Below are 279373 nucleotides of genomic sequence, written 5' to 3'. Positions count from 1 at the left end.
CATTTTCAATTTCCCAGATTTCCCCTGAATTTTTAGGCCCATTTTCAATTTCCCAGACTTTTCTCTGACTTTTTAGGCCTAATTTCAATCAAAAAAGTTATTAAATGAATAAATCTTTCTGGTTATAATTATGTTGAAATGAAAGCTATTAAATCCATCTCTTTGTTATTTGGCTCCGTTAATTTCTGAAACTTAGCAAAAACTAGTGTATTACATATTTAACCAAAATGTATGTTAATTAACTAAACCAAAAAAACGTTATGAAATAAAGACCTTGAGAATGGATCCCCTCAAAACCAGAACCAAGACCTGTAAGTGTTATAGTTTGAAACAATTTTTGAAAATGAACACTTTCGTTTCTTTTATATTTACCTACGATAATTTCAGAATCAAGGCTTAGTTGCAGAACCACTGTAACACTGAACAGTGTGTTACACATTAAACATAAACCAAAATAAATATAATTTTAACTATACATCGTGTTATAAACGCCTTTAAAAAAAACGCGCCCTCAAAATACAAAAGCTACGTTAGTATGTCGAAAATTAAGAAAACATGTTAGAGAACCAATGAATAGCAATCTTTTGCACGTTTAATACAAAATTTAAATTTAAATAATGCAAATATAAAATGTTATTAAATGAAAGACTATATACAGTTCTGTTTGTCATTATTTCCCTTGAAAAGTTGTCGCTAGCGTTCAGCCAGCAGAGGTTTCATCATCAAGTTGTAAAATTTACCCCTACAGCTGATTGATGTGTCCTAGCTGTCACAGATAATAATGTAGTAATTAATTGATCTACCAGTATGATTATTAATTAATTTGAACATACCAACAGTATTCGTAATGTCTGGCTTTTATCTCAACCGAAGTTAATGTTGCCTATTCCTATAACATCAACATAACGGCAACGCTACCTTGGCCGAGGCTTAGCGAAATTGGTTAATAATAAAATATTCTGTTGCCTTTTAAATTTAAAATTAATTTTAGTAAATATCATTGAGGTTTTTTGTTGTGAAAACAATAAAAATCATACCTAATAAGCCTCCAGTTTAATTCCAAATCCAAAATTTTAATTTTAACCGAGAGCTCAAACGCCATGTTTTTCTTGCTTAATATCCCGCTAACGGCGTGAATCACGACACAAACGCCTTAAGTCCAATATAAAAAATGAGGGCTAAAATGCGTGTCTCTAACAGTGGTAAAACGGCGTAATTCCAATACCCAAAACAACGTAAGTCAAAGTATGTGTTAATAATGATAAAAATCAATACTTAAACTTAATTTATCTTAATGAAACTAAAGGAAGGCACATCTATGGACTGTTATCTTTCATTTAAGATGGTTCCCAAACGTAACGAATGAATAGTTTTCTTTATACACAATCTCAATTAAGGTCATTTTTCAAAAAAATCCCATGTTATCTCTATGGAACAATATAGTATTTTTCACCAAATGTCTGATTCATTTTATGGATTCTAAAACCACCCTTAACAACTTTATTCTTTATAGAATTAACTATTTTTTTCCCTGTCGGTATATCTGAAATACAAGTACATTAAATGCTGATCTTAAATTCTTAATACTTAAAAAAAAGAACATACTAGGAAAAAAGTAATCAGTCTTCTTGAAATGTAAACTGCATACAACCATGTGATTTGAAATATCTTTTCCAATCTTTAGGATACGTTGCCATTCTTTACGCAACTTGATTTCCTTTGGAAAACTATGCATACTTAACCCAGGGATATTTAGTTTTAATCTAGAATTACATTGTGGGACACTGCAAAACATTTTGCTAGGCGCCATGTTATGATCCTCCAATGATAACTTAAGCCTCGCCACTCGCCCGGGAGCCTGAGGAAATCTTACTCCGTTAGAACAGTTAAAACAATTACCGTTAGGTGGCGCGTCAATTTTCGCGAAAGCCAATAGGATCTCATTGGCGATAGCCAATAGCTTAAGGTCATTTTAGGCCTAATTTTCAAACTTAAAGTCTCTTCCACTGTTCAACTGAAAGTAAGTTCTTAAATATAATAATTAAATATGTCATAATTTGCTATTTTTTAAGCTTTGGCGTAAAATTAGAATTTGCAACACTTAATTTTGTTGCCAAGTTTAAAAATATATGGAAAATAATGATATTTTTATGTCGTATAAAATAAATAATTTATCGTTTATTGATTTAGGCTTAGAAAATGGACAACGTAGTGAACCATTTTAATAAAGGATGCATTGTTAGTTTTTATGGTGGAGGAGGACGGTGTGGTGGAGGAGGAAGGGGAGGAGGTGGGCGTAGAGGCGGAAGTACTGGTGGGAAAAAAGGAAAAAGGATCTGTTACATATGCAAAAAACCGGGGCATATTGCCAAAAATTGCCGAAATAAGGAAGGTAGGACAAGAAAATAATTTTATAAATTTACCTTGGTCTTTTAATGAACAAAAACATCCTTATAAGTTATAATTTAAAACTATTTATAGAAAACGTTGCCATAAATTTTCAAATTCAAATTGCCTGAATGTATTTTACAATTTTTCGACATTTTGGTATATTATTTCCTTGCGTTTCTAGGCACTACACTTATCTTTTACTATTTCGTGTCTTTTCCTACAATTACAATTGTTATTTTTATTGGTTTAAGTATAAGCATTTGTGATATTAATAAACAATTGCGTTTAAGCAAAAATAAATTTTCTTCTGGTTTCCCAGAATTTTGCTGACTTGTGGCAACACTGATAGGGCTATGGAATAGTTTTCTTTTGTCAAGCTTATATATAGCAGAACAGTAGGACAATATTCGTAGTTAATGTCAATTAATTTTATATCCATCAAATATTAGACGAAAAAAAGGAAGAAAGAGAAGAAAAAGGAAAAAAATTGAGGATAATAATAAAAATTGAGGATAATAAAAAAATTGATGAAGAAGAAAAAAAATGGAGGAAGAATAAGAAAAAAACTAAAAAAACAAAAAATTAAAGTGTAAGTCACTGATAATTTTTTTCCTTGAATGAAAAATAATGTTGAGATTATGTTTTACGTAGGTTCTGGAAAAGCCGAATTTTTAAACTGTAAACATTATAATTTTTTTTTTATTTTTTATAAATTTTATAAACGTTATAATTTCTTTTTTAAAGTGTATAAACATAATTTTTTTATGATTCAAAATAATTTTTTCCAGCAGTTTTTGTTTTTTTTGGTTCTATGTTTGAAATAAGCAAAATTTAAATTGAAAGCGAACCTTTAATTCTTCCCGCCTTTATTTGAATGTTATTGCAATGATAAAAGCTGGCTCAGTTTACATCAGTACTTTGAAACAGACCGTTAACTTCCGTAGAATCCGTAATATATATATATATGTATGTATATCATCAATGACGTCGACCGATGGCAAAGAAGTATATTTCTCATAAGTGAGAATGAGAAACAGAATGGTCATCTTTGTTGTCTAAGAGACAGCCTGGCAGCCCGGTATTTGTTTAACTCTAATGCATTTAAACCTCCAATATTAATACTTCTAAAGTCTATGTGACATTAATTAATTCTGAAGATTCTTGAATGAATTAAAGTCTAAACATTTTATAAGGCGTATTGAAAACAAAATATTTTTTTAAATTTAAAGAAGCTAGGCGAATTTGGGGCTTTGGTTAAATCTCTGACAGTCAGACAGCACATTTTCTGGTTACCCTGATACTGTTATCCAGACTTTCCCTCTAATATTTATTTTTTACCCTGACCTTTAAAAAGGTCCATTTCCACCTTCCTAGACTTTTCCCTGACTTTTTTAGGACCATTTTCAATTTCCCAGACTTTTCAGACCCATTTTCAATTTCCCAGACTTTTCCCTGACTTTTCAGACCCATTTTCAATTTCCCAGACTTTTCCCTGACTTTTCAGACCCATTTTCAATTTCCCAGACTTGTCCCAGACTTTTCAGGCCCATTTTCAATTTCACAGATACTTGTCCCAGACTTTTCGCACCCATTTTCAATTTCCCAGACTTTTCCCTGACTTGTCAGACCCATTTTCAATTTCCCAGACTTGTCCCAGACTTTTCAGGCCCATTTTCAATTTCCCAGACTTGTCCCTGACTTTTTAGGCCCGGCCATTTTCAATTTCCCAGACTTGTCCCTGACTTTTTAGGCCCGGCCATTTTCAATTTCCCAGACTTTCCCCTGAATTTTTAGGCCCATTTTCAATTTTTCAGACTTTCCCCAGACTTTTCTCTGACTTTTTAGGCCTAATTTCAATCAAAAAAGTTATTAAATTAATAAATCTATCTGGTTATAATTATGTTGAAATGAAAGCTATTAAATCCATCTCTTTGTTATTTGGCTCCGTTAATTTCTGAAACTTAGCAAAAACTAGTGTATTACATATTTACCCAAAATGTATGTTAATTAACTAAACCAAAAAAACGTTATGAAATAAAGACCTTGAGAATGGATCCCCTCAAAACCAGAACCAAGACCTGTAAGTGTTATAGTTTGAAACAATTTTTGAAAATGAACACTTTCGTTTCTTTTATATTTACCTACGATAATTTCAGAATCAAGGCTTAGTTGCAGAACCACTGTAACACTGAACAGTGTGTTACACATTAAACATAAACCAAAATAAATATAATTTTAACTATACATCGTGTTATAAACGCCTTTAAAAAAAACGCGCCCTCAAAATACAAAAGCTACGTTAGTATGTCGAAAATTAAGAAAACATGTTAGAGAACCAATGAATAGCAATCTTTTGCACGTTTAATACAAAATTTAAATTTAAATAATGCAAATATAAAATGTTATTAAATGAAAGACTATATACAGTTCTGTTTGTCATTATTTCCCTTGAAAAGTTGTCGCTAGCGTTCAGCCAGCAGAGGTTTCATCATCAAGGTGTAAAATTTACCCCTACAGCTGATTGATGTGTCCTAGCTGTCACAGATAATAATGTAGTAATTAATTGATCTACCAGTAAGATTATTAATTAATTTGAACATACCAACAGTATTCGTAATGTCTGGCTTTTATCTCAACCGAAGTTAATGTTGCCTATTCCTATAACATCAACATAACGGCAACGCTACCTTGGCCGAGGCTTAGCGAAATTGGTTAATAATAAAATATTCTGTTGCCTTTTAAATTTAAAATTAATTTTAGTAAATATCATTGACGTTTTTTGTTGTGAAAACAATAAAAATCATACCTAATAAGCCTCCAGTTTAATTCCAAATCCAAAATTTTAATTTTAACCGAGAGCTCAAACGCCATGTTTTTCTTGCTTAATATCCCGCTAACGGCGTGAATCACGACACAAACGCCTTAAGTCCAATATAAAAAATGAGGGCTAAAATGCGTGTCTCTAACAGTGGTAAAACGCCGTAATTCCAATACCCAAAACAACGTAAGTCAAAGTATGTGTTAATAATGATAAAAATCAATACTTAAACTTAATTTATCTTAATGAAACTAAAGGAAGGCACATCTATGGACTGTTATCTTTCATTTAAAATGGTCCCTAAACGTAACGAATGAATAGTTTTCTTTATACACAATCTCAATTAAGGTCATTTTTCAAAAAAATCCCATGTTATCTCTATGGAAGAATATAGTATTTTTCACCAAATGTCTGATTCATTTTATGGATTCTAAAACCACCCTTAACAACTTTATTTTTATAGAATTAACTATTAGTTGGATCTCTTTGAAATTTTAACCGCAAAATTAGGGCCCAAATTTTAGTTCACTGGCAAAATTTCAAAGCAGCAAACACAATACGAAAAATGTTACGGCCAATCAAAGAACCCTCCTTTAGCTTTAGAGGCAGTATCAGGTCTTATCTAAGAGAGCGACCGCTCTCCTAGAATTTATATCTATCTACTTGCTAATTTGTTTTTGTTGTCACATAATAAATTGAATTTAAAACCGAAAAACTGGTCCATTTTACATAACTAATACTACACAGAGAAGATAGAAATTTCTACTTTTTAAATTTAAAGCCTAAGAAATATAAAAGTAGATATAACTAAAGTGAAGGAAAAACTATTAAACTTGTCGATCTTTTTTTGATAGCTTATTTTAAATAAAAAGAAGTAAATAGGGTAAAAAACATTTTATTTCATTCATTTAATATTTACATTTTTTAAAGCAGCGCTAGGGTCTGCACTAGTGTACGAAAGCATTCGAACATAATGTCGTCCCTGCCCTCGTACACTCGTGCTAGGTGCCCGGGCACTGCTGTGAAGCGTACCCGTCGGTACGTATAGAGCCGCGAGAGTTCCTGGATGACCCTGTAGGCAAGAGAAAAAAGAGGGTTAATAAAGACTGATAAAAAATTAACTCACCGGAACCCTCGACAGTTGAATGCCAGGAGGATAAAAAAAAAGAAAAATTAAAATTTAGATAAACGAAACATAAAATAATGCATGAAAACTTACTCGTGGGGTATGAAAACGCAGTTGTTATAAACGACCTGCTGAACATGATTTAGCAGGTCGTGTATAAACGCGTCGTCCTCCACGACCTCAGCTAAAGCCGCCAGGTATTGTGATACTTGGTGTATCAAGCTGTAAATAATAATTATAATATCATATTGCAACGTAAATAAAAGGTCACTTAAAGTCCCCGTTGACGTTCAAATCATCCTCTCCCTGCGTTGGCATAGTTTGCCACGGGTAGTATATGGCCGGGAGAGGTTGATATTCTGGTTTAGGCTCTGGGGAAGGGGTGCATGGTGGAGGGCTCGATGGCGGTGACGGGGTCCTGGGCCTTGGCCCTACCACGCAGAGTGGTCTCGGTGGCGGCGGGGTCGTGGGCTTTGGCCTTATCACGCCTAGTGGTCTCCGAGGTGGGGGCGAGGGGGCTAGATCCCCCGAGTCTATGGACATCGTACATGATCACCATAATGTAAATAATAAAAGCCCGCTCGAACTAAAGTTCCTTTATCTATTTCGGGGAAAGGAAAATGACAAAAGCTATCTTTGAATTTCGTAGTTCATATTGGGGATTCTAAATCGTAAATGAGAAATTTGTCGATGATGAAGATATATTTATAGGAAGTTAAAAAAAAGTGTATGACGTCAAATAATTAAGAAGAAAACAAAATTTACAATTAAAAAAAATTTAAAAGTTAATATTTTCTTTATTTATATTCAAATATAAAGCGTAAATCACGCTTCTCTCAAAATCGCACGGTTTTACGCGATGGGGATATAAACATTTAAGGGAGAGTTCATCCTCAATTTCCGTTGCCTTAGGGCAACCAATTTCGTTTAAATCAATAACGTCTTTAATATTAAAAGTTTCTTCTAAAAACGCGCATTTTTCTTTTCCTTTAGAAAAATAGGTGGCAACGTCTCGCGTTGCGTAATTAAAGCATGCCGATAGTCTATAAGAAGGTACGTCACCATCTCGGAAAGAAATGCCATGGATGTATTTTGTAGTATAAAAATTGGTTCTTCGGTTACCGGGCTCGACGTGGTACTCGTCGTACGGCGATTTGAATGTCCAAGAAATGACGAAAGGTGTTGATTCAACGGTAGCGATGGATAATTCTTTCGGTATAAATGTTGGACGCTTATTTTCGTTAGTTTTTCCCAAAATATAGTCGAATTCTACCACGACTCTTTTAGAAATATTGGCGGGAAATGAAGATCCGTACCAGCGTAGTTCTAGTTGAAGGGTGCGAATAGTCCCAATAGGGATAGGTCCTATATATACTACCCGAGAAAACCAATGTGGTGCGAAGATTAATGCTCATAATGCCCTATCAACTATAGTAATTACTGGCGACTGTCGAACATCTTTTGGTTTGGTAGAAATAATGCTTTTAAACATTTTGGATATAATAAGTTCGTTTTTCAAAGGATCTTTCTTGAATGTTTTCATGAAAGAGGCGGAACTTTTTTTTAGATCTATGTAAAATATAGGCGATACAAAAGGGTCCGCAAGATGAAAATAATCTTCTTTTGTTATAAGACCATTTAGAAGAATTCAATTTGACAAAAATACTGATGGTACTACATTCCCAATAGCTATTGAATCGAAGTAGTAGGCGTTTTTACATCCGTCAAAGTAAATAGCGATACAATGAGAGCCTTCAGCCCATTTAGGATCTAAATTTACTATTACCGATGTAGGGTAATTTTCTATTATTTTCGGTAACATGTGTAACGGCCATTTCGCAAGCGCGAAAAACCGTTACCCCTGGTAGGCCGCCGTGCCCCATAGCGTTAAGTTTGCCGCGTTTGGGGTATCGATGGAACGAGCACACGCTTTCAAAACTATCAGGGGGGTCTAAGAAAGTCCTATTGCACCGTGCAACTGTCCTCGTCGGAATCCCGAAAGAGACTTAACCCCTTAACCACAAGAAAAGGGGTAGGAACCCTTAGACCCAACTAAAGACCCTGTGTATAAAAGAGAGGAACCGAGGGGACGAGGAGGATCTTTTGGCTCCAGTGACGAAGGAGGAATGCCCGAGCACTTGTTTATTTAAAGAAAATATTACGTGCAGTTTCTAATCCGAAATAATTTGTTTTTAGAAAAGCGAAGGAAAGTACTCTAAATTCCCAAATACTAAATTATTCAGTAACGAGCCATATAGAAATAGCTACCGACGAAATCAGTATTATTCATTCATCAACCGAGAACTCAAGTTTATTACATTCATCAACCGCTAAAGCCAGTTTCGTACAGTCATCAACCGACGAAGCTAGTTTCAGTCAGTCGATATCAAACGACGAAACCGGTTTTATGCCTACACCTACTGAAGAAAATCAAGAGAAAGAAATTGAAAGATGTCTCGTTACTGTTACCGATACTGAAACTAAAATCCACCAAGATAATGGACATGCGACGAGCAATACCCATAATATTACTGAAAATCGTGGACAATTATCTCCACCTCCTATTTTACAAGGATATCGTATTGTTGAAATAGGTCATATAATATCTGAAATTCGGTCACTTGAAACTCAAACTTGCAAGAAGAACCAAAAATGTTTATTTGAATTTGAAAACGAGACTCGTATTGGTCTAATATCAACTTTGAACTTTGAATGCAAAAAAAGAAAAAGCATCAACACCAGCAAAACTATTGATTCTTCTGGAAGAGCGCCTCGCAAACATTTTCACGGTGATGGTATTGTGAAAGATAATTCCAAAGAGCTATCACTGAATTATCTGGCAGTATGGGGCTTTGTTTCCATTGGTAGTGGATTCGAAAACATGGATGAAGTGTTCTCAATTTTAGGAGTTCCTAATATGAGTAAACCAACGTACTTGAAAAGAGAGCAGGAACTGGGAGAGGTAATTATTTTTATCACACATTTTGTAAAACAGTAATTGAGTTACGAAAGTGATATCATTAGTTGTAGCGTTGCCTACGGAATAAGAATTAAGGCCAGTTCTCCGTAGGGTTTTCAGACTGTATTTCTGACATTTTAGTTCGCCTTTAATATCCGCTAGGTGCGCTCTTTGCTATCACTTCGGTGACGCGCCGCTACGATTTGAATTTGTTTCCCGCCGAGCCGACTCGCTACAGGCAGACTGACTTGAAGCAACACGCCCGAAGCTGAAGGGGTGGATTTCTTTCCTATCCTCTTCTCACCTGTTATGACTGCTTTCCCCAACATATCTGTGTTAACTATAAAGAGACGAATAGAATGTAAAACCTCTCTGGTAAAACCGTTTTAAAAAAGGTGGGGGTCTTTCAAAAAGAAATTTCGGTTGGCGTTCATTTCCTAGAAAGCTATTCGGCTTTTGTTCTCGCGCTGTGTAAGATTGTCGATTCACTAGTAAAATTATTATATTTAAATTTCGTGTTATTTAAATCAGAATACACCTACATGTCTGCAATATAGTTCTGCAAGATAAAATCTAAGCACAATAATAAAATTCTTAAAACCTCAATGAACCAAAGCAAATTTAATTTTATGAATGACCCCTTTAAAGAAGGATAGCAAAGAGCGCCGTCACGCGAGTAAAGAAGTCCCCCACCTTCAGCCAAGCTTGAACTGGCCTTAATTCTTATTCCGTAGGCAACGGTTGTAGAATATCAATACCACTTCCAGCCTTTATTTAGTTTTGGGAAAATGTTCTTGCCCGAGAAATATCTGAGACTGGCAAGGTGGAAAAGGAGTTGGCAATACATAATGGAGATGACATCCTAATCGAAGGCTTGCATCCTAAAGCGAGGCCATGCACGGAATACAATACAGAACAATAATCGGTGATGGTGATTCCTCGGTTCATATCAAACTTTAAGAAAATGTATCATACGGCCACAAAATTAAAAAAGTGAATGCGCGAACCACGTAGTTAGAAAGTACCAGAAAAAGATATATGCTCTCGCAAAACAAGCGGTCTATAAAACAGCTCTTTTGCAGCCGAGGATTGTAAGACTTGGATAGGGTATGAGATCCGCGATCAAGCATGTATCCCAAGAAATGAAAAAAGATATGAATAAAACAGAGGGCTACGAGAATGAAGAGTTAAATTTGGTGAAAGTGTATAAAAAGTACGCCGAGCTACTTAGAAAAGATATTCGAAATGTGCACAATCACGTGTTTGGTCGACATCAGCACTGCCGGGAATATTTTTGTAACAAGAAAGGCCCTAACCGTACTTGTCTCCTAAGCAAAGCTCTCGAAATGAAATTACTAGAATCGTCACAAAGAGTTCAGGACTTGGCTTTCTCTTTATTGGATGACGAAACCAATAACTTGGCGGAAAACTGCATGTCATTGGTTGCAAAGGCTGTTGGCGGAAAACAAATATGTTTTAAATGAAGGGGATCGTATTTTACGAGATGCATCGCAGCCGGACTGCAATTTCAGATGGGCCGAAGGTGGCACGCGGAAGCCATAAGGACCTTCACGAACCGAAGTCCCTCGACAACGGTTAAAAAGCATGTTTCTAGGTCACAAAATCAAAAGCTTTGGAAAAGAAAATGCTTGTTGAAACAGCTTGAAGCCAGGAAAGATAAGAAAAATTACGTGGATACTCGCGACGAGAAAAATTATGGCGAAAGTTCTGAGAAGCCCGATATGACGGAAGAGGACATGAATCGACGAGAAATTGAGGTTTTGAATGAACTAAGTGTATCTGTGGAAGAGCAAGGTGAAATTCAACAGTGTACGGCTGAACAAAGTGACAGTGAAGAGTGCAAACTTCAACTCTCTAGAAGGAATACGGCATCCAATTTCGGTACCATTTGTAAGAGACGCATTGAATCAGGCTTTTTTAAGCTTGTAAAAAATTTCTTTTACCCTAACCCTTTCACAAACTCCGCTGTTCAGTGGGGCAAAGCTAAAGAAAAAGTGGCCATAAGAGATTACGAACGGATGCGCGACACTACCGTGACGAACTGCGGCATATTTATTGACTTAGAACAAGGATACCTCGGAGCCTCTCCCGATGGACTTGTAGGGGATGATGGTATTCTGGAAGTAGAGTGCACCTACCCAGCTAGATATTTGAATCCCCTCGACGCCCCTAAATCTGTCTTCGTTCTGTTTCCAAAATATTGAAGGAACACTGAAACTAAAACGTAACCATAATTACTATTATCAAGTCCAAGCGCAGCTGCATATATCGAACAGAAAATATTGCGATTTCATTATCTGGATTACCAAAGGAATGGAAATAGAAAGAATTTTACCGGACCCTTTGTTTTGGAGCAAAGTTTTGCCAAAATTGGACTCTTTCTATAAAGATTGTATGCTCCCAGAAATTGTAGACCCTCGTTTCACGTGCTCTCGGGAAATACGTGAGCTGGCTTCCGTAAAATTAGCTATAGATAAACGTGCATCAAAACAAAGATCTTCCAGTCAAAGTGGAAAAGTAATTAAGAAAAAGAGACAACCTCTTTCCGACATCACTCAGTCTTCGAAAAAGAGGAAACTTCATCCATAATCAGAAACAGGGTGAAGAAGTATTGCTATGTTTTTTGGTAAAAACATTTTATGAATAAATTGAAAAAGTCAGAAGTCCATAACCTTCCTGCGTGATGGACTTCCGTCACCTGAAAAAATGGATCCTTCAAAGTGCTGTGTCTGTATGTTTTTTCTCTTTTTATGTCAGATACCTATTACAATAAGTAGTGTAGTACTTGCAATTGTTTCCAATAAACTAACCAGGTGTTTAAATTTCTTCAACCCCCCCCCGCAAATAGCCGCGGGGAAGAGATGAGTTTCATAGACATCTATGCTGTTTCAAATGTACTTTAGCAAAACGATTTTTGCGACACTAGCGGTTTGAAGAGCAACTACATAACCTTTTACTTACCCCTTAATTCCTTGCTCGCCAAACGTTTCCTGGTGAAACCTGGTCCTGTATCACGTCCACCCGTTGCCCATGTCAACGCACGTACCCAAAAGAGGCGTCGGTATTCCTAATGTCAATCATTGTACAAAAAGAAGCTCTTGAAGCTCATTTTAGAGCCCCGTGACGCGTCTAGTGTTACGCCCAGCGAGTCCGATATTGCCACAACCTATGTTGCGCTGTTTTCGTCGCCTTCCCCTTCGGATTCCGCGTCGTTTATTCCCAAATCTTTAAAAGCGGCTACTTACTATCCGGTTATCGACGCTGAAGTTTCCTTCGCTCTCTTGCGCCAGACATCGTCTTCACCGGGTCCCGATCAGTTATCCCTCCGTGATATTAAGTCTTTTCGTGTTACTGACCTATCGTTCATATTTAATGTTTTTTCTTTTGGAAGTCTTGCCATTGCCCTAGAAACAATGCCGCACAGTACTGATAGTCTGGCGATCTTTCTCAATCTACCACCTGGCGACCCATAACCATCCTGTCCCTATTAGTACGCTTGTTCCACAATATCTTGGCAAGTCGTCTTCGACTATCACTCGATCTAAATCCATCTCCGCAGGCCTTTATCTCTGCTGATGGCGCGATGATAAATTCATGGCTCCTAGACTTTGCAATTAATTCATCCGAGAAGCGACGTCGTCCCCTTTCGGTAGTCTCGATTGACCGAGGCCTTCGACTCGGTGGGTCACCATGGCCTTTCGCGGGCGCTTTCTCGGCTGCCTCTTGAACCAGATACCATCGCCTACATCTTGAATACATACGAGCAATCCTCGACGAGTATATCGTGCGGTTCGCTTCGCGTTGGTCCTTTTCGCATGTCACGCGGCGTTAAACAGGTCGATCCGTTTTTGCCACTCCTATTCAACGCCGTACTTGATGAGCTCCTTGACTCTACCAACGGATATCGGTATCCCTGTCGGGCATCACCGTCTCAACGTCCTTGCTTTTGCCGACGACTTATTTCTCGTTACGGAATCCGAATTCGGGATGCGCACTCTTCTCGATTACACCACTACGTTCCTCGAAGCGCGTGGCTTGCGTGCCAATGTCGGGAAATGTTCATCTTTGGTGCTATGCAAAGTCGGTAAAACTGGTGGCTACGGCTTCTTTCGCGTTTAGAATCGGTGATGTTCCTGTACGCGCTATTTCGGCGGCAGATTTTTTCAAGTATCTCGGAATCTATTTTGGACACAATTTTAAACACTCGCCAACCCTGGCTAAGCTTCAACACGAGCTAGAACTCCTTGACAGAAGCTGTCTGAAGCCTCAGCAGAAAATATGTTGCGACTATTTGTGCTTTCCCGGTATTCCCATACTTTGGCTTTGTCTCGCCATACTAAGGGTCTCCTTAAGAGACTAGATTCTATTGTTCGCGACTTTTGTAAGCGGGTTTTACGTCTCCCTCACTATACACCTACTGGTTTTTTTACACCTCGGCTAAAGAAGGAGGGCTCGGGCTTCCAAACTTCGCTACCAACATTCCTTTAAATGCTATCAACCGCCTCACCGCATTGAAGACCAACCCCTCACCCCTCATCCGTGGGGCTCTTGGGTCTGACTTCGTGACTGGCAAGCTGGATTATTGCAATTCCATTATAGGGTCCACTGGCGTCACCAAGTCTGTACTGAAGGCTGGGTTTTTGGCTTCGTTTACGTCTACGGTTTATTGATTCGGCCTTAACCAGCGTAACTGTTCGGTCTCTAACCACTGGCTGGGCGATCGCGCTCAGATTGTAGATACACGCATTTATCTTAAAAAACTCAAATTTAGGCTTAATCTACTTTCATGTCGTGGGATGCCCTCCAACAAAGGGGATCGGTCCTGTCGGGCAGGCTGTGGCCGCACGGAATCTTTAAGCCACAAACGTATTGAGCGTCATAACAAGGTGCTAACCTTTCTCGCTAATTCGATCGCGGACCCTAAGTTCACGAAACTTCGCGAGCCGGTATCTAACGCTGTTTGTCCCATTTCTGGTGTGCGAGAGACATTCAAACCCGATTTAGTTCTGATTACGGCCACAGATATTATAATCATTGATGTTGGTATTTGCTGGGAAACGCCAAACCCCATCTCACAGTCTTATGCTTTCATGGCGAAAACTTATGATAACCCTTTATTTCGCCATCATTTGTTAAGCCTGTTCCCTGATAGACAATTCCAGTTTTTGCCTTCACTGTGTCGGGGCCTGGCGTTTTTGCTGCAGAAAATAGTGCACTTAGGATTATTTAAAATGTCTAAGGATAAAACGCACAAACAGATCTCTAAAGTAACGGAATGTTTTCTAGTGGTTCCGAAATTTTAACCCATCTCCCTCATCTCCACCTACTGTTTTGGTGTGTCAAACGGAAAACGAATATCGATATGTCGCCACCTATCTTATTATCGCGAAAGCAGAGACGAAAGAGAAAAAGTTTTCGAAAGCATGCTGTATAGTTCTTGTTCGAATTGTTAACGGTCGTTAACAACATTTAGTTCAAGGTTCAAAAATGCGATGTGTTTCTAAAGATCATAATTGAATTTTATTAATAGACAAGACCAAGGCTTAAAGTTTATTAATATTATTTGAAAATTAAAGCAATAATCCTTGAATAAAGCAAACATTCAGTTTAAGTATATATGAGGTGAGTTTACATTTGCTTAATAGGCAAGGTTTGAATAGATCTGCTAGAGCAGACGAGAGTGACAAAACTCTCAAGAACCAGATCAGGTGTTGACGCTTCAAAATAAATGGCTTTCCGGTTTGCCGATTGCGCCCGCTAGGTTCCGTTTGGAACACCTACCTTCGATATTTCCCCTCTGCGTTTTATCCTTAGAAATTTTAAATAATCCTTGTTTACTTGACCTTGCGCTCGTTTTTCAAATCAAAACAGTTGATATTGTTCTTGAAAACGGTGTTTATAATTATCAGCACTTTATGTCACGAGCCTATAATAGCTCGGCGCATAATTAATGTTTCCCATCGTGTATTTATTTGTTTATTATTATTAATACTACGAATTTTACCCTCAGATAATTAATTTGTTACCCTTTTAATATACTCCCATTGAACCTGTAAACAAAGAAACAACATCATATGAAAACGAAACTTTAATGCTAAATACTCACTTCGTAATTAATACACAAGTGCACGTTGTTAATTAATTGCTATAGGGAAGACCCTACAAAGAAAAAAGAATTATTGTAAATTGCTTACCTTACACTCTCACTTACCTTATACTCTTGTTCAATTACTGTACCACTAGAAATATAAACGTTCTTACTCCACGTTCTTTTTCACTGTTTGGGCGATAAACATCGGTCCCCAAGGGGGTTTTACCACAAATCCAACCGGACTCTTGGGGTAATGGAGCTTCCGGCAATGGTGCCCTTACCGGGAAAAACCCGTTAAGTAAGCGACCCTATATTTGTATCATACCACTATTTAATTTCATCTGAGTAAATCTTTTATCTTTGGAATGGGGTCGTTCACCCCTGTGCCCATCTTTGGGCACTATAAATCTCACATGTACCATCTTGTGATAATAAAATGCTCTAATAGCCAAATTCCTCGTCATCTAATTATGAACGCGCATGAATGGATTAACGAAATTCCCACTGTCTCTACTATCTAGCGAAACCACAGCCAAGGGAACGGGCTTGGCAAAAACAGCGGAGACAGAAGACCCTGTTGAGCTTGACTCTAGTCTGACTCTGTGAAGAGACATGAGAGTTGTAGCATAAGTGGGAGGTCGCTCGCGGCCGCCGTTGAAATACCACTACTTTCATCGTTTATTTACTTACTCGGTGAAGCGGAGAGCGAACCGTAAGGTTTACCTTTCTAGCACTAAGCGCCGGGCTCTCGTGGCTCGGCGCGATCTGCTCCGAGGACAGTGTCAGGCGGGGAGTTTGACTGGGGCGGTACATCTGTCAAAACGTAACGCAGGTGTCCTAAGGCGAGCTCAGCGAGGACAGAAACCTCGCGTATATCAAAAGGGCAAATGCTGGCTTGATCTTGATTTTCAGTATGAATACGGACCGCGAAAGCGGGGCCTATCGATCCTTTTGACTTTAAGAGTTTTAAGCAAGAGGTGTCAGAAACGTTACCACAGGGATAACTGGCTTGTGGCGGCCAAGCGTTCATAGCGACGTCGGTTTTTGATCCTTCGATGTCGGCCCTTTCTATCATTGCGAGGCAGAATTCGCCAAGCGTTGGATTGTTCACCCACTAATAGGGTGCGTGACCCGAGTTTAGACCGTCGTGAGACAGGTTAGTTTTACCCTACTGTTGACTTGTCGTTGCGATAGTAATCCTGCTCAAAACGAGAGGAACCGCAGGATCAGACACTTGATACGTGTGCTTGGTCGAGCGGCCAGTGGTGCGAAGCTACCATCCGTGGGATTATGACTGAACGCCTCTAAGTCAGAATCCCGTCTAGTCGCTGCAACGAAATCGTTCGTGCCTTTTGCGTTTGTTGGCTACGTTAGTCGAGACGCGCTTAACGCGTCGGTCTCTGCGAAAAAGCCTCCTTAAAGAAAGCGCTACAATGCTTGCACAGTTCGCGGCTGTGGCTTTTAGATTCTCACCTTCGGAGAAACGTAATGGCACCAAATAGTCCGTAGACGACCTAGGTACCAGTCAGGGTGTTGTTCTTAATAGAGCAGCCCCATACTGCGATTTATTGATACTGATCCCTTGACTGGAGTGTTTGTAACCTCGTGTGGGGGTTTCCAAACAACCGTTTTCTTATTTTTTTATACACAAGTTCCTTAACTACGGTATATTTATTTATATATTATAACGTTTTTAAATCTTTTTTTTTGTACGTCCACAAACTACGGGAGGTTATTATTTTTTTTTGTAAAGAAAATGATGATAACAATAATAATGAGTTGTGGAGTTTCGTTGATAGGTTCGCTGGCGTCACTTTTTTTAGCCATATCGTAGTATACGATAGGATCTTAGTTTGACCCGAGCCGTAGTAGTAGTAGTAGTAGTAGTGCCCGGGGTTGTCGCTTTCGTTATCGTCAGATTTTAGCTTAAAAGGAACTTTGTATTACCACAACCCACCCATAGGGGTAAGTGGGCTCGGTTAGAGATTTAATTTTAATTAAATTTTTTCAGGTCTTTTTAAGGGGTCTTTAATTTGTCGCGTAATTTAAGGGGTGTTTTAATTGTCGCGTAATTTAAGGGATGTTTAAATAGTCGCGTTGTTTAAGTGGTCTTTAATTTGTCGCGTAGTTTAAGGGGTCTTTAATTTGTCGCGCAGTTTAAGGGGTCTTTAAGTTGTCGCGTAGTTTAATGGGTCTTTAATTTCTCGCGTAGTTTAAAGGGTCTTTATAATTTGTCGCGTAGTTTAAGGGTTCTTTAATTTGTAAGGTAATGATCTGTTGAAACTAGTAATGTAAGGGAGTGTATACTATTTTTTGGAGTGCATATTACTACAATTGGAAATTATGTTAAGCATATAATAAGGAGATGGTTTGAAGCAAAAAATTATAGAGTACTTCGTGTCATTCATGTTAACGTTTAGTAAATCTAAATGTGAAAACTAAAATTAAAAATACCGCAAAATTAATTAATTGGGAAGGTTTACTGAAAAAATAAGGGAGAAATAGACAAAATGATCAAACTTTGGTTTGTACATTCTTTTAGATGAATCGCGAGAGATCTATGTTTGACGTTAAGGACAATGCATGGAATGATTTGCAAAGACTTGCGGGCGCTTTCACCAAGGATTGGCCCCGAGATATTTCTATGATATTTTTTAAGAAGAGCATAGTGTATCCTTGTAGAAAAATTATATCATAAAAGATAAATTTAAAATAAGCAAGTTGGGCTTACTCAACTTGTTTAACCTTTTAAATAAAAAATACATTCAAAAGGGAAAAAAGAAAGATTAAAACAAGTCAAAGTTCGAGCGAGGAGAATCAGTTGAACATACCTCTTCTTTTGAAAAGATTTCGCCTGGCCCGACCCTACCCAAAATAAGCCCAAAAATAAACCCATGCGTCACTCAAAAACCTGTACGGTAAAATTGTAAAGAAAATACTGACCATGGACATTGTAGATAAAAAACCCTGTTTTAAAAAATAGACCTTTTTCATTGGTCGTAGGAGACCTAACAAGAGTTTTCATGTAAAGAAAATTGCCTTCGATAAGGCACTTGCTTTTTAGCTTCACAGGAGAGAAGTACTAAAACTTGTCATGGTAAAAATAAAACTTTAAACTTAAAAAACAAACTCGTCTTTATTCAATAAAAGTAACCTTAGTTTTAGCTAAGGAACAATAGAAAAAATTAAAACGTAACCTCAGAATTAGCTGAGAATTCATAAAATTAAAAACTTTAAGAAAATAACAAAACAAAAAATGAACAAAACTACACGAGATTTTTCAGTCGGTTTCGTGTTCACTAAAAACCAGCACCGCTCTCCCAAATAGGAACTTATCCGCTTTATGGTGCCGAAACCCGGGAAAAACTAGGAATCACTACTCGTGTAAAAACTTTAACCATTTTTAAAAATCGGAAAAACCTTTAAAACTTTTATAACGTTAAAATAAATTAGAAAAAAATGGCAGATAAAGAAGCTACCGGTAGTACGGGTAATACTAACCAAACAACTACGGGTAACACTAACCAATCAACCCTTGAACCACCGGACTTATTAAGGCTAAAAGGAACTCGTTCAAGAACTAGAGCCGCGGTAACTAGAAGCGAAAATGTGATAAAACCCTTTCAGCTGATCCTTCGGTAAAATCGTAGGATTTAGAAGACAATTTAAAAATACTTAAACAAATAGAAATAGTGCTGCAAAAATTAGATCAAGACGTGTGGGATTTAATGCCCTTATCAAATACCCTAGCGATAGATGCGGACGCAGAAAAATCTGATAAAATTCAAGACGGAATAACAATATTGATTAGCCAAACAAAAGAAAAATAAGTGGATTAAAATCGGGTTCAAGAGCAAGTTCCTTCAGTGGAACCACAGTCATTACTGGACCACCGGCGGTAAACAACACCGTGCCGACCAACACTCTAGGAGCCGCCTCGATCAACACCGTGCCATCCCACAAGGATTCGTCTTCAGAATCCAATCACAACTACCGTCGCTGGAAATATTCAAGTTCACCGGAGACTTTATGCAATGGGATGGATTCTTCAGTAGATTTGAACTAGCGGTAAGCCGTGCTAATTTATCTCCTATGAAGAAGTTATTTCAGTTAGCATAAATATTAAAATTTTGATCCATGGTAAACAACTTAATTTATAAATTAGAATTAAAATGAGATCTGCTACTTCATGGAGGATTTTTTTTAAAAAACTTTAATTAAAAGTGTTAATACGGGAGCTTTCGGACCGCGGTCCCTCTTCAGCCGTTGTTAAATTTAAAATGTTTAATTAATACACAACTAATAATTCAGTTTTTTTACACACATATTTTTTATCTATAGACAGTGATACGCCCCCTATTTTTTAAGATTAAACCCCCCCCAACCATTTGTATTTATCAACCCTTGGTCTAAGTTCAAACATAATAATAAAACTATGTTATGCTCAATGTACCAAAAGCCTACACACGCGAAAACCTTCTTAAACTTTCAATCCTCACATAGTGATAATATTAAAATAGGTATTGCTGCGAGGCGAAAGCGCTAACCGCTACGCCACCCCACTGTTTTTAATTGTGGATTTAACTGCAGTTTGTTCCTGATTTTGTTGTGCTTTTCTATTACCTAAATTTTGGATATTGGCTTTATTTTCACTACAAACAGCTACGTTATGACTACCATTACAGATTTTACAAGTTTTATAATTTGAGAAACATTTTTCAGCCATGTGTCCCCTTTTTATGCAAATAAAACACCTATTCTGTTCTGTTAACATTCTTTTCTTATCTTCTATACCATAATTTTGGCAGTTAGAGGATGAATGGGTATGATTGTCGCAAAATATACAAAAGAAAGAACCCCTGTTTTGATTTGGGTTGAAACTAAATTTTTGATTTTGATTGCCACTAAGATTTTGACCTGAATTGAAAGTAAAATTTTGATTTGGATAATTTCCCTGATTTCCATGATATTTTCTTTGGTTTGGAAATTACCATAGTTTTGAAAATTGCCATTTTGTCTAAAGTTTTCCTGCCATTGGCAATTTTCATTGTCCCTAAATATTTCCTGTTTTGTAGGTTTTCATTTTTAAATTTTGGTTAGCTTTTTTGTTTGCCCACGCCCGCCTGTAATGCTGAAGCTGACGCAATTTTTTGTCTGACTTCCGACGTTTTGAACTCCTTAGACTTATTTTTCTCTTTAATTTTATTTCCTAATCTTTCTGAGGTCTCTCTAGCGTCTAATTGTTTCGCTAAAAAGTCTACTAATTTCTCTATATTGAACTCGGCGTCGTAAGACACGGCTAAACTATATTGTACTCTTATTTCCTGCGGGATGCTCACTTAAATCGCGGGACAAATTGAATACCCGCTGAACGACGTGTCAACCTCTAACGATGCCAAACTTCTTAAACTAATTTCGCACGTATTACAAAGACGGCGTAATCCCTTAACATTATTTATTTCATGCACAGTTTCTAAATGTAAAATATTTTGCATGTGGGCATGTTTTACGGTTCACGGGTAGTTGAGCGGTTTTCAAATGAGCGTTTTGGAATAAAGCTGTTCCCAAAACAGCGGTTTGCATAACCTCGTGGAAGCAAAACCGCGGTTGCTGTTTCCGCGTTTCTCAATACAGCGCTATTTCCCAAAACAGCGGTTGCTGTTTCCGCCCAAACTGTGATTGATAGGGAGGGAAATCTCTATTATATTAAGTATATAGAACAAAGAACAATATTATGCAAAAAGGAGTAATGTTATATCGGAAGTAAATATAAAATATAATTTTTTGGAAAAGGCATATTATTTTGGGAAGTTAATGAAAATGAACAACAATATTTTGGAAAAGGCGTACTTTCGTACGCTCAAGATATAAACGCTGTAATCAAAATGCGCTAAAACGAGAAATGGCTATAATGGCAAACGCGTTTATGAAAAAGCCGTTTTGGACAATGCTGTTTTGATAACACGCCCAATCGATAACATACCTGTTTTACAGCCCCTGGCTTATTATAACGGTTTTTTAAAATCCCGATCGCTTCGTCGTAACTAGCGTCAGATGCGTGTAAGCCTTTTAAAGTGTCTTTGGCCTCTCCGGCTAAATGCGACTCTAACTGAAATAATTTATAAATTAGAATTAAAATGAGATCTGCTACTTCATGGAGGATTTTTTTTAAAAAACTTTAATTAAAAGTGTTAATACGGGAGCTTTCGGACCGCGGTCCCTCTTCAGCCGTTGTTAAATTTAAAATGTTTAATTAATACACAACTAATAATTCTTTTTTTTTACACACATATTTTTTATCTATAGACAGTGATACGCCCCCTATTTTTTAAGATTAAACCCCCCCAACCATTTGTATTTATCAACCCTTGGTCTAAGTTCAAACATAATAATAAAACTATGTTATGCTCAATGTACCAAAAGCCTACACACGCGAAAACCTTCTTAAACTTTCAATCCTCACATAGTGATAATATTAAAATAGGTATTGTAAAATCGTTTAAAAATAGAATAGAAACTTTATCGGATGATGTTGTAAATGATAAAAAGAAATTTAAAAAACAATTCATAGCAAGCGGATACCCTAATCACATTGTTGACCAAATATTTAATAACCATGATGTAAAGAATAATATAATTAAGGAAAAACCAGATCACATCATTTCATTAACCTATATTAAAGGAATAACAGAGAAAACAAAAAGACAATTTAAAAAATATAATTTAACCCTAGTCAGTAAAATAGCAAATACGTTAAAATCAGAATTAATAAAGAATAGACCAAAAATAGATAAAATGAAAAAAACGGGAGTGGTGTATGAAATTCAATGTAATTGCAACAAGAAATATGTACGTCAAACAAAACGACAATTAAGAAAAAGACAAATGGAACACAAAAATTGTGTTAAAAAATTAGACGAAAATAATGGATTGGCAGCTCACATTAAAAAAGAAAACGACCATCAAATTGAATGGGATTCAATAGAAGTTTTATGTCAAGAGACGAATTGGTATAAACGATGCTTCAAAGAAGCAGTTTATATTAAGGATAGAGCAAAATTGAACTTAGACCAAGGGTTGATAAATACAAATGGTTGGGGGGGGTTTAATCTTAAAAAATAGGGGGCGTATCACTGTCTATAGATAAAAAATATGTATGTAAAAAAAACTGAATTATTAGTTGTGTATTAATTAAACATTTTAAATTTAACAACGGCTGAAGAGGGACCGCGGTCCGAAAGCTCCCGTATTAACACTTTTAATTAAAGTTTTTTAAAAAAAATCCTCCATGAAGTAGCAGATCTCATTTTAATTCTAATTTATAAATTATTTCAGTTAGAGTCGCATTTAGCCGGAGAGGCCAAAGACACTTTAAAAGGCTTACACGCATCTGACGCTAGTTACGACGAAGCGATCGGGATTTTAAAAAACCGTTATAATAAGCCAGGGGCTGTAAAACAGGTATGTTATCGATTGGGCGTGTTATCAAAACAGCATTGTCCAAAACGGCTTTTTCATAAACGCGTTTGCCATTATAGCCATTTCTCGTTTTAGCGCATTTTGATTACAGCGTTTATATCTTGAGCGTACGAAAGTACGCCTTTTCCAAAATATTGTTGTTCATTTTCATTAACTTCCCAAAATAATATGCCTTTTCCAAAAAATTATATTTTATATTTACTTCCGATATAACATTACTCCTTTTTGCATAATATTGTTCTTTGTCCTATATACTTAATATAATAGAGATTTCCCTCCCTATCAATCACAGTTTGGGCGGAAACAGCAACCGCTGTTTTGGGAAATAGCGCTGTATTGAGAAACGCGGAAACAGCAACCGCGGTTTTGCTTCCACGAGGTTATGCAAACCGCTGTTTTGGGAACAGCTTTATTCCAAAACGCTCATTTGAAAACCGCTCAACTACCCGTGAACCGTAAAACATGCCCACATGCAAAATATTTTACATTTAGAAACTGTGCATGAAATAAATAATGTTAAGGGATTACGCCGTCTTTGTAATACGTGCGAAATTAGTTTAAGAAGTTTGGCATCGTTAGAGGTTGACACGTCGTTCAGCGGGTATTCAATTTGTCCCGCGATTTAAGTGAGCATCCCGCAGGAAATAAGAGTACAATATAGTTTAGCCGTGTCTTACGACGCCGAGTTCAATATAGAGAAATTAGTAGACTTTTTAGCGAAACAATTAGACGCTAGAGAGACCTCAGAAAGATTAGGAAATAAAATTAAAGAGAAAAATAAGTCTAAGGAGTTCAAAACGTCGGAAGTCAGGCAAAAAATTGCGTCAGCTTCAGCATTACAGGCGGGCGTGGGCAAACAAAAAAGCTAACCAAAATTTAAAAATGAAAACCTACAAAACAGGAAATATTTAGGGACAATGAAAATTGCCAATGGCAGGAAAACTTTAGACAAAATGGCAATTTTCAAAACTATGGTAATTTCCAAAACCAAAGAAAATATCATGGAAATCAGGGAAATTATCCAAATCAAAATTTTACTTTCAATTCAGGTCAAAATCTTAGTGGCAATCAAAATCAAAAATTTAGTTTCAACCCAAATCAAAACAGGGGTTCTTTCTTTTGTATATTTTGCGACAATCATACCCATTCATCCTCTAACTGCCAAAATTATGGTATAGAAGATAAGAAAAGAATGTTAACAGAACAGAATAGGTGTTTTATTTGCATAAAAAGGGGACACATGGCTGAAAAATGTTTCTCAAATTATAAAACTTGTAAAATCTGTAATGGTAGTCATAACGTAGCTGTTTGTAGTGAAAATAAAGCCAATATCCAAAATTTAGGTAATAGAAAAGCACAACAAAATCAGGAACAAACTGCAGTTAAATCCACAGTTAAAAACAGTGGGGTGGCGTAGCGGTTAGCGCTTTCGCCTCGCAGCAAGAGGATCCCGGGTTCGATCCCGGACTGTGGCACCGGGTGAAAATCTGGGAACAAATCCTTCTGCGTCGAGTTTGCAAGTTCTCTCCCCGCCTGTTAAAAGGAGTTTTCCTCCGCGGTCTAACCCGGTTTCTCCTTTCCATCAAAACTTGCTGAGGTTAACGGTAATAGTTAGTATAGGGCGCTGTAGGTTAGCTGTGGCATAGGGGCTAGCCACCACCCCTCTATGCAATGTAAAGGGACCCACCTGTAAACAAGCCATAGGCTTAGTGTGGACATCCCTTCTTAGACAAAGCCTAGATTATTATTATTATTATTATTATTATTAGAGAGGAGTTAGCCCAGAAATTAGAATTACCAGTAGTGGGAAAACAAACAGTTACGCTATACAATTTCGCCAACAAATCGCCAAATTCAGAAATAAGAAAAGTAGTAAAATTAAACCTTCAAAGTCAGGTAGACCCTAATAAAACAATAGAAATTCAAGCAGTGGTCCTTCCTTACTTGTGCGAAGCTATTTCCACTAAGGAATTTGATCAGGTGGAAAGATTAATGGAACAAAAGGGATTGAAATTATGCGACCCCCAAGTCAATCTAAAATGGGGGATACAAATGTTGAAATTTTAATTGGACGGGATTATTATTGGGAAATAGTTACCGGAAAGGTAGAAAGGTTTACGAAAAATTTGGTCTGTTTGGAAACTCACTTTCACTAAAAACCAGCACCGCTCTCCCAAATAGGAACGTTCCTATTTGGGAGAGCGGTGCTGGTTTTTAGTGAACACGAAACCGACTGAAAAATCTCGTGTTGTTTTGTTGATTTTTTGTTCTGTTATTTTCTTAAAGTTTTTAGTTTTAAGAATTCTCAGCTAATTCTGAGGTTACGTTTTAATTTTTTCTATTGTTCCTTAGCTAAATCTAAGGTTACTTTTATTGAATAAAGACGAGTTTGTTTTTTAAGTTTAAAGTTTTATTTTTACCATGACAAGTTTTAGTACTTCCCTCCTGAGAAGCTAAAAATCCAGTATTCAAGCAGTATACCTTTATGGTTTTTAATTAGGCCTTAATTAAAACTAATAAGATTAAAGTTTGGAGGATTTTATTTAAATTTTTTATGTATAGTTTATTTTTCAAGAAATATCTTTTTATAAGTACTTGATTTCTGGCGGCATACGTATATTAATAATGAAGAAGAATTAATAAAAATAACAACTTTGTTTACGCAATTAAAAAACATGGGTAATGTGTGTAAAAGCACTTAAATAAAGATATTATTTTTACCTCTCCGTGTGACGTAGTCCAGAATAGGTTCTGAACGGCCGTGTCTGTGTGTCTGTCTGTCCGTTGTTACACCCACGTAACCGCGTTCGCAGTTTGCGTATCGGAGCAAACGTGTTCCCAATTTCCGGACCGCATTGACAGTTCACAGAAATTTGGAAAATTGTATTTCTCTCCGTTGGCTACTCTATACTTGAGTTCTCACACCACCATGTTTGGTCTTCGTCCATCCCACATGAACACCAGTCTGGTACTTTTCTGGCATCCAACACCACCATTTTCTGTTCTTTGTCAATTCCACATTGAAAACAGTCTGCACTTACACTGGCTTCTAACACCACCATCCACTGGTATTACGTCTATTGCAGATAGACACCAATGTGTATAATTGGCTTCTACTCCATTATCATCGTTTGGTTTCAAGACATACGCGGCGATCAGCTAGGGTTACGAGAAACGTCTAGCCTCCCTAATAGCCCAGGACTTTTAGGGTTTGACCTAGAACATTTGAACATAAAGATGAAAATTGGTACATGTGTTATTTTTGACCCAACAAAAAATATACTAAAAGTCCCTTACTGTAGAGCGCGAGCTTTCGCCGCCATCTTGGAAAATGGTCGCCGGGAATGCCAGCATCAATGTATTCCACTTTCTTCTTCAAAAATTACGAAAATTGGCACACAATATGACTGAGACCACATGAGCATCATAGAAAAATTGTACAGCTCTGTGTTTGATAGTTTAGTCGCCATATTGGAAAATGGTCGCCGTGAATGCTAGGTACAGTATATTTCACCATGCTGTTGGAAAATTATGAAAATTGATAGGTATTATAATCAAAGCTTTGTAAACCTCATAGTAAAATATTGAAGCCATTCATGAGACAGTTTTGCATACATATTGGAAAATGGCCGCCGGGAATGTCATTTAGATACAGTATATTCTTCAAAAATTATCAAAATTGGTAATAATTATGTTGAAGACCGTCTAAACATCATTATTGAATATCGAAGACATGGTACTTATAGTTTGGGCGCCATCTTGGAAAATGACTGCTAGAAATACTAAATATATTTCAAACATATAAATCTTTTCGAAATTCCTAGATTGAGTAGATGATTTTCATTAACGTTATAAACACAAAAAAATAGCCATCTCTAAGTCGATATTATCGACGCCATCTTTAAAAATAGCCACTCGAAAAATATTAGCCTAAATTCTGAGAGAAAGAAAAGTTATTCAAAGCTGTAATTCTCTACATGTTGATTAGGGTATATAATTTAATATGGGTGTTTATACATTCTCGTGTTGTTATAGATTAGATTTAAGACAAATCTCTAACAGTTCGTTCATATTCATGTCGTCAATCTGAATTTTTTCTCAATAATTGCATGTCAGAGGCCTTGATTAGGCGCAGCACCTAGCTGGGGGCTCATCATATTCCAAATTGAACCAGCGCAAACGCCGTCAGGGCACACGGGATCGGCCAGCGGCCCCGACAAACGCCCCTTGAGCAGGTGACAGAAGCTGGACACCGTCAGCGGCGAACCCAGCCAGAATGTGGTCGGTGACAGGATTAAGGCAGCAGGAGGCTCGAGGGGACGGAGGATTTCCCTCCAAGCACATCAGTGCCACACGACCGAAACAATGTATTCGCGACCCTCAGAGGGTTGCCAATAGCGGGTTGAGCCAATTAAGGCAACACCTGGGCGGGGGCGAAGCGGCCGAGCAAAAACTTCAGCGAACGGGGCAAGGAACGGTCTGAACCAAGGGCGAACCCAAGCAACTCCCGAACCGGCAAACCGAACTCGGGCCCCTTCCGCTACAAGAAGCCCTTTTGCTCTGATCCATCACAGCTAGTACAGCGACAATGTCCACGCAATCCTGAGTAAACTAATTGGGATCGTCTACATCCTCAGTTCTTCACACAGATAATGAGTATTAAATGTTGATCTTGAGTGGCGTGAATGGGACTTAGGATTCGGGATCGCGAACCCATCCCCATTCTTGGCGGTTTAAATCGTTTCCAAGCCATTGTAGTAGCGGATTGTCTTGGTTCTTTTGCTAGACTATCACAACCGAATTGAAAATCTTCAGTCTTAAATCTGAAAGCAAAACCACAGCAAGAAGAGAATCTCAATCGAGACAATTGAGAAAAAAAGGTTCAGAGAACACTTCTTTCATTTACATGCTGTAACTGGATATGGTTATGATAAGGTGGGGTTTAAAGTACTGAGAGATAATCAACATCTTACAAATAGGTTGAGAGTTTTTAATGAAAATATTAAGTCAACAAGAGCTAGGAAACGATTTAATCCCGAACAGTTGGGATGGGTTCACTATCGCTAAAGTCAAAGACGCATTCACACCACTCTGATTCTTGCATCAGATATAGCTTTGCTTTTTTGTTACAGATTTTAGGATAGTAATCTTTCATTGGCCATTTTTAAAGATGGGATCGATAACTTAGACTTGGAAATAGTTATTTTTAAAGTGTTTATTACGTTCATGAAAATCATCTACTCAGTAAGGAAATATCGAAAAAATTTACATATCGGTAATATATTTGGCATTTCAAGCAGCCATTTTCCAAGATGGCGCCCAAACTATCAGCAGCACGTCTTCAATATTCAAGTATGGTGTTTAGACGGTCTTCAACAATAAAATGATCAATTTTCATAATTTTTGAAAAGTATACTGTATCTAAATGACATTCCTGGCGGCCATTTTCCAACATGGCGGCCAAACTTTCTCATGAATGGCTTCAATATTTTACTATGAGGTTCACACAGCTTACATTATAATATCTATAAATTTTCATAATTTTCCAACCACACAATGAAATAAACTGTACCTAGCATTCACGGCGGCCATTTTCCAGTATGGCTACCAAGTAGCCAAACTATCAAACACAGAGCTGTGAAATTTTACTATGATGTTCATGTGGTTACATTCAAAATATGCACCAATTTTCGTAATTTTTGAAGATGAAAGTGGAATACATTGATGCTGGCATTCCCGGCGGCCATTTTCCAAGATGGCGGCAAAAGCTCGCGCTCTACAGCAGAGAACTTTTAGTATATTTTTTGTTGGGTTAAAAACAACACGTACCAATTTTCATCTTTATGTTCAAATGTTCAAGGTCAAGCCCTTTTTGAGCCTATCTGTCCTGGCCTATAAGGTGGGATCGGCCAAGAAAGGTTTTAGCAATTGCGCTTTTTCCTTACTATTATAAGGGAATCGATTTCCATATATATATATACCAAAATTTTAAAAGAATCGAGGGGTACGCTTTAATTTAAACGTCAATATTAGCAAAGTTTGAAAAGATAATAGGTATAACTTTATTTTAATCGATTTATCTATTATTAATGTTAACTATTGAAGATTAAAATAATTAAAAATAATTTATTTCAATATTAAAGATAATACATTTATTTTGTATCAACAAATATTTTTTGGTGCTAAGATTGCTTTAGAAAAATCTAAACGGTTAGGCATTGGTAAAAAGACATGTGTAAGCTATTTGCAGAGATGGTAATTGTTTTACTCGTTTTAAAGAAGACTGAAGCTTCCACTATTGTGTTTATGCTCCTTGTTTGTTTGACTGAAAACATCTAGGTTTAGATAAAAGTCAGACAAAAAATTTCTAAAATATATATTTTAAATCTAATCAGATACACCCACCTAGTTGAAAATAGACCTTTTAAATTTGCGGGAGCCATTCTTGAGAATTTTTCTTTGCTTGTAGGTTGTCAATTTATCAACCAGTAAATATTTGTGTTTGGAAGTTGGATATTAAGTCAAATTAAGTGGTTGTAAAAAGCCAGCAGGTTTTTGCCGCTTCTTTTTGTGAGTATTTGATTTTTGTATGTAAAATGGAGGAAGATAATGTTGAGAGTAAGGATGAAATGCGGAAGCGCAAAGCGCGGGAAAGGATGAGGGCAAAAAGGTCGACGTTTTCATTGGATACTTAAGGTTATATAATCTTCTCGACACGGAGAGGTAATATTTTGGTTTTCCCAACTTGTTACCTCTCCAAGTGACGTATGTCACGGAGAGGTTCTAATTTCGATGTGTCTGTGTGTGTCTCTCTGTTGTTACACCAACGTGACCGCGTTCGCAGTTTTCAAATCGGAGCAAACGTGTTCTCTATTTCCGGAAATTTCGAAAATTGTATTACACTTACAGGCTATTCCTCCATTGCTTATCTAACACCACCAGTCTCTGGTCTTTGTCCATCCCACATGGACACCAGTCTTTACACACTGGCTTCTAATCACAATCATCTGCTTCTCTTTGCCCATCCCACATGGACACCAGTCTGTACACAATGACTTTTAATCACCACCCTCTTGTGGTCTTTTTCCATCCCACATGGACACCAGTCTGTACACACTGGCTTCTAATCACCACCATCATCTGCTCTTTGTCCATCATACATGGACACCAGTCTGTACATCTGGCTTCTAACACCACCATCTTCTGGTCTTTGTTTTCGTCCATCCCACATGGACACCAGTCTTTACACCTGGCTTCTAACACCACCATCTTCTGGTCCTTGTTTCTGTCCATCCCACATGGACACCAGTCTGTACACCTGGTTTCTACTCCATCATCATCGTTAAGGTTAAGACGTACGCGGCGATCGGCTATGGTTACGAGAAACGTCTAGCCTTCCAATGGAGGGGCTTCCACCAAAGGGTCACGCAATTGCGCTGTTCTTACCTATAGCTGCGATCCGAAACCTTTATATACTACCTATTCGAGTAAGGCGAAGCAACCGGCGTTTGCTTCATTTCAAACGCCAACATTAGTCAAGTCTCTCAAGAATGATTAATTATTCTTTATCAAAACGATGTAACGCTCAATAAGGCGAACAACTAACGAAGAAAATATTTAATATTAATTATATTTATTTTAATATTTAAGCTAATCTTGTTTCTCAACTCAAAGTTAATACGGAAAGAGTTAAAAAGCAGTCTATGTTTTTGTCCGTGTGTGTCTGTCCATTACAAATGCGCTGTGTTAGCAGTTTTCCTTGTGTTGATGTGTAAGGAAATCATACAGAACCTTAATATTCCTTTTTTCCACAATATAAAGTGAATATGTGGAAATATTTTTTGTAATTCCGATGCCTTTAGTAGTTTTGTAGCTTGAAAGCTCCGCTTCATTTTGATATTCCAAAGATTTTTTTTAATATTGTTATTTTAAATGGCTGTTTATATATTACTTAAGCTACACTACATCAGTATATAGAATAATCCTTGGTTTAGTAATTTCATGAAGAAAGCTAAGGCCTAGAATCCGACGGGGTTATGAAGTATTATCCGCAGTAGGCTTAGTGAAACAAAGAGTAAATAATTGAGGCCTGAGGTGAAGTAAATTTTGGGGTTTTATTTTCGTGTCTGAAATGAAGAGACATCAACGGTTCAGAGTGAGCCGAAAGTTAAATACACTCTTAAATAATCAGGTTAAGAATTTATTATAGAAGAAAAGATCAAGGTGGCAATTAGATTAGTAAAAGGGCTAGTGGTAAACGGGTAGTAGCTTCAGAGTTTTTATTCTCTTTATGGTGCGTATTGACTATCAGTGCGTCTAGCTACAATTTAGCTTTAGTGTTATTCAACGTTAACACTCATGTTGACAAACTAAGAATATTGTTGAGGTGAGACGAGACGATAGTGTTTACACTCAAAACAAGTTGTGAATGTTGCTATCAGAATATAGGGTAAACAGGTGAAGCGTAGACTTCAAGTCCTGTTATTTTCCCCATTGACTGATTTCCATGTTTCCAAGATATATTCTTATTGGATGTAAAATGTCGTCTGCTTTACTGTTTATTCGCTATGCTTGGAATACTGCTTCAATATTTCGCAGGGATGTTGATTTATTTGATTTTATGGATTTTTATTGAACTACTAGATAGTAAATTACCAACATGAAAACTTTTGAGTCAAAATTAACCAAAAGCAAAATAATCATGACATTTAAGCAGCTATTGGATATTATTCCTATTCAAATGCTTGTATAAAAGGACTAGCTTGACCGCTAATTCATTTCCTAGCCTTTCCAGCAAGACAAACTAGAGTTCTGGGAAAAACTTAAACTGAAATATACCAAAACCATGATTATTTTTCATTTTCTAGTTAAGTTTCTTCTCGAGTTTCTTAAACTACTTCTTGGAATCTTAGAAAACATTTTTTAAAAATAAAAGTATATTCTTGATTTTAGTCAAATACTTTTTTTTAAAAAAATCGCTTGATTTAAATCATGATTTAAAAAAGTGATTTAAATCAAACTGATTTAAATCAAACAACCCTGATATTTCGTAAATTTTTAATTCAAAAAAGAGAAATAATTCCATATCTAGGTAAGTTTGTAGTAGTAGATCTCTTGACTCGGAGAGGTAATATTTTGTTTTTCCCAACTTGTTTTTGCCTATATGCAAGCAACTATTATTATAAGTTTTTCAAAATTAAATAGGTAAGAAAAGTAGTTCAAAAATCATAACAACGAGGCTCCGACGAGAATCGAACTCATGATCTCCTGTTTACGAGACAGGCGCTTTAACCACTAAGCCTCGGAGCCCATGTTCCGTAGTGAGATTAATGCTAAATATTTCAGTAATTTAACTCATTTGCACTTTTACCCTATTTTTTGCATATATGCATATCTCAAGCAACCATTATTTTTATTTTTTCAAAATTAAATAGGTAAGAAAACTAGTTCAAGTATCATAACAGCAAGGCTCCGAAAAGAATCGAACTCATGATCTCCTATTTACGAGACTGGCGCTTTAACCACTAAGCCACGGATCCCTTGCTATGGAGCGATATGAATGCTGAATATTTCAGTAGTTTTACAAAATTTACTCGTTTGTAGTTTTACCCTTTTTTTGCATATTTGCATATCTCAAGCAACTATTATTTTTAGTTTTTCAAAATTTAATAGCTACGGAAACTAGTTCAAGTATCATAACGAGGCTCCAACGAGAATCGAACTCATGATCTCCTGTTTACAAGACAGGCGCTTTAACCACTAAAAAACGGAGCCCTCGTTGTGTAGCGAGACTAATGTTGAATATTTCAGTAATTTAACTCATTTGCATTTTAACATTGTTTGCATATATGCACATCTCAAGCAACAATTATTTTTAGTTTTTCAAAATTAAATAGCTACGAAATCTAGATAAAGTATCATAACAACGAGGCTCCGACGAGAATTGAACTCATGATCTCCTGTTTACAAGACAGGAGCTATAACCACTAAGCCACGGAAGCCTTTGTTGTGAAGCGAGATTAATGCTGAATATTTCAGTAATTTAACTCATTTGCACTTTTACCTTATTGTTTGCATATATGCATATCTCAAGCAACAATTATTTTTAGTTTTTAAAAATTTATAAGCTACGAAATCTAGATCAAGTATCATAACAACGAGGCTCCGAGGAGAATCGAACTGATGATCTCCTGTTTACGAGACAGGCGCTTTAACCACTAAGCCACGGAGCCCTTGTTGTGAAGCGATATGAATGCTGAATGTTTCAGTAATTTTACAAAATTTACTCGTTTGTAGTTTTACCCTATTGTTTGCATATATGCATATCTCTGGCAACTATTATTTTTAGTTTTTCAAAATTAAATAGCAAAGAAAACTAGATCAAGTATCATAACAACGAGGCTCCGACGAGAATCGAACTCATGATCTCCTGTTTACGAGACAGGCGCTTTAACCACTAAGCCACGGAGCCCTTGTTAAGCAGCTATATGAATGCTGAATATTTCAGTAATTTTACAAAATTTACTCGTTTGTAGTTTTACCCTATTGTTTGCATATATGCATATCTCAAGCAATAATTATTTTTATTATTTCAAAATTTATAAGCTACGGAAACTAGATCAAGTATCATACCAACGAGGCTCCGACGAGAATCGAACTCATGATCTCTTGTTTACGAGACAGGCGCTTAAACCACTAAAAAACGGAGCCCTTGTTGTGAAGCGAGATTAATTCTGAATGTTTCAGTAATTTAACTCATTTGCACTTATACCTTATTGTTTGCACATATGCATATCTCAAGCAACAATTACTTTTAGTTTTAAAAAATTTATTAGCTTCGAAATCTAGATCAAGTATCATAACAACGAGGCTCCGACGAGAATCGAACTGATGATCTCCTGTTTACGAGAGAGGCGCTTTAACCACTAAGCCAAGGAGCCCTTGTTGTGAAGCGATACGAATGCTGAATATTTCAGTAATTTTACAAAATTTACTCTTATGTATATTTACCCTATTGTTTGCATATATGCATATCTCTAGCAACAATTATTTTTAGTTTTTCAAAATATATTAGCTACGAAATCTAGATCAAGTATCATAACAACGAGGCTCCGACGAGAATCGAACTCATGATCTCCTGTTTACGAGACAGGCGCTTTAACCAATAAGCCACGGAGCCCTTGTTAAGCAGCTATATGAATGCTGAATATTTCAGTAATTTTACAAAATTTACTCGTTTGTAGTTTTACCCTATTGTTTGCATATATGCATATCTAAAGCAACAATTATTTTTAGTTTTTCAAAATTTAATAGCTTCGGAAACTAGTTCAAGTATCATAACAACGAGGCTCCGTCGAGAATTGAACTCATGATCTCCTGTTTACAAGACAGGAGCTATAACCACTAAGTCACGGAAGCCTTGTTGTGAAGCGAGATTAATGCTGAATATTTCAGTAATTTAACTCATTTGCACTTTTACCTTATTGTTTGCATATATGCATATCTCAAGCAACAATTATTTTTAGTTTTTCAAAATTTAATAGCTACGAAATCTAGATCAAGTATCATAACAACGAGGCTCCGACGAGAATCGAAGTGATGATCTCCTGTTTACGAGACAGGCGCTTTAACCACTAAGCCACGGAGCCCTTGTTGTGAAGCGATATGAATGCTGAATATTTCAGTAATTTTACAAAATTTACTCGTTTGTATATTTGCCCTATTGTTTGCATATATGCATATCTCTGGCAACTATTACTTTTAGTTTTTCAAAATTAAATAGCAAAGAAAACTAGATCAAGTATCATAACAACGAGGCTCCGACGAGAATCGAACTCATGATCTCCTGTTTACGACACAGGCGCTTTAACCACAAAGCCACGGAGCCCTTGTTAAGCAGCTATATGAATGCTGAATATTTCAGTAATTTTACAAAATTTACTCGTTTGTATTTTTACACTAATGTTTGCATATATGCATATCTCAAGCAACAATTATTTTTCCTTTTTCAAAATTTAATAGCTACGGAAATTAGTTCAAGTATTATAACAACGAGGCTCCGACGAGAATCGAACTCATGATCTCCTGTTTACTAGACAGGCGCTTTAACCACTAAGCCACGGAGACCTTGTTGTCAAACGAGATTAATGCTGAATATTTCAGTAATTTAACTCATTTGCACTTTTACCTTATTGTTTGCATATATGCATATCTCTAGCAACAATAATTTTTAGTTTATCAAAATTTAATAGCTTCGGAAACTAGTTCAAGTATCATAACAACGAGGCTCCGACGAGAATTGAACTCATGATCTCCTGTTTACAAGACAGGAGCTATAACCACTAAGTCACGGAAGCCTTGTTGTGAAGCGAGATTAATGCTGAATATTTCAGTAATTTAACTCATTTGCACTTTTACCTTATTGTTTGCATATATGCATATCTCAAGCAACAATTATTTTTAGTTTTTCAAAATTTAATAGCTACGAAATCTAGATCAAGTATCATAACAACGAGGCTCCGACGAGAATCGAACTGCTGATCTCCTGTTTACGAGACAGGCGCTTTAACCACTAAGCCACGGAGCCCTTGTTGTGAAGCGATATGAATGCTGAATATTTCAGTAATTTTACAAAATTTACTCGTTTGTATATTTGCCCTATTGTTTGCATATATGCATATCTCTGGCAACTATTACTTTTAGTTTTTCAAAATTAAATAGCAAAGAAAACTAGATCAAGTATCATAACAACGAGGCTCCGACGAGAATCGAACTCATGATCTCCTGTTTACGACACAGGCGCTTTAACCACAAAGCCACGGAGCCCTTGTTAAGCAGCTATATGAATGCTGAATATTTCAGTAATTTTACAAAATTTACTCGTTTGTATTTTTACACTATTGTTTGCATATATGCATATCTCAAGCAACAATTATTTTTCCTTTTTCAAAATTTAATAGCTGAGGAAATTAGTTCAAGTATTATAACAACGAGGCTCCGACGAGAATCGAACTCATGATCTCCTGTTTACTAGACAGGCGCTTTAACCACTAAGCCACGGAGACCTTGTTGTCAAACGAGATTAATGCTGAATATTTCAGTAATTTAACTCATTTGCACTTTTACCTTACTGTTTGCATATATGCATATCTCTAGCAACAATTATTTTTAGTTTTTCAAAATTTAATAGCTTCGGAAACTAGTTCAAGTATCATAACAACGAGGCTCCGTCGAGAATTGAACTCATGATCTCCTGTTTACAAGACAGGAGCTATAACCACTAAGTCACGGAAGCCTTGTTGTGAAGCGAGATTAATGCTGAATATTTCAGTAATTTAACTCATTTGCACTTTTTTCTTATTGTTTGCATATATGCATATCTCAAGCAACAATTATTTTTAGTTTTTAAAAATTTATAAGCTACGAAATCTAGATCAAGTATCATAACAACGAGGCTCCGACGAGAATCGAACTGATGATCTCCTGTTTACGAGACAGGCGCTTTAACCACTAAGCCACGGAGCCCTTGTTGTGAAGCGATATGAATGCTGAATATTTCAGTAATTTTACAAAATTTACTCGTTTGTATATTTACCCTATTGTTTGCATATATGCATATCTCTGGCAACTATTACTTTTAGTTTTTCAAAATTAAATAGCAAAGAAAACTAGATCAAGTATCATAACAACGAGGCTCCGACGAGAATCGAACTCATGATCTCCTGTTTACGACACAGGCGCTTTAACCACAAAGCCACGGAGCCCTTGTTAAGCAGGTATATGAATGCTGAATATTTCAGTAATTTTACAAAATTTACTCGTTTGTATTTTTACACTATTGTTTGCATATATGCATATCTCAAGCAACAATTACTTTTATTATTTCAAAATTTATTAGCTACGGAAACTAGATCAAGTATCATACCAACGAGGCTCCGACGAGAATCGATCTCATGATCTCCTGTTTACGAGACAGGCGCTTAAACCACTAAAAAACGGAGCCCTTGTTGTGAAGCGAGATTAATTCTGAATGTTTCAGTAATTTAGCTCATTTGCACTTTAACCTTATTGTTTGCACATATGCATATCTCAAGCAACAATTACTTTTAGTTTTAAAAAATTTATTAGCTACGAAATCTAGATCAAGTATCATAACAACGAGGCGCCGACGAGAATCGAACTGATGATCTCCTGTTTACGAGACAGGCGCTTTAACCACCAAGCCAAGAAGCCCTTGTTGTGAAGCGATATGAATGCTGAATATTTCAGTAATTTTACAAAATTTACTCGTTGTATATTTACCCTATTGTTTGCATATATGCATATCTCTAGCAACAATTATTTTTAGTTTTTCAAAATATATTAGCTACGAAATCTAGATCAAGTATCATAACAACGAGGCTCCGACGAGAATCGAACTCATGATCTCCTGTTTACGAGACAGGCCCTTAAACCACTAAAAACAGAGCCCTTAATGTGAAGCGAGATTAAAGCTGATATGTCAGTAATTTAACTCACTTGCACTTTTACCTTATTGTTTGCATATATGCACATCTCAAGCAAGAATTACTTTTAGTTTTTAAAAATTTATAAAGCTACGAAATCTAGATCAAGTATCATAACAACGAGGCTCCGACGAGAATCGAACTGATGATCTCCTGTTTACGAGACAGGCGCTTTAACCACTAAGCCAAGGAGCCCTTGTTGTGAAGCGGTATGAATGCTGAATATTTCAGTAATTTTACAAAATTTACTCGTTTGTATATTTACCCTATTGTTTGCATATATGCATATCTCTAGCAACAATCATTTTTAGTTTTTCAAAATATATTAGCTACGAAATCTAGATCAAGTATCATAACAACGAGGCTCCGACGAGAATCGAACTCATGATCTCCTGTTTACGAGACAGGCCCTTAAACCACTAAAAAACGGAGCCCTTAATGTGAAGCGAGATTAAAGCTGATATTTCAGTAATTTAACTCACTTGCACTTTTACCTTATTGTTTGCATATATGCACATCTCAAGCAAGAATTACTTTTAGTTTTTAAAAATTTATAAGCTACGAAATCTAGATCAAGTATCATAACAACGAGGCTCCGACGAGAATCGAACTGATGATCTCCTGTTTACGAGACAGGAGCTTTAACCACTAAGCCAAGGAGCCCTTGTTGTGAAGCGATATGAATGCTGAATATTTCAGTAATTTTACAAAATTTACTCGTTTGTATATTTACCCTATTGTTTGCATATATGCATATCTCTGGCAACTATTATTTTTAGTTTTTCAAAATTAAATAGCAAAGAAAACTAGATCAAGTATCATAACAACGAGGCTCCGACGAGAATCGATCTCATGATCTCCTGTTTACGAGACAGGCGCTTTAACCACTAAGCCACGGAGCCCTTGTTAAGCAGCTATATGAATGCTGAATATTTCAGTAATTTTACAAAATTTACTCGTTTGTAGTTTTACCCTATTGTTTGCATATATGCATATCTCTAGCAACAATTATTTTTAGTTTTTCAAAATTTAATAGCTACGGAAACTAGTTCAAGTATCATAACAACGAGGCTCCGTCGAAAATTGAACTCATGATCTCCTGTTTACAAGACAGGAGCTATAACCACTAAGCCACGGAACCCTTGTTGTGAAGCGATATGAATGCTGAATATTTCAGTAATTTTACAAAATTTACTCGTTTGTATATTTACCCTATTGTTTGCATATATGCATATCTCTAGTAACAATTATTTTTAGTTTTTTAAAATATATTAGCTACGAAATCTAGATAAAGTATCATAACAACGAGGCTCCGACTAGAATCGAACTCATGATCTCCTGTTTACGAGACAGGCCCTTAAACCACTAAAAAACGGAGCCCTTGTTGTGAAGCGAGATTAAAGCTGAATATTTCAGCAATTTTACAAAATTTACTCGTTTGTATATTTACTCTATTGTTTGCATATATGCATATCTCTGGCAACTATTATTTTTAGTTTTTACCTCTCCGAGTGACGTATGTCACGGAGAGGTTCTGTAACGATCGTGTGTGTTTGTGTGTCTGTCTGTGTGTGTGTCTGTTGTTACACCCACGTGACCGCGTTCGCAGTTTCCAAATCGGAGCAAACGTGTTCGCCATTTCCGAACTGCTTTCACAGTCACGGAAATGGCTACTCTACTAGAGTTCTCACACCACCATCTTCTGGTCTTTGTCCATCCCACACGGACACCAGTCTGTACTTACTGGCTTCTAATCACCACCAACTTATGGCCTTCGTCCATCCCACATGGACACCAGTTTGTACATACTGGCTTCTAACCACCACCATCTTCTGGTCATTGTCCATCCCACACGGACACCAGTCTGTACACACTGGTTTCTAACACCACCATCTTCTGGTCTTTGTTTTTGTCCATCCCACATGGACACCAGTCTGTACATCTGGCTTCTACACCACCATCTTCTGGTCTATATTTTTGTCCATTCTACATGGACACCAGTCTGCACACCTGGCTTCTACTTCATTGTCATCGTTGGGTTTAAGACATTCGCGGCGATCAGCTAGGGTTACGAGAAACGTCTAGCCTCCCTAGGGTGGGTTGTCCACGATAGGTTTTCGCAATTGCGGTTGTTCTTGCTTTTAGCTGTAGTTCGACACCTTTATATACTACCTATTTGAGTAAGGCGAAGCAACCGGCGTATGCTTCATTTCAAACGCCAATATTAGTCAAGTCTCTCAAGAATGTTTAATTGTTCTTTTATAAAAGGATGTAACGTTCAATAAGGCGAATAACTAACGAAGAAAATATTAAATATTAATTATATTTATCTTATTATTTAAGATAATCTTGTTTCTTAATTCAAAATTAATACGGAAAGAGTTAAAAAGCAGTCTATGTTTTTGTCTCTGTGTGTCCGTCCGTTGTTACAGTAGTGCGCTGCGTTAGAAGTTCGTTTTGTTTTGATGTGTAAAGGAATCCTACAGAACCATAATATTCCCTTTATCCTTAATATAAAGTGAATATGTGGAAATATTTTTCGTAATTATGATGCATTTAGTACTTTTGTAGCTTTAAAGCTCTGTTTCATTTTGATATTCCAAAGAATTTTTTAATATTATTATTTAAAATGGATGTTTATATATTACTTAAGCTATACTACATCTGTTTATAGCATAATCCTTTCTAAATTGAATACAAGCTCAACGCTACTATGTTGGTCAAATGAACTTTTATTTGTCAATAGGCCTAGTGAACTAAAAGCTTGGGTTTGGTTTTCGTTTCTGTTATGCAGAGACATTAACGGTTCAGAGTGAGCCGAAATTTAAATACACTTTTAAATAAATAGGCTTAGATTTTAAAATCTATGGTGGAAATCTGGGCCGCGTTCAGCAGAGCCCAGTGCTGTTAGCAGTGTTCTGCATAACGGGATTCTGTTTTTGAATTTTGACGTCACGGTGCTTAGCGCTGAGCTAGCGCGGTCTTCAAAGAAAATAGTCGGCGCTTTGGATAACGTGACGTAAAACGCGTAGTTCTCAGCTTGGCGAAAAAACCATGGAGGAATTAATACAAATAGCAATATGGGACTATAGCTATTTAATTGGCGTGAAACCAGTTGATCACGCGAGAATTTTAAGAGATATGTTAGTTTCTAATTTATGGAGCTAGCGTCATTTATAAAACGCCGATGACCGGAGAAAAGCTATGACGACAGAGCTCACCGGTAAACATTTCCAAAATCCGCTGTCTTTTTTGGTGAGCTCTGCTGAACGCAGCCAGGACCAGTGAAAGGTCTGATCGTAATCGGATAATAGCTTCGTGTTTTCATGCTTTTTATGATGCGCATTTACTTTCAGTGTGTGTAGCCACAAATAAGCTTTGGTGTTATGTAACAATAACAGTCATGTTGACAAAACTAAGAAAATCGTTGAGGTGAAACGAGAGGATAGTGTTTACATGGCAACCCTGTTGTGAATATGGCTTTGAACATAGAAGGCATACAGTTGAGGAGTAGAAAATTGGGCCTTTACAAACACGTAAAGGTAATATCCCTCCAAAGTTGTATCTCTTCATTTCCCGTTTTTCCCCCATCGGATGATTTTAATGTGTACAAGTATATCATTATTGGATGTAAAATGTCGTCTGATTTACAGTATATTTGCTATGCTTTGTATACTGCTTTAATATTTCATAAATTTTAACTTAAGAAACATTTCCATATCTGGGTAAATAAGTTTGTAAGTAGTCGTCTTGACTCGGAGAGGTAATATTTTGGTTTTCCCAACTTGTTCAAAATTAAATAGCAAAGAAAACTTGATCAAGTATCATAACAACGAGGCTCCGACGAGAATCGAACTCATGATCTCCTGTTTACGAGACAGGCGCTTTAACCACTAAGCCACGGAGCCCTTGTCAAGCAGCTATATGAATGCTGAATATTTCAGTAATTTTACAAAATTTACTCGTTTGTAGTTTTACCCTATTGTTTGCATATATGCATATCTCAAGCAAACAATTATTTTTATTTTTTCAAAATTTATTAGCTACGGAAACTAGATCAAGTATCATACCAACGAGGCTCCGACGAGAATCGAACTCATGATCTCCTGTTTACGAGACAGGCGCTTTAACCACTAAGCCACGGAGACCTTGTTGTCAAACGAGATTAATGCTGAATATTTCAGTAATTTAAATCATTTGCACTTTTACCTTATTGTTTGCATATATGGATATCTCTAGCAACAATTATTTTTAGATTTTCAAAATATATTAGCTACGAAATCTAGATCAAGTATCATAACAACGAGGCTCCGACGAGAATCGAACTCATGATCTCCTGTTTACGAGACAGGCGCTTAAACCACTAAAAAACGGAGCCCTTGTTGTGAAGCGAGATTAAAGCTGAATATTTCAGTAATTTAACTCACTTGCACTTTTACCTTATTGTTTGCATATATGCACATCTCAAGCAACAATTATTTTTAGTTTTTCAAAATTAAAAGCTCCGGAAACTAGTTCAAGTATCAAAAAAAACAAGGCTCCGACGAGAATCGAACTCATGATCTCCTGTTTACGAGACAGGCGCTTTAACCACTAAACCACGGGGCCCTTGTTGTGAAGCGATATGAATGCTGAATGTTTCAGTAATTTTACAAAATTTACTCGTTTGTATATTTACCCTATTGTTTGCATATATGCATATCTCTGGCAACTATTATTTTTAGTTTTTCAAAATTAAATAGCAAAGAAAACTAGATCAAGTATCATAACAACGAGGCTCCGACGAGAATCGAACTCATGATCTCCTGTTTACGAGACAGGCGCTTTAACCACTAAGCCACGGAGCCCTTGTCAAGCAGCTATATGAATGCTGAATATTTCAGTAATTTTACAAAATTTACTCGTTTGTAGTTTTACCCTATTGTTTGCATATATGCATATCTCAAGCAACAATTATTTTTATTATTTCAAAATTTATTAGCTACGGAAACTAGATCAAGTATCATACCAACGAGGCTCCGACGAGAATCGAACTCATGATCTCCTGTTTACGAGACAGGCGCTTAAACCACTAAAAAACGGAGCCCTTGTTGTGAAGCGAGATTAATTCTGAATGTTTCAGTAATTTAACTCATTTGCACTTTTACCTTATTGTTTGCACATATGCATATCTCAAGCAACAATTACTTTTAGTTTTAAAAAATTTATTAGCTACGATATCTAGATCATCTAGATCAAGTATCATAACAACGAGGCTCCGACGAGAATCGAACTGATGATCTCCTGTTTACGAGACAGGCGCTTTAACCACTAAGCCACGGAGCCCTTGTTGTGAAGCGATATGAATGCTGAATATTTCAGTAATTTTACAAAATTTACTCGTTTGTATATTTACCCTATTGTTTGCATATATGCATATCTCTGGCAACTATTATTTTTAGTTTTTCAAAATTAAATAGCAAACAAAACTAGATCAAGTATCATAACAACGAGGCTCCGACGAGAATCGAACTCATGATCTCCTGTTTACGAGACAGGCCCTTAAACCACTAAAAAACGGAGCCCTTAATGTGAAGCGAGATTAAAGCTGATATTTCAGTAATTTAACTCACTTGCACTTTTACCTTATTGTTTGCATATATGCACATCTCAAGCAAGAATTACTTTTAGTTTTTAAAAATTTATAAGCTACGAAATCTAGATCAAGTATCATAACAACGAGGCTCCGACGAGAATCGAACTGATGATCTCCTGTTTACGAGACAGGAGCTTTAACCACTAAGCCAAGGAGCCCTTGTTGTGAAGCGATATGAATGCTGAATATTTCAGTAATTTTACAAAATTTACTCGTTTGTATATTTACCCTATTGTTTGCATATATGCATATCTCTGGCAACTATTATTTTTAGTTTTTCAAAATTAAATAGCAAAGAAAACTAGATCAAGTATCATAACAACGAGGCTCCGACGAGAATCGATCTCATGATCTCCTGTTTACGAGACAGGCGCTTTAACCACTAAGCCACGGAGCCCTTGTTAAGCAGCTATATGAATGCTGAATATTTCAGTAATTTTACAAAATTTACTCGTTTGTAGTTTTACCCTATTGTTTGCATATATGCATATCTCTAGCAACAATTATTTTTAGTTTTTCAAAATTTAATAGCTACGGAAACTAGTTCAAGTATCATAACAACGAGGCTCCGTCGAAAATTGAACTCATGATCTCCTGTTTACAAGACAGGAGCTATAACCACTAAGCCACGGAACCCTTGTTGTGAAGCGATATGAATGCTGAATATTTCAGTAATTTTACAAAATTTACTCGTTTGTATATTTACCCTATTGTTTGCATATATGCATATCTCTAGTAACAATTATTTTTAGTTTTTTAAAATATATTAGCTACGAAATCTAGATAAAGTATCATAACAACGAGGCTCCGACTAGAATCGAACTCATGATCTCCTGTTTACGAGACAGGCCCTTAAACCACTAAAAAACGGAGCCCTTGTTGTGAAGCGAGATTAAAGCTGAATATTTCAGCAATTTTACAAAATTTACTCGTTTGTATATTTACCCTATTGTTTGCATATATGCATATCTCTGGCAACTATTATTTTTAGTTTTTACCTCTCCGAGTGACGTATGTCACGGAGAGGTTCTGTAACGATCGTGTGTGTTTGTGTGTCTGTCTGTCTGTGTGTCTGTTGTTACACCCACGTGACCGCGTTCGCAGTTTCCAAATCGGAGCAAACGTGTTCGCCATTTCCGAACTGCTTTCACAGTCACGGAAATGGCTACTCTACTTGAGTTCTCACACCACCATCTTCTGGTCTTTGTCCATCCCACACGGACACCAGTCTGTACTTACTGGCTTCTAATCACCACCAACTTATGGCCTTCGTCCATCCCACATGGACACCAGTTTGTACATACTGGCTTCTAACCACCACCATCTTCTGGTCATTGTCCATCCCACACGGACACCAGTCTGTACACACTGGTTTCTAACACCACCATCTTCTGGTCTTTGTTTTTGTCCATCCCACATGGACACCAGTCTGTACATCTGGCTTCTACACCACCATCTTCTGGTCTATATTTTTGTCCATTCTACATGGACACCAGTCTGCACACCTGGCTTCTACTTCATTGTCATCGTTGGGTTTAAGACATTCGCGGCGATCAGCTAGGGTTACGAGAAACGTCTAGCCTCCCTAGGGTGGGTTGTCCACGATAGGTTTTCGCAATTGCGGTTGTTCTTGCTTTTAGCTGTAGTTCGACACCTTTATATACTACCTATTTGAGTAAGGCGAAGCAACCGGCGTATGCTTCATTTCAAACGCCGATATTAGTCAAGTCTCTCAAGAATGTTTAATTGTTCTTTTTTAAAAGGATGTAACGTTCAATAAGGCGCATAACTAACGAAGAAAATATTAAATATTAATTATATTTATCTTATTATTTAAGATAATCTTGTTTCTTAATTCAAAATTAATACGGAAAGAGTTAAAAAGCAGTCTATGTTTTTGTCTCTGTGTGTCCGTCCGTTGTTACAGTAGTGCGCTGCGTTAGAAGTTCGTTTTGTTTTGATGTGTAAAGGAATCCTACAGAACCATAATATTCCCTTTATCCTTAATATAAAGTGAATATGTGGAAATATTTTTCGTAATAATGATGCATTTAGTACTTTTGTAGCTTTAAAGCTCTGTTTCATTTTGATATTCCAAAGAATTTTTTAATATTATTATTTAAAATGGATGTTTATATATTACTTAAGCTATACTACATCTGTTTATAGCATAATCCTTTCTAAATTGAATACAAGCTCAACGCTACTATGTTGGTCAAATGAACTTTTATTTGTCAATAGGCCTAGTGAACTAAAAGCTTGGGTTTGGTTTTAGTTTCTGTTATGCAGAGACATTAACGGTTCAGAGTGAGCCGAAATTTAAATACACTTTTAAATAAATAGGCTTAGATTTTAAAATCTATGGTGGAAATCTGGGCCGCGTTCAGCAGAGCCCAGTGCTGTTAGCAGTGTTCTGCATAACGGGATTCTGTTTTTGAATTTTGACGTCACGGTGCTTAGCGCTGAGCTAGCGCGGTCTTCAAAGAAAATAGTCGGCGCTTTGGATAACGTGACGTAAAACGCGTAGTTCTCAGCTTGGCGAAAAAACCATGGAGGAATTAATACAAATAGCAATATGGGACTATAGCTATTTAATTGGCGTGAAACCAGTTGATCACGCGAGAATTTTAAGAGATATGTTAGTTTCTAATTTATGGAGCTAGCGTCATTTATAAAACGCCGATGACCGGAGAAAAGCTATGACGACAGAGCTCACCGGTAAACATTTCCAAAATCCGCTGTCTTTTTTGGTGAGCTCTGCTGAACGCAGCCAGGACCAGTGAAAGGTCTGATCGTAATCGGATAATAGCTTCGTGTTTTCATGCTTTTTATGATGCGCATTTACTTTCAGTGTGTGTAGCCACAAATAAGCTTTGGTGTTATGTAACAATAACAGTCATGTTGACAAAACTAAGAAAATCGTTGAGGTGAAACGAGAGGATAGTGTTTACATGGCAACCCTGTTGTGAATATGGCTTTGAACATAGAAGGCATACAGTTGAGGAGTAGAAAATTGGGCCTTTACAAACACGTAAATGTAATATCCCTCCAAAGTTGTATCTCTTCATTTCCCGTTTTTCCCCCATCGGATGATTTTAATGTGTACAAGTATATCATTATTGGATGTAAAATGTCGTCTGATTTACAGTATATTTGCTATGCTTTGTATACTGCTTTAATATTTCATAAATTTTAACTTAAGAAACATTTCCATATCTGGGTAAATAAGTTTGTAAGTAGTCGTCTTGACTCGGAGAGGTAATATTTTGGTTTTCCCAACTTGTTCAAAATTAAATAGCAAAGAAAACTTGATCAAGTATCATAACAACGAGGCTCCGACGAGAATCGAACTCATGATCTCCTGTTTACGAGACAGGCGCTTTAACCACTAAGCCACGGAGCCCTTGTCAAGCAGCTATATGAATGCTGAATATTTCAGTAATTTTACAAAATTTACTCGTTTGTAGTTTTACCCTATTGTTTGCATATATGCATATCTCAAGCAACAATTATTTTTATTTTTTCAAAATTTATTAGCTACGGAAACTAGATCAAGTATCATACCAACGAGGCTCCGACGAGAATCGAACTCATGATCTCCTGTTTACGAGACAGGCGCTTTAACCACTAAGCCACGGAGACCTTGTTGTCAAACGAGATTAATGCTGAATATTTCAGTAATTTAAATCATTTGCACTTTTACCTTATTGTTTGCATATATGGATATCTCTAGCAACAATTATTTTTAGATTTTCAAAATATATTAGCTACAAAATCTAGATCAAGTATCATAACAACGAGGCTCCGACGAGAATCGAACTCATGATCTCCTGTTTACGAGACAGGCGCTTAAACCACTAAAAAACGGAGCCCTTGTTGTGAAGCGAGATTAAAGCTGAATATTTCAGTAATTTAACTCACTTGCACTTTTACCTTATTGTTTGCATATATGCACATCTCAAGCAACAATTATTTTTAGTTTTTCAAAATTAAAACCTCCGGAAACTAGTTCAAGTATCAAAAAAAACAAGGCTCCGACGAGAATCGAACTCATGATCTCCTGTTTACGAGACAGGCGCTTTAACCACTAAACCACGGGGCCCTTGTTGTGAAGCGATATGAATGCTGAATGTTTCAGTAATTTTACAAAATTTACTCGTTTGTATATTTACCCTATTGTTTGCATATATGCATATCTCTGGCAACTATTATTTTTAGTTTTTCAAAATTAAATAGCAAACAAAACTAGATCAAGTATCATAACAACGAGGCTCCGACGAGAATCGAACTCATGATCTCCTGTTTACGAGACAGGCGCTTTAACCACTAAGCCACGGAGCCCTTGTTAAGCAGGTATATGAATGCTGAATATTTCAGTAATTTTACAAAATTTACTCGTTTGTAGTTTTACCCTATTGTTTGCATATATGCATATCTCAAGCAACAATTATTTTAATTATTTCAAAATTTATTAGCTACGGAAACTAGATCAAGTATCATACCAACGAGGCTCCGACGAGAATCGAACTCATGATCTCCTGTTTACGAGACAGGCGCTTAAACCACTAAAAAACGGAGCCCTTGTTGTGAAGCGAGATTAATTCTGAATGTTTCAGTAATTTAACTCATTTGCACTTTTACCTTATTGTTTGCACATATGCATATCTCAAGCAACAATTACTTTTAGTTTTAAAAAATTTATTAGCTACGATATCTAGACCATCTAGATCAAGTATCATAACAACGAGGCTCCGACGAGAATCGAACTGATGATCTCCTGTTTACGAGACAGGCGCTTTAACCACTAAGCCACGGAGCCCTTGTTGTGAAGCTATATGAATGCTGAATATTTCAGTAATTTTACAAAATTTACTCGTTTGTATATATACCCTATTGTTTGCATATATGCACATCTCAAGCAACAATTATTTCTAGTTTTTCAAAATTAAAAGCTCCGGAAACTAGTTCAAGTATCATAAAAACAAGGCTCCGACGAGAATCGAACTCATGATCTCCTGTTTACGAGACAGGCGCTTTAACCACTAAACCACGGGGCCCTTGTTGTGAAGCGATATGAATGCTGAATGTTTCAGTAATTTTACAAAATTTACTCGTTTGTATATTTACCCTATTGTTTGCATATATGACTATCTCTGGCAACTATTATTTTTAGTTTTTCAAAATTAAATAGCAAAGAAAACTAGATCAAGTATCATAACAACGAGGCTCCGACGAGAATCGAACTCATGATCTCCTGTTTACGAGACAGGCGCTTTAACCACTAAGCCACGGAGCCCTTGTCAAGCAGCTATATGAATGCTGAATATTTCAGTAATTTTACAAAATTTACTCGTTTGTAGTTTTACCCTATTGTTTGCATATATGCATATCTCAAGCAACAATTATTTTTATTATTTCAAAATTTATTAGCTACGGAAACTAGATCAAGTATCATACCAACGAGGCTCCGACGAGAATCGAACTCATGATCTCCTGTTTACGAGACAGGCGCTTAAACCACTAAAAAACGGAGCCCTTGTTGTGAAGCGAGATTAATTCTGAATGTTTCAGTAATTTAACTCATTTGCACTTTTACCTTATTGTTTGCACATATGCATATCTCAAGCAACAATTACTTTTAGTTTTAAAAAATTTATTAGCTACGATATCTGGATCATCTAGATCAAGTATCATAACAACGAGGCTCCGACGAGAATCGAACTGATGATCTCCTGTTTACGAGACAGGCGCTTTAACCACTAAGCCACGGAGCCCTTGTTGTGAAGCGATATGAATGCTGAATATTTCAGTAATTTTACAAAATTTACTCGTTTGTATATTTACATTATTGTTTGCATATATGCATATCTCTGGCAACTATTATTTTTAGTTTTTCAAAATTAAATAGCAAACAAAACTAGATCAAGTATCATAACAACGAGGCTCCGACGAGAATCGAACTCATGATCTCCTGTTTACGAGACAGGCGCTTTAACCACTAAGCCACGGAGCCCTTGTTAAGCAGGTATATGAATGCTGAATATTTCAGTAATTTTACAAAATTTACTCGTTTGTAGTTTTACCCTATTGTTTGCATATATGCATATCTCAAGCAACAATTATTTTAATTATTTCAAAATTTATTAGCTACGGAAACTAGATCAAGTATCATACCAACGAGGCTCCGACGAGAATCGAACTCATGATCTCCTGTTTACGAGACAGGCGCTTAAACCACTAAAAAACGGAGCCCTTGTTGTGAAGCGAGATTAATTCTGAATGTTTCAGTAATTTAACTCATTTGCACTTTTACCTTATTGTTTGCACATATGCATATCTCAAGCAACAATTACTTTTAGTTTTAAAAAATTTATTAGCTACGATATCTAGATCATCTAGATCAAGTATCATAACAACGAGGCTCCGACGAGAATCGAACTGATGATCTCCTGTTTACGAGACAGGCGCTTTAACCACTAAGCCACGGAGCCCTTGTTGTGAAGCGATATGAATGCTGAATATTTCAGTAATTTTACAAAATTTACTCGTTTGTATATTTACCCTATTGTTTGCATATATGCATATCTCTGGCAACTATTATTTTTAGTTTTTCAAAATTAAATAGCAAACAAAACTAGATCAAGTATCATAACAACGAGGCTCCGACGAGAATCGAACTCATGATCTCCTGTTTACGAGACAGGCGCTTTAACCACTAAGCCACGGAGCCCTTGTTAAGCAGGTATATGAATGCTGAATATTTCAGTAATTTTACAAAATTTACTCGTTTGTAGTTTTACCCTATTGTTTGCATATATGCATATCTCAAGCAACAATTATTTTAATTATTTCAAAATTTATTAGCTACGGAAACTAGATCAAGTATCATACCAACGAGGCTCCGACGAGAATCGAACTCATGATCTCCTGTTTACGAGACAGGCGCTTAAACCACTAAAAAACGGAGCCCTTGTTGTGAAGCGAGATTAATTCTGAATGTTTCAGTAATTTAACTCATTTGCACTTTTACCTTATTGTTTGCACATATGCATATCTCAAGCAACAATTACTTTTAGTTTTAAAAAATTTATTAGCTACGATATCTAGACCATCTAGATCAAGTATCATAACAACGACGCTCCGACGAGAATCGAACTGATGATCTCCTGTTTACGAGACAGGCGCTTTAACCACTAAGCCACGGAGCCCTTGTTGTGAAGCTATATGAATGCTGAATATTTCAGTAATTTTACAAAATTTACTCGTTTGTATATTTACCCTATTGTTTGCATATATGCACATCTCAAGCAACAATTATTTCTAGTTTTTCAAAATTAAAAGCTCCGGAAACTAGTTCAAGTATCATAAAAACAAGGCTCCGACGAGAATCGAACTCATGATCTCCTGTTTACGAGACAGGCGCTTTAACCACTAAACCACGGGGCCCTTGTTGTGAAGCGATATGAATGCTGAATGTTTCAGTAATTTTACAAAATTTACTCGTTTGTATATTTACCCTATTGTTTGCATATATGCATATCTCTGGCAACTATTATTTTTAGTTTTTCAAAATTAAATAGCAAAGAAAACTAGATCAAGTATCATAACAACGAGGCTCCGACGAGAATCGAACTCATGATCTCCTGTTTACGAGACAGGCGCTTTAACCACTAAGCCACGGAGCCCTTGTCAAGCAGCTATATGAATGCTGAATATTTCAGTAATTTTACAAAATTTACTCGTTTGTAGTTTTACCCTATTGTTTGCATATATGCATATCTCAAGCAACAATTATTTTTATTATTTCAAAATTTATTAGCTACGGAAACTAGATCAAGTATCATACCAACGAGGCTCCGACGAGAATCGAACTCATGATCTCCTGTTTACGAGACAGGCGCTTAAACCACTAAAAAACGGAGCCCTTGTTGTGAAGCGAGATTAATTCTGAATGTTTCAGTAATTTAACTCATTTGCACTTTTACCTTATTGTTTGCACATATGCATATCTCAAGCAACAATTACTTTTAGTTTTAAAAAATTTATTAGCTACGATATCTAGATCATCTAGATCAAGTATCATAACAACGAGGCTCCGACGAGAATCGAACTGATGATCTCCTGTTTACGAGACAGGCGCTTTAACCACTAAGCCACGGAGCCCTTGTTGTGAAGCGATATGAATGCTGAATATTTCAGTAATTTTACAAAATTTACTCGTTTGTATATTTACCCTATTGTTTGCATATATGCATATCTCTGGCAACTATTATTTTTAGTTTTTCAAAATTAAATAGCAAACAAAACTAGATCAAGTATCATAACAACGAGGCTCCGACGAGAATCGAACTCATGATCTCCTGTTTACGAGACAGGCGCTTTAACCACTAAGCCACGGAGCCCTTGTTAAGCAGGTATATGAATGCTGAATATTTCAGTAATTTTACAAAATTTACTCGTTTGTAGTTTTACCCTATTGTTTGCATATATGCATATCTCAAGCAACAATTATTTTAATTATTTCAAAATTTATTAGCTACGGAAACTAGATCAAGTATCATACCAACGAGGCTCCGACGAGAATCGAACTCATGATCTCCTGTTTACGAGACAGGCGCTTAAACCACTAAAAAACGGAGCCCTTGTTGTGAAGCGAGATTAATTCTGAATGTTTCAGTAATTTAACTCATTTGCACTTTTACCTTATTGTTTGCACATATGCATATCTCAAGCAACAATTACTTTTAGTTTTAAAAAATTTATTAGCTACGATATCTAGACCATCTAGATCAAGTATCATAACAACGACGCTCCGACGAGAATCGAACTGATGATCTCCTGTTTACGAGACAGGCGCTTTAACCACTAAGCCACGGAGCCCTTGTTGTGAAGCTATATGAATGCTGAATATTTCAGTAATTTTACAAAATTTACTCGTTTGTATATTTACCCTATTGTTTGCATATATGCACATCTCAAGCAACAATTATTTCTAGTTTTTCAAAATTAAAAGCTCCGGAAACTAGTTCAAGTATCATAAAAACAAGGCTCCGACGAGAATCGAACTCATGATCTCCTGTTTACGAGACAGGCGCTTTAACCACTAAACCACGGGGCCCTTGTTGTGAAGCGATATGAATGCTGAATGTTTCAGTAATTTTACAAAATTTACTCGTTTGTATATTTACCCTATTGTTTGCATATATGCATATCTCTGGCAACTATTATTTTTAGTTTTTCAAAATTAAATAGCAAAGAAAACTAGATCAAGTATCATAACAACGAGGCTCCGACGAGAATCGAACTCATGATCTCCTGTTTACGAGACAGGCGCTTTAACCACTAAGCCACGGAGCCCTTGTCAAGCAGCTATATGAATGCTGAATATTTCAGTAATTTTACAAAATTTACTCGTTTGTAGTTTTACCCTATTGTTTGCATATATGCATATCTCAAGCAACAATTATTTTTATTATTTCAAAATTTATTAGCTACGGAAACTAGATCAAGTATCATACCAACGAGGCTCCGACGAGAATCGAACTCATGATCTCCTGTTTACGAGACAGGCGCTTAAACCACTAAAAAACGGAGCCCTTGTTGTGAAGCGAGATTAATTCTGAATGTTTCAGTAATTTAACTCATTTGCACTTTTACCTTATTGTTTGCACATATGCATATCTCAAGCAACAATTACTTTTAGTTTTAAAAAATTTATTAGCTACGATATCTAGATCATCTAGATCAAGTATCATAACAACGAGGCTCCGACGAGAATCGAACTGATGATCTCCTGTTTACGAGACAGGCGCTTTAACCACTAAGCCACGGAGCCCTTGTTGTGAAGCGATATGAATGCTGAATATTTCAGTAATTTTACAAAATTTACTCGTTTGTATATTTACCCTATTGTTTGCATATATGCATATCTCTGGCAACTATTATTTTTAGTTTTTCAAAATTAAATAGCAAACAAAACTAGATCAAGTATCATAACAACGAGGCTCCGACGAGAATCGAACTCATGATCTCCTGTTTACGAGACAGGCGCTTTAACCACTAAGCCACGGAGCCCTTGTTAAGCAGGTATATGAATGCTGAATATTTCAGTAATTTTACAAAATTTACTCGTTTGTAGTTTTACCCTATTGTTTGCATATATGCATATCTCAAGCAACAATTATTTTAATTATTTCAAAATTTATTAGCTACGGAAACTAGATCAAGTATCATACCAACGAGGGTCCGACGAGAATCGAACTCATGATCTCCTGTTTACGAGACAGGCGCTTAAACCACTAAAAAACGGAGCCCTTGTTGTGAAGCGAGATTAATTCTGAATGTTTCAGTAATTTAACTCATTTGCACTTTTACCTTATTGTTTGCACATATGCATATCTCAAGCAACAATTACTTTTAGTTTTAAAAAATTTATTAGCTACGATATCTAGACCATCTAGATCAAGTATCATAACAACGAGGCTCCGACGAGAATCGAACTGATGATCTCCTGTTTACGAGACAGGCGCTTTAACCACTAAGCCACGGAGCCCTTGTTGTGAAGCTATATGAATGCTGAATATTTCAGTAATTTTACAAAATTTACTCGTTTGTATATTTACCCTATTGTTTGCAGATATGCACATCTCAAGCAACAATTATTTCTAGTTTTTCAAAATTAAAAGCTCCGGAAACTAGTTCAAGTATCATAAAAACAAGGCTCCGACGAGAATCGAACTCATGATCTCCTGTTTACGAGACAGGCGCTTTAACCACTAAACCACGGGGCCCTTGTTGTGAAGCGATATGAATGCTGAATGTTTCAGTAATTTTACAAAATTTACTCGTTTGTATATTTACCCTATTGTTTGCATATATGCATATCTCTGGCAACTATTATTTTTAGTTTTTCAAAATTAAATAGCAAAGAAAACTAGATCAAGTATCATAACAACGAGGCTCCGACGAGAATCGAACTCATGATCTCCTGTTTACGAGACAGGCGCTTTAACCACTAAGCCACGGAGCCCTTGTTAAGCAGCTATATGAATGCTGAATATTTCAGTAATTTTACAAAATTTACTCGTTTGTAGTTTTACCCTATTGTTTGCATATATGCATATCTCAAGCAACAATTATTTTTATTATTTCAAAATTTATTAGCTACGGAAACTAGATCAAGTATCATACCAACGAGGCTCCGACGAGAATCGAACTCATGATCTCCTGTTTACGAGACAGGCGCTTAAACCACTAAAAAACGGAGCCCTTGTTGTGAAGCGAGATTAATTCTGAATGTTTCAGTAATTTAACTCATTTGCACTTTTACCTTATTGTTTGCACATATGCATATCTCAAGCAACAATTACTTTTAGTTTTAAAAAATTTATTAGCTACGATATCTAGATCATCTAGATCAAGTATCATAACAACGAGGCTCCGACGAGAATCGAACTGATGATCTCCTGTTTACGAGACAGGCGCTTTAACCACTAAGCCACGGAGCCCTTGTTGTGAAGCGATATGAATGCTGAATATTTCAGTAATTTTACAAAATTTACTCGTTTGTATATTTACCCTATTGTTTGCATATATGCATATCTCTGGCAACTATTATTTTTAGTTTTTCAAAATTAAAAAGCAAACAAAACTAGATCAAGTATCATAACAACGAGGCTCCGACGAGAATCGAACTCATGATCTCCAGTTTACGAGACAGGCGCTTTAACCACTAAGCCACGGAGCCCTTGTTAAGCAGCTATATGAATGCTGAATATTTCAGTAATTTTACAAAATTTACTCGTTTGTAGTTTTACCCTATTGTTTGCATATATGCATATCTCAAGCAAGAATTATTTTTATTATTTCAAAATTTATTAGCTACGGAAACTAGATCAAGTATCATACCAACGAGGCTCCGACGAGAATCGAACTCATGATCTCCTGTTTACGAGACAGGCGCTTAAACCACTGAAAAACGGAGCCCTTGTTGTAAAGCGAGATTAATTCTGAATGTTTCAGTAATTTAACTCATTTGCACTTTTACCTTATTGTTTGCACATATGCATATCTCAAGCAACAATTACTTTTAGTTTTAAAAAATTTATTAGCTACGATATCTAGATCATCTAGATCAAGTATCATAACAACGAGGCTCCGACGAGAATCGAACTGATGATCTCCTGTTTACGAGACAGGCGCTTTAACCACTAAGCCACGGAGCCCTTGTTGTGAAGCGATATGAATGCTGAATATTTCAGTAATTTTACAAAATTTACTCGTTTGTATATTTACCCTATTGTTTGCATATATGCATATCTCTGGCAACTATTATTTTTAGTTTTTCAAAATTAAATAGCAAACAAAACTAGATCAAGTATCATAACAACGAGGCTCCGACGAGAATCGAACTCATGATCTCCTGTTTACGAGACAGGCCCTTAAACCACTAAAAAACGGAGCCCTTAATGTGAAGCGAGATTAAAGCTGATATTTCAGTAATTTAACTCACTTGCACTTTTACCTTATTGTTTGCATATATGCACATCTCAAGCAAGAATTACTTTTAGTTTTTAAAAATTTATAAGCTACGAAATCTAGATCAAGTATCATAACAACGAGGCTCCGACGAGAATCGAACTGATGATCTCCTGTTTACGAGACAGGAGCTTTAACCACTAAGCCAAGGAGCCCTTGTTGTGAAGCGATATGAATGCTGAATATTTCAGTAATTTTACAAAATTTACTCGTTTGTATATTTACCCTATTGTTTGCATATATGCATATCTCTGGCAACTATTATTTTTAGTTTTTCAAAATTAAATAGCAAAGAAAACTAGATCAAGTATCATAACAACGAGGCTCCGACGAGAATCGATCTCATGATCTCCTGTTTACGAGACAGGCGCTTTAACCACTAAGCCACGGAGCCCTTGTTAAGCAGCTATATGAATGCTGAATATTTCAGTAATTTTCCAAATTTTCTCGTTTGTAGTTTTACCCTATTGTTTGCATATATGCATATCTCTAGCAACAATTATTTTTAGTTTTTCAAAATTTAATAGCTACGGAAACTAGTTCAAGTATCATAACAACGAGGCTCCGTCGAAAATTGAACTCATGATCTCCTGTTTACAAGACAGGAGCTATAACCACTAAGCCACGGAACCCTTGTTGTGAAGCGATATGAATGCTGAATATTTCAGTAATTTTACAAAATTTACTCGTTTGTATATTTACCCTATTGTTTGCATATATGCATATCTCTAGTAACAATTATTTTTAGTTTTTTAAAATATATTAGCTACGAAATCTAGATAAAGTATCATAACAACGAGGCTCCGACTAGAATCGAACTCATGATCTCCTGTTTACGAGACAGGCCCTTAAACCACTAAAAAACGGAGCCCTTGTTGTGAAGCGAGATTAAAGCTGAATATTTCAGCAATTTTACAAAATTTACTCGTTTGTATATTTACCCTATTGTTTGCATATATGCATATCTCTGGCAACTATTATTTTTAGTTTTTACCTCTCCGAGTGACGTATGTCACGGAGAGGTTCTGTAACGATCGTGTGTGTTTGTGTGTCTGTCTGTGTGTGTGTCTGTTGTTATACCCACGTGACCGCGTTCGCAGTTTCCAAATCGGAGCAAACGTGTTCGCCATTTCCGAACTGCTTTCACAGTCACGGAAATGGCTACTCTACTTGAGTTCTCACACCACCATCTTCTGGTCTTTGTCCATCCCACACGGACACCAGTCTGTACTTACTGGCTTCTAATCACCACCAACTTATGGCCTTCGTCCATCCCACATGGACACCAGTTTGTACATACTGGCTTCTAACCACCACCATCTTCTGGTCATTGTCCATCCCACACGGACACCAGTCTGTACACACTGGTTTCTAACACCACCATCTTCTGGTCTTTGTTTTTGTCCATCCCACATGGACACCAGTCTGTACATCTGGCTTCTACACCACCATCTTCTGGTCTATATTTTTGTCCATTCTACATGGACACCAGTCTGCACACCTGGCTTCTACTTCATTGTCATCGTTGGGTTTAAGACATTCGCGGCGATCAGCTAGGGTTACGAGAAACGTCTAGCCTCCCTAGGGTGGGTTGTCCACGATAGGTTTTCGCAATTGCGGTTGTTCTTGCTTTTAGCTGTAGTTCGACACCTTTATATACTACCTATTTGAGTAAGGCGAAGCAACCGGCGTATGCTTCATTTCAAACGCCGATATTAGTCAAGTCTCTCAAGAATGTTTAATTGTTCTTTTTTAAAAGGATGTAACGTTCAATAAGGCGCATAACTAACGAAGAAAATATTAAATATTAATTATATTTATCTTATTATTTAAGATAATCTTGTTTCTTAATTCAAAATTAATACGGAAAGAGTTAAAAAGCAGTCTATGTTTTTGTCTCTGTGTGTCCGTCCGTTGTTACAGTAGTGCGCTGCGTTAGAAGTTCGTTTTGTTTTGATGTGTAAAGGAATCCTACAGAACCATAATATTCCCTTTATCCTTAATATAAAGTGAATATGTGGAAATATTTTTCGTAATAATGATGCATTTAGTACTTTTGTAGCTTTAAAGCTCTGTTTCATTTTGATATTCCAAAGAATTTTTTAATATTATTATTTAAAATGGATGTTTATATATTACTTAAGCTATACTACATCTGTTTATAGCATAATCCTTTCTAAATTGAATACAAGCTCAACGCTACTATGTTGGTCAAATGAACTTTTATTTGTCAATAGGCCTAGTGAACTAAAAGCTTGGGTTTGGTTTTCGTTTCTGTTATGCAGAGACATTAACGGTTCAGAGTGAGCCGAAATTTAAATACACTTTTAAATAAATAGGCTTAGATTTTAAAATCTATGGTGGAAATCTGGGCCGCGTTCAGCAGAGCCCAGTGCTGTTAGCAGTGTTCTGCATAACGGGATTCTGTTTTTGAATTTTGACGTCACGGTGCTTAGCGCTGAGCTAGCGCGGTCTTCAAAGAAAATAGTCGGCGCTTTGGATAACGTGACGTAAAACGCGTAGTTCTCAGCTTGGCGAAAAAACCATGGAGGAATTAATACAAATAGCAATATGGGACTATAGCTATTTAATTGGCGTGAAACCAGTTGATCACGCGAGAATTTTAAGAGATATGTTAGTTTCTAATTTATGGAGCTAGCGTCATTTATAAAACGCCGATGACCGGAGAAAAGCTATGACGACAGAGCTCACCGGTAAACATTTCCAAAATCCGCTGTCTTTTTTGGTGAGCTCTGCTGAACGCAGCCAGGACCAGTGAAAGGTCTGATCGTAATCGGATAATAGCTTCGTGTTTTCATGCTTTTTATGATGCGCATTTACTTTCAGTGTGTGTAGCCACAAATAAGCTTTGGTGTTATGTAACAATAACAGTCATGTTGACAAAACTAAGAAAATCGTTGAGGTGAAACGAGAGGATAGTGTTTACATGGCAACCCTGTTGTGAATATGGCTTTGAACATAGAAGGCATACAGTTGAGGAGTAGAAAATTGGGCCTTTACAAACACGTAAATGTAATATCCCTCCAAAGTTGTATCTCTTCATTTCCCGTTTTTCCCCCATCGGATGATTTTAATGTGTACAAGTATATCATTATTGGATGTAAAATGTCGTCTGATTTACAGTATATTTGCTATGCTTTGTATACTGCTTTAATATTTCATAAATTTTAACTTAAGAAACATTTCCATATCTGGGTAAATAAGTTTGTAAGTAGTCGTCTTGACTCGGAGAGGTAATATTTTGGTTTTCCCAACTTGTTCAAAATTAAATAGCAAAGAAAACTTGATCAAGTATCATAACAACGAGGCTCCGACGAGAATCGAACTCATGATCTCCTGTTTACGAGACAGGCGCTTTAACCACTAAGCCACGGAGCCCTTGTCAAGCAGCTATATGAATGCTGAATATTTCAGTAATTTTACAAAATTTACTCGTTTGTAGTTTTACCCTATTGTTTGCATATATGCATATCTCAAGCAACAATTATTTTTATTTTTTCAAAATTTATTAGCTACGGAAACTAGATCAAGTATCATACCAACGAGGCTCCGACGAGAATCGAACTCATGATCTCCTGTTTACGAGACAGAAGCTTTAACCACTAAGCCACGGAGACCTTGTTGTCAAACGAGATTAATGCTGAATATTTCAGTAATTTAAATCATTTGCACTTTTACCTTATTGTTTGCATATATGGATATCTCTAGCAACAATTATTTTTAGATTTTCAAAATATATTAGCTACAAAATCTAGATCAAGTATCATAACAACGAGGCTCCGACGAGAATCGAACTCATGATCTCCTGTTTACGAGACAGGCGCTTAAACCACTAAAAAACGGAGCCCTTTTTGTGAAGCGAGATTAAAGCTGAATATTTCAGTAATTTAACTCACTTGCACTTTTACCTTATTGTTTGCATATATGCACATCTCAAGCAACAATTATTTTTAGTTTTTCAAAATTTATTAGCTACGGAAACTAGATCAAGTATCATACCAACGAGGCTCCGACGAGAATCGAACTCATGATCTCCTGTTTACGAGACAGGCGCTTAAACCACTAAAAAACGGAGCCCTTGTTGTGAAGCGAGATTAATTCTGAATGTTTCAGTAATTTAACTCATTTGCACTTTTACCTTATTGTTTGCACATATGCATATCTCAAGCAACAATTACTTTTAGTTTTAAAAAATTTATTAGCTACGATATCTAGATCATCTAGATCAAGTATCATAACAACGAGGCTCCGACGAGAATCGAACTGATGATCTCCTGTTTACGAGACAGGCGCTTTAACCACTAAGCCACGGAGCCCTTGTTGTGAAGCGATATGAATGCTGAATATTTCAGTAATTTTACAAAATTTACTCGTTTGTATATTTACATTATTGTTTGCATATATGCATATCTCTGGCAACTATTATTTTTAGTTTTTCAAAATTAAATAGCAAACAAAACTAGATCAAGTATCATAACAACGAGGCTCCGACGAGAATCGAACTCATGATCTCCTGTTTACGAGACAGGCGCTTTAACCACTAAGCCACGGAGCCCTTGTTAAGCAGGTATATGAATGCTGAATATTTCAGTAATTTTACAAAATTTACTCGTTTGTAGTTTTACCCTATTGTGTGCATATATGCATATCTCAAGCAACAATTATTTTAATTATTTCAAAATTTATTAGCTACGGAAACTAGATCAAGTATCATACCAACGAGGCTCCGACGAGAATCGAACTCATGATCTCCTGTTTACGAGACAGGCGCTTAAACCACTAAAAAACGGAGCCCTTGTTGTGAAGCGAGATTAATTCTGAATGTTTCAGTAATTTAACTCATTTGCACTTTTACCTTATTGTTTGCACATATGCATATCTCAAGCAACAATTACTTTTAGTTTTAAAAAATTTATTAGCTACGATATCTAGATCATCTAGATCAAGTATCATAACAACGAGGCTCCGACGAGAATCGAACTGATGATCTCCTGTTTACGAGACAGGCGCTTTAACCACTAAGCCACGGAGCCCTTGTTGTGAAGCGATATGAATGCTGAATATTTCAGTAATTTTACAAAATTTACTCGTTTGTATATTTACCCTATTGTTTGCATATATGCATATCTCTGGCAACTATTATTTTTAGTTTTTCAAAATTAAATAGCAAACAAAACTAGATCAAGTATCATAACAACGAGGCTCCGACGAGAATCGAACTCATGATCTCCTGTTTACGAGACAGGCGCTTTAACCACTAAGCCACGGAGCCCTTGTTAAGCAGGTATATGAATGCTGAATATTTCAGTAATTTTACAAAATTTACTCGTTTGTAGTTTTACCCTATTGTTTGCATATATGCATATCTCAAGCAACAATTATTTTAATTATTTCAAAATTTATTAGCTACGGAAACTAGATCAAGTATCATACCAACGAGGCTCCGACGAGAATCGAACTCATGATCTCCTGTTTACGAGACAGGCGCTTAAACCACTAAAAAACGGAGCCCTTGTTGTGAAGCGAGATTAATTCTGAATGTTTCAGTAATTTAACTCATTTGCACTTTTACCTTATTGTTTGCACATATGCATATCTCAAGCAACAATTACTTTTAGTTTTAAAAAATTTATTAGCTACGATATCTAGACCATCTAGATCAAGTATCATAACAACGACGCTCCGACGAGAATCGAACTGATGATCTCCTGTTTACGAGACAGGCGCTTTAACCACTAAGCCACGGAGCCCTTGTTGTGAAGCTATATGAATGCTGAATATTTCAGTAATTTTACAAAATTTACTCGTTTGTATATTTACCCTATTGTTTGCATATATGCACATCTCAAGCAACAATTATTTCTAGTTTTTCAAAATTAAAAGCTCCGGAAACTAGTTCAAGTATCATAAAAACAAGGCTCCGACGAGAATCGAACTCATGATCTCCTGTTTACGAGACAGGCGCTTTAACCACTAAACCACGGGGCCCTTGTTGTGAAGCGATATGAATGCTGAATGTTTCAGTAATTTTACAAAATTTACTCGTTTGTATATTTACCCTATTGTTTGCATATATGCATATCTCTGGCAACTATTATTTTTAGTTTTTCAAAATTAAATAGCAAAGAAAACTAGATCAAGTATCATAACAACGAGGCTCCGACGAGAATCGAACTCATGATCTCCTGTTTACGAGACAGGCGCTTTAACCACTAAGCCACGGAGCCCTTGTCAAGCAGCTATATGAATGCTGAATATTTCAGTAATTTTACAAAATTTACTCGTTTGTAGTTTTACCCTATTGTTTGCATATATGCATATCTCAAGCAACAATTATTTTTATTATTTCAAAATTTATTAGCTACGGAAACTAGATCAAGTATCATACCAACGAGGCTCCGACGAGAATCGAACTCATGATCTCCTGTTTACGAGACAGGCGCTTAAACCACTAAAAAACGGAGCCCTTGTTGTGAAGCGAGATTAATTCTGAATGTTTCAGTAATTTAACTCATTTGCACTTTTACCTTATTGTTTGCACATATGCATATCTCAAGCAACAATTACTTTTAGTTTTAAAAAATTTATTAGCTACGATATCTAGATCATCTAGATCAAGTATCATAACAACGAGGCTCCGACGAGAATCGAACTGATGATCTCCTGTTTACGAGACAGGCGCTTTAACCACTAAGCCACGGAGCCCTTGTTGTGAAGCGATATGAATGCTGAATATTTCAGTAATTTTACAAAATTTACTCGTTTGTATATTTACCCTATTGTTTGCATATATGCATATCTCTGGCAACTATTATTTTTAGTTTTTCAAAATTAAATAGCAAACAAAACTAGATCAAGTATCATAACAACGAGGCTCCGACGAGAATCGAACTCATGATCTCCTGTTTACGAGACAGGCGCTTTAACCACTAAGCCACGGAGCCCTTGTTAAGCAGGTATATGAATGCTGAATATTTCAGTAATTTTACAAAATTTACTCGTTTGTAGTTTACCCTATTGTTTGCATATATGCATATCTCAAGCAACAATTATTTTAATTATTTCAAAATTTATTAGCTACGGAAACTAGATCAAGTATCATACCAACGAGGGTCCGACGAGAATCGAACTCATGATCTCCTGTTTACGAGACAGGCGCTTAAACCACTAAAAAACGGAGCCCTTGTTGTGAAGCGAGATTAATTCTGAATGTTTCAGTAATTTAACTCATTTGCACTTTTACCTTATTGTTTGCACATATGCATATCTCAAGCAACAATTACTTTTAGTTTTAAAAAATTTATTAGCTACGATATCTAGACCATCTAGATCAAGTATCATAACAACGAGGCTCCGACGAGAATCGAACTGATGATCTCCTGTTTACGAGACAGGCGCTTTAACCACTAAGCCACGGAGCCCTTGTTGTGAAGCTATATGAATGCTGAATATTTCAGTAATTTTACAAAATTTACTCGTTTGTATATTTACCTTATTGTTTGCAGATATGCACATCTCAAGCAACAATTATTTCTAGTTTTTCAAAATTAAAAACTCCGGAAACTAGTTCAAGTATCATAAAAACAAGGCTCCGACGAGAATCGAACTCATGATCTCCTGTTTACGAGACAGGCGCTTTAACCACTAAACCACGGGGCCCTTGTTGTGAAGCGATATGAATGCTGAATGTTTCAGTAATTTTACAAAATTTACTCGTTTGTATATTTACCCTATTGTTTGCATATATGCATATCTCTGGCAACTATTATTTTTAGTTTTTCAAAATTAAATAGCAAAGAAAACTAGATCAAGTATCATAACAACGAGGCTCCGACGAGAATCGAACTCATGATCTCCTGTTTACGAGACAGGCGCTTTAACCACTAAGCCACGGAGCCCTTGTTAAGCAGCTATATGAATGCTGAATATTTCAGTAATTTTACAAAATTTACTCGTTTGTAGTTTTACCCTATTGTTTGCATATATGCATATCTCAAGCAACAATTATTTTTATTATTTCAAAATTTATTAGCTACGGAAACTAGATCAAGTATCATACCAACGAGGCTCCGACGAGAATCGAACTCATGATCTCCTGTTTACGAGACAGGCGCTTAAACCACTAAAAAACGGAGCCCTTGTTGTGAAGCGAGATTAATTCTGAATGTTTCAGTAATTTAACTCATTTGCACTTTTACCTTATTGTTTGCACATATGCATATCTCAAGCAACAATTACTTTTAGTTTTAAAAAATTTATTAGCTACGATATCTAGATCATCTAGATCAAGTATCATAACAACGAGGCTCCGACGAGAATCGAACTGATGATCTCCTGTTTACGAGACAGGCGCTTTAACCACTAAGCCACGGAGCCCTTGTTGTGAAGCGATATGAATGCTGAATATTTCAGTAATTTTACAAAATTTACTCGTTTGTATATTTACCCTATTGTTTGCATATATGCATATCTCTGGCAACTATTATTTTTAGTTTTTCAAAATTAAAAAGCAAACAAAACTAGATCAAGTATCATAACAACGAGGCTCCGACGAGAATCGAACTCATGATCTCCAGTTTACGAGACAGGCGCTTTAACCACTAAGCCACGGAGCCCTTGTTAAGCAGCTATATGAATGCTGAATATTTCAGTAATTTTACAAAATTTACTCGTTTGTAGTTTTACCCTATTGTTTGCATATATGCATATCTCAAGCAAGAATTATTTTTATTATTTCAAAATTTATTAGCTACGGAAACTAGATCAAGTATCATACCAACGAGGCTCCGACGAGAATCGAACTCATGATCTCCTGTTTACGAGACAGGCGCTTAAACCACTAAAAAACGGAGCCCTTGTTGTAAAGCGAGATTAATTCTGAATGTTTCAGTAATTTAACTCATTTGCACTTTTACCTTATTGTTTGCACATATGCATATCTCAAGCAACAATTACTTTTAGTTTTAAAAAATTTATTAGCTACGATATCTAGATCATCTAGATCAAGTATCATAACAACGAGGCTCCGACGAGAATCGAACTGATGGTCTCCTGTTTACGAGACAGGCGCTTTAACCACTAAGCCACGGAGCCCTTGTTGTGAAGCGATATGAATGCTGAATATTTCAGTAATTTTACAAAATTTACTCGTTTGTATATTTACCCTATTGTTTGCATATATGCACATCTCAAGCAACAATTATTTCTAGTTTTTCAAAATTAAAAGCTCCGGAAACTAGTTCAAGTATCATAACAACAAGGCTCCGACGAGAATCGAACTCATGATCTCCAGTTTACGAGACAGGCGCTTTAACCACTTAACCACGGAGCCATTGTTGTGAAGCGATATGAATGCTGAATATTTCAGTAATTTTACAAAATTTACTCGTTTGTATATTTACCCTATTGTTTGCATATATGCATATCTCTGGCAACTATTATTTTTAGTTTTTCAAAATTAAATAGCAAAGAAAACTAGATCAAGTATCATAACAACGAGGCTCCGACGAGAATCGAACTCATGATCTCCAGTTTACGAGACAGGCGCTTTAACCACTACGCCACGGAGCCCTTGTTACGCAGCTATATGAATGCTGAATATTTCAGTAATTTTACAAAATTTACTCGTTTGTAGTTTTACCCTATTGTTTGCATATATGCATATCTCAAGCAACAATTATTTTTATTATTTCAAAATTTATTAGCTACGGAAACTAGATCAAGTATCATACCAACGAGGCTCCGACGAGAATCGAACTCATGATCTCCTGTTTACGAGACAGGCGCTTAAACCACTAAAAAACGGAGCCCTTGTTGTGAAGCGAGATTAATTCTGAATGTTTCAGTAATTTAACTCATTTGCACTTTTACCTTATTGTTTGCACATATGCATATCTCAAGCAACAATTACTTTTAGTTTTAAAAAATTTATTAGCTACGATATCTAGACCATCTAGATCAAGTATCATAACAACGAGGCTCCGACGAGAATCGAACTGATGATCTCCTGTTTACGAGATAGGCGCTTTAACCACTAAGCCACGGAGCCCTTGTTGTGAAGCGATATGAATGCTGAATATTTCAGTAATTTTACAAAATTTACTCGTTTGTATATTTACCCTATTGTTTGCATATATGCACATCTCAAGCAACAATTATTTCTAGTTTTTCAAAATTAAAAGCTCCGGAAACTAGTTCAAGTATCATAACAACAAGGCTCCGACGAGAATCGAACTCATGATCTCCAGTTTGCGAGACAGGCGCTTTAACCACTTAACCACGGAGCCCTTGTTGTGAAGCGATATGAATGCTGAATATTTCAGTAAATTTACAAAATTTACTCGTTTGTATATTTACCCTATTGTTTGCATATATGCATATCTCTGGCAACTATTATTTTTAGTTTTTCAAAATTAAATAGCAAAGAAAACTAGATCAAGTATCATAACAACGAGGCTCCGACGAGAATCGAACTCATGATCTCCAGTTTACGAGACAGGCGCTTTAACCACTAAGCCACGGAGCCCTTGTTAAACAGCTATATGAATGCTGAATATTTCAGTAATTTTACAAAATTTACTCGTTTGTAGTTTTACCCTATTGTTTGCATATATGCATATCTCAAGCAACAATTACTTTTAGTTTTAAAAAATTTATTAGCTACGATATCTAGATCATCTAGATCAAGTATCATAACAACGAGGCTCCGACGAGAATCGAACTGATGGTCTCCTGTTTACGAGACAGGCGCTTTAACCACTAAGCCACGGAGCCCTTGTTGTGAAGCGATATGAATGCTGAATATTTCAGTAATTTTACAAAATTTACTCGTTTGTATATTTACCCTATTGTTTGCATATATGCACATCTCAAGCAACAATTATTTCTAGTTTTTCAAAATTAAAAGCTCCGGAAACTAGTTCAAGTATCATAACAACAAGGCTCCGACGAGAATCGAACTCATGATCTCCAGTTTACGAGACAGGCGCTTTAACCACTTAACCACGGAGCCATTGTTGTGAAGCGATATGAATGCTGAATATTTCAGTAATTTTACAAAATTTACTCGTTTGTATATTTACCCTATTGTTTGCATATATGCATATCTCTGGCAACTATTATTTTTAGTTTTTCAAAATTAAATAGCAAAGAAAACTAGATCAAGTATCATAACAACGAGGCTCCGACGAGAATCGAACTCATGATCTCCAGTTTACGAGACAGGCGCTTTAACCACTACGCCACGGAGCCCTTGTTACGCAGCTATATGAATGCTGAATATTTCAGTAATTTTACAAAATTTACTCGTTTGTAGTTTTACCCTATTGTTTGCATATATGCATATCTCAAGCAACAATTATTTTTATTATTTCAAAATTTATTAGCTACGGAAACTAGATCAAGTATCATACCAACGAGGCTCCGACGAGAATCGAACTCATGATCTCCTGTTTACGAGACAGGCGCTTAAACCACTAAAAAACGGAGCCCTTGTTGTGAAGCGAGATTAATTCTGAATGTTTCAGTAATTTAACTCATTTGCACTTTTACCTTATTGTTTGCACATATGCATATCTCAAGCAACAATTACTTTTAGTTTTAAAAAATTTATTAGCTACGATATCTAGACCATCTAGATCAAGTATCATAACAACGAGGCTCCGACGAGAATCGAACTGATGATCTCCTGTTTACGAGATAGGCGCTTTAACCACTAAGCCACGGAGCCCTTGTTGTGAAGCGATATGAATGCTGAATATTTCAGTAATTTTACAAAATTTACTCGTTTGTATATTTACCCTATTGTTTGCATATATGCACATCTCAAGCAACAATTATTTCTAGTTTTTCAAAATTAAAAGCTCCGGAAACTAGTTCAAGTATCATAACAACAAGGCTCCGACGAGAATCGAACTCATGATCTCCAGTTTGCGAGACAGGCGCTTTAACCACTTAACCACGGAGCCCTTGTTGTGAAGCGATATGAATGCTGAATATTTCAGTAAATTTACAAAATTTACTCGTTTGTATATTTACCCTATTGTTTGCATATATGCATATCTCTGGCAACTATTATTTTTAGTTTTTCAAAATTAAATAGCAAAGAAAACTAGATCAAGTATCATAACAACGAGGCTCCGACGAGAATCGAACTCATGATCTCCAGTTTACGAGACAGGCGCTTTAACCACTAAGCCACGGAGCCCTTGTTAAACAGCTATATGAATGCTGAATATTTCAGTAATTTTACAAAATTTACTCGTTTGTAGTTTTACCCTATTGTTTGCATATATGCATATCTCAAGCAACAATTATTTTAATTATTTCAAAATTTATTAGCTACGGAAACTAGATCAAGTATCATACCAACGAGGCTCCGACGAGAATCGAACTCATGATCTCCTGTTTACGAGACAGGCGCTTAAACCACTAAAAAACGGAGCCCTTGTTGTGAAGCGAGATTAATTCTGAATGTTTCAGTAATTTAACTCATTTGCACTTTTACCTTATTGTTTGCACATATGCATATCTCAAGAAACAATTACTTTTAGTTTTAAAAAATTTATTAGCTACGATATCTAGACCATCTAGATCAAGTATCATAACAACGAGGCTCCGACGAGAATCGAACTGATGATCTCCTGTTTACGAGACAGGCGCTTTAACCACTAAGCCACGGAGCCCTTGTTGTGAAGCGATATGAATGCTGAATATTTCAGTAATTTTACAAAATTTACTCGTTTGTATATTTACCCTATTGTTTGCATATATGCACATCTCAAGCAACAATTATTTCTAGTTTTTCAAAATTAAAAGCTCCGGAAACTAGTTCAAGTATCATAACAACAAGGCTCCGACGAGAATCGAACTCATGATCTCCAGTTTGCGAGACAGGCGCTTTAACCACTTAACCACGGAGCCCTTGTTGTGAAGCGATATGAATGCTGAATATTTCAGTAATTTTACAAAATTTACTCGTTTGTATATTTACCCTATTGTTTGCATATATGCATATCTCTGGCAACTATTATTTTTAGTTTTTCAAAATTAAATAGCAAAGAAAACTAGATCAAGTATCATAACAACGAGGCTCCGACGAGAATCGAACTCATGATCTCCAGTTTACGAGACAGGCGCTTTAACCACTAAGCCACGGAGCCCTTGTTAAACAGCTATATGAATGCTGAATATTTCAGTAATTTTACAAAATTTACTCGTTTGTAGTTTTACCCTATTGTTTGCATATATGCATATCTCAAGCAACAATTATTTTAATTATTTCAAAATTTATTAGCTACGGAAACTAGATCAAGTATCATACCAACGAGGCTCCGACGAGAATCGAACTCATGATCTCCTGTTTACGAGACAGGCGCTTAAACCACTAAAAAACGGAGCCCTTGTTGTGAAGCGAGATTAATTCTGAATGTTTCAGTAATTTAACTCATTTGCACTTTTACCTTATTGTTTGCACATATGCATATCTCAAGCAACAATTACTTTTAGTTTTAAAAAATTTATTAGCTACGATATCTAGACCATCTAGATCAAGTATCATAACAACGAGGCTCCGACGAGAATCGAACTGATGATCTCCTGTTTACGAGACAGGCGCTTTAACCACTAAGCCACGGAGCCCTTGTTGTGAAGCGATATGAATGCTGAATATTTCAGTAATTTTACAAAATTTACTCGTTTGTATATTTACCCTATTGTTTGCATATATGCACATCTCAAGCAACAATTATTTCTAGTTTTTCAAAATTAAAAGCTCCGGAAACTAGTTCAAGTATCATAACAACAAGGCTCCGACGAGAATCGAACTCATGATCTCCAGTTTGCGAGACAGGCGCTTTAACCACTTAACCACGGAGCCCTTGTTGTGAAGCGATATGAATGCTGAATATTTCAGTATTTTTACAAAATTTACTCGTTTGTATATTTACCCTATTGTTTGCATATATGCATATCTCTGGCAACTATTATTTTTAGTTTTTCAAAATTAAATAGCAAAGAAAACTAGATCAAGTATCATAACAACGAGGCTCCGACGAGAATCGAACTCATGATCTCCAGTTTACGAGACAGGCGCTTTAACCACTAAGCCACGGAGCCCTTGTTAAACAGCTATATGAATGCTGAATATTTCAGTAATTTTACAAAATTTACTCGTTTGTAGTTTTACCCTATTGTTTGCATATATGCATATCTCAAGCAACAATTATTTTAATTATTTCAAAATTTATTAGCTACGGAAACTAGATCAAGTATCATACCAACGAGGCTCCGACGAGAATCGAACTCATGATCTCCTGTTTACGAGACAGGCGCTTAAACCACTAAAAAACGGAGCCCTTGTTGTGAAGCGAGATTAATTCTGAATGTTTCAGTAATTTAACTCATTTGCACTTTTACCTTATTGTTTGCACATATGCATATCTCAAGCAACAATTACTTTTAGTTTTAAAAAATTTATTAGCTACGATATCTAGACCATCTAGATCAAGTATCATAACAACGAGGCTCCGACGAGAATCGAACTGATGATCTCCTGTTTACGAGACAGGCGCTTTAACCACTAAGCCACGGAGCCCTTGTTGTGAAGCGATATGAATGCTGAATATTTCAGTAATTTTACAAAATTTACTCGTTTGTATATTTACCCTATTGTTTGCATATATGCACATCTCAAGCAACAATTATTTCTAGTTTTTCAAAATTAAAAGCTCCGGAAACTAGTTCAAGTATCATAACAACAAGGCTCCGACGAGAATCGAACTCATGATCTCCAGTTTGCGAGACAGGCGCTTTAACCACTTAACCACGGAGCCCTTGTTGTGAAGCGATATGAATGCTGAATATTTCAGTAATTTTACAAAATTTACTCGTTTGTATATTTACCCTATTGTTTGCATATATGCATATCTCTGGCAACTATTATTTTTAGTTTTTCAAAATTAAATAGCAAAGAAAACTAGATCAAGTATCATAACAACGAGGCTCCGACGAGAATCGAACTCATGATCTCCAGTTTACGAGACAGGCGCTTTAACCACTAAAAAACGGACCCCTTGTTGTAAAGCGAGATTAATTCTGAAGGTTTCAGTAATTTAACTCATTTGCACTTTTACCTTATTGTTTGCACATATGCATATCTCAAGCAACAATTACTTTTAGTTTTAAAAAATTTATTAGCTACGATATCTAGACCATCTAGATCAAGTATCATAACAACGAGGCTCCGACGAGAATCGAACTGATGATCTCCTGTTTACGAGACAGGCGCTTTAACCACTAAGCCACGGAGCCCTTGTTGTGAAGCGATATGAATGCTGAATATTTCAGTAATTTTACAAAATTTACTCGTTTGTATATTTACCCTATTGTTTGCATATATGCACATCTCAAGCAACAATTATTTCTAGTTTTTCAAAATTAAAAGCTCCGGAAACTAGTTCAAGTATCATAACAACAAGGCTCCGACGAGAATCGAACTCATGATCTCCAGTTTGCGAGACAGGCGCTTTAACCACTTAACCACGGAGCCCTTGTTGTGAAGCGATATGAATGCTGAATATTTCAGTAATTTTACAAAATTTACTCGTTTGTATATTTACCCTATTGTTTGCATATATGCATATCTCTGGCAACTATTATTTTTAGTTTTTCAAAATTAAATAGCAAAGAAAACTAGATCAAGTATCATAACAACGAGGCTCCGACGAGAATCGAACTCATGATCTCCAGTTTACGAGACAGGCGCTTTAACCACTAAGCCACGGAGCCCTTGTTAAACAGCTATATGAATGCTGAATATTTCAGTAATTTTACAAAATTTACTCGTTTGTAGTTTTACCCTATTGTTTGCATATATGCATATCTCAAGCAACAATTATTTTAATTATTTCAAAATTTATTAGCTACGGAAACTAGATCAAGTATCATACCAACGAGGCTCCGACGAGAATCGAACTCATGATCTCCTGTTTACGAGACAGGCGCTTAAACCACTAAAAAACGGAGCCCTTGTTGTGAAGCGAGATTAATTCTGAATGTTTCAGTAATTTAACTCATTTGCACTTTTACCTTATTGTTTGCACATATGCATATCTCAAGCAACAATTACTTTTAGTTTTAAAAAATTTATTAGCTACGATATCTAGACCATCTAGATCAAGTATCATAACAACGAGGCTCCGACGAGAATCGAACTGATGATCTCCTGTTTACGAGACAGGCGCTTTAACCACTAAGCCACGGAGCCCTTGTTGTGAAGCGATATGAATGCTGAATATTTCAGTAATTTTACAAAATTTACTCGTTTGTATATTTACCCTATTGTTTGCATATATGCACATCTCAAGCAACAATTATTTCTAGTTTTTCAAAATTAAAAGCTCCGGAAACTAGTTCAAGTATCATAACAACAAGGCTCCGACGAGAATCGAACTCATGATCTCCAGTTTGCGAGACAGGCGCTTTAACCACTTAACCACGGAGCCCTTGTTGTGAAGCGATATGAATGCTGAATATTTCAGTAATTTTACAAAATTTACTCGTTTGTATATTTACCCTATTGTTTTGCATATATGCATATCTCTGGCAACTATTATTTTTAGTTTTTCAAAATTAAATAGCAAAGAAAACTAGATCAAGTATCATAACAACGAGGCTCCGACGAGAATCGAACTCATGATCTCCAGTTTACGAGACAGGCGCTTTAACCACTAAAAAACGGACGCCTTGTTGTAAAGCGAGATTAATTCTGAATGTTTCAGTAATTTAACTCATTTGCACTTTTACCTTATTGTTTGCACATATGCATATCTCAAGCAACAATTACTTTTAGTTTTAAAAAATTTATTAGCTACGATATCTAGATCATCTAGATCAAGTATCATAACAACGAGGCTCCGACGAGAATCGAACTGATGATCTCCTGTTTACGAGACAGGCGCTTTAACCACTAAGCCACGGAGCCCTTGTTGTGAAGCGATATGAATGCTGAATATTTCAGTAATTTTACAAAATTTACTCGTTTGTATATTTACCCTATTGTTTGCATATATGCATATCTCTGGCAACTATTATTTTTAGTTTTTCAAAATTAAATAGCAAAGAAAACTATATCAAGTATCATAACAACGAGGCTCCGACGAGAATCGAACTCATGATCTCCTGTTTACGAGACAGGCGCTTTAACCACTAAGCCACGGAGCCCTTGTTAAACAGCTATATGAATGCTGAATATTTCAGTAATTTTACAAAATTTACTCGTTTGTAGTTTTACCCTATTGTTTGCATATATGCATATCTCAAGCAACAATTATTTTAATTATTTCAAAATTTATTAGCTACGGAAACTAGATCAAGTATCATACCAACGAGGCTCCGACGAGAATCGAACTCATGATCTCCTGTTTACGAGACAGGCGCTTAAACCACTAAAAAACGGAGCCCTTGTTGTGAAGCGAGATTAATTCTGAATGTTTCAGTAATTTAACTCATTTGCACTTTTACCTTATTGTTTGCACATATGCATATCTCAAGCAACAATTACTTTTAGTTTTAAAAAATTTATTAGCTACGATATCTAGACCATCTAGATCAATTATCATAACAACGAGGCTCCGACGAGAATCGAACTGATGATCTCCTGTTTACGAGACAGGCGCTTTAACCACTAAGCCACGGAGCCCTTGTTGTGAAGCGATATGAATGCTGAATATTTCAGTAATTTTACAAAATTTACTCGTTTGTATATTTACCCTATTGTTTGCATATATGCACATCTCAAGCAACAATTATTTCTAGTTTTTCAAAATTAAAAGCTCCGGAAACTAGTTCAAGTATCATAACAACAAGGCTCCGACGAGAATCGAACTCATGATCTCCAGTTTGCGAGACAGGCGCTTTAACCACTTAACCACGGAGCCCTTGTTGTGAAGCGATATGAATGCTGAATATTTCAGTAATTTTACAAAATTTACTCGTTTGTATATTTACCCTATTGTTTGCATATATGCATATCTCTGGCAACTATTATTTTTAGTTTTTCAAAATTAAATAGCAAAGAAAACTAGATCAAGTATCATAACAACGAGGCTCCGACGAGAATCGAACTCATGATCTCCAGTTACGAGACAGGCGCTTTAACCACTAAGCCACGGAGCCCTTGTTAAGCAGCTGTATGAATGCTGAATATTTCAGTAATTTTACAAAATTTACTCGTTTGTAGTTTTACCCTATTGTTTGCATATATGCATATCTCAAGCAACAATTATTTTTATTATTTCAAAATTTATTAGCTACGGAAACTAGATCAAGTATCATACCAACGAGGCTCCGACGAGAATCGAACTCATGATCTCCTGTTTACGAGACAGGCGCTTAAACCACTAAAAAACGGAGCCCTTGTTGTAAAGCGAGATTAATTCTGAATGTTTCAGTAATTTAACTCATTTGCACTTTTACCTTATTGTTTGCACATATGCATATCTCAAGCAACAATTACTTTTAGTTTTAAAAAATTTATTAGCTACGATATCTAGATCATCTAGATCAAGTATCATAACAACGAGGCTCCGACGAGAATCGAACTGATGATCTCCTGTTTACGAGACGGGCGCTTTAACCACTAAGCCACGGAGCCCTTGTTGTGAAGCGATATGAATGCTGAATATTTCAGTAATTTTACAAAATTTACTCGTTTGTATATTTACCCTATTGTTTGCATATATGCACATCTCAAGCAACAATTATTTCTAGTTTTTCAAAATTAAAAGCTCCGGAAACTAGTTCAAGTATCATAACCACAAGGCTCCGACGAGAATCGAACTCATGATCTCCTGTTTACGAGACGGGCGCTTTAACCACTTAACCACGGAGCCCTTGTTGTGAAGCGATATGAATGCTGAATATTTCAGTAATTTTACAAAATTTACTCGTTTGTATATTTACCCTATTGTTTGCATATATGCATATCTCTGGCAACTATTATTTTTAGTTTTTCAAAATTAAATAGCAAAGAAAACTAGATCAAGTATCATAACAACGAGGCTCCGACGAGAATCGAACTCATGATCTCCAGTTTACGAGACAGGCGCTTTAACCACTAAGCCACGGAGCCCTTGTTAAGCAGCTATATGAATTCTGAATATTTCAGTAATTTTACAAAATTTACTCGTTTGTATATTTACCCTATTGTTTGCATATATGCATATCTCTAGCAACAATTATTTTTATTACCTCTCCGAGTGACGTATGTCACGGAGAGGTTCTAATTTCGACGTGTCTGTGTGTCTGTGTGTCTGTCTGTGTGTCTGTGTGTCTGTCTGTCCGTTGTTACACCCACGTGACCGCGTTCGCAGTTTGCAAATCGGAGCAAACGTATATTCAATTTCCAGACCGCATTTACAGTCCCGGAAATTGTATTCGACTTACAGGCTATTACTCCATTGCCTGTTTAACAACTCTGTTCATTTGTCCACCCCACATGGACACTAGTCTGAACTTATTGGCTTCTAAACACCACCATCTTCTAGTTTTTCGCCCATTCCACATGGACGGACACCAGTCTGTACTTACTGGCTTCTAAACACCACCACCTTCTCGTCTTTGTCCATTCCACATGGACACCAGTCTGTACTTACTGGCTTCTAAACACCACCATCTTCTATTCTTTGTCCATCCCACATGGACACCAGTCTGTACTTACTGGCTTCTAAACACCACCATCTTCAATTCTTTGTCCATCCCACATGGACACCAGTCTGCACACCTGGCTTCTAACACCACCATCATCCTTAAGGTTAAGACATACGCGGCGATCGGCTAGGGTTACGAGAAACGTCTAGCCTTCCATTGACGGGGTCTTCCGCCAAGGTTCACGCAATTGCGATGTTCTTATCCATAGCTGCGATTCGAAACCCTTATATACTACCTATTTGAGTAAGGCGACGCAACGGGCGTATGCTTCATTTCAAACGCCAATATTAGTCAGGTCTCTCAAGAATGTTTAATTGTTCTTTTTTAAAACGATGTAACGTTCAATAAGGCGAATAACTAACGAAGAAAATATTAAATATTAATTATATTTATTTTAATATTTAAGATAATCTTGTTTCTCAATTCAAAATTAATACGGAAAGAGTTAAAAAGCAGTCTATGTTATTGTCTGTGTGTGTCCGTCCGTTATTACACTAGTGCCGCAGTGCGCTGCGTTAGAAGTTCGTTTTGTTTTGATGTGTAAAGAAATCCTACAGAACCATAATATTCCCTTTATCCTTAATATAAAGTGAATATGATGAAATATTTTTCGTAATTATGATGCATTTAGTGCTTTTGTAGCTTTAAAGCTCTGTTTCATTTTAATATTCCAAAGAGTTTTACTAATATTATTATTTGAAATGGCTGTTTATAAATTACTAAAGCTATACTACATCTGTATATAGAATAATCCTTGGTTTAGTAATTTTATGAAGAAAGCTAAGAACTAGACTCCGGCGGGTATATCTAGTACTATTTGCAATAAGCTTAGTGAAATATAGAGTAAATAATTGAGGCCTGAGGTGATGTAAACTTTGGGTTTTGATTTTCGTGTCTGAAATGAAGAGACATGAACGGTTCAGAGTGAGCCGAAAGTTAAATACACTCTTAAATAATCAGGTTAAGATTTTATAATAGAAGAAAAGATCATGTTGGCAATTAGATTAGTAGGGCTAAGCTACAGAGTTTTTATTCTCTTTATGGTGCGCATTGACTATCAGTGCGTCTAGCTACAATTTAGCTTTGGTATTATCATAAGTTAATTATTTAACGTTAACACTCATGTTGGCAAACTAAGAATATTGTTTAGGTGAGACGAGACGATAGTGTTTACACTGCTAACCAGTTGTGAATGTAGCTATCAGAATATAGGGTAAACAGCTGAAGCGTAGACTTCATTTCCTGTTCTTTTTGCCATTAACTGATTTCCATGGGTCCAAGATTTATCCTTATTGGATGTAAAATGTCGTCTGCTTTACTGTATATTCTTTATGCTTGGAATACTGCTTCAATATTTCGAAAATTTTTACTTCAAAAAAGAGAAATAATTCCATATCTAGGTAAATAACTTTGTAGTAGTAGACCTCTTGACTCGGAGAGGTAATATTTTGGTTTTCCCAACTTGTTTTTTCAAAATTTATTAGCTACGGAAACTAGATCAAGTATCATACCAACGAGGCTCCGACGAGAATCGAACTCATGATCTCCTGTTTACGAGACAGGCGCTTAAACCACTAAAAAACGGAGCCCTTGTTGTGAAGCGAGATTAAAGCTGAATATTTCAGTAATTTAACTCACTTGCACTTTTACCTTATTGTTCGCATATATGCATATCTCAAGCAACAATTATTTTTACTTTTTCAAAATTTAATAGCTACGGAAATTAGTTCAAGTATTATAACAACGAGGCTCCGACGAGAATCGAACTCATGATCTGCTGTTTACGAGACAGGCGCTTTAACCACTAAACCACGGAGCCCTTGTTGTGAAGCGAGATTTAAGCTGAATATTTCAGTAATTTAACTCACTTGCACTTTTTCTTTACTGTTCGCATATATGGATATCTCTAGCAACAATTATTTTTAGTTTTTACCTCTCCGAGTGACGTATGTCACGGAGAGGTTCTGTAACGATCGTGTGTGTCTGTCTGTCTGTCTGTGTGTGTGTCTGTCTGTCTGTGTGTGTGTCTGTTGTTACACCCACGTGACCGCGTTCGCAGTTTCCAAATCGGAGCAAACGTTTTCGCCATTTCCGAACTGCTTTCACAGTCACGGAAATGGCTCCTCTACTTGAGTTTTCACACCACCATTTTCTGGTCTTTGTCCATCCCACACGGACACCAGTTTGTACTTACTGGCTTCTAATCACCACCATCTTTCCGTCTTCGTCCATCTCACATGGACACCAGTCTGTATACACTGGCTTCTAATCACCACCATCTTCTGGTCTTCGTCCATTCCACTTGGACACCAATCTGTTCATGCTGGCTTCTAATCACCACCATCTTCTGGTCTTGGTCCATCCCACTTGGACACCTGTCTGTACATACTGGGTTCTAAACACCACCATCTACTGGTCTTCCGTCTATTCCACATAGACACCAATCTGTCTCATTGGCTTCTAACTCCATCGTCATCGTTTGGTTTAAGACATTCGCAGCGATCAGCTAGGGTTACGAGAAACGTCTAGCCTCCCTAGGGTGGGTTGTCCACCAAAGGTTTTCGCAATTGCGGTTGTTCTTGCTTTAAAGTGTAGTTCGACACCCTTATATACTACCTATTTGGGTAAGGCGAAGCAACCGGCGTATGCCTCATTTCAAACGCCAATATTAGTCAAATCTCTCAAGAATGTTTAATTGTTCTTTATCAAAACGATGTAACGCTCAATAAGGCAAACAACTGACGAAGAAAATATTTAATATTAATTATATTTATTTTAATATTTAAGATAATCTTGTTTCTCAACTCAAAATTAATACGGAAATTGTTAAAAAGCAGTCTATGTTTTTGTCTGTGTGTGTCCGTCCATTGTTACACTAGTGCGTCGCGTTAGCAGTTAGCCTTGTGTTGATGTGTTAAGAAATCATACAGAACCTTAATATTCCCTTTTTTACCATAATATAAAGTGAATATGTGGAACTATTTTTCGTAATTATGATGCATTTAGTAATTTTGTAGCTTTAAAGCTCTGTTTCATTTTGATATTCCAAAGATTTTTTTTAATATTGTTATTTGAAATGGCTGTTTATATATTGCTTAAGCTATACTACATCTGTATATAGAATAATCCTTGGTTTAGTGGTTTCATGAAGAAAACTAAGACCTAGACTCCGGCGGGTTTAAGAAGTATTATCCGCAATAGGCTTTGTGAAACAAAGAGTAAATAGTTGAGGCCTGAGGTGAATTAAACTTTTGGATTTGATTTTCGTGTCTGAAATGCAGAGGCATCAACGGTTCAGAGTGAGCCGAAAGTTAAATACACTCTTAAATAATCAGGTTAAGGTTTTATAATGGAAGAAAAGATCATGTTGGCAATTAGATTAGTAAAGGAGTTAATGGTAAACGGGTAGTAGCTACAGACAGACTTATTATTCTCTTTATGGTGCGCATTGACTATTAGTGCGTCTAGCTACAATTTAGCTTTGGTGTTATTTAACGTAAACATTCATGTTGGCAAACTAAGAATATTGTTGAGGTGAGACGAGACGATAGTGTTTACACTGCAAACCAGTTGTGAATGTAGATATCAGAATATAGGGTAATCAGCTGAAGCGTAGACTTCATTTCCTGTTCTTTTCCCCATTGACTGATTTCCATGTGTCCAAGATTTATCCTTATTGGATGTAAAATGTCGTCTGCTTTACTGTACATTCGCTATGTTTGGAATACTGCTTCAATATTTCGTAAATTTTTACTTCAAAAAAGTGAAATAATTCCATATCTAGGTAAATAAGTTTGTAGTAGTACACCTCTTGACTCGGAGAGGTAGTATTTTGGTTTTCCCAACTTGTTCAAAATATATTGGCTACGAAATCTAGATCAAGTATCATAACAACGAGGCTCCGACGAGAATCGAACTCATGATCTCCTGTTTACGAGACAGGCGCTTAAACCACTAAAAAACGGAGCCCTTGTTGTAAAGCGAGATTAATTCTGAATGTTTCAGTAATTTAACTCATTTGCACTTTTACCTTATTGTTTGCACATATGCATATCTCAAGCAACAATTACTTTTAGTTTTAAAAAATTTATTAGCTACGATATCTAGATCATCTAGATCAAGTATCATAACAACGAGGCTCCGACGAGAATCGAACTGATGATCTCCTGTTTACCAGACAGGCGCTTTAACCACTAAGCCACGGAGCCCTTGTTGTGAAGCGATATGAATGCTGAATATTTCAGTAATTTTACAAAATTTACTCGTTTGTATATTTACCCTATTGTTTGCATATATGCACATCTCAAGCAACAATTATTTCTAGTTTTTCAAAATTAAAAGCTCCGGAAACTAGTTCAAGTATCATAACAACAAGGCTCCGACGAGAATCGAACTCATGATCTCCAGTTTACGAGACAGGCGCTTTAACCACTTAACCACGGAGCCCTTGTTGTGAAGCGATATGAATGCTGAATATTTCAGTAATTTTACAAAATTTACTCGTTTGTATATTTACCCTATTGTTTGCATATATGCATATCTCTGGCAACTATTATTTTTAGTTTTTCAAAATTAAATAGCAAAGAAAACTAGATCAAGTATCATAACAACGAGGCTCCGACGAGAATCGAACTCATGATCTCCAGTTTACGAGACAGGCGCTTTAACCACTAAGCCACGGAGCCCTTGTTACGCAGCTATATGAATGCTGAATATTTCAGTAATTTTTCAAAATTTACTCGTTTGTAGTTTTACCCTATTGTTTGCATATATGCATATCTCAAGCAACAATTATTTTTATTATTTCAAAATATATTAGCTACGGAAACTAGATCAAGTATCATACCAACGAGGCTCCGACGAGAATCGAACTCATGATCTCCTGTTTACGAGACAGGCGCTTAAACCACTAGAAAACGGAGCCCTTGTTGTGAAGCGAAATTAATTCTGAATGTTTCAGTAATTTAACTCATTTGCACTTTTACCTTATTGTTTGCACATATGCATATCTCAAGCAACAATTACTTTTAGTTTTAAAAAATTTATTAGCTACGATATCTAGATCATCTAGATCAAGTATCATAACAACGAGGGTCCGACGAGAATCGAACTGATGATCTCCTGTTTACGAGACAGGCGCTTTAACCACTAAGCCACGGAGCCCTTGTTGTGAAGCGATATGAATGCTGAATATTTCAGTAATTTTACAAAATTTCCTCGTTTGTATATTTACCCTATTGTTTGCATCTATGCACATCTCAAGCAACAATTATTTCTAGTTTTTCAAAATTAAAAGCTCCGGAAACTAGTTCAAGTATCATAACAACAAGGCTCCGACGAGAATCGAACTCATGATCTCCTGTTTACGAGACGGGCGCTTTAACCACTTAACCACGGAGCCCTTGTTGTGAAGCGATATGAATGCTGAATATTTCAGTAATTTTACAAAATTTACTCGTTTGTATATTTACCCTATTGTTTGCATATATGCATATCTCTGGCAACTATTATTTTTAGTTTTTCAAAATTAAATAGCAAAGAAAACTAGATCAAATATCATAACAACGAGGCTCCGACGAGAATCGAACTCATGATCTCCAGTTTACGAGACAGGCGCTTTAACCACTAAGCCACGGAGCCCTTGTTAAGCAGCTATATGAATGCTGAATATTTCAGTAATTTTACAAAATTTACTCGTTTGTAGTTTTACCCTATTGTTTGCATATATGCATATCTCAAGCAACAATTATTTTTATTATTTCAAAATTTATTAGCTACGGAAACTAGATCAAGTATCATACCAACGAGGCTCCGACGAGAATCGAACTCATGATCTCCTGTTTACGAGACAGGCGCTTAAACCACTAGAAAACGGAGCCCTTGTTGTGAAGCGAGATTAATTCTGAATGTTTCAGTAATTTAACTCATTTGCACTTTTACCTTATTGTTTGCACATATGCATAGCTCAAGCAACAATTACTTTTAGTTTTACAAAATTTATTAGCTACGATATCTAGATCATCTAGATCAAGTATCATAACAACGAGGCTCCGACGAGAATCGAACTGATGATCTCCTGTTTACGAGACAGGCGCTTTAACCACTTAGCCACGGAGCCCTTGTTGTGAAGCAATATGAATGCTGAATATTTCAGTAATTTTACAAAATTTACTCGTTTGTATATTTACCCTATTGTTTGCATATATGCATATCTCTAGCAACAATTATTTTTAGTTTTTCAAAATATATTAGCTACGAAATCTAGATCAAGTATCATAACAACGAGGCTCCGACGAGAATCGAACTCATGATCTCCTGTTTACGAGACAGGCCCTTAAACCACTAAAAATCGGAGCCCTTGTTGTGAAGCGAGATTAAAGCTGAATATTTCAGTAATTTAACTCACTTGCACTTTTACCTTATTGTTTGCATATATGCACATCTCAAGCAAGAATTACTTTTAGTTTTTAAAAATTTATAATCTACGAAGTCTAGATCAAGTATCATAACAACGAGGCTCCGACGAGAATCGAATTGATGATCTCCTGTTTACGAGACAGGCGCTTTAACCACTAAGCCACGGAGCCCTTGTTGTGAAGCGATATGAATGCTGAATATTTCAGTAATTTTACGAAATTTACTCGTTTGTATATTTACCCTATTGTTTGCATATATGCACATCTCAAGCAACAATTATTTCTAGTTTTTCAAAATTAAAAGCTCCGGAAACGAGTTCAAGTATCATAACAACAAGGCTCCGACGAGAATCGAACTCATGATCTCCTGTTTACGAGACAGGCGCTTTAACCACTTAACCACGGAGCCCTTGTTGTGAAGCGATATGAATGCTGAATATTTCAGTAATTTTACAAAATTTACTCGTTTGTATATTTACCCTATTGTTTGCATATATGCATATCTCTGGCAACTATTATTTTTAGTTTTACAAAATTAAATAGCAAAGAAAACTAGATCAAGTATCATAACAACGAGGCTCCGACGAGAATCGAACTCATGATCTCCAGTTTACGAGACAGGCGCTTTAACCACTAAGCCACGGAGCCCTTGTTAAGCAGCTATATGAATTCTGAATATTTCAGTAATTTTACAAAATTTACTCGTTTGTATATTTACCCTATTGTTTGCATATATGCATATCTCTAGCAACAATTATTTTTATTTTTTCAAAATTTATTAGCTACGGAAACTAGATCAAGTATCATACCAACGAGGCTCCGACGAGAATCGAACTCATGATCTCCTGTTTACGAGACAGGCGCTTAAACCACTAAAAAACGGAGCCCTTGTTGTGAAGCGAGATTAAAGCTGAATATTTCAGTAATTTAACTCACTTGCACTTTTACCTTATTGTTCGCATATATGCATATCTCAAGCAACAATTATTTTTACTTTTTCAAAATTTAATAGCTACGGAAATTAGTTCAAGTATTATAACAACGAGGCTCCGACGAGAATCGAACTCATGATCTCCTGTTTACGAGACAGGCGCTTTAACCACTAAACCACGGAGCCCTTGTTGTGAAGCGAGATTAAAGCTGAATATTTCAGTAATTTAACTCACTTGCACTTTTTACCTCTCCGTGTGACGTAGTCCAGGAGAGGTTCTGTAACGGCCGTGTCTGTCTGTCTGTCTGTCTGTCTGTCTGTCTGTGTGTGTGTCTGTCTGTCTGTCCGTTGTTACACCCACGTGACCGCGTTCGCAGTTTGCGTATCGGAGCAAACGTGTTCGCCATTTCCGAACTGCTTTCACAGTCACGGAAATGGCTCCTCTACTTGAGTTCTCACACCACCATCTTCTGATCTTTGTCCATCCGACATGAACACCAGCCTGGTACTTACCTGGCTTCCAACACCATCATCTTCTGTTCTTTGTCAATCCCACATTGACACCAGTCTGCACTTACACTGGCTTCTAATCACCACCATCCACTGGTCTTCCGTCTATTCCACATAGACACCAATCTGTATCATTGGCTTCTACTCCATTATCATCGTTTGGTTTTAGGATATACGCGGCGATCAGCTAGGGTTACGAGAAACGTCTAGCCTCCCTAAGGTGGGATCGGCCACCAAAGGTTTTCGCAATTGCGCTCTTTCCTTACTGTTATAATGGAATCGAATCGTATATATACCCCAAAATTTGAAGAAAGCGGGAAGAGGGGTACCCTTCACTTTAAACGTCAATATTAGCAAAGTTTGAGAAGATAATAGGTATAACTTTATTTTAAACGATTTAACTATTATTAATGTTAATTATTGAAGATTAAAATAATTAAAAATAATTATATTTATTTAAATATTAAAGATAAACCTCTCGTACAAAGAGAGATTATCACTGCCTCCTGTATCAACCAAGGCCCGTGCATGCGATATATTTCCTTCATTGCCTCCTATATCTACCAAGGCCCGTGCATGCGATATATTTCCTTCATTGCCTCCTGTATCTATCAAGGCCCGTGCATTGTGATATATTTCATTCATTGCCTCCTATATATATATAAAGGATGAGGGAAAAAGTGTTTTCATTGGATAATTTTGTTTATATAATCTTCTCGACACGGAGAGGTAATATTTTGGTTTTCCCAACTTGTTCTTTACTGTTCGCATATATGGATATCTCTAGCAACAATTATTTTTAGTTTTTACCTCTCCGAGTGACGTATGTCACGGAGAGGTTCTGTAACGATCGTGTGTGTCTGTCTGTCTGTCTGTGTGTGTGTCTGTCTGTCTGTGTGTGTGTCTGTTGTTACACCCACGTGACCGCGTTCGCAGTTTCCAAATCGGAGCAAACGTTTTCGCCATTTCCGAACTGCTTTCACAGTCACGGAAATGGCTCCTCTACTTGAGTTTTCACACCACCATTTTCTGGTCTTTGTCCATCCCACACGGACACCAGTTTGTACTTACTGGCTTCTAATCACCACCATCTTTCCGTCTTCGTCCATCTCACATGGACACCAGTCTGTATACACTGGCTTCTAATCACCACCATCTTCTGGTCTTCGTCCATTCCACTTGGACACCAATCTGTTCATGCTGGCTTCTAATCACCACCATCTTCTGGTCTTGGTCCATCCCACTTGGACACCTGTCTGTACATACTGGGTTCTAAACACCACCATCTACTGGTCTTCCGTCTATTCCACATAGACACCAATCTGTCTCATTGGCTTCTAACTCCATCGTCATCGTTTGGTTTAAGACATTCGCAGCGATCAGCTAGGGTTACGAGAAACGTCTAGCCTCCCTAGGGTGGGTTGTCCACCAAAGGTTTTCGCAATTGCGGTTGTTCTTGCTTTAAAGTGTAGTTCGACACCCTTATATACTACCTATTTGGGTAAGGCGAAGCAACCGGCGTATGCCTCATTTCAAACGCCAATATTAGTCAAATCTCTCAAGAATGTTTAATTGTTCTTTATCAAAACGATGTAACGCTCAATAAGGCAAACAACTGACGAAGAAAATATTTAATATTAATTATATTTATTTTAATATTTAAGATAATCTTGTTTCTCAACTCAAAATTAATACGGAAATTGTTAAAAAGCAGTCTATGTTTTTGTCTGTGTGTGTCCGTCCATTGTTACACTAGTGCGTCGCGTTAGCAGTTAGCCTTGTGTTGATGTGTTAAGAAATCATACAGAACCTTAATATTCCCTTTTTTACCATAATATAAAGTGAATATGTGGAACTATTTTTCGTAATTATGATGCATTTAGTAATTTTGTAGCTTTAAAGCTCTGTTTCATTTTGATATTCCAAAGATTTTTTTTTAAAATTGTTATTTGAAATGGCTGTTTATATATTGCTTAAGCTATACTACATCTGTATATAGAATAATCCTTGGTTTAGTGGTTTCATGAAGAAAACTAAGACCTAGACTCCGGCGGGTTTAAGAAGTATTATCCGCAATAGGCTTTGTGAAACAAAGAGTAAATAGTTGAGGCCTGAGGTGAATTAAACTTTTGGATTTGATTTTCGTGTCTGAAATGCAGAGGCATCAACGGTTCAGAGTGAGCCGAAAGTTAAATACACTCTTCAATAATCAGGTTAAGATTTTATAATGGAAGAAAAGATCATGTTGGCAATTAGATTAGTAAAGGAGTTAATGGTAAACGGGTAGTAGCTACAGACAGACTTATTATTCTCTTTATGGTGCGCATTGACTATTAGTGCGTCTAGCTACAATTTAGCTTTGGTGTTATTTGACGTAAACATTCATGTTGGCAAACTAAGAATATTGTTGAGGTGAGACGAGACGATAGTGTTTACACTGCAAACCAGTTGTGAATGTAGATATCAGAATATAGGGTAATCAGCTGAAGCGTAGACTTCATTTCCTGTTCTTTTCCCCATTGACTGATTTCCATGTGTCCAAGATTTATCCTTATTGGATGTAAAATGTCGTCTGCTTTACTGTACATTCGCTATGTTTGGAATACTGCTTCAATATTTCGTAAATTTTTACTTCAAAAAAGTGAAATAATTCCATATCTAGGTAAATAAGTTTGTAGTAGTACACCTCTTGACTCGGAGAGGTAATATTTTGGTTTTCCCAACTTTTACCTCTCCGAGTGACGTATGTCACGGAGAGGTTCTGTAACGATCGTGTGTGTCTGTCTGTCTGTCTGTGTGTGTGTCTGTCTGTCTGTGTGTGTGTCTGTTGTTACACCCACGTGACCGCGTTCGCAGTTTCCAAATCGGAGCAAACGTGTTCGCCATTTCCGAACTGCTTTCACAGTCACGGAAATGGCTCCTCTACTTGAGTTTTCACACCACCATTTTCTGGTCTTTGTCCATCCCACACGGACACCAGTTTGTACTTACTGGCTTCTAATCACCACCATCTTTCCGTCTTCGTCCATCTCACATGGACACCAGTCTGTATACACTGGCTTCTAATCACCACCATCTTCTGGTCTTCGTCCATTCCACTTGGACACCAGTCTGTTCATGCTGGCTTCTAATCACCACCATCTTCTGGTCTTGGTCCATCCCACTTGGACACCTGTCTGTACATACTGGGTTCTAAACACCACCATCTACTGGTCTTCCGTCTATTCCACATTGACACCAATCTGTCTCATTGGCTTCTAACTCCATCGTCATCGTTTGGTTTAAGACATTCGCAGCGATCAGCTAGGGCTACGAGAAACGTCTAGCCTCCCTAGGGTGGGTTGTCCACCAAAGGTTTTCGCAATTGCGGTTGTTCTTGCTTTAAAGTGTAGTTCGACACCCTTATATACTACCTATTTGGGTAAGGCGAAGCAACCGGCGTATGCCTCATTTCAAACGCCAATATTAGTCAAATCTCTCAAGAATGTTTAATTGTTCTTTATCAAAACGATGTAACGCTCAATAAGGCAAACAACTGACGAAGAAAATATTTAATATTAATTATATTTATTTTAATATTTAAGATAATCTTGTTTCTCAACTCAAAATTAATACGGAAATTGTTAAAAAGCAGTCTATGTTTTTGTCTGTGTGTGTCCGTCCATTGTTACACTAGTGCGTCGCGTTAGCAGTTAGCCTTGTGTTGATGTGTTAAGAAATCATACAGAACCTTAATATTCCCTTTTTTACCATAATATAAAGTGAATATGTGGAAGTATTTTTCGTAATTATGATTCATTTAGTAATTTTGTAGCTTTAAAGCTCTGTTTCATTTTGATATTCCAAAGATTTTTTTTAATATTGTTATTTGAAATGGCTGTTTATATATTGCTTAAGCTATACTACATCTGTATATAGAATAATCCTTGGTTTAGTGGTTTCATGAAGAAAACTAAGACCTAGACTCCGGCGGGTTTAAGAAGTATTATCCGTAATAGGCTTTGTGAAACAAAGAGTAAATAGTTGAGGCCTGAGGTGAATTAAACTTTTGGATTTGATTTTCGTGTCTGAAATGCAGAGGCATCAACGGTTCAGAGTGAGCCGAAAGTTAAATACACTCTTAAATAATCAGGTTAAGATTTTATAATAGAAGAAAAGATCATGTTGGCAATTAGATTAGTAAAGGAGTTAATGGTAAACGGGTAGTAGCTACAGACAGACTTATTATTCTCTTTATGGTGCGCATTGACTATTAGTGCGTCTAGCTACAATTTAGCTTTGGTGTTATTTAACGTAAACATTCATGTTGGCAAACTAAGAATATTGTTGAGGTGAGACGAGACGATAGTGTTTACACTGCAAACCAGTTGTGAATGTAGATATCAGAATATAGGGTAATCAGCTGAAGCGTAGACTTCATTTCCTGTTCTTTTCCCCATTGACTGATTTCCATGTGTCCAAGATTTATCCTTATTGGATGTAAAATGTCGTCTGCTTTACTGTACATTCGCTATGTTTGGAATACTGCTTCAATATTTCGTAAATTTTTACTTCAAAAAAGTGAAATAATTCCATATCTAGGTAAATAAGTTTGTAGTAGTACACCTCTTGACTCGGAGAGGTAATATTTTGGTTTTCCCAACTTGTTCAAAATATATTGGCTACGAAATCTAGATCAAGTATCATAACAACGAGGCTCCGACGAGAATCGAACTCATGATCTCCTGTTTACGAGACAGGCCCTTAAACCACTAAAAACGGAGCCCTTGTTGTGAAGCGAGATTAAAGCTGAATATTTCAGTAATTTAACTCACTTGCACTTTTACCTTATTGTTTGCATATATGCACATCTCAAGCAACAATTATTTTTATTATTTCAAAATTTATTAGCTACGGAAACTAGATCAAGTATCATACCAACGAGGCTCCGACGTGAATCGAACTCATGATCTCCTGTTTACTAGACCGGCGCTTTAACCACTAAAAAACGGAGCCCTTGCTGTGAAGCGAGATTAATTCTGAATGTTTCAGTAATTTAACTCATTTGCACTTTTACCTTATTGTTTGCATATATGCATATCTCAAGCAACAATTACTTTTAGTTTTTAAAAATTTATTAGTTACGAAATCTAGATCAAGTATCATAACAACGAGGCTCCGACGAGAATCGAACTGATGATCTCCTGTTTACGAGACAGGCGCTTTAACCACTAAGCCACGGAGCCCGTGTTGTGAAGCGATATGAATGCTGAATATTTCAGTAATTTTACAAAATTTACTCGTTTGTATATTTACCCAATTGTTTGCAAATATGCATATCTCTGGCAACTATTATTTTTAGTTTTTCAAAATTAAATAGCAAAGAAAACTAGATCAAGTATCATAACAACGAGGCTCCGACGAGAATCGATTTCATGATCTCCTGTTTACGAGACAGGCGCTTAAACCACTAAAAAACGGAGCCCTTGTTGTGAAGCGAGATTAAAGCTGAATATTTCAGTAATTTAACTCACTTGCACTTTTACCTTATTGTTCGCATATATGCATATCTCAAGCAACAATTATTTTTACTTTTTCAAAATTTAATAGCTACGGAAATTAGTTCAAGTATTATAACAACGAGGCTCCGACGAGAATCGAACTCATGATCTCCTGTTTACTAGACAGGCGCTTTAACCACTAAGCCACGGAGACCTTATTGTGAAACGAGATTAATGCTGAATATTTCAGTAATTTAAATCATTTGCACTTTTACCTTATTGTTTGCATATATGGATATCTCTAGCAACAATTATTTTTAGTTTTTCAAAATATATTAGCTACGAAATCTAGATCAAGTATCATAACAACGACAATCGAACTCATGATCTCCTGTTTACGAGACCGGCGCTTTAACCACTAAAAAACGGAGCCCTTGTTGTGAAGCGAGATTAATTCTGAATGTTTCAGTAATTTAACTCATTTGCACTTTTACCTTATTGTTTGCACATATGCATTTCTCAAGCAACAATTACTTTTAGTTTTTCAAAATTTATTAGCTACGAAATCTAGATCAAATATCATAACAACGAGGCTCCGACGAGAATCGAACTCATGATCTCCTGTTTACGAGACAGGCGCTTAAACCACTAAAAAACGGAGCCCTTGTTTTGAAGCGAGATTAAAGCTGAATATTTTAGTAATTTAACTCACTTGCACTTTTTTCTTATTGTTCGCATATATGCATATCTCAAGCAACAATTATTTTTACTTTTTCAAAATTTAATAACTACGGAAATTAGTTCAAGTATTATAACAACGAGGCTCCGACGAGAATCGAACTCATGATCTCCTGTTTACTAGCCAGGCGCTTTAACCACTAAACCACGGAGACCTTGTTGTGAAACGAGATTAATGCTGAATATTTCAGTAATTTAACTCACTTGCACTTTTACCTTATTGTTTGCATATTTGCACATCTCAAGCAACAATTATTTTTAGTTTTTCAAAATTTAATACCTCCGAAACTTGTTCAAGTATCATAACAATGAGGCTCCGACGAAAATCGAACTCATGATCTCCTGTTTACGAGACATGCGCTTTAACCACTAAGCCACGGAGCCCTTGTTGTGAAGCGATATGAATGCTGCTTGTTTCAGTAATTTTACAAAATTTACTCGTTTGTAGTTTTACCCTATTGTTTGCATATATGCATATCTCTGGCAACTATTATTTTTAGTTTTTCAAAATTAAATAGCAAAGAAAACTAGATCAAGTATCATAACAACGAGGCTCCGACGAGAATCGAACTCATGATCTCCTGTTTACGAGACAGGCGCTTTAACCACTAAGCAACGGAGCCCTTGTTAAGCAGCTATATGAATGCTGAATATTTCAGTAATTTTACAAAATTTACTCGTTTGTAGTTTTACCCTATTGTTTGCATATATGCATATCTCAAGCAACAATTATTTTTATTATTTCAAAATTTATTAGCTACGGAAACTAGATCAAGTATCATACCAACGAGGCTCCGACGAGAATCGAACTCATGATCTCCTGTTTACGAGACAGGCGCTTAAACCACTAGAAAACGGAGCCCTTGTTGTGAAGCGAGATTAATTCTGAATGTTTCAGTAATTTAACTCATTTGCACTTTTACCTTATTGTTTGCACATATGCATATCTCAAGCAACAATTACTTTTAGTTTTAAAAAATTTATTAGCTACGATATCTAGACCATCTAGATCAAGTATCATAACAACGAGGCTCCGACGAGAATCGAACTGATGATCTCCTGTTTACGAGACAGGCGCTTTAACCACTAAGCCACGGAGCCCTTGTTGTGAAGCGATATGAATGCTGAATATTTCAGTAATTTTACAAAATTTACTCGTTTGTATATTTACCCTATTGTTTGCATATATGCATATCTCTAGCAACAATTATTTTTAGTTTTTCAAAATATATTAGCTACGAAATCTAGATCAAGTATCATAACAACGAGGCTCCGACGAGAATCGAACTGATGACCTCCTGTTTACGAGACAGGCGCTTTAACCACTAAGCCACGGAGCCCTTGTTGTGAAGCGATATGAATGCTGAATATTTCAGTAATTTTACAAAATTTACTCGTTTGTATATTTACCCAATTGTTTGCAAATATGCATATCTCTGGCAACTATTATTTTTAGTTTTTCAAAATTAAATAGCAAAGAAAACTAGATCAAGTATCATAACAACGAGGCTCCGACGAGAATCGATTTCATGATCTCCTGTTTACGAGACAGGCGCTTAAACCACTAAAAACGGAGCCCTTGTTGTGAAGCGAGATTAAAGCTGAATATTTCAGTAATTTAATTCACTTGCACTTTTACCTTATTGTTCGCATATATGCATATCTCAAGCAACAATTATTTTTACTTTTTCAAAATTTAATGGCTACGGAAATTAGTTCAAGTATTATAACAACGAGGCTCCGACGAGAATCGAACTCATAATCTCCTGTTTACTAGACAGGCGCTTTAACCACTAAGCCACGGAGACCTTATTGTGAAACGAGATTAATGCTGAATATTTCAGTAATTTAAATCATTTGCACTTTTACCTTATTGTTTGCATATATGGATATCTCTAGCAACAATTATTTTTAGTTTTTCAAAATATATTAGCTACGAAATCTAGATCAAGTATCATAACAACGACAATCGAACTCATGATCTCCTGTTTACGAGACCGGCGCTTTAACCACTAAAAAACGGAGCCCTTGTTGTGAAGCGAGATTAATTCTGAATGTTTTAGTAATTTAACTCATTTGCACTTTTACCTTATTGTTTGCACATATGCATTTCTCAAGCAACAATTACTTTTAGTTTTTCAAAATTTAATAGCTCCAGAAACTAGTTCAAGTATCATAACAACGAGGCTCCGACGAGAATCGAACTCATGATCTCCTGTTTACTGGACAGGCGCTTTAACCACTAAGCCACGGAGACCTTGTTGTGAAACGAGATTAATGCTGAATATTTCAGTAATTTAAATCATTTGCACTTTTACCTTATTGTTTGAATATATGCATATCTCTAGCAACAATTATTTTTAGTTTTTCAAAATTTATTAGCTACGAAATCTAGATCAAATATCATAACAACGAGGCTCCGACGAGAATCGAGCTCATGATCTCCTGTTTACGAGACAGGCGCTTAAACCACTAAAAAACGGAGCCCTTGTTTTGAAGCGAGATTAAAGCTGAATATTTTAGTAATTTAACTCACTTGCACTTTTTTCTTATTGTTCGCATATATGCATATCTCAAGCAACAATTATTTTTACTTTTTCAAAATTTAATAACTACGGAAATTAGTTCAAGTATTATAACAACAAGGCTCCGACGAGAATCGAACTCATGATCTTCTGTTTACTAGACAGGCGCTTTAACCACTAAACCACGGAGACCTTGTTGTGAAACGAGATTAATGCTGAATATTTCAGTAATTTAACTCACTTGCACTTTTACCTTATTGTTTCCATATTTGCACATCTCAAGCAACAACTATTTTTAGTTTTTCAAAATTTAATACCTCCGGAAACTAGTTCAAGTATCATAACAACGAGGCTCCGACGAAAATCGAACTCATGATCTCCTGTTTACGAGACATGCGCTTTAACCACTAAGCCACGGAGCCCTTGTTGTGAAGCGATATGAATGCTGCTTGTTTCAGTAATTTTACAAAATTTACTCGTTTGTAGTTTTACCCTATTGTTTGCATATATGCATATCTCTGGCAACTATTATTTTTAGTTTTTACCTATCCGAGTGACGTATGTCACGGAGAGGTTCTAAAATCGACAGGCGTGTCGGGGTGTGTGTGTGTGTGTGTGTGTGTGTCTGTCTGTTGTTATTGACTTACACCCCAGGGGAGCGCGTTCGCAGTTTCCGAATCGAAGCAAATGTGTTCGCTATTTCCGGACCGCATTCACAGTTTCCGGAAAATTCAAAACTTGAGGCTATCCACAATTCAACTAGCCACTATTACTTCATCTGACTAGTCAATTATCCATTCCACATGAACACCAATCTGCATTCATTGGCTTCTTACACCACCATCTGCTGGGCGTTGTTTTTGTCTATCCCACATAGACACCAGTCTGTATTTACTTGCTTCTAACACCACCATCTTCTGGTCATTGTCCAACCCACATGGACACCAGTCTGTACACACTGGCTTCTAACACCACCATCTTCTGGTCTTTGTTTTTGTCCATCCCACATGGACACCAGTCTGTACTTACTGGCTTCTAACACCACCATCTTCTGGTCATTGTCCATCCCACATGGACACCAGTCTGTACACACTGGCTTCTAACACCACCATCTTCTGGTCTTTGTTTTTGTCCATCCCACATGGACACCAGTCTGCACACCTGGCTTCTACTCCAACATCATCCTTAAGGTTAAGACATACGCGGCGATCAGCTAGGGTTACGAGAAACGTCTAGCCTCCCTAAGGTGGGGTGTCCACCAAAGGTGTTCGCAATTGCGGTTGTTCTTGCTTTTAACTGTAGTTCGACACCCTTATATACTACCTATTTTAGTAAGGCGAAGCAACCGGCGTATGCTTCATTTCAAACGCCAATATTAGTCAAGTCTCTCAAGAATGTTTAATTGTTCTTTTTTAAAACGATGTAACGTTCAATAAGGCGAATAACTAACGAAGAAAATGTTAAATATTAATTATATTTATTTTAATCTTTAATATAATCATGTTTCTCAATTCAAAATTAATACGGAAAGAGTTAAAAAGCAGCCCATGTTTTTGTCTGTGTGTGTCCGTCCGTTGTTACAGTAGTGCGCTGCGTTAGAAGTTCGTTTTGTTTTGATGTGTAAAGAAATCCTACAGAACCATAATATTCCCTTTATCCTTAATATAAAGTGAATATGTGGAAATATTTTTCGTAATTATGATGCATTTCGTACTTTTGTAGCTTTAAAGCTCTATTTCATTTTGATATTCCAAAGATGTTTTTAAATATTATTATTTAAAATGGATGTTTATATATTACTTAAGCTATACTAGATCTGTTTATAGCATAATCCTTTCTTAAGTGAATACAAGCACAACGCTATTATGATGGTCAAATGAACTTTTATTTGTCAATAGGCCTAGTGAACCAAAAAGTAAACGCTTGGTTTTTGTTTCTGTAATGCAGAGACATTAACGGTTCAGAGTGAGCCGAAAGTTAAATACACTTTTAAATAATTAGGCTTAAATTTTATAATCATGGTGGAAATCTGGGCCGCGTTCAGCAGAGCCCAGCGCTGTGAACAGTGTCCTACATAACGGGATTTTGTTTATGAATTTTGACGTCATGGTGCTCAGCGCTGGGCTAGCGCAGTCTTCAAAGAAAATAGTCGGATTTTTGGATAACGTGACGTAAAACGCGTAGTTCTCAGCTTGGCGAAAAACCCATGGAGGAATTAATACAAATAGATTGATGATTCTGATGGGACTATAACTATTTCATTGGCGTGAAATCAGTTGATCACGCGAGAATTTTAAGAGATATGTTAGTTTCTAATTTTAATTATAAAAGTTGTTATCTATCTCTATAAATATGTTTACATAAATTTTTGTTAAGCCTTGGTACCTTGCACGCTTTATTGCGCTAGCGTCATTTATAAAACGCGGATGACCGGAGAAAAGCTATGACGACAGAGCACACCGGTAAACATTTCCAAAATCCGCTGTCTTTTTTGGTGAGCTCTGCTGAACGCAGCCCAGACCAGTGAAAGGTCTGATCGTAATCGGATTATAGCTTCGTGTTTTCATGCTTTTTATGATGCGCATTTACTTTCAGTGTGTGTAGCCACAAATAAGCTTTGGTGTTATGTAACGTTAACAGTCATGTTGACAAAACTAAGAAAATCGTTGAGGTGAAACGAGAGGATAGTGTTTACATGGCAACCCGGTTGTGAATATGGCTTTGAACATAGAGGGCATACAGTTGAGGAGTAGAAAATTGGGCCTTTACAAACACGTAAAGGTAATATCCCTCCAAAGTTGTATCTCTCCATTTCCCGTTTTTCCCCCATCGGATTATTTTAATGTGTACAAGTATATCATTATTGGATGTAAAATGTCGTCTGATTTACAGTATATTTGCTATGCTTTGTATACTGCTTTAATATTTCATAAATTTTAACTTAAGAAACATTTCCATATCTGGGTAAATAAGTTTTTAAGTAGTCGTCTTGACTCGGAGAGGTAATATTTTGGTTTTCCCAACTTGTTCAAAATTAAATAGCAAAGAAAACTAAATCAAGTATCATAACAACGAGGCTCCGACGAGAATCGAACTCATGATCTCCTGTTTACGAGACAGGCGCTTTAACCACTACGCCACGGAGCCCTTGTTAAGCAGCGATATGAATACCGAATATTTCAGTAATTTTACAAAATTTACTCGTTTGTAGTTTTACCCTATTGTTTGCATATATGCATATCTCAAGCAACAATTATTTTTATTTTTTCAAAATTTATTAGCTACGGAAACTAGATCAAGTATCGTACCAACGAGGCTCCGACGAGAATCGAACTCATGATCTCCTGCTTACAAGACAGGCGCTTTAACCACTAAGCCACGGAGACCTTGTTGAGAAGCGAGATTAATGCTGAATATTTCAGTAATTTAACTCATTTGCACTTTTACCTTATTTTTTGCATATATGGATATCTCTTGCAACAATTATTTTTAGTTTTTCAAAATTTATTAGCTACGAAATCTAGATCAAGTATCATAACAACGACAATCGAACTCATGATCTCCTGTCTACGAGACAGGCGCTTTAACCTTTAAAAAACGGAGCCCTTGTTGTGAAGCGAGATTATTTCTGAATGTTTCAGTAATTTAACTCATTTGCACTTTTACCTCATTGTTTGCATATATGCATATCTCAAGCAACAATTACTTTTAGTTTTTAAAAATTTATTAGCTACGAAATCTAGATCAAGTATCATAACAACGAGGCTCCGACGAGAATCGAACTGATGATCTCCAGTTTACTAGACAGGCGCTTTAACCACTACGCCACGGAGCCCTTGTTGTGAAGCGAGATTTTTGCTGAATAATATAGTAATTTAACTCATTTGCACTTTTACCGTATTGTTTGCATATATGCATATCTCAAGCAACTATTATTTTTAGTTTTTCAAAATTAAATAGCTAAGAAAACTAGTTCAAGTATCATTCTAGAGGGCCGGTAGGCCCTTCTAGATAAGATTCCACACCCTCCCGTAATGTTAAATGAAAATTCACAGATTTAAGGCGATTTTCCCATAGGAATAACATGGGGTTTTTGGTGCTCCTGTACATAGAATGATTTAAAAACTACATGGAAGTTAGCTTTCGGAATACATTAAAATTAACAAGTAACTATTCAAGGTGTGCCTTTTTCAAGTTTCATCAAATTTAATTAAGTCTAAGTATGTTAATTTAATTAAAAATATAAGTACCTCAAAAGATTATTCTAAGGTGGACGACGCTAATTGTTCGTTACTCTACAGTAGACGACGCTAATTGTTCGTTACTCTACAGTAGACGACGCTAATTTGCCATTTCACTGCCTTGAAACTTTAACTTGACATTTTTCAATAAATATAACACTATATTTATTAAAAACGTCTCTAGCGGGTCTAATTTTCGTTTAATTATGTGTCTCGGTTGAAATTCTATACTTAAGATACCTTTTTAATTTATATTTTAGATGTTAGTTTCGACCAAGGCTTAAGTTGCCTTACTTAGGCCATGGATTTATAATAGAAGCTTACGCTTCATGGATATTTCCCTGTAGCCTTCAGTAAGGCATTTTGATTTTAAACACATTAATGTCACAAAAATTCGCGCGGGTGGGGACTGGGTTGGCTGATGACGTAGAAATTGAGGCAAACTTTTTTCTTTTGGCGCGCGTGCTATTCAAAATTAGAACTCGATCACGTGAAAAACTTCAACCCCCCTCTGAATTTGCCTCAAATTCTACGTCACAAACGCGAGTGCCAGGCTGGTACGATTTCAGACGAGGAATAAATGTTGTGCGCGTTTTAAGGTGAGTGAAATATCCAGGAAGCGTAAGCTTCTATTATAAATCCATGCTTAGGCAGACCATTTTTTTGCTCCGTTTTATTAATGACGAGCTAAGGCTATAAATAGCCATACAGCTCCAAGTAGACAAGACAACAAGTGAGTCTATGCAATGGGTGATTGTAAAAGCTGGAAGGATAGATGGATCAGTGTTGGAAATAAGGATATTTTTAAAACTGGACCTGTGGCCTAGGTATTTTAATTAAAATAACTGTCCACGGTGCCAATCACTGTAAACGTACAAGGGCAGTGCACGCAATGTCATGGATAATTGCAATCGTAAAGTGGACTGTAAAAGATACGGCTTTGATAGTTTAAAATCGTGGCAGGTTTGTTTTGAAGTTGACTATAAAATCTCGGGTTCTAAAACGAATTAAGAGCCGTATCATATAAGAATTAGTAGAAGTGTAGAACCATTTTTAACCTCGTCCTAGAAGTGAAAAATTTCGCATTTCAGGCAAATATTATTTTATAATAGATTAATACAAATAAAGACTGAAGGAACAGATATTATATAAAAAAGGACTTGGTTTGCCCAAGCTTAAAAAACAAAACGATAAGAGTTTTTTCCAGTTGACTGAAGCGCGGATATTTTATTTTTCTATTTAATTTTAAAGACAATCTGTATTTTACTACTCTTTAATTCAATCTCCTGATTTTACTGGTAATGGATTTATTTCCTATAAATTAATTGAAATAAAATATTACTTATCTCAGATTTTTCATGATAAAATGATTACGAAAATGGAATTGTTGTTGAATAATCTGAGATAAGATATTTTATTTCAATTTATTTATAGGAGATAAATCCATTACCAGTAAAATCAGGAGATTGAATCAAAGAGTAGTAAAATACAGATTGTCTTTAAAATTATATAGAAAAATAAAATATCCGCGCCTCAGTCAACTGGAAAAAACTCTTATCGTTTTGTTTTTTAGGCTTGGGCAAACCAAGTCCTTTTTTATATAATAACAACGAGGCTCTGACGAAAATCGAACTTATGATCTCCTGTTTACAAGACAGGCGCTTTAACCACTAAAAAACGGAGCCCTTGTTGTGAAGCGATTTTAATGCTGAATAATTCAGTAATTTAACTCATTTGCACTTTTGCCTTATTGTTTCCATAAATGCATATCTCAAGCTACAATTATTTTTATTTTTTAAAAATTTATTAGCTACGAAATCTAGATCAAGTATCATAACAACGAGGCTCCGACGAGAATAGAACTCATGATCTTCTGTTTACAAGACAGGCGCTTTAACCACTAAGCCACGGAGACCTTGTTGTGAAGCGAGATTAATGCTGAATATTACAGTAATTTAACTCATTTGCACTTTTACACTTGTTTGCATATATGCACATCTCAAGCAACAAATATTTTTAGTTTTTCAAAATTTAATAGCTACGGAAACTAGTTCAAGTATCATAACAACGAGGCTCCGACGAAAATCGAACACATGATCTCCTGTTTATAAGACAGGCGCTTTAACCACTAAACCACGGAGCCCTTATTGTGAAGCGAAATTAATGCTGAATATTTCAGTAATGTAACTCATTTGCACTTTTACCTTATTGTTTGCATATATGCATATCTCAAGCAACAATTATATTTAGTTTTTCAAAATTTAATAGCTACGGAAACTAGTCCAAGTATCATAACAACGAGGCTCCGACGAGAATCGAACTCATGATCTCCTGTTAACTAGACAGGCGCTTTAACCACTAAGCCACGGAGCCCTTGTTGTGAAGCGAAATTAATGCTGAATATTTCAGTAATTTATGGATTCTAAAACCACCCTTGACAACTTTATTCTTTATAGAATTAACTATTAGTTGGATCTCTTTGAAATTTTAACCACAAGGTTAGGGCGCAAATTTTAGTTCACTGACAAAATTTCAAAACAGCAAACACAATACGAAAAAAGTTACGGCCAATGAAAGAACCTTCCTTATGAATTAGAGGCAGTATGAAGTCTTATTTAAGAAAACGACCGCTCTCCTAGAATAAGAGACATTTTCTTTATCAAATACCGAATAATTAGGCCTTGGTAAATCTTTCCCTACAGGATTTCTCGCGATAATTTAAGCCTAGTATTCGCGAATAGTTTACCCCAATGCTCGCGAATAGTTTACCCCAATGCTGGCGAATAGTTTACCCCAATGCTCGCAAATACTAGGCTTAACTAATCGCAATTAATTTTGTAGTAAACCCATTCACGAATAGTTAGTACAATAGAAGGAGAAGCTCCTAAATTTTAAAATATCTCTCCTCCTTTGGTGGCCAAGAATTTCTTAAAATTGTCACTTGCTGGTAGTTTTTTATGGAAGACAAATAAAATTGGTTTTTTTTTTTTAAATAAGGCGAGTCTGTCTACTCTGTAAAGAAAGCTACAGTGCCGAAGACCTTAATTTTTGGTAGTCGATCTTTAACCAAATAGTTCAGTATTCCATATTCGTATCGAATACTGAAATTGATTCAAACAGTTAACCGCACACTTCTAAAAATAACCTATGAGGGCGGCCTCTTTCATGTGAACGTTACTCTTCAATTAATTTATAATCTATTCCAGTAGTGCAGTCCTAATCTTTAGCCCATTTTACCTACTTTATGGTTCGTACTACAGATATTAGTTCTTATTTTTGTACAACGACTCAATATTGTACAAGATATTCAAGTCAAAAACTGGGAAATATATATATATATATATAAACCTGTAAAGCTAAAAATTTTATCTTTTTGTACCTTTAAGGTTAGGCAATCCCGGTCTGTATGACCCAGCTTACGGCATTCGAAACATTTTCTTTCGTAGGGTTTTACGCGCCCTCCACTTCCACCGCGTCTTCCTCGACCTTGACGACCACCGCGGCCATAATGGTTCACGTTCACTACACAATTACCGCTAAAACTAGCTCCAGATAAGGCTTCCATTATCTTAAGCCTAGGCCAGAAAAGAGCAAGTTTCAATAACTTAATAAATTAACTTCGATTACTTTGTTACACTCAATTTTTAAACTTGTCTTTATGTTTAAATATTAAGTTGTTAAATATATGCCTACATAAAGAAATGTTTTTATTCTAAACTTAAAACAAATTTTAGCATAAGACTTACTTGCGTTGTTCCAACAAGAAAGGATCAAAGTTTGAATTTGACAGTTATGTCTAACAATGGTCAACCTGGGTGGATTTTTACCAACAAAGAACCTATTACAGGTTGGCCAACACTAAACCACAGCCCACTCGATCACACAAGTTGCGTGCTAATTGCGTGACCAAGTGAGCTGTGACAAAACCTACTTAATATTTCCTCTTTTTTTGGAAATGCAGTGGTGCAGCTAATGTAAAATTTTCTGCTCCCCTTCTTTTTAAGGCATAACTTTCAAATTCCACTTCTCTCGGCGGAACTTTACGGGTGCCTTTAGGTTCGTATACGCATATAAAGATTTATTATTATTAAATAACTAGGCCTATACTTTAAAAAACTTTCTTTAACACATTTATTTCTAAAATCATCTTTTTATGCTTCACATTTAGTATCCTTACGTTTTTAAAACCACGTTAAGCCTACTTTAGCTCATTTCAGTTTACTGTATGTTCACATTATTTTTTTGGGTTTTCTTTCCTACATTATCAAAATCTGTGAGTTTGACAAATACAAAAGGTTCTGTGTGCATTTTTGTAAATTAAAAGGGATCTGTGTGTACCTTTGTAAATCAAAAAGGATCTGTGGTACCTTTACCAAAACAAAAGATTCTGTGTGTTCTTTCGCAAACTAAAAAGGATCTGGGCGTACCTTTCCATATCCAAAGGGTTCCTGTAGAAAAGAATCATACTTACGTGATCTATTAATAAAACATGTCTTAGTGGACAAAGACTAGAAAAAGTAAATGATAAGAGAAGAATATGGAATGACCGAAGTAACAGATATTAAATTTTTTCAGCTTAAAGACATGATTATACAAGTTGGAAAAACCAAAATATTACCTCTCCGAGTCAAGAGGTCTACTACTACAAACTTATTTACCTAGATATGGAATTATTTCTCTTTTTTAAAGTAAAAATTTACGAAATATTGAAGCAGTATTCCAAGCATAGCGAATAATACAGTAAAGCAGACGACATTTTACATACAATAAGGATAAATCTTGGACACATGGAAATCAGTCAATGGGGAAAAGATCAGGAAATGAAGTCTACGCTTCAGCTGTTTACCGTATATTCTGATAGCTACATTCACAACTGGTTTGCAGTGTAAACACTATCGTCTCGTCTCACCTCAACAATATTCTTAGTTTGCCAACATGAATTTTAACGTTAAATAACACCAAAGCTAAATTGTAGCTAGACGTACTAATAGTCAATGCATAACATAAAGAGAATAAAAAGTCTGTAGCTACTACCCGTTTACCATTAGCCTTTTACTATTCTAATTGCCACCATGATATTTTCTTCTATTATAAAATCTTAACCTGATTATTTAATAGTGTATTTAACTTTCGGCTCACTCTGAACCGTTGATGTCTCTTCATTTCAGACACGAAAATCAAAGCCCAACGTTTACTTCACCTCAGGCCTCAATTATTTACTCTTAGTTTCACTAAGCCTATTACGGATGATACTTAATATACCCGCCGGAGTCTAGGTCTTAGGTTTCTTCATGAAATCACTAAAGCAAGGATTATTCTATATACAGATGTAGTATAGCTTAAGTAATATATAAACAGCCATTTCAAATAACAATATTAAAAAAAATCTTTGGAATATCAAAATGAAACAGAGCTTTAAAGCTACAAAAGTACTAAATGCATAATAATTACGAAAAATACTTCCACATATTCACTTTATATTATGGAAAAAGGGAATATTAAGGTTCTGTATGATTTCTTAACACGTCAACACAAGGCTAACTGCTAACGCGACGCACTAGTGTAACAATGGACGGACACACACAGACAAAAACATAGACTGCTTTTTAACTCTTTCCGTATTAATTTTGAGTTGAGAAACAAGATTATCTTTAATATTTAAATAAATATAATAATTTTTAATTATTTTAATCTTCAATAATTAACATTAATAATAGTTAAATCGTTTAAAATAAAGTTATACCTATTATCATCTCAAACTTTGCTAATATTGACGTTTAAAGTGAAGGGTACCCCTCTTGCCCGCTTTCTTCACATTTTGGGGTATATATACGATTCGTTTCCATTATAATAGTAAGGAAAAAGCGCAATTGCGAAAACCTTTGGTGGCGATCCCACCTTAGGGAGGCTAGACGTTTCTCGTAACCCTAGCTGATCGCCGCGTATATCCTAAAATCAAACGATGATAATGGAGTAGAAGCCAATGAGACAGATTGGTGTCTATGTGGAATAGAAGGAAGACCAGTAGATGGTGGTGTTTAGAAGCCAGAATGTACAGACTGGTGTCCAAGTGGGATGGACAAAGACCAGAAGATGGTGGTGATTAGAAGCCAGAATGTACAGACTGGTGTCCATGTGGGATGGACGAAGATCAAAAGATGGTGGTGATTAGAAGCCAGTAAGTACAGACTGGTGTCCGTGTTGGATGGACAAAGACCAGAAGATGGTGGTGTGAGAACTCAAGTAGAGGAGCCATTTCCGTGACTGTGAAAGCAGTTCGGAAATGGCGAAAACGTTTGCTCCGATTTGGAAACTGCGAACGCGGTCACGTGGGTGTAACAACAGACACACACACACACCCAGACATGTCCTACATTGCTTATGAGGACCGAGTTTAAAAAGTCACTTACGGGGACATTTAGAAAACGCAATATCTCCTCCGCTTTTATCGTAAAATCGAAAATATATTTCACTTTTATGACTTGTTTCAAATTGCATCTTAAAATGAATTCCAAATATTTTTAAAGGAAACTTTTACATAATTTTCTTTACATTCTTTATGGGGACCAAAATCTATGACGTATTTCCGGTTAACTTTGTCCCCGTAAGAATAGCAATACACTTATATTCTCTAAGCTTCAGTTATGGGTAACAAAATGTCTCAATTCAAAAGTAAACTGAATTTAATACGTTAATACGATAAGCATAAGGCGTAATCAAGTAGCTGATATTGCCAAGATTCATTTCGAAAACTTAAAAATAAAACTTGTATAAATTTAGAAAAATCATAAATATTAATACGAAACCTCAAGAAACAAACTATTAAAAACTTAAAACTTGGAACAATGATCCACCTACCAAATGTTAAATAAAATTCAATTAAAATGGTATATATCAAAATGTTCATCAAAAACAAAAATCATTAAAGAACGTTGGAACAATGGCCTCATAGAGGATGGTAAAATTCAATTTTAGAAACAATTAAAAAATATATAGGCCCTATTAAAAATAAAAACTATTTTTAGTGCTTTGTACGATACCTTTCGAACTTTACTAATTTTCATCATTAGTCCCCGAAAAGTATTTCAAAATCAAAAATTAGACACAAAATTGGGTAAATTATAAATTTCAAGTTAAAGGTTTTTTTTAATAATTTTATACACGACAAAATTCGAAGTTAACTTTTATTCATCCATATGAAAGATAATTAAAAACGTTGGGAATTGGGTCCCCATAGCGGATGTAGTAATTCAAATTTAAACACAAAATGTAATTTATTACAGATTTAAATTTAACAGAAAGACATCAAAAACACGAAGATATTTCTACTTCGTTAAACGATATCTAAATAAATCGCATTATTTTCACCAAAAGCAAAAAACATGAAAAACCGTTGGGTCAAAGGTCCCCGTAAGGGATTTAAAAATCCTAAATTAGACACAAAATGGTGTAAATTTTAAATTTTAAGTAAAAGTTCTTTTTTGAATAATACTATACACGACAACCTTCGAAGTTAACTTTTATTCATCCATATGAGAGATGATAAAAAAATGTTGGGAATGGGGTCCCCATAGCGGATGTAGTAATTCAAATTTAAACACAAAATGTGATTTACTACAGATTTCAATTTAACAGAAGGAAATCAAAAACACGAAGATATTTCTACTTTGTTATACGATATCTAGATAAATCGCATTATTTTCACTAGAAGCGAAAAACATGAAAAACCGTTGGCTCAAAGGTCCCCGTAAAGGGTTTAAAAATCCAAAATTTAACACAAAATGGTGTAAATTTTAAATTTCAAGTAAAAGGATTTTTTGAATAATACTATACACGACAACCTTCGAAGTTAACTTTTATTCATCCATATGAAAGATAATAAAATAATGTTGCGAATGGGGTCCCCATAGCGGGTGTATTAATTCAAACTTAAACACAAAATATGATTTACTACAGATTTCAATTTGACAGAAGGAAATCAAAAACACGAAGATATTTCTACTTCGTTTTACGATGCCTAGATAAATCGCATTAGTTTCACTAGAAGCAAAAAACATGAAAAACCGTTGGCTCAAAGGTCCCCGTAAAGGGTTTAAAAATCCAAAATTAGACACAAAATGGGGTAAATTTTAAATTTCAAGTAAAAGGTTTTTTTGAATAATACTATACACGTCAACCTTCGAAACTAACTTTTACTCATCCATATGAAAGATAATAAAAAAACGTTGGGAATGGGGTCCCCATAGCGGATGTAGTAATTCAAATTTAAACACAAAAAGTTATTTATTACAAATTTCAATTTAACAGAAAGACATCAAAAACACGAAGATATTTCTATTTCGTTATACGATATCTAGATAAATCGAATTATTTTCACCAAAAGCAAAAACTATAAAAACCGTTGGCTCAAAGGTCCCCGTAAAGGGTTTTAAAATCCAAAATTAGACACAAGATTGTGGAAATTTTAAATTTCAAGTAAAAGGTTTTTTTTGAACACGACAACCTTCGAAGTTAACTTTTATTCATCCATATGAAAGATAATAAAAAAATGTTGGGAATGGGGTCCCCATAGCGGATGTATTAATTCAAACTTAAACACAAATGTGATTTACTGCAAATTTAAATTTAACAGAAAGACATCAAAAACACGAAGATATTTCTACTTCGTTATACGATATCTAGATAAATCGCATCATTTTCACTAGAAGCAAAAAACAATAAAAACCGTTGGCTCAAAGGTCCCCGTTAAGGGCTTAAAAATCCAAAATTAGACACAAAATGCTGTATATTTTAAATTTCAAGTAAAAGGTTTTTTTTTTGGAACACGACAACCTTCGAAGTTAACTTTTATTCATCCATATGAAAGATAATAAAATAATGTTGCGAATGGGGTCCCTATAGCAGGTGTATTAATTCAAACTTAAACACAAAATATGATTTACTACAGATTTCAATTTAACAGAAGGAAATCAAAAACACGAAGATAGTTCTACTTCGTTTTACTATGCCTAGATAAATCGCAATATTTTCACTAGAAGCAAAAAACATGAAAAACCGTTGGCTCAAAGGTCCCCGTAAAGGGTTTAAAAATCCAAAATTAGACACAAAATGGGGTAAATTTTAAATTTCAAGTAAAAGGTTTTTTTGAATAATACTATACACGACAACCTTCGAAACTAACTTTTGCTCATCCATATGAAAGATAATAAAATGTTGGGAATGGGGTCCCCGTAGCGGATGTAGTAATTCAAATTTAAACAAAAAATATTATTTATTACAACAGAAAGACATCATTCGTTATACGATATCTAGATAAATCGCATTATTTTCACTAGAAGCAAAAAACATGAAAAACCGTTGGCTCAAAGGTCTCATGTCATAGCCCACTCGATCACGCGCATCACGACGCAAGCTGCTTCCGCTATAAAAGCAAGCTCGTGGGCTATGCTCATGCTTATGCATAAGGTCCGTTGGAATAAATAATATAAAAGTAAGGAATGGAAACGTTTCCTGATACCTGCCTTCCGCAGTATAAATGTCATCTTACCATAATTTGCAAAAAAAATCCGATATTTGTGAAGACATGGATTTTTCCCTATCTTCGCTTGAAACGTGAGTAGTGCTGTACGAGCAGCTTGCTCCTGGATCTGGTTCTGAAAGAAATGATGATAATGACATGGTAAATACATTACGAAACCTTAGCAAAATTTAAACTTACCAAAATTTGCAAAACGCGAACCTACATCAGTTGCGACAGAAGTAAATTCACTTCTAGTTGCGATTAAAGGGTCCTCACAGTCTTGCTTATCAGGTGTGGGATTATTGGCTTCAGAAGGTAGGCTGGTAGGTACAGTCAACATAAATAGACATAAGACTTGGGTGTCCTCAAACTTAAGTGTTGCATATCTGTCGATTCCGCTCGTGCTGATAAAACTATTTAAAATTTTACCGTATTCAGTTATCACGACATCGGGTCGTGAAAATGAAAAACCCATAAACGTTTACTTTGACAATCTTTGTTTTTAAAAAAGCACAAAAGAAGTCGCGACACAACCCTCAAGGTTTGATGAGACCCCATAGTAATTGGATATTTAGACCAAGCCCTGACATAAAATCGGGTGTTGACTCACCAAAACTGTTTTAGCGATAGTTATCACATATCATAACTCACTGAAAATGTTGCAGAATTTGCCCCCATATCCGTTAGGATTTGTTATATGACGACTCAATAAGTACATACATTTCAGAGGAACTATCCAAAGATACCCCAAACTGGGAAGCACCAAAATCGAAGGCATTGGGAATGCCTACCATTGACACCTTTGGAATTAGGGAAGCAACCCTTGACTCAATGGGTGTCAATGGCTCCGAATTATTTACACCACCTCCAGTTTTACGGGACTCCCTCGACAGAATTGCCACCTTTTTGCGGACCTCACTCTTTAAGGAGCTCCATTTTTTTTTAATTTCTTCGGGAGTGCGGTTTTGGCGGTGGACTTCATTAACCCGATTGGTTATTTCCTGCCACCTACTTCTCCTCTCGTCAGGCGTCTTCCCAAAGTCATTGATTACCAATAAACGAACAGACTCCAACTGAGTTAACAAGGTGTTTAACTCGTCATGGGTATATGGCGCCTTTTTCAGTTTTTCAGCCATACTATGTATAATTCATTACAATAATTACAAATAAATCTTGACTACTTTAGATCATATCAATATACATTTTATTACAACTTGACAATTACAAAGGAATAAGAAAATAACTGTTTCACAAGACAAATAAAACTTCACTCTGCCAGTCAATTTAGAAGTACATTCAAATTGCACATTTACATTTACTCTCACAGTCCTAAACTTTATTTCTCAACATGGCTCAAATTTAACTCGTATCTCCTGTTCTTGTCTGTACTGGTTCATTTTATTTTTGTTATCAATTCATTGTATTACATTAGTATTATCATTTGGAGCTGTATGGCCATTAAGAGATGACCCGATACTAATCCTCGGATAAACCGATATATCGGTGTCGGTAGTCGGCCCATCTCTATAAATTATGCCTTCATTTAGCTTAGGTTGTTGTGGTTCGTTGAAAATTCTATATTATCAAGGTGACTAACAACATGGAAAGATTAGACGTTCAAAACGTAATTCAATTACAATTAGTTTTCATACAAATGTTTGAAGCACATTGTTTATACAAAAATATATACATTCACCAACATTACACCATGTTACCATATCATTACCTTAACAAGCGGCTGTCTCTAGTATGTTGAATTGATTCAATGAAGACAAAGCAAAATAGAGCAGACAGCAACGAATAACTAAATTGAAATAGCCGGCACGAAATTACTGTTTAGTTCAAAAGATAGGTGGCGTTAATAACTTAATTTTGGGTTAAAGGTTTCGGCACTGACCTTTGGCGACAAATTTACACTGTACACTGACCTTACACCGAAATTTGGTTCAACTTGAAACTCAAACTGAACTGAATTCAAAGGCTTATTTTTGCCGGTTGAACCTCCAATCACTGACCCAAGGAAAGGAACGTCATCGATGGACGCCGCCAATTAAAAGTCCAAGGGCAATAGTTGACGGTCCAATCAGCGAGCCAAGGACAAAAGGAGGAGCTTAACTTTTCTGCAGCGGCCGTATTCTGCAGAAAAGTTAAGCTCCTCCTTCTGCCCTTGGCTCGCTGGTTGGACCATCAACCATTACCCTTGGCCTTTTAATTGGCTACGTCTACCAATGACGTTACATGCCTTGGCTAAGTGATTGGAGGTTCAACCGGCAAAAATAAGCCTTTCAATTCAGTTCAGTTTGAGTTTCAAGTTGAACCAAATTTCGGTGTAAGGTCAGTGTACAGTGTAAATTTGTCGCCAAAGGCCAAAGCTGCAATCTTTCACCCGAAACGTTTAAGCTAATAACGCCACCTATCATATGAACTGAATAATAATTTCGTGCCGTCTGCTCTTTTTTAATTTTAAATGACTTCAACGTATTTGAGACAACCGCTTGTTAAAGTAACATAGTTTAATGTTGAGTAAGTTATATATTTTCACGTAAATAATGTGCTTGACATATTTCCCAGGTAGCTCATTAACGTTACTACACGGTGTGAAAACGGTTTACAACTACCCAGAAAGAAACAAAAATTGCACGTGTAAAAAACGGAAGGTTTGGCAGAGTTGCTAGCCGTAATTTGCACGGTTTATTGGACGTTTCCTAAACATCATCGAAAAAACCGAGTTTCTAATCTCACTCGGAAAAACGTGATGATAATGTTTTTTGTTCATGAAACAAACCGAATAATAACGTTATATTTTGCACTAATTTAACGTTATGCATACTAGTGTAAATAACGGAAGGTTTGGCAGAGCTACAAGCCGTGTTCTGCGGGGTTTTGTGGACGTTTATTAGACGTCATCCAATTAACCCCGTATTTAATCGCAGTTGTATAAACGTTATTTTCATACATGAAAATAATTAATTAATAACGTCTTAATTTGCACCTTTTTAACGTTATACATTCTAGTGTATATAACGGAAGGTTTGGAAGTTTCTTACCCGTAACACTAACAGTTTATAGAACCTTGAAGAACGCCATATTTAAACTGTAGATGCACGTTACTCTGAACATCATAGTTTCACCGAGCTGGAACGGTTAACTTACCATTATATTTAAACCTTAAGTGAACGTTTCCCTTAATATTATATTTAAACCTTAAGTGAACATTTCCTTTAATACTATATTTAAACCTTTAGAGAACGTTTCCCTAACCAAGGGATTTGGACCTTTAGATAACGTTTCCCCTACCACCGTAATTGAACCTTTAGGAAACGTTTCCCCTACCACCGTAATTGAACCTTTAGGAAACGTTTCCTCTACCACCGTAATTGAACCTTTAGGAAACGTTTCCCCTACCACCGTAATTGAACCTTTAGGAAACGTTTCCCCTACCACCGTAATTGAACCTGTAAGAAACGTTTCCCCCTACCACCGTAAATGAACCTGTAGGAAACGTTTCCCCCTACCACCGTAAATGAACCTGTAGGAAACGTTTCCCCCTACCACCGTAAATGAACCTGTAGGAAACGTTTCCCCTACCACCGTAATTGAACCTGTAAGAAACGTTTCCCCTACCACCGTTATTGAACCTGTAAGAAACGTTTCCCCCTACCACCGTTAATGAACCTGCAGGAAACGTTTCCCCCTACCACCGTAAATGAACCTGTAGGAAACGTTTCCCCCTACCACCGTAAATGAACCTGTAGGAAACGTTTCCCCCTACCACCGTAAATGAACCTGTAGGAAACGTTTCCCCCTACCACCGTTATTGAACCTTTAGGAAACGTTTCCCCTACCACCGTAAATGAACCTGTAGCATACGTTTCCCCTACCACCGTAAGAGGAAACGGCTCTTTTGCCACCGTATTTGAACCTATAGGAAACGGCTCTTTTGCCACCGTATTTGAACCTTTAGTAATCGTCTCCCTTACCACCGTATTTGATCCTTAAGAAAACGTTTCCTCTATCCCCATAACTGAACCTTTAGGAAACGTCTCTACCTTATTAAAACATTAAGGGAACGTTGTCCCATATTTTATCGTTTAAGAAAAGGGTTCTTTGCAAATGTATTTAAAGAGGGTCGAAACTTTTACCTTTTGCACAATATTGAACAGAAATTGCAATTAAGTTACCCTAACTAGCATAAAATACTTAAATGAAGCCTTTCCCAAACCACTATAGTTGAACCTATAGGCAACACTGTCATCACCACCATGATATCACCGATATGGAATGTTTCCCCTACCACCATTTTGCAACCGAAAGGGCACGTTAGGCTCATCACCATAATTTCACCTACATTAGTTTGGAATTTGAATTTCATTTTAATAGTATTTGTTTCGTCAGACTTTGTGCCTTAAGTCCAATTGTTAAAAAGTTCAATACCGTTTTTAAAGTTATCAATTATGGCGGTTTTAATCTAAACAAGCATGTACTATAAAAATTACCACATTCCATATGTTTTCATACTCTTAATTTTAGAACAGGTTTGATAGTCTTATAAATTGAACAATTCTGTCAAAACTTGGGTAATATTTTGAATATGAAAATCTAATTCTATGCATTTCTTTGAAAAAGGGCAAAAATGGAAATGTTGACTTTAAATCATGGATAAGTCCTTAAGAAAATTCACGAAATAAATTCCTATCATTATGTTTTTGCTGTTTTAAATGAAAAATTAGGAAGGAAATTGGGTGATGACCTACGTGCATAGTGAAACATTAAGGATAAATGTCTGTAATTATACAATCAATCTAATATTTCCCGAATGTTTCAATATGCATTTGGTTCATCACCGTATTTGCACCTTCACCATTCCTTTGAAAGTACTAACGAAAGCAAAAGAAACAAACTGAGAATATGACATTGAATTGTTAATCAACTTAATATTATGCTGGAAAACCGAGGGGTCCGTCACTCGTTAAAAATTTGTACGAGATTTGAAATCTAAGCAAATTTCTTTGATTGGTGATTTGTTACGGATTGGAAGATTTTTTACGGATTGGAAGATTTTTTACGGATTGGAAGATTTGTTACGGATTGGAAGATTTGTTACGGATTGGAAGATTTGTTACGGATTGGAAGATTTGTTAAGGATTTAAAGATTTGTTAAGGATTTAAAGATTTGTAACGGATTTAAAGATTTGTTAAGGATTCGAAGATTTGTTAAGGATTCGAAGATTTGTTAAGGATTTAAAGATTTTTTAAAGATTTAAAGATTTGTTAAAGATTTAAAGATTTGTTAAGGATTCGAAGACTTTTGGGGAATTTGAGGATTTGAAAACTTTTGGGGAATTTGAGGATTTGAAGATTTATTAAGGGTTTGCAGATTTATTAAGGGTTTGAAGATTTATTAAGGGTTTGAAGATTTATTAAGGGTTTGAAGATTTATTAAGGGTTTGAAGCAGGGTTCATAAAAATCCGGTTTTTTTTAAAAAAAGCCCAGCCCACCGGGTTATATTGGGTTTTATTGGGTACTTGGGTTTTTTATCTTTAGCAGTTGCGTGCATGGTAGAAATTGTCATTCAAAGGCAACTGCTTAATAAAAAAGTCTTAAAATGTTTCATTAAAAATGATAAACAATATTAAATGGTACTTTTAAAGATAAAACAACAAATATTTTAAACGATTATGATTGTATACCAAAATCCCCCCATTTAACCCAATGCGACAAAATCCCCCAATGTAGGACAAAATCCCCCCAAATCTATATAACAAGACAAAATCCCCCCAAATATTTATAACAAGACAAAATCCCCCCAAATCATTATAACAAGACCAAATCCCTCAAATCATTATAACAAGACAAAATCCCCCCAAATCATTATAACAAGACAAAATCCCCCCAAATCATTATAACAAGACAAAATCCCCCAACGAAAATCCTCTGAGAAATATATAACTGAAGTTTCAAATGTAAGTAGTTTGTTTTATTTCACATTTCACATTTTTTGGCGACACAGCTTAGAAAATTTTCCAAACTTACAAGCCCTTTATCATATTTCACGCACATATTTTTTAGAATTTTTTGCTTTTCGAAATATTTTTTACAATTTTTGGCTTTAATTTCAACGCCATTTTGTTCGTCATGTAACATTAAGGGTTTGAAGATTTATTAAGGGTTTGAAGATTTATTAAGGGTTTGAAGATTTATTAAGGGTTTGAAGATTTATTAAAGGTTTGAAGCAGGGTTCATAAAAACCCGGGTTTTTTTTTAAAAAAAGCCCAGCCCACCGGGTTATATTGGGTTTTATTGGGTACTTGGGCTTTTTATCTTTAGCAGTTGCGTGCATGGTAGAAATTGTCATTCAAAGGCAACTGCTTAATAAAAAAAGTCTTAAAATGTTTCATTAAAAATGATAAACATTATTAAATGGTACTTTTAAAGATAAAACAACAAATATTTTAAACGATTATGATTGTATACCAAAATCCCCCCATTTAACCCAATGCGACAAAATCCCCCAAATCTATATAACAAGACAAAATCCCCCCAAATATTTATAACAAGACAAAATCCCCCCAAATCATTATAACAAGACCAAATCCCCCAAATCATTATAACAAGACAAAATCCCCCCAAATCATTATAACAAGACAAAATCCCCCCAAATCATTATAACAAGACAAAATCCCCCAACGAAAATCCTCTGAGAAATATATAACTGAAGTTTCAAATGTAAGTAGTTTGTTTTATTTCACATTTCACATTTTTTGGCGACACAGCTTAGAAAATTTTCCAAACTTACAAGCCCTTTATCATATTTCACGCACATATTTTTTAGAATTTTTTGCTTTTCGAAATATTTTTTACAATTTTTGGCTTTAATTTCAACGCCATTTTGTTCGTCATGTAACATTAAGGGTTTGAAGATTTATTAAGGGTTTGAAGCAGGGTTCATAAAAACCCGGGTTTTTTTTTTAAAAAGCCCAGCCCACCGGGTTATATTGGGTTTTATTGGGTACTTGGGCTTTTTATCTTTAGCAGTTGCGTGCATGGTAGAAATTGTCATTCAAAGGCAACTGCTTAATAAAAAAAGTCTTAAAATGTTTCATTAAAAATGATAAACATTATTAAATGGTACTTTTAAAGATAAAACAACAAATATTTTAAACGATTATGATTGTATACCAAAATCCCCCCAGCCAAAATCCCCCCATTTAACCCAATGCGACAAAATCCCCCCAATGTAGGACAAAATCCCCCCAAATCTATATAACAAGACAAAATCCCCCCAAATATTTATAACAAGACAAAATCCCCCCAAATCATTATAACAAGACAAAATCCCCCCAAATCATTATAACAAGACAAAATCCCCCAACGAAAATCCTCTGAGAAATATATAACTGAAGTTTCAAATGTAAGTAGTTTGTTTTATTTCACATTTCACATTTTTTGGCGACACAGCTTAGAAAATTTTCCAAACTTACAAGCCCTTTATCATATTTCACGCACATATTTTTTAGAATTTTTTGCTTTTCGAAATATTTTTTACAATTTTTGGCTTTAATTTCAACGCCATTTTGTTCGTCATGTAACATTAAGGGTTTGAAGATTTATTAAGGGTTTGAAGCAGGGTTCATAAAAACCCGGGTTTTTTTTTTTTAAAAGCCCAGCCCACCGGGTTATATTGGGTTTTATTGGGTACTTGGGCTTTTTATCTTTAGCAGTTGCGTGCATGGTAGAAATTGTCATTCAAAGGCAACTGCTTAATAAAAAAAGTCTTAAAATGTTTCATTAAAAATGATAAACATTATTAAATGGTACTTTTAAAGATAAAACAACAAATATTTTAAACGATTATGATTGTATACCAAAATCCCCCCAGCCAAAATCCCCCCATTTAACCCAATGCGACAAAATCCCCCCAATGTAGGACAAAATCCCCCCAAATCTATATAACAAGACAAAATCCCCCCAAATATTTATAACAAGACAAAATCCCCCCAAATCATTATAACAAGACCAAATCCCCCAAATCATTATAACAAGACAAAATCCCCCAACGAAAATCCTCTGAGAAATATATAACAGAAGTTTCAAATATAAGTAGTTTGTTTTATTTCACATTTCACATTTCACATTTTTTGGCGACACAGCTTAGAAAATTTTCCAAACTTACAAGCCCTTTATCATATTTCACGCACATATTTTTTAGAATTTTTTGCTTTTCGAAATATTTTTTACAATTTTTGGCTTTAATTTCAACGCCATTTTATTCGTCATGTAACATTAAGGGTTTGAAGATTTATTAAGGGTTTGAAGATTTATTAAGGGTTTGAAGATTTATTAAGGGTTTGAAGATTTATTAAGGGTTTGAAGCAGGGTTCATAAAAACCCGGGTTTTTTTTAAAAAAGCCCAGCCCACCGGGTTATATTGGGTTTTATTGGGTACTTGGGCTTTTTATCTTTAGCAGTTGCGTGCATGGTAGAAATTGTCATTCAAAGGCTTTAATTTCAACGCCATTTTGTTCGTGATGTAACAGATCCAAGGCAATAGCAACGTCCAAGCGTAAACCCTCAATAAAAGACCAAATATTAATTTTATTCCCCTTAAGTAGGAAAGAAAATTTTCTGTTCCATCCCTCAGAAATATTATTCGTTCTTGATCCGTCATTGAGGGTTACATCATGAACGTTCCAGGTCTCGGGTTCAAATTGCGGACTTGTCCATTTTAATTTTAGGCCACTAGCCGTAACTTTCTTTTTAAATGGGCCTCTTACATAGACAGCATCGAAATAGTCAAGCAGCTCCATACCTGACTCATCGGATATATAATACAAATGCAATATTCCTTCATATACTCGATCTGTTGGCAAGAATGCCAAAGCAACTACTGAATTAACAAAGTTACGAAAGCTTCTGTCATGTCTATATTTAACAATAAACCCAAGCTCCTGAACCTTACGTAAAACACTCTGAGATAAATGAAAGAAACAATATCGTACTTTCACATGATAACCAAATACCTCTTTTAAGGCAGAAAATACAGCTTTCTCAAAATCAATTACAACGGTTTGGGGAGCAAGAATTATATTACGATCCCGGCAAATTTTATCTAAGGCAACGAACAATTCACAATATGTTTTAGCATTTTTTTTCTCTAATAAGGCATACACCACGGCTATTAATCTACCACCCAATCTTACATGAATAACATAAATTTGCAAAAAACCATCCGGGACTTTTTTAAATGTACCATCCATAAACCATTCCGAACAATCACTTAAGTACTTTAAACATTCAGGGACCGCAAAAATTAAAATTCTTGAAGAGTCGTTACCCAAACTTGAATGATTGTCATATTGCAAGAATTCTCTCGCCCCTTCGCTTCCAGTAATCATGGTCCAGTCCCCTTCGATTCGTAGATCAGCAAGGCTTTTTGGAACGGCTGGGCGCAGTGATAATCTGGATCTTATGATGGTCTTTCTGATAGCTTCTGGAGTGGGAATGTACGACTTCACATCAGACGAAACCGTGGCAAGAGCAGCACCATAAACTGCCAACGTCGGATCACTTGATGAAACACTTTGTTCCTTGAGTGAAGTACGAAACTTGGTAACTTCGGACGCGAGCACATTGGACAAGTGATTATGAGCGGACAATTTAATTACATCCTGCATATCCTCGTCAGTTGTCAAACTTCCACGGCATCCTAATTTCCTACTGACGCACTCCCATTTTATCAACGCGTTACTAAGGGTCTTTTGTTTAACATACAAAAAACCTTCCCGTAGTATTTTAATACCGCCTTTATTCGACACGAGCTTCTCCATTTCTATGCAATATGTGGAGAAACATCCGACTTATATACCTCCCAACGAGCCAAAGTTCACAACATTAAAAAATAAAATAGCCCAAAAATTTTTCAGACCAACATCAAAGAGAATATAACAAGAGCAGTAGAAACTTAAAAGCAGATATTGTTCTCAAATCACGGAGGCAGTTCCATCTTGCAACATTTAATAAGCCTAAAAGACCTGACCTGACCTGACCTAACCTAACCTAACCTAACCTAACCTAACCTAACCTAACCTAACCTAACCGTTAAACATAATTTGGAGGATTTTGTCCATTAAATATGATTTGGGGGGATTTTGTCCATTAAATATGATTTGGGGGGATTTTGTCCATTAAATATGATTTGGGGGGATTTTGTCCATTAAATATGATTTGGGGGGATTTTGTCCATTAAATATGATTTGGGGGGATTTTGTCCATTAAATATGATTTGGGGGGATTTTGTCCATTAAATATGATTTGGGGGGATTTTGTCCATCAAGTAGGAGTTTTGGGGGGATTTTGTCCGTTACTTATGATTTGGGGGGATTTTGGGTCACACCCATTTTAAACAATCTTTAAAATGAAATTATTCTAGCATCAAAATTCAACATCTTAGTGATGGGTTTTATTAAGATGGGTTTTTTAATTCGAACCCTGGTTTGAAGATTTATTAAGGATTTCAAAATTTATTACGGATTTGAGGATTCATTTAGGATTTGAAAATTTATTACGGAATTGAAGATTTATTAAGGATTACAAAATTTATTACGGGTTTGAAGGTTTATTAAGGACTAGAGTGTAATAATAATCTAGGCTTTGTCTACGAAGGGAGTTCCACACTAAGCCTGTGGCTTGTTTACAGGTGTGTCCCTTTACATTGCATAGAGGGGTGGTGGCTGGCCCATATGCCACAGCTAACCTACAGCGCCCTATACTAACTATTACCGTTAACCTCTGCGTTTTGATGGAAAGAAGAAACCGGGTTAGACCGCGGAGGAAAACTCCTTTTAACAAGTGGGGGGAGAACTTGCAAACTCTACGCAGAAGGATTTGTTCCCAGATTTTCACCCGGTGCCACAGTCCGGGATCGAACCCGTGATCCTCTTGGTGCGAGGCGAAAGCGCTAACCGCTACGCCACCCCACCCTCGGCGTTTCCCGTCAGCACGTCGGGACATTTTTCCTTACTTTTCATGCGGACATTATTACATAAAGGTTTATAAGTTTTTGGCCGCTTTTTAAAATGATGGCAAAAAATAGCATGCCCGAAAGACCATTCAGCCCGTTTATAGGTTAAAAAAGACCAGTGTTCTAAATATTTGTGAAATCGGTTGAAACGCGTGGACTCTGTAGCATAGAGAAGATTTTTACATTTCTAGGCCCCATTTATTAGGATGGCGGCAAATTGGAAAAAATCTTTCTTAGTACAACTTAAGAATAACGTTCCTGCAAATTTTCAGCCTTCTAGGGAAAGCGGTTTGGGCTGATCCTTTATTATCAGTCAGTCAGTCAGTCAGGATTTTGATTTGTATAGATTTAGATTTAAAGAATTGTCAAGGGATTCGATAATTTGTTTAGATTTGAAGATTTGTTAGAGGTTTGAAGACATTTTGCGGATTTGAAGATTTGTATGGGATAGGAATTTGAGAGCAATATGATAACATTAATTTTAAGACCTTTTTCGGTACGCTTAGTTATTTTAAACAACTCCTTTGAAAACATGCCATATATTATAACTTTTTTTCGTGCGATACTAGTTATCACCCCTTTAAAAACAGTCAATTTGGTATCGTCCAAAATGGGGAATGGAAATGGAAGTTATGGAACGCTTGACTCAAGGCTAGTAAATGGAACAGTCTATAAAGTCCTTTCGCGGGAGGGAAGCACTCCCTTCATCACTGCTTACTCCCCCCTGGAACATACGGACTTTATAGTCAGATAGGGGAACGCTTCAAAAAATGTAGCAGTCACTTGGGATAACTTTCTGTGTGGATTTAAAACTTGAGAATGATTTGTACGCTGATTTGAAGAAGGAAATTTTGGAAATAATTTCAAGATTGAAAGACTATGGGAGTATATGGGTTGAAGATTGAAAGATTGGGAATGTTTAGATTTATTTTTTTTGGATTTTTAAAATTTATGGAAGTTTTGAGATTGGAAAGATTTATCAAGGATTAGAAAGATTTTCTCGGATTCGAAAGATTTTCTCGGATTCGAAAGATTTTCTCGGATTCGAAAGATTTTCTCGGATTCGAAAGATTTTCTCGGATTCGAAAGATTTTCTCGGATTCGAAAGATTTTCTCGGATTCGAAAGATTTTCTCGGATTCGAAAGATTTTTTCGGATTCGAAAGATTTTTTCCGATTCGAAAGATTTTTTCGGATTTGAAAGATTTTTTCGGATTTGAAAGATTTTTTCGGATTTGAAAGATTTTTTCGGATTTGAAAGATTTTTTCGGATTTGAAAGATTTTCTCGGATTTGAAAGATTTACTCGGATTTGAAAAATTTGTGAAGATTTAAAGATTTATCAAGAATTTATAAGATTTTCTGGGATTTGAAAGATTTGAAGATTTTTAAGATTTCAAGATTTAAAATCTTCTACTGTACGAGATTTGAAGGAGCGTAGAAAACACTTTATATTGAAGCTGACACAAATTTTGCATAACGGTCGATATGAAATATAATTAAACCATTTTTCAGAATAATAATAAGCAAAAATTATAAAAAAATCCAAAAACATAAGAAACTTGGATGCACAACCGTCAAGTGATAAGCGAACAATGATTTTCGGTTTAATTTGGGGGGGGGGTGAAAAAATAGCTTAGCTTTTAAGCTCTTTTTGGAGCAAATAATATGGTTTGAGTTTAACTTAATTGTCCCAAACTTTAAGACAATCCAAAAATATCACTTTCTCCGTCATTTTTAGTTCTCTTCGGTATTTTGATTATCACTTGTTCCCGTAGACACGTTTTCTGTGGTAATATCGACAACATTTCTAGCTTCAACAGAAGACTTTTCGTTTTGCTTTATTGCAGAAAGAAATTATTGATTTATTGCGACTAAAGGTAAATGCGATGTTGAAATGGCGCTGATATATGATTCTACTTGAAGGTGTTAGGGATTCGGGTGACGAAAGAAAGTGGGAAAGTGACAATCATGCTACAGTTTTTATGCTCTCTGGGGTGAGACACTATTAAATGCAGCCACAGGATTCATTTAAAAAAAGCTATTCTTCAGGATATCCTAACAAAAACCATAGAAACACTCATTTACATAGGATTTAAAGGGATACTTTCTTTTAATTTCATTGCAATAAATCCCTATAATGTTAACTTATTTCGATAAATAGTCAAATAAGGATTCTGAAAATATATATATTTTTATATTTTAGTTTAATTAATGATTTTTAAATTACGATTAAAAGATCCAAAATGCTCTTGTTTTGCGATCATGAGGGCACCTGGTGACACAGAGTCGAACCACCGAAAAACGTTACTAGTTCGTCTCTACCAATTTCGACGTCATAAGTCTCTAAGGCTCCGTAGTGTTTTTCCTACTGGTAGGGGGATTCATTCTGTGAGCGCAGTATGATACAGATTGACGGGAATTGGTATGGCTGCACACCAAATGCTTCTACTTCAGAAGAACTACCCTCAGATTCGTTTATTATAAATTGTTCCGAATTTTCTGAATCCAAAGAATCAGAGTTCGAACTTTCATCCTCAGATTCAGGACCGGAATGATCAGAAATACTTTCTCGTCTGACAATCTTAAGCATATAAGCAGACGACGATTCACCAGGCAAGCTGACCTAGATTCTCGTTCCTACTACTTTTTACTCCTTAAACGACAGTTCTCATTCCAACTACTACCAACCAATCAGAGGCCGAACTTTACCTACGTAGGTAATGGGTTGAAAATGGTGGCCGATTTTAAATCTGGCGTTCAAAATTTTAATTTTTATTCACGATTATTTTAATTAATAAATGTTTCTCGCGATTTCTACTGACCCCCATGTTTTTAGGGGTGGTTAATTTATAGAAAACCAATGTTAGTGTGATCAACTCAGATAAATCCGATTATATCCCTTTAAACTCAAAGTAGTCATTTCAGACCAGGGCGCGAATAATCAAGCAGTTTATAACAGATGAAACATAACGCAAGAGACTCCTTACGCTATTTTCAAAAATCAAAAGGTTTTCTTTACATCAGACCCTCCTCATTTACAAAAATGTTTAAGAGACATTTTAATGAAGTACGAGTTCGAAGTTAACGAGAAAGATACGGTATCGTGAAAACGTATGCAGCATTTTCAAATCGTCGATTTAGTTTAGGCTTTTCGACAAGCCCCAAAATTAACATGAAAACATCTTGACCCAAGTCAATTTCAAAAAATGAACGTTAAATTTACTTCCCAAATCTTCAGATATTCTGTATCAATGGGAATTTACGTGATGTCAAAAAGATTAGAGCACGGCAAACTTCATCAAAGAACTTCACTCCCTTTTTGACGTTTTCGATTAAAGAAATTTGAAAACTAATGAGCCAAGCAGAAAAACTTGAATGGTTAGGAAAAGTTTTTGATCTTGACTGTAAGAGACAGCCACCAAGCTTGAATGGTGGGAAAATAGCTATATCAGCCCTTCTGCAGTTACCCGAGGACCTATTTATCAACCATGGTCTGAAATTTATCATGACATCTAACCTGAACAAAAATGTTTTAGAAACATTATTCGCCAAAGTTCGTTGGCAGCAACGACAATCCAACATGCCAACAATTTGGATATTCCTCTCGAAAATTGTTATCTTCTTCATTATTTGGAAGAAAAATCTGAAAGGTCAAATTGTAAAGAAGTAAATTTGGACCAACATTTGCTTATGGAACTTCCATAAACCTTTGATGCTTTCAACAATTGTGATGACCACGATGAAGAAATGGAAGAGCTTGAAGCAGTTTTACCATCAACCGCTTATCTGAAGGCACTTCCAATGACTCGGAAAAGTATTTTAACCTACTTTGCTGGTTAAATTGCCAAAACACTCCTGAAAAAGCATAAGAATTGCAACAGCTGCGAAACTGTAATGATTGAAGAAGGTGAAACTATTACAGCTGATGAGCAGCTGCTAATAATTTTGAGGAAATAATTTAATGTAGCAACTTGACCAATAATAGTGTAAATGTTTCAGAAGCTATAATGAAAATGGATATGTTATTTGACAATATTTTTGGGTGAGCTCTTTACCATCATAAAATATTAAGGGCTAAACTAATAAACAACGCTCAAGAAATTCCCCTACCGAACTTAATGTGCAACACCATGAAAGAAAAATGTTTTCAGTTCTTCTGTAATGCCAGGATTCTAAGCACTATTCAAATTATAAACAACGACGACGCTGAATTAAAGGGGCGGAGAAATGAAAATATCAACAACAAAAGCAAAACAGAACACTAGCTAAACTCATGCGTAAATGATTTATTTATAGTTGGGCTTACAAGTTTATAGTATACTATACAATTCTGATATTAACATAACTGATATTAATAAATGTTTAACCGAGTGTACGTGTGCGATTCTGATTTTCCGTTTAAATTTGGGTAAAAGAGTAAATGGTTTAATAAATGTGATGTAGAGACAGTGAGGTAGAACATGCAGATTTCTCTTTTTGAAATTAAGATTAATCAGTAAATTAGAGAATTGATTCTGAAAGCTTTTCCCAATCGACAATAATTGACTGGGTTGAAAAATCACGGTTTTCAGTCTTGATAATTTAAAGGAATGATCTACCGTGGTAGAGTTTTTCAGAAAAGTAAAGAAAGTTTCAATCGGAAGGCCAAGTTTGTTATTAAAAAGTCAAGGTGTCATAACTAGCTAATCTACGAGTGGCTAAAAGTGTGCCTCTATTTTGGGAAGAAATGAACAATATTGTGGAAATATTACAATAAACCAAGTAATAATTTGGTAAAGTAGCAATATTTTTGGGGTTAAAACATACTCAATTTAGTAATTCTCGTCGGTCAACCTTCCGTTAACTCGCGTTCTCGCCGGTCAGTTTTCCAATTAGTCGCGCTTTACTATGCTATTTTCCGGTCACCTACCAGTGGCTACGTTTCGTGCGCTTTCCAAGTTTATACCAGGTGATACGCCCGCTGACTCGTTTGAAATCCAAATAAATACATTTCTTCACATCATTGGTGCCGAAGGACGTTAGCTATATAAAATGTTTGAGCTTCCAAAACCCCGCTACCTGCTGCGGAAGAACTGCCCCCTGTACGAACGTTGGACAGTGTATACATTACGATTTACCGAACAGCAAATCCACAGAAGCCACCAGGATGATCAAGAATTTGTTGGAGAAAACATATCTCAAAATTCAGACGGAAACTAAAATAAAGTTGGACTTGAAAATCTCCCTTGTGAAGCGGATTTTCTATTAGACCTCCATTCCAGGGAAGAAGCTGAGAAGGAAGGGTAGTCTAATTTACCACAGCCCTGAATGTCTTTCACAAACTTAGAGAAAAAATAATTTTTCAAGAAATGAACGTAAGAAGTTTATGGCAGCTGCTGATGATTCCTCACAAACTAAGCTTAATGATATCTTCTCTACGTTAAATCAAGTACAGAACATGGCCGAAGAAAATGAGGGTATTTTGAAAGATTGAACTTAAGTAACGCTGAATCAAGCACCTCACAAGCAAATCCAGCAAGAAATGCAAATATTGGAGGATTTCTTAAAACCTTAAGGAACAACTGTCATTCTAGAACTACGATACATTCAGAAAGTGAAAAAATTAGCACGACACGCTATATATTTGCCGGGTCTTTGGCGTATTCTTTTGTTGTGCAAAACATATCATCAGCTTTACCATCCTTGCGACAAGGCCGACGATATCACTCTGAGGAAAGAAATCCAATTAAAGAAGGAGAAATTCCCACAGTTCAATTATTGAAGCACGTTAAACGTTATGAAATACCACAAAAAGTGTCAGTTTCTGAGAATGGAACGCGTAGTATTAATAGAATCGATTAACACCAAGAAAGTAATACTTGTGTCGGATTTGTTAGACCATTAAATAAGAATGGTTTTCCGAATGTGCAGTCAATGAAATTTTCTTCCTCAGTAACAGTTAAAGTATAGTTTGAAAAGGAGGATAAGGCAAACTTAGCATACGTTTACGATGTACAGCCACTGCACCCCAACACTCCACCATTATGCTACAACGTTCTTGGAAGTGATAATAAAATTTCGAGTACAGACATAATAACCAGATGGAAGACCATAATTCCCGAATGTGCAAAAGTTGCGACTACCGTCGCATCTTTTTCAAGCGATGGTGACCCGAAGCTTCTTCAAAAAGCCATGGTTAATGAATACTCTCTACAGGGCCGTCGAAAGACTTTGCGGGCTCGGGGAAAGGTTATGGGTCGGGCCCCTAGAAAAATTCGCCAACTCTTTGATAGGGTAAATATCTGGGTTAGCAGTGGTGCGTCCGCCAAATTAAGCACCCGTGCACTCGCCAAAAGCACTAATTACACTTTTTCTCTTACCAACTTATGCATTTTTAAGCCTTGGTATAATTGTTATAGATAAAAATCTGAAATTTTATTAGTCATTAGTTATTAGTAATAAGTGATTCTACCTCTATCACAAAATTATAAGCTTTTACGTAATATAGTTTACGAAATACCAAGCGAGTATTTTCATGTAAAAAAGCCAAATCAGTAAAGGAAGGGGGAAGAGCAATATGATTAATTAACTTAGTCTCAATAAATAATTAGTTTTCAGATCATTTCAAATACTTTTTACTAATAATTAACCTAGAATTTCTTTAATCCTACAGTTTTAGATCCCTTTTTGGGGAAGTCCTGGAATTCCAATAATTTTTAATAAATAATAAAAATAATAATAAAAAAATAAATATATTTTCAAAAATCTACTCCAACAAAACGATAGTGAAAAACGATACCAATGAATGTGAAGTAATTGTTTTACATATAACAAATATAAATGTAAACAATTTTGTTTAAATCCCATTTATGAAAGTTTAACACATTTTAGCCACTTTTATCAAATTCCCTGATTAAGATTAAATTATTAAAATGTCCAGACGTTCTTGGCCCATTTTTAAATTCCACGACATTTCAAGGTTTTCCCTGACCTTTGGCAACCCCCTCTGAAGAAATAACGAAGATTAATGGCAAGGTCGAATAGCAAGTGTCTGTGGTAGGTTAGCTAAAGGAATAGTTACGCTAGCATATAGATACCGAATTGTACTTTTAAGGGTGGGTTAAAAGGAAAACCAAGTGATTTTTTATCGATTCTTCCAGAAATTATAAGACAGCCAGGTAAAACCTCCAAACGATTTTGGAATTAAAAATCCCCTTGATATTTCTTAGGTAATATCAAATTTGCGCCTCCAACCAATCATATAACGCCCAGCCTTCTTGTTAACTAAAATTAAATTTAGCGCGAGATTTTATATGATGGCCCGAAATTGATGAATTATGGGCTACAATGCGAATGTGTTTCACGGAATGTATTGTCAAAAGTGTGCTATCATTATAGTTTGATTTTAATTTTTTTTACTAAACTTCTAATTGAGTTGCTTCAAGTAGTCCTTGATATCAAATCGGTATTCATGATAAAATTGCTGTTTGCTGTGCCTTGACCGAGGATTAAACCAGGGACCCTACTCATGTCTAATGATAGTTTTATCAACTATCATGTACATTAAAAATGATTCTCAATCAGACGGCCTAGCAGAAGACAACTGTCGCACTTAATGTAAAAAGAAGTGCGAGAATTAAGCACTAGAGAGTAGTTTAAAAAAAGCCGGATAAAACCAATAAAGTCCGGTTTAAACCAGCAAAAAACCATACCAGTGGCTTTTTCAAGAAAAATCCGGATTTTTGCCAACCCTGAAGAACCATAGAAAATGTGGAAAAATCGCTTGATGTTTACATAATTCGTAAAACACAAAGTCCACCAGCTATTGTACCAGTGGACCTTTCTGAGCAAGGAAACATATCGATACGAAATTCTATAATCCAGGATTTACTTTGGATTTTTAACAGAATCCACTACTCTGGCAACCAAGTACTTAGCTCTTGGACAGGATTCAATATTCTTACAAGAATGGATGGCCCAAAGCCCACAAAGGACATTGTAGGTTGTTTACGAACTATAAATGCGACAGCAACAGAAATGTCTACAGTACAAGAGATTATACGACAGAATTTAAAAATTAAAGATTCATTGGGTCTCAAGAATATCACAGTTGTTTTCGACCAAGCTTTTTACGCAAAAGCCGCTGAAATAGTATGGGCCAACCAAGAAGAACTTAAAATATGGTAATAATGATGTTGAATTTTCACACAATTTGTTATTTCATGTCTATTATAGGGAAACTGTTTGGTGATTCTGGTCTATGACATTTGGCTGTTGAGTCGGGAGTGATAGCTGAAGGATCTATAAACAAAGTTTTGGAGGAAAAACATTACAACAGAGCCATTCGTTTTCATAAACTGACTTATGAAGCATTGATGCTATTGATTTGGAAAGGTTTTGAAGCTTGGATTGTGTTGGAACACTATGAAACGGTAAATCTTCTGGACAAATTAAGCGGAAAATGCATTTGCGGATATTAGCGAAAACACATGCAAAACCACATACCCTGCGGCTCTCGAAAACGTATCGTGCATGTCTGTCCTGAACAAATTCATAGAGTATCTGAATATATTGCGCCAAGAGCAAGGCCCTCTCTCAAAATACACTGAGAGAAATTTCTGTAGTTTGAACAGAAGTATTTTACAATATTGAAATGTAAAAAATATTAACGGAGTTTTTCTGCAGAAATAGAAACACAGTAAAATCGTTTTTACTATTTTACGGAAAACATCTGTATATTTCACTGATTGAACTGGTATTTCTAATTCTAACTGTAAAAATTACACATTCGTTTCTGTAATTTTGGATCCTCAGTTTTGATCGGTGAATTCCACAGAAATGTTTTACAGGGTGACTGCTCGATAGGCATTGCAGGCATTTACTGTATATTTTACAAAAAATATTTTATAGAAGTATCTGTTAATTTTAGCACGAAACTGTGAAAAATACAGCTTTACTTATTTGATTGGTAAAACAGATGCATTCTGTAAATTTTGCAAAAAAATTACACAGAATGACTGTTTTGTAGGTATTGCAGATATTTTCTGTACCTTCATGGTATTATCTGTTAGTTTAAGTCCGAAATTGTGAATATGACAGATTTGCGTATTTGATTGGTAAAACAGATGCCGTTTGTAAATTTTACAGATATTGTGCTACCATGACTTTGTTAACGTTACTAGCAAACTGTGAAAACTACAGTTTATTGGCGATTAAACAAGCAAAGTATGTTCTATGTATAATTTTCAGATACGTGTGTTACCGGAAACCTTTAATAATGCTTCAAAACTGCAAAAACTAAAAGATTTGATTCTTTAATGTTTCATTCACTTTTTCCCCCAACTTTTACGGTACCTATTTTGGGAAAATTACAGGTAAACCCATATAATTTCTACATTAATTTTGACAGACTATTTTCTGTAATTTTTAATTGCTCGCACTTCTTTAACCAATGGTAAACTCAAAAATAATCGACCTCTGTTTGACAGTAAAAATACTAGACCTAATTTTAAAAAGCTCCTATCATTTATGGTTTAACTAATATATAATTTTCGAGTTGCAAATCTTCAAATTCCACCTTGTCGGTTTATGTGTAATAAATATAGCTTTGTGAACGGGTATAGCTTTTAAATATATAGTCTAAACCCAAAGTTTCGACGAGATGCAAATCAATGCATATAATTGAAGTAACAGGTGAAAAATGCATCATTTTTTAGTCAATTTAATTTTTTAACTCATCGTGTAGGGGACTAGACTATACATTTTTGGTTCATGAGATGTTTATATTTAGAGTGCATTTTCTATAAGATTTAGTAAATATTCTACAAATTAGTTAATATTTATATTAGCCCATTTGGTGCCGCGAGATAAAATGTAAGAACTTAATAATGCTAAAAAACGAGTGCACGTGGATTCGAGAGAGTTCACCGGCCCCCACCTTTAGAATGGAAAATAACCGCAACCCCAGGAGGGGGAAATTCTTTGGAAAAAACTAGGAGGCTCCGCTGGGTCAAGAGAGAGACTTGAACCCTTTTTTGTCACTTCCCTCTGGGCTAGAAAGTTTCCATTGTGCGCGGTCGAGTTCGGGTTTTTTTGGACAGGTTCGATATCTACGGTCTCCACGCGGGTAATGCAGGTGTGGTTTTTAGAGCTAGAAATGAAACGCGACTTACTGAGTATTATATAACCTCGTTTACCAGCGCCCATTAAGTGAGATTCCACAATTTGAACAAGTAAGTTAAATACATTTCAGCATTCTGTATGATAAATGATCTAGTTATAAAAGGTGAATTTTGCTGTTTATTTTTAATAGAAGACAATTGAAAATCCATAAATCGGTTACTTATATTTGGAGTTAATTAAACAGTTTTTCTTTAAAAATAAGGAGATAAAGCCTAGATCATTTATATATTGAATTTATTATAGAACCAAAACGCAAATTTATGTTTATGTTTGTTTACAGACTATAATTAATATAGAAATACCACCTTGATTATTGCGTCATAACGAGTGCCAACTAAACAAGTAAGTTATACATATTTGCATTGTTTATATTAAAATAGACCCTAATATTGCAACCCCTTGGCCAGATAGGTTTTTCTTTACTTTTTACGGAAATTCAAATGCCGCTTAAAAAATATCAGCCATTATTGCTTTACATTGGCCCTTAAAGGGAGAATGAAATAGTCAGAACAGGTCAAGTGAAAGTCTAGGAAGCTGAAACCAAAATTTTTTGTCCGTCTTCAAAATGTCGTGAATGATTACACCTAACAACGAGAATTTTACCGTTCTTTGGATTGTATTTCGTTTTAAATATCGAGTATCCAGAAAAAGCGAGCACAGATAAGGAATTAATCCAAAGGTATAAAATCGTCTTTCTCATATTTCCCCCTTATTGTGTATTGAAATCCATGTTAATATAGTTTTTAAAAAGGTAGAAAACCAAAAATCTCACATTGAAAACCTGTTTTTCTGCAAGATTTCTCTTTTTTGGCACTCAGAGTTTGTAGTTAAAAGCTGTTGTTAATTTAATATTAATCATTTAATTATTTTTCCTTTAGATGCACCGCGAAGATTAACCCAGAAAATCGCAAAGGGTGTAAGTCCAAAAATTATGTTTTTGATTAAAAAATATTTTCGAGTTTGGCTGGCTTTGAAGGATTTTAAAGTCATTGTAATTTTTAAAGGTTTGGCCTTTACTTTTATTAAAATTTTGCATATATTAAAAAAAATTTTTTTTTAATTTTTAAAATAATGAATCGTTATCAAAGGGAACTCGTTTTCAAAAATGACTTTTACCGAAATTCACGGAATCAATGAATAAGTTCCCACATCACAGGATATAATCAGGCTACAATCGGTATGTCTTTAATTCTTTGGGTGTAATGTTCTTAGATAAAATTTTTGAATTTTATAGCCCTACAAGTAATAAAAACAATGTTTCTGCAAATATTGGAGACATTAATTTTGCATAGAATGATGCAAATTGAGTTAACGTGCAAAACAGTTATTTTGATCTGACATTTCTGTGAAATTTACAGGTTCAACACTGAATAATTCTGTTAAATATATCATATCATCTGTTTAAAGTACTGATATTGAACGCACCCCAAAAAAGTAATATACAAATGTTTCTGTTTAATCATCAGATTTTTAACACCAATAAAACGATGGACTTTACACGGGTTTCTGTAATTATTACACATTTTAAAAGCTGACATATACTGTTATTTCTGAAAAAACCACAGGCATTAGTTTTAGATCAGAACAGTTATTTCTGAGAATTTTACAGATTTTGAAAGCAGATCTATACAGTTATTTCTGTAAAAACCACAGTACTTAATTCCACATAAAAACAGTTATATCTGTAAAAAATGCAGATTTTCAAAACCGATTTACACAGTTATTTCTGTAAAAACCACAGACCATTATATCAGATCAAAACAGTTTTTCTGTAAGAATTACAGATTTTCAATACAGATCAAAACTGTTGTATTCATAGTTATTTCTGTAAAAACTACAGAATATGGTTACAGTTTTAACTTGTAAAATTGACATAAAAACTTCTGTTTTGGAGAAAAACGAATAACCTATAATTTTTACAGAACCGTTCTGAAAATCGAGAAAACCGTAGTTGCTGTTATTTTTACTGATATTTTCTGGCATCACGTGCTGCCAGAAGTTTTCTGTTTTTTTCACTGAACATATTTTTCTCAGTGTAATTCTTCGATTGATCTCTCATTTATGTCACAGGTTTCAACACTCGGCCTTCCATTTTGTGATTAGTTAAATTATTCGTTTATTTCTCATAAGGAAAGCGTCCAGATTTTTCATGGCATACAGAATTACCAGTGTTCACGAATTAAATAGGCTCAAGCTTACAACTTAGCCTAGGCCAAGAATCAGAGGTAATCTTTAAATAGTTATGGTCTTAGACAAATCACCAATGAACGCCAAAAATTAGCAAAAACTCCTTAAAAGACGAACTAATCTTTACACCAGGTCCAAAAAATAGCCTTATCGTTAGATGTACTTCAAACAATATGACTAAAAAATGCAGGCTCATATGCATTTTAGGTTCGACGACCCAGTTCAGTTTGTTTTATTTTTAAGAAATAAATATGATTGTATTTTCGATAAGTATAATTTTATAGTTACATTAATTTTAACTACAATGCTCAACATCTTGCGTCAATTAACTGTTTTTATCATAGTAATACAAGTATAAATTTATTACATAATATCTCTTCCAAAAATGCCACCATGGAGAATTCCTCCTTAGAACAATTAAGGACATGACTAATTCAAAACTTGGATAGTTATAGGTGTTTATAATTATACTTAAGAGCTGATAAATTATTTTTTAATGAAAATTTTGGATTTGAATTATTTTTGAGACGGAGGCTAAAAATAGGTGTTTGCAGGAAATTTTGTTAATAATTATTTCTCACGAAACAGAATAAAAACGGTAGTGTAAAATGTCTTAAGGGATATCGTTCGTTTTTAAAAAATCCCAGCACGAACAGCTCGTGTCGACGAGCACGCCATCGAGTGGGCTATCCTTAGAGATTCTGGCAAGTATAGCCGTAGTAAGTCGAAGGGTCTCCAAGAGAAATTTTGGGCACGGTTGGGGAACCAACGTGGGGCCCATACATTTTTCCCTATTTCTGTGTGCGCGTAGCAACATCTATGAGCAAAAAAATATTAGCCTACAAGTTTTTTTTAATATGAACTCGTAAAAACTTAAATCGACCACCAAATTAGACGAGGAAACAAATTTCTATTCACGACAAAAAATTGTTTCTGTGCGAATCTTGATTTTTTTTCGTGTGTTCGAGCCTCGCCTCGAACCTTGCTTTTCCGGTTATGGAGCTTCGAGCTTTGAATCTTCAAAATCTATTTTGGAGCTTTTATCGAGTATCCAATTATTATGACGAACCTAAACGACTTTTAATTTTATTACTACCCTTAATGAAGGAAAAAACTTATTTATTCGTAAATACTACAAACAATACTTTTATTTTATTATAATAACACTTGAATCCTACCATCACTTATAGAAAGCACTTACATGCACTGACAATCGTATTGATAAAACAAATCTAACTTTCTTTTCCATACACAAAAGTGGAAGTAAAACTTAAACCAATCAAATGTTGCCTTACAAAAAGGGTATGAATCTTACCGATAAAAACATATTTTTATTAGGTAAAAAGGACCTAAGTATATATAAATGAAAAAAAATCTTCCAAATAGTATAAAATATGAAACCACTCGAGGCAATGAAAATTTCTACCGAGTATTTAATAAACTTCAAAAAAAATTAAAGCGTTAGAAATTTGCCCATGTGAAAAGTTCTTGGATAATTCTTTGTTTCTCTCGGCGCATGACGCGTTTTTGTAATTTCAATATATTCTTAGAGTACCTTTTAATCATCGCTTATTTAACCAGTTCCTTCCAGTAAGCAACATGTTTTCCAAACGCTGAGCCAAACGTTGTCGATTTGTAAAAGAGATACCGGACAATGAGTGCTCAATGTCCAAATTAACCGTATTTTCCGAACACGATCTCGATATAAATTGGGACGATCTAATGAAACGCAAAGGCCAAAAATATAACATCTGGATGTGAAACTACATTCGACGAGGCTGGCAATATCGTCAATCAAGAAAGTCGCCTGACATTTGGCAACGACGGTGATGAGGGTAAAAAAGCTCGATCATTTCTATTCTAATTACGAGTACCGAAACAACTGTTGTTCGCAAATTTCTATAATAAATTCTTCTCCGATAGGTTCGAGTCAACAACCGGAGAACACAGACTCGATTTCGGATTGCGTTTTAATGGAAAGCCCAGTTCAACAAAACGCTCCAGCGAGCCTGGACTCTGGCTCCAACTCCAATTGCGTTATATTGGAGAGCTCGACGTCTAACGCAAATAGAGGTTATAGTCCGGCAAGTCCGGACCCCTTAAGATAAAGTCCGGTAAGTCCGGATCCCTTGGGATACAGTCCAACAAGTTCGGATCCCTATGGATACAGTCCGGATTCTAGCTTTACACTAGGGCAATGTAATAAAAAAATTGGGAAAAAAATATGTATATTACCTAGTAAATTAAATAAAATTATTTTATACTTAAACTTAAATAGTTTTGGATTTTTATTCAAGCAAATAACATTTTGATAATTTAGAGCTCTTACAAAATAAAATTTTCTTACTTTAAGGGATAGTAGCATTAAACAATTTGACAACCATAGCTTTTGATAGTTTTAAATACTACATTAACGCGAAAATTAAGTCCTTTTATTTGGGAAAACAAGCCTACAATTGTCATAACTTCAAAAATATATTGAAGCGCAAAATTAAGTTATTTTAAGCTGATCCAGAAGGGGATGTTCGAATATGCCCAAAAAATATTAACTCGCTAAAACTTTCTTGATAATTTATGATGAAGCCTAACTCCATTTTGCAATAAATTTTGAATTTGTTTGGGTGGGGGACTTTTAGTGATTAAATTTTAGAGCAAAGCGCTGGTCCAATGTGTTAAGATAAGAAACATTAGGAGGGTATATAAAGTATTCGTCAAATTTCTTCAAATATATCATATCCTTTATCACGGTAAGTTACAATTTACTTTTTCTCCGTCTCAACGAATATAAATAAATACGAATAAAGTTCACGATAAATTTTTCTTAAATATCTTACGTATACATAATCGTGCAGTCGATTAAATTTTAGACTTTTTTAAAAAACAATTCGTTCATTTTTAGGGGCGATTACTCCACGTTACGCCAAAAAATGTCGAGTTAAACCAAAATAAAGTTGACTTTCCTTCCGAACTCCAGTTTTGGCTTGGCGAAGGCAGGAGACATTTGCGGGCTTTGTTTAAAAGTGCAGTTATAAATAGTGATTCAACGAATATTCGGTTACTATTCGGTATTCGGCCTATTCAGCCATTTTTTTCGTATTCGGTATTCGGCCGAATACCGAATCTCCAATCATGAAGGGAAAAAACGGCAAAATGACTCAAAAACTATTTATTTCAATAACAATTTTTACTTTAATATTTATAATCATAATATTTCCAAACAGGCGATTTTTTGTTTGCCGATGACATTTTGTAAAGCATATAGTGACATGATCTACTCGCAAATGAACCAAAAACCTAAAGACGCTATAGACGGGTCCTATAGAGTAATGTCAGTTCTACTATGCAAACGTCATACCATAGAGTAGTGTCGGTAGAGGGGGGAGTAGACTGTGTATCCCTCCCTCTAGGCGCGCTTTTGTAAGAGGGAATACTGTACGGGCCTGGTAGGGGGATGACACTTAGTTAAGAGATAGAAGGGTATGACGTACATCTAGCTCTAGCTCAATGTCATCCCCCTACCAGGCGCGTAAAGTATCCCCTCTTACAAAAGCGCGCCTAGAGCGAGGGATAAACAGTCTACTCCCCTCTCTACCGACACTATTCTATAGTGTTAAAGAGAGCGCGTTGAAAAATCGTAACTTCCCCCTTTTCATTCCCTCCTTCCCGAGTTTATCACCAACGTTGAAAGCTTCCGCGCAGGCGCGCTGTAGCAGAGGCGGTAGAGAGTGGATCTAAATCTAAACAGTTTATCCCTCTCTCTGCTTGCGCTCAAATATTGCGCAGAGCAGTAATCGCGTTACAGCTAGTGCCGAGAGGAGAGGAGAGTTTTCCCACGTGACCCTACATTTCGCGTAGCCGTCTGCCTATTCACCTCACCATTCCATACCCTTCTTCTTCCATGATGAGACCTGTCCCATTGCGGTCCGTGCGGGGGATGTACGTATTTCGCGGAACCGGTTACAGCTCATAACCGGTTTCGCGCGAGTTGCACATATCTCACGCCCGAATATTCGGTGCTTCGGCCGAGAGCATGGCCGAATATTCGGTGCTTCGGCCGAGAGCATGGCCGAATATTCGGTATTCGGTATTCGGCAAAATCAATATTCGCGGCATCACTACTTAAAACCGAGCGAACTATTCATATTCGGTGCTTCGGCCGAGAGCATGGCCGAATATTCGGTATTCGGTATTTGGCAAAATCAATATTCGCGGCATCACTAGTTATAAATCCCGCCGACTAGTCTTCGCCAAGCTAAACCCGGAGTTCAGGAGTTAAGTAAACTTGTAGGGGATCCACAGGACTCGCGCTTTGGTTTAATATATTTTCTTGCCAAAAACTTAACGGTTTTCCGACGAATTTTTTTTTAATGGCCTTAGCGAAAATGAATTTTGAAGAATTGAAAATAATGGCGAATAACTTTATCGTTCGCATACTCTTGTTTATTCCGGATATAATTCAGGAAATATCCAATAAGTTTCAAAATTTGAAGATTAGGCAACTCAATCGCTGTCGAGTGAATATTTACGGGATTTAGCGATGCAATAATTTAACTATCTTCTAATATTGCATCGGTCATCACCAATTGATGTACGAAGAAATGAAGGAAAGCCATTTCGTACGATCGGAAATTTTGAAACATGAATTAGCGGCCTTTGTAGAGTACGAGCAACGGTGCACAATAAGAAGGAAATACGCGTTTCAAGATTAAATGAACCGTTGCTACGACGCCAGGGTCGACGAAAATCAAATATTGCCTTACAAAAAGGATACGAATCTTACCGATAAAAACTTGTTTTTATTAGGTAAGAAGGACCTAAATATCTGTAAATAAAAAAATCTTCCAAATATTTTTAAATAGAAAACCACTTGAGTCAATGAAAATTTCTACCAAGTTTTTAATAAATTTCAAAACAAAATTAAAGCGTTAGAAATTAGCCTATATGAAAAGTTCCTGGATAGTTCTTTGTTTCTCTCGGCGCATGACGCGTTTTTGTAATTTCAATATTTTCTTCGACTACCCCTTAAAATATTTAATATATCCAATAAACTCGGGGTCGAGTCTTGTCGAAGATTAAGGAGATTTTAACTTCAAATTTCAACTATAAAAGCTTCGACAGTTTACTGTAGAAACTATACTTTTCATCGTCGCTTATTTAACCAGTTCTTCCAGTTCCTTCCAGTAAGCAACATGTTTTCCAAACGCTGAGCCAAACGTTGTCGATTTGTAAAAGAGATACCGGACAATGAGTGCTCAATGTCCAAATTAACCGTCTTTTCCGAACACGATCTCGATATAAATTGTGACGAACTTATGAAACGCAAAGGCCAAAAAATTAATTAAACATCTCGATGTGAAACTACATTCGACGAGGCTGGTAATATCGTCAATCACGAATGTCGCTTGACATTAGCCAACGATGGTGATGAGGGTAAAAAAGCTCGATCATTTCTATTCTAATTACGAGTACCGAAACAACTGTTCTTCGCAAATTTTGTAAAATATATTCCTCTCCGATAGGTTCGAGTAGAAACACAGACTCGGTTTCGCATAGCGTTTTAATGGAAAGCCCGGTTCAACAAAACGCAAATATCGTGAGCCTCTGATTAAGCTTTACAACTTTAATGTCTGGATGTGCTTTTTTATAATCTTCCAAAATATTTCCATAAAGGGCACATTTAATAGTTTTCGACATTGTTACACGAAAACGTTTGCCTAATCAAGCTTCGGGATTTTAAATATGTGCGAAAGAAGCGAAACCATTTCAATCGGAAGGAGGATCCGATTCATCCTCGCTAGCGCTAGTGGCGACTAAAAAGTGGCATTAGGGAGTTTAAGGTGACACTACGCGTATATGGAAGTCCTTACGCGTACGTGTAAGCTAGTTCCGCAATGAACGGGTCTGTTTATTTTAAGTGCGCTGTTTAAATTGGCTACACGTACGCATAAGCAGTAGATCGTTGCATAAAGTTTCTACAATTTAAGCGATGATGAAATATAAATTATTGTACAAATCTTTCCCAGGGTGGAAATTTCTTCAGAAAAACCATACTCTTAATGCACGGCGGTTATTTAGATTTTTTCTCTTCGGTTCATAAAATGGACATTATTAACAATCAGTTTTTTTACAAATTCTATTTTTTTTAATAATCTTTCAATAGATTATATCGTTAATTTTCTTTTTAAAATTCAATCGTATTTACGCCAAATTTCTCCTCGATTCGCTAAAAAATGCGCCGTAAAAATTTATGGCAATTTTCATTGTGAAAAAATGACCACATTCTGGTATTGTGACGAACACTATATTTTGAAGGGACAAGAATGTCACAAATACCATTTTGTTGATCAGAACCATTTTATTGAACCCTTCGTCGCGTACACAGAGCTCAGTCTACGTTTGCGTTTCGTGGAAAAGTATGGTTTGTTTACCGATCGCAGACATGAACAATGGAATGAACATATAAGTTCTCTTTGCGATGACGTTTTCTCAAATTTCGCCAAGTTCGGTCTTAGCGCGCTTGAACGTTTTAGCGTCGTCCTAGTGGATATTCTTCACCATGCCGCGTCTCGATACAAAACGCCGGAACGCGAGAAGGAAAGTGTCCGTTGTCTGGTCAGAAACTAGCTCCAAGTCTACGGCGCGTGTTACCGCGCACGTAAATAGCGCGACGTAACATTTACTCCCATCCCGTGTGTATAGGGGACCAGCGAGGTCTAGACCGGTGTTCTCGAAGACTGGGGTTGTTCGGAACTCCGTTAATGGTGCCATGACGGCTTCGGACGGGCACGCTCAAAAATATTTACATATGTTGCAGTTACTTAGGACCGAGCTCACTAAGTTACGCGATTTTATAATCCAGAATTTTTCTCGTAGCAATACCGTGGTTATGATTACGCCGGCATGCATTACTTTCTCGTGTGCGTTTTTCACGAGCAATTCCGTAAAGGGGTGATTCGGCGCGAGAAGATAGGGTTTTTGTTCCGCGGAAGAGAGTCCGCTACCCTGTAGTCGACCGCTTATGCGGAGGAGTCCGTCATCATTCAGGCGAGGGTGCAGCGTTAGGACCTTCTTCCGGAAACTGTTTTTCTTGGGTCGTGCGAATCCAATATTTCTCCGCGAGTTCAATTTCTTCGGCATTTAAGTTCTCCCATCCGCCTTTGGTTCTTGAAGCGACTGTTGTCATTGAATCGGAAAACCCGGGCTGTATGGCGATAGAGGTTTTAAAGTGAGCTGAAGGTGCGAATATTGAGCGGAGACTCTTCTTGGGGAGTCCCAATGGTCAGGGTGAGGGTACCCTTCCTTAATTCGTCCTGTACGGAGTCCAAGCTTATTTCTGCCGGTTGGTCTTGGGAACCATCGGATTCTGCTTGTAACCAGCTGTGTCCGTGCCACCAGAATTTATCGTGCGCGATTTCAGCCATCTTACATCCGCGAGTTGCAAGGTCGGCCGGATTTTCGGTTCCCTTGCATTGGCGCCAAGACATGGGATTGGAGATCGTCTGAATTACTCTTCCTCGGTTGGCGACGAAGGGTTTCCATCGGTCAGCGCTACCCTTCATCCATCCTAAGGTTATTTTGTAATCGCTTCACATGAATATTCTGTTGGGCTTGAGTTTCAGCTGGTGATTGAGATGGTCGACGAGTTTAGCGGCTAATAGGGCTCCCATTAGTTCGAGTCGCGGAAGTGTGAGCTTCTTCAGCGGGGCTACCCGTGATTTTGCCCTAATGAGTGTACACGAGAGATTTCCGCCTTCGTTCCGGTAACGAAAGTAGGTTACGGCGGCGTAGGCTTTAGGACTTGCGTCGGAGAAACAGTGCAGTTCGAATTCTTCGCCGTCGACCATATCGGCTCCCTGATAGTATGCGGGGTACGGAAATTTTGGTTAAATCTCGTAATTGGCAGCACCAGGCTTCGAATATTTCAGAAAGTTCCTCAGGTAGTGACTCTTCCCAGGATTGACCGTTTTTCCAAAGTTTTGCCCGATTCTTTTTAGAGATGGGCCGATACCGATGCCATATCGGTATCGGTACCGATATTTGGCTTTAACCGATATATCGGTATCGGTTATAAATGAACCGATATTTCTACCCGATATTTTTTAAAGAAAATAAATACTTATGTTGAGAGTAGATGGCGCCATAAGACCTAAACTCTGAGACAGCACAGTTTTTCATCTATTTTTGGATAACTTTACTAGTGTCCAAAATGGGTTTGTCGTATATGATAAGTCAGTTTTATAGTTTCAAGTACCGAAATTGGATCGAGAACCATCTATAGAGATGGGCCGATACCGATGCCATATCGGTATCGGTTTGATATCGGTTTAATCGAAGGATCGGGTAAAATATCGGTATCGGTACGTATCGGTTTCCGAAGTATCGGATCATATCGGTATCGGTTTAAACTGGTATCGGCCCATCTCTAATTCTTTTTCTTCGTTCAAGTCTTAAACGCCGAACGATTCTAGCTCCCAGAATCCTCGTAGATTTTTCGGGAAACTTTCTTGCTCTATATTCGAGTTTACGTTGATTAGCATGATGGAGACGGTGTTTATTCCGAAATCGCGTGATCCGACGGTCTGTGGGCCTTGGAGCGTCCACCCAAAAATCGTTTCCATTGCAGTTAGTGTCGGTCCGAAACGTTCGCTTTTTCTGCTCGCGATAGCCCAAAGGTAGTCGGCTCCGATTAGTACGTCGACCGCGTGGGGATCGCGATTGCCTTCTTCTACCGTTGTTGCGTCGGCCATCGGGAGGTTTCGTCTTTGGAAATCGCGGGAGAGTTCCGAGCCCGGTACGGCGAATACCGAGCCGCATATTTCGGGTGTTTCGTAGGCGTTTATGGTTATCCTTTTCTCGGGGTTATAGCGACTCCTGAGCTCCACCTGTACCTTCCGTCTTATTTTCCATTCGGGTTTTGTACTTCCGAAGCTGATGGTTTCGAGGTTTTCTTCCAGTAGGACTGGCAACGCGAGCTTTCGGGATATTCTCTCTTTAATAAACGTCACGTGGCTCGCGGTGTCGAGGAGGCATCGGACCGTCTCGGTATTTTGTCCGGCGGGACTATTAGCTACGGCCATGACGGTTTGGAGGAATACGGCTCCCGTTGATTTCTTCTAAACTCCGGCGGTCATTTGAGCGGTGCCCGTTGAAGTGGCGGGCTCTATGTGTTCAGGAGTGCTTTCTTTGGGACGGTCACAAATACTAGGGTGGTGCCGTTTATGGCAAAACTTGCAAATTCGGTATCTTGAATTACAATTCCGGGCATGATGTTCCCGAAGGCAAATGAAACAGCGTTTCTTTTGCGTGAGTATGGCCTTCTTTTCGGCTACGGTTAGCTGGTTGCACTGGGTAGTCGAATGTTCGTTTTTATCGTAGTATAGACAGGCTCGGATATCGTAATTTACGGCGAGTGCGGCGGCTCGCTGGGTGGTCTCGATCTCCGGTTATCGTAGCGAAAATCTCGAGGCTACAGTGGTCGTTCGGGATACCGTCGGTCGGATTCAGTGCGGCTGGGGTCTGAATCGGTAGAGCGGGCGAGGACCGATGAGCGTTCGCGGCTTGTGATTTCTTTTTGAAGAAAGTTCATTAGGTCGGCAATGTTCAATTGAACGTGTTCGCGACTGAACGCGAGCGTGATGTTTTCGGGGAGACGTTGCGTGATTATCGGGCAGAGAAAAAGTCCAAAGTTACGGTCGATAACTTGGAGGTCTTCCAGACTTCGAATTTCGGTCATACAAGCATCGTGCAACCGTCTTAAGCCTACCACGTCATTTGTTTTTCGGACGGCAGGAAGGCTTAATAGGTTATGCATGTGTTCGTTGATTATGTACTCTCTACATCCAAATCCATTTTGTAGTTCTACGATAGCGGCATCGTAATTGGCGTCGGATAGTGATAATCCATCAATAGCTAAAGACTGGCCCTTCCAAGAGGGATACCAGATAGCTTTGTTTCTCCGTTTTGTTCAGGTTTGGGTTGTTGAGAATGCTGGTTGCGAAGCTCGCCCATATGTTTTGCCATGAGCTAATGTCTCCCGAAAACCGATGGATTTTTAACTTTGGTAATCGGACGGCCGAAATGTTTCCGTTTGGCGGAGGTAACGAGCTGGTGCTCGGCGCGGGCGGTACGTTGGGAAGCGGGGCTGAGCTTCCGATTCCGATAGACGGTTGAGTCCCGGGCGGGTTCGCGTTACCTTGCGGGGTATTGGTAACGGTCGGAGTGCCGCTCCTGGACGAGCTGGCCGCTGCTAGGCCGACAGCGGCTGCTAGAGCTCGCGGCTTGTTAGTGGAGATCCTGCCATCTTAAGATAATCGAATTATTCATATATTTTTTTCCACTGTTATTCGACAAATTAAGAAACGTGAGGCCTAAAAATTAACATATTTACGACTCGCTTCACATCACTTTAATTATTCAGTTTCTCCAGGCAATGCTTATAATAAAAACATCGGCTATTATATTTCAGTTATTTACTCATATTCTGAACACAAAGTGACTACAAAGAGTAATAAGTATGTCCTTGTATTACACCGAGCTTTTCTGTAAAATTCTAAAGAAAAGCGTAATGATCTTCCATAAAACTATTGTAATGTAATATTATTATAATAATGTAATATTTTTTAAAGCATTGGATTTTTACAAATTATGTTATATAAATTTTTAAAATTTAACTTTAGCTTTAATTTGATAGTTTAAGCTTTTTTATTGGAAAATGGAGCACGCAATTTAGTTTTTAAAACTGAAATGGATTTAATGTATATAAAATTCAGTATAAATTTCGCTAAGACAAAAAAATTCATTATGTACAATAAATTAATTAGCATCGCATACGTTAAATTAGAATTAGCCCATATATGTAAAATTAGAATTTAACTCATATCAAAAAAATCTTTTCCTAACGGTTTTGAACCGTTTTATTAAAAACCGATTGGCCAATATCGTTAATTAGCAGATATCAATACCAACTTTTTTTAAACTCGATAAAATCGAAATATCAATGTCGACCAAATTATCTACTGAAAAATATATCAACTAATATTTTAATTTAAATGTACATCGTTTGAATCGTGACGGAATTTTAGGAATGGCCACCGGTAACCCTCATTTTAAACCCAAGTCGGTGGTGCAAAATATTGCTCCATGGTGGCAGATTGGCTTCGATACAATTATCCGTCAATTTAAACTAAGATTTCAGGGTTGTCGCGATAGTTTATTTTTAGAGTACCTTGATCGCCGCCTACATCTTAACCATAACGATGATACTAGAATAGAATGTAGTATAAAACGTTTTGATTTGAAACACGTCCAGGTTCAAAATTTCGAAGTTTTGAACGTGTATCTTTTCCGAATGTTTAGGTATTAAGCACTTTGAGTTGCCAAATCTTTAGGTTTACGCCTAAAAAGTGCCCTATACAAAATATGGAGGAGGGAAAAAGAGGGCGTAATCGACTGGGCTATGCTAAGGGGTATTTGGAAAGAAGTGTCGAGGGGCGGGAAACCGGGAAAATTAAATCTTTCATCAGTTAGGAATCCTGAGAGTCCAGGATCCACACTTGGCTAGGAAATAAAACCGGTTTACTGGTCAAAAACCAGTTTATTATAGTTTGAACCAGTTTTTTATTCGAAAGTTGAACGTGGCTGGTACAAATGACTAGTTTATCAATTCATACTTTTACTTAAAATTGATATGAGGACCACTTTTTATTCATTTCATTTTAACAGCAGGAGTCCCTTTGTGCATTTTTGTATACACTCCTAGTCTGAGAGGGTTGAGAGAGATTTTTTTTAGAACAGGGACCGGCCACGGCAGGTACGCCAAGGTCTAGCAGCCTTCTAGGAGTTTAGAAAAAAACCTAAAAATAACAATAGTAAGTAGCTTATGCTGAAAGCAATAAATGTTTCTATTTTTAACATTAATACTCGAATTTTGTCTTTATTAACCCGAATCTTCGAACCAGTAGAAAAATAAATAGGGAATGAGTCACTCGTCCAGAGGACGAGTTTGGAAATTGTTGAAAATAGACGAATAATAGACTTAGACATAACCTTATCTAGTGGTATGTTGGAAATAGATGAATAATAGACTTGTAAATAATCTTATCTAATGTAATATGCTTAGCCCCCATGTGATGTTAGAATCGTCTGCTGTTAGATAAGACTGTGTAAGAAAACTAATTTATTAATTTTAATCTTGAATGTAACTCCGCCGAGGATAGTTATCTTGTGAAAACCTCTTTAAATTAATCAGTTCGTGTTATATTTATAATTATTAATTAGACTAATAAAGTTACAACAGTTAAATATATCTACAAGGTAAAATGGCGGAAGGTCAAGACCCTAATAGGATTCCAGTACATGGGTATGGGTTTGCTAAACTAAACAACGAGAACTATACGCAATGGAAGTTAGATATTCGATTGGAGCTATTAGATCAAGGGTTATGGAAGATAGTAGATGAGACTGAGCAAGCACCGGCCTCAACAGCACCACCAAAAACAATCGAGAGATACACCGATAGGACGCAAAGAGCCCTCTCGCGGTTAACATTAGCGTTGGATTATGAACATAAAAACATAATTGCCAACTGTAAAACAGCTCCGGAAGCGTGGAAAGTGTTAGCAGATTTGCATGAGCCCAAGTCAAGAGCCCGTATATCAGCACTAAGGGGCGAATTTGTGAATCTCCGATTTACTCCACCGGAGTCCATGGCTGGATATCTTGCAAGAGTGGTTGCCGTAGCAAACAAGTTGGAATTGGCAGGAAGGAAACTAGTGGATGATGAGATTGCGTATCAAATGATACACCAATTACCGAGCCAATTCGACAACGTCTTATTCCGTGCAAATGAGTTAGATGATACCGAGTTCACGACTACTAGAGTCAGGAAATTACTCATCGGTGAATACGAACGCCAAAGGCAGAACGCACTTGAGGCAGTGGGATCTGATGTGGGATTGTCATCTGCCTTATACCCCAGAGACATAAGAAATAAGTATTTAGCACGGAAACCAGAGAAAGTAATTGAATGCTACCGGTGCCGAAAGGAAGGTCATTTTGCCCGGGACTGTAAAGAAACACCAAAGAAGAATATACAAAAACCCCATCCATCAAAGAAGAATAACAAACCTCGAGTATTCTTTGCATCCGCGATAATGTCGACATCAGAGTCAGACAGCTGGATTCTAGATAGTGGTGCAACACATCATTTCTGTAAGACGAGAGAGTGGATAACAAACTATAGAGAGATCAACAAAACCGTTGATACAGCAGAGTGTGCTTGCCCTGCGGTTGGAATGGGTGATGTTACACTAATGGTTCGGAACAAACATGGAGTGACTCCTATTATTTTACGCGAGGCCTATTATATGCCAAATTATAAGCGTAACCTCTTGTCGTACACAAGAATAGACAAGCAGGGATACAAGATTATTACGGAAAATGGTGTGACTGAAGTTATTGATACCAAGAGCACAGAAGTAATAATGACAGCGACTTTGCAACATAATAACCTGTATCTTGTCGATGGTTACGTAAAAACGGCTGACAAGCAACTTGATATGACGGGAAGTTATGCCAGTATCGTAGATGTTGGACTCTGGAATCAACGTTTGGCACATCCCAGTATAGAACGAATGAAGAAGCTACAAAATCATGAAATGGTCATCGGTCTACCGGGATTAAAAGGGAACTTCAACGTCTGCGCGTCCTGTCACATGGGAAAGTCAACGAAAACACCATCAAGACCAATGAAGACAATAACCACTACAAGACCCCTACAATTGGTACACAGTGACCTTTGGGGACCATCACCCGTGACGTCACCGGGTGGCGCCAAATATTTCGTTAGCTTTATAGATGACTACTCAAGAAAAGCTCGTGTATATTTTCTTGCTTCGAAGACGGAGGTCTTCCAGATGTATAGAAGTTATAAGAACTGGGCAGAACGACAGACTGGACAAAAGCTACAGCGCTTCAGGACCGATAATGGCCTCGAGTACTGCTCTAAGCAGTTTCAAGAGAGTTGTAGACAAGACGGGGTACAGATTGAAAGAACGAACACATACACGCCTCAGATGAATGGAGTGGCGGAACGGTTTAATCGGACAGCATTAGACGGTGTCCGTACTCTTCTTGAAGATTCGGGATTACCACAGATGATGTGGGTTGAAGCACTGCGAACATTCATCTACTTGAATAATCGTCTCCCACATGCCAAGATACCAGACACGGTACCAGAGGCCCGCTGGAGTGGAAGAAAGTCTTCCGTTAACCATCTTCGTCGTTTTGGCTGCTTAGCATTTGTACATCTACACAAACCAAAGCGAAATAAACTTGAAAATCGGGCCAAGCCGGGAATTATGATTGGATACGCCACTGCCACAAAAGGATATCGAATATGGTTTCCTACTGAGAACCTAATAGAAGAATCCAAACATGTGACCTTTGATGAGAGCAAGCAAGGCTGGCAGGCGATAAAAGGATCGCACAAGAGCTCTACCGATATGGTGAACTTTTATAATGATAGCTGGCCACAAAGCGATTCCTCAGATGATGAAGAACGCTCGGACACGGAACCTGCAACCGACGATGTGGTAAAGGGAACGGAAGAGAATGAAGAAGTCATTGTAAAAGAGACCAGAGAGAAGAAAAAACAAGGTGACGAAACAGCACCGAGATGGCGAAGGGTTGTCAGGCCCAGAGACGCGGGGAAGGCAAAAGGGCGTATCGACGTATATTATTATGATAGAGATACAAACAAACGCATTAGAAGCATAAACGAAATGAAAGTCTATTTGGAGGCAAATGGGGAAAATTTGATCCATCGGAATTTAATTTCGTGGACAAAGAAAATATGGAAACGCATGTCGCGGAAGCCCCCCTGACGTTTGATGAAGCGATCGCATCCGCAGAAAGCACCGAATGGCCCGATGCCATGGAGGACGAATTAGCCACATTCAGAGAACGACAGGTCTACAAAGTTGTACCAAGACCAGAAAAGAAAAAGGTCCTAGGAACTCGATGGATTTATACCATAAAAAGGAAAGCGACAGGGGAAATAGCAAAATTCAAAGCGAGATTTGTCGCCCAGGGTTTTTCACAAACTGAAGGAATAGACTAAAATCTGACCTATGCCCCCGTTGTAAACTTCACCTTAATACGTTTATGCGTGTTTCTCTTTATTGTTTGCCTCGGCTGGAGCCATTGTCAACTCGACGTAAAATGCGCCTATCTGTATGGCACTATCGAGGAAGAAATACAGGGTGTTTCTGAAAAGTCCATCACAAATTAAGGGGCGTGTTTATGGGACCAAACTGAGCGGAAAGTACCAAAGAACATGGGGTCTACAACATTTAGTTTCGGAGATATGGCCCCCCAAACATTTGCCCCAAAAACGAGAAAATATCCCAAAATGTGGAGTAAGGGTTATTGCCATTACCCAACTTGTTTCGAAGTCATAGACAATTTCAATAGCCTTGAATTTGAGAAACACTACTGTAACTTTAGATAGCAGAAGGGTATAAATGGGTAGAAGTACGCGTACGGCGGTAATGTAAAGCTAATGCCAAGTGTCATAGTGTTTTAAGATTTCTCAGCACCCAGTAAAATGGTGGACCTCAACCTAGAGGGCAAGAAGTCCCAGAGGCCGTAGAAGACGAAGTCCTTACTATTTTCGAGGACGAACCAGAAGCAAGTACCCGCCAGGTGAGTAAGCGATTAGGCGTTGGTCACGTGCTCGTGTGGAAAATCCTCAAAAGTCACCAGTTTCATTCTTACCATTTTCAAAAGGTTCAAGGTTTGAATTCCGCGGACTACCCACGACGCATTGATAAACGCCATTGATTTCCCGCGTAGTCTGTTAGTCACAGACGAAGCTAATTTTTCGCAAGATGGTATTATTAACCTGCATAATAAGCATCAATGGTCCCAAAGAAACCCTCACGCAACGCTCGTTAAATCTCACCAAGTACAATTTAGTTTAAACGTGTGGTGCGGTATTGTAGGTGACAATTTAATTGGATCTTATTTTCTACAGCCCAGGTTAAACGGTGAGGCGTACCTACAATTCTTACAAGACGTTTTACCGGAATTACTTGACGACGTGCCCTTAGGTTTGGTGCGCAGAATGTAGTTCATGCATGACGGTGCACCACCACATTTCAGTCTCGCTGTCCGAGCTCACCTTAACGCGACGTTCTCTTTTCGGTGGATAGGTCGAGGTGGACCCGTGAAATGGCCTGCTCGATCACCCGACCTTAACCCGTGCGATTTCTACCTTTGGGGCCACTTGAAGGACATAGTTTATCAGAGTGAAGTACCTGATGTGGAAGAGCTTCGTCGACGAATCGTTAATGCCTGTCAAACTATTCGCGATACTCCAGGCATTTTGCAACGTGTTAGGGAATCGTTTGTAAGGCGTGTTCAAGTTTGCCTTAACGCGGGTGGTGAACACTTTGAACAATTCTTGTAGTAGTTATTTGTTACAGATTAAGAATGAAGAACTAATAAAAAATACATTTACATTGGGATCGTATCATGGCGTTTTCTCTGTGACACATCAAACACTAACGTAATGAACAAACTCAACCTTCAATCGCAACCATTTTACTGGGTGCTGAGAAATGTTAAAACACTATGACACTTGGTATTAGTTTAACATTACCGCCGTACGCGTACTTCTACCCATTTATACCCTTTTGCTATCTAAAGTTACATTAGTGTTTCTCAAATTCAAGGCTATTGAAATTCTCTATGACTTCGAAACAAGTTGGGTAATGGCAATAACCCTTACTCCACATTTTGGGATATTTTTTCGTTTTTGGGGCAAATGTTTGGGGGGCCATATCTCCGAAAATAAATGTTGTAGACCCCATGTTCTTTGATACGTTTCACTCAGTTTGGTCCAATAATCACGCTCCTTAATTTGTGATGGACCTTTCAAAAACACCCTGTATATGTCAAGCAACCCCGCGGCTTCTCTCAACCCGGAAAAGAAGATCATGTCTGGTTACTACAGAAAGCGCTGTATGGCTTAAAACAAAGTGGCCGTCAATGGTACTCGGAATTGGACTCGACGTTAAAGAAGCTCGGATACACTCGGCTATATGGATGTAACTGTATATATATACATTCGAAAGGAAAGTTATAATGATCGTATATGTGGATGACATCATACTAATCACAAAATCAACCGAGGTTAAGATGACTGTCTTAGCGCAACTACAAGATGTTTTTGATATCACTAATCTTGGAGACTTACGATATTTTCTGGGCGTTGAATTTGAATTTCCGAGACCAGGGGAAGCGATTATCCACCAACGAAGATATATAGAACGTATCAAGAAAGAGTTCAACATTACACCACACGCGAAAAAGATGGAGACACCTTTACCAGTAGGAATCCGCTTAACAAGACATGATGGCGAAGCGGAAGGAGGAGCGGAGTGTCCATATAGGAAACTCATAGGAATTCTCTTATATATATCGCAACGGACTAGACCGGATATAACGTTTGTCGTGTCAAGTCTGGCACGTTTTTCCTCGTCACCTACTAGTAAACATTGGGACTATTTACAATCGGTTTTGCGATACGTCATAGACACTAGCATATATAGCATTAATTATCATAGAACGAGTGAGATCCAACTTGTTGCCTACGCTGACGCGTCATGGGCATCAGATTTAGATGATCGCAAATCGACTAGCGGATTTCTTTTAACCATTGGAAATAATCCCGTGATGTGGCAATCCGTCAAGCAGTCATGCATAGCGTTGTCAACGATGGAATCAGAATATATCGCTTTGGCAGACACCGCAAAGGAAGTATCCTGGATTGCACCGATCATTCAAGAACTCTTTCTGGACATTCATATGGAGAGCCTAAATATTGTTACACCGGAAGTCAAGTGCGACAATCAAGCAGCTATGTATTTTTCCCGGAGTGACATTGAAAACAATCGTACGAAACACATAGATATAAAATACCATTTTGTTCGAGATTGTTTAACTAATGGACTATTTAATATTACTTATGTAAGAACGGACGATAATATTGCAGACCTATTTACCAAAATATTACCTAAGAGAAAATTTCTAGAATTTTGTATCTAAATGAAGTTAACTGGATAAGGATTGTCTAAGTCAAAGGGGGAATGTCGAAAATAGACGAATAATAGACTTAGACATAACTTTATCTAGTGGTATGTTGGAAATAGACGAATAATAGACTTGTAAATAATCTTATCTAATGTAATATGCTTAGCCCCCATGTGATGTTAGAATCGTCTGCTGTTAGATTAGACTGTGTAAGAAAACTAATTTATTAATTTTAATCTTGAATGTAACTCCGCCGAGGATAGTTATCTTGTGAAAACCTCTTTAAATTAATCAGTTCGTGTTATATTTATAATTATTAATTAGAGAAATAAAGTTACAACAGTTAAATATATCTACAAGGACCACAATTATTAAAAGAAATTAACGTAATTTCCAAGATTGGTACCCACCCCAGTACCCGCCAGAACTTATATCAGGGATTCATCAGTTTGAACTCCAGTCGAGTATTTTTTTAGTTATATTTAAAAGGTAATTTCGTTCGGGTTATTTAAAGGAATTGGAGGGTAAGTCCAAGAAATTAACTCAGTATGTAAGTTTTGCGTGTGATTAAGACTTCGTCAAGCTATGCGTGTGCAAACCCGTATCATCAATGACGTCAGTCAAGTATACGACAAGGATACAATTCTAATAAGCGAGAATGGCCATCCTTGTTGTGCAAGAGACAGCCTGGCAGGCTGATCATTTTAGCTGAGCAGACCCTGTACACCACCTATCCAACTTCTAAGTCTCCTCATATCACCCTGACAATGGTTTTACTCATTTGAGATTTCTTTTGGCTTCAAACAGTGTACTCCCGATTTTATAAAAAGTGCTTGCAAAAGAAGTAGAAGTAAAAAACCAAATTATGCATATCCCACCGAAATACAGCACACAGCGAATAGGATGTCACCAATCTTTAATTATTCATTTTTCCCAGGCGATTCTTACCATTAGTACATAGGCAATCTAATCATATTCTGACCACTTGTAAGCCTCAAAGTGACTACAAAGAGTAATAAGTATTTCTTTGTATTACACCGAGCCTTAGGCCCAAACATATTAAGTTCATTTTTGTGAAAATAAAAGCTTAGTGATCTTCCATATAACTATGGTTCAACACATCATTGACAGACAATTCAAGGCGCAATATATTTTCATCCAAGCTAAGGCCGTTCAATCAGCCCCCCCCAAACTCGATTGAAATACCAAGCACAACGGAAGCCCTCGACAGGTCCACACTTCCCACTAAATTAATAATGACTTATGAATTCTGATCATTGTCTTTAATAATTTTCATGAAAAAGCTACTCAAAATATTCCTTAGTTGCAATATCCTTCAAACACTACGCCATTAATAAAAACTCACCAGGAAAATTCTATGAATCATTATTCTTTTATGGAAAATATTTTATCACCCACTGCTTAGTTTGATATTAATTGAAATATTTAATTTTTTCCCATTAGGAAAGCGCTCACATTTTTTCATGGCGTCCAAAATTATCCGTGTTTACGAATTAATTAGGCTCATATTTCCAGCTAAGCCTAGGCCAAGATGCAGAGGTAATTTCAAATAGTAATCATTTACTGCTTTTTACATAAATATAACATAACTAACAAGGATTTCTACTCGGAAAGCGCATTAAGGCCTCTCAGAGAGGTCCGCACCTCTTCCCAAGTTCCATCCTATGAATTTTTATACTAAGTTTTCATGAAATGCATCCTTCCCATTTCAGAGTATCTCTCCAAAATGGGAAAATGGCGTCGCATTATCGAGTGAGCAACGAAGGAGTGACGTCAATCACGTGAGTAGTAATCTTAACTCTCTCGTTATCAGTTTGGGAAGTACACATAGCGTTCCTTGCTTGTTTTTCAAATGTTTTTTTGCCTATCCAAATACCGATAAGATAACTTTCACCTTGTTAAAAAAAAACCACAGAAAATTCAGCCGCCGTATTCTGCAGGCTTAGCCTTCCGCGCTCACTTGGATTCTCGTCGCTCATTGGTCCGTAAAGGAACTGGATTCTGGCTTCTTATTGGCGGCTTAGGTTTCGACTTTCAAGACGAAATTGAATGGCGGATGTCCACCAAATTTGAAATACGGTTTTTCGACGGGTAGATCGTTCAGCGTCATAAACCGGTTAACTCACCGGTGCTTTTGCTTTAGTTTCTGACGCTGAACGTAGCAGACTACACTTCATCATTGTTAATGGTGACTTGGGGAGTAGTACGGTTAATATTTGCGAAGTAAGGATGCCTATTTGAAGGAGGGCGATTTACTTATCGTCGCATTGGACGGGTATGTTTTTATTTAATTTATTGCAAATTATTTGTACCAATATTGTTAACTAAAAGTAAACGTAAATTTCTAGTGTAAAGCGTTTCAGCTCGTGATCGAAAATTACTTCAACCAAGGCTTAGGTGTAATGCAAGATTTATGTGACTTAAATTATCGTTCTGCGTTGTTAGTAGATAACATGAGCATCGAATGAGCCAACTGTCCACAATTAAAGCCATTCAATTCTCATAATAATAATATAATTAATATAATATATAATATTAATTATAATATATAATAACATCCTACTGCTATGCTGAAGTGGGTTCACTCAAGGGTAATGAGACAAAAATGTCATTCAGTATAAACTTTCAAAAGTGTCACAGCCCTATAGGGTACCATTGACTTTACGTGTGATATAATCAAAGAAAGTAATTATGATAGATGGGTTTAAAAGTAAATGTTGCAGTACGTTCAACTGGTAAATATGGTTACTGAAGTGTCTAACAATATAAATTTGAATGAGTTTTTGTTGTGCTAAAGATTTGGGATAAAACAGTGGTTTAATAGACAGTGTCACACGAATGGGCTACTACAGTCAATATTGATGACGTCCACGGTTTAATCTATAATACAAACTTGAAATTGTTATAAATAACATCAAATACCATGTATTTACCACTTTATTTCGAAAATATTACAAAAATTTAATAAATTTGTAAGGCTACACAAAATTTTGATCTTATTATACAGGATTTGGACATATGGAGGAATCATACCATTTACACCAGGAGAACAGAAACCCGTCTCTGCTACTTAATGTCACCTCAAATGAAGTAACATTAGCCTGCTTGTGTAAAAGATAAGAGACAATGTTTGAAGGTACATTTGGATGTAAAATGTTAAAAATAAGCAATTATATGACAACGGCAAAAATTTGCTCTCTTGTCATGAGAGTAGCGACAACGTTTCTTCATAAACTGGTCAAAATAAAGCTATATGTTCTGAAATATCGTTCTGTATAAATTTATTATAATTTTAAATTAGATTTTTGGTAGAAAGTATGAATAAAACTGATTGAAGCCGACATATTACAAGAAACTTCCTGTTTCGACTTTTTCGTTTGCCTAATTGACCATTTAGGCAGATCTTAGATTTAAATGATAGTAGAGTGTAAGTTTGCCTAATATAGAAGTGTATCGTCTTTATATGTGAAACTGGAGAAGCTACAACGTCAGTTAAATCGTTAGTTGAAAAGCCAAAATAAGTTTATCGCAATCAATAAGGTAAGTTTCATTCAAGGTTATACCATAGAGTGTGCGACACTATCGAAACAGGGTGAAGTCTTAATGGTGTCCTTTCGTTCGAGCATTTATATGTCGAATGCCATTCATGTAATTGGTAATCTTCAAGATATGTATGACTTATTATTGGTACAAGTACTTGTATTGATATTCGATCGAGGTACTCGATACCAACAATAAGTACTCATTCAGGACTAACAGAAATTAGAAATGCCGATTAAACCCGGGAATTATAACCGAAAATCTATTGTTTTAGGCTTCTTCAACCTACAGCAGCGTTTTTACGCTAGTTTTTCTCAGCTTATTACTTGGTGACATGATACATTCTACCCGTGAACTGGAATGGTATTTCAGAACAGTTACGTCTTCAATTTCTGTGCATTGGAATCTTTCTTTCATAAAGACAAATAGGCTCTCCAAAGCCTAACCAGTGTATTGCGCACAATATATCTTAGATAGTCTTGCATGGTTCAGCTACACACGCCCCATTCAATGATAAAACACCTCTGCTACAAGGTTTTGGACGACCAGAATTAACCCCTGTTACAATGCTATATTTTAGTAAAGATTGTGAAGTTATATTATTAAAATGTAAAATTATACTTCGTCTACCATAAAGTACACTATCGTTACACAATAAATACTTGAATAAACTTCCATTCCAGAGTCATGTTACCGAGATACAGTACACTGACACTAAACATGTGGGAATTGGGGAAAATAGTCTGCAATTTGAAGGTTCACAAAATAGATGGCGTAAAGAACCTAAACATAGAGGTTAAAGGTTATTGCACTAACCTTTGACGATAACCGACACAAAATGCTGACATTACACCGTACGTTCCGTGTCAATTGAAAAGCGAACTGAACTGAACCACTATCTTTCTTTGCTTGCGTGAACATCCAATCTCAGCCCAGAATCCAATTTCGGCTCGAAACCTAAGCCGCCAATCAAAAGCCAGAATCCAGTTCTCTATGGACCAATGAGCGAAGAGAATTCAAGTGGGCGCGGAAGGCTAAGCCTGCAGAATACGGCGGCAGAGCTATGCCCAGAAGCGTTTGAAAAAGAAAGCATTTTGAAAGTCACCCAACTCTTTACCCGCGTCAAATATGAAATTTTTAAGGAGGCCTTAGTATGAGAAATTCTGAAGAGAAAAAACTTTTCCATTAGAGATAGATGATATGTTTGTTCAATATCGTGTTATAAGTAAATATTTACTTAATCGTCTCCCGATGAAAATCACTAATGTACCCAAAACAAACTAATAAAAACTCTCTAAATGACGAATAAGTAAAACATCTTTATACCAGGTCCAACTAATAGACTTATCGTTAGATGTACTTCAAACGATTTGACTAAAAAATTTAGGATCAAAGCATTTAAGGTTCGACGTCTCTGGTTCAAACGACCCAATTAGGAGTATCACGTTTAATCAAAGTTTAATTCCTAGAAACCGGAGAAAGTTTATTTTATTTTTAAGAATTAGATTTGTTTGTAGTTCAAATAAATGGAATTTTATAGCTTAAATGATATTAACTACAATGATCAACATCTCGCGTCAATTAACTGTTTTTATTGTATTAATACAAGTATAATTTAATTACAAAATATCTCTTCCCAAAAGGCCACCAAGGAGAAAGTTTTCTTGCAACAATTAAGGACATAAATAATTCAAAATTATGATAGTTATAGGTGTTTATTATTATTTATTTAGGCCAAGAATTGACAAGGTTGTTTTCAATGGAAATGACTACATTATTTCTGAAGAGTCGACAGCTGCTCTTTGCACCAGATTGTCTCGTTGAATATATCTATAAACTCAAGAGCTGGTAAGATTATTTTCAGTGGAAAATTTCCGATTGGAATTACTTTTAGAGACGGGGGCTGAAAATATAGAAGTTTTAAGGAATGAAGGAAATTTTGTGAATAAATACAATAAAAATTCTTTTATATTTACAATTTTAGTTTAGAGCCTATTATAGTATTTAATTATTAACTAGACTGTGCTCTTGATGTGTTCTCGGAGAGATTAAATGATTGAAGTTTCACTTCACTTACAATTAACTTAATAATTGATTATAAATTCTAGAAGTTCAACTTCGCGTTTCATTAGATTTGAAATTTGAAAGGGAACTGACCATTTCATGTCTGCTGGATTAGCGAAACTAGAGTGCCCCAATTTTACCACTAACATCTATTTTATGCCAGTATAGTGTGCTAAAGAGTATAGTTTTTTATTTTCACGTTAGTTGATGCGTATAATGGCCGGATTCAGCTACCAAAGAAATCTCCACCTACCTCTCCTATGCTCCTTCATTGGTCAATCCAATTCAAGCTTAAGGCTTTTCATTGGCGATGGCAGTTATGAGCAGATTTAAAAGATAATCTGGTTCAGTTCAGTTTATTTTTCATGAACAATGAACTGTGGGTCAGTGCAATAACCTTTACCCTAAATGTTTAAGTGCTTTACGTCATCTAGTTTATGAACAATAACTTAACCATATATATTTCCCACGGGCTTGGCGAATTTTTGTACTGTGCTTTATCACACTGACATGAGATTGGAAACCTTTTTTTTACGGTATTGAAATGCAAATTTCTGGGTGGGCTTTTGGTAGGTGAAATGAAACTATATTTAATTTTAAATGATTAAATTCAATACTATCATGCATCATCCCCTATTAATGTTATTAGTCAGAGCTTCGTTATTGGGCTTGGCGAGCGCGTTTGACATGAACAAATTGAAACTGATACTATCTTCCCATTGATAATTAGTTGGGTCCACTCTCCACTGCCAACATACTCAATTGCTGTTAAGTATTTATAACGTATCTTTGACCTCTACAGTGCGAATTTCATGGATTTTAATCTGGGAGCAGTCCCCGCCAAGTCCAGCACTGGCATCCTTTTCTCGAAGCAACTCGCGGAACTTTTAAGTCCACTGTATCTTCGTGATTCAAATTTTGCTTGCCGCGAGGACTGTCAATCCTAGCTATAGTTTCCAAATTTCAAGTTCCTACGCTATATACTTTTTGAAATATATTAGGTTAAATTTACCTTATTTTGTCACTCACTCACCGATCATCAAAATTCTAAGGTACTTCTAGGGGAGATAGAAACTCAAATCTTATGATTTAGTTTATATTTATTTTATAGAGCACAGAAAAATTAAAACATCCTGAAATTTTTATATAATTGCTATTTTGTACTTGATTTAAAAAAAAAGATAAATAGTGTGGGTTCTGGATGAAAGGACGTAACGGTCCAGAGTGAACCGAAAATTAGGATAATAATAATTTAGTTTTATTTCGTGTCCATAACACCCAGTTGGCTATATTTCAATGGGTCACGATTTCAATGCATATAGAGGTGGTGGCTAGCCCCTATGCCACAGCTAACCGAAAGCGCTCTATACTAACTATTACCATTAACCAGGGCACGTTTTGATAGAAAGAGGAAACTGGGTAAGACCGTGGAAGAAAACTGCTTTAACAAGTGAGAAGAGAAATTAGAAACTCTACGCAGAATTGTTTGCTACCAGGTTTTTCACCCAATGGCATAGTCAGGGATCGAACCTGGGACCCTCTCGCTGCTAGATAAAAGTGGAAACTACTTCACCACTCCACCTCATATTAAGTCTAATAGAAACATTAGTTTAAATGAATTGTGCCATAACTTATGCTAGATCCTTATATTAGGATATAGCGTACAATCTTTCCTGTATATTTTCTGGGGGTCGAAACGGGTAATTCAGCGTAAATATGGACTAACGTTAGCAATTATATTGGCAAACGAAGAATAACGAGAGGGTCTTGTTTTAATTTAATTACCCAAGTATAACGAGAGGGTCTTGTATGCCCTCTCCGCCATAAAACGTTCCGAGATCCCACGTAAAGCCAAGTCTGTCATTTTCTTCTCATTCAATCGCCAATTGAACAATTATGTTATAAATTAAGTCTTTTTCCTAATTAATAACCAATATTCTTTGACTCTATCATAATTATTCATCATAATAGGAAATAATATATGTATAAGACACAATTCTCTTGATCATGGCGTATGGATGACCGAATACCTCCGCTATGGGATGGTGTCTCATATAACGTACCTATGATTAACTAGCGTGGCTAAGTTTCTTGAAACTTACCTTACAGAACCCTAAAATAAGTAAATAAGAGTAAAGAAGAAACCTTTCTTTACCTTGGAGGAACTAGCTTGTGGGTAACTTATGCTGCTGAGCATGTCACACTCTCTTTTCGCCTCCAGTCAAGCGGATTCCTCCAAGTCACAGCCACCGTATTCTGCAGGCTTAGCCTTCTGCGCCCACTTGGATTATCGTCGCTCATTGGTCCGTAGATTCTGGCTTCTTATTGGCGGCTTTGGTTTCGAGGCAAATTGGATTTCGTACTGTGGTAGGTAGAAAATTCAGCGCAGACTATTGACAAGATTCAAAATGTCCACCAAATTTAAAATACGGGTTTTCGATTGGTAAATCGTTCAGCACCATAAACCGGTTAACTCACCGGTACTTATGCTTTAGTTTCTGATGCTGAACGGAGCAGACTACACGTCATCATTGTTAATGGCGACTTAGGGAGTACTACGCTTAATATTTTGCTATGTACGGATGCCTATTTGAAGAAAAGCGTTTTATTTATCGTCGCTTTGGACGGGTATGCTTTTATTTAATCTAGTGCAAATTATCTGTGCCAATATGTTTAATAAAAGTAAACGTACATTTAAAGTGTAAGGCGTTTCAACGGGTTCACTTCCATTGCACCGAATCCCAATCCACCGAACCCAATCCCATTCGACCGAAAAACCCGCTTTTTGGCGGATTTATGATTCGGTCCAATGGGACGGTATGTTATCGATTGGGCGTGTTATCAAAACAGCATTGTCCAAAACGGCTATTTCATAAACGCGTTTGCCATTATAGCCATTTCTCGTTTTAGCGCATTTTGATTACAGCGTTTATATCTTGAGCGTACGAAAGTACGCCTTTTCCAAAATATTGTTGTTTATCTTCATTGACTTCCCAAAATAATATGCCTTTTCCAAAAAATTATATTTTATATTTACTTCCGATATAACATTACTCCTTTTTGCATAATATTGTTCTTTGTTCTATATACTTAATATAATAGAGATTTCCCTCCCTATCAATCACAGTTTGGGCGGAAACAGCAACCGCTGTTTTGGGAAATAGCGCTGTATTGAGAAACGCGGAAACAGCAACCGCGGTTTTGCTTCCACGCGGTTATGCAAACCGCTGTTTTGGGAACCGCTTTATTCCAAACCGCTCTTTTGAAAACCGCTCAACTACCCGTGAACCCAATGGGACAACCCCATTGCACCAAAAAACCCTCACTTCGGGTTTTCCCCGATGAAATTTACATATATAAAATCCCGGGAACTGAAAGATTTTATTTTAAATTGGCTTAACTTAAAATTATTTAAGGCCTGCGTAAAATGAACACTAGATCCAAACATTTTCCAAATAATTATTTTAAAACTAAGGATTGTAAGAACAAAATAGTAATAAATCAGCACAATATGACATAATAAAACCAATCGCTAACATTTATTTATTTTTTTATGTTATAGTCATCATGAAAATACTATAAGCCAGCCCTTTTAATATACTTGAAGTGTATAACCGCTCCAAAAAGGAAGAGACGTCCTCCTAACCAAACCTACACAGTAATTTTTGGAAAAAGGCATATTTTTTGAGAATTCAATAAAGATAAACATCAATATTTTGAAAAACGCGAAACATTGTCAAGTGATTTATAAAATATAACTAACCTAACTTAACCAAATAGTGGCGTTTTATGTTATATTCATAATGAAAATACTTCAAGCCGTTTTAATATAATTGAAGTGTATAACCGCTCCAAAGAGGAAGAAACATCCTAACCAAAGCTAATCTAACAGAATTTTTTGGAAAAGGCATATTAATTGGGAAGTCAATGAAGATAAACATCAATATTTTGGAAAAGGCGTAGCATTGTCAAGTGATTTATAAAATATTACTAACCTAGCTTAACCAAATAGTGGCGTTTCCAAGTCCGTAAAAATGTATTTAAAATGCTTTCATTAAAAAACGACACTAATAGATATTAAACTACATAGCATTTTTGGGGTCGCTGTTTTCGACAAATAGTCGTTTGTATTGTAAATACCAAACCAGCCGTTGGGCTAAATTCATTAAAAACATTGCAGGGATTCGGTCTAATGGAATTCTGCGCAATGGGAAGATATAGTTTCAAATCGTGATCGAAAACTATTTCAACCAAGGCTTAGGTGTAATATAAGGTTTATGACTTAATTTATCGTTCTGCGTCGTTAGTAAATAACATGAGCATCGAATGAGCCAACTGTCCATTATTAAAGCCATTCAATTCTCATAATCACGAGAATAAGAAGTGCAGAGAGAATACGACATCCTACTGGTGCTGCTAAAGTGGGTTCACTTAAGGAGAAAAGGGCAATGAGACGAAACCGTCTTTCAGTAAAAACGTTCAAACTCTCACAGCCGTCTTTCCGGGTGTATAGGGTACCATTGACTGTACATATGATATAATCAAAGAGAGACTTTATGATAGATGTGTTGAAAAGTAAATGTTGCAGTACGTTCAACTGGTAAATGTGGTTTCGGAAGTGTCTAACAATGTAAACGTGATTGAGTCTTTGTTATACTACAGATTTAGGATAAAAACACTGGTATAATCGACAGTGTCACACACGAATGGGCTACTACAGACAATGTTTATGGCGCGCCAAAGCGGACAAAATTCCAAAACTTTTGCTTACCCTTCGCGCGAGATTTGTAACGTTCGCGCGACTTGAAAAACTCGATATTCAAGCCGCGCAAACGTTTCAACTAGCGCGAGCTTTTCGATTCGCGCGAGCTTTTCGATTCGCGCGAGCTTTTCGAGTCGCGCGAGCTTTTCGAGTCGCGCGAGCTTTTCGATTCGCGCGAGCTTTTCGATTCGCGCGAGCTTTTCGATTCGCGCGAGCTTTTCGATTCGCGCGAGCTTTTCGAGTCGCGCGAGCTTTTCGAGTCGCGCGAGCTTTTCGAGTCGCGCGAGCTTTTCGAGTCGCGCGAGCTTTTCGAGTCGCGCGAGCTTTTCGAGTCGCGCGAGCTTTTCGAGTCGCGCGAGCTTTTCGAGTCGCGCGAACGTTTCGAGTCGCGCGAACGTTTCGAGTAGCGCGAACGTTTCGAGTAGCGCGAACATTTCATTTCGTGGGAGCTTTTGATGGGTTATATTGTGAGGAAATATATGGTGCTAAATAAAATATTGATCACGTGGTAGAGGAAGGGTTCACTTAGTAGCTATTTTTGAAAAGTAACTGGTAGTACTGCTGCATGGTAGATGCCGCTCATACTCTGGTTATTGCGCTGAAATATATTATTTTTTTGGGGCTATAGGTCCATGTCCCTAATGTATAACTGCCTCTCTGTTTTATCGAGTTAAGGTGGATTCACATGCACTGAGGACTTTTCACGCGTTTTTTGCTCATGCACCGATATATTTCCATTGACGCACGAGCTCGAAAGGCGTGAAAAGACCACAATGTACATCCAGCTCATTTAGATACATAGAGGAACAGTGGATATCACGAAGTTGACTACAGTTTTCTCAAGCTTCCCCTCGCATGTTTGAAAGGGTGAATGATACGTTTTGCCATCTATGAGCAGATAATGTAACTATAATTATGCTCTTGTTCAGTCGTAATTGAGTACCACTGCTTCCTTTCCTTTGAAATTTAACATTGTGTATTCTAACGGCTTATATTTTCCTCTTACATAAAGTCCGACTGAACTTAAAATGTATCAAATCATGCCCTAAATAAGAATAATAATTGATTACTGCGTGATGTGCAAATTTTAAACTCAGTCACACTTTATGTAATAGGAAAATCTAATGCGTTAGAATACACAATGTTAAATTTCATAGGAAAGGAAGCTGCTGTACTCAAGTCCGACTGAACAAGAGTATAATTTTAGTAACATTATCTGCTAATAGATGGCACAAGGTATCATTCACCCTTTCAAACTTGCGAATGGAGGAGTAAATTTCAGTGACAAGAAATTTTGAATCTTGGTACGAGTCTGTATAGGTATATGCATATATTCTATTGTTAAAAAACCGTTTTCACGAACGGAAAAAACTAGGGATATACTTCACTCTGTCCTTGATGTTCACAGCTTTTAAGGCACAAATATTTCTTTTACGGCTTTTAAAGTCCCACGCGGTCGCTGTTAGTTCAGTCATTTTGCCACTAGACTGCGCTGGCGACGCAGTTGTACAACTCTGGTATTTCTTCTTATTGGTTGAAATATCGAGGCGCGAAATTCGAATATTTTCGTTCATAAAAAAATCAATAAAAGAGACTTCCTAGATGGATTGGCAAGTTAACTCTTTAATACTTTTTAGAGTATGGAAATTTTCATTGAAGGAAAGGTTGTTTACAGTCCAAATTCTGTCTCTATTCTTTGAGTAATGTAGTATGTTTTTTCCCCTCGAAAGCCTCCTAAGATCCTATCAGTTGTTGGATAGAGTCTTTTGTTGTCGTATCGCCCATTAGGGCGGAGTGGGGTAAAAAATATCTAACCCTCTCCGATGGAAAGGTTTTGTTAAGTTGTATCGCCGTTGTCAAATGACCCTATTCGCCTAGCTTATTTCATACAATACGCCAAATATATTACTGACAAGCGATGTACGCTTTAAATATATCTAAAATTTGGGTTGGTTTTTTTTTCATTCAACAGTAGCGTAAATAATCCCATCACGATTCTTGAGTTCAAAAATTGGCGCAGAGGCTGTTCGATCTAGGCCTATGTTAGAACTTAGAAGATTCAAGTCCCTGAATCTTTTTCGGTTTATTTATTAAGGTTCGAAAATAATTATTGGTAGATTCCGCGCGCGGGCATTTTATAAATACTGAATGCATAAATTGTTTGAGTTGGTGCTAGAAATTTTTCTTGCATTTTCTCTTATAAAGTAAAAACTCGTCTCTCCGATTCTCCTCCTTATACGTGCTCACTAATGAGCTCAGTTTACCAGTACGAAAGACGGTTTATCATTGCACTGAAAAAACCGCGTTTGGGAAAGGCAGTAAGTTCTGAAATTATGTTTAATAACTTCTAGCATACGCGCTTTTCCGACGAACCGTGATAGTTTTCGTTCTCGTGAAAAGCCTCTTTCCAGGTGTTATATGAGGCGTATTCAAAGCGCCTTTCGTTAATGCGCTTTTCAAACAATCTGCATGCAACCGAGTTCTATATCTTAGCTTCTAAAATTTCTTTTGTTACAAAAGCGTGTATGGGAGGGGGTTGGATAAGCAGTTTACGTCTCTGTCTGGCGTTTCTCTATATGCCTTACAGTTTAGCGTCACAGCACATTACCATCTCATAATACTGGGTAAGGCAAAAAGCCAAAAACCAATTGGGTCTTTGCGCGTGACGTCAAGTTACCTTCCCCCTTTCCTCTCCCCTTGCCGGCTGCCCGCTCTGGTCACGGTATGTTGACATCCCCTGAAAACCGGTTTTCGCCCCCTATTTCTTCTCCCTTTTTACTCTCGCGGAAACACCCTATAGTAGAGCCTGAGAGAATTACAACAAGTGCTATATAAATTATAGTTTGATATGTGTCAACCCCGAATTATCACAAAGGGTGGATGAGCCTTTGATAGTATTCACAAGTAACCGTGTAATCCCTACCGTTTTGAAATAAAAACCACCTGCTTCTTTTCGAAATGCAGGTTTTGCTTGAAAACATTTCCTCCTTTGATAATAGAAAAAGGGTTGGTGTTCAGAGGAAAATAACTTTAGAACCCCACTGTGCCTGCACTTCACATTAGTGCAAAGAGAGATAGTTCTTCTAGGTAAAATTTGCATAGGCACGGCGCGCGTTTCTTTACACCAAGATCAAGCGCAACTTCTCAAAACCTTTCATAGGCGATGTTGGGACAAAATTTAGTCCCTCCCAACGACAGAAGGAAATACTCCATTTTAGTAGCAAATCCAAAACGGGGCAATGAACCCTAGATGCTTCTTATGGATAGTTCTCAAACCCACTGAAAGGGACCAGCACTATCTGGCTATAAAATTTTGCGCAGAAAAAACAATTTACAGGGGCAGATGATAGAGCCGCAGGGTCCTTTAAGGTCGAGCTAAAGCCAACTTGGGAAGAGGGGAGGGGTTTTTCATATGCCTTTAGTTTCTGCTCATTTCCAAGCAAGTGTTTCAAATAAAAAAGTCTTTACAAACCGAAAGATTACAACAAAATTGTGAAAAACTTTTATTTTTGAAATTACATTAAGTTAAATGACATTAAATTTAAAGTTACTAATTCCAATATATCTTGTCTTTCCGTCGTTTAAATTGCATAAAATTTTGCATACACGCGCATTTACACCTACGCTAGTGGTTAATCGAGACACTTTTGCAAAATGTCAATTATGTAACTAATTAAGCGAATAAATTAATTTAATTAGGTTTGGGAGTCTCGGTTGAAATCTTAGGGAATCTGCGTTGTAATCTTTGGCAATCAATCTTTTGAAATCTGAAATCGAGTGTACACATTTTTGGTAGTGATTTGCCTCTCGGGCTTAGATCAAAATAACCATTGAAATTTTCTTCCTGAGAATTTTGGACCAAAAAGGGGCGTTCATCTATCAAAACCTATAAAAAGGCCCCTGGACAGGTTCTATTTTATGACTACCGCAAAGAAACTTCTCAAAATTTTTTATCAGGAACTTGACGCGTAAACATACAATGGGCTTATTGACAATTATATTCACTATGAATCTAATTGTGCTAAAAGGTGTAAGTTTTTCCTTAAAACAGGACTAAAGGGGCATGATGCTTCGGAAAAACCAAACTTTCTAAGCTAAATTACAAATTTAAAGTGTTAGTGCCACTTTTTTTTAAAAGTGGGTAATTTTGAATTTGAAAGATATATTTAATACTAATAAAAATGAATCCAAAGTAAAACGACTCAACAAAATTTATTGCTTTTGCAATATAAAAAATAACATCGACCTTTACCCTCTTTTTACCTCTTCGAGTGACGTATGTCACGGAGAGGTTCTGTAATCGACCAGCTTAACTTAACTTAACTTTATTATTGGCTTCCCTTCGGACCGAACATTTACATAACGGGCCAGGTAACCCGGCAGCCTAATTATACCTTTACATCCTGCATCCTACTTACATAATTTGTCCAATAATAATAAGCCTACTTGATGACGTCATCAGGTTGACTTCCATCATACAAAGACATGATTTACTTGAGTCATATGTGATGAGCGAGAGCAAAGCCTAATTATTCTAATACTGCGTCTACGATACTTTGATGTTCAACGCGCATAGAAAATAAACAATAGAGCAATGTCAGTAGAGAGGGGAGACGACAGTGTATCCCTCCCTATAAGCGCGCTTTTGTAAGAGGAAATACCATTCGTGCCAGCTAGGGGGGATTACACATAGAAGGGAGTGACGTTGCTATACGTATCACTGACACTACTCTATAAAAGAATGGGAACACCTGACCTCAACTGTACTAAACGTTTTGTGGCGACCTAGTTTGTACATGGAAAGGTTAGAAGGTCTGAGACAAATCCGGTTCTGGTGCGAGCGAATGTCTATGAACCGGAAGTGACATTGACTAATCTCAGATCGACTCCTTTCGCTTAATCACATTCCATTACTTTGTGTTTATCTGTGAAAGCGCCACGTCTAAAGATAGCTATGACGTTTTCTATTGGCCGCTAGCTCTCTGCCACCTTGAAATTGTATTGAGGAAGCCCCTGCTTCAATGTAATTATGTAATTCACCTTCATGGAAATCACCATTTACACTTCAATAAATATACTCCATGCTAAACGCGCCACCACTTCGTGACGTATCAGGCAGTCGTAAAATTGAACCGTCTCGATTGTTAAAAAACATTACTGCCAGTAGGCTCCGATACAAAGGGTTTTATTAAGCTTTGAAAAAGAGGAACAATATTTTAAAAACACCTATTTTAAATGTACTAAAAATTTCAATATTTGGAGACACTAACACTTTAAGATAAAGGTAGCCGTACTTTGAACTACAATTGATGCAAAACAGTACTTTCGCCAATATATATCACGCCAACCAGCCGGGAAATACCAGGTAGTGCAGCTAGCACAAAATAATTTCGGCGATAAGTTAAACGAAAGCGCACGTGTCTCGCCGAAAGGGGAAAATTCGAACAGAGAAAAGTTTCCCGGCCACGCTCGCTCAGTTGTGCAGGTTATAGCTTAGCTGACTCGAGACTGAACTAGTCACGGGTTTTACTAAATCCAAAAAAATTATAATTTACGATTTTTGTTAAAACAATAACACAGCAGGAAATGTTTTACTCGTAAATAGGCAGATTTAGGAAATTTTTCTATTTTTGACAGTCTATGTAACATTGCTATAAATGAAAACAACGCGTCGTCAAATTCCCTGCAGGGAAACGCTTTTGAAGCGCGGAGGATGGAAATGTTAGAAGCCTTGCGAAGTGCGTTAAACAACCCAGGAGTAATTAATTCAATTTGTGAAACACTATCACCTGCTACTAGTTCAAGGGAAAATAGTGATGATTCAAGCGCGTTTACTCAACGTGAAACCTTACCAGGTTCATTAGATCAGCTGTTGGTTCGGTTGAAAACGAAGTTAGAAATTTATTTCGATCTGCGACTCCAATTGCACGTGTACCAGCTTTTCAAAGCGGATTTAATAATGGTTCCAGAAAATCATCAAGAAGAAAAACAGTTAAAAACAAGTAAGATTACTTTTTAGTAGTTAGTATCGTTTCTGGTCACAAGTCACAACTAGGTGTTTAGGGGGCCTGAACTTATAATTTTGTCTAAACTGGTTACTTTATTATGAACTTTGGCCAACTTCTTTCATTTGTTTATAACAGCCTACCCTTGCATACGAAAATCATAGATACACTTTAAAACAGTCTGAAGTTAATTGATTTTTCTCTAATCAAAAATATATTCTGAACTTAATACTACAACGTTATTTTTTAACTCTACAGAATAGTAATGTAAAGAACAGGTTAAGGTCGAAATATAAAGCAGATTGAAGAGGGGGAGTGGTTTTTTCTTAAGCATTGTTTTGGGCTTTCTTAACAATGTATTCTATATTTTAAATTTTACCTAATTATGTTTAGACTCGTTTATTCCTCTACTCTATTGGTTAATCTAGACCCTTTTGCACAATTTGATTTAGTTAAGTTATTAAATCAATAAATAGGTAAATTAGCGACTTGAAAATTTTACAAATTTTTCTACATTAACCAATATAGATAAGTGGAAATTGCGCTTTTACACCTTATTTTTTTTAAATTTTAATTAATAAACAGGAAAATATATTGTAATTAGAATCTTCAACTTTATTAGCATTTAAATTAACAAAATTGTTAAAGTTAGGTAAAACATTCTATCAAAATTTGAAATGTTGGCTTTCAGTTGTTATGGTACTGCAGTTTTTAATTTAAAGCCCATTGTTAAAAAAATGCCAAAAACTGAATGCATGTAAAACACGTGGCTCAAGGGCGGGACCAAATAGTAGGCACATCGTGCACAGTACTTAATTACGCCCTTCCCCTCCACGCGCTACTTTAACAGTGCTAAAGTGATTACACGTAACCCACAAGATCGGTTAACTCTGACTACATTCCAATGCACCTAACCATTTCTTCGTTTTACTTTTAAATAGCCATTTCTTCGTTAAACCCTGAATAGTGAATAGCCCCTCGTTGCGCTACCATTAACACAGCTAATAAAAAGCCGAAGTCAAACTATTAGCCCGAAGAGAAAGTTTTAGTGAATAGCCCCTCGACTAGCTTTGGTTAACTCTAACTACATTCCAATGCACCTATACATTTCTTCGCTTAACTCTGAAATAACCATTTCTTCGCTTAACTCTGAAATAACCATTTCTTCGCTTAACTCTGAAATAACCATTTCTTCGCTTAACTCTGAAATAACCATTTCTTCGCTTAACTCTGAAATAACCATTTCTTCGCTTAACTCTGAAATAACCATTTCTTCGCTTAACTCTGAAATAACCATTTCTTCGCTTAACTCTGAAATAACCATTTCTTCGCTTAACTCTGAAATAACCATTTCTTCGCTTAACTCTGAAATAACCGTTTCTTCGCTTAACTCTGAAATAACCGTTTCTTCGCTTAACTCTGAAATAACCGTTTCTTCGCTTAACTCTGAAATAACCGTTTCTTCGCTTAACTCTGAAATAACCGTTTCTTCGCTTAACTCTGAAATAACCGTTTCTTCGCTTAACTCTGAAATAACCATTTCTTCGCTTAACTCTGAAATAACCATTTCTTCGCTTAACTCTGAAATAACCATTTCTTCGCTTAACTCTGAAATAACCATTTCTTCGCTTAACTCTGAAATAACCATTTCTTCGCTTAACTCTGAAATAACCATTTCTTCGCTTAACTCTGAAATAACCATTTCTTCGCTTAACTCTGAAATAACCATTTCTTCGCTTAACTCTGAAATAACCATTTCTTCGCTTAACTCTGAAATAACCATTTCTTCGCTTAACTCTGAAATAACCATTTCTTCGCTTAACTCTGAAATAACCATTTCTTCGCTTAACTCTGAAATAACCATTTCTTCGCTTAACTCTGAAATAACCATTTCTTCGCTTAACTCTGAAATAACCATTTCTTCGCTTAACTCTGAAATAACCATTTCTTCGCTTAACTCTGAAATAACCATTTCTTCGCTTAACTCTGAAATAACCATTTCTTCGCTTAACTCTGAAATAACCATTTCTTCGCTTAACTCTGAAATAACCATTTCTTCGCTTAACTCTGAAATAACCATTTCTTCGCTTAACTCTGAAATAACCATTTCTTCGCTTAACTCTGAAATAACCATTTCTTCGCTTAACTCTGAAATAACCATTTCTTCGCTTAACTCTGAAATAACCATTTCTTCGCTTAACTCTGAAATAACCATTTCTTCGCTTAACTCTGAAATAACCATTTCTTCGCTTAACTCTGAAATAACCATTTCTTCGCTTAACTCTGAAATAACCATTTCTTCGCTTAACTCTGAAATAACCATTTCTTCGCTTAACTCTGAAATAACCATTTCTTCGCTTAACTCTGAAATAACCATTTCTTCGCTTAACTCTGAAATAACCATTTCTTCGCTTAACTCTGAAATAACCATTTCTTCGCTTAACTCTGAAATAACCATTTCTTCGCTTAACTCTGAAATAACCATTTCTTCGCTTAACTCTGAAATAACCATTTCTTCGCTTAACTCTGAAATAACCATTTCTTCGCTTAACTCTGAAATAACCATTTCTTCGCTTAACTCTGAAATAACCATTTCTTCGCTTAACTCTGAAATAACCATTTCTTCGCTTAACTCTGACTACATTCCAATTCTGGATAAAAGTTTCCACGGCATCTCCTACCACCCCCACCATTTCCATCCCAAGTCAAACTAAGAGCCTCATCGTATACTACAATGTGACTAAAAACCACTCACCCTCTTTCTAAGCTGGCTTTTGTTCGACCTTGAAGCAAGTTCGAAGAAAATCGGTGAATTTTTAGCGATTCTCCTACTAGCTATAAGACCTATCGGCATAGTTAAGCATTCGGTTTAAAATATTAAAATTGATATATCTAATGTAGCTCCTACAACCAATGGTGTTACGTCAAGAATTCAGCATGATATTAAAGATTAACTTTGATTTCAAAACTTCCTTTGGATTTCAAAATGAATTCAATATTTCGTTTTTAATTCAAAATTATTTCATGTGAATTGTACTCTTGATTTCACGAGTGGCTACATTTAATATTTCAGTGGAATCTGAAACTAATTTGATTTTAAAACATTTCTGTGATATTCCCTGAACGTTTAACTATGCAGATAAATCTATTAATTAGTAGAATAATCGATGAAATACAATTGATTTTCCAATTATTTATCTCTTTAAGGATATGGGGTACACAACCACAGAGGAAAATAATCTCTAGGTTGTTATAATAGTACTTGTCCATTTGTGCGCCGCGAATGTCTCGGAAAACGCGCAGCGTTTTTTGGCGGGAAATTTATGATCACGTGATCGGTGGCCAATTTCGGAGGTAAATTTTGGAAAGGTTATCGTCTGAAAAAAAATTGCCTGGCAGTACTGCACCTCCGAAAATGGCGTTAGGTTTCGCCGCCGAAAACTCGAGCGGCGGCGTATCTCTAATTAAGACCAGTAGTATCGTTATAATCTTCCCTCTCGCAGAAACCGTCGAGGGGTTAGTCACTCGTGAAATCAACGAAAATGAAGTCATGATATCTGATTGAAATAAAATTGAATCTTAGGAAATTATTGAAATTTATTTAAATTCACTTATAGTATCAAATCACTTGTACACATTTTCACATAGGGGCTAGCCCCTCGGAAACTGCATAAGCTTGACAAAAACTAATAAAAGTTTAAAAGCTCTAGCTCTAACCAATTTAGATTATAGGCTACTCTGAGATTGATTAGCCCCTATAATTCTACCGACGGCATTCTAACCATAGACATTTTAGAAATTCATCGGAAAACTTTGTCGAAAACTTGCAATGCTACACGTTTTTCGTTTGCTTTCTTGAACTCTCTATTATAAAGTTCGCAGGCAGCATAGCATAATAATAATGAATTTAATATTTTAATAAAAAAATAAAATGGTATCATTGACCTGATGATCTCGCTGATAATGCTTCTGTACAAACTAGTCTTATCCCGCAAAATCTAACGTCACCATTTTCACCATTTTAATATTTTATTAGAAAGTTATAAAAATATTCACTGGGAGGGATGTTATTATTATTATTATTATTATTATTAATATCCACAGAAGTCTCTAAGTGAAAACCGCGTCAATACTTACTCAGTAATTTTTTCCGTGACCGAGGCCCGTTTTACGGGACCCGTGAAGTTTTTTATCGCCGCGCCAACCTCTCCGAAGTCCATTGACGTCTTGGAAACTGACTACTCCTGGAAAGAAAAACAGTGTTAAGTACATTTTAATTAAGCTAATATAAAATAATACGTTAAATTAACGGGTAAAAAATCGATTAATTAAGGGAAGAAAAAAAATATTAAAACACTACAACATAAAAAATTACCTTATTTATCGCGTTAATCTTCGGATCACGTGTCTTTGTCCTAAGTCGAGTTATCAGTTGCGCTAGAGTATCCACAGAAGTCTCTAAGTGAAAACCGCGTCAATACTTAGTCAGTAATTTTTTCCGTGACCGAGGCCCGTTTTACGGGACCCGTGAAGTTTTTTATCGTCGCGCCAACCTCTCCGAAGTCCATTGACGTCTTGGAAACTGTCTACTCCTGGAAAGAAAAACAGTGTTAAGTACATTTTAATTAAGCTAATATAAAATAATACGTTAAATTAACGGGTAAAAAATCGATTAATTACCTGCAAGAAGGTAATTAACTCAAGTGCCAAGAACAATCGGTTTTTTTTCCGACCCTTCGACGTTTTCTCATATATGGTAACGATTTTAAGATCGGAGCACTTTTTGAATACTTATTCACTGTTTAATTTGAGACTATATTGACCTATAAGATTCTTATTGATCTGTTAAAATTAAGAACTGTAAATGCCTGCTTACTCAATCCCCTGCCCCATATGTGAAAAGGGTATCTATGGTAAAGAACCGTTTATACCTTGTAAATTATGTACCGTTAGAACGCACGCAAAGTGCTTGAACCTTCTCACTGAGGAAGATATCAGTCACTTTTATGATGGAAGTACGTCCAAGCATGCTTGTGGGGTATGTAAAAGGAAGAGCGCGGAGGGGCTCTGCCCTATTAACCCACCAAATACGCCTAGGATAGGATTGGAAGCAAGTACGGCATCAAAATTAAAAGTCAAGATGAAGGAATCAGGAGATAAAACGTCACCAAAGGCCATCTGCCCAAGTCCCGAACCCTTAAAACAGAAAGGTCTTCGGTCCTCACAAACCACAAAAGTTAAAACAAAAGATGTTCCTAAAGGGAACATCAAAGATAATCAACTACTGACCAACGTTATCTGCAATGCCTTGACAACTACATTTGCGGATCTTTTACCAAAACTGCTCGTGGAAGCACATTCTTCCTCAGAGAAGGAGCTGGTGTCGATATCTGACTTGCTGGTTAAAGTTCTAGACAAAATGGTACGAATTGAGGAAGGAATAGGACAATTGCAGACTAGATCCTGTGATAAGGATATAGTCGACTTGAAGGAGAAATTTGACCAGGCGTGCGAGGATTTGGAAGATCTTAGAGTGCAGAACGTTGGTCTAAAAACAGAACTGAAACTCATCAGAACAGAACTTGACAATGGTCCCGTGACACTTATTAGCGGGATCAAGGACGACATTTCGCATATCAAGGATAAAAAATATAAGGAAGATGAAGAAAATCACCTGCCATCCATATCGAGGAATGTGATAGATATAAGAGACGAGTTGAAAGAACTAAAAACCAACTACTCAATTGTTACCGGACAAATGAGCCTGATCGATAGCAAAATTGACAAAGTTAGACAATCGACAATTGACAGCATAGGACAGAATTAAATACTTTGGAGTCAAGAAAAACATATGTCCAAGCGCTAGAAAAGACTCAAGCTAGACAAGGGAGAAGAGAGAAAGACACCCATTCTGCGAAACCAAAAACCGAGATACAAAAGCGTAGGAAAATAGGCACGGTCGTTGGGAACTTAACACATGCACCGTTCCAGGCGGCCGAGAAAGAGAAGATTACGGTGTTGCGAAAGAAAGCAGTATTTGTAACCCACTTTGAAATAGGTGTATCAAGCTCAGACCTAAAGGATTGGCTTGTCGACCACCACAATCTACATACTGTCAAATGCCTAAAGTTTAAATCCCAACATAACAAGTTTGCTTCATTTTATATTTCCTAATCTCACAGCGAATTCCCTACTCTGTTGGATCCATCAACCTGGCCAAACAATATCAAAGTAAACCCCTTTCGAGGGAAGTTCTACAACAATCAAATTGATCAGGAAGGAGAAGTCCTGCGACCAATAAATAGGTAATTGGCGCAAGACCAATTTGAACCTGAGACGTGTACACCAACGAAGGAGAAGGAAAACATTGACGAAAACCATCAAGATTCAGATGAACCTATGAATGAAGGCGAAACCACTAAGGAACACAATGAATCATGCGTTATCCCAAAAGACATCTAGGACACCAAGAACAATATACTTAGATAATGAATAGGGGAAATAATCGTAGCCAAAGGAACGGGTCAAACAAGACAAACGACTCAACTTGGAGTATTAGCTACCAAAATGTGAGGGGTTTGCGTACCAAGTTAGATGAGATAAAAGCCAACCTAATTAATGCAAATGAAGACTTAGTGTGTTTCACTGAAACCTATCTTAATCATACACACTTTGATGATGACTTCGCTCCACCGGATATGAATGTCTACAGAGCAGACCGCCAAAATTCGACCTTGTCCGACATAAGAGGGGGTGGGAGTATGATTTTAGTCAAAAAGAACATAACAACAATTCGCAGAAGGGATTTGGAACTCAGGAATGAGTGTGTGTGGATTGAACTTGTTAAACCAAATGGTCAAAGAACAGTGATTGGCAACCATTATTTTGCTCCTCATGTACATAAGGACGAATATGCCAAATATTTCACTGAGATGCATAATATATTGCATAACATGGGAAGCGACATCATAATTGTTGGAGACTTCAATGTCCCGGGGATTGACTGGAACTCGTTTACAGCAACGAACTGCAATTCAGGAGTGAAACCGAAAGCGGAAGAAGTTCTCCATTTTGCGCTTAGCTTAAATTTGCACCAACTAAACTTTAACAAAAACGTGTCGGGAAATATACTGGACTTGGTCCTGACAAACCACTCACGGATGCAAGTAGCCATAGACCAAACCCCTGCAATTCGAATTGAAGAGTTCCACCCACCACTTTCTATATATGTAAAATCAACCAGCGACCTCCGTAGGCCATTATCAACCATTAACCTAAAGAAACAGTACGATTTCAAAAAAGGGAATTATAAAGATTTATATACTTACCTTAACAATGAGACGTGGCAGGAACTAACCTTAATAAAAGAAGTCGATAATGCAGTTAAAAGCCTTGGACCTTTCTATACCCACAAAAAATGGGAGAAGATCTAAATTTCCACAATGGTTTTCGAAAGAGCTACGAAAATTGTTAAATCGGAAGAAATATTACCATCGCAAATTCAAGAGAACTAAAGCAACTTCTGACCTTGAAAATTTTCAAAACCTTAGAAAATTGACCCAAAAGCTTCTTAAGATCGATAAAGTAAATTACGCAAACACCGTAGTAAAAGAGTTAAAGGACAAGCCTCAGAATCTGTGGAACTACGTCGGTAATCGAACAAAACCCAAGGCTCGAGAAAATATCTGTTTAGACGATGACCAGGGGAAGCTTATAGTCGACAATAACGCTATAGGCCAATTATTTAGCAGACACTTTGAGGCAATAGGTAATTAATCTCCTATTCCTGACGAAGATAAAGCCTTATTAGCGGATAATATGAAGGGTCAGAAATTGGACAGCTTTGATAACCTTACTGTCAACGAAAAGGACATAGAGGAAGCTATAAGAAAATTAAAGCCTCATAAAGCCATTGGAATGGATAATATACCAGCATTTATCTTGAAAGCATGTGCATATTCGTTTATCAAACCCCTTAAGCACATATTTAATTTTTCATTACTACAAGGAATATTTCCAAGTGAGTGGAAAATGTCGACTGCAGTACCAATATATAAAAAAGGCAGAAAAGGGGACGTTTATAATAACTATAGACAAATTACTATCATCTGCGGCTTTTCAAAAATATTCGAGTCCATTATTTCCAAGTACATAAGCTCATGGTTTGAACCAAACCTAGCGCCATCTCAACACGGTTTCTGGAAGGGGCGTTCAATCAATACAAACCTACTAACATTCATGGACTTTATAGTACCAAGAGTTTTAAATAGAAAACAAGTGGACTGCATATATATATGGATTTAAGCAAAGCATTTGATAGAATGAACCATGATATTCTACTTCTAAAATTATCATGGTATGGAATGTCAGGGAATATGATAGCATGGATTGCCAATTACCTAAACGATAGAGTAAACTATTTAAAGATCAATCAAGAATTAACGAATAATACCTTTAAGTCGTTAGTCGGGGTCCCTCAAGGCTCGTCACTTGGGCCTTTACTATTTGCTATTTTTATTAATGATCTACTATGGAACAACGAAAAAGATAGTCAAGCCTACGCAGATGACAATAAAAAATATAGAGAAATTAACTCAGAAGAAGATTGCAAGGCACTAAATTCTGAAATTGAAAACATTAGCAAATGGGGCAAAATTGATAGACTTCCGCTCAACAAAGAAAAAACTTACGTCATCTCTTACACCAAAAAACTCAACAGATACGTTATAACTATGTTATTGATGGTGTGCCATTAGAAAGAAAAGCTGAGATGCTTGACTTGGGAGTCCACTTAGATAAGAAACTTCTACATACAAAACAAATAGATATTTTACAATCTAAGTGCCTTAGAGCACTGTACGCTATAAAACGAATAGCCTTAAATTTAAACAGCGTCAAAATATTCCATCAACTTTATGTCGCTTTGGTACGATCAAAATTAGAATAGGGTTCCCTAGTATTCGGGGGTTGTAGCAAATACAATATGGAAAAATTAGAACGAGTACAACGAAAGTTTATTGAAATATATCAAAGAAACTTTGAAGTTAAACAAACTTACGACTATACAGGCATCCTCTCAAGCCTCAAACTATTGACTCTGAAAAAGCGTTTCATATACCTTGAAATTTCCTTCTTGTATAATTTACTGCACAGCGGTATTAACAGTCCGGAGCTTTTACAAGCGGTTAATATTGCTGTGAACAAAACCCAAAATAGGCAAACTAAGAATAATTGCACCTTCTACACCGGAAGCAAAAATTCTCAAAATCCCCTTGTCAGAATGCAAAATACTTATAACAATCTGTCTAACTGTCCGGATATTTTTACCTCTCCGAGTGACGTATGTCACGGAGAGGTTCTGTAACGATCGTGTGTGTCTGTCTGTGTGTTTGTGTGTTTGTGCGTCTGCATACGATTGACATGTGGGGATTCTGACAATCTTTTCACCCACATAGTGGGGACCCGACTTACATGTGGGGACATTTTAAAGTCCTCACATGTAAGTAATTAGATAAATGATATAATTAGACTAATTACAGCCCAAATTAATTTTTTTAAAAAAGTCCCCACTTGTAAGGTACTTGGTCTTTTCACATTACAAGTGGGGACCATGGAAATTAACACATATCCGAGAGATGTCGCCAGAGGTTTTCACACACCCGGGTACCCAGTTGTACGAAATGAGGACCATATGGTCTCTTCGGCGTACATGTGGGGGCTCAAAAATGGGTTTTCATTACAATAAGCACAGATAGATGTCGCTACTTTAGAAATACAAAATATACATTATTCAGCTATAACAATATAAAATATTGTATCTCAATGACTGAACGGTGATTTTTTCATAATTTAATTACACTTGACGTACGAAAACTACTTTTCCTAATTCTTTAGGCGTCATTAAATTAACTTCGTTTAAAAAATTAACTCGATTTAAAAAACTGTATGTCCCCAGATGTACATTAAAAAGATGGCCAAGTTCCCCACATTTTAAAATGGGACTTACGTTACATATAATGTAAATTTCATCATAATTATCAATATTTTAATTAAAAAAAGTGAATTTAAATGAATTTTGAAAACATGTATTTTAACGACCCCACTTGTCCGTTGAAATGACAGCGAAGGTCCCCACTTGTAAAATTTTCGAGTTTAAAAAAATATCTTCAAATATTTGAAGGAACCGTAAAGATCCTATTTCTAAAATTTCATCATAATAATCTATATTTTAATTACAAAAGTATAATATACATGTAATTAGAAAATGTGTGTATAAAAGACCCCACTTGTCTGTTGAAATGACAGCGAAGGTCCCCACTTGTAAATTTATCAAGTGTGAAAAATTATCTTGAAATACTTGATGTAACCATATAGGCTTTGACACTAATTCAAAATCTAAAAATTATACACAAATGTCCCCAGATATAAGGTAGGAAGACGGTTTAGGTCCCCACTTGTAAACCTGAAATTAGCTCAAAACTTAAGTGTTAAGCTAGAAATAGGACTGATTCCTTAAATTTCATTCTGATAATCAATATTTTAACTATAAAAATATAATATACATGAAATTTGAAAATGTATGTTTAAAAGACCCCACTTGTCAGTTGAAATGACAGTGAAGGTCCCCACTTGTTAATTTATCGAGTGTGAAAAATTATCTTGAAATACTTGATGGAACCATATAGGCTTTGACACTAATTCGAAATCTAAAAATTTATACACAAATGTCCCCAGATTTAAGGTAGGAAGACGGTTTAGGTCCCCACTTGTAAACCTGAAATTAGCTCAAAACTTAAGTGTTAAGCTAGAAATAGGACTGATTCCTTAAATTTCATTCTGATAATCAATATTTTAACTATAAAAATATAATATACATGAAATTTGAAAATGTATGTTTAAAAGACCCCACTTGTCAGTTGAAATGACAGTGAAGGTCCCCACTTGTAAATTTATCGAGTGTGAAAAATTATCTTGAAATACTTGATGGAACCATATAGGCTTTGACACTAATTCAAAATCTAAAAATTTATACACAAATGTCCCCAGATATAAGGTAGGAAGACGGTTTAGGTCCCCACTTGTAAACCTGAAATTAGCTCAAAACTTAAGTGTTAAGCTAGAAATAGGACTGATTACTTAAATTTCATTATGATAATCAATATTTTAACTATAAAAATATAATATACATGAAATTTGAAAATGTGTGTATAAAAGACCCCACTTGTCTGTTGAAATGACAGCGAAGGTCCCCACTTGTAAATTTATCAAGTGTGAAAAATTATCTTGAAATACTTCATGTAACCATATAGGCTTTGACACTAATTCAAAATCTAAAAATTATACACAAATGTCCCCAGATATAAGGTAGGAAGACGGTTTAGGTCCCCACTTGTAAACCTGAAATTAGCTCAAAACTTAAGTGTTAAGCTAGAAATAGGACTGATTACTTAAATTTCATTATGATAATCAATATTTTAACTATAAAAATATAATATACATGAAATTTGAAAATGTGTGTATAAAAGACCCCACTTGTCTGTTGAAATGACAGCGAAGGTCCCCACTTGTAAATTTATCAAGTGTGAAAAATTATCTTGAAATACTTCATGTAACCATATAGGCTTTGACACTAATTCAAAATCTAAAAATTATACACAAATGTCCCCAGATATAAGGTAGGAAGACGGTTTAGGTCCCCACTTGTAAACCTGAAATTAGCTCAAAACTTAAGTGTTAAGCTAGAAATAGGACTGATTACTTAAATTTCATTCTGATAATCAATATTTTAACTATAAAAATATAATATACATGAAATTTGAAAATGTATGTTTAAAAGACCCCACTTGTCAGTTGAAATGACAGTAAAGGTCCCCATTAGTAAATTTTTTTAATTTTAACAAATATCTATATATAGCTAAAAGAGTCGTATTGGTTTTGACACAAATTCATTATCGAAGTGTTTGTTAAGAGCTCTCCCCAAATATATGGCTGGGAATGCATAGACTTCATCTGCTTGGAATCTCTAACAGGCATGTTCTAGGTCTTTCTGCGACAATTAATGGGGAGGAGGTGTAGAAGTCGTCACTTCTGACGTCATACATAATGTATTTGAATTTCAATCCACGTGATATTGACATAGCTAGAAACATGCGCTGAGATTTCAGCGACCTATTAGCACCAAACCCTAATGTAAACAAATTCACTTTGCGTGTGCTGAACGAGTAGACCTTGGGTTGTATATAATTTTTAAATTTTAATTTATGGAGTTTAAGTTGAGGTTCGACTTAAGTCAATGCTAACTTTTTCTTTAAGCTCCATTTTCGCCATTCTTATTATTTTTAATTTTTGTTTTAATGGCTAAACATTTATTGATAACAGAAGAAGTTTTTTGTATGAGTATGAGTTATTAAAGTCTTTGCGAGAGGAGGATTTATTTTGTCGTTTGATTGATTAGATTTATTTTTTTTCCTGTCGTTTTATAGATTTCAATAGCGAGGAGTGCGCGTGCTGTTCAATAAATTTTTAAAGCGTCCGATGGGAACTTATTATGATTATTCGATATATACTCTGTTCCCGCATTGGTTATCAGCACAAGCCAAACAAGGTCTCTATGTAACGACGAAGCAATATTTTTCTCAGTATACAGAATATTACGTTTTAAAATCCTAAATATCAGTATTGCTTTCTTCTGTTGGCAGTACGCAAAAACCAACCTTACATAGAGACCTAGCATTGCTCGTACTGACAACCGAAGCTGGAACAGTGTATATATCGCTTCAGCCGCCGTCGGAGATAGGGAGTAGAGCGAGGGGTTGGACAATTTGGATAAAATGTCCGGGATTTCGAAATTCAATTTGATTTCTTCGGGTGTCGTTTGATTTCGTCGGATTTTGACTCATTTCAAGATTCGATAAAATCCCTCGGATTTCGTCAGATTTTCCCCGTGATTTCCACGGATTTTGAGATTTTTCTGTTGATTTCCTTGGATTCTGAGGTTTTTTCTTGGATTTTGGGAATTTAAGAATGTATTTCGCCATTTTACTGATTTTGTGATTTCTTTACTAATTTTTTGATTTTTATATTTCGTTACTGATTTTGTGATTTCGTTATTTCGTTACGGATTTTGTGAATTCGTTACTGATTTCGGATTTTTGTGAGATTTCAAAATCAGCGAAATAAGTTTGATTTCTTGCCGGATTTGTGATTTTGTTATTGTTTTCGGATTTCTTAAGTTGGATTTCGTGAATGACCGACCCCTCGGAGTCGCCTATCCTATAGCGAGAGAACAATTTTCCTCACGCGTTTATGATTTCACAACAAAACGAGAGGAGAGACTCTTGTCTGGTTGCCATCCATTATGACAGTGCAGTGAATGTAGGGGAGAATTATAAACCTTCATTTTTGTCCTGCCAACTATTGTAGGTTCTTCACATGTACATGAAGGAAACAGATAGAAATCGGGTTTGTGGTAGGAGTGTTGTTCAAAGACTTGAAAAAAGGAGACGGAAGTAGATTACCGTGGCGCGAAAAGTTTATTTTTGAATTGAGCTCTAACGGTTGAAATGTAATTATTATTATCTGGGAGAGTTTCTAATTGTGTTTCATACGGCTAAATATGTTTAAAATTACATTATCGGCTTGTTGAAAAATAAAATTTAACATAGAGTCGTAGCTTTAAGTTCATTTACTTCTGAGGAGAAAATCTGCGTGATGAATTGTAGGCGGATTTATATATAATGATAAATCATGAAAGAAATCAAATTGTTCAGATAACAGAGACAGATAGCATCACTTGTTGTGGGGCCTTTGGGACTTGGGCTTAATATATTTTTAAAAGTGGACAAGCAAATTTCCTTTTCGGTTCTCTTTGGTACGTTTTGGGTTTCTCAACCGAAGGTTTACGAATAATTAAACACGTGGACGTGGTCACGTGGTACACTGCAGGCTTGTGTTATATGATTTTAGAGTCGCGTACAAGCAAAGTGTCTCTCTGTTGAAAAGAAGAATTAATTGTTGCAACTAATTGGAAGAATTATGGGTTTAATATAGCTTCTGGAAGGCTTCAAGTCTGTTCGCATGTATTTTGGAATTCCCTCGCAATATGTTCATTTTGGACTAATTACACAAATTTAACATAATCCTGATTAAATAAAGGGTCGTTTAAATGAAAACTGGTTCCAAGCTTAATTTGAATTACCGCAGACATTTGTGAGATATCAAGGTTAGATTTATTACTTTAGGATCGCGAATCATTCTCAAATGAGAAAACCATAAGGATGCCAGCTAATCCACCTTATTCCCTATCGTCGGAAGTTGGGGCTATCTCGGGATTCGTAGAGAGGATTAACGGGAAGAATATCAAGAAATTCGTCTGTCGTATGCTACAGTAGCAGCCGACAGATGAATTTCTTCCCGTTCCTCTCCTCCACGAATCCCGAGATAAGACTATGTTCTGGCGATAGGGAATAAGGTGCATCATAAGTTAAGAAGATATGTTCCATAAGTATGAAACTTATGCTAGAGACTTACTTAGAGCTATCGCGAACGACGCGAGAATTGAGTGCACTCGGTTTTTCAGTCCATCTTCCTATTTAGTCTTTGTTAAGCCTTTTACAGAATCTATGACGTTTTGCCAGCGTCACTTCAAGACAAACTCTCAGTTACCGGTGACAAACTTATGGAACATACCTTATGACCTTATGGTGGATTGAAAATACTAGTAAGTAATAATTCGTATTCATAATAAATTAGGCAAATTCAATCGTTTAAATAGTTTTTAAAGCCATAATTAATTACTCGAGACTCAATCGCCACTCAATGCCTAGAGATGGAAAGTTCAAACAGAGAGCTTCGAACGGTATGAGTCGTAGGATTTAAAAGGATTGTAATAAATGCTGGTGCGATTTATCTATTATGAATAATTGAGGATCCTACCTTTGTTTTCTATTATATTTTAACTCTGGAAGGTCTAGAAGTACAGTTCTAAATGAATAGACAAAAAGGCTAGAAACACATTGTTTCAATCGTATTAGAGAGTGTAATTTAAATATTGTTCAAATTACAAGGGAGGTTAATTAAAGGAACTTAGTCAATTTTAAAGCAAAATATTAAGTGGTTAAAATAATTTTCTTTTCAAGCCATTTTTTATTTTGAAATGTCGATAAATTTAGGAATGAAAACACCGTTGTAAAGAAATTTGTTATAAATAAGTAACACAGCGTTATTAAAATACAATGCCGAACCAATTGTTCTCGAATTTCTTGGCAATATCATTCGTATTTAGCTTCTTTAAAATCTGTTGTCTTAATTTGATCTGTTCTAGCATCACAGAATTAATAAAGGTTTCTTTTATTGGGCTGTAATAACAAAACGCTTCAATAGTAGGAAAATTTCAGCGCAGTCGCTCTTGTGAAAACTGTTTGCATCTTTCAAAATCACAAAAAAATCCAAATACTTCTAATATGTTAATTTCTTGCCTAGCTATGCTATTAAGCTGGCAACTAAATAATTACAATTAGCAGTTAGAAAAATGTTTTAAACTAATTAATTAGCCAATTAATAATTTGACATATAAACTAATTCAATTCGATAAGAAATTAGTCATTTATTTTTAAACTAATTAATTTCAATTACAAATTTCTAATTAATTACCTGTATAATTAAGGTCAAAAAATTAACTGTAAGTAAAAAATAACACCATGAAAGTTCCCATGGACTTCCTACTCCGCCTTTGGTTATAGTACAGTCATTTTAGCCCAAAAAAAGAGGGAACCCGCAACAAATTGAAACAAAGCTGAAAATTTCAGATCGTATAGATTTTTGGGCGCTCTTTAACGTGGTGTGGTCTCCCACACTCTCCCATTGGAGGAATTTCCGCCATATTGGAAAATGGCGGACTAAATCGAGAAAACGTTTAATAACTCCGGTTCTACTTAACCGATTAACACGTAATTAGGCTTCAATTGTAGATCACCTTCAAACACATAATTCACCTTAAAGATATGTTGTCCTACAACTAACCGGAAGTTCACAATCTGACTCTGAAGATTAGCCTCATATAAAAATGGGAATTTAAAGCATTTCATGGTTTCTATATTCAGAATACATTTCCAAAATCGAGAAAAAGTCTAAAAACTCTGGTTCTACTAACCCGATTAACAAGTTATTAGGCTTCAATTGTAGATTACTTTCAAACACATAATTAATCCTTAAGATATGTTGTCCTACAACTAACCGGAAGTTGACAATCCAGCCCGGAAGGTAAGGCAAATCTAATTTTTGAGTATTTCGAAACGGTTTCAAGCCAAATAAATGCAAAGAGGGTTTTAAACCTAAAATATATTATTCCCATTATATTTTTACCGCTTTAAGTGACGATGACGTCACGGAGAGGTATTATACTGGACGTGTGTGGGGAGAGGTGTCTGTCTGTCTGTGTGTCGGTCACCGCGTCCGCAGTTGGCAAATTGGAGCAAACGTGTTCGCAGTAATTTTTGGCTTCTACTCCCAACGTTAGGATCAAGAAGTGCGTGGCGATCGGCTAGGGTTACGAGAAACGTCTAGCCTCCCAATTGCAGGGCTTCAACCAAAGGTTCATGCAATTGCGGATTTCTTATCATTTATTGCGAATCAATCGCCTTATATTATACCCTAAATTTCGAAAAATTGTTAAAGAGGCATACGCTAGAATTCAAACGTCAACAATGCTATGTTTAAAATTATTTTAGGAATTAAGTTTCTTAAAACGACTTCAGTAGAATTACGTTAAAATACTGACGACTAAAGTAATTAATATCAGTTATATTTTCTTAATTATTTAAGAATAACCTCTTAATTGCGTCTCGTATCGGAGAGGTTTATTTTGGTTTACCAACTTGTATATTAGTATATTTATCAATATAGGGAGCTAACAGTTCTGACCCTGAAACGTTACAGCCTTCTATCTCTTACTGGAGTTTCCTCCCCCTTAACGGTTGGAAACAGTATTCTACGCACAAAAATGTCAACCACAGGGGGGCTGCGTGACATCAGACTATCTCTTCCCCCTAGCCAGCTGTTAACTCCCTATTGGTTAAGCTTAAGTTTAATCATAGTCCTCTTCTTGAGGTTGAGCCTCAAACTCTCTATGTTCATTTGAACAAGATACTCCCTTGCATTGTCTACAAATTGAAGAACAGACTGGACCAGTTTTACCGCATTCACATTTCAAGTCACAGACTTCCTTGCATTTACGAGGGATCATCTGCAGAAGCTCAGCTGGAGCAGGTTGTAGAGTGGTAACGATTGGTTTCAGTTCAGATCCTACTTGTCTCCAACCCCATTCTCTAGCATTTAGGCTGCTTCCAAGCCACGTTTGAGCTTTGGGATAAACTCTATTTGAATAATGCTTTGCTGCCGCACTTGTTGGTGGAAGAGAAGCTAATTCAAAAGCTCAATTCCATAATCTTCATTTAAAGTATACACTTGGTTATGTCAACTTTGTTTCACACGCTTTAACTCAACTTTAGCCGTATTGACAAGTGTGGGCGAACAATGGTAAATATTAAAACATTAAGTTCTATGATGGTACAAAGGCTGTTTTACCCTCTCCCGTACTATACATTATAGCTCTTGTCAGAAAAGAAACAAAATTTGTCAGTAATAGGAACTATATGTTTAATTTTGGAAACGTATTCTGAAAATAGAAACCATAAATGCTTTAAATCCCCATTTTTTTATACGAGGCTAATCTTCAGGGTCAGATTGTGAACTTGCGGTTAGTTGTAGGTCAAAATATCGTCAGAGGTGAATTATTTGTTTGAAGGTGATCTACAATTGAAGCCTAATTACGTGTTAATCGGCTAAGTAGAACCGGAGTTATTAAACGTTTTCTCGATTTTGTCCGCCATTTTCCAATATGGCGGAAATTCCTCCAATGGGAGAGTGTGGGAGACCACACCACGTTAAAGAGGGCCCAAAAATATATAAGATCTGAAATTTTCAGCTTTGTTTCAATTTGTTGCGGGTTAAAACCTATTTTTCCTGTACTATTATGCATTTATTGTTTTCGATAAAGGGGTATGAAAGCCTAACATGTATTATTCTCGAGAAATGAGAAAAGCCTCGAAACTTCCATCATGCTAAATTTAGTTTCATTTCATCATTTTCTTGCCACTGTTCCTAAAACGGGCTCCGGAGTTTTAAATCCATAAGCACTGCTATTAATTCAAGAGGGAAAAATCATGATCGAAATACGGGAGTTACGATTTACGAAAGAGTCATAGTTTTCACTGTGAAACGGAGAGAGAGGAAACAGTGGGTGGGTTAACAATTTTGTTCCCCCCTTACTGCTGGTAGTGGGACGCATTCTCTGCCGTTTAGATGATTTTTTACAACAAATCGGCGAAAGAGATTAATTGAAAATCCAATTGGCTAATATGCCAAAACTAAATCTAATTAATTTTAAAATAGATAAATGCCTTTCCGATGCACACTTATTTATTATAATTAATTCTCAATTAGCTGTAAAGTAATTAAAATTCAATTACCATATTCAATTAGTGAAAAATGCCAATTAATTAGATTTTTAAATAGCTAACTAATTAATTAGCACAGCTCGGATTTCTTGTATCTCTTTCCCCCGAGTAAAATCTATGTTTTAGCAACTATACTCAGAGTTTGAGCGGTATCTCTTTCCCCCGAGTAAAATCTTTGTTTAGCAACTATACTCAGAGTTTCAGCGAAATCTCAAGAATTCTCGGTTTGGAAATCATCAATATATTTTTGAAATTAACGTAACCAACGATTCATCATTTTTTGATTTAGGGTAAAAACTGACATACATTTCTCACGTAATTACCTTGATATTTCGGTGCTTCAGGAAAGTTGTGAGTCAACTAATAGAATAAATGGAAAATTTTCTTTAGTATTTTTTAACACTCAAAAAACTTACAAGTGGGGACCTTCACCGTCATTTAAACAGACAAGTGGGGTCTTTTAAACACACATTTTCAAATTTCATGTATATTATAATTCTATAGTCAAAATATTGATTATCAGAATGAAATTTAAGTAATCAGTCCTATTTCTAGCTTAACACGTAAGTTTTGACCTAATTTCAGGTTTACAAGTGGGGACCTAAACCGTCTTCAACCTTATATCTGGGGACATTTGTGTATAAATTATTAGATTTTGAATAAGTGTCAAAGCCTATATGGTTCCATCAAGTATTTCAATTTCATTTTTCACACTCGATAAATTTACAAGTGGGGACCTTCACAGTCATTTCAACAGACAAGTGGGGTCTTTTAAACACACATTTTCTAATTTCATGTATATTTTAATTTTATAGTTTAAATATTGATTATTATAATGAAATTTAGGTAATCGGCCCTTTTAAAGGCTTAACACTTAAGTTTTGAGCTAATTTCAGGTTTACAAGTGGGGACCTAAACCGTCTTCCAACCTTATATCTGGGACATTTGTGTAAAAATTATTAGATTTTGTTCTAGTGTCGAAGCCTATATGGTTCAATCAAGTATTTCGATTACATTTTTCACACTCGATAAATTTACAAGTGGGGACCTTCACCGTCATTTCAACAGACAAGTGGGGTCTTTTAAACACACATTTTCTAATTTCAAGTATATTTTAATTGTATAGTTTAAATACTGATTATTATAATGAAATTTAGGTAATCGGACCTTTTAAAGGCTTAACACTTAAGTTTTGAGCTAATTTCAGGTTTACAAGTGGGGACCTAAACCGTCTTCCAACCTTATATCTAGGGACATTTGTGTAAAAATTATTAGATTTTGTTCTAGTGTCGAACCCTATATGGTTCAATCAAGTATTTCAATTTCATTTTTCACACTCGATAAATTTACAAGTGGGGACCTTCACAGTCATTTCAACAGATAAGTGGGGTCTTTTAAACACACATTTTCTAATTTTATGAATATTTTAATTTTATAGTTTAAATATTGATTATTATAATGAAATTTAGGTAATCGGACCTTTTAAAGGCTTAACACTTAAGTTTTGAGCTGATTTCTGGTTTACAAGTGGGGACCTAAACAGTCTTCCAACCTTATATCTGGGGACATTTGTGTAAAAATTATTAGATTTTGTTCTAGTGTCGAAGCCTATATGGTTCAATCAAGTATTTCAATTTCATTTTTCACACTCGATAAATTTACAAGTGGGGACCTTCACAGTCATTTCAACAGACAAGTGGGGTCTTTTAAACACACATTTTCTAATTTCATTTATATTTTAATTTTATAGTTTACATATTGATTATTATAATGAAATTTAGGTAATCCGACCTTTTAAAGGCTTAACACTTAAGTTTTGAGCTAATTTCAGGTTTACAAGTGGGGTCCTAAACCGTCTTCCATCCTTATATCTGGGGACATTTGTGTATAAATTATTAGATTTTGAATTAGTGTCAAAGCCTATATGGTTCAATCAAGTATTTCAATTTCATTTTTCACACTCGATAAATTTACAAGTGGGGACCTTCACTGTCATTTCAACAGACAAGTGGGGTCTTTTAAACACATATTTTCTAATTTCATGTATATTTTAATTTTATAGTTTACATATTGATTATTATAATGAAATTTAGGTAATCGGATCTTTTAAAGGCTTAACACTTAAGTTTTGAGCTAATTTCAGGTTTACAAGTGGGGACCTAAACCGTCTTCCAACCTTATATCTGGGGACATATGTGTATAAATTATTAGGTTTTGAATTAGTTTCAAAGCCTATATGGTTCCATCAAGTATTTCAATTTCATTTTTCACACTCGATGAATTTACAAGTGGGGATCTTCACAGTTGTTTCAACAGATAAGTGGGGTCTTTTAAACACACATTTTCTAATTTCATGTATATTTTAATTTTATAGTTTAAATATTGATTATTATAATGAAATTAAGGTAATCGGACCTTTTAAAGGCTTAACACTTAAGTTTTGAGCTGATTTCAGGTTTACAAGTGGGGACCTAAACAGTCTTCCAACCTTATATCTGGGGACATTTGTGTATAAATTATTAGATTTTAAATTAGTGTCAAAGCCTATATGGTTCAATCAAGTATTTCAATTTCATTTTTCACACTCGATAAATTTACAAGTGGGGACCTTCACAGTCATTTCAACAGACAAGCGGGGTCTTTTAAACACACATTTCCTAATTTCATGTATATTTTAATTTTATAGTTTAAATATTGATTATTATAATGAAATTTAGGTAATCGGACCTTTTAAAGGCTTAACACTTAAGTTTTGAGCTGATTTCAGGTTTACAAGTGGGGACCTAAACCGTCTTCCAACCTTATATCTGGGGACATTTGTGTAAAAATTATTAGATTTTGTTCTAGTGTCGAAGCCTATATGGTTCAATCAAGTATTTCAATTTCATTTTTCACACTTGATAAATTTACAAGTGGGGACCTTCACAGTCATTTCAACAGACAAGTGGGGTCTTTTAAACACACATTTTCTAATTTCATGTATATTTTAATTTTATAGTTTAAATATTGATTATTATAATGAAATTTAGGTAATCGGACCTTTTAAAGGCTTAACACTTAAGTTTTGAGCTAATTTCAGGTTTACAAGTGGGGACCTAAACCGTCTTCCAACCTTATATCTAGGGACATTTGTGTAAAAATTATTAGATTTTGTTCTAGTGTCGAACCCTATATGGTTCAATCAAGTATTTCAATTTCATTTTTCACACTCGATAAATTTACAAGTGGGGACCTTCACAGTCATTTCAACAGATAAGTGGGGTCTTTTAAACACACATTTTCTAATTTTATGTATATTTTAATTTTATAGTTTAAATATTGATTATTATAATGAAATTTAGGTAATCGGACCTTTTAAAGGCTTAACACTTAAGTTTTGAGCTGATTTCTGGTTTACAAGTGGGGACCTAAACAGTCTTCCAACCTTATATCTGGGGACATTTGTGTAAAAATTATTAGATTTTGTTCTAGTGTCGAAGCCTATATGGTTCAATCAAGTATTTCAATTTCATTTTTCACACTCGATAAATTTACAAGTGGGGACCTTCACAGTCATTTCAACAGACAAGTGGGGTCTTTTAAACACACATTTTCTAATTTCATTTATATTTTAATTTTATAGTTTACATATTGATTATTATAATGAAATTTAGGTAATCCGACCTTTTAAAGGCTTAACACTTAAGTTTTGAGCTAATTTCAGGTTTACAAGTGGGGTCCTAAACCGTCTTCCAACCTTATATCTGGGGACATTTGTGTATAAATTATTAGATTTTGAATTAGTGTCAAAGCCTATATGGTTCAATCAAGTATTTCAATTTCATTTTTCACACTCGATAAATTTACAAGTGGGGACCTTCACAGTCATTTCAACAGACAAGCGGGGTCTTTTAAACACACATTTCCTAATTTTATGTATATTTTAATTTTATAGTTTAAATATTGATTATTATAATGAAATTTAGGTAATCGGACCTTTTAAAGGCTTAACACTTAAGTTTTGAGCTGATTTCAGGTTTACAAGTGGGGACCTAAACCGTCTTCCAACCTTATATCTAGGGACATTTGTGTAAAAATTATTAGATTTTGTTCTAGTGTCGAACCCTATATGGTTCAATCAAGTATTTCAATTTCATTTTTCACACTCGATAAATTTACAAGTGGGGACCTTCACAGTCATTTCAACAGACAAGTGGGGTCTTTTAAACACACATTTTCTATTTTCATGTATATTTTAATTTTATAGTTTAAATATTGATTATTATAATGAAATTTAGGTAATCGGACCTTTTAAAGGCTTAACACTTAAGTTTTGAGCTGATTTCAGGTTTACAAGTGGGGACCTAAACAGTCTTTTAACCTTATATCTGGGGACATTTGTGTATAAATTATTAGATTTTGAATTAGTGTCAAAGCCTATATGGTTCAATCAAGTATTTCAATTTCATTTTTCACACTCGATAAATTTACAAGTGGGGACCTTCACCGTCATTTCAACAGACAAGTTGGGTCTTTTAAACACACATTTTCAAATTTCAAGTATATTTTAATTGTATAGTTTAAATATTGATTATTATAATGAAATTTAGGTAATCGGACCTTTTAAAGGTTTAACACTTAAGTTTTGAGCTAATTTCAGGTTTAAAAGTGGGGACCTAAACCGTCTTCCAACGTTATATCTGGGGACATTTGTGTATAAATTATTAGATTTTAAATTAGTGTCGAAGCCTATATGGTTCCATCAAGTATTTCAATTTCATTTTTCACACTCGACAAATTTACAAGTGGGGACCTACACCGTCATTTCAACAGATAAGTGGGGTCTTTTAAACACACATTTTCTAATTTCATGTATATTTTAATTTTATAGTTTAAATATTGATTATTATACTGAAATTTAGGTAATCGGACCTTTTAAAGGCTTAACACTTAAGTTTTGAGCTGATTTCAGGTTTACAAGTGGGGACCTAAACAGTCTTCCAACCTTATATCTGGGAACATTTGTGTATAAATTATTAGATTTTGAATTAGTGTCAAAGCCTATATGGTTCAATCAAGTATTTCAATTTCATTTTTCACACTCGATAAATTTACAAGTGGGGACCTTCACAGTCATTTCAACAGACAAGAGGGGTCTTTTAAACACACATTTTCAAATTTCATGTATATTATAATTTTATAGTTAAAATATTGATTATCAGAATGAAATTTAAGTAATCACTCCTATTTCTAGCTTAACACTTAAGTTTTGAGCTAATTTCAGGTTTACAAGTGGGGACCTAAACCGTCTTCCAACCTTATATCTGGGGACATTTGTGTATAAATTAGTAGGTTTTAAATTAGTGTCAAAGCCTATATGGTTCAATCAAGTATTTCAATTTCATATTTCACACTCGATAAATTTAAAAAAGGGGACCTTCACAGTCATTTCAACAGACAATTGGGGTCTTTTAAATACACATTTTCTAATTTCATGTATATTTTAATTTTATATTTTAAATAGTGATTATTATAATGAAATTTAGGTAATCGGACCTTTTAAAGGCTTAATACTTAAGTTTTGAGCTGATTTCAGGTTTACAAGTGGGGAGCTAAACAGTCTTCCAACCTTATATCTGGGGACATTTGTGTATAAATTATTAGATTTTGTACTAGTGTCGAATCCTATATGGTTCCATCAGGTATTTCAATTTCATTTTTCACACTCGATAAATTTACAAGTGGGGACCTTCACAGTCATTTCAACAGACAAGAGGGGTCTTTTAAACACACATTTTCAAATTTCATGTATATTATAATTTTATAGTTAAAATATTGATTATCAGAATGAAATTTAAGTAATCAGTTTTATTTCTAGCTTAACACTTAAGTTTTGAGCTAATTTCAGGTTTACAAGTGGGGACCTAAACCGTCTTCCAACCTTATATCTGGGGACATTTGTGTATAAATTAGTAGGTTTTAAATTAGTGTCAAAGCCTATATGGTTCAATCAAGTATTTCAATTTCTTTTTTCACACTCGATAAATTTACAAGTGGGGACCTTCACCGTCATTTCAACAGACAAGTGGGGTCTTTTAAACACACATTTTCTAATTTCATGTATATTTTAATTTTATAGTTTAAATATTGATTATTATAATGAAATTTAGGTAATCGGACCTTTTAAAGGCTTAACACTTAAGTTTTGAGCTGATTTCAGGTTTACAAGTGGGGACATAAACCGTCTTCCAACCTTATATCTGGGGACATTTGTGTATAAATTGTTAGATTTTGTATTAGTGTTGAAGCCTATATGGTTCCATCAGGTTTTTCAATTTCATTTTTCACACTCGATAAATTTACAAGTGGGGACCTTCACAGTCATTTCAACAGACAAGTGGGGTCTTTTAAACACACATTTTCTAATTTCATGTATATTTTAATTTTATAGTTTAAATATTGATTATTATAATGAAATTTAGGTAATCGGACCTTTTAAAGGCTTAACACTTAAGTTTTGAGCTGATTTCAGGTTTACAAGTGGGGACCTAAACAGTCTTCCAACCTTATAACTGGGGACATTTGTGTATAAATTATTAGATTTTGTACTAGTGTCGAAGCCTATATGGTTCTATCAGGTATTTCAATTTCATTTTTCACACTCGATTAATTTACAAGTGGGGACCTTCACAGTCATTTCAACAGACAAAAGGGGTCTTTTAAACACACGTTTTCAAATTTCATGTATATTATAATTTTATAGTTAAAATATTGATTATCAGAATGAAATTTAAGTAATCAGTCCTATTTCTAGCTTAACACTTAAGTTTTGAGCTAATTTCAGGTTTACAAGTGGGGACCTAAACCGTCTTCCAACCTTATATCTATGGACATTTGTGTATAAATTAGTAGGTTTTAAATTAGTGTCAAAGCCTATATGGTTCAATCAAGTATTTCAATTTCATTTTTCACACTCGATAAATTTACAAGTGGGGACCTTCACCGTCATTTCAACAGACAAGTGGGGTCTTTTAAACACACATTTTCTAATTTCGTGTATATTTTAATTTTATAGTTTAAATATTGATTATTATAATGAAATTTAGATAATCGGACCTTTTTAAGGCTAAACACTTAAGTTTTGAGCTAATTTCAGGTTTACAAGTGGGGACCTAAACCGTCTTCCAACCTTATATCTGGGGACATTTGTGTATAAATTGTTAGATTTTGAATTAGTGTCGAAGCCTATATGGTTCCATCAGGTATTTCAATTTCATTTTTCACACTCGATTAATTTACAAGTGGGGACCTTCACAGTCATTTCAACAGACAAAAGGGGTCTTTTAAACACACATTTTCAAATTTCATGTATATTATAATTTTATAGTTAAAATATTGATTATCAGAATGAAATTTAAGTAATCAGTCCTATTTCTAGCTTAACACTTAAGTTTTGAGCTAATTTCAGGTTTACAAGTGGGGACCTAAACCGTCTTCCAACCTTATATCTGGGGACATTTGTGTATAAATTGTTAGATTTTGTATTAGTGTCGAAGCCTATATGGTTCCATCAGGTATTTCAATTTCATTTTTCACACTCGATTAATTTACAAGTGGGGACCTTCACAGTCATTTCAACAGACAAAAGGGGTCTTTTAAACACACATTTTCAAATTTCATGTATATTATAATTTTATAGTTAAAATATTGATTATCAGAATGAAATTTAAGTAATCAGTCCTATTTCTAGCTTAACACTTAAGTTTTGAGCTAATTTCAGGTTTACAAGTGGGGACCTAAACCGTCTTCCAACCTTATATCTGGGGACATTTGTGTATAAATTGTTAGATTTTGTATTAGTGTCGAAGCCTATATGGTTCCATCAGGTATTTCAATTTCATTTTTCACACTCGATTAATTTACAAGTGGGGACCTTCACCGTCATTTCAACAGACAAGTGGGTCTTTTAAACACACATTTTCTAATTTAATGTATATTTTAATTTTATAGTTTAAATATTGATTATTATAATGAAATTTAGGTAATCGGACCTTTTAAAGGCTTAACACTTAAGTTTTGAGCTGATTTCAGGTTTACAAGTGGGGACCTAAACCGTCTTCCAACCTTATATCTGGGGACATTTGTGTATAAATTGTTAGATTTTGTATTAGTGTTGAAGCCTATATGGTTCCATCAGCTTTTTCAATTTCATTTTTCACACTCGATAATTTTACAAGTGGGGACCTTCACCGTCATTTCAACAGACAAGTGGGGTCTTTTAAACACACATTTTCTAATTTCATGTATATTTTAATTTTATAGTTTAAATATTGATTATTATAATGAAATTTAGATAATCGGACCTTTTTAAGGCTTAACACTTAAGTTTTGAGCTAATTTCAGGTTTACAAGTGGGGACCTAAACCGTCTTCCAACCTTATATCTGGGGACATTTGTGTATAAATTAGTAGGTTTTAAATTAGTGTCAAAGCCTATATGTTTCAATCAAGTATTTCAATTTCATTTTTCACACTCGATAAATTTACAAGTGGGGACCTTCACCGTCATTTCAACAGACAAGTGGGGTCTTTTAAACACACATTTTCTAATTTAATGTATATTTTAATTTTATAGTTTAAATATTGATTATTATAATGAAATTTAGGTAATCGGACCTTTTCAAGGCTTAACACTTAAGTTTTGAGCTGATTTCAGGTTTACAAGTGGGGACCTAAACAGTCTTCCAACCTTATAACTGGGGACATTTGTGTATAAATTATTAGATTTTGTACTAGTGTCGAAGCCTATATGGTTCCATCAGGTATTTCAATTTCATTTTTCACACTCGATTAATTTACAAGTGGGGACCTTCACAGTCATTTCAACAGACAAGAGGGGTCTTTTAAACACACATTTTCAAATTTCATGTATATTATAATTTTATAGTTAAAATATTGATTATCAGAATGAAATTTAAGTAATCAGTCCTATTTCTAGCTTAACACTTAAGTTTTGAGCTAATTTCAGGTTTACAAGTGGGGACCTAAACCGTCTTCCAACCTTATATCTGGGGACATTTGTGTATAAATTGTTAGATTTTGTATCAGTGTTGAAGCCTATATGGTTCCATCAGGTTTTTCAATTTCATTTTTCACACTCGATAAATTTACAAGTGGGGACCTTCACAGTCATTTCAACAGACAAGTGGGGTCTTTTAAACACACATTTTTTAATTTCATGTATATTTTAATTTTATAGTTTAAATATTGATTATTATAATGAAATTTAGGTAATCGGACCTTTTAAAGGCTTAACACTTAAGTTTTGAGCTGATTTCAGGTTTACAAGTGGGGACCTAAACAGTCTTCCAACCTTATAACTGGGGACATTTGTGTATAAATTATTAGATTTTGTACTAGTGTCGAAGCCTATATGGTTCCATCAGGTATTTCAATTTCATTTTTCACACTTGATTAATTTACAAGTGGGGACCTTCACAGTCATTTCAACAGACAAGAGGGGTCTTTTAAACACACATTTTCAAATTTCATGTATATTATAATTTTATAGTTAAAATATTGATTATCAGAATGAAATTTAAGTAATCAGTCCTATTTCTAGCTTAACACTTAAGTTTTGAGCTTATTTCAGGTTTACAAGTGGGGACCTAAACCGTCTTCCAACCTTATATCTGGGGACATTTGTGTATAAATTAGTAGGTTTTCAATTAGTGTCAAAGCCTATATGGTTCAATCAAGTATTTCAATTTCATTTTTCACACTCGATAAATTTACAAGTGGGGACCTTCACCGTCATTTCAACAGACAAGTGGGGTCTTTTAAACACACATTTTCTAATTTAATGTATATTTTAATTTTATAGTTTAAATATTGATTATTATAATGAAATTTAGGTAATCGGACCTTTTAAAGGCTTAACGCTTAAGTTTTGAGCTGATTTCAGGTTTACAAGTGGGGACCTAAACCGTCTTCCAACCTTATATCTGGGGACATTTGTGTATAAATTGTTAGATTTTGTATTAGTGTCGAAGCCTATATGGTTCCATCAGGTATTTCAATTTCATTTTTCACACTCGATTAATTTACAAGTGGGGACCTTCACCGACATTCAACAGACAAGTGGGTCTTTTAAACACACATTTTCTAATTTAATGTATATTTTAATTTTATAGTTTGAATATTGATTATTATAATGAAATTTAGGTAATCGGACCTTTTAAAGGCTTAACACTTAAGTTTTGAGCTGATTTCAGGTTTACAAGTGGGGACCTAAACCGTCTTCCAACCTTGTATCTGGGGACATTTGTGTATAAATTGTTAGATTTTGTATTAGTGTTGAAGCCTATATGGTTCCATCAGCTTTTTCAATTTCATTTTTCACACTCGATAATTTTACAAGTGGGGACCTTCACAGTCATTTCAACAGACAAGTGGGGTCTTTTAAACACACATTTTCAAATTTCATGTATATTATAATTTTATAGTTAAACTATTGATTATCAGAATGAAATTTAAGTAATCAGTCCTATTTCTAGCTTAACACTTAAGTTTTGAGCTAATTTCAGGTTTACAAGTGGGGACCTAAACCGTCTTCCAACCTTATATCTGGGGACATTTGTGTATAAATTAGTAGGTTTTAAATTAGTGTCAAAGCCTATATGGTTCAATCAAGTATTTCAATTTCATTTTTCACACTCGATAAATTTACAAGTGGGGACCTTCACCGTCATTTCAACAGACAAGTGGGGTCTTTTAAACACACATTTTCTAATTTAATGTATATTTTAATTTTATAGTTTAAATATTGATTATTATAATGAAATTTAGGTAATCGGACCTTTTCAAGGCTTAACACTTACGTTTTGAGCTGATTTCAGGTTTACAAGTGGGGACCTAAACAGTCTTCCAACCTTATAACTGGGGACATTTGTGTATAAATTATTAGATTTTGTACTAGTGTCGAAGCCTATATGGTTCCATCAGGTATTTCATTTTCATTTTTCACACTCGATTAATTTACAAGTGGGGACCTTCACAGTCATTTCAACAGACAAGAGGGGTCTTTTAAACACACATTTTCAAATTTCATGTATATTATAATTTTATAGTTAAAATATTGATTATCAGAATGAAATTTAAGTAATCAGTCCTATTTCTAGCTTAACACTTAAGTTTTGAGCTAATTTCAGGTTTACAAGTGGGGACCTATACCGTCTTCCAACCTTATATCTGGGGACATTTGTGTATAAATTGTTAGATTTTGTATTAGTGTTGAAGCCTATATGGTTCCATCAGGTTTTTCAATTTCATTTTTCACACTCGATAAATTTACAAGTGGGGACCTTCACAGTCATTTCAACAGACAAGTGGGGTCTTTTAAACACACATTTTTTAATTTCATGTATATTTTAATTTTATAGTTTAAATATTGATTATTATAATGAAATTTAGGTAATCGGACCTTTTAAAGGCTTAACACTTAAGTTTTGAGCTGATTTCAGGTTTACAAGTGGGGACCTAAACAGTCTTCCAACCTTATAACTGGGGACATTTGTGTATAAATTATTAGATTTTGTACTAGTGTCGAAGCCTATATGGTTCCATCAGGTATTTCAATTTCATTTTTCACACTTGATTAATTTACAAGTGGGGACCTTCACAGTCATTTCAACAGACAAGAGGGGTCTTTTAAACACACATTTTCAAATTTCATGTATATTATAATTTTATAGTTAAAATATTGATTATCAGAATGAAATTTAAGTAATCAGTCCTATTTCTAGCTTAACACTTAAGTTTTGAGCTTATTTCAGGTTTACAAGTGGGGACCTAAACCGTCTTCCAACCTTATATCTGGGGACATTTGTGTATAAATTAGTAGGTTTTCAATTAGTGTCAAAGCCTATATGGTTCAATCAAGTATTTCAATTTCATTTTTCACACTCGATAAATTTACAAGTGGGGACCTTCACCGTCATTTCAACAGACAAGTGGGGTCTTTTAAACACACATTTTCTAATTTCACGTATATTTTAATTTTATAGTTTAAATATTGATTATTATAATGAAATTTAGATAATCGGACCTTTTTAAGGCTAAACACTTAAGTTTTGAGCTAATTTCAGGTTTACAAGTGGGGACCTAAACCGTCTTCCAACCTTATATCTGGGGACATTTGTGTATAAATTAGTAGGTTTTAAATTAGTGTCAAAGCCTATATGGTTCAAACAAGTATTTCAATTTCATTTTTCACACTCGATAAATTTACAAGTTGGGACCTTCACCGTCATTTCAACAGACAAGTGGGGTCTTTTAAACACACATTTTCTAATTACATGTATATTTTAATTTTATAGTTTAAATATTGATTATTATAATGAAATTTAGATAATCGGACCTTTTTAAGGCTTAACACTTAAGGTTTGAGCTGATTTCAGGTTTACAAGTGGGGACCTAAACAGTCTTCCAACCTTATATCTGGGTACATTTGTGTATAAATTATTAGATTTTTTACTAGTGTCGAAGCCTATATGGTTCAATCAAGTATTTCAATTTCATTTTTCACACTCGATAAATTTACAAGTGGGGACCTTCACCGTCATTTCAACAGACAAGTGGGGTCTTTTAAACACACATTTTCTAATTTAATGTATATTTTAATTTTATAGTTTAAATATTGATTATTATAATGAAATTTAGGTAATCGGACCTTTTCAAGGCTTAACACTTAAGTTTTGAGCTGATTTCAGGTTTACAAGTGGGGACCTAAACAGTCTTCCAACCTTATAACTGGGGACATTTGTGTATAAATTATTAGATTTTGTACTAGTGTCGAAGCCTATATGGTTCCATCAGGTATTTCAATTTCATTTTTCACACTCGATTAATTTACAAGTGGGGACCTTCACAGTCATTTCAACAGACAAGAGGGGTCTTTTAAACACACATTTTCAAATTTCATGTATATTATAATTTTATAGTTAAAATATTGATTATCAGAATGAAATTTAAGTAATCAGTCCTATTTCTAGCTTAACACTTAAGTTTTGAGCTAATTTCAGGTTTACAAGTGGGGACCTAAACCGTCTTCCAACCTTATATCTGGGGACATTTGTGTATAAATTGTTAGATTTTGTATTAGTGTTGAAGCCTATATGGTTCCATCAGGTTTTTCAATTTCATTTTTCACACTCGATAAATTTACAAGTGGGGACCTTCACAGTCATTTCAACAGACAAGTGGGGTCTTTTAAACACACATTTTTTAATTTCATGTATATTTTAATTTTATAGTTTAAATATTGATTATTATAATGAAATTTAGGTAATCGGACCTTTTAAAGGCTTAACACTTAAGTTTTGAGCTGATTTCAGGTTTACAAGTGGGGACCTAAACAGTCTTCCAACCTTATAACTGGGGACATTTGTGTATAAATTATTAGATTTTGTACTAGTGTCGAAGCCTATATGGTTCCATCAGGTATTTCAATTTCATTTTTCACACTTGATTAATTTACAAGTGGGGACCTTCACAGTCATTTCAACAGACAAGAGGGGTCTTTTAAACACACATTTTCAAATTTCATGTATATTATAATTTTATAGTTAAAATATTGATTATCAGAATGAAATTTAAGTAATCAGTCCTATTTCTAGCTTAACACTTAAGTTTTGAGCTTATTTCAGGTTTACAAGTGGGGACCTAAACCGTCTTCCAACCTTATATCTGGGGACATTTGTGTATAAATTAGTAGGTTTTCAATTAGTGTCAAAGCCTATATGGTTCAATCAATTATTTCAATTTCATTTTTCACACTCGATAAATTTACAAGTTGGGACCTTCACCGTCATTTCAACAGACAAGTGGGGTCTTTTAAACACACATTTTCTAATTTCATGTATATTTTAATTTTATAGTTTAAATATTGATTATTATAATGAAATTTAGGTAATCGGACCTTTTAAAGGCTTAACGCTTAAGTTTTGAGCTGATTTCAGGTTTACAAGTGGGGACCTAAACCGTCTTCCAACCTTATATCTGGGGACATTTGTGTATAAATTGTTAGATTTTGTATTAGTGTCGAAGCCTATATGGTTCCATCAGGTATTTCAATTTCATTTTTCACACTCGATTAATTTACAAGTGGGGACCTTCACCGACATTTCAACAGACAAGTGGGTCTTTTAAACACACATTTTCTAATTTAATGTATATTTTAATTTTATAGTTTGAATATTGATTATTATAATGAAATTTAGGTAATCGGACCTTTTAAAGGCTTAACACTTAAGTTTTGAGCTGATTTCAGGTTTACAAGTGGGGACCTAAACCGTCTTCCAACCTTATATCTGGGGACATTTGTGTATAAATTGTTAGATTTTGTATTAGTGTTGAAGCCTATATGGTTCCATCAGCTTTTTCAATTTCATTTTTCACACTCGATAATTTTACAAGTGGGGACCTTCACAGTCATTTCAACAGACAAGTGGGGTCTTTTAAACACACATTTTCAAATTTCATGTATATTATAATTTTATAGTTAAACTATTGATTATCAGAATGAAATTTAAGTAATCAGTCCTATTTCTAGCTTAACACTTAAGTTTTGAGCTAATTTCAGGTTTACAAGTGGGGACCTAAACCGTCTTCCAACCTTATATCTGGAGACATTTGTGTATAAATTAGTAAGTTTTAAATTAGTGTCAAAGCCTATATGGTTCAATCAAGTATTTCAATTTCATTTTTCACACTCGATAAATTTACAAGTGGGGACCTTCACCGTCATTTCAACAGACAAGTGGGGTCTTTTAAACACACATTTTCTAATTTCATGTTTAAATATTGATTATTATAATGAAATTTAGATAATCGGACCTTTTTAAGGCTTAACACTTAAGTTTTGAGCTAATTTCAGGTTTACAAGTGGGGACCTAAACCGTCTTCCAACCTTATATCTGGGGACATTTGTGTATAAATTGTTAGATTTTGTATTAGTGTTGAAGCCTATATGGTTCCATCAGGTATTTCAATTTCATTTTTCACACTCGATTAATTTACAAGTGGGGACCTTCACAGTCATTTCAACAGACAAGAGGGGTCTTTTAAACACACATTTTCAAATTTCATGTATATTATAATTTTATAGTTAAAATATTGATTATCAGAATGAAATTTAAGTAATCAGTCCTATTTCTAGCTTAACACTTAAGTTTTGAGCTAATTTCAGGTTTACAAGTGGGGACCTAAACCGTCTTCCAACCTTATATCTGGGGACATTTGTGTATAAATTGTTAGATTTTGTATCAGTGTTGAAGCCTATATGGTTCCATCAGGTTTTTCAATTTCATTTTTCACACTCGATAAATTTACAAGTGGGGACCTTCACAGTCATTTCAACAGACAAGTGGGGTCTTTTAAACACACATTTTTTAATTTCATGTATATTTTAATTTTATAGTTTAAATATTGATTATTATAATGAAATTTAGGTAATCGGACCTTTTAAAGGCTTAACACTTAAGTTTTGAGCTGATTTCAGGTTTACAAGTGGGGACCTAAACAGTCTTCCAACCTTATAACTGGGGACATTTGTGTATAAATTATTAGATTTTGTACTAGTGTCGAAGCCTATATGGTTCCATCAGGTATTTCAATTTCATTTTTCACACTTGATTAATTTACAAGTGGGGACCTTCACAGTCATTTCAACAGACAAGAGGGGTCTTTTAAACACACATTTTCAAATTTCATGTATATTATAATTTTATAGTTAAAATATTGATTATCAGAATGAAATTTAAGTAATCAGTCCTATTTCTAGCTTAACACTTAAGTTTTGAGCTTATTTCAGGTTTACAAGTGGGGACCTAAACCGTCTTCCAACCTTATATCTGGGGACATTTGTGTATAAATTAGTAGGTTTTCAATTAGTGTCAAAGCCTATATGGTTCAATCAATTATTTCAATTTCATTTTTCACACTCGATAAATTTACAAGTTGGGACCTTCACCGTCATTTCAACAGACAAGTGGGGTCTTTTAAACACACATTTTCTAATTTCATGTATATTTTAATTTTATAGTTTAAATATTGATTATTATAATGAAATTTAGGTAATCGGACCTTTTAAAGGCTTAACGCTTAAGTTTTGAGCTGATTTCAGGTTTTCAAGTGGGGACCTAAACCGTCTTCCAACCTTATATCTGGGGACATTTGTGTATAAATTGTTAGATTTTGTATTAGTGTCGAAGCCTATATGGTTCCATCAGGTATTTCAATTTCATTTTTCACACTCGATTAATTTACAAGTGGGGACCTTCACCGACATTTCAACAGACAAGTGGGTCTTTTAAACACACATTTTCTAATTTAATGTATATTTTAATTTTATAGTTTGAATATTGATTATTATAATGAAATTTAGGTAATCGGACCTTTTAAAGGCTTAACACTTAAGTTTTGAGCTGATTTCAGGTTTACAAGTGGGGACCTAAACCGTCTTCCAACCTTATATCTGGGGACATTTGTGTATAAATTGTTAGATTTTGTATTAGTGTTGAAGCCTATATGGTTCCATCAGCTTTTTCAATTTCATTTTTCACACTCGATAATTTTACAAGTGGGGACCTTCACAGTCATTTCAACAGACAAGTGGGGTCTTTTAAACACACATTTTCAAATTTCATGTATATTATAATTTTATAGTTAAACTATTGATTATCAGAATGAAATTTAAGTAATCAGTCCTATTTCTAGCTTAACACTTAAGTTTTGAGCTAATTTCAGGTTTACAAGTGGGGACCTAAACCGTCTTCCAACCTTATATCTGGAGACATTTGTGTATAAATTAGTAAGTTTTAAATTAGTGTCAAAGCCTATATGGTTCAATCAAGTATTTCAATTTCATTTTTCACACTCGATAAATTTACAAGTGGGGACCTTCACCGTCATTTCAACAGACAAGTGGGGTCTTTTAAACACACATTTTCTAATTTCATGTTTAAATATTGATTATTATAATGAAATTTAGATAATCGGACCTTTTTAAGGCTTAACACTTAAGTTTTGAGCTAATTTCAGGTTTACAAGTGGGGACCTAAACCGTCTTCCAACCTTATATCTGGGGACATTTGTGTATAAATTGTTAGATTTTGTATTAGTGTTGAAGCCTATATGGTTCCATCAGGTATTTCAATTTCATTTTTCACACTCGATTAATTTACAAGTGGGGACCTTCACAGTCATTTCAACAGACAAGAGGGGTCTTTTAAACACACATTTTCAAATTTCATGTATATTATAATTTTATAGTTAAAATATTGATTATCAGAATGAAATTTAAGTAATCAGTCCTATTTCTAGCTTAACACTTAAGTTTTGAGCTAATTTCAGGTTTACAAGTGGGGACCTAAACCGTCTTCCAACCTTATATCTGGGGACATTTGTGTATAAATTGTTAGATTTTGTATCAGTGTTGAAGCCTATATGGTTCCATCAGGTTTTTCAATTTCATTTTTCACACTCGATAAATTTACAAGTGGGGACCTTCACAGTCATTTCAACAGACAAGTGGGGTCTTTTAAACACACATTTTTTAATTTCATGTATATTTTAATTTTATAGTTTAAATATTGATTATTATAATGAAATTTAGGTAATCGGACCTTTTAAAGGCTTAACACTTAAGATTTGAGCTGATTTCAGGTTTACAAGTGGGGACCTAAACAGTCTTCCAACCTTATAACTGGGGACATTTGTGTATAAATTATTAGATTTTGTACTAGTGTCGAAGCCTATATGGTTCCATCAGGTATTTCAATTTCATTTTTCACACTTGATTAATTTACAAGTGGGGACCTTCACAGTCATTTCAACAGACAAGAGGGGTCTTTTAAACACACATTTTCAAATTTCATGTATATTATAATTTTATAGTTAAAATATTGATTATCAGAATGAAAGTTAAGTAATCAGTCCTATTTCTAGCTTAACACTTAAGTTTTGAGCTTATTTCAGGTTTACAAGTGGGGACCTAAACCGTCTTCCAACCTTATATCTGGGGACATTTGTGTATAAATTAGTAGGTTTTCAATTAGTGTCAAAGCCTATATGGTTCAATCAATTATTTCAATTTCATTTTTCACACTCGATAAATTTACAAGTTGGGACCTTCACCGTCATTTCAACAGACAAGTGGGGTCTTTTAAACACACATTTTCTAATTTCATGTATATTTTAATTTTATAGTTTAAATATTGATTATTATAATGAAATTTAGGTAATCGGACCTTTTAAAGGCTTAACGCTTAAGTTTTGAGCTGATTTCAGGTTTACAAGTGGGGACCTAAACCGTCTTCCAACCTTATATCTGGGGACATTTGTGTATAAATTGTTAGATTTTGTATTAGTGTCGAAGCCTATATGGTTCCATCAGGTATTTCAATTTCATTTTTCACACTCGATTAATTTACAAGTGGGGACCTTCACCGACATTTCAACAGACAAGTGGGTCTTTTAAACACACATTTTCTAATTTAATGTATATTTTAATTTTATAGTTTGAATATTGATTATTATAATGAAATTTAGGTAATCGGACCTTTTAAAGGCTTAACACTTAAGTTTTGAGCTGATTTCAGGTTTACAAGTGGGGACCTAAACCGTCTTCCAACCTTATATCTGGGGACATTTGTGTATAAATTGTTAGATTTTGTATTAGTGTTGAAGCCTATATGGTTCCATCAGCTTTTTCAATTTCATTTTTCACACTCGATAATTTTACAAGTGGGGACCTTCACAGTCATTTCAACAGACAAGTGGGGTCTTTTCAACACACATTTTCAAATTTCATGTATATTATAATTTTATAGTTAAACTATTGATTATCAGAATGAAATTTAAGTAATCAGTCCTATTTCTAGCTTAACACTTAAGTTTTGAGCTAATTTCAGGTTTACAAGTGGGGACCTAAACCGTCTTCCAACCTTATATCTGGAGACATTTGTGTATAAATTAGTAGGTTTTAAATTAGTGTCAAAGCCTATATGGTTCAATCAAGTATTTCAATTTCATTTTTCACACTCGATAAATTTACAAGTGGGGACCTTCACCGTCATTTCAACAGACAAGTGGGGTCTTTTAAACACACATTTTCTAATTTCATGTTTAAATATTGATTATTATAATGAAATTTAGATAATCGGACCTTTTTAAGGCTTAACACTTAAGTTTTGAGCTAATTTCAGGTTTACAAGTGGGGACCTAAACCGTCTTCCAACCTTATATCTGGGGACATTTGTGTATAAATTGTTAGATTTTGTATTAGTGTTGAAGCCTATATGGTTCCATCAGGTATTTCAATTTCATTTTTCACACTCGATTAATTTACAAGTGGGGACCTTCACAGTCATTTCAACAGACAAGAGGGGTCTTTTAAACACACATTTTCAAATTTCATGTATATTATAATTTTATAGTTAAAATATTGATTATCAGAATGAAATTTAAGTAATCAGTCCTATTTCTAGCTTAACACTTAAGTTTTGAGCTAATTTCAGGTTTACAAGTGGGGACCTAAACCGTCTTCCAACCTTATATCTGGGGACATTTGTGTATAAATTGTTAGATTTTGTATCAGTGTTGAAGCCTATATGGTTCCATCAGGTTTTTCAATTTCATTTTTCACACTCGATAAATTTAGAAGTGGGGACCTTCACAGTCATTTCAACAGACAAGTGGGGTCTTTTAAACACACATTTTTTAATTTCATGTATATTTTAATTTTATAGTTTAAATATTGATTATTATAATGAAATTTAGGTAATCGGACCTTTTAAAGGCTTAACACTTAAGTTTTGAGCTGATTTCAGGTTTACAAGTGGGGACCTAAACAGTCTTCCAACCTTATAACTGGGGACATTTGTGTATAAATTATTAGATTTTGTACTAGTGTCGAAGCCTATATGGTTCCATCAGGTATTTCAATTTCATTTTTCACACTTGATTAATTTACAAGTGGGGACCTTCACAGTCATTTCAACAGACAAGAGGGGTCTTTTAAACACACATTTTCAAATTTCATGTATATTATAATTTTATAGTTAAAATATTGATTATCAGAATGAAATTTAAGTAATCAGTCCTATTTCTAGCTTAACACTTAAGTTTTGAGCTTATTTCAGGTTTACAAGTGGGGACCTAAACCGTCTTCCAACCTTATATCTGGGGACATTTGTGTATAAATTAGTAGGTTTTCAATTAGTGTCAAAGCCTATATGGTTCAATCAATTATTTCAATTTCATTTTTCACACTCGATAAATTTACAAGTTGGGACCTTCACCGTCATTTCAACAGACAAGTGGGGTCTTTTAAACACACATTTTCTAATTTCATGTATATTTTAATTTTATAGTTTAAATATTGATTATTATAATGAAATTTAGGTAATCGGACCTTTTAAAGGCTTAACGCTTAAGTTTTGAGCTGATTTCAGGTTTACAAGTGGGGACCTAAACCGTCTTCCAACCTTATATCTGGGGACATTTGTGTATAAATTGTTAGATTTTGTATTAGTGTCGAAGCCTATATGGTTCCATCAGGTATTTCAATTTCATTTTTCACACTCGATTAATTTACAAGTGGGGACCTTCACCGACATTTCAACAGACAAGTGGGTCTTTTAAACACACATTTTCTAATTTAATGTATATTTTAATTTTATAGTTTGAATATTGATTATTATAATGAAATTTAGGTAATCGGACCTTTTAAAGGCTTAACACTTAAGTTTTGAGCTGATTTCAGGTTTACAAGTGGGGACCTAAACCGTCTTCCAACCTTATATCTGGGGACATTTGTGTATAAATTGTTAGATTTTGTATTAGTGTTGAAGCCTATATGGTTCCATCAGCTTTTTCAATTTCATTTTTCACACTCGATAATTTTACAAGTGGGGACCTTCACAGTCATTTCAACAGACAAGTGGGGTCTTTTAAACACATTTTCAAATTTCATGTATATTATAATTTTATAGTTAAACTATTGATTATCAGAATGAAATTTAAGTAATCAGTCCTATTTCTAGCTTAACACTTAAGTTTTGAGCTAATTTCAGGTTTACAAGTGGGGACCTAAACCGTCTTCCAACCTTATATCTGGAGACATTTGTGTATAAATTAGTAGGTTTTAAATTAGTGTCAAAGCCTATATGGTTCAATCAAGTATTTCAATTTCATTTTTCACACTCGATAAATTTACAAGTGGGGACCTTCACCGTCATTTCAACAGACAAGTGGGGTCTTTTAAACACACATTTTCTAATTTCATGTTTAAATATTGATTATTATAATGAAATTTAGATAATCGGACCTTTTTAAGGCTTAACACTTAAGTTTTGAGCTAATTTCAGGTTTACAAGTGGGGACCTAAACCGTCTTCCAACCTTATATCTGGGGACATTTGTGTATAAATTGTTAGATTTTGTATTAGTGTTGAAGCCTATATGGTTCCATCAGGTTTTTCAATTTCATTTTTCACACTCGATAAATTTACAAGTGGGGACCTTCACAGTCATTTCAACAGACAAGTGGGGTCTTTTAAACACACATTTTTTAATTTCATGTATATTTTAATTTTATAGTTTAAATATTGATTATTATAATGAAATTTAGGTAATCGGACCTTTTAAAGGCTTAACACTTAAGTTTTGAGCTGATTTCAGGTTTACAAGTGGGGACCTAAACAGTCTTCCAACCTTATAACTGGGGACATTTGTGTATAAATTATTAGATTTTGTACTAGTGTCGAAGCCTATATGGTTCCATCAGGTATTTCAATTTCATTTTTCACACTTGATTAATTTACAAGTGGGGACCTTCACAGTCATTTCAACAGACAAGAGGGGTCTTTTAAACACACATTTTCAAATTTCATGTATATTATAATTTTATAGTTAAAATATTGATTATCAGAATGAAATTTAAGTAATCAGTCCTATTTCTAGCTTAACACTTAAGTTTTGAGCTTATTTCAGGTTTACAAGTGGGGACCTAAACCGTCTTCCAACCTTATATCTGGGGACATTTGTGTATAAATTAGTAGGTTTTCAATTAGTGTCAAAGCCTATATGGTTCAATCAAGTATTTCAATTTCATTTTTCACACTCGATAAATTTACAAGTGGGGACCTTCACAGTCATTTCAACAGACAAGTGGGGTCTTTTAAACACACATTTTTTAATTTCATGTATATTTTAATTTTATAGTTTAAATATTGATTATTATAATGAAATTTAGGTAATCGGACCTTTTAAAGGCTTAACACTTAAGTTTTGAGCTAATTTCAGGTTTACAAGTGGGGACCTAAACCGTCTTCCAACCTTATATCTGGGGACATTTGTGTATAAATTAGTAGGTTTTAAATTAGTGTCAAAGCCTATATGTTTCAATCAAGTATTTCAATTTCATTTTTCACACTCGATAAATTTACAAGTGGGGACCTTCACCGTCATTTCAACAGACAAGTGGGGTCTTTTAAACACACATTTTCTAATTTAATGTATATTTTAATTTTATAGTTTAAATATAGATTATTATAATGAAATTTAGGTAATCGGACCTATTCAAGGCTTAACACTTAAGTTTTGAGCTGATTTCAGGTTTACAAGTGGGGACCTAAACAGTCTTCCAACCTTATAACTGGGGACATTTGTGTATAAATTATTAGATTTTGTACTAGTGTCGAAGCCTATATGGTTCCATCAGGTATTTCAATTTCATTTTTCACACTCGATTAATTTACAAGTGGGGACCTTCACAGTCATTTCAACAGACAAGAGGGGTCTTTTAAACACACATTTTCAAATTTCATGTATATTATAATTTTATAGTTAAAATATTGATTATCAGAATGAAATTTAAGTAATCAGTCCTATTTCTAGCTTAACACTTAAGTTTTGAGCTAATTTCAGGTTTACAAGTGGGGACCTAAACCGTCTTCCAACCTTATATCTGGGGACATTTGTGTATAAATTGTTAGATTTTGTATTAGTGTTGAAGCCTATATGGTTCCATCAGGTTTTTCAATTTCATTTTTCACACTCGATAAATTTACAAGTGGGGACCTTCACAGTCATTTCAACAGACAAGTGGGGTCTTTTAAACACACATTTTTTAATTTCATGTATATTTTAATTTTATAGTTTAAATATTGATTATTATAATGAAATTTAGGTAATCGGACCTTTTAAAGGCTTAACACTTAAGTTTTGAGCTGATTTCAGGTTTACAAGTGGGGACCTAAACAGTCTTCCAACCTTATAACTGGGGACATTTGTGTATAAATTATTAGATTTTGTACTAGTGTCGAAGCCTATATGGTTCCATCAGGTATTTCAATTTCATTTTTCACACTTGATTAATTTACAAGTGGGGACCTTCACAGTCATTTCAACAGACAAGAGGGGTCTTTTAAACACACATTTTCAAATTTCATGTATATTATAATTTTATAGTTAAAATATTGATTATCAGAATGAAATTTAAGTAATCAGTCCTATTTCTAGCTTAACACTTAAGTTTTGAGCTTATTTCAGGTTTACAAGTGGGGACCTAAACCGTCTTCCAACCTTATATCTGGGGACATTTGTGTATAAATTAGTAGGTTTTCAATTAGTGTCAAAGCCTATATGGTTCAATCAAGTATTTCAATTTCATTTTTCACACTCGATAAATTTACAAGTTGGGACCTTCACCGTCATTTCAACAGACAAGTGGGGTCTTTTAAACACACATTTTCTAATTTCATGTATATTTTAATTTTATAGTTTAAATACTGATTATTATAATGAAATTTAGGTAATCGGACCTTTTAAAGGCTTAACGCTTAAGTTTTGAGCTGATTTCAGGTTTACAAGTGGGGACCTAAACCGTCTTCCAACCTTATATCTGGGGACATTTGTGTATAAATTGTTAGATTTTGTATTAGTGTCGAAGCCTATATGGTTCCATCAGGTATTTCAATTTCATTTTTCACACTCGATTAATTTACAAGTGGGGACCTTCACCGACATTTCAACAGACAAGTGGGTCTTTTAAACACACATTTTCTAATTTAATGTATATTTTAATTTTATAGTTTGAATATTGATTATTATAATGAAATTTAGGTAATCGGACCTTTTAAAGGCTTAACACTTAAGTTTTGAGCTGATTTCAGGTTTACAAGTGGGGACCTAAACCGTCTTCCAACCTTATATCTGGGGACATTTGTGTATAAATTGTTAGATTTTGTATTAGTGTTGAAGCCTATATGGTTCCATCAGCTTTTTCAATTTCATTTTTCACACTCGATAATTTTACAAGTGGGGACCTTCACAGTCATTTCAACAGACAAGTGGGGTCTTTTAAACACACATTTTCTAATTTCATGTATATTTTAATTTTATAGTTTAAATACTGATTATTATAATGAAATTTAGGTAATCGGACCTTTTAAAGGCTTAACGCTTAAGTTTTGAGCTGATTTCAGGTTTACAAGTGGGGACCTAAACCGTCTTCCAACCTTATATCTGGGGACATTTGTGTATAAATTGTTAGATTTTGTATTAGTGTCGAAGCCTATATGGTTCCATCAGGTATTTCAATTTCATTTTTCACACTCGATTAATTTACAAGTGGGGACCTTCACCGACATTTCAACAGACAAGTGGGTCTTTTAAACACACATTTTCTAATTTAATGTATATTTTAATTTTATAGTTTGAATATTGATTATTATAATGAAATTTAGGTAATCGGACCTTTTAAAGGCTTAACACTTAAGTTTTGAGCTGATTTCAGGTTTACAAGTGGGGACCTAAACCGTCTTCCAACCTTATATCTGGGGACATTTGTGTATAAATTGTTAGATTTTGTATTAGTGTTGAAGCCTATATGGTTCCATCAGCTTTTTCAATTTCATTTTTCACACTCGATAATTTTACAAGTGGGGACCTTCACAGTCATTTCAACAGACAAGTGGGGTCTTTTAAACACACATTTTCAAATTTCATGTATATTATAATTTTATAGTTAAACTATTGATTATCAGAATGAAATTTAAGTAATCAGTCCTATTTCTAGCTTAACACTTAAGTTTTGAGCTAATTTCAGGTTTACAAGTGGGGACCTAAACCGTCTTCCAACCTTATATCTGGGGACATTTGTGTATAAATTAGTAGGTTTTAAATTAGTGTCAAAGCCTATATGGTTCAATCAAGTATTTCAATTTCATTTTTCACACTCGATAAATTTACAAGTGGGGACCTTCACCGTCATTTCAACAGACAAATGGGGTCTTTTAAACACACATTTTCTAATTTCATGTATATTTTAATTTTATAGTTTAAATACTGATTATTATAATGAAATTTAGGTAATCGGACCTTTTAAAGGCTTAACGCTTAAGTTTTGAGCTGATTTCAGGTTTACAAGTGGGGACCTAAACCGTCTTCCAACCTTATATCTGGGGACATTTGTGTATAAATTGTTAGATTTTGTATTAGTGTCGAAGCCTATATGGTTCCATCAGGTATTTCAATTTCATTTTTCACACTCGATTAATTTACAAGTGGGGACCTTCACCGACATTTCAACAGACAAGTGGGTCTTTTAAACACACATTTTCTAATTTAATGTATATTTTAATTTTATAGTTTGAATATTGATTATTATAATGAAATTTAGGTAATCGGACCTTTTAAAGGCTTAACACTTAAGTTTTGAGCTGATTTCAGGTTTACAAGTGGGGACCTAAACCGTCTTCCAACCTTATATCTGGGGACATTTGTGTATAAATTGTTAGATTTTGTATTAGTGTTGAAGCCTATATGGTTCCATCAGCTTTTTCAATTTCATTTTTCACACTCGATAATTTTACAAGTGGGGACCTTCACAGTCATTTCAACAGACAAGTGGGGTCTTTTAAACACACATTTTCAAATTTCATGTATATTATAATTTTATAGTTAAACTATTGATTATCAGAATGAAATTTAAGTAATCAGTCCTATTTCTAGCTTAACACTTAAGTTTTGAGCTAATTTCAGGTTTACAAGTGGGGACCTAAACCGTCTTCCAACCTTATATCTGGGGACATTTGTGTATAAATTAGTAGGTTTTAAATTAGTGTCAAAGCCTATATGGTTCAATCAAGTATTTCAATTTCATTTTTCACACTCGATAAATTTACAAGTGGGGACCTTCACCGTCATTTCAACAGACAAATGGGGTCTTTTAAACACACATTTTCTAATTTCATGTATATTTTAATTTTATAGTTTAAATACTGATTATTATAATGAAATTTAGGTAATCGGACCTTTTAAAGGCTTAACGCTTAAGTTTTGAGCTGATTTCAGGTTTACAAGTGGGGACCTAAACCGTCTTCCAACCTTATATCTGGGGACATTTGTGTATAAATTGTTAGATTTTGTATTAGTGTCGAAGCCTATATGGTTCCATCAGGTATTTCAATTTCATTTTTCACACTCGATTAATTTACAAGTGGGGACCTTCACCGACATTTCAACAGACAAGTGGGTCTTTTAAACACACATTTTCTAATTTAATGTATATTTTAATTTTATAGTTTGAATATTGATTATTATAATGAAATTTAGGTAATCGGACCTTTTAAAGGCTTAACACTTAAGTTTTGAGCTGATTTCAGGTTTACAAGTGGGGACCTAAACCGTCTTCCAACCTTATATCTGGGGACATTTGTGTATAAATTGTTAGATTTTGTATTAGTGTTGAAGCCTATATGGTTCCATCAGCTTTTTCAATTTCATTTTTCACACTCGATAATTTTACAAGTGGGGACCTTCACAGTCATTTCAACAGACAAGTGGGGTCTTTTAAACACACATTTTCAAATTTCATGTATATTATAATTTTATAGTTAAACTATTGATTATCAGAATGAAATTTAAGTAATCAGTCCTATTTCTAGCTTAACACTTAAGTTTTGAGCTAATTTCAGGTTTACAAGTGGGGACCTAAACCGTCTTCCAACCTTATATCTGGGGACATTTGTGTATAAATTAGTAGGTTTTAAATTAGTGTCAAAGCCTATATGGTTCAATCAAGTATTTCAATTTCATTTTTCACACTCGATAAATTTACAAGTGGGGACCTTCACCGTCATTTCAACAGACAAATGGGGTCTTTTAAACACACATTTTCTAATTTCATGTTTAAATATTGATTATTATAATGAAATTTAGATAATCGGACCTTTTTAAGGCTTAACACTTAAGTTTTGAGCTAATTTCAGGTTTACAAGTGGGGACCTAAACCGTCTTCCAACCTTATATCTGGGGACATTTGTGTATAAATTAGTAGGTTTTAAATTAGTGTCAAAGCCTATATGGTTCAATCAAGTATTTCAATTTCATTTTTCACACTCGATAAATTTACAAGTGGGGACCTTCACCGTCATTTCAACAGACAAGTGGGGTCTTTTAAACACACATTTTCTAATTTAATGTATATTTTAATTTTATAGTTTAAATATTGATTATTATAATGAAATTTAGGTAATCGGACCTTTTCAAGGCTTAACACTTAAGTTTTGAGCTGATTTCAGGTTTACAAGTGGGGACCTAAACAGTCTTCCAACATTATAACTGGGGACATTTGTGTATAAATTATTAGATTTTGTACTAGTGTCGAAGCCTATATGGTTCCATCAGGTATTTCAATTTCATTTTTCACACTCGATTAATTTACAAGTGGGGACCTTCACAGTCATTTCAACAGACAAGAGGGGTCTTTTAAACACACATTTTCAAATTTCATGTATATTATAATTTTATAGTTAAAATATTGATTATCAGAATGAAATTTAAGTAATCAGTCCTATTTCTAGCTTAACACTTAAGTTTTGAGCTAATTTCAGGTTTACAAGTGGGGACCTAAACCGTCTTCCAACCTTATATCTGGGGACATTTGTGTATAAATTGTTAGATTTTGTATTAGTGTTGAAGCCTATATGGTTCCATCAGGTTTTTCAATTTCATTTTTCACACTCGATAAATTTACAAGTGGGGACCTTCACAGTCATTTCAACAGACAAGTGGGGTCTTTTAAACACACATTTTTTAATTTCATGTATATTTTAATTTTATAGTTTAAATATTGATTATTATAATGAAATTTAGGTAATCGGACCTTTTAAAGGCTTAACACTTAAGTTTTGAGCTGATTTCAGGTTTACAAGTGGGGACCTAAACAGTCTTCCAACCTTATAACTGGGGACATTTGTGTATAAATTATTAGATTTTGTACTAGTGTCGAAGCCTATATGGTTCCATCAGGTATTTCAATTTCATTTTTCACACTTGATTAATTTACAAAAGGGGACCTTCACAGTCATTTCAACAGACAAGAGGGGTCTTTTAAACACACATTTTCAAATTTCATGTATATTATAATTTTATAGTTAAAATATTGATTATCAGAATGAAATTTAAGTAATCAGTCCTATTTCTAGCTTAACACTTAAGTTTTGAGCTAATTTCAGGTTTACAAGTGGGGACCTAAACCGTCTTCCAACCTTATATCTGGGGACATTTGTGTATAAATTGTTAGATTTTGTATTAGTGTTGAAGCCTATATGGTTCCATCAGGTTTTTCAATTTCATTTTTCACACTCGATAAATTTACAAGTGGGGACCTTCACAGTCATTTCAACAGACAAGTGGGGTCTTTTAAACACACATTTTTTAATTTCATGTATATTTTAATTTTATAGTTTAAATATTGATTATTATAATGAAATTTAGGTAATCGGACCTTTTAAAGGCTTAACACTTAAGTTTTGAGCTGATTTCAGGTTTACAAGTGGGGACCTAAACAGTCTTCCAACCTTATAACTGGGGACATTTGTGTATAAATTATTAGATTTTGTACTAGTGTCGAAGCCTATATGGTTCCATCAGGTATTTCAATTTCATTTTTCACACTTGATTAATTTACAAGTGGGGACCTTCACAGTCATTTCAACAGACAAGAGGGGTCTTTTAAACACACATTTTCAAATTTCATGTATATTATAATTTTATAGTTAAAATATTGATTATCAGAATGAAATTTAAGTAATCAGTCCTATTTCTAGCTTAACACTTAAGTTTTGAGCTGATTTCAGGTTTACAAGTGGGGACCTAAACCGTCTTCCAACCTTATATCTGGGGACATTTGTGTATAAATTGTTAGATTTTGTATTAGTGTTGAAGCCTATATGGTTCCATCAGCTTTTTCAATTTCATTTTTCACACTCGATAATTTTACAAGTGGGGACCTTCACAGTCATTTCAACAGACAAGTGGGGTCTTTTAAACACACATTTTCAAATTTCATGTATATTATAATTTTATAGTTAAACTATTGATTATCAGAATGAAATTTAAGTAATCAGTCCTATTTCTAGCTTAACACTTAAGTTTTGAGCTAATTTCAGGTTTACAAGTGGGGACCTAAACCGTCTTCCAACCTTATATCTGGGGACATTTGTGTATAAATTAGTAGGTTTTAAATTAGTGTCAAAGCCTATATGGTTCAATCAAGTATTTCAATTTCATTTTTCACACTCGATAAATTTACAAGTGGGGACCTTCACCGTCATTTCAACAGACAAATGGGGTCTTTTAAACACACATTTTCTAATTTCATGTATATTTTAATTTTATAGTTTAAATACTGATTATTATAATGAAATTTAGGTAATCGGACCTTTTAAAGGCTTAACGCTTAAGTTTTGAGCTGATTTCAGGTTTACAAGTGGGGACCTAAACCGTCTTCCAACCTTATATCTGGGGACATTTGTGTATAAATTGTTAGATTTTGTATTAGTGTCGAAGCCTATATGGTTCCATCAGGTATTTCAATTTCATTTTTCACACTCGATTAATTTACAAGTGGGGACCTTCACCGACATTTCAACAGACAAGTGGGTCTTTTAAACACACATTTTCTAATTTAATGTATATTTTAATTTTATAGTTTGAATATTGATTATTATAATGAAATTTAGGTAATCGGACCTTTTAAAGGCTTAACACTTAAGTTTTGAGCTGATTTCAGGTTTACAAGTGGGGACCTAAACCGTCTTCCAACCTTATATCTGGGGACATTTGTGTATAAATTGTTAGATTTTGTATTAGTGTTGAAGCCTATATGGTTCCATCAGCTTTTTCAATTTCATTTTTCACACTCGATAATTTTACAAGTGGGGACCTTCACAGTCATTTCAACAGACAAGTGGGGTCTTTTAAACACACATTTTCAAATTTCATGTATATTATAATTTTATAGTTAAACTATTGATTATCAGAATGAAATTTAAGTAATCAGTCCTATTTCTAGCTTAACACTTAAGTTTTGAGCTAATTTCAGGTTTACAAGTGGGGACCTAAACCGTCTTCCAACCTTATATCTGGGGACATTTGTGTATAAATTAGTAGGTTTTAAATTAGTGTCAAAGCCTATATGGTTCAATCAAGTATTTCAATTTCATTTTTCACACTCGATAAATTTACAAGTGGGGACCTTCACCGTCATTTCAACAGACAAATGGGGTCTTTTAAACACACATTTTCTAATTTCATGTTTAAATATTGATTATTATAATGAAATTTAGATAATCGGACCTTTTTAAGGCTTAACACTTAAGTTTTGAGCTAATTTCAGGTTTACAAGTGGGGACCTAAACCGTCTTCCAACCTTATATCTGGGGACATTTGTGTATAAATTAGTAGGTTTTAAATTAGTGTCAAAGCCTATATGGTTCAATCAAGTATTTCAATTTCATTTTTCACACTCGATAAATTTACAAGTGGGGACCTTCACCGTCATTTCAACAGACAAGTGGGGTCTTTTAAACACACATTTTCTAATTTAATGTATATTTTAATTTTATAGTTTAAATATTGATTATTATAATGAAATTTAGGTAATCGGACCTTTTCAAGGCTTAACACATAAGTTTTGAGCTGATTTCAGGTTTACAAGTGGGGACCTAAACAGTCTTCCAACCTTATAACTGGGGACATTTGTGTATAAATTATTAGATTTTGTACTAGTGTCGAAGCCTATATGGTTCCATCAGGTATTTCAATTTCATTTTTCACACTCGATTAATTTACAAGTGGGGACCTTCACAGTCATTTCAACAGACAAGAGGGGTCTTTTAAACACACATTTTCAAATTTCATGTATATTATAATTTTATAGTTAAAATATTGATTATCAGAATGAAATTTAAGTAATCAGTCCTATTTCTAGCTTAACACTTAAGTTTTGAGCTAATTTCAGGTTTACAAGTGGGGACCTAAACCGTCTTCCAACCTTATATCTGGGGACATTTGTGTATAAATTGTTAGATTTTGTATTAGTGTTGAAGCCTATATGGTTCCATCAGGTTTTTCAATTTCATTTTTCACACTCGATAAATTTACAAGTGGGGACCTTCACAGTCATTTCAACAGACAAGTGGGGTCTTTTAAACACACATTTTTTAATTTCATGTATATTTTAATTTTATAGTTTAAATATTGATTATTATAATGAAATTTAGGTAATCGGACCTTTTAAAGGCTTAACACTTAAGTTTTGAGCTGATTTCAGGTTTACAAGTGGGGACCTAAACAGTCTTCCAACCTTATAACTGGGGACATTTGTGTATAAATTATTAGATTTTGTACTAGTGTCGAAGCCTATATGGTTCCATCAGGTATTTCAATTTCATTTTTCACACTTGATTAATTTACAAGTGGGGACCTTCACAGTCATTTCAACAGACAAGAGGGGTCTTTTAAACACACATTTTCAAATTTCATGTATATTATAATTTTATAGTTAAAATATTGATTATCAGAATGAAATTTAAGTAATCAGTCCTATTTCTAGCTTAACACTTAAGTTTTGAGCTTATTTCAGGTTTACAAGTGGGGACCTAAACCGTCTTCCAACCTTATATCTGGGGACATTTGTGTATAAATTAGTAGGTTTTCAATTAGTGTCAAAGCCTATATGGTTCAATCAAGTATTTCAATTTCATTTTTCACACTCGATAAATTTACAAGTGGGGACCTTCACCGTCATTTCAACAGACAAGTGGGGTCTTTTAAACACACATTTTCTAATTTCATGTATATTTTAATTTTATAGTTTAAATATTGATTATTATAATGAAATTTAGATAATCGGACCTTTTTAAGGCTAAACACTTAAGTTTTGAGCTAATTTCAGGTTTACAAGTGGGGACCTAAACCGTCTTCCAACCTTATATCTGGGGACATTTGTGTATAAATTAGTAGGTTTTAAATTAGTGTCAAAGCCTATATGGTTCAAACAAGTATTTCAATTTCATTTTTCACACTCGATAAATTTACAAGTTGGGACCTTCACCGTCATTTCAACAGACAAGTGGGGTCTTTTAAACACACATTTTCTAATTACATGTATATTTTAATTTTATAGTTTAAATATTGATTATTATAATGAAATTTAGATAATCGGACCTTTTTAAGGCTTAACACTTAAGGTTTGAGCTGATTTCAGGTTTACAAGTGGGGACCTAAACAGTCTTCCAACCTTATATCTGGGGACATTTGTGTATAAATTATTAGATTTTGTACTAGTGTCGAAGCCTATATGGTTCCATCAGGTATTTCAATTTCATTTTTCACACTCGATAAATTTACAAGTGGGGACCTTCACAGTCATTTCAACAGACAAGAGGGGTCTTTTAAACACACATTTTCAAATTTCATGTATATTATAATTTTATAGTTAAAATATTGATTATCAGAATGAAATTTAAGTAATCAGTCCTATTTCTAGCTTAACACTTAAGTTTTGAGCTTATTTCAGGTTTACAAGTGGGGACCTAAACCGTCTTCCAACCTTATATCTGGGGACATTTGTGTATAAATTAGTAGGTTTTCAATTAGTGTCAAAGCCTATATGGTTCAATCAAGTATTTCAATTTCATTTTTCACACTCGATAAATTTACAAGTGGGGACCTTCACCGTCATTTCAACAGACAAGTGGGGTCTTTTAAACACACATTTTCTAATTTCATGTATATTTTAATTTTATAGTTTAAATATTGATTATTATAATGAAATTTAGATAATCGGACCTTTTTAAGGCTAAACACTTAAGTTTTGAGCTAATTTCAGGTTTACAAGTGGGGACCTAAACCGTCTTCCAACCTTATATCTGGGGACATTTGTGTATAAATTAGTAGGTTTTAAATTAGTGTCAAAGCCTATATGGTTCAAACAAGTATTTCAATTTCATTTTTCACACTCGATAAATTTACAAGTTGGGACCTTCACCGTCATTTCAACAGACAAGTGGGGTCTTTTAAACACACATTTTCTAATTACATGTATATTTTAATTTTATAGTTTAAATATTGATTATTATAATGAAATTTAGATAATCGGACCTTTTTAAGGCTTAACACTTAAGGTTTGAGCTGATTTCAGGTTTACAAGTGGGGACCTAAACAGTCTTCCAACCTTATATCTGGGGACATTTGTGTATAAATTATTAGATTTTGTACTAGTGTCGAAGCCTATATGGTTCCATCAGGTATTTCAATTTCATTTTTCACACTCGATAAATTTACAAGTGGGGACCTTCACAGTCATTTCAACCGACAAGTGGGGTCTTTTAAACACATATTTTCTAATTTCATGTATATTTTAAAGTTATAGTTTAAATATTGATTATTTTAATGAAATTTAGGTAATCGGACCTATTAAAGGCTTAACACTTAAGTTTTTAGGTGATTTCAGGTTTACATGTGGGGACCTAAACCGTCTTCCTACCTTATATCTGGGGACATTTTTGGATTATACACTTTCAAGATCCACGCAGTGACTTCATTGACAAGTGGGGACTTTCACCTAGCGACATCTATATCTGAAATTTGAAAGTAATCTGGAATTAAGGTCCCCATTTATGCGGTGAAAATATCGTGTGTTTTCAAGTCCCTACATATAAATTTCTTGGGTTCTTTTTCCACAGCGAGTGTTTAATTATATGCTTTACGGCGCTCAACTAATTATGAAATCCTGTTTTTAATGAACTATAGTTAATTGGGTCCTCAGATGTCAATCACTCCTTACCGGTCCCCAAGTGTCAATCGTGTGCCCGTTTGGGTGTGTTTGTGTGTGTGTGTGTCTGTTGTTACACCCACGTGACCGCGTTCGCAGTTTCCAAATCGGAGCAAACGTGTTCGCCATTTCCGAACTGCATTCACAGTCACGGAAATGGCTCCTCTACTTGAGTTCTCACACCACCATCTTCTGGTCTTTGTCCATTCCACACGGACACCAAACTGTACATACTGGCTTCTAATCACCACCATCTTCTGGTCTTCGTCCAATCCACTTGGACACCAGTCTGTACATACTGGCTTCTAATCACCATCATGTTCTGGTCTTCGTCCATTCCACTTGGACACCAGTCTGTACATACTGGCTTCTAATCACCACCATCTTTTGGTCTTCGTCCATCCCACATGGACACCAGTCTGTACATACTGGCTTCTAATCACCACCATCTTTTGGTCTTCGTCCATCCCACATGGACACCAGTCTGTACATACTGGCTTCTAATCACCACCATCTTCTTGTCTTCGTCCATTCCACTTGGACACCAGTCTGTACACCTGGCTTCTACTCCATCGTCATCGTTGGGTTTAAGACATTCGCGACGATCAGCTAGGGTTACGAGAAACGTCTAGCCTCCCTAGGGTGGGTTGTCCACCAAAGGTTTTCGCAATTGCGGTTGTTCTTGCTTTTAGCTGTAGTTCGACACCCTTATATACTACCTATTTGAGTAAGGTAATGCAACCAGCGTATGCTTCATTTCAAACGCCAATATTAGTCAAGTCTCTCAAGAATGTCTAATTGTTCTTTATCAACGCGATGTAACGCTCAATAAGGCGAACAACTAACGAAGAAAATATTTAATATTAATTATATCAGGAACCGATACCATAACTAGGAATCCACAATGGCGCATATACCCTATGCTGCGTTGTGTGGGGTAAAAGAGGGATAGGGTTCAAGCTCCTTGTATGATGGGATCTGCCGTAACAGCGGCGGTTTGAATTTTCCTGTATTCTTATTGGGTTTTAGAAAATCCTACAGTAGCTACAAAAACTACTGCATTTCCTGTCGTTGCCATGACAACAATGATTCCCTAATGACAACAATTTTACAATAGTCGAAAATAAAAAATGGATGCCTCAGCGAGCGAGTCGGTGAATGACAGTAATTATGTTTTTTCTCTTTTAAAAACTGCCATAAATCTAACAGTAGCTCAGATTGACGATTTAGAAGTAATTGATTTTAATGACGATAAAGTTTTGCGTACTCGCTCGCTTATAATTTCGCGAAAACGTTGGGTTCATTTACCGCGCAATCCGAAGCCTAGGCTTAGCTACAATAACATTCAAGATTTCGATGAATGGAGTGAATTAAATTCATACATAAATCCTGTGCGGATAGTGATATCAGCGACTACCCTCAACGCCAGTCTGCAAATTTTCGGAATTGAAAAGGAAAGAATAGGGCCAATTATCAAACTCTCCAACGCTGATAATGAAGAACGCAAATGTGAAGTATGCCCTAGCTTAATTCCTTTATTGCAAAAAGTATCATCGTATGGACTGTACCGCCTTTGTGAGGGATTTACAGAAGATGAACTGTCCTTAAATGAACCGGAAAGTAGCCAGCCAAATTCTTTGGTTATTTTTAAATTGCCGTTTTATCGGATGGAGTCTCCTAATTGTACAAAATTGATACTACCTGGTCAATCAAAAGATAAATTATTTTGCCAAAAGTGTTCTTTTTGGTTGTCCAAACACTGTGCTCGTAACAAGACTAAACGAAAACTATCACAAGCTAGAGAAACTGAACCAGGCGATAATACATGCACACCAAAAAAAATCAAACGGCTAAAAACTGATGAGCGATCACGAAGAGCCATTGCTTATTTAACACCAAGGAGCTCAAAAAAAAGGATTTCGAACATAATAAAAAGAAATAAAAGCCTCAAACAGAAAGTTTCATCGCTAGAAATTAAACTTTCAAAACAGAAGATAGTCTTGTCGGAGCAACAAAATAAAGAGATGTCACAGTTAGTCAAAACGATAGTGAATGATCCGGAGTTAACGAAGAATCTAGATGATATCGTGAAAGAAAGTGGAGACTTGCAAGTAACGCGTGCTATGAAACAAGTGTGGAACGCTGATAGGCATAGGGTTCATCAAGAGCAAACCCAGGCGTTTTTTAAAGATCAAATTAAAAACAGTAGGTATTTGAAAACTATTCTGACTTCTTTTTATTAAAATACTCCTCTTTTATGTAGAAATAGGAGCTAAGGGAAATTCATGGTCGATGATCTCTTATCGCTTAGCTCTGGCCGTGTATGTTCGCAGTCCCGCTGCCTTTTCCGCTTTGCAGTCATTCAACATACTAAAATTACCTAGTGAAAGCTCTTTAAAAATTTTTACCACCGCCAGACTCCAAAAACCAGGGATGAACAATGATTACATCGAAGATCAAGCAGCGCTTTATAAAAGTTTGAAGGAAGAACAAAAGAAAAAGGGGCTGAGTGAACCTCGAGGTGCTGGTGTTTTGGTGTTTGATGAAGTGCGGGTGATCTCTAAAATTATGTGGAACTCAAGCAATAATGAGCTCCAAGGTTTATCAATGAGACCAGAGGAATATGGAATGCTTACAGACATTTACGCAAGTCTGAAAGGTGACGAAGATTCCCAGAAAGCCACGGATTATATTTTGCAATTTTACTGGCGTGATGCGTCATTTCACTTTGACGTAAGGGGTCCCTACATCACGTCTACTGGACCAATTAAAAAAGATGTAATATTAAATTGGTATTGCAAATATTTAAGTATTTTAAATTTGTTTTCTTGTTTTATACAGGCCCTAATCGGTTGCATTTTTGACGTCATTCAGCTCTTTGAATTAAATGACTTCCAAGTAAGAGCCCTAGTTTGTGACGGTGCTTCAACCAACTTAAGCGTCATTAAGGAATTAATGTGTGTAAAAGGCTGTTTTGGATACGAAGTTGATGAATTTGGATGCCGTAACCATGATATCAAACCATCATTTCAACATCCGTTTAAGCCTTTCCGTAAAATACACTTCATAATCTGTCCTTCGCATCAAGTATGATAACTGATTCTTTCCGACACTATTAATACTTAATGAATTCCTGACTGTACTGTATTGCATTTCTCTTTAGCTTAAAAGTATGATAGCGGCGCTTTACTCATCTAAACCCAAAGGCTCTAAACTTTTTGAAATTGAATCAATTCAATTTGGATGGAATGCTATTTTGCAAGTTTACAATGAAGAAATTGCCCGATCTAAAAGAGGGGAGGCCAGGAGAGTTAAGGGATTAATTAAATCATTTGTGGAGAGAGACTCTTGGACGAGGTTAAACGTGAAACCGGCCAAGATTATGCAGGTAGCTTGCGCGAAGATGTTTTAATTAAGTTAACTCTTCGCTTGAGGATGACTCTTGAGAAGTGTTTGTTCTCAGGCGGAGGATTCTTTAATAACGGGGAACATCAACCGATTTTTACCAATTTTTGTACTAATTATAAGACTTCTCTGCATATAGAAACAAAAAAAAATTTCGAAATAATTAATGGGATCAATAAAAAACATTTGATTTTCCTCTTTATCCTCCCTTTAAAAAAAACCTGACATTTTATAATTTTCCTAACAGCAAGAACAGATGCTTACTGCTCTTATAAGCATTGCGCAACCAGAAAATAAGCCCCCGCCTCCTAATGCTGATGAGATATTGATGACAAGAGAGTACCTTCGTCATACTAAAATGATTTTCGAGGATGGATTATTGTGCAACAACAAAGGGGTAGAATTGTCTGATCATTCTGTAGTTGAGTCAATGATGGCTGGCTACACCTTCTTCAAGAATTGGCTCGATGGAATTTTAGGTGAGGTAGTTTGAAATTGGGAATGAAAATCCGTTTAAAATATGAAACAAATTATTTTCCCAAAAACAGATGCCGATAGCGAATTCCAACCTGACTCTCCATCCCAAAAGAAATTTTTATCCTGGCAAACCTGGGATTTATTGCGAGTCACTGTTTTTGGATTCATTAATTTTGCCAATGATTTCCTCAGTGATTATCCGGATAATTTTATCTTGCCTGTGCGAATTAATGGCAGTGCCATTGAAAGTGTTTTTGGGCAAATGCGGTATTCCACAGCTAGTAAATTATCAGGAACAAACTACGCTCATGCCCAAAGAAACCTCATCATGAAAAAAGACATTCATGGTCAAAAAACCAAAGACCAATACAGGGGAGTTCCTCTTGCCATCGCTGAACTGGATTTGAAAAAAAAATTGAAAGACTCAAAAAAGAAAGAAAAAAACGAATAATATCTTGAACTTTGGCTGATTAAACCTTTTTTATTACACATAAAATCACAAGTTCAATTTCTTTGGAGGCTTAGTGTTTCTCTTTGCTCGACTAGAAAATACAAGTTTAGGGCTTGCAAGTTTCATAAACCTGGGAGGTTGTTCACTGTGAGTTGCCAATTGTGCCTTTGAAACAGTGTGCGCTCTTCTTGAACTAGGAACTGGGGATATCACAGTTTGCAAAGTAGGGAGTGTTTGACTCTTTGTCAGGGTTTCGTTATTATCACAATCTTTATCATCACGTGAGGTAATCCTCGCTGTTTTTTTTTTTGGATGGCACAAGGAATCTTAGCACTTCTCTTGCGTCGACTAGAAAGTTGCGTATGCTTCTTTTTTAACGGAGTTAGTTGACTGTGACTAGTCAGCTGTTTATTCAAATGTGAGAGCTCCAAACTTGAATTAGTGACGGCAGGGGATATCACAGATGGCGAAATAGGGAGTGTTTGACTCTTTGATAGGGTTTGGTCATTATCACAATCTTTATCATCACACGAGGTAATCCTCGCTGTTTTTTTTGGTATGGCACAAGGAATTTTAGCACTTCTCTTGCCTCGACTAGAAAATAAATTTCTAGGGATTGCTGGTTGCGTATTCTTCTTTTTTATCGGAGTTAGTTGACCGTGATTAGTCAGCTGTTTATTCGAATGTGAGAGCCCCAAACCTGAATTAGTGACTGCAGGGGTTATCACAGTTGGCGAAATAGGGAGTGATTGACTTTTTGGCGTGGCTTGGACATTATCACAGTTTTTCCCATCACATAAGGCGGGTTTTTTAAGGGTGGCACATACTTCAATTGTTTTCAGGCCTTTGGTAGCTCTCTTTTTAGTTGTTACTTTTTTAATTGCCAATGGCTTTGTTTTGGTTTTTGTGGGTTTGACTTTACAAGGTAGAGTTTCATTTGATTTATTTTTTGGATTTGAGTATTTTTTCTTTGATTTTTTAGTGGTATTAAGTTGAAATAACTCATCCCTGAGCATTGCACCTCCCTTTCCTAAACTCTTGTTTTCATTGTCTTTAAAATGAGAGTGGACTAGATCACCAAAGCGAGCGTTCATCATTTTTTTTTATTAATTTCCTCCCAAATTCCTCGATTAGAGGATCATTTGGTACGAGTGTCCTTAGTTCTTTAAAAAGAACTTGTTGTAGTTCGAAATTTTCTGTCACGTTGGGCCAGATAGCCTATAAAATTAAACCAAATATTTGATAAATTTCATTATTTTACCAGGTTGATGAAAATATACATAGTTAAATAAATTATAAGTCCAAGTTTGAACTAAGAGTGAGTATTCACAATAGTGAAATGGGATAAGGAGATTTAATATACAGGATATCCGCGTGATATGCTTAATATCCCTTAAATTTCTACGAGCGATTACTTACTCGTAGTTTGAATTTTGGAGAGAAATTTATTTAATAGTCCATTGGGTTTTGTAATTAAGCATTTCTAGTTTACTAACCGTGAGATCTTTACGTGAAAGTGAGTTGAAATGATGTTTGACTAAACAATCAAAGAAAAATAGGAACTTGCTAAACTGCGGTTTCAGGAAGTACAAAAAGCCCTTATCTCTAGATTTCAGATCATTTGGTAAGTTATCTCCCTTCTCGTCTGGTTTGAGGTATATTTTTTTGACAATCTTGAGCATGAGTAACGCCTTCCCCCTTTTGGTTGGCTGAGTTAGCTCTTTTTCAAATTTTCTTTGCAATAAGCAAAGCCCACCTCCACCTAATGAAATTAGCCGGCTATCAAGATCTTTGAAGTCTAAAAATAACCCAAAACATTATTTGTTTGCAAGCCTTACTTAATTATTAACATTAGACACTAACTTGGAACGTCAGACTCTTCAAATTTAAAAGGCTCAAATTCAGTGGCTTTTTTGTTAAATTCTTCCATAAAAACTGAAGACATGCGGATCAGATATTCTAGCACTCCTCTAGCCAGCAGATGAAATACATCCACAAAGTCTTTTTGCGGTATGCCTAAGAAATTCTGGTCTGCCCACAATAGAATTAAGCATTCCATAACATTGTTGTCAACCTGAGTGACTTCATCTAGGGAATATTATCAACATCTTATTAATATAGGCCTAGTCTTAATTTATGTTTACGGCATAATTCATTTTAAAGTTTATACCGTTAGATTCCATTTCTAATTCCAAATTGCACAGTATTGTCTCACGCAAATCATCTTTCGTTGCTCCTACAGATACTCTGTCTATAAACGCAAAAATGTAATAATTTTCGAGGAACAATCAAAGGACTATTAAGTAGTGTACTTACATTTTGCTAAGACCTTATCTACAAACTGGAGAGATTTTTCCAAAATATAGGAGTTCGTGGCATACCACTCCCTTAAAAATGATGCTTTCTTTTTATTTCCGCAATAATTTTTAATGCATTTTTGCCAAAGCGCTTTACTCAAATTTTCGAAGTCCCTAAGCCTTGTCTTGATAGAGGCTAAAGCGATTTGAACCTCAGTTTTTAAATTGAAAATTCCGTTTTCAAGTGAATTGTTAGCTTCAAAAATTACAGTCTCTAACACAACTTGATTTAATTTCCCTTCAATTATCTTCAAAATTTTATTTTTTTCTTTGACCGACATTCTTCTAGAATAAGATGGAAACTTAGAAGAACGTTTCTACAGCAGCTGAGCCGACACACACACGCGATTTCCGGTACTACAGTTCCAACTGTAGGAGGGAAAAAAATCTACTGCATATACGCTTCTCATGACGTCATAACTGACGTTTTCGAAGCGTCAATTAGGCCCAGCCCCCTTTTACCCCAATCATTACCTCACAAAACGGCCCAATTATGGATTCCAAGTTATGGTATCGGTTCCTGATTATATTTATTTTAATATTTAAGATAATCTTGTTTCTCAACTCAAAATTAAAACGGAAAGAGTTAAAAAGCAGTCTATGTTTTAGTCTGTGTATGTCCGTCCGTTAGTGCATCGCGTTAGCAGTTCGCTTTGTTTTGTGGAAAGAAATCCTACAAAACCTTAATATTTGGTTTTCTCATAATGTATAATTAATATATGGAAATATTTTTCGTAATTTCGATGCCTTTAGTGGTTTTGTAGCTATAAAGCTCTGTTTCATTTTGATATCCCAAGAACTTTTTTTAATATTATTATTTGAAATCGATGTTTATATATTACTTAAGCTATACTACATCTGTTTATAGCATAATCCTTTCTAAAGTGATTTCAAGAAGAACGTTACTATATTGGTCAAATGAACTTTCATTTGTCAATAGGCCTAGTGAACCATAAAGTAAACGCTAGGTTTTCGTTTCTGTAATGCAGAGACATTAACGGTTCAGAGTGAGCCGAAAGTTAATTACACTTTTAAATAATCAGGCTAAGATTTTATAATCATCGTCGAAGTCTGGGCCGCGTTGAGCAGAGCTCAGCGCTGTTAGCAGTGTCTTACAGAACGGGATTTTGGTTATGAATTTTGACGGCACGGTGCTCAGCGTTGAGCCAGCGCGGTCACCAAAGAAAATAGTCGGGTTTTTGGATAACGTGACGTAAAACGCGTAGTTCTCAGCTTGGCGAAAAAAACATGGAGGAATTAATACAAATAGCTCTTGCTGATTCTGATCATAGAGACTAGAAACCCCAAGGAGTGGCAGGAATGCCTCAACTTGTTGCCCTTTTTCATGGTACACGCAATGGGTACACGGCGACTTCCGCTAAGCAAAATTAAACGGGCCGGAAGCTCTCATGTACCAATTTATGAGCAACATATTATTTGCGCTTGTAGAGCGGGGGACCTGCCACTCCTTGGGGTTTCTAGTCTCTATGTTCTGATGGGACTATAGCTATTTATTTGACGTGAAACCAGTTGATCACGCGAGAATTTTAAGAGATATGTTAGTTTCTATGTTTAATTATAAAAGTTGTTCTTATCTATCTCCATAAATATGTTATCATACAATTTTTGTTAAGCCTTTGTACCTTGCACGCTTTATTGCGCTAGCTTCATTTTTAAAACACCGATGACCGGAGAAAAGCTATGACGACAGATCTCACCGGTAAACGTTTTCCAAAATCCGCTGTCTTTTTAGGTGAGCTCTGCTGAACGCAGCCCAGATCAGTGAAAGGTCTGATCGTAATCGGATTATAGCTTCGTGTTATCATGATTTTAATGGTGCACGTTTACTTTCAGTGTGTGTAGCCACAAATTAGCTTTGGTGTTATGTAACTTTAATCGTCATGGTGACAAACTAAGAAAATTGTTGAGGTGAAAGGAGAGGATAGTGTTTACATGGCAACCCTGTTGTGAATATGGCTTTGAACATAGAGGGTATACAGTTGAGGAGTAGCAAATTGGGCCTTTACAAACACGTAAAGGTAATATCCCTCCAAAGTTTTATCTCTTCATTTCCCGTTTTTCCCCCATCGGATGATTTTAATGTGTACAAGTATATACTTATTGGATGTAAAATGTCGTCTGATTTACAGTATATTTTCTATGCTTTGTATACTGCTTTAATATTTCATAAATTTTAACTTCAGTATTTGTTCATAAAAAAAAATAAACATTTCCATAACTGGGTAAATAAGTTTGTAGGTAGTCCTTCTCTTGACTCGGAGAGGTAATATTTTGGTTTTCCCAACTTGTTGACTCCTCTAAACGACGTTTTCAAACAGAACTAAAAAAATGTTTAGAAACTTAATACGCCTCTCATTAGTCTGTGCTGTTATTTAATTAAAACTTTCTATTTATTTGGGCATTTTTATTTTTTTATTTTTTATTTTATTTTTGTTGTTATGTAGTTTTATTGTATGTATATATATTTAATTTTAACTTTCTATAGTGACTTAATTTAATATCGTGTATGGCTGTAAAAAGTACATTTTTATGTATGTTGTTATACACGAAATAAACATCAAATTCAATTCAATTATTATCGTTTGTTGAAGTAATTTTTAAAATTCATTATGGTTAACTTATACACAAATACAACAACACCTATCTTCCAAGCATGTTTTGCTTTTCAGTTGAAACTGGCTTATACTGTTATAACAAGCTAGTTAATATCTCTGGAATGTTGCATACCTGACACAGTTTAAGCTGTCATCTAAAGGGATAATGAGTAGGAAAACATGAAATTTGTAATTTATTAAGGCTGTAAAAATTTATAAAAATACTAGGATTACTAACCAAAACTTTCGCGTTTATTTGTTGTTTTCAACTAAAAACTTGACACTTTTTTCCGGGACTAATCAGTGGCCGTTTAGGGCGGTAAATTTAAATTTATCGCCCTCGTAATTTGACTCACAAAAGCCTCTTAATACATGAAAATTTGGTGGAAAAATAGAGTTATGGGTTAGTGAGCTTAAATTACAACTTTGACAATTAATTATAAATGAATGGGAAAGTTTTGGTGAGTAATCTTAATGATTTTAAGCATTTTAACAACCATAATTGTTTAAAAATAACTCGTTTTCCTTCTTCATTACCCCTTTAAGAAGCCAAAACTTATATATTGCATTCTAATTTTGCCCGTTAAGATTTTCTGTCACAATGCCTGAGAGTCAGTCCCCTAATGATCTAGTGTTATTGAAGATGGCTTTAGCTAACAGTGGTACTACCCAGATCTTACACGGGTTCTTCCTATTGTGCATGCATATGTGGATAAAATCTGCAAATACATGTATATTTAATTGTAATTTCTAACTATTTTTAGGACAACAGTCCCATATTCAACCCTCGAAAAAGATGTAATACTTTTGCCAAATCCTGATTTTAAGACAATTGTACGAGGTAGTGTCAAAAAAGCCCTAATGGATGCTGGATTAGTCATAAACGTGATGGATTTTCAGAAAGAATGGAATGAAAAGAAAATTCGTGAGAGAATTTGCGAAATATTCTCGAAGTCTTTGGCACCGGAATCCTCGTAAGAATTTATGATAGCATGAGTTAATATTATACTAGCTCCCTATAAGTTAATCAGACCGGAAAAATTAACGTATCCAGTGATTTCTTCCTGATTATTATTAACTAATGATTGTTATTTAACCTGTAAAATTCATCTGTTTTCAATCAAGTTTTATCAAGATTTTTAATTTCGGTACTTTTAAGATCAGTACTGAACTACATTTAGGATGATAAAGTTCTTCATTAAAAGCAAGTATAAAATTGATTTAGATTTCGGTTTCTTAGACAGCAAAAAGTTAAAAACCAACTACCTTCATTTAATGATTTTCGGTTTCAAAAAGAAACATGGGGGAAAACGGACTTTTTCTTGTTAATCTGATTCTCTTGGTGTAAAGGCAAATAAGTAACACGACCGTCTATTATATGATAATGTATTAAAAATAACTACGCATTCGTAGTTTTGAATTACTTAGATCGTGTGGAAGTGCTTTAGTAACCCCCGTTATTGAGGAGAACAGTTCTTTGACCGGAAGAATTTTAAGTCAAGTGTGGGGCAAAACGACTTTATATGTGCGGCCAGCAAGTACCGTTTTCAATGATGAAGGTCTAGCTAAGAAGCCACGGAAACGAAAACATAGTTCATCAGAGTCGAGCGATGATCAATCTTTACCTGATTTAAACGCGACATCAACAGTAATTGGTAAAAATCTTCTCTGCATTTAGATTAATTTGTTTCAGTTTCATACTATGTGTACAAGCAGAATTTATTTAAAAATGAAGGCGGATTACATAGCTTTACTATAGTCCGACTCATTGCCTGTTGGAGAGCTTTGCCTCTCGATGCTAAGACTGAAAAAGAAACAACCCCCCCCCCCAATGGTCGGGGACTAGAACGCGCGCTAGACATCTCTTCCGCCTTGATTGTTACATAGCTGTGCTAATTTGTTGCCAGCTAAATTGGAATTAGAATTAGCATGTAGATGAAATATTTATCTAATTAATTTGTCAATTAACAATTAGACAGAAACTAATTAAATTCAATTAGCAATTAGACATTCACTTTTCCCACTAATTTTAGCCAATTGCTAATTCCTAAGTAATTACATGTCTAAATAAGGGAACATATCTGGTAAATTATTTTATAAATCTTTACTTCTTATATTTAAAAATGAAACTGAAATCTCTAACTTAATTATTGCTAATTACTTATACTTTTAATTATTTAACTAATAATTTAGTAAAGCTCCTATTTATTTTAATATACAAAAATATAACCTTTTTCCTTACGATTTAATTATAATGACCAGTTTTATATTTTAGGAGATAAAAGCGAATCCCCTAGAAAAAGGCCTCTCCCAAGTCTCAACTTACCTGGATGTTCAAAGGCCTTGTACTCAACTGGTAAAACAATCTTTTACTAAAAATCCGAACTGTATAAACTATAACGTGAAATATTGCGACTGCTTATCGATCGATCAGTTTTCTTTTTACTGTACAACGGTCTTTTAGACGTAGTGGCCATTTGGGGGCCATTAAATTTAAAATTGGTAAATGGTTTACATGAAAGGATGAGAGGATTATTTGTTTTGATAAAAGATCTTTCAAACTCAAAATATATTTTCAAAAGTTGGAGATACAAACACCTTTCATCTGATAGTAGCAGCGTTGCATTACGGCATAGGCGACGGGGCAGTTCACTTGTCTCCAGGGTTAGTTTTTAATCGGCATTTAACGAATATAATAATTTAATCATTGCACAGTGGAAGGCAGGAACAATGATTTTAATCAGATTTAATCATGCGAAGGTGCATATTTAATCATGGATAATAATAATAATAATCTAAGCTTTGTCTACGAAGGGATTTCCACACTAAGCCTGTGGCTTATTTACAGGTGGGTCCCTTTACAATGCATAGAGGGGTGGTGGCTAGCCCCTATGCCACAGCTAACCTACAGCGCCCTATACTAACTATTACCGTTAACCTCAGCAAGTTTTGATGGAAAGGAGAAACCGGGTTAGACCACGGAGGAAAACTCCTTTAACAAGCGGGGAGAGAACTTGCAAACTCTACGCAGAAGGATTTGTTCCCAGATTTTCACCCGGTGCCACAGTCCGGGATCGAACCCGGGATCCTCTTGCTGCGAGGCGAAAGCGCTAACCGCTACGCCACCCCACCTTTTTGATGTGACCTGCCCCTCGGGCATAGGCCCAATGGCCCCGGATTTAAGTCCAAAGGGTAAAAGCACTGTAGAGAGGAAATATTTTCATCTAGGGTTCATGATTTTTAGGTTACATCAGGGAGGAGGAATGTAGAGGAGTGGCCAAAGGTATTACGGAGAGGTCTCCATTTAGCGGTCTGGAGAGAGAGATCTAGCCGAGGCCGACTAGTAGCTACTACGCATCAGCGGTGCGTAAGTACGTCATCACTGACGTTAGAGAGAGAAAAAACCAAGTTTCAAATTTCTAAGCCTAACGACTGGCGCCGTCGCGACTCACGCGAGAGTAAATTTTAGCGGCCGACGGTCCGGAGAAAAAAATCGCGCATGCGCCTGAAAAAAAAGAGCCTCGGTTAGGTCTCAGAGCTCTAACCCGGAATCTGCGAGAATTCTCTCTCTTTTTACAACGTGCGTAGACCACTCCTTTACAACATTCCTCCTCCCTGGTTACATAGTGTCATTTGTAATCCCAAGAATTAATATATTGGTTTTTCTATGTAAATTTTCTTAACATACTATATCGTGACTAAGCCTGGCCTGCACAAGGGCGGGAAACTCATCCCATTAGTATAAAGGGTCCTTTTTACTACTTCTCCGATCTCTTGATATAAATTTAGTCTGTCTTTTAGAAGAAACTACAAGTGGGCGTCTTGCTGAACAACTTGAAAATAGGGAATCTTTTCTTTCTCTGATCATCAGCAATATGGACGACGATAATAACAGCGAGATAAGCGAAGAACTGAACGAAAATGTCGGTAGTGATGATTTGAACCTTACTGATTTGGAACTTGATTTTAAAAGCTCGAGGCCAAAAATCCAAGACATTCTCAAAGATCTTTTATCAAAAATTGACAAATCAAAATCGTCAAAATTTTTTATCAATAGGAGAAACGTTTTAGAGAACGCACTAAGGGGATTTAAAAGAAAGACCTATAACCCTAGTAACAAAATTTATGTCCAATTTAGCGACGATAAAGGTGCACTCGGAGCAATAGATGTAGGTGGTCCAACAAGAGAGTTTCTAAGGCTACTTTTGAATGACATGCTCTCTTGCCAAATTTGTGAGGGACCGAGAGAGAGCCTTTATCTCACGTGTAGTAGAAGCGCGTTAGATGTTGACTTGTATTTCTATGTCGGACAGGCAATTTCAGTCTCCATTTTAAATGGAGGACCTGCGCCAATGTGTTTCTCCAAACTGCTGTATAAAATGATAACTGTGGACTTGAGTTCAATAATCGCAGTTATCAACGACATCCAAGATTTTGAGTTGCGAGAGAAGCTCAAGAGGGTGGAAGACGCGACGAATTTGTTTGAGCTTCAGGACCAGGCCGATAGCCTAACTCACTTAAGGGCTATATCAGGCACGTTAACTCCAATCGTATAGTTTAGCGACAAGGATAAAATCATCAGAGAACTGACAAAGTTTTATCTTATTAATCGAAATAGAGAAGGATTAGTTAGATTTATGGATGGGCTTGAGACTCTTGCACTGAGAGAAAAATTTACTGCTGAAATAACTGGAATATCCTGGCAGTAGTGAAGCCAGGACTTCCCAGTGAATTTTAAAGAAGTTCCAGTAAACCGAAATTACAGGATAATTCAGTTTTTTTACACCAAAATTATTTGTAATTTTTACAGGATGATATTTCTTAGTCAAACTGTATATTCTACAGGAAATCGTAGCTATTACAGTAGACAGCTCAGCCAAAATTACAGTAACTTAATTTGTAGTTTCTATGAATAGAAAGAGTGTTTTTAATGGTTCAGATAGTAAAAATTACAGGAAATGAACTAGTAATCTTTGCTGGTAAAAAGGGTAACATTTTCAGAGTAACAACAAATGAACAAGTAGTTTTTACTAGTACAAACATCGTTTTTAGTTGGATGACTTATAGAAACTACAGAAAATTATTCTGCGGTTTCTATTGGTAAAAAGAGAATTTTTAGCAGGATAACTTTTAAATACGACAAGAGCAGAACAAGTAATTTTTACTGGAAGAAAGTGGAATTTTAACAGTGTATCTTGTGAAAACGACAAGAGATGAGCCAGTTGTTTTTATAGTACATGCCTATTTTTAGTTGGATAGCTTGTAAAAACTACAGAACTGATTTTGTGATTATTATTGGTAAAAAGAGTAGGTTTAGCAGTAGATCTCGGAAAATTTATCAAAGTAAGCTAGTACTGTTTACTGGTAGTAAGGGTACATTTTGTTGGAAGTGTCTTTAAAATTATAGGAAGAGAGCCAGCTGTTTTGGTTGGTAAAAAGGTAGTTTTTCATTAGGAATAGTTATTTATAGGTTAAAAATTGAATGAAGTTTCACTGTATCAATTGGAGTTTTCAACTTCAGTTTGTGTATTCACTTATAGCCTTCCAACCATAAAGCGATGCATATGAACCTAATTGGTTATCCCTGGTATAATGTATAACTAAGCATGCCTCTAAGGTCGTTGGTTATTTATATCTTGTACCAAAAATGAATAGTTTAATTCCGGTAAATAATGAAGGCCATTTAAAATTCACACTTTTATTAATTAAAATATGAAAGGAAATGCTTATTTGCCAGGTTTTTTTCAGCCTGCTTTAAATTGGGTCCACATGAGTGGAGATATTTTATTGAAAAGTCCAAGCGCTTTTGTGTTGACTGCATCCTTTGGCTTATCAGGGTTCAAATCCGCGATAAATCTGCAAGATTAATAATTCTATGAGACAGTATAAAAATATTTTAAACCATTGTCCCTATCTGGTCTAACTAAATATCACACCTTTGAAAAAACTCCAAAGTTGCAGAGCATTTCTTGGGATATTCGGTATTTGTTAAATAAAATACTCCAAAAAACATCGCAAGCGCTGTAGAAATATTTTCCCCAGGAATGTGGTCATTAAGAATGGTTCCTTCTGCTACAAGGACAAAACGTGATGCCTTGAGCAAACTTTCTCCTAAAAGAAAAGATAATTTGTGAAATAAAAATTCATTGTTTTTAGAAGGGCGTCAAATTGGAATCCGCGTCTCATACTTGGCAATAGACCAAATAGGGAAATTAAAGGAAATTGATTACATATTTTCAAATAACATTTCAACTTGCGTTTATAATTGACTCGTTAATAAAGATATTGATTAAAGCTTACTTACAATATTCAAACAATTATTTATACTTATACAATGTTCAGTTTTTTAGTATTATTCCAGGTTTGATTTTTTTTTCTGTTTTATTCGAATAGAAAATATAAATACCTATAACTATTAAAGTGAAAGAAGGTTCTTCCAGCTTTTTCAGAATATTCATTGAAATTTCAGTTCCTGGCTACAATTATTTAAAGAGTTCCATTAATAACCGTTTAGAAATAAAATCCAAAACACCCTAAATTTGGATAGCCTACTTCAATTATCGGGAAGATGCAGTTTGAATCCTCCTTAAAGTGATTCATGATCATTAGGATAATGGATCCTACCACTTCGACTTCTGTCCTCTTTTCTGTATCTTTTAAGGCTTCTATGGTTTTGACCATGAAGGCTTTCTTACTTCTCGAAAAAAATTACAGAAATATGGAGCGTTTTTCCTTGAAAAAATCCTCAAATATTTGAAAAATGTCTTTTCCAAGAAAAAGGTCCAAGTGAGCCTCCATTCCACTTATTTCAAATAGAAATGGCCAACGTGCTATTAGTTCTTTCAGTTCGCCACCTGCAATGATCTCTTTCCTTTGTAGTGGAAATGAAAGTCTCATTTTTGAATCTATTATGTCATTATCCGGATTTAATTCAAAACGCAATTGTTGCAGTTCTTTACGAATTCTTTCATTCATAGCCAAATCTTCTTTGCTTGTTTCGGGATTGTAATTAAATGACTCTATGCTAGTTAAATCCAAGCGCGGTTTCTTAAATTTTTTTACTTCCTTAACGCGAGGCATAACACCATATTCCTGTCTCGAAAGATAGTCCAAGCGATTGTAAAGTTGCTTCACGAATAATGTGTCTCCAAGCCCAATTACTTTATCACCAACTTTGTCAATCAAGGCATTTGGGAACCGTTTGGCAAATAAACTGGAAATTTTCCGCCTACTATTGTATGAAGGTCTTACGGATTTCTTTATCGTGTCATCCACAAGTGTTCTCACTACAATGCCCCGGGCTTTTAAGCTGAGGGCCTTATTACTCATAAGCTCTCTTTGGACTGGCTTTGTGAAAATTTCTAGCCTAATTTTGTACGAAGCAATCCAGGATTCATTACCATATTCAACAGCCTAAAATATAATTACATTACTACACATTGAAAATAATTGTACGTTTTGAAACAATAGGCTATTACACTCTTAGAATGGGCTGAAAAGTTAAGTCTACGTAATATTTACCTGGCCAGTGGGTTCCTGGTTAAACGACAGTCCACTTGGTCCAGCCTCATTACTTAATACCAGCTCACTGTCATTATTAGAACTACTTCCTGATGAAGCTTCTTGACCCACCACAACACTTCTGTCTGAAATAAGAATTAATTTATGAATGTTTACGAAAATGACTTCTCACATACGCGTCGGTGGTAACGTGGCCCATGGAAATGCCTCACTTATAATAAGAACTTACCATTTACATGCATGGTTTTATTGAGCTTCGCTTGCACATGACTTTTTAGTTTGCGCACTTGGATTGGTTTTAAAATTGAGTTTTTTAAATCATCTTCCGTCACATCTTGTATATCTTCTTCGCTTTCAACGCCGGTAGCAATTAAAACATTTGCCACTAGCTCTGCATCAGCTAATGACAGTGAAGGTATAGCTTTAACTATGAGACTTTTTAAACCCTCTTTAAGAGGGTTTTCCACGAAATGTTCCACGTTGTGAACGACCCCAGGAATTTGATTGAAGGGGCCTTCATCCATCTGAAATAAATTTTAAGATTTAAATATTTGTTTTTGTCGTCGGGCCCAAAATTTAAATGGAAAATGGCGGGTATTGCGATACATGCAAAAATGCAAAGGATCATAATTTTCGCAATTTACAGTCATTCCATTACAAAGGGACGTTTTAAAATAGTGGCGATTTGAGTAGTTTCTGTTAAAAAGACTAGTGAGCTGGAAGGGTTTTCGATTGCAAGCCATCGATAAGGTTATATCATACCTCAAGCATTTGTCAGCATGTCCGCTAGGAATGGTGAACACTGTGCTTGAGTGTAATTATTTTTTTTCCAAATATATCATAGCATGGCAATGGATAATAATCCGCCAGATCATTCAAATTGATAATCAAAGCACGATTTTTCTCGGTGACTTCAAAGACGTGTAGTGTTACACATCGCTTTGATTCAAACAAATGTACAAAGCATGAAACTTGATCAATTCCCGATTTGTATATGATCATTGTGTCTATGCGCCCAAATAGTAAATGATCATCTGAAGCTTCCACAATTACAAACAGTCCTTTTTCATAAAGTGTCCCTTTATAAAGTAGTTTTTTCAGAAACGTTGTGTTTTCTCTTTTTAAATTACAAATATCTATTTCTCGGTTCATATCATTAGATATTTCTCTTTTAATTAAATTCGAACTCGAGTAGCTAGTTGAAGATGGAAATGGACTGCCAGCCAAAAAATATGCCTGTTGCATCTGGTGCTTTTGCGATAGAGTTTTCGTTATGTTCAGAAAGTTCTTGTTATTCTGGGCAAACTTCTTATAGACGTGGTGCTTGCTCTCAAATCGAAGCGTCCAAAGACGTATAAGCGGTCCATAATGAAGAATAAGTTCTGGGTAGTGTTCAAAAACGTAGTGGTGTTTGGCTTTTAAATTATAGTTGGGAAAACATTTCAAAAGGCCTTGTTTATACTCTCGTAATAATATAACAAGAAACGCAATTTGAAGTTTTGAAATTTTAGGAGCCATGACAATCTCCACTATTTTTTTTAATTGAAGATACAGGTCCCAAACAGGATCCGAAAATTCCCTAATCTTATCTTTAAAAATTATAGAAAATAACCTTAAAATACACCAAATCTGAGACGCATCCCCTGTTAATGTTTTTCCACCAGGTCTACCAGAACAGGGCTTATTGTTAACGTCTTTTCCTATAAATTCGAATTGAGATATTTGCCAGTTATAATAGTTCCAAGAAAACCATTTTTTAACATTAATATAATATTTTAAAAACTGGTACAAATCGTAAGCAACAATCCCCTCAAATAGGTCATGAGCTACACATGGCGCTAATCCTGGGTTGCATACATGAAAATATTTAAGCTCATTTAAAATAGATTTCTTAACTATTCCATTATTTGATGTCATGTTTGGTTCAGAAGCTAGCTTTACAATACTATCATCGTAGTTCTTCGGGGATCTTTTTGTAAATGGGCCATCGGCATGAATTTCTCGAGCCGTAGCTAAGCAGTAACGGCATATGTGGCCGTGTGCAAAATTTTTTTGGAATCCTCCTATTTCGTGATTGCCCAGATTGTCTCCTACGAAACTACATACAAACACTTTATACCGTTTACCTCCAATAACTATCCCTTCAGTTTCTAAATCTTTCAAGTCGCTGACTAACTTCTTGAGACAGCTATTGGTGTCTTTGAAGTAGGAGTCCCTGCATAATAAAATTAGCTGAACGTGGTCAGTAGTAGATCGGAGCTCGGGTGGCATATTAATTAAAGTGTAATATATTCCTACAATCTTGTGGATGCACCTCGCAGACCCCAAAGGGTTTACAGTTTCAAACGCGTCTTGGAAGATAATTAGGTGTATGCAACTTCTGTAGTCTTCCATGTGCATATACTCTCCACTAAAAACTTCTCCGTCGCATACATCTTCTAGTATTTGATTCTGCCCATTGATAAACGTAGGTTTCGGAAAAAATAGTATTTTCGCAACTTCCACGTTAGATATTAATTTTGATAGTGAATCCTTCACTGGAACGTAATGGTAAAATTTTTTTTTCTTCCCGTTATCGTAGCCCAGGAAAACTGGAACTGGTGCAACATATTGCAAAGAGTTTTTAACGTGCTTTTCCCGTTGATATATTGATTTAAATTTTTCATGAGTAGTTTCCAGTATATTAAAATTTGAAAATATATCAAGAACACGTGTTATGACATCATCGGCTATCCCCTGGTCGGCAAGATCCGAAAACAACTTGTTCTTGATGATGGATTTCTCCACATATTTCAAATTTGAAATTTCTTCTGCAATATACTGCACCGTGCTACAGGGCAAATATTTTACAGCTTGAAGTTTTAAGTAAAACATTCCCAAATTGTCTTCTAATCCTTTTTGCTCTAAGATTTCTTCTGACAAATCATCGTCATAATCTGCACATTCAAACCTCATTTCTTCTTCAGAATCAACAGCTTGGTTAGTTTGTGGTTGTAAATCCGTTTGGGTTATGCTAGGTTCGCTACGATCGAATCGTAATTCGTTTCTTTTTCTGTGTTTGCGACTAAAATGGCTAGACAATGATGATTTTGTTATAAATTGAGTTGCTTTACATTGTTTCATCGGGCATGATAGAGTGATCCCTTTAATAATGTGCTCCTTAAGATGATCGCAGAAAGTTTTTAAAGAGATGGTAGCGCATTCAAAATTACAGTTTAAAATTTTGCATTTTAAAATTTCACTAGGAAACTGAGAAACCATGTCAGCATCGTTATTTAAGGTAATTTTCATTTCAGATTTGTGAGTTCGATGCGCGTGGCTTTTAAACGATCCAAAATTTGTGAATAACCTTCCACAACAATTAAAATATACTCGGTGCAAGTTTTTATGAGAAAAGCAGTGGTGAAAATATGTCTTATAAATGTTTGTGCTAAATTCACAACGTTCTAGACCACACTTGAAATCCATCATATCTGAAAATGTAAGTGGTATGGCTACATTACATCTCTTGATTTGGCCTTTTAGCAAATTTCTTTAAAGGTGCAAATTGATGAAAAATGTAGAGTTTCTACCCCCATAAAGAGCGAGTGAAATGGCCAAACAACTATATTTTAATGGATTTAGACCAATAAAAGAATATCAAAACCATTTAGATATAGGTTCAGATTTCACGGATAATTTAAAGCCCCTGACACGCAACAAATTCCACAACAACAACCTTGGCTAAACTGGCTATTTAAGAACGCCAAGAGTGGCCCCAAGGTAGTATTCTATGATGGGTCCGTGTAGTTTTGGACATAAGAAACGTTCAATAAACATGCAAGAATTAATTTAAAAATAAAAATTCGTCTTAGTTTCAATAAAATAACTAGTTTACAATTTGAAATAAGTTTAACGAAACTTTACGGTATAGACTAGGACCTGAGTCTTTACCTTTAATAAAATTTTAAATCTGTTATTAAATTTACTGTACCGACAGAAAAAGAGAAAGTTAAGAAGTTTAGGGCTAAATTCTTATCTAAAAAACTTCCAAAGGTTTAATTCATGCTTAATGAAATTGCTGTGCAACGCAAGTTCCTTTTTTTTAATATTTCCATTATAAATAGACGTAATTATCGTACGTGAGTTTAAAGAGTCAAAAGCACTATTGGCGAGATTAAGAATTGTTCCTATTTAAAAAAAGGTTTGCTTTGACCCATTTCTATTCAAATATATTTGGAGTTGAATTTCAATATAACAAGGCGACCCAATAGTAGCCACATCGTACGAGTGAATAGCCCCTCTATACCTTACCCTAATGAGTGAATAACGCTATCTTTGACAATGCTTAAATGATTTACCGTGCATAAAATCAGAGTGAATAGCCCCTCGATGCCCTACCCTAAACAGTGATAAAACTTCTGCCCGGTCGGTAAGAATTTAATATGCTTTTGCCTCTCCAACCGTGAAGTTATATCTCCTGGCCTCGGTTAAGATCATGACTCCTAGTTGGAGAGAGAGAGAGGAAGAGAGAGAGAGAGGTATCACAGTGAATAGCACCTCGATGCCCTAAGAAAAATTATAACCCTCTAATCCTTACTTCAATAAATTTACTTACGTTATAATTGTAATATCTGGTGCCCCAAGCTAGTACCTTCTTTTAAAACTCTTCTCGATTTATGGAGAAATAGACGTAACTTCTAGTAATAAACACCACCTTTCCAAATATAACATCGGTATATAGTTCCTTTTGCTTTTTAAAAATCCCCCTCGATTTCTTTGAATTTTGAAATCGGGGGGTGGGATGAAAAGCGTGAAACCCTTATTGTTGACGGGTGACAGGAATTTTAAAGGGAGTATTAAACCTTCCATTTAAATTAAGCCAATACTAAATTTCTCTCTCTCTCTCTCTCTCTAGCTTTAAATATATCGAGCAAACGTAAACCACATTTCACAAAGCTTAACCTTACCTGTACAATTAAATGCATGCTTGCACTTTCTATTATAATCCCCATCCTTTTAAAATACACGAACGAAAAATTTCACCTCACCACAATTCTCTCACATTCACTCTCCCTTCAATGTCGAACGAAACGTTTTATAGAGCTATTTCAGTGGGGGAAAAATTTCGTCTGCTACGAAAATTGGGCCTGCATTTGAGTGTAGGGCGGCCATTTTATGAGGGTTTTCTCTATGGGCAAATAGCATTGGTGATGTAGCCATTACCCCCTCTGAAATAGCTCTATACTGCCAAAGCAATAAAATAACCATTTCTTCGGTTAGCTCTGACTAACTATTTTTTTGGGTAACTCTAACCACATTCCAAATCGCGAAAAACTACTACCACGACCACCACACCCACACCCACAGGCTCGCGGGACAAACTAATAGCCTCATCGTATATATACGATGTGGCTAAAAATAAATTATAGGACTCATATTTATCACTTTATAGAGGGGCTCACTTAATATTTTTTTTTTTAAATTTCAACGTTTATGACCGGCCCCCGAAATTCATAGTCCAAAAAATGCTACAAAAAACAAACGACCTTCCAAAGAACTACAACTTGGCAAGGAGTATGTATCTCTCCAAGCACGGGCTTTGACCACGGAGGTGTATTGTAGAAGGCGATAGTTTATAATCAATTAGTGTCTATTCCGTGGACACTAAATTAGAGCCATTTACTTAATGGATAATATCATGTCTTATTCCTTTAAGAGGTCTCTTGCCCGCAAAATTAATATTAAGTAATAATTAAAAAAAACTCTTACCTTGTGATTTTGACGAGGAAATTTCCGTGAAAGTTATTTGAAAGCCTACACGAAAACAAATCATTATAACATTACCTCGATCAAGGTGATAACTGCGATATAATTAAATCCATTTTCTTACCTTATAGCAGTGTTAAGAATTTTTAAATAAATCTTTGGAATATTGGTCTTTGTCAAACTTGTAGAAGAAGTCACATGAAAGAGTAGAGGGACGCGCATTCGCGTAGTGTTTGAGTTCGCTGTCCGCTGACACAAATGATCAAGGGGGGTGTTTTTTTGTGGAAAAGTACTCACTACTTTAAGAAATTTTGAAGCATCCCCCCTCCCCCAACCTTTCCTTTCATAAGCCTTTACACGGTTTAAAATAGGGAGTGTCACAAAAAAAAGAGTTTATTGAGAAAAATCGATAAAGGTTATCTACCTTAAGTTTCCGGCTTTCCGCGCTTCGAAATACCTTTTTTTTTAAAAAAATATATCGTTTTGGCACACAATATTTTTAAACGTAATACATTTGAATAAATCAACATTACTATTTTTTTAAACCATTAAAATCCATAAATCAAGAGGAAAAAAATTTCAGTTTAATTTAATAAGAGATAAGATAAACATTTTTAATATACTTTTTAAAATACCACACCCACACAAAATTCATATAATTTTTCCAATTTTCAGTAATTGATTTTAATTTTTAAGTAATTTAATAAACACGGAAAGCAGCACAGTGCAGCCTTAATATACCGTAGGAAAGAATGTAGTTTCCGCTTTTGCTATTATATTGCGAATAGAATATTGATAGAAATTAAGTGCTTCTTCAGGTGGAGTTTTTAAAGTTTAATTTGTTGAAATTCGTAAATTTCAGCAAAAATCTAGTACCTAATTGTTTATTTCAAAATAGGAAACCCATATATGCCATCCTGTTCTCGGCAAAATCTCCTATTTTAATGTATTAACCAACGTTACTAAATTCGACATTCAACATTATTTTACTTAGCCGGTAGCCAACGTTGACATTAGTTTTGTTTTATTAATGGTTAGATTACATTTAGCTAATGTCTGTTATAATCAAAGCGTAAGACATTTAAAGACGATGAAAAGCAAACGCGAGAGCTAGCATTGAAGGTAAATAGCACGAATTAAATCATCCCTGGTCTCAAGCAAAAAAAAAAAAAAAAAATTGTACACGCTGGAACATAGATTATAGTACTTATAAAGCCAATAAACGTTATTGATGTTCGTTTAAAAGTGCTTGGACAGAGAGTTTTTTGAATTTAAATGAACTTTAACACGCAGACGCCATCCAACATTATAAAATATTTAAACAAAAAACAATTCCCAAATGGCCTATACAATCTATAAATCAACTAATTCCAACAGTATGCAGAAACGCGTGAACATACTCAAATATAAAATATGTCTTTGTCCCTTTTAAAACTGAAGTCTAGATTTGGTATGAACTGCAATATTAGAGCCTCCACTTGATTTCCTACAGGAGCTACCGACGTCATTACTAAAAATGAGTATGTATCTTTGACCCTGTTAGAACTATAATATAATATAAGTAAAATCTACAGGTTTAAAATACATAAATATTTTTTACTGAATTTAATTGTGTTTTCTACGTAGGTATGCAGTGTTTTGAAAATACAGGAAAAACTATATTTTGAACCCGTGAAAAGTGCAGTTAAGACGCATGGATTAACTACATGTGAATACCTGTGAAACAAATTTATAAGATAAAACTTGAATATATTACAGAAACGAGCAACGTTTTAAAATTACAGGAAAACTTGCTTTTGGTCCCTGTAAAAACTTCAGAAAAATCATAGATTTCTCAGAACTTTCCCGTAAATCCAAATTACCCTGCCTTACTGTAAAATTTTTCTGTAGAAACCGCGGTTATTTCTCTCAGTGTGGGCTTCTCGCTGAAATAAAACGGAAACCGAACCTCTTTCGCCACATTTTTGTTTGGCCTGAAAACCCTACAAAATTAACTTCAGAAACATTCTTAACTATCTTTAAGAATATTTCTTTTTCTGAGGGAAATCGAATATCCATAGAGCTGGAGGTAATATCGTTTTGGAGGGAGCTCACCCAAGACATTGAGGAGGGTACATCGAGTGTTACCTTTGAACAATGTCTCGTATTCGCAACAGGAGCTGGGAGAGAACCTCCTATGGGGTTCTCTCCTACTCCATGTATAGAGTTTCTTCACGAAGAACCTGATTTACCCTATCCAAAAGCAAACACATGCGCAATGCAAATTAAATTGCCTGTAAAACATAAAAACTATGAGGATTTTAAAAAAGCCATGGAATTTCCCAGTGGCGTCGCCAGGGTCTCGAATTTGGGAGGGCGTAAGCCCACCCTAAAGTAATGTGTTTCCAATTTTTAAAAACTCATCACTTATATCATGACATCCTCTTGTCTATAAAGCGAATATTAGAGCAATAAAATAAGGAAAAGTAATTAAGGACTTAACGCATGTTTTATCACAAAAGCTTTCGCATCACACAAATTAATTTTATTAATCAGGACTAGACTAAACTCGAGTGTGACTAGTGGGCGTGCTTAATTGAGGGGGGGGGGTGCTTCAATGGCAAAATTTCAAATTATTCGATTCGGAGATTCTCGGTACTTTAGTGGGTAGAGGACGAGGAGAAGTTACTTTTTAGACCTTGCTTCGGAAGGCAGCGATTAAGGCGAAAGGGGGAAGATGTTGCCCTCAGTGCTTGGGACGGTGTAGCTATGCTATGGAAAAATCATGAAAATAGACTTTTACAACTGTATACATATGCTCCTCTAGATGATATAAATATGAAATAGTGTTTCTACGTGTATTTCACTTTCATATAGTAAAAACTTCAATTCACCCCAACTGAATAATTAGGAGAGGCTTTCGGTAAATATAAGGGAGCGCTTTTAAGAAATTTTAAGAGGGGCTTCAGAAATTTTTCAGGGGGCTTAAGCGCCTCCAAAAAACCCCTGGCGACGCCACTGGAATTTGCAATTGGCAACTGCGAAGGTTTTGGTATACCTTAAATGTTTTAATGCGAAAATTCATTTTTTATAACTGTATTGCATGAGCTTTAATTGTTATTAAGGTGCACAATTCATGGTCTCTGATACATACTAAATTCCCGACAACATATATTTTTAAACAATACGTATTTAAAGGATTCAATCGGCCCATTTGCAGTTTTCACAGATTCCCCATTTACTACCACACCTCTCGAATGTTTCTTTGTAATCCTACGTTTAAGTACTTTAAAAACACTGACAGTGCCAAAGCAATTAAGGAAATATCGTAAAAAAAGATAGACTGTGAAAGGGCCAACGTAGTTCTTGTAGGCGGGGAGAAGACGGAAATAAATAGACTTTTACACACGATTCTTCTAGTATTTATATTTGCTGCAATGTGATACATTCTGGAAATATCTCCCAATTATTTTAAATATAAAATAGATAACTCATAAATTAAAAGTAGCACCTCCAACCAATCATGCAACGCCCAGCCTTCCAGATAGCAAATTAGTCATCGCATGATTTATGTCGCAGACCAATTTGACACGTCGCTCGAATTGTTTTTCTCATCTTGAGCTGTATGTTTGAATGTAATTGCGCTTGACATAGCGCTAAAGAGCATTTTTCTTACTGGAAGACATGGCGTTTCGAGATTGGTCGGAAAGGTGAAATCTAAATAAATTTTGATTTTTAAAATAATTCGGAGATTTTTCTAAATGTTGCACTAAGCCGTAAAGTAAAATAATAAATAGCAAAATAGATAATAAGTCACTTTATTTGCTTCACCCTCCCTTTAAGGACAAAATATTCTTAGTTAAAATATGTTAAGATAATTTTTACTGGTTTTTGGTAAGATCACAAGGTGAATAATCTAACATCAAGGTCTTATCTCTCCAGCTTACGAATGAGGGTAATGTGTGTCCGGTTCTCGCTGACGAACGTCTCATCTCGAGTGTTCATGAAAGTTAACGTCCTTAAGGCTAGGCCTACCGTATTTACTGTAGAGTAAACTGCAGACGAACACCCAAAAGTTTTTCTCTCCTAACATATTCTCTCGGCCCCAACTAAAGCCTGTCACGGAAAGTTGGGTCCCCCAAAAACATTTTCGCCCCCCCCCTAAAAGGCACGAATCTTCAATTTTTTGATTGGAGGTTGGTTCCGCATGTGATGAGTTATTCGGCCAATAGGGAGACGAAGATCTTAGCAGACGATCTGAGTTTTTGTTTCGGCGGATCGAGTTAAAATAACGAAACGGATTTAAATTATTGATTTTAGAAATGGATAAAAGGCTCAGTAAACAAACTCAGTGTAATTTCGCGGCAGAAAGAATAATTCTAACAGCTAAAAAGTTACGTGATAAATCTTTTCAAGTGGATATAAAGCCAAAAACCTTGATAAAAGCCACTCAAACGTTGGTGGAACAAAGGCTTAAGAGTAAGTATACCTGACTAGATAGATACTTATTTAGATTCATGTACGGAGAAAAATTTACCTTTCTCCTAGCACTACATAATTGAACGATATTTGTATTTATATTATTGAAAAATTATCTTTTAAGGTGTAAATGAAATAACTCAAACGTGTTCTGTTCAGATCGTGGAACCAAAGGCTAAAAGGCTTGGTAAGTTAATTTTCGTACAACATTTAAGACATGCAAGAGAATTTAACCCATTCAATTCTAGGGAAAAATGTATTCACTCAAACAAAACATGTGATGTGTCTGGAACCTAATCTTAAAATTCGTGAGTTAAACTTCCAGCCAAAAGTTGATTTATCTTAACCAAAGCTAAAATGGTTTTCTCAAGGTAAAAATAAATTAGTACAAACGGATTTAAGTGGTTGTGTGTCTACAATTGCATTCACTGGGATTGCTGCCACGGCTACTCCAGAGAAGTTACGAGAGCCTTCAACGTTAATTGAGGGAAAAGCTTCTAGCGTGCAAACTGATGTTTTTGATATATTTAATACATTGCACCATAAGTAGATAAGAACCCCCTTCGGGGGGAAGTATGAAAGCGGGCGAAAATCGGCGAACAACATGTTTCTGCCGTGAAACTCAGCGGATTTACACACTTGAGAGGGACACTTTACGCCACAAGATATAGATCCATCGTTTCCTGTCGGCGGAGGTGCTCGCCGTACGCGGGTAATCTACTTTCGTTGTCGTCTGCTTTAGGGTCTGCGGATTGTACGCATCTTTCGACACTTAAGAACTGAATCATATGGTTTGGACTTTGCTAGTCATTTAAGTGCTATGCCTTTAGAAACAGAAGTTTTAAACAAAATAAATGAGCAACTAAATAGTGAAGAATTCCTGAAGAATTTAGGCAATAGGGAACAATGTGAATTTCATCAAAGGTTTATGAAGAATTCATATTTAAACGCCAACCAAAATGGAGGTGTTAGAGGCCTAATTAAAAGGCTTTACACCATATTTTTGAATATTTACGAACGTGTGTCGTGCCGAGGAAAGAAATTAAAGACCAATGTAGAAAAATGTACCAAAACCATTATTGACTGGTACGATTCCATCGCCAAAAATTTTGAAATTCTCTCATCGTTTTTTAATTTTTGCGGTACACAAGAGTCAAACTTAAGCAAAGATGAAATTTTACAAATATTGCAAGTATATAATAAAGTAGTTTACGGGATGAGGGTAATGTGTGTCCGGTTCTCGCTGACGAACGTCTCATCTCGAGTGTTCATGAAAGTTAACGTCCTTAAGGCTAGGCCTACCGTATTTACTGTAGAGTAAACTGCAGACGAACACCCAAAAGTTTTTCTCTCCTAACATATTCTCTCGGCCCCAACTAAAGCCTGTCACGGAAAGTTGGGTCCCCCAAAAACATTTTCGCCCCCCCCCCTAAAAGGCACGAATCTTCAATTTTTTGATTGGAGGTTGGTTCCGCATGTGATGAGTTATTCGGCCAATAGGGAGACGAAGATCTTAGCAGACGATCTGAGTTTTTGTTTCGGCGGATCGAGTTAAAATAACGAAACGGATTTAAATTATTGATTTTAGAAATGGATAAAAGGCTCAGTAAACAAACTCAGTGTAATTTCGCGGCAGAAAGAATAATTCTAACAGCTAAAAAGTTACGTGATAAATCTTTTCAAGTGGATATAAAGCCAAAAACCTTGATAAAAGCCACTCAAACGTTGGTGGAACAAAGGCTTAAGAGTAAGTATACCTGACTAGATAGATACTTATTTAGATTCATGTACGGAGAAAAATTTACCTTTCTCCTAGCACTACATAATTGAACGATATTTGTATTTATATTATTGAAAAATTATCTTTTAAGGTGTAAATGAAATAACTCAAACGTGTTCTGTTCAGATCGTGGAACCAAAGGCTAAAAGGCTTGGTAAGTTAATTTTCGTACAACATTTAAGACATGCAAGAGAATTTAACCCATTCAATTCTAGGGAAAAATGTATTCACTCAAACAAAACATGTGATGTGTCTGGAACCTAATCTTAAAATTCGTGAGTTAAACTTCCAGCCAAAAGTTGATTTATCTTAACCAAAGCTAAAATGGTTTTCTCAAGGTAAAAATAAATTAGTACAAACGGATTTAAGTGGTTGTGTGTCTACAATTGCATTCACTGGGATTGCTGCCACGGCTACTCCAGAGAAGTTACGAGAGCCTTCAACGTTAATTGAGGGAAAAGCTTCTAGCGTGCAAACTGATGTTTTTGATATATTTAATACATTGCACCATAAGTAGATAAGAACCCCCTTCGGGGGGAAGTATGAAAGCGGGCGAAAATCGGCGAACAACATGTTTCTGCCATGAAACTCAGCGGATTTACACACTTGAGAGGGACACTTTACGCCACAAGATATAGATCCATCGTTTCCTGTCGGCGGAGGTGCTCGCCGTACGCGGGTAATCTACTTTCGTTGTCGTCTGCTTTAGGGTCTGCGGATTGTACGCATCTTTCGACACTTAAGAACTGAATCATATGGTTTGGACTTTGCTAGTCATTTAAGTGCTATGCCTTTAGAAACAGAAGTTTTAAACAAAATAAATGAGCAACTAAATAGTGAAGAATTCCTGAAGAATTTAGGCAATAGGGAACAATGTGAATTTCATCAAAGGTTTATGAAGAATTCATATTTAAACGCCAACCAAAATGGAGGTGTTAGAGGCCTAATTAAAAGGCTTTACACCATATTTTTGAATATTTACGAACGTGTGTCGTGCCGAGGAAAGAAATTAAAGACCAATGTAGAAAAATGTACCAAAACCATTATTGACTGGTACGATTCCATCGCCAAAAATTTTGAAATTCTCTCATCGTTTTTTAATTTTTGCGGTACACAAGAGTCAAACTTAAGCAAAGATGAAATTTTACAAATATTGCAAGTATATGGTAAAGTAGTTTACGGGATTGTAAAGGACAATATACCCCAACGAGTTCCTAAAACAATTACTAGCAGTATGCCAAATATTGATAGTAATCAGGAAATGAAAAAGTACGACAGGTCTTTATTAACGATAGGAGGCGGCTGTTTTGGTGAAATTTGGAAGGTTTCCAAGAACAGGCTTATATACAAAAGGAGAAGTCTTTCAAAAGTTCAATTGCGGAAAAATCTAGAAATCTTTACTGGTGCACCATGAATTATAGAATGAGCCAAAGGGAGAAGAAACAAGTAAAATATTCTGGAATAAGACGAAGGGATCGCGGCGGGCTTTTTTTGCCAAAGAGTGAATTTCAACCGTATTTGAAGCGTCTAAATGCAACTATGAGACAAGTCTTAACACAAGATGGAATTAAAATATATGGCAGAAATATCGCTCAAGTAAGTAGTCTTGAAGGGTTTTTACGGATTAAGAACAAAGAGGGTTGTTTTAATAACATTCCCTTGCTTAATATAGGCAGCTGCAAAACGTGTTAATGAAGATCAAGAACTTGAGAGACTTTTCATGGAGGCTTCTGATAATTTGTTTCCTAATCAAAAGCGGGATGACAAACTGTCGTTCTTCAAAGAATGGCAACGGAAAATGTTACACGCAACCACAAATGAGGTAATAACTGCGTGGGATGCTAAAAGATCGGAAAAACATCATCAACCGCAAAAAGGCTGCGCATCTTTAAGAGACGCCCTATTTGTTCAGTCTAAATCAAACGTTAGGTCTGGTAGCGATGAACCAAAGACTCTCAAGAAATTAAAAGACAAAAAAGCACTTTTGCATAATACAGAGGTAATAGAGCAAACCGACAATGTAATGAACAATCGTAAGAAGCAAGGAAGAAAAGAGGAAAAAAAATGTAGAGATATATCAGCTGCAAAAAAACCAAATATTGAAAGTTTGTGCAATCCTGAAAAACCAAAACCGGACAAAAGTGGAAATAAAGAAATGAAAAAAGCTGTTGCAAAACGACTAGGATTTGAAAGACTCCCGAGTCCAGAAAGGTTAGAAACAGAAAAAAACTTTGTCGACCAGAATACTCCCAAGAATGGAAAAACATTAGGAAGAAATGGCAATGAAATGAAAAAAGCTGTTGCAAAACGACTAGGATTTGAAAGACTCCCGAGTCCAGAAAAGTTAGAAACAGAAAAAAACTTTAGCGACCAGAAAATCCCCAAAACTAAAAAGAAATTAAAAAAAATTAACAATGGCGAAGGTCATTCAACCAGCTCTAGTCCAATGCCAAGGACCCGTTCCATCGGGAAAAGGAAATCAAAACTACCAAAGCATTTAAATGATGATTATATAACACAATATATTTGATAGTTCCTGTTTTATTTTTACCTCTTTTAATATTTTAAATGTGATAAGAAATGTGATAAGAAATGTATTAAATCAGTACAAATGATCTGTTATAGTGTTATTAACAACGAATGTCCTTACAATTAAAGTTGTTTTGACAAAATGATCAGAAGGTCTACACTATGACTCATTTGTAAAATCTAACGAACTACAATAATTTAGAAAAGTTTTGCTTTACATATAAGGGTGTATCTCGGTAACCTTTTCCAGAATGATGATGCCCATGCACATCTTCCTTGGTTAGTAAAGCCTTCCTTGAATATGCAAAGTTTAAACTAGTTATTTTCCCATTAGCGTTGAATTTGTATTGAGAAAACAGGCTCTCAACAGCACTGCCATTCAATCTAATTGGCATGAGATAGTATCCAGGATACTTTGTTGTGAAATATTTGACAAGACCTTTAAATCCAAACACCATTACTCGTAGAAGGTCCCAGGTCTGTTAAACATATTTGAGAGTGAGGGTTAACTGAAAACAGTATAATTATTGATTTTTACCTGCCATGAAAGGAATTCTTTTCCAGTATACATACAATTAAATTTTGGGTCTCTAGCTATAAAATTGATTATTATCATTATACATTTAATCACGAATTTATAGCTTCGCTACTTAGAATGGCTAAACGAGCTTATTTCTGCTTGGTTGTCCCCATCAGTTTCAATGTGCTTTAAGACCACCCATTTTTCTCAACACACATCTTACCAAGGCGTATATGGGGCAATGGCCATTCCAAGTAGCAAACACTGGTGATAGTATGGAAGTACTACAGGTAGTGTTATAAAACACAAGTGTACATTTTAAATACTTGCCTCTTAGATCTAACAACCACTGTTTAAAGTAATACAATCCATCTTCGATATTTCTCATAACTGGATCACTTGGCGATTGAACTTTAGATTTTGATAGCATGCCATTCTCAAATAATAGGTTGCAAGCTTTCAAATAATCATGCGTTTCCATCGTTTCCTTGGAATCTTCTGGTAGGTTGCCATCGTCAGGATTCGCGTGTTCAAACAATTCAGACAAAACATCATCTTGCTATTAAGAAAAGGTTACTAGACTACCGTAAAACAGCACTGGACATATTTAATTTCACCTGCATTATTTTAGCAGGCTTGACGTTGAGTTTTGTCCAGGAATCGCGGATGATGTACGATTCTAACAACTTGGGAACATATCGTGGAATATTTTCATCTCTCCTCTTGTCCTCTCTTTTCTTCATATTTACTATGGCATCCCAACCAAAATTAGTACCATTGTTTTTAAAAAACCTGCTTCCATCCTTTTTTGAAGCGAAAAGGGCATTAATCAAATTTTTGAGCTGTAAAGAAGGGAACAGTTAACTAAGAATCGCATTCTTTCATCTTGAGAAATATCTTTCAAACTGTTAACGAGCAGAGCTCGAGTAGTAAAAAATTTACAGTAGCAATAGCTTGGCTCAAAGAAAGCTAGCTCGTGAACAGTCTTACTTTCATTACCTCATGAGATGGGCACATGATCCAAAATATTTCATGATCGTGGAGGAATGGATTTTTAAACCACGGTTTTACTTCAATATCAATTTCATCTGATTCAGGGTTAATTTTTACACCATAAGCTCCGGAGTAATTTTGTGTTAATTTCATTAGGCTGAGGTTTGAACTAGCACCATCACACAAAACTGCAGACACTTTAAATCCAACTATGTGAAGTGCACCAAGGACATCGAATAAGCAAGCCGATATAAAATGGCTATTTGTTGAACCTTCCGATGAGTAATATGGGCAAATAATGTCGTAGTCTGAGGTTAAGTCTCGCCATAAAAATTGTAGCATATAACCAGCCTTTGGAAGGGATTCCTCCGTACTCATTTGACCATAAATATCCTCCAAAGTTACTAAGTCCCGAGTTGACATAGCCAACCCTATCAGTTTGTGGTTCTTACTGTTCCATGCTACTTTTGGGGCGACATTAACCTCATCAAAAATGAGTATGCCATCTCCCATTGGTTGTTTTAAACCTTTCGCTAATTGCTCATTTACATAGTCATCGTAACACTTCTTTTGGCGCCTTAAGCGGTCCATATTAACCCCAGGTTCCTCAAAGTTGTGGGCCATTTTAGATTGGACACTCCTCCAGCTTGGAAGTTTTAAAACGTCAAACTGTTTAAGGGCTAAATAGGCAGCTTTACTTCTGCATGCTATCGCCTGAGCAATCCGATATGTAATAGCACTCCAGCGATTACTCTTACTTCCATCAGCTAACAAAATCACCAATATTCATTTTGTGTTTTGGATTTAATGGCATGCAGATTTTCTTTTTACTTACAGTTTCGATTTTGGTCAGTCTTAAAATCCAGTTTCTCTTTTTCACGTTGCTTACAGCTGTCAGTCATCCATACTTCTTTTAAAGTCTTTTGTATTAACGAATCATTTTCAGTTTCTGAGGGTAATTCAGAAATAACTCTGTCGACTTGGGCATTGTAATCTCTGTTTATTATTTCAGTTATCTGGATCATCTGATTACTCTTTTTTTCATTAAAAAGCAACTTAAACCCCTCACATTTCTTCATTAGTTTTTCATTAGTTTTAATCAAACGAAATCTTCTGCCCCTTGCTTTTCTGTTGCGCACTCTTATAGACTGTGGTGACAAATATTTCAGTCTATGAGTTGACGTTGGAGATCTTTTACTTTTCGCAATTGTTGATAAAACTCCTTGTAAATTTTTGGATTTTTTGGTGCTGAAAGTTTTGCAGTAGCGTGATGCTTGGCTGCAATTGCAGCAAGAATAGGTGCCTGACTTTAACTCAGCCCAAGGGGCATTGCTTGGTGGTTTAAACCAAACTAAACAGTCCAAAGCAGCATAATGTTCAATTGGATATGAAAATATTTTGACTTTTTTCGGTGTAAATGGAATAATGCTCAAACACGAAATTGCATCTGCTCTTAGTCCAGGGCAAATTACATAACTATCATTCAGAATTCCTTGAAAAATGTCTATGGCTTCTTTTTCTAAGCTAATTAAAACAGCGCAATTAAAATAAAGAGACCGGTTCACTGCAGAACTAGCTACACGAACGCATTAGGACTGCTAAATGTAGTGTCAGCTTAAACTCTCAAGTGTCACTGTTTATTCGCCACTAGCATTAGCAAGGATGAATCGGATCCGCTATCCGATTTAAATGGTTTCGTTTCTTTTTCGCAAATATTTAAAATCTGAATCCCAAGCTCGATTAGCCTAAGTTTTCAAGTGACAATGTTGAAAACTATTAAGTGTGCGCTTTTAACTAAGCTTTATGGAAATATTTTGGTAGGTTATGAAAAAGCACATCCAGACAATAAAGTTCTAAAACTCAGAGGCAAACGATATTTGTGAAAGCTTAAAACGGAAATGAACTTTGACTTTCAAGTCGAGCAAAAACATTTCTGAGTGGAAAAGAAGAAAGAATCTTTTTTAAAATTAATCAAAGTAAATTGCTAAATTAAGACAAATCGTAGTCCGTTGGGGGAAAGTGTGACGTGGTTTTCAGGGGAGGGGTCTTAGAAAACGTGACAAAGCGTGATCTGGGTGGACGGGGGTCAGAAAATGCCATTTTTTGCGTGACGTAGTTTATGGACGGTCCCTAATTCGCTAGAAGCGTACGGCATATGCATATCGTTGAAATTGATAAGGGATGAAATTAATGCATTCCTTCGATCTAAAATCACTACGCTACATAATTTCCCCCATGTCAAGCAATCATTTCTAAAGTATAACACTTTGTAATTGTAATTTATAATTTGTAATTGAATGATTCGAAATCTGTAATTGTAATTTATAATTGAATGATTCCGAAATTGTAATTGTAATTTATAATTTGTAATTGAATGATTCCGAATTTGTAATTGTAATTTATAATTTATAATTGAATAATTCCGAATTTGTAATTTGTAATTGAAGGTTCATGTAATTTGGCCAACCCTGGTTTTTGCCTTACCCAGTATTATGAGATGGTAATGTGCTGTGACGCTAAACTGTAAGGCATATAGAGAAACGCCAGACAGAGACGTAAACTGCTTATCCAACCCCCTCCCATACACGCTTTTGTAACAAAAGAAATTTTAGAAGCTAAGATATAGAACTCGGTTGCATGCAGATTGTTTGAAAAGCGCATTAACGAAAGGCGCTTTGAATCCGCCTCATATAACACCTGGAAAGAGGCTTTTCACGAGAACGAAAACTATTGCGGTTCGTCGGAAAAGCGCGTATGCTAGAAGTTATTAAACATAATTTCAGAACTTAGTGCCTTTCCCAAACGCGGTTTTTTCAGTGCAATGACAAACCGTCTTTCGTACTGGTAAACCGAGCTCATTAGTAAGCACGTATAAGGAGGAGAATCGGAGAGACAAGTTTTTACTTTATAAGAGAAAATGCAAGAAATATTTCTAGCATCAACTCAAACAATTTATGCATTCAGAATTTATAAAATGCCCGCGCGCGGAATCTACCAATAATTATTTTCGAACCTTAATAAATAAACCGAAATAGATTCAGGGACATGAACCTTCTAAGTTCTAACATAGGCCTAGATCGAACAGCATTCTGCGCCAATTTTTGAACTCAAGAATCGTGATGGGATTATTTACGCTATTGTTGAATGAAAAAAAAACAACCCAAATTTTAGATATACAGGGTGTTACAAAATGATGTGTCACAAATTCAGGGGCGCATTCTACGGGTCAAAACAAGACTAAGTCACCAAAGAACTATGGTCCAAAACTGAACACCCGCGGAGATACGGGCCATCAAAGTATCACGTAAAATGCGATGAATTTTCCCTTCAAGTGAAGCGACGAATATGGCTTGACCATATTGTTTTCAATTAAATGGTCATAATTGAAAAAGATTCGATATTTAAAAAACGATCGATTCTGGGGCAGAGCTAAAAGCATTTTAGACCAAAAAATTAAACATTTAATTTGGTAAAGTGTTTTAATGTGGCCTAAAGTTACAACGGCGTTTTCAGATCGCTGTAGTTGCTGAGTGGCTTGGTTTTTCATTCATTAAAACGATGGCCTATTCAACTTCTTTGTCAAGCCAACGAGTAAAGCGCTTTTACGTGTAAGCAAGAGCGCCTAGTTATTGGAAAGATGTCGTGACAAAGGCATGAACCTAGTAAAACCGGCGTTTTTAACCAGACCGTGGTATTATTACCCAATCTCGCATGTCTGTTATCGAACCCCTGTGGAAGTTACGTTTGCCATCGAACATTCGTGGATATCTGTGTCGTGGGACATTCTTCTAAGAAGGATTCACTATCGGCCACGTATGCAATAAATGACGCATACGGCGACAAACGACAATGCAATTTCTCACGTGATTGTAATACTGAATGACGCGTAATCCTTCGAAAAGTAGTCGCTTAAGTACATTGCTGCTAGTAATGATTGATAACTACACCTGCTAGATCAAATGTCAACTAGTACATTACAATGTTTTTTAAATGGTGCAATGAGCATCGAGATAGTATTTTATAAATTAAATTTTACAAAATTGGTATTGTTGGTAATCTTTTAATCGGACCGCACTTCCTCCCACAAAGACTTAACGGTCAACATTATCTCCAATTTCTAACTGAAACGCTACCGGAACTCTTAGAAGATGTGCCCTTGGGTCAGTGGCGCGACATGTGGTTTATGCACGATGGCGCTCCCGCTCATTTCAGACGCGACGTCCGGGCACATTTGGACGCCACCTATCCTGGAAGGTGGATCGGTCGTGGAGGACCTGTTGCTTGGCCAGCTCATTCGCCCGACCTCAACCCTTTGGATTTCTTTCTTTGGGGTAATTTGAAGGACATGGTTTACCAAACGGAAGTTCCAAACATCGAAGAGTTACGTCAACGGAACATTGAGGCATGCGAAACCATCAGAAATACACCTGGAATCTTTGAACGAGTTCGTGGGTCTTCCGTTAAAAGGGCCGAAGCTTGCGCAAGAGCTCAAGGACAACATTTTGAACAAATTTTGTAAAATTTAATTAATAAAATACTATCTCGATGCTCATTGCACCATTTAAAAAACATTGTAATGTACTAGTTGACATTTGATCTAGCAGGTGTAGTTATCAATCATTACTAGCAGCAATGTACTTAAGCGACTACTTTTCGAAGGATTACGCGCCATACAGTATTACAATCACGTGAGAAATTGCATTGTCGTTTGTCGCCGTATGCGTCATTTATTGCATACGTGGCCGATAGTGAATCCGTCTTAGAAGAATGTCCCACGACACAGATATCCACGAATGTTCGATGGCAAACGTAACTTCCACAGGGGTTCGATAACAGACATGCGAGATTGGGTAATAATACCACGGTCTGGTTAAAAACGCCGGTTTTACTAGGTTCATGCCTTTGTCACGACATCTTTCCAATAACTAGGCGCTCTTGCTTACACGTAAAAGCGATTTACTCGTTGGCTTGACAAAGAAGTTGAATGGGTCATCGTTTTAATGAATGAAAAACCAAGCCACTCAGCAACTACAGCGATCTGAAAACGCCGTTGTAACTTAAGGCCACATTAAAACACTTTACCAAATTAAATGTTTAATTTTTTGGTCTAAAATGCTTTTAGCTCTGCCCCCAGAATCGATCGTTTCTTAAATATCGAATCTTTTTCAATTATGACCATTTAATTGAAAACAATATGGTCAAGCCATATTCGTCGCTTCACTTGAAGGGAAAATTCATGGCATTTTTCGTGATACTTTGAGGGCCCGTATCTCCGCGGGTGTTCAGTTTTGGACCATAGTTCTTTGGTGACTTAGTCTTGTTTTGACCCGTAGAATGCGCCCCTGAATTTGTGACACATCTTTTTGTAACACCCTGTATTTAGAGCGTACATCACTTGTCAGTAATATATTGGGCGTATTGTATGAAATAAGCTAGGCGAATAGGGTCATTTTACAACGGCGATACAACTTAACAAAACCTTTCCATCGGAGAGGGTTAGATATTTTTACCCCTATCCGCCCTAATGGGCGATACGACAACAAAAGACTATCCAACAACTGATAGGATCTTAGGAGGTTTTTCGAGGGGAAAAAACCTACTACATTACTCAAAGAATAGAGACAGAATTTGGACTGTAAACTACTTTTCCTTCAATGAAAATTTCCATACTCGAAAAGTATTAAAGAGTTAACTTGCCAATCCATCTAGGAAGTCTCTTTTATTGATTTTTTTATGAACGAAAATATTCGAATTTCGCGCCTCGATATTTCAACCAATAAGAAGAAATACCAGAGTTGTACAACTGCGTCGCCAGCGCAGTCTAGTGGCAAAATGACTGAACTAACAGCGACCGCGTGGGACTTTAAAAGCCGTAAAAGTAATATTTGTGCCTTAAAAGCTGTGAACATCAAGGACAGAGTGAAGTATATCCCTAGTTTTTTCCGTTCATGAAAACGGTTTTTTAATAATAGAATATATGCATATACCTATACAGACTCGTACCAAGATTCAAAATTTCTTGTCACTGAAATTTACTCCTCCATTCGCAAGTTTGAAAGGGTGAATGATACCTTGTGCCATCTATTAGCAGATAATGTTACTAAAATTATACTCTTGTTCAGTCGGACATGAGTACAGCAGCTTCCTTTCCTTTGAAATTTAACATTGTGTATTCTAACGCATTAGATTTTCCTATTACATAAAGTGTGACTGAGTTTAAAATTTGCACATCACGCAGTAATCAATTATTATTCTTATTAAGGGCATGATTTGATACATTTTAAGTTCAGTCGGACTTTATGTAAGAGGAAAATATAAGCCGTTAGAATACACAATGTTAAATTTCAAAGGAAAGGAAGCAGTGGTACTCAATTACGACTGAACAAGAGTATAATTATAGTTACATTATCTGCTCATAGATGGCACAACGTATCATTCACCCTTTCAAACATGCGAGGGGAAGCTTGAGAAAACTGTAGTCAGTTTGTGATATCCACTGTTCTAAATGAGCTGGATGTACATTGTGGTCTTTTCACGCCTTTCGAGCTCGTGCGTCAATGGAAATATATCGGTGCATGAGCAAAAAACGCGTGAAAAGTCCTCAGTGCATGTGAATCCACCTTAACTCGATAAAACAGAGGCAGTTGTACATTAGGGACATGGACCTCTAGCCCCAAGAAAAATAATATATTTCAGCGCAATAACCAGAGTATGAGCGGCATCTACCATGCAGCAGTACTACCAGTTACTTTTCAAAAATAGCTACTAAGTGAACCCTTCCTCTACCACGTGATCAATATTTTATTTAGCACCATATATTTCCTCACTATATAACCCATCAAGGGCTCCCACGAAATGAAATGTTCGCGCGACTTGAAAAGCTCGCGCTACTTGAAACGTTCGCGCGACATGAAAAGCTCGCGCGACATGAAAAGCTCGCGCGACATGAAACGTTCGCGCGACATGAAACGTTCGCGCGACATGAAACGTTCGCGCGACATGAAACGTTCGCGCGACATGAAACGTTCGCGCGACATGAAACGTTCGCGCGACATGAAACGTTCGCGCGACATGAAACGTTCGCGCGACATGAAACGTTCGCGCGACATGAAACGTTCGCGCGACATGAAACGTTCGCGCGACATGAAACGTTCGCGCGACATGAAACGTTCGCGCGACATGAAACGTTCGCGCGACATGAAACGTTCGCGCGACATGAAACGTTCGCGCGACATGAAACGTTCGCGCGACATGAAACGTTCGCGCGACATGAAACGTTCGCGCGACATGAAACGTTCGCGCGACATGAAACGTTCGCGCGACATGAAACGTTCGCGCGACATGAAACGTTCGCGCGACATGAAAAGCTCGCGCGACATGAAACGTTCGCGCGACATGAAACGTTCGCGCGACATGAAACGTTCGCGCGACATGAAACGTTCGCGCGACATGAAACGTTCGCGCGACATGAAACGTTCGCGCGACATGAAACGTTCGCGCGACATGAAACGTTCGCGCGACATGAAACGTTCGCGCGACATGAAAAGCTCGCGCGACATGAAACGCTCGCGCGACATGAAACGTTCGCGCGACATGAAACGTTCGCGCGACATGAAACGTTCGCGCGACATGAAACGTTCGCGCGACATGAAACGTTCGCGCGACATGAAACGTTCGCGCGACATGAAAAGTTCGCGCGACATGAAACGTTCGCGCGACATGAAAAGTTCGCGCGACATGAAACGTTCGCGCGACATGAAAAGTTCGCGCGACATGAAACGTTCGCGCGACATGAAAAGTTCGCGCGACATGAAAAGCTCGCGCGACATGAAACGTTCGCGCGACTCGAAACGTTCGCGCGACTCGAAAAGCTCGCGCGACTCGAAAAGCTCGCGCGACTCGAAAAGCTCGCGCGACTCGAAAAGCTCGCGCGACTCGAAAAGCTCGCGCGACTCGAAAAGCTCGCGCGACTCGAAAAGCTCGCGCGACTCGAAACGTTCGCGCGACTCGAAACGTTCGCGCGACTCGAAAAGCTCGCGCGACTCGAAAAGCTCGCGCTAGTTGAAACGTTTGCGCGACTTGAATATCGAGTTTTTCAAGTCGCGCGAATGTTTCAAATCTCGCGCGAAGGGTAAGCAAAAGTTTTGGAATTTAGTCCACTTTGGCGCGCCATAAATGTTGATGACTTCCACGCTTCAGTCTATAATAGCAACTTTAAATTGTTATAATCAACATCAATTGCCACGTATTTACCACTTTACTTTAGAAAATCGTACAATAATATATAATAAATGTTTAAGGCTACACCACATTTTGTTCTTAATATGCAGGATTTGCAGCTACTTAATGTCAGCGCAAATCATAGTTTGAAGTGATAGTAGAGTTTAAGTTCGCCTAAGTAAATATGAAACCACTACTACGTTAGTTTAATCGTTATTTGAAAAGCCAAAATAAGTTGGGCGCAATCAATAAGAAACGCGTCATTCAAGGTGATACCATAGAGTGTGCGGCACTATCGCAACAGCGTCCTTCGTTCGAGCATTTATTTGTCGAATGTAAAAGTAATTGGTTATCGTCACGATATGAAAAAATGGTTATTGATACAAAGTAATTGTATTGATATTCGATCGAGTCTTAATGGTGTCCTTTCGTTCGAGCATTTATGTGTCGAATGTTAATTCAGGTATTTGGTAATCTTCACGATATGTATAACTGATTATCGGTACAAGTACTATGTTACACATTAAATACTTTAACAAACTTCCATTCCAAGGCCACGTTACTGAAATATGGGACACTATTATAGGCCTGTGCGGGTACTGATTTTTGGGGTTCGGGTCGGGTACGGGTAGTTGAAAAAACTTCCAATCGAGTATCGGGTCGGGTACCCGGATTTCTAACGGGTAATCGAATAATTAGGCTTAGGTAAATTACCATTAGTCGGGTGGTTTTCGGGTAGCAAAAAATCATATTGGTACTTATCGGGTTGAAATACTTTTATGAAATTTGCGAAAAAAATAAGTGTCATGAAAGACTTGGAAAAGTACAAAAATAAGACGCTAAAGCTTTTAGCGAGGATTGAAATAATGAATAATACTGAGCATTGTGGAAAAGTTTACTCAAACTGAAGTTCTTCTAAGTTCAAGAAACTTTGCCTGGATGAAATGAAATTGTTGTTTCCCACACTTTGTTGTTCTTAACTTCTTGACATCTTTTATATTTTCGACCACTTCCTATTTAGATTGTCGTGCAATAGGGTTAAATGTTCCAAATGATCTGGCAAGATACTTTCTCTTCGTTCTGTCATGATGTTTTGACTAGTTGATAACTCCCTCTCGCTAGAAGCAGAAGACGCAGGAATCCCCAAATAACGTTGAGCCAATTTAGCTATGTTTGGAAAGTGAGGCTTGTGAAGCTTCCAATATTCGTATGCATTGGATTTATTTGAAATGGTCTCCTCGGTCAAGCAGACATCAACTTCATCAGTTAGACTTGCTTTATCCTTCCTAGCTTCAGCACTTTTTTTGTTGACATGTTTCCATAGCCCTTATAATTCTGCTACAGGCTCTGCTTTGTCATTCGCGGTTTCTATGCTATGGTCGATTTGAAATTTGCTAATTTCGCTTTTTAAAAGTCCTTTGACTCGTTTTTTTTCTTCTTTGAAAAGGAGCACATCTTTAAAACGGGGATCCACAACCATAGCGATTAAGTAAAGCTTGTTGCTTCTGAAGTCAGGAAAACGGGCTTTTAAATTCTTCAGGTATAAATTTGCTATGTCTTGGCATTCATGTTTTCGATTAGTTGCAAATTTAATCATTTCTTAAGAGATGTAGTGTGAGGCTGGGAATACCATTGACATTGTTGGATAGTCATCAGCTGATAGATCTGCTGTTGCAACTTCGAATGGCTCTAAGACATCCATAAGGCCTTTAAGGTCTTTCCATTCAGAAGGGGATATAATTTATATATTGTCCATATTAAAGGAAAGTCAAGTAATGAAATTTCTTAATTCCCACATTCTTTGCATCATATAGTAAGTGAAGTTCCATCTAGTTGAGACATCTTGAATTAGGTTCTTGACTTTGGATCCACCTTCTTCTTGTGCTTTATTAAGCAATATAGTAGAGGGACCACTTCTTTTGAAATGGCCTACAATTCCCCTGCATTTGGCCAAAATAGCACTTAATTGTAGTTTGTTGACTTTAAAGCTATTTATGTCATCTTCAACACAGAGTTGTAGCGTGTGACAAAAACAGGAAACATGGTTCCATGTCGGTTCATCTCTTATGGACTTCACCATGTTTGCAGCATTGTCTGTTGCAATGTATATTGGAATCTCTCCTGAAAGGTGGCTGTCAGGAATGAATTTTGCAATTAGGTTCTTCAGAGTAAGTCTTATGTTAGCTGAAGTGTGGTCCTCGTAAGGCATGCAAGCGAAAGTACGAATAACGGGGTCAAAGAAGTGCGTCATTAGGCTCAGAAAATTATGGTTTGATCGCGATTTCCAGAAATCCGTCGTCAATGAAATGCTTTCCACAGCCTCAGGCTTGAAGATTTCGTCAACTTCTGTTTTCAATTCTTTCAGCATCGTCTCATAAAGCTGAGGAATGACTGAACGGGAAAATGTTGTTCGCGAAGGTATATTGAACCTTGGTTCTAAAATGTGAAGATGTTTTAAAAAACCTTTGTCTTCAACAATTGAATACGGTTGAAAAAATATGGCAATCATTCGGCCAATAGCATTAGTTATTTCTATAGCCCTTGGGTGGGATTTTGAAAATATGGTGGTTCTCTTAAACGCCACCTCTAACGTTGGTTGCTTGGTTGCGGTCTTAAACTTCTCCTTTTCCAATTGAAGTTGCTTGTAAGAGTCTTCATGCTTTGCCCGAATGTGATTCCACATGCTAGACGTGTTTCCAACCTTGATTTTAAGTTACACATCGCAAATACTACAGATGTAATCGTCACCGGATTGATGAAGGTATTCCCAAATCTTACTCTTATGTCTTTTGGGTTTTTACTCCTAACCTCCTGTTAATTCTTGCCCGATTTCGGAATAACCAAATAGCAATAGAGGCAGATATTGAAAAGTCATTTCTGCAAATAGCTTTGGATGAGGAAGATAAAGGCTACGTAAGGTTTATCTGGTACCAGGAGGAAAATGATAGTTTTAAAATAGGCCATTACATAACCCTTAGAATGACGAGAGTACCCTTTTGGGTTACTTCAAGTCTCTTTCTGTTAGTGTGTACCATTAAATACCACATACAGCGAGCCACAGACCTACCAGATCTAACCAGAAGGACTGTCATGGTTGAAAAAAATCAAAACACTACCAACGTAATAAGGTATTGAGAATAACAGCCTATTTATTCCGAGTCACCCACAACTTTGGAAATCCAAACAAAATTACAAGGCCAGTTAGTGCGGAAGAATTACAAAGAGCAGACATAGCTTGGATAAAATCAGTACAGACCTTAGAATTTGTCACGCTTAAAATATGGAGTGTTAAGATATTAATATTATTTCAATTCTTTATATACGTTATTACTATGAAAAAGTTAAAACTCTTAAATCTCTTCTTGTTAAATTTAATATTAAATTTATGAATTATGTTTGTTCAATTTAGTAACGTTTAATATTTCCAAATTCTCTCCATCATAGTGTATTATCATTTTTTGTTCAAATTTAGCAATGTTTAATATTTCCCAATTCTTTTCATCAAAGTGTATTATCATTTTCCTAAGCAGCGGTGAAGGAACCACTTGTCGACGCCAATGTATAAAAAGACAGAGACAGTCACGAAAAAGGGAGGCGCCGAACAAACCGCGGCCCAGTACGAGCGAATGATACGTACGGTCCGTAAACACTGGACCAAAGTCGCGCAGTTTATATTTTCTTTTTATTGCTTAAATAAAAGAAGTCATTTAACATTTGAACCCTTGCGTACGTAAATCACACCAATCTACCCTAGATATTCTTTATGCTAACCGTCAAGAGGGAATCAAAAGTATTGAGTGCAGAAAAAGGGTTATAATTTAAAATAAATTATTGCGTTACAACTACACTGTAACTTTTCAGTTATTCAAAGTGATTAAAAAATATTTCATTTTTTGGTCGAAAAACTAGCAAAATCAACGTCAAAAATTGACAACAATTTCAACGCACCTGTAATGGGCCAATATAAGATTATGATTAGGTTAAATAATGACTATTAAAACATCTCTTAAATTCAAGCATAAAAAAGAGAACATTTATTTCTATTACAGTTGAGTCATTCTACATAAACTACGCAGTTATCGCTCACATTGTTATTCTATATATAATGTACGTCGTAACGTTTGTCTGTTACATATAGGGATGAGACACATACAGTTTCGGACATAAGTACAAAGTAGCGCAATAGTTGGATACTACATTTCTCTTTTCATATAGAGAAAACGTTCTAGAACACTCTTAGAAATTGCTGTTCAAATACTGTTCTCTTTTGAACAACGCAGTTCTTTCCAGAACGATTGCTGTTCAAAATTGTAGAATACTGTTCTAAAAGTTCTCGTCTGTTCTACCTTGAACTAGCAATAAGTTAAGAACAACACTCAGTTCTTGCTAGAACGTAGTGCAAAATCTAAGTTCTATGTCGACCAGCAAGCTGTTCCACTAAAATAATAATCACCTCTGTCTTAACCTTGTTCTGGGTGGCACAACTTGTTGTTCTTAACAGAACGGCCATTTTAATTATTTATAATAATTACATTACATTTTGCAGTAGTAATTTATGGTGTGTTTCGAAACACAAGGCAATATATATTTTTTGTTGATGATTTTGCTAAGAAAGCTCAATTGCATTCTTCAACCCATTAACTAAGACAAATCTAGAAGGCGCTGTCATACTACATTAATCTGTTCAAGTCTTTGTTCAGGTTGGTACAACTTGTTGTTCCCAAATAAGAAGCGGTTTAAAATGAGTGTATTCGAAAAATTATTTTTTCCGCGGTACATCTACGCATGCGCTTCTACTGTATTTGGCGTTTGGATTTTTGGCTTGGTGCAAACCGATTTTTAAACGACCGTCCAGAAAAATGTCTTTCAAAGTTTCCCTCTTCTTTCGCGTCGGGGGGGGGGGCGGGGTAAACCACGGAGAGAGACATTTATTTAAGCCCCGGTATTTTCATTAGGATTATTCCACCATTTCTAGCTCCGCCCCCCCCCGACACTCATACGTTGAAGGGCTTGCTCTTATAAAAAAGGTTGCCTCAGTCGCGATTCGCGAGGGTAGTCAGGTGACTTAGGTCAACTGTTTTTTTAGTATAAGTTTTTCGAAGATAGGCGTGCAGCGTGCTAGAACTGAGTCTTTAATTTGTGTTGCTACGGTGGTAAGGTCGAAGGTTTTTGTGTTCATCACAGAAGTCTAGCTTACATATATGAACGAGGTAGTTTGCTAAATTTCGGTATTTACGCATAACTGAACATTTCATCACCAATCATAATCAAGAACTCGAAAGTATAATTTACGAAGCTCCAGCCTACAAGGCATGTTAATAAGGTAAGACTAGTTATACAGGGTGTATCTGAAATGAACGTAGGAGCGGAAGTATATGGGTTCCTGGGGCCACTATATGGCGAAACTGTGGTATGACATTTTGTCGCACGCCAACCCAATTGGAAGTTACTTGAACCTCACACTTGCTAGTTTGCATTAAATCACAGCATTTTGACTTCGTCTAAAACAGTAGGAAATAAGTTCAAGATAGGATGATTATTGCAAATTAGTGGTTGCCAGCTAAAACAAAAAAAGCCTCAAGCCATAGAGTCAATTTTTAAGGAGTAGAAAGTTGTACAGTTGGTGACTCATAACGAACATCATTGTAAAACATGTTACGATTAGTTTGTTGAAACAACTGACCGATACTAACGGGAAACTGACAGCGATTAGTAGCGGAAACTAATTAGGAACACCGACATTATGCTTCATTCTTCAAACAATCGAAAGGTTGCAAAAGCGTTCATTTTGGTTTGTGTACAAGACTACATATCCGGTGACATCTTGTTTCCATTAAATTAGCAAAGGTTTAAAACACTTTGAACGTTTAAAAGAAGAACCATTTTACCGTTTTTATTGGGAATTTTCATAGAATAATTCTAAGGAGTAAGAATGTACATTTCCTTATGGGTACATTACATTGCATCTCGCATTGCACGTAGGTCTCCTGTCGTTCTCAACGCTGGCATATTGCTACCAGTTAGTAAACGTCATTAGTCTAAAGTTTTAGGGTGGTCTGCAAATTACTATAAAACGTTCGCTTGCTACGATACTTCAATCATTTCTCTCACAGTTTCTTGTTCCACCATCCGTATTTAATTTGTTTTGACTATGGCTAGGCATACTATGAGTGAGTATACAAATATGTTGTTAGCACTAGGATTTCCCCAAGGTAATGCAGCAGAAGCCGTCCGTGTGTACGCCGAACGCTTTCCAAACAGATTGCGCCAACTGGACTACCGCGTTGTACTTGAGGCTGAAAGAAGACTTCTTGAAACAGGGCAGTTGGCTGTTCTAGGGACTGACTGAGGACAGGAACCGCATCGGGCTCGAGTTGTGAGAGAGGAGCACATTTTGGATGCTATTGCTGACGATGCAACTACTAGTACGCGGCAATTAGGAGACAGGCTGGGAGTGTCCCATATGACGGTTTGGCGAACTCTGCATGCTGACGATCTGCATCCCTACCACTATCTGCGGGTACAGAAATTGAGACCGGAAGATTTCCCCCGTCGTTTTGAATTTAGCCAATGGCTTCTTGCACAGACCGTGGAAGATGATCAGTTTTTAAACCACATTTTATGGTCAGATGAGGCTCAATTTTCAAGACGGGGTGTAATAAACATTCACAACCTTCATATGTGGGAACAAGAAAACCCTCATGTAATTCGTAACGCGTCTTTCCAACAAGAATGGAAAATAAATATTTGGGCTGGAATAGTCGGGGACACTCTTGTTGGACCCTTCATTCTTCCACAAAGGCTAAATGCTGAAAGAAATCTTCATTTTTTGCAAAATGAACTTGATGATGTGTTTGATGAAATGCCACAGTGCCAGCGTCAAAATCTATGGTTTCAACACGACGGTGCTCCACCCCATTTTGGCCTTCAAGTCAGAGCACATCTAAACGCAGCCTTTGGAAACCGATGGATAGGACGTGCTGGACCAACTCCCTGACCAGCAAGATCACCCGACATGATACCTCTTGATTTTTTTCTTTGGGGTCACGTCAAAGCCTTAGTGTACGCGACAGAAGTTCCGGATGTAGACACATTACATCAACGAATCTTGGTGGCCTTTAACCAAGTTAGACATTCGCCGCATCAAATCACAGCAACCCAGCGCTCTCTTATTCGCCGCGCTGAACTATACATTCAAAATAGTGGTGGACAGTTTCAGCAATTTCTTTAAACGAGATTTGAAGAAAAGTTACATAAGAATGCAACTGGTTACTGAAAGTTAATCGTGTAGGGACGTAGCTAAAACGTCGTAGATTCGCATGGGGAGGTTCCTCCTAAAGCTTAGTACGGTCTAAATAGGGAGATTGTCTGCAAGGTCGCATGTAATGAATTCTCGCTTCGTTCTCGTACTAGCTCTCAGTTAAGTTTTTGCATTATGACTTAAGAAAGTGTCGCACTTATGGAACATATGCTCGTACTTACACCAACAAATACTATTGTTTCTGTCATTACCTGCACACATTAAAGAAATTCTGTTACTATCCTATCCAAACACTATTTGAATTTCGCCAATAAACATTTCGTCTGAACATCTTGAAACATGCACTTACATTTAGTTCCTTACGTCAGTTAAGTTAGTTTGTCACGCTCACTTCCGACTTTAGACGTACGCTGTACCAGGGAGAAGATGTGTCACCTTCAATCTAGGCCTTCCAATTACAAATTGGTTAAATAACATTCCAAGAACGTACTCGTAGGTGGAGAATCTCCATTTTCGGAATACCAAATCAACAAGCAATGTCCGGCGTTGTCGTAACCTTTAACTCTTCATTCTTATTCTCTTAGTTAACCGACTGAAAAATTTACTAAGGTTTAATCGTTTATTAATTTTTTGCGAAGTTTTTTCTTAGTTTTAAGTTAACCCTCCACTTTTGGTTTTTTCTCAATTTTTCTTTATTTTTATTTGCGGTCATCCGTTCGGTTCCGAGGTTAAGAACGAAAATTTCTTCTTAAAATGTTTCTCTGCTATTACTTTTGGTGGTACCTCGTGATCAGTGTAGGCCAATCACGAGCCTTTCAACCCTTTCTTGAACAAGTTAGTAGTGTGTGCTCGTGAGAAAGAATGCTAGGTTTCATGAAGCCCACTCCTAAGTACGCTATTCAACATAGCGTACCTAATTTGTTACGGGTGAGGCCCCAAGAAAAACGCCATTACTCCCTCACTGTAATTTTTTGGAGAAAGGAATGTTCCCTTTTTTGGTTACTTTGATCCATAACAAATTTTATTTCGTTTTCAACATTTAGGTTTCTTCATTATTTGTTAATTTTTATAAGGATTAAATTTTACATTTTACTGCTCAGTTTTAACAGGCGTTGCCCAACATCCCATCCCAAACATTCGTCCACTAACATTTATTCACGAATACCGATTTCGTTAAGTTGCAACATTAACCTAATCTTTAAACTAAATGCAACCTTTCGGTTGTTTGAAGAATGTCGGTGTTCCTTATTAGTTTGCGCTACTTATCGCTGTCAGTTTACCGTTAGTATCGGTCAGTTGTTTCAACACACTAAATCGTAACATGTTGTTTTACATTAATACTCTTTATGAGTCACCAACTGTACAACTTTCTACTCCTTAAAAATTGACTATAAATTCTATGGCTATGAGGCTTTTTTGTTTTAGCTGGCAACCACTAATTTGCAATAATCATCCTATCTTGAACTTAATTCCTACTGTTTTAGACGAAGTAAACATGCTGTGATTTATGCAAACTAGCAAGTGTGAGGTTCAAGTAACTTCCAAATGGGTTGGCGTACGACAAAATGTCATACCACAGTTTCGCCTTATATTGGCCCCAGGAACCCAAATACTTTCGCTCCTACGTCCATTTCAGATACACCCTGTATTTCTTTAATATCCTCATAAATGTTATAAATAGACCTATATGCAGTTCATAAATGTTGTAAATAGACCTATATGCAGTTCATAAATGTTATAAATAGACCTATATGCAGTGATATGCACTTTCGGATCATTTTTGAATCTGATAATTAATGTGATAGTTGATAAAACCATTGCCTATCATTTTATCGATTTTGATATTGATATTCGTATCTAAAAAGGGGGATGATAATGTTTTTAATCTGAGAATGATAAGTTAACAAATCCTTAAGAATATTTGATAGTTTTTGAGAATATTTGATTTGATTTTAATTGATAGTTGATTCATAACGAGCTTCGGATAGTTGATAGTTTATAGTAAGTTTTATGAGATATAGTTAATAGCTGATCGAAGCGGTAAACTGACTAAAAACACCTAAAGCATTGGATCCCCTTTAAAATAGAGCATTTTGGCAGCAAGGCCAAATCTAAACTTGAATAGACTAGTGGCGGTAGAGAGGGGTGTAAACAGTGTATCTCTCCCTCTGGGCGCGCTTTTTTAAGAGGGGATACTGTACGCGCCCGGTATGGGGGATGACACTGAGCTAAGAGATAGAAGGGTATGACGTTTGCATACTTAGAACCGCCACCACTCTATAGGCCGGCTTTACATAAAATATTCATGATGCCGGGGGAAAAAGCAGGGACAAAGGGAGTTCCTACCCTCCCGCCAAGGAATTTATAGAAAGGCCTATTATTTTCTTCTCTTATACTTCAAACCCCCCCTTTACGTTGCTTATACAAGCGGAGCCCGCCCCTTCTTAACTACTGCGCGTGCAGCATGACGATGGGAAAGTTTTCTACGGTAGACAATATACCAAAGGAATGAACGGCTGTTACTTGAAACTTCCCGCGCTTCCACGATGCAGCCTGCAGGTTTCCACCGGCTAAGCCCTCTTTTATTCAAATATATTATTTATGTTTCCATGGAAAACTTTTAAATTCTTGACTCTCGGTTAACGGGTAGCAGACCAGCAGGGAGGGGAGGGGGTAGCGTAAATAACTTCGCTTGCAGCTGCTGGCTGGCGCTGTCTACATGTTATTTTATTATGTTAAACGTCAATTTTGATATTGATATTTCGCTTTCTTCTTTGATATTTGAAATAGCATAGTGTTCACAAAAGGGGCAAGAGAAATTCCCTCCCCAATTGGCTAGCTTAATCCTTACTTCAGGGTTGCCAGTAATTTGTGAGTGCATCTCAGGTTTGGATCTGAATTGAACAGAACTATAAGCCTTTCAGTCTGTTGTAGATAACTGTTGAATTGCACTCACAAATGACAGGCAACACTGGCCTGAACACTATGAAAGGGGAGAAAATGATGTGAGAGTTAATTTGAATTACTCAGCTGAAGTTTGATAGTATACTTGATAGTATTTATAAAATATAAGAGAGAGAATGAAAAGGGAAAATAGACTGGTGGCGGTAGAGAGGAGGGCGCTTTGAAAGAGGGGATGACACTGAGCTAAGAGATAGAAGGATATGACGTTTGCATACTTAGAACTGCCATTACTCTGTAGGCTTTTCTATAAATTCCTCTCGCGGGACGGTAGGAACGCCCTTTATCTCTGCTTTTGGAATGAACCTTGTTTGTTTGTCTTTATTGTTGGTCCTAAACCGAATGGTCTCGAATGTACCCAAATCTACCTCCCCGCATCCTTTCCCCTGATGCTATGCTATGATCCAGCGTTAATGGTGCTATAGGGAGAAAGCAATAGCCAGGGACTTTTTCGAAACTTTCCATAGACCCCAGACACCACCAATCTCAATAGGGTTTGGGTATCTTCCCTTTTTGTAAGTTTCTCTTTATGTAAATTATGGAAAGGACTATTGAACACGAAATTAATTAGCTTTTAATACTAGATACAACGCATTTATAAAGAATGGAGAGAGGACATTTTACGTGCTCGATATGTGGAGTAACGAGGCTTAAATTATCCAATTATTTATCTCACGTGAAAAATCTTCATTTATCCTCTCCTTTCTTCGAAATAACTTGCTCAGTTAGTGGATGTGAATCAACATACAAAATATGCGAACTATTATTTTTACGATTAACGTAGTGTTAAATGGGGAAGGTAGAGTTTCTTTCTTTAAGACATCGACTCTTAAAATTGTAAATAGAATAAGAAATACCTGTTGTAAATAATTTAAAGCAGGATACTCTTTAAGTACGACATTTAAACTTTCGGTACGTATTAATTTAGTTATATCAGCTATAGTAGAAATCATAATAATTGTCCAGGTTTATTTTTCTTGAGTTGTTCGACCATGTGCTCCTAGTGAGATGCTATTGAATTATCATCCTCAAATATTTCAGGTTCCTGCAACGAAATGAAGTTAAAATATTAGTACCACAGATAGGTTTAGTTTAATAATTTCATTAAAATCCAGTGTTTGCCTTTCAGCCTTTCAATTCTTATTTTTCATTATCTTACTTACTGGAATTTCAAACCTTACGGCTACAGTGCCATAGTCGGTTTTATTCATATTTTTCTTTGAAGCTACTCCAAATTTAGCCTTAGCGCTCTGATCACAGTTTCTTCATCTTTAATTTTAAACCGAAAGTTCTTGAATTTGGATCTGAGTTTGTTTTTCCAAAACTCCTTTGAAAGAAAATTGCAAAGCAATATATTTGTTAAATATCCTTCAAAAGACAAAAACCGAGAATGAGGCATTTTTGAATCACTTCGATAAACCAACATTAAAATAGTTATGTGAACTTGTCAAAAACATTGTTCATTTTTGTAAACTTGGCGTTTTAAGCAATTTTAATACTAAGCCAGACAGCGCTTGGCTTTATCTCCCATTGTCGGTTTTTATAGATTTAAATGCTTTGTTTAAAAAATGAGTAAAAGATTTGGCACACCAAATTTTTAACATTTATATGGAACTAGGGAGACACTTCTGGTAAGGCTAGTTTAAAATGGTTGTCTGGTGATTCCACCTCTCTCTCCAAAAAAGTAAATAAAACCTTACATATCCGGCTACATGTGTTTGACTTAGATGAGGATATTCTATGATCAATTTTTTTGCTACAGCAACCCAAGACAATGGATATCTGAATAGTAGATATTCAAAAAACATTACAAAACTCAAAATTACAACTTTGCTTTTCACAACTTATAGAGAGTATTTGTGAATTAGGTCATTTGAAATAAGGGTCAAGACTTCCTTGTTGATAAATTTTTTTTGAGTTTCGCATAAAGCTTTATATTTTTGGGGGTTTGTTGCTTGTTCTGGTAGGGTAGGAACTTGGTAATCCAAACAAAATGTAGTTTTACATTTATTTGAGATGGTAGTTTTTTTCATTTTGAAGAACCCTGGAAATCAAGACATATTAATCAGGTTTAATCATCTCACACACTTACAATTGATAAAATGTTTTTAGTTGAAATTTATTTTTTTGAAAAGGACCACAAAAATATTATATTTTGCCTTCCGTCTGCCTTGTGGAGTGCAACTTTTCCCATAGGTTGTAACTTCAATATAACATATTAACCAGGAATTTTTTTTTTTAATTCAGACTTGATGATTTTGGAGTGTCTGGATCTACCTCAGGCGATTCTGTTTCTTTCATGGATGATGAGACATCCTTGGTACTAGTGCTGGCCAATTCGTCAATTAAATCTTCTGATTTTTTCTGGGATTTACCATTACGTTCCCCACTAGGCCCTGTATTGTGCAATCGCGAATACCTGCAGATTCATCCTAGTGATAAACTCCTGAAACTGATGACGTATCGTCGGTAACCGCATTTACTTCTGTCGTACCGAAGATGTACTCATCGCTGTCACTGTCAACGCTGGTGACGATATTGATTGAGTGGTTCTCCCGTTTCGCTTTACGACAAGCTCGTGCACAATGGTTGTTACCTTGGCAATAAGTACATATTTGACCATACGCCGGACATTTGGTTCGTTCGTGTGTGCCTAGACACCGATAACACGAGTGTATCATGGTTTTCGCAGAACGTGGAACTTGCTGGGGCTGCCGGACTAGCATAGGTGTCTTTTGCTGTGCCCCGGTCGGTTTAGTCTTGCTCTTTTGTTTCCGATGCTGGATTGTTTCTATGTACTCCTTATTAGGGTCATATGTTGCAACATTCTCACCCCAAGTACGCATTTGAGTTTCCAAAGTTTCTGACGCTTGGCAAATGGTTATTTCTTTAGAAAGGGTCAGGGCAGAGGATTCTTCCTCCAGGATCAGCTTCCGCAGTTTTGTGTCCCGTATGCCAGTAATAACTTGATCCCGAATCATATTTTCTTCACATGGGAAACCGCAAGATTTGGCCTTAAGTCGTAAATCTGTGACTAAAGCCGCATTTTCATAGAAGCTAGAAGCGTGAAAAAAACGCGCGAGAGCGAGAAAATGTCGCTAGAACTCAATCTCGCATCTAGCTTTGGTATTTTCATTTACGCTGGAAGCATATACTAGAAGCCAGAAAATGACAAACTAGAGCGAGTAAATGACGCTAGCTCCGATCTGTCTGAGACAGATATTTCTAGCGTCCCGCTTAGCGAGAAGCGAGATGCTGCTGCCACGTGATGCATTTTTAACGAATCATAAGGACATAAACAAAGTGGGGTTTTCTTTACGTGGTTTCTTCTTCATTTGGAAGCACGAGTTCTATGTCGGCATGATGGCGAGTAAGAAAGAGTTAAATCGAGGGTGAAATCGAAAATCAAGTAAATTTTTTATCGATTATTCTACTAATGTTTCTCTGTGCAGATTGGTCTTATAATTAGGAGAGGAATAGATAAAAAATCACATGATTTTCCACTTCATCATCCCTTTAAAAGAAAAGGTTTAACACGAAAGAGAAATAAATAAAAAGATCTGAGGAGACAATTATTAGTTGCATAATAATTAGATAAGGTTTATGGACAGAAAGTCGAAAGATTATAGAAATAGGGAGATCTACGAAACGTTGTGGGAGGAAGTTGCTTACCAAAATAATCAGACCTATAAATTTCGTGTTGGCCTTCTGTTGTCGTTGTTTTTGCCTTGAAACGTTGTTACTTCAGAGGAGTGTTAAGATCAATTGTAGTATTAACTACTTTTAAATTTTGACGGTAGAGAGCGCATAGGTTAAAAACTTCAAGTTTACCGTCTTCAATGAAAACGCGTCAGCGAGAAATGAATTGCGAGAACGCGCTGTGTTTTTCTAGCGCGAGAGTTTGAAACCGCTACAGCAACACGCTACTCGCCAAGCGGGAAGCGAGAACGCAATTTCTAGCTTCTATGAAAATGCGGCTATACTGTTCGATTGTTTTGCCGTCTAGCTGCAATCGCCACCGGAAAACTTGTCGCTCGTGAACTTCGTGTTTCTTCGGGTTGCAATGTAAGTCAAACTTCGCAACGACATTGTCAAAGGTTTTCGGTGTTGTTGTGTCAAACTCGAAAGTGTTAAAGACATCTATGGCCTCTTGTCCCACCTCATGTAAAAACAGTGCCAGTAAACAGCGTCAGTGCGGGGTGTAGCAGTATAAGCTTCTTCATACAACAGAAACCTTTGTTTAAATAAGCGCCAGTGTTGCGATACATTATTACTTCTAAGGCTTAGCGACAGTGGAGCGGCGAATCCTCCCATCGTCCACAAAAAACGACAGGCAACGCGGGTATAAAGCTTCTGACACCATGTATCGTTAACCGTTGCCTACGCTATATCAAGGCCCGAGTACGGCACCCAATTTCCATTGAAAAACTGACAATTTAATTCGCCGTTTTTTCCCACCAGGAGCGCTTGTAGCAGGACCTGTGTGACGTCATATTATTTGAAATACTTATTTTCTCGCGCTAGAAAAGGCGAGTAAAGGGACGAGACGGGCGAGTAGCTCCCGGCGAAACTGGGCTACGGCGCGGCGGGCTTAAGGGAGAACGGATCGGGTTTGGGTACGCGGGGCAGCGGTTTCGGCCGCTTTCGCCTTTCGGCGTCGATTGGGAATGGGAGTTTGGGACATTCTAGAAAAATATTTAAGGCCATTGTTACACAATCATGCTCGCGACACTTATGATCTAAATAATTAAATGGTAATTGCAGCAAGTTTACTTCTTAAATGAAAAACTTTCAACAGGCTTGTTTCGTATCATGAACAATGACATAACAATGAATAGTTTCAATTATCGTTTTGGATAAAAATAATAATTATAATTATTATAAATCTTTCTAATAATAATAAAAATATATTATAAATATTAGAATATTTGAATATTTACGCATTATTAATAGCATTGAAACGCTGGAAAATAGTAATTTTTCATTAAAATATTTGGCCTATCATATTTATGCACGCTCCCTCCAATTTCAAATAAATGGAAGATCCCTTAAAATGGGATTGCTACGAGCGCCGTCTGCGAAAAGAAAAGAGCAAAAAACAAGGTGTCGCGTTCCTTAAAAGTCCCCCTAGCCAGAAGAGCGTACTCGGGCCTTGATATAGCGTAGGCAACGCGTTAACTTATTAAGATTATAGTATGCTTAATTAGTCATACTAAATAATTAGTTTCAACAAGTAACTAACTAGTTTATTGAGAGAACCGAGACGTGCTAACTACGCATCGCTACTAGTGTTGCATTTTCTTGTGCAATCTCTTGTTTACATTCATAGAGATGTCAGCGCCATCTCTTTAACTTATGGTCCTTTAGGAGTGACCGCGAAATACAATATCATAATGTTACAATTATGTCCTCTAACTTTGAAAGTACTTCCACTGGAAATTACCTTGGAGTATAGCTGAAGAAGAGACTATGACATGGAATGGGACATTAAGAGCTCTTGACGGTCATAAGAGAAGAAGTAGAGGCTAGGGAACGAGTAAGCACTTATACTACAAACGCTCATGATGGAGTAACTGCAACAAAACCTCAGTATTAAGAAGCCAGAGCTCCCCAACGTCGCAGTCAAATCGAATATAGACCAAAACTATTTTCAACGGCAGCTTTGACGAGTGTATCTCAAACAAGATGTCTTTTCTGTCGAAGAACAAATCATACCTTTGAAGAATGTAAAACCCTTATTGTGGAGACGAAAAAGGACATCCTACGAAAACATGGACGCTGCTATATCTGTATGAAGCCGGTACATCTCGCGAGGTATTGCAGAGAAGATATAGCTTGCAAGTTCTGCGACCGAAGGCATCACTCTACCCTTTGTCAAGATTCATAAAAGAGAACACCTCGTGATAAGAAATGAGAGGAACCAAAAGAAGCCTATAGTAGACAAGAAACCGAACCGAAACAGACGATTGAAACGACAACCACTGTAGTGGCGGAAAAAAAAGAAGAATCAGAATCGCTTTTAATCCAAACAGCAAATATAAATGTTTGTGGAAATGCTGGATCAAAAACAATTCGATGTTTATTCGATAGCGCTGCACATAGATCTTTTATTTCAAAAGATTTATCTGAGAAACTAGAACTAGAACCGAAAGGAGAAGAGCAGTTAAATGTTAACGTCTTCTTGGGAGGATCCCCAGCCCGTGTGATCAGTAAAAGAGTCAAATTAACTCTGAAAAAGTTGTTTGATGAGCAAGCATTGCATATGAGCGCAATCGAAGTTCCAAAAATTAGTAGAGCACGGCTTCAAGTTTCAGGAAAAACTATAAGAAAAACGATATAGCAGAGAGGTTTGAACTTAGGCGATCATTGCAGATCTGATGTCAAAGAAGAACAGAAAATTGATCTGCTGATTGGAGCGGATTTTTATTGGCACGCCCTGACTGGACGGTATTTAAGATAATCAGACTCGCTTGTTACGCACGAAAGTAAATTTGGATGGGTACTGCCTGGACCCGAACAAGACCGAACAGTCAAAGGCAGTGAAGTAGCAGTCAATTTCGTGACGACTGCAGAGATGGAAAAGGTCGGAAAATAGCTCAAAGCACTCTGGGAACTAGACACAATAGGTATAAAGAACGAAGAAACAGAACATGAAGGCCATAAAGAAATGATGAACGAGTTCCAAGACAGTCTTTGAATGGTAAACGGTCGTTACGAGGTAAAATTTCCTTGGAAGAAAACTGGGCGCTGTTTACTAGATACTTACCACATGGCAAGAAAACGTCTCAAAGGTTTGTTACGCCTTTTGCATTCCAACAGAGAACTGCTAGAAGAATACGACGGAATCTTACGCGAATACGCTGATCAAGGTGTAATAGAAGAAGTACCAGACTCAGAGATAAATAAACCGGAAAATGAACTATTATATTTGCCACATTATGCCGTGGTTAAAGACAGGATAGCAACCAAAATCAGACCAGTATTTGACGGATCAGCCAAAGAAAACGATTCCACTTCGTTAAACGATTATCTCGTATTAGGATCCAATCTAAACCTAGATCTCTACACATACTCCTAAATTTTAGGACATATCGAGTGGCCATAACCGCACATATGCAAAAGGCATTCTTGCAAACTTCAATAACACCGGAAGAACGGGATTTCTTTCGATTCATTTGGATAAAAGATTTGGAACAAATGGACAACCATGAAAACATCAAAGTCTGGCGATTTTCAAGGGTATTATTTGGCCTCCGCTGTAGCCCCTTTCAGCTTGCCGCCACCATACGGCATCGTGCTAAGCTTCTGCACCGGAATATCCGAAAACATGTTTGAAAATCGAAAAGGAGACGTACGTGGATGATTTCATCTCTGAAGGACGAGATGACTTTGAAGCTAAAAAGACAGTTCGGGAAGTTGTCACTATTATGAAAGGAGCTAACCTGACACAACATAAATTCCAAACGAATTCGAAAACCTTAAGTCAAGAATTAGATGGAAACCCGTGCTGAAAACTCCCCTTTGTTTATGTTGTTATGATTCGTTAAAAATGCATCACGTGGCAGCAGCATCTCGCTTCTCGCTATGCGGGACGCTAGAAATATGTCTCAGACAGATCGAAGCTAGCGTCATTTTCTCGCTCGAGTTTGTCATTTTCTGGCTTCTAGTTTATGCTTCCAACGTAAATGAAAATAGCCAAGCCATCGAGATTGAGTTCTAGCGACATTTTTTTGCTCTGGCGCGTTTTTTCACGCTTCCAGCTTCTATGAAAATGCGGCTTTAAAGACCAAGTAACTTGGATGCCGGCAAAAAGTCACATAGTTTGTGGCCTACATTTCCAAAGAGATGGTCATAAACAGCCTAATGATCTGTACCCAGTTTACATTGGTAATTATGAATTTCCTCGAGATGCAAATACTACTCGCTAACGAGACATTTGTATCCCAGATGTTGCCGCTAATGTAACAGTTGAATTTGAGAAAGCTAATGATTGTAACACTACAACACTAAATAAAAGGGAAGCCTTCATATGAGCAGTTCGCATATGAGCGGATTTCAAAATAGCGGTCCTCATAACAACAGTTCTCTAAATAGCGGTTCCCGAAATGGCAGTTTACCCATTACAGCAATTACCGATACAGCGGTTCTCGTAAACGCGGCGTACCGTTACAGCAGTTCTCTAAAGAGCGGAAAATCAGATATGCGATAAACTATAGTTGTTTATTACGGTGTAAGCTGGGCCAGCTGGGTTATATGAACTCAAAAAGAACTAGGTCAGATATGGATAATTTGGTCAGGTTAAAGTTGATTATTTCAACTAAATAGTATTAGGTCAGGTTAGGTTAGGCTAGGTTAGTAATATTTTGGAAATTGTGTAACAATGTTATGCCTTTTCCAAAAAATTACTGTTTACAATTATCTACTTCCAAAAGAAAATAACCTATCTTCCAAAACATTACTGTTTACAATTATCTACTTCCGAAATAAAATAACCTTTCTCGAATTATAATATGCCTTTTCCAAAAAATTATTGTTTACAATTATCTACTTCCGAAGTAAAATAACATTTCTCGAATTATAATATGCCTTTTCCAAAAATTACTGTTTACAATTATCTACTTCCAAAACAAAATAACCTATCTCGAATTATAATATGCCTTATCCAAAACATTACTGTTTACAATTATCTACTTCCGAAATAAAATAACCTTTCTCGAATTATAATATGCCTTTTCCAAAAAATTACTGTTTACAATTATCTACTTCCGAAATAAAATAACCTTTCTCGAATTATAATATGCATTTTCCAAAAGTTACTGTTTACATTTATCTACTTCCGAAATAAAATAACCTTTCTCGAATTATAATATGCCTTTTCCAAAAAATTACTGTTTACAATTATCTACCAAAAACATGATGTTTTATTAGGTCACATTCCTGATTAAATGACCACGCAAAAGGTAGTATTTGAAACCAACGAATATAAGTGTATTGTTAAGAAATGCTCGAAACTCAAGACAAACACTGCTATTTCTCAAAATAGCGACCGCTATTTCTAAAACAGCAGTTTTGAAAAACTCCGCTGTTTTTTTTGGAATCGCGGTTGCTATTTCGAGAACTGCTCTACAGGGAACTGCTCATATGAGGTACACCCAAATAAAATACCCCATATAGGTAATGGCGATAATTTTACCCGTTTTTAAAATATTTATTATTATATTATTATATAAATTTGTAAAATAATTTTAGATCATTCATACTTCAGCGAAAATTTTTAAAGTCATTACAAATATGTTGGTCAGACAGAAGAGAAAAATCTCATATCCCGTGTTAATATGCAAGAATGTGAATTTATAAAGTTAAGAGAATAAAATGAATTGCTAGAGAAAAGAATTCAAGTTTTAGAGGAGTCGTTATCTACAAAAGAAGAAATTTTAGAGAGGAAAATTTCGGAAGCTAAATTTTCATTTGAAAATATAAGCAAAGACAACGCAAAGATTAAATTCTTCCCAGGCTTTTTGACTAAGGAAGACTTCAATGATTGTTTTGAATACTTAGAGAATGATTTTCCAAACTTGCAATTCTATATGAGTGCTAAAAGCTATAAACGTCAAAAACCAAGAAATGAATCAAACATCGAGTTCAAAGTCTAGATTTTAAAAATCAGTTGGTTATGTCGCATTAGTGCTGGGTTGTTAGAGGAGGACCTAGGTTATCGTTTTGGTATTAGCACCCAGACAGTTAGCAATATGAGGATTACCTGGCTTGATTTTCTGCATACTAGAATAACTAGAATACATATTTGGCCCTCTCGGAAAGTTGTTAACGAGTTTATGCCTGAATCGTTCCGGCGGTCATATCCAGCAACACGGGTTATTATAGACAGTATAGAGTTATTCATTGAGAAGCCGAATCATTATTCAACCCAGTCCGATACATACTCACAATACAAAAAACACAATACAGCTCAAATGGATTTGTTTCTTTCATATCAAAACTTTATCCGGGAAGGATTTCCGATAAAGAGATTACCTTAGATAGTGGGCTATTGGAAATTTTAGAACCTGGGACTCAGTTATGGCTGATCGGGGATTCATTATTGCGGACGAATTAGAAACAAAGGGTGTGAAATTAAACATCCCGCCATTTTTGGACAATAAAACCCAGCTTTCAAAAGAAGACGTGAAAAAAATACGGGAAATAGCAAATCTACGAATCTACATAGAACGTGACACATTGGAGAGATAGAAAACAACAGAATCTTCCCAAATTCCATGCACTCTCAAATGAACAAACTTTGGCTGATTTATGGTTACTTGGCTAACAAAACAAATGAGCCTCTGGTTGACAGGTGTGTTAAAATTTCAAAGTAGCGTGATAGTTACAAATTTTATAAATCATTTCATATATTAATTGTAGTATTGTTATCAAAAAAAACAATTAAATAAAATGATCAAGTTTTATTTCAACAAGTCTGGAGATTCTATAACAAAGTTATCACTAGAGAAAATTACTTCTCTTATCATATGTTTTTAATATGTTCAAGTAAAAACCACAAAGGTTTGGAACAAATTACTTAAGTTCTGACATGTTTTATAAATTTAAAAACGTTTCACGTAAAAATCACAAAGCTTAGAAACTATAACCTCGCCAAATAATTTATTATCAAACTGAATCCTTTGGCACCAAAAAAATCCTTATCTGAGATAATTAAAAAGTCACACCATCGAAAACCAGTAACCCCCATTTGCCTTTGCACCTGGTAATTGTAGTTGTGGTTTTCTTTTAATTTTATTTCTCCATTGGTTTCTTTCTTAAGGCACGGTGCTTTCTTCAAAGATAAAGCTTCTTCTATTGTTAGCGCGTCTCTTTTTGCTTTTAAAAGAGTTTTAATTTCAAGCAACCCATACTTGTTTAAGGTTTTGTCGAAACACATACGATCTGGTGAAGCTCCAAGTATGGGAAGCGACGGGTTTACACAAAAACCAATTTTGAATGTAACTACATTGCCCTGTTTATATTTTAGGTGTATATTAGTTGTGTTATCTTCATTATTCAGGCCTTCCTGAACATACGCATTTGAACTTAGGTCAGCTCCTTTTCTCAGTGTTTCTACATATTTTTGGGTGACTTCTTTTCGACGTTTAACAATTTCTCCAAATTTTGAAGCAGTTATTCGATTTTCACGCTCGCTTTTCCATAGTTGGCAGTGCTTAGATTTTGGGTCAGACTGATCCCTTGTTAAAGATTCTAGTTCTTTGCCTTGTTCTTACGTTAGTACACATTTTGGGGGAAACTTTGCAATAATTTCGGGAGACAATAAATTGGGAAAGGAATATTACCACGTTGGACTTCAACCGAGGCAAGATTCTGTTGGTATTTCTTCTTGGTGGGAATGGGATTTTGTCGCTGGTTTAAGTTCATTTTCACGAAGAATAGCTTTCAACATTTTTCTCTAGTTTTCAAAGGCGTTTGAAAAATTTTCAAGCCTGCCATTTACGTTTAAATCATCCAGCGTTGATTCATTTTCCTCTATTTTGGGCAGTGAAGTGCAAAATCTCGACATGCTTTGTTTTCTATTGGTTTTCTCGTCATCGTTATTTAAATGTTCTCTCAATTTAAATCTTACAAATTGCAACTTATCAAATTCTTTAGTTTTCTATTTTGATCTAGTTGGTTTTGTATTGCCCCATTGCCTCTCCCCATCAGTGCATGAAATGTCATCCTTTATGTACATTAATTTTTCCACTTTGCAATCCCAGAGGTAAAATAGTAAAGCACTGACGTGTTTGCAAACGCCTCCTTTTCCGCAAGCCTTGTAAAATATCACCACTTTGACTATGAAGTTGAACTTGAACTTTGTACTCCTTTGAACTATACGACGATATTAG

At 35.9% G+C, this 279373-nt stretch overlaps 8 protein-coding genes, 6 long non-coding RNA genes, 118 other non-coding genes and 1 pseudogene across 141 annotated transcripts; 9 read left to right on the top strand and 124 right to left on the bottom strand.

Annotated features, from left to right (window-relative positions):
* Positions 1-4542: 4542 nt before the first annotated feature.
* On the bottom strand, positions 4543-5400 carry LOC149631159 (uncharacterized). The gene is made up of 3 exons (XR_016374101.1): positions 5198-5400; positions 4994-5126; positions 4543-4926 (listed from the first exon to the last, which is right to left on the bottom strand). It is a non-coding gene; the product is annotated as an uncharacterized LOC149631159 (long non-coding RNA).
* A 10556-nt stretch (positions 5401-15956) lies between these two features.
* Positions 15957-17003, top strand: LOC149631158 (large subunit ribosomal RNA; annotated as a pseudogene).
* A 15118-nt stretch (positions 17004-32121) lies between these two features.
* On the bottom strand, positions 32122-32194 carry TRNAT-CGU (transfer RNA threonine (anticodon CGU)). The gene has a single exon. It is a non-coding gene; the product is annotated as a tRNA-Thr (tRNA).
* Positions 32195-32813: 619 nt separating this feature from the next.
* On the bottom strand, positions 32814-32887 carry TRNAT-UGU (transfer RNA threonine (anticodon UGU)). The gene has a single exon. It is a non-coding gene; the product is annotated as a tRNA-Thr (tRNA).
* Positions 32888-33044: 157 nt separating this feature from the next.
* Positions 33045-33117, bottom strand: TRNAT-CGU (transfer RNA threonine (anticodon CGU)). Its single transcript has one exon. It is a non-coding gene; the product is annotated as a tRNA-Thr (tRNA).
* A 166-nt stretch (positions 33118-33283) lies between these two features.
* TRNAT-CGU (transfer RNA threonine (anticodon CGU)) lies at positions 33284-33356 on the bottom strand. Its single transcript has one exon. It is a non-coding gene; the product is annotated as a tRNA-Thr (tRNA).
* A 635-nt stretch (positions 33357-33991) lies between these two features.
* Positions 33992-34064, bottom strand: TRNAT-CGU (transfer RNA threonine (anticodon CGU)). The gene has a single exon. It is a non-coding gene; the product is annotated as a tRNA-Thr (tRNA).
* A 396-nt stretch (positions 34065-34460) lies between these two features.
* On the bottom strand, positions 34461-34533 carry TRNAT-CGU (transfer RNA threonine (anticodon CGU)). The gene has a single exon. It is a non-coding gene; the product is annotated as a tRNA-Thr (tRNA).
* A 166-nt stretch (positions 34534-34699) lies between these two features.
* Positions 34700-34772, bottom strand: TRNAT-CGU (transfer RNA threonine (anticodon CGU)). Its single transcript has one exon. It is a non-coding gene; the product is annotated as a tRNA-Thr (tRNA).
* A 166-nt stretch (positions 34773-34938) lies between these two features.
* On the bottom strand, positions 34939-35012 carry TRNAT-AGU (transfer RNA threonine (anticodon AGU)). Its single transcript has one exon. It is a non-coding gene; the product is annotated as a tRNA-Thr (tRNA).
* Positions 35013-35398: 386 nt separating this feature from the next.
* On the bottom strand, positions 35399-35471 carry TRNAT-CGU (transfer RNA threonine (anticodon CGU)). The gene has a single exon. It is a non-coding gene; the product is annotated as a tRNA-Thr (tRNA).
* Positions 35472-35637: 166 nt separating this feature from the next.
* TRNAT-CGU (transfer RNA threonine (anticodon CGU)) lies at positions 35638-35710 on the bottom strand. The gene has a single exon. It is a non-coding gene; the product is annotated as a tRNA-Thr (tRNA).
* A 166-nt stretch (positions 35711-35876) lies between these two features.
* On the bottom strand, positions 35877-35950 carry TRNAT-AGU (transfer RNA threonine (anticodon AGU)). Its single transcript has one exon. It is a non-coding gene; the product is annotated as a tRNA-Thr (tRNA).
* A 386-nt stretch (positions 35951-36336) lies between these two features.
* TRNAT-CGU (transfer RNA threonine (anticodon CGU)) lies at positions 36337-36409 on the bottom strand. Its single transcript has one exon. It is a non-coding gene; the product is annotated as a tRNA-Thr (tRNA).
* Positions 36410-36575: 166 nt separating this feature from the next.
* TRNAT-CGU (transfer RNA threonine (anticodon CGU)) lies at positions 36576-36648 on the bottom strand. Its single transcript has one exon. It is a non-coding gene; the product is annotated as a tRNA-Thr (tRNA).
* A 1570-nt stretch (positions 36649-38218) lies between these two features.
* Positions 38219-38291, bottom strand: TRNAT-CGU (transfer RNA threonine (anticodon CGU)). The gene has a single exon. It is a non-coding gene; the product is annotated as a tRNA-Thr (tRNA).
* Positions 38292-41224: 2933 nt separating this feature from the next.
* TRNAT-CGU (transfer RNA threonine (anticodon CGU)) lies at positions 41225-41297 on the bottom strand. Its single transcript has one exon. It is a non-coding gene; the product is annotated as a tRNA-Thr (tRNA).
* Positions 41298-41464: 167 nt separating this feature from the next.
* TRNAT-CGU (transfer RNA threonine (anticodon CGU)) lies at positions 41465-41538 on the bottom strand. The gene has a single exon. It is a non-coding gene; the product is annotated as a tRNA-Thr (tRNA).
* A 386-nt stretch (positions 41539-41924) lies between these two features.
* On the bottom strand, positions 41925-41997 carry TRNAT-CGU (transfer RNA threonine (anticodon CGU)). The gene has a single exon. It is a non-coding gene; the product is annotated as a tRNA-Thr (tRNA).
* A 166-nt stretch (positions 41998-42163) lies between these two features.
* TRNAT-CGU (transfer RNA threonine (anticodon CGU)) lies at positions 42164-42236 on the bottom strand. Its single transcript has one exon. It is a non-coding gene; the product is annotated as a tRNA-Thr (tRNA).
* A 405-nt stretch (positions 42237-42641) lies between these two features.
* On the bottom strand, positions 42642-42714 carry TRNAT-CGU (transfer RNA threonine (anticodon CGU)). The gene has a single exon. It is a non-coding gene; the product is annotated as a tRNA-Thr (tRNA).
* A 634-nt stretch (positions 42715-43348) lies between these two features.
* TRNAT-CGU (transfer RNA threonine (anticodon CGU)) lies at positions 43349-43421 on the bottom strand. Its single transcript has one exon. It is a non-coding gene; the product is annotated as a tRNA-Thr (tRNA).
* Positions 43422-46354: 2933 nt separating this feature from the next.
* Positions 46355-46427, bottom strand: TRNAT-CGU (transfer RNA threonine (anticodon CGU)). Its single transcript has one exon. It is a non-coding gene; the product is annotated as a tRNA-Thr (tRNA).
* A 166-nt stretch (positions 46428-46593) lies between these two features.
* TRNAT-CGU (transfer RNA threonine (anticodon CGU)) lies at positions 46594-46667 on the bottom strand. The gene has a single exon. It is a non-coding gene; the product is annotated as a tRNA-Thr (tRNA).
* A 386-nt stretch (positions 46668-47053) lies between these two features.
* TRNAT-CGU (transfer RNA threonine (anticodon CGU)) lies at positions 47054-47126 on the bottom strand. Its single transcript has one exon. It is a non-coding gene; the product is annotated as a tRNA-Thr (tRNA).
* A 166-nt stretch (positions 47127-47292) lies between these two features.
* Positions 47293-47365, bottom strand: TRNAT-CGU (transfer RNA threonine (anticodon CGU)). Its single transcript has one exon. It is a non-coding gene; the product is annotated as a tRNA-Thr (tRNA).
* Positions 47366-47770: 405 nt separating this feature from the next.
* On the bottom strand, positions 47771-47843 carry TRNAT-CGU (transfer RNA threonine (anticodon CGU)). The gene has a single exon. It is a non-coding gene; the product is annotated as a tRNA-Thr (tRNA).
* A 165-nt stretch (positions 47844-48008) lies between these two features.
* TRNAT-CGU (transfer RNA threonine (anticodon CGU)) lies at positions 48009-48081 on the bottom strand. Its single transcript has one exon. It is a non-coding gene; the product is annotated as a tRNA-Thr (tRNA).
* A 166-nt stretch (positions 48082-48247) lies between these two features.
* Positions 48248-48320, bottom strand: TRNAT-CGU (transfer RNA threonine (anticodon CGU)). The gene has a single exon. It is a non-coding gene; the product is annotated as a tRNA-Thr (tRNA).
* Positions 48321-48725: 405 nt separating this feature from the next.
* On the bottom strand, positions 48726-48798 carry TRNAT-CGU (transfer RNA threonine (anticodon CGU)). The gene has a single exon. It is a non-coding gene; the product is annotated as a tRNA-Thr (tRNA).
* A 166-nt stretch (positions 48799-48964) lies between these two features.
* On the bottom strand, positions 48965-49037 carry TRNAT-CGU (transfer RNA threonine (anticodon CGU)). Its single transcript has one exon. It is a non-coding gene; the product is annotated as a tRNA-Thr (tRNA).
* A 405-nt stretch (positions 49038-49442) lies between these two features.
* TRNAT-CGU (transfer RNA threonine (anticodon CGU)) lies at positions 49443-49515 on the bottom strand. The gene has a single exon. It is a non-coding gene; the product is annotated as a tRNA-Thr (tRNA).
* Positions 49516-49681: 166 nt separating this feature from the next.
* Positions 49682-49754, bottom strand: TRNAT-CGU (transfer RNA threonine (anticodon CGU)). Its single transcript has one exon. It is a non-coding gene; the product is annotated as a tRNA-Thr (tRNA).
* A 403-nt stretch (positions 49755-50157) lies between these two features.
* TRNAT-CGU (transfer RNA threonine (anticodon CGU)) lies at positions 50158-50232 on the bottom strand. The gene has a single exon. It is a non-coding gene; the product is annotated as a tRNA-Thr (tRNA).
* Positions 50233-50397: 165 nt separating this feature from the next.
* Positions 50398-50470, bottom strand: TRNAT-CGU (transfer RNA threonine (anticodon CGU)). The gene has a single exon. It is a non-coding gene; the product is annotated as a tRNA-Thr (tRNA).
* Positions 50471-50636: 166 nt separating this feature from the next.
* On the bottom strand, positions 50637-50709 carry TRNAT-CGU (transfer RNA threonine (anticodon CGU)). Its single transcript has one exon. It is a non-coding gene; the product is annotated as a tRNA-Thr (tRNA).
* A 405-nt stretch (positions 50710-51114) lies between these two features.
* On the bottom strand, positions 51115-51187 carry TRNAT-CGU (transfer RNA threonine (anticodon CGU)). Its single transcript has one exon. It is a non-coding gene; the product is annotated as a tRNA-Thr (tRNA).
* Positions 51188-51353: 166 nt separating this feature from the next.
* On the bottom strand, positions 51354-51426 carry TRNAT-CGU (transfer RNA threonine (anticodon CGU)). Its single transcript has one exon. It is a non-coding gene; the product is annotated as a tRNA-Thr (tRNA).
* Positions 51427-51829: 403 nt separating this feature from the next.
* On the bottom strand, positions 51830-51904 carry TRNAT-CGU (transfer RNA threonine (anticodon CGU)). The gene has a single exon. It is a non-coding gene; the product is annotated as a tRNA-Thr (tRNA).
* A 165-nt stretch (positions 51905-52069) lies between these two features.
* Positions 52070-52142, bottom strand: TRNAT-CGU (transfer RNA threonine (anticodon CGU)). The gene has a single exon. It is a non-coding gene; the product is annotated as a tRNA-Thr (tRNA).
* A 166-nt stretch (positions 52143-52308) lies between these two features.
* On the bottom strand, positions 52309-52381 carry TRNAT-CGU (transfer RNA threonine (anticodon CGU)). Its single transcript has one exon. It is a non-coding gene; the product is annotated as a tRNA-Thr (tRNA).
* A 405-nt stretch (positions 52382-52786) lies between these two features.
* On the bottom strand, positions 52787-52859 carry TRNAT-CGU (transfer RNA threonine (anticodon CGU)). Its single transcript has one exon. It is a non-coding gene; the product is annotated as a tRNA-Thr (tRNA).
* A 166-nt stretch (positions 52860-53025) lies between these two features.
* On the bottom strand, positions 53026-53098 carry TRNAT-CGU (transfer RNA threonine (anticodon CGU)). The gene has a single exon. It is a non-coding gene; the product is annotated as a tRNA-Thr (tRNA).
* A 405-nt stretch (positions 53099-53503) lies between these two features.
* On the bottom strand, positions 53504-53576 carry TRNAT-CGU (transfer RNA threonine (anticodon CGU)). Its single transcript has one exon. It is a non-coding gene; the product is annotated as a tRNA-Thr (tRNA).
* A 165-nt stretch (positions 53577-53741) lies between these two features.
* Positions 53742-53814, bottom strand: TRNAT-CGU (transfer RNA threonine (anticodon CGU)). Its single transcript has one exon. It is a non-coding gene; the product is annotated as a tRNA-Thr (tRNA).
* Positions 53815-53980: 166 nt separating this feature from the next.
* On the bottom strand, positions 53981-54053 carry TRNAT-CGU (transfer RNA threonine (anticodon CGU)). The gene has a single exon. It is a non-coding gene; the product is annotated as a tRNA-Thr (tRNA).
* Positions 54054-54458: 405 nt separating this feature from the next.
* Positions 54459-54531, bottom strand: TRNAT-CGU (transfer RNA threonine (anticodon CGU)). The gene has a single exon. It is a non-coding gene; the product is annotated as a tRNA-Thr (tRNA).
* Positions 54532-54697: 166 nt separating this feature from the next.
* TRNAT-CGU (transfer RNA threonine (anticodon CGU)) lies at positions 54698-54770 on the bottom strand. The gene has a single exon. It is a non-coding gene; the product is annotated as a tRNA-Thr (tRNA).
* Positions 54771-55175: 405 nt separating this feature from the next.
* Positions 55176-55248, bottom strand: TRNAT-CGU (transfer RNA threonine (anticodon CGU)). Its single transcript has one exon. It is a non-coding gene; the product is annotated as a tRNA-Thr (tRNA).
* Positions 55249-55882: 634 nt separating this feature from the next.
* Positions 55883-55955, bottom strand: TRNAT-CGU (transfer RNA threonine (anticodon CGU)). The gene has a single exon. It is a non-coding gene; the product is annotated as a tRNA-Thr (tRNA).
* Positions 55956-58887: 2932 nt separating this feature from the next.
* Positions 58888-58960, bottom strand: TRNAT-CGU (transfer RNA threonine (anticodon CGU)). The gene has a single exon. It is a non-coding gene; the product is annotated as a tRNA-Thr (tRNA).
* Positions 58961-59126: 166 nt separating this feature from the next.
* TRNAT-CGU (transfer RNA threonine (anticodon CGU)) lies at positions 59127-59200 on the bottom strand. The gene has a single exon. It is a non-coding gene; the product is annotated as a tRNA-Thr (tRNA).
* Positions 59201-59825: 625 nt separating this feature from the next.
* TRNAT-CGU (transfer RNA threonine (anticodon CGU)) lies at positions 59826-59898 on the bottom strand. The gene has a single exon. It is a non-coding gene; the product is annotated as a tRNA-Thr (tRNA).
* A 166-nt stretch (positions 59899-60064) lies between these two features.
* Positions 60065-60137, bottom strand: TRNAT-CGU (transfer RNA threonine (anticodon CGU)). The gene has a single exon. It is a non-coding gene; the product is annotated as a tRNA-Thr (tRNA).
* A 405-nt stretch (positions 60138-60542) lies between these two features.
* TRNAT-CGU (transfer RNA threonine (anticodon CGU)) lies at positions 60543-60615 on the bottom strand. The gene has a single exon. It is a non-coding gene; the product is annotated as a tRNA-Thr (tRNA).
* A 166-nt stretch (positions 60616-60781) lies between these two features.
* Positions 60782-60854, bottom strand: TRNAT-CGU (transfer RNA threonine (anticodon CGU)). The gene has a single exon. It is a non-coding gene; the product is annotated as a tRNA-Thr (tRNA).
* Positions 60855-61257: 403 nt separating this feature from the next.
* TRNAT-CGU (transfer RNA threonine (anticodon CGU)) lies at positions 61258-61332 on the bottom strand. The gene has a single exon. It is a non-coding gene; the product is annotated as a tRNA-Thr (tRNA).
* Positions 61333-61497: 165 nt separating this feature from the next.
* On the bottom strand, positions 61498-61570 carry TRNAT-CGU (transfer RNA threonine (anticodon CGU)). The gene has a single exon. It is a non-coding gene; the product is annotated as a tRNA-Thr (tRNA).
* A 166-nt stretch (positions 61571-61736) lies between these two features.
* Positions 61737-61809, bottom strand: TRNAT-CGU (transfer RNA threonine (anticodon CGU)). The gene has a single exon. It is a non-coding gene; the product is annotated as a tRNA-Thr (tRNA).
* A 405-nt stretch (positions 61810-62214) lies between these two features.
* On the bottom strand, positions 62215-62287 carry TRNAT-CGU (transfer RNA threonine (anticodon CGU)). Its single transcript has one exon. It is a non-coding gene; the product is annotated as a tRNA-Thr (tRNA).
* Positions 62288-62453: 166 nt separating this feature from the next.
* Positions 62454-62526, bottom strand: TRNAT-CGU (transfer RNA threonine (anticodon CGU)). The gene has a single exon. It is a non-coding gene; the product is annotated as a tRNA-Thr (tRNA).
* A 404-nt stretch (positions 62527-62930) lies between these two features.
* TRNAT-CGU (transfer RNA threonine (anticodon CGU)) lies at positions 62931-63003 on the bottom strand. The gene has a single exon. It is a non-coding gene; the product is annotated as a tRNA-Thr (tRNA).
* Positions 63004-63168: 165 nt separating this feature from the next.
* TRNAT-CGU (transfer RNA threonine (anticodon CGU)) lies at positions 63169-63241 on the bottom strand. The gene has a single exon. It is a non-coding gene; the product is annotated as a tRNA-Thr (tRNA).
* Positions 63242-63407: 166 nt separating this feature from the next.
* TRNAT-CGU (transfer RNA threonine (anticodon CGU)) lies at positions 63408-63480 on the bottom strand. The gene has a single exon. It is a non-coding gene; the product is annotated as a tRNA-Thr (tRNA).
* A 405-nt stretch (positions 63481-63885) lies between these two features.
* Positions 63886-63958, bottom strand: TRNAT-CGU (transfer RNA threonine (anticodon CGU)). The gene has a single exon. It is a non-coding gene; the product is annotated as a tRNA-Thr (tRNA).
* Positions 63959-64124: 166 nt separating this feature from the next.
* TRNAT-CGU (transfer RNA threonine (anticodon CGU)) lies at positions 64125-64197 on the bottom strand. The gene has a single exon. It is a non-coding gene; the product is annotated as a tRNA-Thr (tRNA).
* Positions 64198-64602: 405 nt separating this feature from the next.
* TRNAT-CGU (transfer RNA threonine (anticodon CGU)) lies at positions 64603-64675 on the bottom strand. Its single transcript has one exon. It is a non-coding gene; the product is annotated as a tRNA-Thr (tRNA).
* Positions 64676-64840: 165 nt separating this feature from the next.
* On the bottom strand, positions 64841-64913 carry TRNAT-CGU (transfer RNA threonine (anticodon CGU)). Its single transcript has one exon. It is a non-coding gene; the product is annotated as a tRNA-Thr (tRNA).
* A 166-nt stretch (positions 64914-65079) lies between these two features.
* Positions 65080-65152, bottom strand: TRNAT-CGU (transfer RNA threonine (anticodon CGU)). The gene has a single exon. It is a non-coding gene; the product is annotated as a tRNA-Thr (tRNA).
* A 405-nt stretch (positions 65153-65557) lies between these two features.
* TRNAT-CGU (transfer RNA threonine (anticodon CGU)) lies at positions 65558-65630 on the bottom strand. Its single transcript has one exon. It is a non-coding gene; the product is annotated as a tRNA-Thr (tRNA).
* Positions 65631-65795: 165 nt separating this feature from the next.
* TRNAA-CGC (transfer RNA alanine (anticodon CGC)) lies at positions 65796-65868 on the bottom strand. The gene has a single exon. It is a non-coding gene; the product is annotated as a tRNA-Ala (tRNA).
* Positions 65869-66034: 166 nt separating this feature from the next.
* TRNAT-CGU (transfer RNA threonine (anticodon CGU)) lies at positions 66035-66107 on the bottom strand. Its single transcript has one exon. It is a non-coding gene; the product is annotated as a tRNA-Thr (tRNA).
* A 175-nt stretch (positions 66108-66282) lies between these two features.
* TRNAT-CGU (transfer RNA threonine (anticodon CGU)) lies at positions 66283-66355 on the bottom strand. Its single transcript has one exon. It is a non-coding gene; the product is annotated as a tRNA-Thr (tRNA).
* Positions 66356-66520: 165 nt separating this feature from the next.
* On the bottom strand, positions 66521-66593 carry TRNAT-CGU (transfer RNA threonine (anticodon CGU)). Its single transcript has one exon. It is a non-coding gene; the product is annotated as a tRNA-Thr (tRNA).
* A 166-nt stretch (positions 66594-66759) lies between these two features.
* TRNAT-CGU (transfer RNA threonine (anticodon CGU)) lies at positions 66760-66832 on the bottom strand. The gene has a single exon. It is a non-coding gene; the product is annotated as a tRNA-Thr (tRNA).
* Positions 66833-67237: 405 nt separating this feature from the next.
* On the bottom strand, positions 67238-67310 carry TRNAT-CGU (transfer RNA threonine (anticodon CGU)). Its single transcript has one exon. It is a non-coding gene; the product is annotated as a tRNA-Thr (tRNA).
* Positions 67311-67475: 165 nt separating this feature from the next.
* On the bottom strand, positions 67476-67548 carry TRNAA-CGC (transfer RNA alanine (anticodon CGC)). The gene has a single exon. It is a non-coding gene; the product is annotated as a tRNA-Ala (tRNA).
* Positions 67549-67714: 166 nt separating this feature from the next.
* TRNAT-CGU (transfer RNA threonine (anticodon CGU)) lies at positions 67715-67787 on the bottom strand. The gene has a single exon. It is a non-coding gene; the product is annotated as a tRNA-Thr (tRNA).
* Positions 67788-68192: 405 nt separating this feature from the next.
* Positions 68193-68265, bottom strand: TRNAT-CGU (transfer RNA threonine (anticodon CGU)). The gene has a single exon. It is a non-coding gene; the product is annotated as a tRNA-Thr (tRNA).
* A 165-nt stretch (positions 68266-68430) lies between these two features.
* TRNAA-CGC (transfer RNA alanine (anticodon CGC)) lies at positions 68431-68503 on the bottom strand. Its single transcript has one exon. It is a non-coding gene; the product is annotated as a tRNA-Ala (tRNA).
* Positions 68504-68669: 166 nt separating this feature from the next.
* Positions 68670-68742, bottom strand: TRNAT-CGU (transfer RNA threonine (anticodon CGU)). The gene has a single exon. It is a non-coding gene; the product is annotated as a tRNA-Thr (tRNA).
* A 405-nt stretch (positions 68743-69147) lies between these two features.
* On the bottom strand, positions 69148-69220 carry TRNAT-CGU (transfer RNA threonine (anticodon CGU)). The gene has a single exon. It is a non-coding gene; the product is annotated as a tRNA-Thr (tRNA).
* A 165-nt stretch (positions 69221-69385) lies between these two features.
* On the bottom strand, positions 69386-69458 carry TRNAA-CGC (transfer RNA alanine (anticodon CGC)). The gene has a single exon. It is a non-coding gene; the product is annotated as a tRNA-Ala (tRNA).
* A 166-nt stretch (positions 69459-69624) lies between these two features.
* On the bottom strand, positions 69625-69697 carry TRNAT-CGU (transfer RNA threonine (anticodon CGU)). Its single transcript has one exon. It is a non-coding gene; the product is annotated as a tRNA-Thr (tRNA).
* A 405-nt stretch (positions 69698-70102) lies between these two features.
* Positions 70103-70175, bottom strand: TRNAT-CGU (transfer RNA threonine (anticodon CGU)). The gene has a single exon. It is a non-coding gene; the product is annotated as a tRNA-Thr (tRNA).
* Positions 70176-70340: 165 nt separating this feature from the next.
* Positions 70341-70413, bottom strand: TRNAA-CGC (transfer RNA alanine (anticodon CGC)). Its single transcript has one exon. It is a non-coding gene; the product is annotated as a tRNA-Ala (tRNA).
* A 405-nt stretch (positions 70414-70818) lies between these two features.
* Positions 70819-70891, bottom strand: TRNAT-CGU (transfer RNA threonine (anticodon CGU)). Its single transcript has one exon. It is a non-coding gene; the product is annotated as a tRNA-Thr (tRNA).
* A 165-nt stretch (positions 70892-71056) lies between these two features.
* TRNAA-CGC (transfer RNA alanine (anticodon CGC)) lies at positions 71057-71129 on the bottom strand. Its single transcript has one exon. It is a non-coding gene; the product is annotated as a tRNA-Ala (tRNA).
* A 166-nt stretch (positions 71130-71295) lies between these two features.
* On the bottom strand, positions 71296-71368 carry TRNAT-CGU (transfer RNA threonine (anticodon CGU)). Its single transcript has one exon. It is a non-coding gene; the product is annotated as a tRNA-Thr (tRNA).
* A 405-nt stretch (positions 71369-71773) lies between these two features.
* TRNAT-CGU (transfer RNA threonine (anticodon CGU)) lies at positions 71774-71846 on the bottom strand. The gene has a single exon. It is a non-coding gene; the product is annotated as a tRNA-Thr (tRNA).
* A 165-nt stretch (positions 71847-72011) lies between these two features.
* Positions 72012-72084, bottom strand: TRNAA-CGC (transfer RNA alanine (anticodon CGC)). Its single transcript has one exon. It is a non-coding gene; the product is annotated as a tRNA-Ala (tRNA).
* Positions 72085-72490: 406 nt separating this feature from the next.
* Positions 72491-72563, bottom strand: TRNAT-CGU (transfer RNA threonine (anticodon CGU)). Its single transcript has one exon. It is a non-coding gene; the product is annotated as a tRNA-Thr (tRNA).
* A 166-nt stretch (positions 72564-72729) lies between these two features.
* TRNAT-CGU (transfer RNA threonine (anticodon CGU)) lies at positions 72730-72802 on the bottom strand. Its single transcript has one exon. It is a non-coding gene; the product is annotated as a tRNA-Thr (tRNA).
* Positions 72803-73207: 405 nt separating this feature from the next.
* Positions 73208-73280, bottom strand: TRNAT-CGU (transfer RNA threonine (anticodon CGU)). Its single transcript has one exon. It is a non-coding gene; the product is annotated as a tRNA-Thr (tRNA).
* A 165-nt stretch (positions 73281-73445) lies between these two features.
* TRNAA-CGC (transfer RNA alanine (anticodon CGC)) lies at positions 73446-73518 on the bottom strand. Its single transcript has one exon. It is a non-coding gene; the product is annotated as a tRNA-Ala (tRNA).
* Positions 73519-74161: 643 nt separating this feature from the next.
* Positions 74162-74234, bottom strand: TRNAT-CGU (transfer RNA threonine (anticodon CGU)). The gene has a single exon. It is a non-coding gene; the product is annotated as a tRNA-Thr (tRNA).
* Positions 74235-74399: 165 nt separating this feature from the next.
* On the bottom strand, positions 74400-74472 carry TRNAT-CGU (transfer RNA threonine (anticodon CGU)). The gene has a single exon. It is a non-coding gene; the product is annotated as a tRNA-Thr (tRNA).
* A 166-nt stretch (positions 74473-74638) lies between these two features.
* On the bottom strand, positions 74639-74711 carry TRNAT-CGU (transfer RNA threonine (anticodon CGU)). The gene has a single exon. It is a non-coding gene; the product is annotated as a tRNA-Thr (tRNA).
* A 1582-nt stretch (positions 74712-76293) lies between these two features.
* On the bottom strand, positions 76294-76723 carry LOC149631061 (uncharacterized). The gene is made up of 2 exons (XR_016374047.1): positions 76660-76723; positions 76294-76577 (listed from the first exon to the last, which is right to left on the bottom strand). It is a non-coding gene; the product is annotated as an uncharacterized LOC149631061 (long non-coding RNA).
* Positions 76724-77035: 312 nt separating this feature from the next.
* Positions 77036-77108, bottom strand: TRNAT-CGU (transfer RNA threonine (anticodon CGU)). The gene has a single exon. It is a non-coding gene; the product is annotated as a tRNA-Thr (tRNA).
* Positions 77109-79424: 2316 nt separating this feature from the next.
* On the bottom strand, positions 79425-79497 carry TRNAT-GGU (transfer RNA threonine (anticodon GGU)). Its single transcript has one exon. It is a non-coding gene; the product is annotated as a tRNA-Thr (tRNA).
* A 165-nt stretch (positions 79498-79662) lies between these two features.
* TRNAT-CGU (transfer RNA threonine (anticodon CGU)) lies at positions 79663-79735 on the bottom strand. Its single transcript has one exon. It is a non-coding gene; the product is annotated as a tRNA-Thr (tRNA).
* Positions 79736-79901: 166 nt separating this feature from the next.
* TRNAT-CGU (transfer RNA threonine (anticodon CGU)) lies at positions 79902-79974 on the bottom strand. Its single transcript has one exon. It is a non-coding gene; the product is annotated as a tRNA-Thr (tRNA).
* Positions 79975-80379: 405 nt separating this feature from the next.
* On the bottom strand, positions 80380-80452 carry TRNAT-CGU (transfer RNA threonine (anticodon CGU)). Its single transcript has one exon. It is a non-coding gene; the product is annotated as a tRNA-Thr (tRNA).
* Positions 80453-80617: 165 nt separating this feature from the next.
* Positions 80618-80690, bottom strand: TRNAT-CGU (transfer RNA threonine (anticodon CGU)). The gene has a single exon. It is a non-coding gene; the product is annotated as a tRNA-Thr (tRNA).
* Positions 80691-80856: 166 nt separating this feature from the next.
* On the bottom strand, positions 80857-80929 carry TRNAT-CGU (transfer RNA threonine (anticodon CGU)). Its single transcript has one exon. It is a non-coding gene; the product is annotated as a tRNA-Thr (tRNA).
* A 405-nt stretch (positions 80930-81334) lies between these two features.
* On the bottom strand, positions 81335-81407 carry TRNAT-CGU (transfer RNA threonine (anticodon CGU)). The gene has a single exon. It is a non-coding gene; the product is annotated as a tRNA-Thr (tRNA).
* A 396-nt stretch (positions 81408-81803) lies between these two features.
* On the bottom strand, positions 81804-81876 carry TRNAT-CGU (transfer RNA threonine (anticodon CGU)). The gene has a single exon. It is a non-coding gene; the product is annotated as a tRNA-Thr (tRNA).
* A 165-nt stretch (positions 81877-82041) lies between these two features.
* Positions 82042-82114, bottom strand: TRNAT-CGU (transfer RNA threonine (anticodon CGU)). The gene has a single exon. It is a non-coding gene; the product is annotated as a tRNA-Thr (tRNA).
* Positions 82115-82280: 166 nt separating this feature from the next.
* Positions 82281-82353, bottom strand: TRNAT-CGU (transfer RNA threonine (anticodon CGU)). The gene has a single exon. It is a non-coding gene; the product is annotated as a tRNA-Thr (tRNA).
* Positions 82354-82749: 396 nt separating this feature from the next.
* Positions 82750-82822, bottom strand: TRNAT-CGU (transfer RNA threonine (anticodon CGU)). The gene has a single exon. It is a non-coding gene; the product is annotated as a tRNA-Thr (tRNA).
* A 5476-nt stretch (positions 82823-88298) lies between these two features.
* On the bottom strand, positions 88299-88371 carry TRNAT-CGU (transfer RNA threonine (anticodon CGU)). The gene has a single exon. It is a non-coding gene; the product is annotated as a tRNA-Thr (tRNA).
* Positions 88372-88767: 396 nt separating this feature from the next.
* TRNAT-AGU (transfer RNA threonine (anticodon AGU)) lies at positions 88768-88841 on the bottom strand. The gene has a single exon. It is a non-coding gene; the product is annotated as a tRNA-Thr (tRNA).
* An 834-nt stretch (positions 88842-89675) lies between these two features.
* TRNAT-CGU (transfer RNA threonine (anticodon CGU)) lies at positions 89676-89748 on the bottom strand. Its single transcript has one exon. It is a non-coding gene; the product is annotated as a tRNA-Thr (tRNA).
* Positions 89749-89914: 166 nt separating this feature from the next.
* On the bottom strand, positions 89915-89987 carry TRNAT-CGU (transfer RNA threonine (anticodon CGU)). The gene has a single exon. It is a non-coding gene; the product is annotated as a tRNA-Thr (tRNA).
* A 405-nt stretch (positions 89988-90392) lies between these two features.
* TRNAT-CGU (transfer RNA threonine (anticodon CGU)) lies at positions 90393-90465 on the bottom strand. Its single transcript has one exon. It is a non-coding gene; the product is annotated as a tRNA-Thr (tRNA).
* Positions 90466-90631: 166 nt separating this feature from the next.
* On the bottom strand, positions 90632-90704 carry TRNAT-CGU (transfer RNA threonine (anticodon CGU)). Its single transcript has one exon. It is a non-coding gene; the product is annotated as a tRNA-Thr (tRNA).
* A 1534-nt stretch (positions 90705-92238) lies between these two features.
* On the bottom strand, positions 92239-92311 carry TRNAT-CGU (transfer RNA threonine (anticodon CGU)). Its single transcript has one exon. It is a non-coding gene; the product is annotated as a tRNA-Thr (tRNA).
* A 2652-nt stretch (positions 92312-94963) lies between these two features.
* On the bottom strand, positions 94964-95036 carry TRNAT-CGU (transfer RNA threonine (anticodon CGU)). The gene has a single exon. It is a non-coding gene; the product is annotated as a tRNA-Thr (tRNA).
* A 166-nt stretch (positions 95037-95202) lies between these two features.
* Positions 95203-95276, bottom strand: TRNAT-UGU (transfer RNA threonine (anticodon UGU)). The gene has a single exon. It is a non-coding gene; the product is annotated as a tRNA-Thr (tRNA).
* Positions 95277-98430: 3154 nt separating this feature from the next.
* TRNAT-AGU (transfer RNA threonine (anticodon AGU)) lies at positions 98431-98503 on the bottom strand. Its single transcript has one exon. It is a non-coding gene; the product is annotated as a tRNA-Thr (tRNA).
* A 26854-nt stretch (positions 98504-125357) lies between these two features.
* On the top strand, positions 125358-128330 carry LOC149631038 (uncharacterized). 5 transcript variants are annotated; one of them, XR_016374044.1, is made up of 6 exons: positions 125358-126883; positions 127114-127175; positions 127245-127512; positions 127574-127837; positions 127922-128010; positions 128192-128330. It is a non-coding gene; the product is annotated as an uncharacterized LOC149631038 (long non-coding RNA). The 5 variants fall into 5 exon arrangements; XR_016374046.1 differs by lacking the exon at positions 128192-128330 and adding an exon at positions 128068-128187 and having other exon boundaries at positions 127589-127837; XR_016374045.1 differs by lacking the exon at positions 128192-128330 and adding an exon at positions 128068-128187 and having other exon boundaries at positions 127585-127837.
* A 15952-nt stretch (positions 128331-144282) lies between these two features.
* On the top strand, positions 144283-145549 carry LOC149631037 (uncharacterized). Its single transcript, XR_016374041.1, has 2 exons — positions 144283-144722; positions 144807-145549. It is a non-coding gene; the product is annotated as an uncharacterized LOC149631037 (long non-coding RNA).
* Positions 145550-149066: 3517 nt separating this feature from the next.
* On the top strand, positions 149067-150398 carry LOC149631036 (uncharacterized). The gene is made up of 4 exons (XR_016374100.1): positions 149067-149409; positions 149483-149869; positions 149932-150059; positions 150142-150398. It is a non-coding gene; the product is annotated as an uncharacterized LOC149631036 (long non-coding RNA).
* Positions 150399-163007: 12609 nt separating this feature from the next.
* On the top strand, positions 163008-226368 carry LOC149631033 (uncharacterized). Its single transcript, XM_089851136.1, has 2 exons — positions 163008-163502; positions 226256-226368. Exons 1-2 carry the CDS (start codon positions 163214-163216, stop codon positions 226291-226293), a joined length of 327 nt encoding a protein of 108 aa, XP_089707262.1. The 5' UTR covers positions 163008-163213; the 3' UTR covers positions 226294-226368.
* Positions 217066-220564, top strand: LOC149631035 (uncharacterized). Of its 2 annotated transcripts, XM_089851177.1 has the most exons (7): positions 217066-218391; positions 218450-218507; positions 218604-218964; positions 219028-219273; positions 219350-219574; positions 219839-220070; positions 220140-220564. In XM_089851177.1, the coding sequence occupies exons 1-7, from the start codon at positions 217317-217319 to the stop codon at positions 220517-220519; spliced, it is 2577 nt and encodes an 858-aa protein (XP_089707303.1). In that variant the 5' UTR covers positions 217066-217316; the 3' UTR covers positions 220520-220564. The 2 variants fall into 2 exon arrangements, with proteins under 2 accessions (XP_089707303.1, XP_089707302.1); XM_089851176.1 differs by having other exon boundaries at positions 218450-218964.
* LOC149631034 (uncharacterized) lies at positions 220529-223400 on the bottom strand. 3 transcript variants are annotated; one of them, XM_089851179.1, is made up of 6 exons: positions 223351-223400; positions 222836-223245; positions 222690-222770; positions 222383-222607; positions 222016-222317; positions 220529-221737 (listed from the first exon to the last, which is right to left on the bottom strand). In XM_089851179.1, the coding sequence occupies exons 2-6, from the start codon at positions 223155-223157 to the stop codon at positions 221594-221596; spliced, it is 1074 nt and encodes a 357-aa protein (XP_089707305.1). In that variant the 5' UTR covers positions 223158-223245; positions 223351-223400; the 3' UTR covers positions 220529-221593. The 3 variants fall into 3 exon arrangements, with proteins under 3 accessions (XP_089707305.1, XP_089707306.1, XP_089707304.1); XM_089851180.1 differs by lacking the exon at positions 223351-223400 and having other exon boundaries at positions 222836-222906; positions 222974-223111; XM_089851178.1 differs by having other exon boundaries at positions 222836-223394.
* Positions 226369-237269: 10901 nt separating the features above from the next.
* Positions 237270-238929, bottom strand: LOC149631032 (uncharacterized). The gene is made up of 3 exons (XR_016374099.1): positions 238885-238929; positions 238764-238808; positions 237270-237496 (listed from the first exon to the last, which is right to left on the bottom strand). It is a non-coding gene; the product is annotated as an uncharacterized LOC149631032 (long non-coding RNA).
* A 3717-nt stretch (positions 238930-242646) lies between these two features.
* LOC149631031 (uncharacterized) lies at positions 242647-244536 on the top strand. The gene is made up of 4 exons (XM_089851243.1): positions 242647-243218; positions 243343-243405; positions 243467-243526; positions 243590-244536. Exons 1-4 carry the CDS (start codon positions 243062-243064, stop codon positions 243766-243768), a joined length of 459 nt encoding a protein of 152 aa, XP_089707369.1. The 5' UTR covers positions 242647-243061; the 3' UTR covers positions 243769-244536.
* A 134-nt stretch (positions 244537-244670) lies between these two features.
* LOC149631030 (uncharacterized) lies at positions 244671-245546 on the top strand. Its single transcript, XM_089851242.1, has 4 exons — positions 244671-244965; positions 245090-245152; positions 245214-245273; positions 245337-245546. Exons 1-4 carry the CDS (start codon positions 244809-244811, stop codon positions 245513-245515), a joined length of 459 nt encoding a protein of 152 aa, XP_089707368.1. The 5' UTR covers positions 244671-244808; the 3' UTR covers positions 245516-245546.
* An 80-nt stretch (positions 245547-245626) lies between these two features.
* On the top strand, positions 245627-247673 carry LOC149631029 (uncharacterized). The gene is made up of 2 exons (XM_089851175.1): positions 245627-246594; positions 246671-247673. Exons 1-2 carry the CDS (start codon positions 246409-246411, stop codon positions 247526-247528), a joined length of 1044 nt encoding a protein of 347 aa, XP_089707301.1. The 5' UTR covers positions 245627-246408; the 3' UTR covers positions 247529-247673.
* On the bottom strand, positions 247522-250558 carry LOC149631028 (uncharacterized). 3 transcript variants are annotated; one of them, XM_089851173.1, is made up of 6 exons: positions 249876-250558; positions 249047-249807; positions 248665-248889; positions 248365-248606; positions 248066-248094; positions 247522-248006 (listed from the first exon to the last, which is right to left on the bottom strand). In XM_089851173.1, the coding sequence occupies exons 1-6, from the start codon at positions 250117-250119 to the stop codon at positions 247969-247971; spliced, it is 1539 nt and encodes a 512-aa protein (XP_089707299.1). In that variant the 5' UTR covers positions 250120-250558; the 3' UTR covers positions 247522-247968. The 3 variants fall into 3 exon arrangements, 2 of the variants coding, with proteins under 2 accessions (XP_089707299.1, XP_089707300.1); XR_016374039.1 differs by having other exon boundaries at positions 248066-248606; XM_089851174.1 differs by lacking the exon at positions 248066-248094 and having other exon boundaries at positions 247522-248036; positions 248378-248606.
* An 8470-nt stretch (positions 250559-259028) lies between these two features.
* Positions 259029-259943, bottom strand: LOC149631027 (zinc finger BED domain-containing protein 4-like). The gene has a single exon (XM_089851219.1). The coding sequence runs from the start codon at positions 259941-259943 to the stop codon at positions 259029-259031; it is 915 nt and encodes a 304-aa protein (XP_089707345.1).
* Between the last annotated feature and the right edge of the window lie 19430 nt (positions 259944-279373).

This window comes from Phalangium opilio, unplaced genomic scaffold (assembly GCF_054372755.1).
Source record: "Phalangium opilio isolate 3A_F unplaced genomic scaffold, DU_Popi_V2 ptg000101l_1, whole genome shotgun sequence".
In the NCBI taxonomy this organism is placed as follows: Eukaryota; Metazoa; Arthropoda; class Arachnida; order Opiliones; family Phalangiidae; genus Phalangium; species Phalangium opilio.
The sequence above is the reverse complement of the archived record's forward strand: the minus strand, read 5'-3'. Positions and strand labels throughout refer to the sequence as shown.

Bases quoted from the DNA above. Each gene is read 5' to 3' on its own strand.
- LOC149631029 (XM_089851175.1), top strand. From the start codon at position 246,409: ATGAATTATAGAATGAGCCAAAGGGAGAAGAAACAAGTAAAATATTCT. The intron at 246,595-246,670 runs GTAAGTAGTCTT...TGCTTAATATAG, and splicing joins ATGGCAGAAATATCGCTCAA to GCAGCTGCAAAACGTGTTAA.
- LOC149631027 (XM_089851219.1), bottom strand. From the start codon at position 259,943: ATGTGGAATCACATTCGGGCAAAGCATGAAGACTCTTACAAGCAACTT.
- LOC149631035 (XM_089851176.1), top strand. From the start codon at position 217,317: ATGGATGCCTCAGCGAGCGAGTCGGTGAATGACAGTAATTATGTTTTT. The intron at 218,965-219,027 runs GTAATATTAAAT...TGTTTTATACAG, and splicing joins CTGGACCAATTAAAAAAGAT to GCCCTAATCGGTTGCATTTT. The intron at 219,274-219,349 runs GTATGATAACTG...ATTTCTCTTTAG, and splicing joins TAATCTGTCCTTCGCATCAA to CTTAAAAGTATGATAGCGGC.
- LOC149631028 (XM_089851173.1), bottom strand. From the start codon at position 250,119: ATGAAGAAATGTGAGGGGTTTAAGTTGCTTTTTAATGAAAAAAAGAGT. The intron at 248,607-248,664 runs GTGAAATTAAAT...TTTTCTTAATAG, and splicing joins AGCCTGCTAAAATAATGCAG to CAAGATGATGTTTTGTCTGA. The intron at 248,095-248,364 runs ATGTACACTTGT...TTAATTGTATGT, and splicing joins CTAAGAGGCAAGTATTTAAA to ATACTGGAAAAGAATTCCTT.
- LOC149631034 (XM_089851179.1), bottom strand. From the start codon at position 223,157: ATGTCGGTCAAAGAAAAAAATAAAATTTTGAAGATAATTGAAGGGAAA. The intron at 222,771-222,835 runs GTAAGTACACTA...TTGCGTTTATAG, and splicing joins AGATAAGGTCTTAGCAAAAT to ACAGAGTATCTGTAGGAGCA. The intron at 221,738-222,015 runs GTTAGTAAACTA...TTAATTTTATAG, and splicing joins TTTCACGTAAAGATCTCACG to GCTATCTGGCCCAACGTGAC.
- LOC149631031 (XM_089851243.1), top strand. From the start codon at position 243,062: ATGGATAAAAGGCTCAGTAAACAAACTCAGTGTAATTTCGCGGCAGAA. The intron at 243,219-243,342 runs GTAAGTATACCT...TTATCTTTTAAG, and splicing joins GGTGGAACAAAGGCTTAAGA to GTGTAAATGAAATAACTCAA. The intron at 243,406-243,466 runs GTAAGTTAATTT...ATTCAATTCTAG, and splicing joins ACCAAAGGCTAAAAGGCTTG to GGAAAAATGTATTCACTCAA.
- LOC149631030 (XM_089851242.1), top strand. From the start codon at position 244,809: ATGGATAAAAGGCTCAGTAAACAAACTCAGTGTAATTTCGCGGCAGAA. The intron at 244,966-245,089 runs GTAAGTATACCT...TTATCTTTTAAG, and splicing joins GGTGGAACAAAGGCTTAAGA to GTGTAAATGAAATAACTCAA. The intron at 245,274-245,336 runs GTGAGTTAAACT...GGTTTTCTCAAG, and splicing joins GGAACCTAATCTTAAAATTC to GTAAAAATAAATTAGTACAA.
- LOC149631033 (XM_089851136.1), top strand. From the start codon at position 163,214: ATGGAAATGTTAGAAGCCTTGCGAAGTGCGTTAAACAACCCAGGAGTA. The intron at 163,503-226,255 runs GTAAGATTACTT...AACTATTTTTAG, and splicing joins AGAAAAACAGTTAAAAACAA to GACAACAGTCCCATATTCAA.